Below are 288,358 nucleotides of genomic sequence, written 5' to 3' on the forward strand. Positions count from 1 at the left end.
CTTTAAGCAATATATTGCATGCAATTTCAGCAAGATTGTAACATGCAAAAAGTTATTTACATTGTGAGGGGTTACACTCAGTACGAATTACGCGTCCTATTGTTAAAAAAAATCTTTTAAGGGAATATCACCATAATTCACAGATGATTGGCTATTTTCTTTTGCAATATCCAAAAAAATTTAAATGTACATTTTCTTTTTTTCCCTGAAAAATTTAAACATCTTGTTAGTAAAATCAGTTGTTTCCTTTTTCTTTTGATTCTCATCCAGTGGTGGTGGTGATTGACTCGTGGCTGCACCGCAGACTTGGGGTTATTGTGCTGCCTCTTGTTGAAATGTAGCACTCAGTGATCCAACCTCTATTAAAGGTAGAAGGCATCGGTCTTGGGTCTGAAGCGAGTGAGTCAGATGGTAACTTGGTACCTTGCCAAAGTTCTTCGTCTGACCCCAAGTTAGACAGTACTTGAAGTCCGTTCACAGGTGTAGAGGGTATCTAACGCTGTGTTGTTCCATTTGCTTTGTTGCTACTGCTTTTTGCTTGTCTGCACGTCCTGGAGATGTGAGAAGGACCTGCAAATTTGTTACTAAAGCCAAGAAAGTATACAGTAACTTTAGGGGAAAAATAGGCTGAGCTACTTCCTCTAGAAAAGACTGATGCAGGTCTAAAATTGGATAGATGTTGCCAGTGTTTCTAATGAGGTGTAGGTCAGTGTATGCTAGTTACTGAGAAATGCAAGAGGGAATTCAGAGGAGACCTTCCTACTCCCAGAGAAAGGGAGAGAATGAATTGAATAGATATTAGATATTTATTTGTTACGTCACATGTACATCAAAACACACAGTGAAATGAGTCTTTTTGTGTTACTGAGAATGTGCTGGGGAGCAGCCCACAAGTGTCGCCACTCTTCCGGCGCCAACATAGCACGCCCACAGCTTCCTGACCCGTACGTCTTTGGAATGTGGGAGGAAACCGGAGGGAATTGAACCTGGGTCGCTGGACGAGAAGGAGAAAGGAACGGAAGGAGATGGTGATGGGGAGAGAGGTAGAGGGGTGGGAAGGGACTCATGTAAGGCATGAATACCAGCATGAAGCAGTTGCGCTGAATGTCCTCTTTCTGTGCTGCAATTTCTGTTTAATTCTTTCACTTGGTTGGGCTGGCAACTTTATTCTTAAATACAAAAAGTATTTGTGCTGTTTGGTGTCTGTTGGCTCTGTGTCGTTCTTGGCCTGCTATAAGCAACAAGGGTTGGCGTCTTTCTGGTAAACTTCTAAAGACCGGCCCCACATTGACAATTTGCGGAGAGTGGGACAAACCTCCATCAGGTTCCTGCCCTGGTTCTTTGCCGGAGACGGGAGCCAGAGGGGAGAAACTGGAACAGGAGGGGCGCGGGTGTGGGGGAGAGCGCGGGAGGAGAGGAGGGAGGGGGGAATGCGCAGTGGGAACGGCAGTAAAGGTGAGGGACGAGCTGGGGAAAAGGGAGGGGGGGAGGGAGAAACGAGTGCGGAAAATCATTGTTATTGCAGAGAAAATTACATCAACCCTCCTTTGAGAAATGGCCTCAATTGGCCGGTGAGGGAACTGGCTGGGAAGTGGGACGGGATGAGGTGACTGGCTGGGAAGTGGGACGGGATGAGGTGACAGGCTGGGAAGTGAGACGGGATGAGGTGACTGGCTGGGAAGTGGGACGGGATGAGGTGACTGGCTGGGAAGTGGGGTGGGATGGGGTCATTGGCTGGGAAGTGGGACGGGATGAGGTGACTGGCTGGGAAGTGGGCTGGGATGAGGTGACTGGCTGGGAAGTGGGACGGGATGAGGTGACAGGCTGGGAAGTGGGACGGGATGAGGTGACTGGCTGGGAAGTGGGACGGGATGAGGTGACAGGCTGGGAAGTGGGACGGGATGAGGTGACAGGCTGGGAAGTGGGACGGGATGAGGTGACTGGCTGGGAAGTGGGACGGGATGAGGTGACTGGCTGGGAAGTGGGACGGGATGAGGTGACAGGCTGGGAAGTGAGACGGGATGAGGTGACAGGCTGGGAAGTGGGCTGGGATGAGGTCACTGGCTGGGACGGGTGTACACGGTAGTCTGTGTAAATTCAGTGAGGAAGCGCAGCAATTCCACCAGAATCCAGGGAGAGTAAACAACAATGGGACAAAAGTCACGGAGCTAACATCACAGTATGTAGCTCCACAACAACACAGTGTGTCGGATTTACTCAGCAGGGAACCCTGCAAATTGCACCAATTATAATTTCCACAACAAGTTTACAGAGAAAAATCTATTTTAAATCACTAGAAGAAGATCCTTCTTCTAATCTACAAATGGCTGTCCGATCTTGCTGGCTAAACACAAGAGAAACTAAACCATGGGTGACGTTATTTCTCAGTCCTAAAATGGAAAGATTTAACTGCCTGTCCCAATCACTTCTCACCTTCCATCAGATTTAACGTCAAGGGCAGGGCTGACTAATTCATCAGCCACCTCAAGAAATTTACTGTTTGAATTGTTTATTGTGCTAATTTTTCTGTATGCTTCCCTCTCAAGATAATTGGTGTTTGCTCGTGATATCACCTTGAGGTGGCTCATCTTCACACCCGACCTCTGACAACAAGCATCAACGGTGTGTTGACTCAAGCAAGTGGCGCATGACACCCAACATCCACCTCTAGGTGTTTACCACTAGGGGAGAGGTGGTAACGGCATAGCTGATCAGGAGCAAAGGGGTGATTGGGGAAGGGGGGGTGGGGGGGGTGGTCAACTTTAGCACCCAGCAGTTGAGAGTTGAGGGAGCTGCAGCCCACGTGACCCGCGTGTACACATCTGTCGAGAAAGAGAGCTTGTCTGCCTGTGAGAGTGGGGGGCATTGATGGTGACACACAGATCCCGAAAAATAAACAACGTAGATTGTACTGTTGACTGCATCATCTGGACAAACACATTCATTTTATTAGTGCAGAGCATGAAGGAAAACATAGATGGCTGGATTGTTGGATAATGGATTGATGCTGAAGAGCCTACATAATGGACAGCTGATTCCAGACAAGTATCACTCACATAATCAAAGGGAGGCCATTCAGCCCACACTAGATCTTTGAGAGTACTACCCATCACTCTTGTGCCTTGCTGCTTCTCTATAATCCATAAATTATCCCTTTGAGGTGCTTTTATCAAACTTCCTTCTGAAAATTCCTGTAGAGTTTGCTTCCAGCACCCAATGCAACTCACCACCGAAGGTGGGCAGAGCAGAACTGTGGTCAGAGGACCTCACCTTCCCTGTGATCTTATAGTCATTGTTCTACTGGGGAAGTTGTGATCACATCACACAGTTATAGGGGAGCTCACAATAGGAAGAAGACAGATAAGTGAAGAGCTCATTGAGATTATTCATGGTGACAGATATCACTTCATGGTTAATTAGGAAGGTTGGAGGCAAAAAAGGAAAGTGTAAATTAAGAAAAATTATTGGGAAAAGTTACGAAGGGGAGAATGCTTGGAAAACTGATGAAGCACGATTATGGAGAGGAAAACAATGAAGAAAATAAAAGTAGTTTTCAAAATGGGAGAGTTAATGCAAGAGTGTCTTGGGCTTCAGTGGGAGAATTAATCCCAGAGGGTTGGGCTTAGAATGGAATCTTAATGTCCCAAAGGCATGGGGTTCAATTGGGACAGGGATGGGGTTTGGTGGCCCCAGTGCAAGTTCTAACACCATCTGATATTTTTAGGGAAAGTAAAATGCCTCTCGCATTGATTCCATCAAATACTGCTGAGTGAAAACCTTTGTACGAGGGTCTACTCTTGCTGCAGAGAAGAACAGGTGAAATCTTCCATGGTTCATGTTCAACTGGGACATTTAAGAGACTCTTAGATAGACACATGAATGATAGAGAAATGGGAGGCTATGTGGGAAGGGTTATATAGATATTAGAGCAGGATAAAATGTCAGCACAACATGGTGGGCCGAAGGGCATGTACTGTGCTGTAATGTTCTATGTTCTATGGGGGTAACCAGACACCAGAGAGAGGGGGGCTAGTCGGATCGCTCACACCCAGCTCGCCCACACCTCTTGGATGTCTCATTGGGTAGAGCCACAAAATCATTTCAACGGAGAGCAGGGGAGTTCTACCCAGTGCCCCGGCACCAAAACCTATTCCTTTTTCAACATCACTAAAAATCAATTATTGGGACACTTGTCATTATGTCGTTGCTGTTTGTGGGATCATGCTGTGCCCGAATTGTCTGGTCACATTTCCAACATGACAACACTTTCAAAAACCAAGTCACTGGTCCTACACTGCCGCAAGTTGTGAAAGACTCAGTAAAAGTGGGAGCTTCTTCCCCCCCTTGTGAGTTCAGTGTCACAAAATGGACAGTCTACACTGAACGGGGGAGAGACTGCAGATGGCAGTGGGGGAGGGCGCAGGGGGTGGGGTTGCCGCTAAGGATGATGAGGTGAAGTTGAAGCTGTGGGCGAGGTCTGTCAGTGTGGTTTTGCTCTGTGGCTTTGAATGCCCTCACTGCAGTCAGCCTTGGCGGTGAGTTCAGTTCACTTGTGTGGGGAAGTGAATGATGAGTAGCAGTGAGACTGCCTGATCCACCACACTGAGTCTTGGAAAGAATTCACTCTCAGAGCAGAAAGGAAGGACTGCAGTCAGTTCTCCCAGACATACAACTAATTAAACTGACAGAGAGAATATTAATTCTTCTCTCATTAATGATGCCCAATTATTCATGTCATCCTGATTAGACAAAGCACAGTTCCCACTGGTGTAAAGTGATGATGGGCCCAGACAGATTGCTTAGAAAGGACCTAGTCCCCTAAGCAGAGGGGTCAATAACTAGGTGTAGGAATTTAAATTAGTGGAAGGTTTAGAAGAGAATTAAAGGGGAACAAATCACCCAAAGTGTGATGAACGACAATGAAGTAATATTTTAAAAGCCCTAGTTGAGTGAGCTTGGGCTTTTCTCTTTGGAGAGAAGGAGGACGAGAGGTGACTTGATAGAGGTGTACAAGATGATAAGATGCATAGATCGAGTGGACAGTCAGAGACTTTTTCCCAGGGTGACAATGGCTAACGCGAGGGGGCATCATTTTAAGCTGATTGGAGGAAGGTATAAAGGGGATGTCAGGGTTAAGTTCTTTACACAGAGAGTGGTGGGTGCATGGAACGCACTGCCGGCAGAGGTTGTGGGGGCAGATATATTAGGGACATTTAAGAGACTCTGAGATAGACACATGAATGATAGAGAAATGGGGGGCTATGTGGGAGGGAAGGGTTAGATAGATCTTAGAGCAGGATAAAATGTCGGCACAACATTGTGGGCTGCAACATTACTGTGCTGTAATGTTCTATGTTCGAAATTTGCAAGTCAGAATTGTGGCAATGTCTACTTATATCAATATTAGTTGAGGGAACACTCCATGAACCCACGAACACCACTTTGTTATTCTTTTTTTGCACTATTTATCTATTTATTTATTTGGTAATTTATAGTAGTTTTATGTTTTTGCACTGTACTGCTGCCGCAAAACAACAAATTTCATGACATTTAAGTCAGTGATAATAAACCTGATTCTCATTATCTCAAGACATTGAGGAGAGTCCTCTTGCTCTTTTTGAAATAGTGACACAGAATCTTTTATATTCAACTGAGAATATAAACGGAGAATATATTCAGCTTAGGGCCTTGGTTAATCATCTTACTTGAAGACCAGCATCTCTGATAACACAGCACAGTGAGATTTTTGAATGCAAGTCTCTGGAGAGGGACTTGAACTCATAAACGTCTGACTCAGGGCTACCAACTGATCCACCATTGACTTCAAAGAGCTGGTGGGACCCACCGGGGAGATCTTGCTGTGACTGTGAACTGGCAGCTCAGTAAATAAAAACCAGGAAGAGGGGTAAGCAAAGTTTCCACTTGCTTTGACCCATTTAACCTCACAGCGCAAGGGTTCAAATTCTATCTCACCATCCTTTCAAAATGATTTTTCTTAGGATCAAGATCCGGGGTAGGATGGACAACGGGAGGTGGTAGAGGCTCAGTGGACAATTCACCCATCAAACATTTACTGCCTTTACCACAGTTGCACTGTGAGCCGCATTAACTTCCACTGATGTCCTTCCGATGAAAAGTTGATGAGGAACTAGCAAATGCAGACAGAGGTATGTTGATTCACGAAACACAGGAAGTAAACAGGCAAATACAACAAGCAATTGGAAGTAAACGGCGCGTTGATCGCTACTGTATGTGAATAGGGATGCCTTGCTGAGATTGTACAGGAATTTGGTGAGATCTCATTTGGAGTACTTAGTGTAGTTTTAGTCTCCACATATAAAGCATGTACTTGGAGTCAGCGTAGCATAGATTAGTTAGGTTGGCTCCTGGGATCAGGGGATTGCATATTAAACAAAAAATTCAAAGGACTTGCCCACACTAACTGGAGTTTGGAAGAATGTTGGGTAATCTCAATAAGACACATGGTCAACATGGTCGATGCCAGAAAGTTGTCTCCTCAGACTGGAGAGTCTAGACTTAGGATAAAGAGTTGGCTATTTGGGTCTGAGATGGGGACAAATTTAGTCACACGTTTGTGAATCTTTGTAACTTCCCATGCCCAGAAGCTGTTCACTGGATGTACTCAAGGGTTAGATAGATCTTAGAGCAGGATAAAATGTCAGCACGACATTGTGGGCCAAAGGGCCTGTACTGTGCTGTAATGTTCTGTTCTGTGTTCTAATGATTGGTATTTAGTCATAGAGTAACACAGCATGAAAACAGGCCCTTCACCCCGACTCATCTGTGCCAACCAAAGTGCCCACCTGAGCTAGTCCCATTTGCTCACATTTGGCCTATATCCCTCTAAACCCCTCCTATTGAATTACTTATCCAAATGACTTTTAAATGTCGTTATTGTACCTGCCTCAACCACTCCCTCTGGCAGCTCGTTCCACATACAGGCCACCCTTTGTGTGAAGAAGTTGCCCCTCAGGTCCCTTTTAAATCTTTCTCTCTCACCTCAAACCTATGCCTCTCATTTTTAATTCCCCTTACCTGGGAAAAAGACCATGTGCATTCACCCTATCTATACCCCTCATGATTTTACACACCTCTATAAGGTCACCCTTCAATTTCCTACGTTCCAAGGAATGAAGTCCTAGTCTGCCGAACCTCCCCCTATAACTCAGGCCCTCGAGTCCTGGCGTCATCCTCATAAGTTTGGACAGGAATTGGTGGACGTAGAGACTGGCTGGAAAGTGGACATGTGGCACACGATTAGCCACAACATTGAGTTGCAGAACAGTCTCGAGGGGCTGAGTGGTCTACTCTTCCATTTCTTACGGTTTCAGAAGTTCCCTCCATTAAAATCTCTGTCCCTCCCATAATTTTTATTCTTCGCTACATTGATTGCGAACACACTTAAGAAAACAATCTGCTTCTTGCCTAGTCTCATCCCAACCTTAATAAAACCGGAGAGTTTCCAGAAATAAATGAGAGGACACTGTACGAAGTTTATCACTTCCATTTGCTCTATCATTAAGGTGACTGAAGTAATTTCTCACTGTGTTTAATAAAAAATATTTATTATTCTTTTTATAGTGAATAAAGATAAAAAGGTTGGAAATATTTCAACTGCCGAAATCTTTGTTTATTCAGCCTGTGCCTCAACCAGAGACTGAAATAAACACATGCACAATCACAGCAAGAGCTTGTAACATGTTGCAAGAGGGATTTGATGGTTTAAACACTACATAGATTGTTCTCTTTGAATTCTATATATAAAACCCATCTTTATTCCTCAATTACCTTCCAGCACAGAACTCACTTTGGGAACTGCACTGCATGATAAGATGTCTTGTGACTCAGTATTTGTTTTCAGTTTGGAAACCGCTTATACCCCAACCCCTGAACCTCTTAATTCCACTCAGTAAATCAATTCTATGAATCTTTTATTCCTGTAAATCTAACCCACCCATCCAGAACCCTCAATTAGAGAGACACCTGGCTATTATTCTACATATAACCCACTCATGTATTATGCTACTTATAAACCATCTAAGCTCCTCGAGCTGGCGAGTGGCTGTCTCAATCCTGTGTATCTTTTATACATAAATCACTCAACCTTCTTGATTCAAGACTGACCTTGAATTATCTGTCCGTTATACAATACCTGAACAGTCAAGCCTGAGTTAGATTCTAACACATACTCCAAACTTCACATGTGACACCAGATGATTTTATTTCAGCCCTTATCACGTGCATTGAGAGATGATGATATGCACATTAATCAACCTGTTACTGTACTACTTTAGCAAGAAGATACTAGTAGTTACCAGGATCTCCACAGTTAATGTTACTCTATCTGTACGTGGTGTTGTACTAACCATGTACAAGGCGGCTGAGCTCAAGTAGGGACTTACAGTTCAAGAATATAATTAAAATGTCCAGATTGGTGTACTTAAGCTTATCTCCCTCGAAGTGCTAGTGGTTACAGTCTAGGAATAGATCAGAATTGTTGTAGCTCAGTACAGGGACCACTGCCCTCATTAAAGCACTGACTGTCCTCCTGGTTCCCTACCTCACAATGTAATGCTGAGCTATGGACACAAGACAGAAAGAGCTAGCACTTTGTCAGCATTTTTCAAGACTCAGGAAGTCCCAAAGAGCTTTAGATTAACATGGTTAGTATCTCACTGCTGTCTGCATGTGAATTGGGTACTGCAGTTGACACAGCAATGATCGTTGGCTATAGTGATTTGAGGCATCCCAGGGTGCTGTTATATAAATGTGCATCCATTTTCTTTTAATTTTGTCTGCACCTCCCTTTAGTTGATGGATAAGATAAGAGAATCACTCCCAATGTTCTACAAACCTTCAACATTTCCAAATCACAGGCAAAATTTGAGCTGTTTACTCAAAGTGGAAATTGCTTTTGATGATCAAAAATGTACAGTAAGATGGACAGATGGAAGGAAAGGGCCAAGTGGCCAATTTATCCGTGAAAGATCTACACCCTCCACCGCCAGAACAACACGGATGCATTGTGCACCGTCCAAAAGATAGATTGCAGCATTGAGCCAAGACAGCAGTGGCCAAACCTGTGACCTATATCGCCTACAAGGACAAGAGGAGCAGATGTATGGGAACGTCACACCATCCCAAGTTGGAAACATATCGTGGTTCCTTTATTCTCGCTTGGTCTAAATCTTGCAACTCCTCACAAAATAACGCTGTCAGAGCACCTTCACCAGAAGGACAGCAGTGATTCAAGGGGATTAGCTCACCACGACCTTCTCAAGGGCAATTAGGGATGGGTGATAAATGTTGCCCTTGCCAATGACATCCTATGAACTAATAAAATAAAGTGCTAAAAGAACCCAAAATACTCACAGAAATTATATAAGGTCCCATGACGAGGGAGGTTCATCCACCTCATGATTTGTGACGTCTTCATCACACCAGTAGGAAACTCTGGAGACTTTGCCTCCACTTCCCCAGCCTTGACCTCATCCCATATATCAATCATTCAATATGGAAAATGTGTCTCCTGATTAAATAAAAGTTCTTTATTCTCTATATTAAAAACCATTGTGCCTTATTAATACGGGAGTTGAGGTCAAGCAGAAGGTAACCATACTTCAACGAACATCCTTGTTGTGTTGGAGCTTCATTGAACCTTACTGATTGCAGCAACTCTAACCCAACTGTAACCACAATGACACCGCACCCTCTGAGCTGACCTGACCGCCTGTTGTGACAGTCTCCTGAACGGTTAAAGAGTGAAAGTGCATCTTGAAGCTGCACTGCTGAGAAGGAATCTTACAACAATTACAAAGGAGGCCAAACTGCAGCAATATCACAAGTGCTCATGTTTACACCAAGTCCGTTCTTTACCAATCTCCAAAGTAACAGAACAAAACAGTCACAAAACAGGAACAGCTAAACAAATGAGCTGACGGTGGGAGAAGCATTTGGGGATGCATATCTACCAAGGTGGTTCAGTGGAGGGTTTGAAATGTGATTATCAGAAGGTGCAAATTGAGGTTATAAAATCTGTGTGCGCACGCAGATCTGCTTACTATCTGGTCTACTCTTAAAAGGTGGGGCTGCCCTGCTCTCCAGGAAGAGGACAGGAGCTTGCAATAGGGAAAGGATAGAGAGCTTCCATGGTGGGTGACAGGGAGGAAATGTGGGGAAACACAAGGTGAGAAAAGTCAAATGAAATGCTGCCTAAGTCCAGTAGCCGATTGTTCACCAGGGCTAAAGCAGAGTGACCCTCAAGCCAACAAGGGTTGGACGTCCTTCTAGTGGGCCCACTTGCGGATATCAATTTTGTTTTGGTTTGACCAAGTGTCCATTACCTTCCTAGTAATGCAGGGTGTGTAAGATGGTCTGGTAAGTTCTGGTTGTGGCAAGTGAGTTAAGACCCTGGGGACACAGAGTGTGATCTGCTGTCTGGCTTGGCTCCAATGAGTTGAATCCTTGGGTGAGAATGGAATTTGGATGGCAGCTGCCAAACACAATCCCATCTTCAGGTCTAATGTTTTCACCGGTTGAGAAGCAAAAGAAAGGCCTCTGGTTTCTGCGGGATATTTCTTTCTCTAATTTCAAACGTGCAGGGTAACTTAAGTTTTTTATTATTTAACGTTTCGTAGCTGAGTTTACCACACACGTGGAGAGTTCTGCATGAGGAAACAATGAAAATCAAGTCCTGATTTAATTATTCTCTTCCAGGCAATGGCTTCATCAGTTAATGTTGAGGACTCACGTGTTCATAAAGATCCTCCCTTCTGGATTTTATAGTATGCAGTTTTGCTTTGTTTGATGTAAATAGTGCCTGTGGTCTAGTTCAGATTCCCTGCCCCCCGTTCTCCTGCTATGTGCTTTCCTCCTGGTTGACGACCTTGCCTCCGTTCATGGTTGGCGTTCCCGAACTTTTCCGTGAGCGCACGGCTTTATCCCCGATTTCGTGCAGTGAAGGCTCCCTGTACATGCAAACTGGAAGACATAAAGGACAGGAAAAGCAGAAGTCAAACTGTGAATCCTGCATCCATGGCTTCCACTGATGCTAAAAGATAATCCTGGGGAGAATTCCCAACCCTGGCTCTTGCTGCATTGCAACTTTAGAACAGAGAACAGGACAGCACTGGACAGGCCATTCAGCCCACGATGCTGTGTTGATCTTGATGCCAATTTATACAAAATGTCCTCTTCCTGTGTACAGAGTAAAGTGTCACAGCTACAGAGAAAGTGCAGTGCAATAAGGTGCAAGGTCACAACAAGGTAGATCGTGAGGTCAGAGGCCATCTTATCGTATAAAGGAACCGTTCAATAGTCTTATCACAGTGGGGTAGAAGCTGTCCTTAAGTCCGGTGGTATGTGCCCTCAGGCTCTTGTATCTTCTACCTGATTTTCGATGTACAGGTGATTAATAAAGATATTAATTAATAAATTTGAACAAAAACAAAGTCCATTTTAGTGTAAAGTGATCAAAGTGGTCATAGTGTTGATAAACTGTGGGGATTAGCATTTTTCCATATTCGTGTGTCTATCTAAAAGCCCACCAAACTGCCTGCTTCCACTACTACCTTGGCTAACAGTTTCATTCTCTGGGTTGCCCCTCACTTCAGCAGATGAAGAGACCTGTCACATGGCTCCGTGGGTGTGCTTTTGCTAAGTAAGTACTGAGTAGAAAAGCAAATTGTGTAGAGGATGCGGAGAGTCTGCAGAGAGATATAGATAGGTTAAGTGAGTGGGCAAGGGTCTGGCAGATGGAGTACAATGTTGGTAAATGCGAGGTCATCCACTTTCGAAGGAAAAATAGAAGATCAGATTATTATTTAAATGGTGAAAATTTGCAGCATGCTGTTGTGCAGAGGGACTTGGGAGTGCTGGTGCATGAATCGCAAAAGGTTGGTTTGCAGGTGCAACAGGTTATCAAGAAGGCAAATGGGATGTTGGCCTTTGCTAGAGGGATTGAATTTAAGAGCAGGGAGGTTATGCTGCAACTGTACAAGGTACTGGTGAGGTCACACCTGGAGTACTGCGTGCAGTTCTGGTCTCCTTACTTGAGGAAGGATATACTGGCTTTGGAGGCGGTGCAGAGGAGGTTAACCAGGTTGATTCCGGAGATGAAGGGGTTAGCCTATGAGGAGAGATTGAGTCGCCTGGGACCATACTCGCTGGAATTCAGAAGAATGAGAGGGGATCTTATAGAAACATAAAATTATGAAAGGGATAGATAAGATAGAAGCAGGAAGGTTGTTTCCACTGGTAGGTGAGACTAGAACTAGAGGACATGGCTTCAACATTCGGGGGAATAGATTTAGGACAGAGATGAGGAGAAACTGCTTTTCCCAGAGAGTAGTGAATCTGTGGAATTCTCTGCCCAGGGAAGCAGTGGAGGCTACCTCATTAAATATATTTAAGACACAGTTAGATTTTTACATAGTAGGAGAATTCAGGATTTTGGGGAAAAGGCAGGCAGGTGGATCTGAGTCCACAGCCAGATCAGCCATGATCCTATTGAATGGCAGAGCAGGTTCGACGGGCCAGATGGCCTCCTCCTGCTCCTATTTCTTGTTCTTATGAGCAAAGATTGGTACAACTGCAGCTCTTCTGTCTAGTTTATAGAGAGACCTTCCATTAACTGTTCTGACCACAGATCAGCCCTTCCTTCAATAAAGTCCGACCCCACCTATCCAATCAACTCTCTCTCTCTCTCTCTCCAGATCCACATGGTTAATTGTCTCTTGGTCAAGTTCAGCAGATTGCTTCAATGTCCTCAGCCACCCCTACAGCCCTCTGCTTGAACTCTGGCCGATTCACATACCCAATTTCCATGCCTTCACCAATGGTACTGTGATCCCCTCCCCCCCCCCCCCCCCCCCCCCCCCCGGATCTGGTTATCCCTCCACAATCCTCTTGGTTCTCTATCACTCTCTCCTCCTATAAGACACCTATTACAATCTATCTCTTTGATGAGAAGTTTTTTTCCTTGATCTAATGATCTTGCTATGTGCCTCTGTGTCACTTTATTGACTGGTAACTATCATAGGGCATGCTTTGGGGTGCTTAATTATTTTAAGTTCTTTATTCTGTGTATAAATCCATGCTGTTACTGTTTTTGTATTGAACCAATCACACCATAAAATGCTGAACTGTAAGAAGGTCCACTAATGGCCAAATAGTGAAGTACATACTTAGTAGGGAGCGGGAGTATTTATTAAGATCATGGCTGATGTGTTTATGACCTCAACTTTGCATTCCTGCCTTTCAAATCCTTGCTTAACAAGTATCTATCTATCCATCACTGCCTTCAAAATTCCAATTCACCCAGCGACAAATGAAAATATCCTGTTAGCTTTCCTAATGAAAGCATCCTCTGCGGATGCATCACGGCTTGGTACGGCAACTGCTCTGCCCGTGACCGCAAGGAACTGCAGAGAGTTGTGGACACAGCCCAGCACATCATGGAAACCAGCCTCCCCTCCATAGACTCTGTCTACACCACGCTGCCTTGGTGAAGCAGCCGACATAATCAAAGACCCCACCCACCCTGGACATTCTCTCTTCTCCCGGGGCTCATCGGGCAGAAGATACAAAAGCCTGAAAGCACGTACCACCAGGCTCAAGGACAGTTTCTATCCCACTGTTATAAGACTATTAAATGGACCTCTTATACGATAAGATGGACTCTTGACCTCACAATCTACCTTGCACCTTATTGTCTGCCTGCACTGCACTTTCTCTGTAACTGTAACACTTTATTCTACATTCTGTTATTGTTTTCCCTTGTACGACCTCAATGCACTGATGTGATGAAATGATCTGTATGGATGGCATGCAAAACAAAGTTTTCCACTGTACCTCAGTACATGTGACAATAATAAACCAATTTATTAACCAAATTTACCAACTTGACGTTCCCCAGACTCGTTCTGCACAAACCTTATCCTCTCTGTGTCCTCCATTCCAGCTCATCCATTCTGTCATCTCCCTTCTCTGGCAACCACAAGCTGCAGTTTGGTGTCAATTATTTATCTGTGCATACTTTTGCTTCCCTTTTACTGTCTTAAAATCTTGTCGACTTTTGCCTGACTGAGCTCCTCTGAAGCATTCTGCGATGGTTTTCGGTGCTAAAAGGTAAAGGATTTATTCAACTCCTTTTTACAACCTCAGGGACATTTGAAGAGTGCATTCACCTTTTTGCCCATTCATGCACAGTAATCTTCAAAAGCTGAGGGATAATTATTTCCCAGGACAATGGAAGAACCTGCCTTTGAAACAGGCGTCTTTTATATTTACTGATGTGTGTGAATTGGAGCCTCGAATTAAAATCTCACCCAAGGAGATGCTACCTATCATAAGGAAAGTGTGCCGGCATCTCGACTTTCTTAGGAGGTTCAGGAGGTTCGGCTTGTCACTACACTACCAAACTTCTACAGATGTACTGTTGAAAGTATCCTGACTGGTACGGCAATTAAAATGCACAGGAATGTAAGAAGCTGCGGAGAGTAGTGGACTCAACCCAATATATCACAGGCACATCCCTCCCCACCATCAGTAGTATCTACAGGAGATGCTGCCTCAAGAAGCCAACATCCATCATCAAAGATCCCCACCATCCGGGCCATGCTACGTTCTTGCGGCTCCCATCGGGCAGGAGGTACAGAAGCCTGAAGTCCCGCACCACCAGGTTCAGGAACAGCTACCTCCCTTCAACCATTCGGTTCTTGAACCAACCTGCACAATCCTAATCACTACAGCTTAGCAACACTATGATCTCTTTGCATAAAAATAGACATTTTTTTGTTTTAATTGTGTTCTTTCTTGTAAAAATAGTGTACTGTATAATTAATGTTTAATTTATGTTTTCCTTGTGAATGCTGCTTATCTGATGCTCTGTGCCTGTGATGCTGCAGCAAGTCAGTTTTTCATTGCACCTGTGCACACATGAGCTTGTGCATGACAATAAACTCCACTTTGACTTTACGTCCCACAGTGCAGCCCCCACTCACTACCGCATCAGGACTGTTGGTCTGGAGCTTTGTTCTCAAGTCTATGGAAGGGGAATTGAACCCATAGACGGCTCGGTCAGAGATTCACAGGTTGGTCACAATATGGAAGGAGACCATTCAGCCCATTAAGTTCGTACTCTCTCTGTGTAAGAGCAAACCAGTCAGTCACACTCATCCACCCTTTCCCCTTAGCCCTGAATATTCTTTCTTTTATCCTACTTGCCTTCATCGGTCAGGGCATTGAATGTAAAAGTCACAAAGCCATGTTGCAGCTGTATAAAACCTCAGTTAGGCCACATTTGGAGTACTGTGTGCAGTTCTGGTCACCCCATTACAGGAAGGATGTGGAGGTTTTGGAGAGGGTGCAGAAGAGGTTCACCAGGATGCTGCCTGGATTAGAGGGCATGTGTTATAAGGAGAGGTTGGACAAACTTGGGTTGTTTTCTCTGGAGCGGCGGAGGCTGAGGGGTGAACTGATAGAGGTTTATAAAATTATGAGAGGCAATAGATAGGGTGGATAGTCAGAGTTTTTCTCCCAGGGTGGAGATGTTAAAATACTACATAGAACATAGAACATTACAGCACAGGACAGGCCCTTTGGCCCACAATGCTGTGCTGACATTTTATCCTGCTCTAGGATCTATCTAACCCTTCCCTCCCACATAGCCCTCCATTTTTCTATCACTCATGTGGCTATCTGAGTCTCTTAAATGTCCCTAATGTATCTGTCCCCACAACCACTGCTGGCAGTGCGTTCCAACCACCCACCACTCTCTGTATAAAAAACTTACCCCTGACATCCCCCTTATACCTTCCTCCAATCACCTTAAAATTATGTCCCCTCATGTGAGCCATTTTTGCCCTGGGAAAAAGTCTCTGAATGTCCACTTGATCTATGCCTCTTATCATCTTGTACACCTCTGTCAGGTCACCTCCTTCTCTCCAAAGAGAAAAGCCTTAGCTCACTCAACCTATCTTCATGTGGAGGCAGATGTGCAGTTTAAGTTGCCATTGTGTTCGGCACAGATATCGTGGAATGAAGAGCCTGTTCCTCTGTTGTACTGTTGCACGTTCCAAGTTTTAGATACCTCCCCATTTCTATTTTGAATGCTACAATTCAACCTGCTTTCACAACTGCCTCTGGCAGTGCATTACAGGGCCAAAGCACTTAGTGTATAAAAACACCTAACTTTTTCTCGTTACTTTTGGTTCCTTTGCTGCCTTGGTGAGGAGGTTGAGAAGGAACCTTATTGAGGTACAGAAAATAAAGGGGGCAATAGATAGGGTAGATAATGAGACATTATTCCCCCCTTATAGGGAGGTCTAACAACGTAGTTCTATCAGATTCCCTTTCACCTCATCTGTTCTGAGAAAAATAACTCAAGCTTCTTATCCAACAACACACAATCTGCGGGAGGAACAACGGATCGAGCAGCATCCGCAGGACGAAAGGGATTGTTGACGTTTCGGGTCAAAACCCTGCATCAGGACTGAGAGTGGAGAGGGGAGATGGCCGGTATAAAGAGGAGAGGGGGAGTGGTGAGACAGGAGTCCGAGGTGATTGATGGACTGAGGAGGGGTGACTGGCAATCGGTACCAGGTCAGGGAGGGGAGCAGGGGTGGAGTTGGGAGACAGTGGCAGCTTTTGTATCTTCTGTCCAACAGGGGAGGGGAGGCAAGACAATGACCGGGGTGGGAGGGGTCCTTGTTCGTTGCTTTTCCCGAGGCAGCGGGAAGTGTAGACGGAGTCAACAGAGGGGAGGCTGGTTTGCGTGATGGACTGGGCTGTGTTCACAGCTCTACAACATCTTGCGGTCTTGGGCAGAGCAGTTGCTGTACCAAGCAAATGGTGCATCTGTAAAAATTGGTCAGGGTCATCGGGGTCATACAGAATTTCCTTAGCCTTCTGAGGAAGTAGAAGCATTGGTGGGCTTTGGTCTCTCTGCCTCACCTTCCTTTCTTTGTACCTTACCCATAACTTTTTCAAGTTCTGTTAAGAGTTCTCTTGACAGATAATGCCCGACTTTCTGAACATCCCCAAAATTTTCTCCTTTATATTTTATGAATCTTTGATGTTTCTGCAAGTACTATACATTAACATTTAATATCTGACTGAATATTAATATTGACACAAAGCATAAAAAGTTCAACGTTGTTCTGAAATCAGCGACTATCGAAACTTTTCTAGAGTATTTTTGTAATTATTTTTGAAGGTAACGTCCATCATCTGGAGTGGCCGCTGTGCACAGCAGGTCAGGCAGCACCTGGGAGAGGAAGGAACAACGCAGTCCTGATGAAAAGGCCTTGATTTGTAACGTTAACCCTGTGCAGCTCTTCACAGACGCTGCCTGAACTGCCTGCTTCCCACTGATTTCAGATTTCTAGTATTTGTTGGATTTAGTTTATGTCACAAAAGGACAAAATGAATAACAAAAGTCACAGAATAAAGACTGTAGCCACATTCACAGGACCAGCATACAAAGGTGAGTATAAATATTGAAAGAATACATGATGTAATTGTGAATAATCTGAACATTCACACTAGAATGGCAAACATAGAACAGTACAGCACAATACAGGCCCTTCGGCCCACCATGTTGTGCCGACCTTTAAAACTTGCCTAAGACTACCTAACCCCTTCCTCCCACATATCCCTCTATTTTAAATTCCTCCATATGCTTATCTAGTAATCTCTTGAATTTGACCAATGTACCTGCCTCCACCACCACCCCAGGCAGTACATTCCATGCCCCAACCGCTCTCTGGGTAAAAAACCTCCCTCTGATATCTCTCTTGAACTTCCCACCCATTACTTTAAAGCCATGCCCTCTTGTATTGAGCATTGGTGCCCTGGCTGTCCACTCTATCTATTCCTTTTAATATTTTGTATACCTCTATCATGTCTCTTCCTTCTCTCCAAAGAGTAAAGCCTTAGCTCCCTTAGTCTCTCCTCATAATCCATACTCTCTAAACCAGGCAGCATCCTGGTAAATCTCCTCTGCACCCTTTCCAACGCCTCCACATCCTTCCTATAATGAGGCGACCAGAACTGGACACAGTAGTCCAAGTGTGGTCTAACCAGAGTTTTATAGAGCTGCATCATTACCTCGCAACTCTTAAACTCGATCTTTCGACTTATGAAAGTTAACACCCTATAAGCTTTCTTAACTACCCTATCCATCTGTGAGGCAACTTTCAGGGATCTGTGGATATGGACCCCCAGATCCCTCTGCTCCTCTATACTGCCCAGAATCCTGCCATTAACTTTGTACTCTGCCTTGGAGTTTGTCCTTCCAAAGTGCACCACCTCGCACTTCTCCAGATTGAACTCCATCTGCCACTTCTCAGCCCAGCTCTGCATCCTATCAATATCCCTCTGTAAGTTCCGACAGCCCTCCACACTATCCACAACACCACCGATCTTTGTGCCGTTTGCAAACTTGCCAACCCACCCTTCTACCCCCTCATCCAAGTCATTAATAAAAATCATGAAAAGCAGGTGTCCCAGAACTGATCCTTGTGGGAAACCACTAGTCACAGCCCTCCAATCTGAGTGCACTCCCTCCACCACAACCCTCTGCTTTCTACAGGCAAGCTAATTCTGAATCCACATGGCCAACCTTCCCTGTATCCCTTGCCCTCTGACCTTCTGAAGAAGCCTACTATGTGGAACCTTGTCAAATGCCTTACTAAAATCCATGTGGACCACATCTACTGCACTACCCTCATCAATCTGTCTGGTCACCTCCTCAAAGAACATTATCGGGCTTGTGAGACATGATCGGCCCTTCACAAAGCTATGCTGGCTGTCCCTGATCAGACCATGATTCTGTAAATGCCCATAGATCCTATCTCTAAGAATCCTTTCCAACAGGCTCACTGGTCTGTAATTCCCTGGACGATCCCTACTACCTTTTTTGAATAAGGGGACAACATTTGCCACCCTCCAATCCTCCGGTACCATTCCTGTGGACAATGAGGACTCAAAGATCCTAGCCAACGGTTCAGCAATCTCCTCCCTCGCCTAGCGGAGCAGCCTGGGGAATATTCCATCAAATACAATGTCATCTTTTGATTGACTAACATAGGCTGTAAAGCTTGTACAAACTGAGCTGAAATGACTTGAATAAAGTTCAAAAAGCTCATTATAAAGAAAGGTTTCACCCACCATCCTCAGAATAGGTTCTTTCAAATCATAGCGTTTAAAACCACTCATGGCAGCTGTGTCAATATTGAGGATTAAATTCATCATCGGCCACTTCCACTAAACAGGCAATTTCACAGCTATCAATCTAATTAAATTGTTCCCCTGTCCCACATTTGATGCTTGTAATCTTCAGTAATACCTTGGTGTGCTTGCATCCTGTTCTTTGCATTGCCTCTATCTTTGATTAAACAAGTGCAACCAGACATGATGGACACTTAGTGCAGCCATTCATCAACTGATGCTGCTGGATCTCATCACTGTTGGAACGCTCTCTATTCCCGGCCAAATTCAGTCACTCACGGCAACAACCAACACATCAGCCAATCATTTGAAACCCATGAGCTTTGGATCACTGGCAGCAGAAGTAGATATTTGGATAGATGTTTAGTTATTTATTTATTAGTCACCTGTACGTCAAAACACACAGTGAAATGCATCATTTGCGTGGAGTGTTCTGGGGGCAGCCCGCAAGTGTCTCCACGCTTCCGGTGCCGGTGGCCTCCCACAATTTCCTAACCCGTACGTCTTTGGAATGTGGGAGGAAACCGGAGCACCCAGAGGAAACCCATGCAGACATGGGGAGAACGTACAAGCTCCTTACAGACAGTGGCTGGAATTAAACCCAGATCGCTGGTGCTGTAAAGTGTTATGCTAACCGCTACACTACCGTGTTGCCCATACGGTGCGCTGATACGGTGGTGAAGTAGAAGTTTGGGATACTTGCCTCCATTAGCTGGGGTATAGAATATAAGAGCAGGGAGGTTCTGCTACAGCGTTATAAAGCATTGGTTAGGTCACAGTACTGTCTGCATTTCGGATCACCACATCGATGGAAGGATGTGATTGCACCGAAGACAGTGCAGAGGAGATTCAGCAGGATGCTGACTGGGGTGGAGGGGCTGGGCCGGCTGGGTTTGTTTTCCTTGGGAGCAGAGAAGGCTGAGGGGTGACCTGATAGAGAGGTATTACAAAATAATGATGGGTATAGGGAGGGTAGACAGTAGGAAAATTTTCCCTGCGGCTGTGGTGCCTAAAATGAAAGGACAAGGGCTCTGGGGTGGGAGAAGAGGCTCACAGGAGACCTGAGGAAGAAATTTTTCACATAGAAGGTGTTGGGATCTGGGATGTGGTGGCAGAGACAGTGGTGGACAAGAGACTTACACAGCATTTAAGAACAAGCACTTTAAATACCAAGGCATAGAAGTGACGGAACAAGTGCTGGTAGTATAGATAAGCTACCGAGGATGCAGGAAAGATTCACAAGGATGTTGCCGGGACTGGAGGGCTTAAGTTATGAGGAGAGAATGGATAGGCTGGGACTGTTCTCCCTGGAGTGAAGGAGGCTGAGGGGTGACCTTGTAAAGGTTTATAAAATCTAAAGTCTAAAGTTGAAGGTGAGAGGGGAAAGATTTAAAGGGGACTTGGGGGGAAGTTTTCCACACAGAGGGTGGTGGGTATATGGAACGAGCTGTCAGAGGAAGCGGTAGAGGCAGGCACAATTACAACGTTTAAGAGAACGTTGTAAAAGAACATGTCTCTGCATGCTCTTGCCCCATGGAGCTGGTATACTCGTACCTCGACACTATCCTGTTCCCTCGGTCCAATCCCTTCCCACCTACGTCCATGACACCTCACACACTCTCCAACTCTTCCACAGCTTTAAGTTCTCCGGCAAGCACAACCTCATCATCACCATAGACGTCCAGTCCCTATATACCCCCATTCCCCATCATGGCGGCCTCACTGCCTTCCGCTTCTTTCTTGACCAGAGACAGAACCAGTCCCCTTCCACTAACACTCTCCTCCGCCTGGCTGAACTTGTCCTCACCCTAAGCAACTTCACTTTTGATTCCTCTCACTTTCTGAAGACCAAGGGTGCAGCTATGCGCATTCGCATGAGCCCCAGCTATGCCTGCCACTTCATTGGCTACGTTGAATAGTCTCTGTTCCAAGCCTACTCCGGCCCCATTCCTCAACTCGTTCTCTGCTATACTGATGACTGCATCGGTGCCACCTCTTGTACCCGTGCAGAACTCGATAGTTTCATAAATTTCGCCACAAATTTTCACCCTGCTCTCCAATTCACTTGTACTACCTCTGACACCTCTCTCTCCTTCCTCGATCTTTCTGTCTCCATCTCAGGAGATTCCTTATCCACTGACACCATCGGCAAACCCACTGATGCCCACAGTTACCTCGATTACAGCTCCTCCCACCCTGTCCCTTGCAAGGACGCGATCCCTTTTTCTCAATGTCTCCGTCTCCACTGCATCTGCTCCCACGATGAGGCTTTCCACTCCAGGACATCCGAGATGCCCAACTTCTCTTCTTACCGGGGCTTCCACCCCGACTGTGATCGAGAGAGCTCGTACCCGTATCCCTGCCATTTCTCATGCCTCTTCTCTCACCCCCACCCCTCCCAGACCCAACAGGGATAGGGTCCCCCTTGTTCTCATATTTCACCCCACCAGCTTACATATCCAACACATCATTCTCCGCCACTTCCGCCATCTCTAACGGGACCCCACTCCCAAGCACATCTTCCCCTCCCCACCCTTTTCTGCCTTTCGCAGGGACCGCTCTCTCAGCGACTCCCTGGTTCACTCCTCACCCCCCCCCCCCCCACCCACTCATCCTGCTCCCACCCCAGAACTTTCCACTGCCCTCTGCCATAGGTGCAACACCTGCCCTACACCACCTCCATCCAGAGACCCAAACAGTCCTTTCAGGTGAGACAGAGATTCACCTGCACCTCCCTTAATATCATCTACTGCATTGGGTGCTCCAAGTGTGGCCTCCTCTACACTGGCGAGACCAAACGCAGACAAGGTGAGCGTTTCGCGGAACACCTGCGCTCCGTCCGTAACCGTGACCTGCATCTCCCCGTTGCCGGTCACTTCAACTCCCCCTCCCACACTATCGCTGATATGTCGGTCCTCGTCCTCCTCCACTGCCGGGAGAATTCCAAGCGCAAACTGGAGGAACAGCACCTCATTTTCCGTCTTGGAACCTTGCAGCCTAATGGTAAGTAATTCCCCACCGCCCTTCCCCACAACCCCTCTCCTCACCGCGCTTCTTCTCTTCTTCCCTTTCCCAGCCTCTCTCTCTTTTTTCTACCCCTTTGTTTTTCCTCTCTCTCCTCACCTTTGACCCATCCCCCAGTGGATCTGCTCTCCCCTCCTCCCCCGCACCTGCCTATCACCATCTCTTACCTGCATCCACCTATCACCACCCTGTGCCCACCCCGCCTCCCCTCTTCTGTCCACCTATCACTGCTCTGCTTTTCCCTCCTATATATTGAGCTTCCCCTTCTCTTATCTTCAGTCCTGAAGAAGGGTCCCTGACCCGAAACGTTGACTGCCTGCTTTTCCCCAATGATGCTGCCTGGCCTGCTGAGTTCCTCCAGCATCATCGTGTTTTTCATCTAGATTCCAGCATCTGCAGTCCTTTGTTTCTCTAATGTTCAAAAGATATTCGGACAGGTACATGGATAGGAAAGGTTTGGAGGGATAACGGTCAAGCGCAGGCAAATGGGACTAGCTCAAGAAGGCACCTTGGTCAGCATGGATGAGTTGGGCCAAAGGGCCTGTTTCCTTGCTGTATGACTCTATAACTGAACATTAATTCCCCTGGGCAGATATGGTAGCAAAAACCCTGCAGAAAAATTAAGGCACAGTGAAAATTACTTCTTTATTTAAAAAATTTCTCAGAAAACTTTTATTGGTTGTGAAAATATGGAATAAAAAGGCTGTTTGACAGCCAGTGAAGGATCACCCAAGCGGGTATTGTCGGGTCGTTCTGTGCCTGGATTGAACATAGAACATTATAGCATAGTACAGGCCCTTCGGCCCACAATGTTGTGCCGACATTTTATTCTGCTCTAAAATCTATCTAACCCTTCCCTTCCACGTAGCCCTTCATTTCTCCATCATTTATGTGTCTATCTAAGAGTCTCTTAAATGTCCCTAATGTATCTGCCCCCACAACCTCTGCAGGCAGTGTGTTACACGCACCCACCACTCTCTGTGTAAAAAAACTTACCCCTGACATCCCCCTTATACCTTCCTCCAATCACTTTATGGTTGGTGAAGGTGGGGTGCTGTGAGGATGGACACTGGCGGAGGGATAGCATGACCGAAGACCATTCATGATCGTATGAAACCGTCAATAATACTTCCAATCAGAATTAAAGCATCCAGTCTCTCCAGCTTCCTTACCATAAACTTGCAAATTATTGCTCTTCAGATGCATGTCCAACTGCCTTTAAAAATTCTCCCATGAAATTCGCTTCTCATAGTCTTTCAGGCATCTTATTTTTTTAATTTCATTTTTCGGGATATGGGCATAGCTAGAAAGGCCAGAATTAATTTGCCACCTCTTCTTGCTAAAGAGGATGTGGTGGTGAATCATCTAAAACTTGAGTGGTTTGCTAGGTTTTTAACAGTCAACAACATGATGGGTCTGGAGTCACATGTAGTCCAGAGGAGGTGAGGATTTCCTTACCTGAAGGACATCTGTAAACCAGATGATTTTCTTTTAATGACAGTCCATTACCAAGACTGTTTATCCAAACTTCAGACCATTAACTGAATGAACTGCGATGGTGGGATTTGAACCCAGGTTTCTGGATTGTTAGTCTAGGCCACTGGATTACTAGTCCGATCATTTAGTCACTGCACAACCACCATGCCTGCTGTGTGAACAAAAAATCATTCCCATTTTCTGACAGGTTTATAAGATTATAAGAGGCATAGATAGAGTAGACAGCTGGGGTCGAGATGATTAGTACCAGAGGGCATGCATTTAAGGTGAGAGGGGGTAAGTTCCAAGCAGATGTGCAGGCAAGTTGGTTACACAGGGAGTGGTGGGTGCCTGGAATGTGCTGCCAGGGGTGGGGGTGGAGGCAGATACGATAAGAGGGGTTTAAGAGGCTCTTAGATAGACACACGGATGTGCAGAGAATGGAGGGAGATGGACATTGTGCAGCAGAAGGGATTAGTTTAATTAGTTCAGCACAACACTGTGGGCCGAAGGGCCTATTCCTGTGCTGTATCGTTCTATGTTCAATTTCCCCTCTGTCACTTTAACCAATTATTTTAGATTCACCTGCAGAAAGGAATCGTTTCCCTGCTCATTCTGTCAAAGACCAGCACAATTTTGAGCAATTGTCTCTCATTAACCTTCTCTGCTCTGAGGAGAATAATCCTACTTTTCCAGATTTACCAACGATTGACTTTCCAAGCCCTCTCTGTGCTAACAGTTGGACATTATTATTTCAGGTGAGATTATAGTAGGATGATTTGTACAAATGGCAACAAGAGGAATCAGCAGTGGTTATCTGCCAAGTTATAAGTATAAATGTTCCTATCACCATAGTATCTGACCTTATGCCTGAAGATGCCAGTAGATACTGGTCAACAAATGATCATACATCAGGACCAGAAAGTACTGCTTGCTGGAACTCACTGCAAACAGTTCCGAAGCCCATTTACAAGGTAAGTGCCCAGCAAAGGGCTTGCACTTCCAAAAAGGCTCTACTCAAAGATTGTACCAGCTCACAAGTTCCAGCTTTTCATACAGAAGGTGATAATAAAAGCAGAAAATGCTGTAAGCATTTGGCAGGACAGAAAGTGCCCGTGGAAAGAGAAACAGAGTTAATGTTTCATGTCTAAGACCCTTTATCTAGAACGTAAACATAGAACACTACAGCACAGTACAGGCACTTTGGCCCACAATGTTGTGCCAACATTCTATCCTGCTCTAAGATCTATCTAACCCTTCCATCCCACATAGCCCTCCATTTCTCTATCATTCATGTGGCTATCTAAGAGTCTCTTAAATGCCCCTAATGTATCTGCCCTCGCAACCTCTGCCGACAGTGAGTTCCGCGCACCCACCACTCTCTGTGTAAAAGACCTCTGACATCCCCCTTATACCTTCCTCCAATCACCTTAAAATTATGTCCCCTAGTGTTAGCCATTTTTGCCCTGGGAAAAAGTCTTTGACTGTCCACTCGATCTATGCCTCTTTATCATCTTGTACACCTCTATCGTCACCTCTCATCTTCTTTTACTCCAACGCGAAAAGCCCTAGCTTGCTCAACCTATCCTCATAAGACATGCTCTCCAATCCAGGCAACATCCTGGTAAATTTCCTCTGCACCCTCTCTAAAGCTTCCACATCCTTCCTATATTGAGGTGACTATAAATGAACATGATACTCCAAGTGTGGTCTAACCAGAGTTTTATAGAGCTGCAACGTTACCTTGTGGCTCTTGAACTCAATCCCCCAACTAATGAAGGCCAACATACCACACGCCTTCTTAACAACCCGATCGACCTGTATGACAACCTTGAGGGATCTCTGGATGTGGACCCCAAGATCCCTTTGTTCCTTCACACTGCTAAGTGTCCAGCCATTAACCTTATATTCCGTCTTCAAATTCGATCTTCCAAAGTGTATCACTTCACACTTATCCAGGTTGAACTCCATCTGCCACTTCTCAGCCCAGCTCTGCATCCTATCAATGTCCTTTTGTAATCTACAGCAACCTTCCACACTATCCACAACACCACCAACCTTCGTGTCATCTGCAAACTTACTAACCCACCCTTCCACATACTCATCCATGTCATTTACAAAAATCGCAAAGAGCAGGGCTCCCAGAACAGATCCCTGCGGAACACTACTGGTCACCGACCTCCAGGCAGAATAGGCTCCATCTACCACCACCCTCTGCCTCCTATGGGTGAGCCAATTATGAATCCAAATATTAATATTGAAGATACTAATTCTGTTTTTCTTCCCATGGCTGCTGTCCGAGCTGCTGAACATTTTCTCTTTTTATTTCGGAATTCCAACACCTGTAGCTTTTTTGATTTTTCAAATGCAGAAGAGGGTGTCTACCTTCGATTGGTTTGGGTAGAAAATGGGAAGATGGCTTGGTTTTCTTTACACGGTTACCCTTCATGACCTGGCCGTCCTTGTTGAGTCCTAGGAACCAGGCTCTGCCGGACTCCTGCTGCCGGTATAATGTGGAGGAGTAGATGACGTAATAGTTCTCAAACACGGACTCCTTGAACTTGCACTCTGCTGTGAAAAGCTCCTGTTACAAAAACAGAGAACACAATGACAGGCTGCAAAGTAACACTGTGTCTCAACACTGGCATGAATTTACACAGGCTATGTGTTTGAAATATTAAATTAGCAGATCAAGATTTACATTTCATAGATTCAAAGAGTTATACAGTATGGAAACAGGCCCTTCGGCCCAACTGGTCCATGCTGACCAAGGTGTCTACATCAGCTAAGATATTTAAGATAGTTATTTATTATTCATCGAAACACACAGTGAGATGTGTTACTGAGAATGTGCTGAGGGCAGCCTGCAAGTGTTGCCACGCTTCCGGTGCCAACATAGCATGCCCACAACTTCTAACCTGTATGTCTTTAGAATGTGGGAGGAAACCGGAGCACCCGGAGGAAACCCACACAGGCACGGGGAGAACGTACAAACTCCTTACAGATGGCAGCAGGAAATGAACCCGGGTTGCTGGCACTGTAAAGACGTCACACTACTAGTCCCGTTTGCCCACGTTTGGCCCATATCCCTCTAAACTTTTCCTATCCAAATACTTGTCCAAATATCTTTTAAATGTTGCATTTGTACCCGCCTCAGACCACTTCCTCTGGCAGCTCGTTCCATTTACCCACCACCCTCTGGGTGAAAAACTTGCCCCTCAGGTCCCCTTTAAATCTTTCCCCTCTCACCTCAGATTTATGCCCTGTGGTCTTAGACTCCCCTACCTTGGGGAAAAGGCTGTGACCATCCACCTTATCCATGCCCCTCATGATTTTTTATAAACCTCTATAAGGTCACCCCTCAGCTTCCTTCGCTCCAGGGAAAACAAGCCCAGACTATCCAGTCTCTTCTTATAACACAAGCCCTCCAGTCCCTTTTCTACACTCGTTCAAGCTGAATGATACCCTTCCTATAGCTAAGGATGAGGATTCCTACAGTTCCAAATTACTTAACCAAATCTATCTAATTCAGTCCTAACCTGCACCGGAACCATTCACCCACCAACCCATGTTCCTGCAGCCTCCAGACTGGGCAAAGCTTCAGTTTAAAAATTCTTGTCTTTATTACTTAACTGGCCAAAGACCTCCCCTTCCAGCCCTACGATCCTCCAAGATCCCTAGACTCTACTACTTCTGCCCTTTTTGCTTTCCATGAGTCAGTGGGTTGTATCTTCTCTTGCCTCTCTCAACAGGTTGTGGACTTAAGTCCCGCTCAAGAGAGTTGAACACATAAGGTGCTTGGCCAGTTTTATATCCACGCTTCTGGAGCCCTATTTGTTCCTTGATCTTCAGTTCTTAATGACAAGCTTCTCATCAAGCACCTTTTGGAAGTCCCTAGATACATCCACAGCGCTTCCCTCACTGACCCTCACTAGTATTTAATCAAAAAACTACATGCCAACTTTCTCTTGTCAATCCACACTTGTTCAAATTACTGCAAATTCTGTCCCTGACCATCAGTTTTAGAACTTGCCCCATCACTGAGGTTAAACTGGCTGCTCCATAGTTACTGGATTTATCTCCACATCCTTTTTTAAACAAGGGTGCAATATTTGGTGTTCCCCAATCCTTGGACACCACCACTACATCTATAATTGTTTGGAAGGTTGTAGTGAGGGCCTCTGCAATTTCCTCTCTTACTTCTCTCAACATTGTAGCATGCATCCCATCTGGGCCAGGTGACGTATCCATTATAACTGCAGCTTTCCTCTGTTAGTACACTAGAGGAACAGCAATGTGGGATCCTGTGATATTTTTGAGGGATAAATATCAGTGCAGGACACAAGGACCAAAACCTACTAATCTTCTTTGAAATACTGGGTGTGATTTTAAAAAAATTATATTCATTCTCCAAGTCCTCAGCATCACTGGCAAGGCCAGCATTTATTGTTCTTTCGTAAGTCAGAGACTTTTATCCAGAGCAATAATGGCTAACACAAGGGGGCATAACTTTAAGGTGATTGGAGGAAGGTATAAGGGGGATGTCAGGGGTAGGTTTTTTACACAGAGAGTGGTGGGTGTGTGGAACGCACCACCAGCAGAGGTTGTGGGGGCAGATACATTAGGGACATTTAAGAGACTCTTAGATAGACACATGAATGATAGAGAAATGGAGGGCTATGTGGGAGGGAAGGGTTAGATAGATCTTAGAGCAGGATAAAATGTCGGCACAACACTGTGGGCCGAAGTTCCTGTACTGTGCTGTAGTGTTCTATGTTAAGTGCCCCTTGAAGAATTAGGGATGAGTTATCTCCTTGAACTGCAGATCTTCTTGCGAAGGTGCTCCCTCAGTGCAGTTGGGCAGGCAGTTCCAGAACTTAGACCCACTAGCGATGAAGGGGCGGTGATATATTTCTAAGTCAGGATGGGGCATGACATGGAGCTGCTCCTGCACCTGTACCTGCTCTCCTGGACACTTTGGTTGTGAAGATCTCGGGTTTGGGAGATGCTCTCAGATTACGTGGGTGAATAACTGCACTGCCTTTTGTTGATGGCACACTCTGCGGCCACTGTGTACAGGCAGTGGAGTGAATATATATTTAGGGTGATGGATGGGGTGCCAATCAAATGGGTTGTGTTGTCCTTGACAGTGTCGAGTGATTTAAAAGTTAATGGAGCTTCACCCATTGAAGAACTGGAGAGTATTCATCCTTCTGCTTGAAAATGTGCCTGGCACATGGTGGAAAGACACAAGTATGTCAGCAATCGTAGATAGAGTCATACAGCATGCAAACAGGCCCTTCAGCGCAACTGGTCCATGCTAACTAAGGTGTCCATCTAAGCAAGTCCCAGTTACCCGCTTTTGGCCCGTATCCCTCTAATCCGCTCCTATCCATGTGGAGGTGAGACACATCACAGGATACCCAGTTATTGACTTGGTTTTGTGCCCACTGTATTTACATGGCTGGTTCAGTGACCTTCAGGATGTTGATGGCGGAGTACCTGGCAATAATGTCATAGAATGACAAGGGTAGCTGCTTGGACTCGCTGTTATTGGAGTTGGTTGCTACTTGGCAGTTTTGTAGCACAAATTTGAACACTAACTTGTTATTCCTCTTTTGCACTATTTATTTTTGTAACATAGTAATTTTTTATGTCTTTATGTCTGTACTGCTGCCTCAAAACAACACATTTCATGACATATGTCAGTGATAGTAAACATGGTTCTGATTCAAATGCTACTTGGCACCAATCAGCCTATGTTTCAATGTTGTCTCGGACATTCTGACATGGATGCTCCCTCTATCTTGGACATATTTTCTCATGACATAGGAGGCCATTTGGCCCACTGAGTGTGTGCTTGCTCACAGATTAATTGCATCAACCCCATTCACCCAATTATTTCCCTGTAACCTTTTCTCTCTCGATCAACTCCATCCTCAACTACCTACACCAGGGGTAATTTACAACAGCCAATTAACCTCACAACCAGCAGGTTTTTGGGATGTGGGAAGAAACTGGAGGACCAGGAGGAAACCCACATGTCCCAACTGACCCTCACCAATTTTTACAGATACTCCATAGAAAGCATCTTATCCAGATACATCACGGCTCGGTACAGCAACTGCTCTGCCCATGACTGCAAGAAACTGCGGAGAGTTGTGGACACAGCTCAGCACATCACGGAAACCAGCCTCCCCTCCACAGGTTATGTCTACATTTCCTGTTGCCTTGGTAAAGCAGCCAGCATAATCAAAGACCCCACCCACCCCAGACATTCTCTCTTCTCCCCCCTCCCATCGGGCAGAAGATACAAAAGCCTGAAAGCACGCACCACCAGGCTCAAGGACAGCTTCTGCGCTGTTGTTATAAGACTATTGAATGGACCTCTTATACAATAAAGGTGAACTCTTGACCTTACAGTCAACCTCATCACGGCCCTTGCACCTTATTATCTGCCTGCACTGCACTTTTTTTGTCACTGTAACACTTTATTCTGCATTCTGTTATTGCTTTTTCTTTTGTACTACCTTGATGTTCTTATATATGGAACAATCTATATGGATGGCATGCAAAACAAAGTTTTTCACTGTATGACATATGACAATGATAAACCAATTACCAATTATCCGAGATCAGGATTGAACCCGGGTCACCGGCGCTGTGAGGCAGCAGGTCTACTTATTGTTGCACGCTGCTGCCTGTTTTCTGACCACTATGTCCATTCGAGAAAGCAGATAAGGTGTTGGTTTACTGTGTCCAATTCTGGTTGCCTCATTATAGGAAGGATGTGGAGGCATTGGAAAGGGTGCAAAGGAGATTTACCAGGATGCTGCCTGGATTAGAGAGTATGGATTATGAAGAGAGACTAAAGGAGCTAGGGCTGTTCTCATTGGAGAGAAGGAGGATGAGGGGAGACATAATATTAAGAGGAATAGATAGAGTGGACAGCCAGCGCCTCTTTCCCAGGGCATGGCTTCAAGGTAATGGGTGGGAAGTTCAAGGGAGATATCAGAGGGAGGTTTCTCACCCAGAAATGCGCTGCCTGGGGTGGTGGTGGAGGCTGATACATTGGTCAAGTTCAAGAGATTACTAGATAAGCATATGGAGGAATTTAAAATAGAAGGATATGTGGGAGGAAGGGTTAGATAGTCTTGGGCGTGGTTTAAAGGTCAGCACCACATAGTGGGCCAAAGGGCCTGTATTGTGCTGTGTTGTTCTATGGTTCTATGGTTCTAACATCTCATCTGCAGGACCACATGGTGTGACACTGCCAAGAGTTCTACACAGAAATGTCACTGCAATTGGTAAACAGGTTTATTATTGTCACGTGTACTGAGGTACAGTGAAAAACTTTGTTTTGCATGCCATCCATACAGATCATTTCATCACATCAGTACATCGAGGTTGTAAAGGGAAAAGCAATAACAGAATGCAGAATAAAGTGATACAGTTACAGAGAAAGTGCAGTGCAGGTAGACAATAAAGTGCAAGGGCCATGACGAGGTAGATTGTGAGGTCAAGAGTCCATCCTATTATACAAAGAGGTCCATTCAATATCCATAACAGCAGGATAGAAGTTGTCCTTGAGCCTGGTGGAACATGCTTTCTGGCTTTTGTATCTTCTACCCAATGGGAGAGGGGAGAAGAGGGAGTCTGGGGTGGGTGGGGTCTTTGATTATGTCGGTTGCTTTTCTGAGGCAGCGAGAAGTGTAGACAGAGTCCAAGGAGGGGAGGTTGGTTTCCGTGATGTGCTGAGCTGTGTCCACAACTCTCTGCAGTTTCTTGTGGTCCCGGGCAGAACAGTTGCCACACCAAGCCGTGATGTATCCGGATAGGATGCTTTCTATGGTAGAATTTGTGCCGATACCTCTGGAGTGGCTTTGCAAAAGCAGCTCTTTCCTTGAGACCCATATCAGTCACTTGAATTGAATGGAAGAAAAGACATTCCGCAAACAGCTGGCAATTGGACAAAGGAGTCTGCCTGGAGCATCTGGATTCTGCCTTGATGTTCCTGCAACCTGACAGGTTTTCCCCAAACAGCTGCCGCATTCCATAATGTGCTGTCAGCTCGAATGTAGATTTGCGAGGTAAAACAGTCTACTGCAGAGACTCAAAGACCAGGCAGATAGTACTCAAAAGTTAACAGCTCAAGAGGCTCATTAGGAAGGCAAAGTAGGTAGAGAGACAAAAGATGTGGTATCCTGCATTCACTACGATGTGTCAAGTTACTTTCAGCAAACGTGCCAATGAATAGAGTTGCTGACAAGCCTTACACCAAGGGCTGTCACAACCAATTCAAGGTGTAAAATCTCACAATCTCCAATACATCTTGTTATAATGGAAAATGAGTGCTTGCTATTACACAGAAGCTTCTCATGTTAAAACTTTTCAGTATTATTCACGTACGTGGATTTCATTTTGATGATGGCCAGTGGCATTGATAGGACAAGTTGACAGAAACTATTATAATTCATTGAAAGCTCTGCTTTTATTTCAGTTTATAGAATCAGTGTGATTGATACTCCATCCACTACAAATGTTCATTCCCACCATGACTGGTGCACAGTGACTGCCGTGAGCACCATCTACATAGTGCACTGCAGTTACTCACTGCCTACTCTGACAACACCTCCCAAGCCTGCAACCATCCCCCAGCAAAAAGAACAAGGGCGGCAGGTAGGACCTCATAGAAACATTTCGAATGTTGAAAGGACTAGAAAGAGTAGATGTGGCTAAATTGTTTCCCTTGGTGGGTGAGGACACCAGCCTTCCCTCCTTGGACTCTGTCTTTACCTCTCGTTGTCTTGGCGAAGCAGCCAGCATAATCAAAGACCCCACCCACCTGGGTCATTCTCTCTTCTCTCCTTTTCCATTGGGTAGAAGATACAGGAGCCTGACGGCACGTACCACCAGACTTAAGGACAGCTTCTACCCCACTGTGATAAGACTATTGAACGGTTCCCTTATACAATGAGATGGACTCTGACCTCACGATCTACCTTGTTGTGACCTTGAACCTTATTGCACTGCACTTTCTCTGTCACTGTGACACTTTACTCTGCACTGTTATTGTTTTTACCTGTACTACATCAATGGACTCTGTACTAACTCAATGTAACTGCACTGTGTCATGAATTGATCTGTACAATCGGTATGCAAGTCAAGTTTTTCACTGTACCTCGGTACAAGTGACAATAATAAACCAATACCAATACCAGGACAAGAGGGCACAGTCTTAGAATTAGAGGGTGCCCATTTAGAACAGAAATGAGCAGAAATTTCTTTAGCCAGAGGGTCATGGATTTGTGGAATTCGTTGCTACGTACAGCTGTGGAGGCCTGATCATGGGGGTGTTTGAGGAGATTGGTAGATGTCTAATTAGTCAGGGTATCAAGGGATATGGAGAAAAGGCTGGGAATTGGGGCTAGATGGGAGAATAGTTTAGCTCATGGTGAGGTAGCGGAGCAGACTCGATGGGCTGAAAGGCCTACTTCTGCTCCTTTGTCTTGTGATCTTGTGAGGTGCAGGGGAACACCACCACCTGCAGGTTCCCCTCCAGGCCACACACCAGCCTGACTTGGAAATATATTGGCGTTCCTTCATCACCACTGGGTCAAAATCCTTCCCCAGCAGCCCTGTGGGAACCCCTTCAGCAGACGGACTGCATCAGGTCAAAGAGCTGGCTCAGTCCCACCCTCTTGAGGGCAATTAGGTCTGGGTGATAAATGCTGACCCTTATAAATAATAACTTTCCAAAGCATTGCTTCGAAAACCAACAGTGTTCAGTACCTGGAGACCATGACGGTGAGTATTCATTCTTAATCACCATCACAAAAAGCAGATTGTCTGGCCCATATCAAGCTGCTGTGTGGGATCTTGCTGTGCACAAAATGGCTTCGGCTTTTGCTTCATGAAGGTCATATATGTGAGAAATTCTATCTGATTTTTAATCTACATCCTCCTGGGCAGATACATTGCTTAACTTTATAGCTCTTTGTGTAGAAATTACTCTGTAATCACATTTGAGTGGCTTAATTTGATTAGTTTAAGATTACATCAAGGCAACAACAAACTATTCTTACAGAATGTTGCTGTAATTCCACAGCCCGGCTTGCGTTTGTAACAGTTGTGTGTGTGTGCAGATTGCAAGCCTTGATGTTCCTGAACTTGTCTGTCTACTGCTGCTTCCTGTACATTGATGGGTTGTACCAGCTCTAAGGAGGAACACCTTAGGCTTTCATACCAAGTATTTTCAGCTCCTGTTGAGACTGAAAGTAGGTCACTGACATCACAGCTGACTGCTGAGTCTGGCCCGAGTGTACCAGATACATTCATCAGCCTAGTTTACCTTCCAAAAGACAAATATAGAGTGCTTACGATAGCAGAATGGGTAAAAGCACACCTAGGGAGGGACTAAGCTCACAAGGACTGGGGAGTCCCCAGTTCTGACCCTGTTTTGGCAGCGTTGCAGCCATAGTTTGACAACTTGACTTAATGCCTGGGGTTAGGAAAAGGGCACTGTCAGCCCAGCTGGTGGGGTGCAGCTGGTAGAGCCGCTGCCTCACAGCTCCAGAGACCTGGGTTCATTCCCGACCCCTAGTGCCGTCTGTGTAGAGTTTGTACATTCTCTCTGTGACTGTATGGGTTTCGTCCACATCCCGAAGACGTGCGGACCTGTGGGTTAGTTATCCACCGTAAATCATCCCTAGCATGTAGGTGAGTGGTAGGATCTGTAAGGAGTGGACAGGAATATGGAGAGAATAGGTTACAGGGAAAGTTAGTGGGAAGTAGGATTGCATAGATTCGATGGGCCGAAATGGCCTCCTTCTATGTCATAAGGAAAATAGGGAACTATTTCTTCCCATAACTTGAGACACAAGAAATTCTGCAGATGCTGGAATCTGGAGCAATACACAAAATGTGCTGGAGGAACTCAGCAGGTCAGGCAGCATCCATGGAGGGAAATAAACAGTCGACGTTTCGGGTCAAGACCCTTCATCAGGACTGGAAAGGAAGAGGGCAGAAGCCAGAATAAGAAGGTGGGGGGAGTGGGAGGGGGAGGAGTACATGCAGGAGGGGATAGGTGAGTCCAGGTGAGTCCAGGTGAGAGCGGGAAGGTAGGGAGGGTGGGGGTGAGGGGGGGGGAAGCTGAGAGGTGATAGGAAAAAGAGGCAAATGGCTGAAGAAGAGGGAATCCGGTGGGAGAGGGCAGTGGACCATGGAATAAAGGGAAGGAGGTGGGGAATAGATGGGCAGGTCATGGGGGTGGGGGATGGGAAAGAGAAGGGGTGAGTGGGCCACAGGAATGAGGGAAGACGGGGGGGGGGCGGGAAGTGGGGGTTACCAGAAGTTGGAGAAATCGATGTTGAGGCCGTCAGGTTGGAGACTCCCAAGGCGGAACATGAGGTGTTGTTCCTGCAACCTGCGTCTGGCCTTAACGTGGCAGTAGAGGAGGCCGTGGATGGACATGTCACTGTGGGAGTGGGATGTGGAATTGAAGTGGCTGGCTGCTGGGAGATCCTGGCTTTTGCGGCAGACGGAGCGAAGGTGCTCGACGAAGCATCACCCCAATCTGCGTCGGGTCTCACCGATGTACAGGAGGCCACACCGGGAGCGCTGGGTGTAATAAATGACACCCTCCGATTCACAGGTGAAGCGCTGCCTCACCTGGAAGGACTGACTAGGGCCCTGAATGGTGGTGAGGGAGGAGATGTAGGGGCAGGTGCGGCACTTAGTTCGGTTGCAGAGATGAGTGCCAGGAGGGTCATCGGTGGGGAGGGACGAGTGGACAAGAGAGTCGCGGAGGGAGTGATCCCACTCTGCCCCACTGAACTTGTGTCCTCATATCTTGACTCCATTTTGTCCCCCTTGGTCCAGTCCCTTCCCACCTGTGTCCGTGACACTTCGCATACCCTCCATCACTTCAACAGCTTCCAGTTCCCCGGTCCCGACTGCCTCATTTTCACCATCTCATTGTCCCTGTACACTTCCATCCCCCGTCAGGAAGGCCTTAAGGCTCTCCACTTCTTTCTCAACAACAGACGCAACCAGTTCCCCTCCACCACCATCCTCCTCCGTCTGGCTGCACTGGAACTCACCCTCAACAACTTCTCTTTCAGCTCCTCCCACCTTCTCCAGACCACAGGTGTAGCCGTGGGCACTCGCACAGACCCCAGCTATGCCGGCCTTTTCATTGGCTACGTGGGACAGTCCATATTCCAAGCCTACACCGGTAACGCTCCCCAATTCTTTCTCCACCACGTTGGCGACTGCATTGGGGCTGCTTCCTGCATCCGTGCTGAGCTCATTAATTCCATCAGCTTCGTCTCCAACTTCCACCCCGCCCTCAGATTCACTTGGTCCATCTCCGACACCTCTCTCCCCTTTCTGGATCCCTTTGTCTCCAACTCCAGAGACAGATTAACCACAGACATCTTTTACAAACCCACTGACTCCCACAGTTACCTTGACTACACCTCTTCCCACCCATCTCCTGCAAGGATGCCATCCTCTTCTCCCAGTTCCTCTGCCTCTGCCGTATTTGTTCCCATGATGAGGCTTTCCACTCCAGGACATTCGAGGTGGAACATAGAACATTAAAGCAAAGTACAGGCCATTGCCCACGATGCTGTGCCGACATTTTATCCTGCTCTAAGATCTATCTAACTCTTCCCTCCCACATAGCCCTCCATTTCTCTATCATTCATGTGCCTATCTAAGAGTCTCCCAAATGTCCCTAATGTATCTGCCCCCACAACCTCTGCTGGCAGTGCGTTCCACACACCCACCACTCACCCACCCACCAAACTCTTCCAATTGTTTTTTCTAACCCCAATCTCCTGCTTTCTCCCTGTAACCCTTAACCCCCTTACCAATCAAGAACCTATCAATCTCTGCCTTAAATATACCCAATGACTTGGCCTCCACAGCCCTCTGTGGCAACGAATTCCACAGATTCACCACCCTCTGGCTGAAGCAATTCCCCCTCACCCTGGTTTTAAAGGAACATCCCTTTATTCTAAGGCTGTGCCTTTGGATCCTAGACTCTCCCACTGATGGAAACATCCTCTCCACGTCCACTCTATCCAGGCCTTTCAGTATGCAGTAGGCTTCATCCTTCCCTCATCCTTCTAAACTCCAGTGAATACAGGCCCAGAGCCATCAAACGCTCCTCATACGTTAAGCCTTTCATTCCCAGGATCATTCTTGTGAACCTCCTCTGGATCCTCTCCAGGGCCAGCACATCCTTTCTGAGATATGGGGCCCAAAACTGTTCACAATACTCCAAATGTGGTCCGACCAACACCTTATAAAGCCTCAGCATCACATCCTCGCTTTTATATTCTATTGAGACATCATATCCATGCTTTTACATTCATTAGGACATTGTCATTTGTGGGATCCTGCTGTGCAACAGTTTCTGCCGCAGGGCTCCACGTTATACATGATCGGGTACAGTGACCTCCTGAGGTGACAGGTGCTACAGAAAGGCAACGTCCTTTCCTGACCCTTCTCCAGATGGACGACCGCGCCGAGGTGACGGCTCGAAACTGGTGCGTGTGCGGGCAGCTCTGTGCCTCACTCCGTTGGCTGTGACTGAATTCATCAGGAATAAATCAGCTGTCGAAGCAGAGATGAGGAAGAGAAAGACAAATGCAAGGAGGCTTGCTGTGCTGACAGGGGATCACTCAGGAGATGTTGCTCAGTGTAACACTGCATGCTTGGGCCCTGCTGTCAAAGGCAACCCCAACTGAAGCTGAACGGACCCCCAGCTGCCCCTCCCCAACCATCACCCCCTCACCACCCACCCCCCCCGCCCCCCCAACCTCCTTTACATTCTGACAGAGGTGAAACTCAGGATCCTTCCTTCCAATCAATCCAGCAAGAATCCGCCTGCGGTGATTTAGAATTAGTCTGACAGGCTGCTGGCTCATCAGTCAGGCCTGGCTGAGTAAATTCCAGCTCTCCGCACTGAAGTGCCAGGTAACTGTCAGCAAGTGGCAGTGCCTGGGAAGGCAGTCAAGGGTTGAAATATACTTAAGAGTGGACTTGGACCCAACGAGCAGGGAATCTGTTTTATTTTTACAGATGTTAGTCGGTCCCAAAACTCCACTGATCCCCTTTGACGCAGTCACATGGGCTCCTGCTTAGGAGCCCAGTTGAAACTCCAGTTCAGGATCTTGGACAAAGCAGCACTCCCTCAATATTAACACACACAAAATGCCGGAGGGTCGAGACTGTTTATTTCCCTCCATGGATGCTGCCTGACCTGCTGAGTTCCTCCAGTACTTTGTGTGTGTTGCTCCAGATTTCAGCATCTCTTTGGACTCCCTCAGTATTCCCTGTATTGTGTGCTTGAGTTATGGTGTTTAAATCCTCATCTTCCACTGAGCCACTCTGGAGCTGAATGCTCATTCCTATTTCCTTAAGGCATTGATGGAGGCTGTTTGGCCCATCAAGTCTATGCTGGCTCTCAGAACATTCTCTTCAACCCTATTTCCCTGCAACCTATTTTTTCTCACGATCCCATCAACCTTCCCCTGACTCTCCTACCACTCACCTACGGGAGGGGTAATCTGATGCAGGGCTTCGACCTGAAACATTGACAATTCCTTTCCTCCCACAGATGCTGCCTGACCCACTGAGTTCCCCTCCAGCAGCTCATTTTTTGCTCCGGATTCCAGCATCTGCAGTCTCTTGTGTCTGCAAGGGGGTAATCCACCCACCTTAGACATTCTCGCTTCTCCCCCCCCTCCCAGTGGGCAGAAGATACAAAAGTCTGAAAGCACGTACCACCAGGCTCAAGGACAGCTTCTGTCCCACTGTTATAAGACCATTAAATGGTCCCCTAGTACGATAAAATGGACTCTTGACCTCACAATCTATCTTATGACCTTGCACCTTAATGTCTACCTGCACTGCACTTTCTCTGTAACACTTTATTCTGCACTCTTGTAATGAATTGACCTCTATGAACTGTATGCAAGACAAGCTTTTCACTGTACCTCAGTACATGTAACAATAAAAAAACAATTTACCAATTTACAGCAGCTAACTAATCTGTGAACCATCACACATTTGGGATTGAGGTAATTCAGATACCATGTTGTGGAATGCCTGCACATGTACACTGTACTTCCGTGACACCCCTGTAATTTAATCTGTATTCTTAAATAGTACAATTTGGAAACATTAGGAAGAATATAAAACCCTGGCCAATTCTCAAGCAATGAGCATCATGCTTTTTTATGCAAATTACCTACCACTAAAATCGGTGATGGACAAATAGCAGTGGGGGAAGTATTTTTACTTTTAAAAGGATGACTCAGTGGACAATTAACACACCCTCTGATGTTCTGTTCATTCTGCACTAGAGTCAGGAACAAATTAAATACTCAAGAATTTGTACAAAACAAATTCCGACAAACAGCGATGTTACAATGACCATGGCCATTCTTCTGGTGATATCAGTGAAAGACCATCACATCCTCCAAATTAATGACATGACGTATTTCACATCCGCAGAGAGCCTGGGTCTCTTATTCCTGTGACTCCTTTCCCCCTTCTTGATGACCTGCCCATCTCCTCTCCTCCCCTCCTCCCTCCTTTATCTCCCACCGGATTCCTTCTTCTTCAGCCCTTTGTCGCTTCTACCTCTCACCTCTCAGTTTATGACATCTTCTCCCCCTGCCCCGCCCACCTACCTTCCCCCTCTCACCTGGACACCTGTCACCTGAACTCACCCGTCCCCTGCCTGCGTGTGCTCCTCCCCCTCCCCCCACCTTCTTATTCTGGCTTCTGCCCTCTTCCTTTCCAGTCCTGATGAAGGGTCTCGGCCCGAAACGTCGACTGTTTATTTCCCTCCACAGATGCTGCCTGACCCACTGAGTTCCTCCAGCACTTTTTGTGTATTAAGCCTGGGTTTAAGGTGTAGAACATAGAACATAGAACAATTACAGCACAATTCAGGCCCTTCGGCCCACAAAGCTGTGCCGAACATGTCCCTACCCTAGAAATTACTAGGCTTACCCATAGCCCTCTATGTCATATGAAATGTACACTGTACTTTAGTGTCATAAGATAAGATAAGATCTTTATTAGTCACACGTACATCGAAATGCACAGTGAAATACATCTTTTGCGTAGTGATTTTTGGGGGGGCAGCCCGCAAGTGTCGCCACGCTTCCGGCACCAACATAGCACGCCCACAACTTCCTAACCCGTACGTCTTTGGAATGTGGGAGGAAACCGGAGCACCCGGAGGAAACCCACGCAGACACGGGGAGAACGTACAAACTCCTTACAGACAGTGGTCAGAATTGAACCTGGGTCGCTGGCGCTGTAATAGTGTTATGCTAACCGCTACACTACCGTGCCTTCTATGTATTGTGGCTGCAGCTGATGTGTCCACAACACTGAATGTGCTCTCCAAGACCTTCACCTTTCCCAATGGGAGAGGCAAGTGCAACAAAAGGTACAAACTGGACCAATGCAGCAAAGCCACTCCAACAGCACCATCCTATCCCACAACCTGTACCTCCTGGAAGAAAAACTGCCAAAGGACCATCTCCATGTCATGCACCGCACTTACTAGGAGATACACCTTTGTCTCTTTATCTTTGCTTAATCTTCCCACCTAGCTGCTCTGCAAAGAAGCATCATCACCGGTGGATCAAAGACAGCCCTCTCCACCATTTTCTCAAGGAACCAAAGTTAGGTTAATGCAGCCTTGCTGTGAATTGTGCAGGGAACAAAAAAAAACTTCTAATATAAGGACTTTGCAGCAATTCTTGGTCATTGTTATGTTTTCATCCTTTTATCTCTAATCCTCTTAGTTTATGCATTATCAGCAATTGCTTGCTTCAGCTTCTATGTGTTCAATCTTTCCATTCAGCTTCCTATCTGGCTGAGGCAGATTTCATATCCTTGTCTTTTAGTCTTAAAAAATTCTATTTAACTGTGTTTTTATCTTAAAGACTCTGCCTTTCTTTACTTCCCTCCTGCAGACCCACAGCCTTGAAGTCACAAACCTGTCGATTCCAAGGCTGATCAACTTTCCCAAGTACACAGAGCACAGAAGAGTACAGCACAGGAACAGGCCCTTCGGCCCACGATGTCTGTGCTGACCATGATGCCAATCCAAACTAATCCCAACTGCCTGTGCAGGGTCCATATCCCTCCCTTCCCTGCCTGTTCATGTGCCTGTCTAAATGACTCTTAAACATTGCTATTGTATATGTTTCCACACCTCTCGTGGCAGCCTGTTCCAGGCACCTACCGCTTCCTGTGTAAAACTCACTGTGCCTTGATAAGGTCAAACTGTACCAACCACATGAAGATGTTGAGTTCTTTCAGGTGAGTGTACATCACTGGTTCGCAAAGATTCCAACATCCAAACTCCGAGACCTAGCACTCAACACCTCCCTCTGTAACTGGATCCTTGACTTTCTATCAAACAGACCGCAATCAGTGAGGATAGGCAGCAATACCTCCAGCACGATTATTCTCAACACTGGTGCCCCACAAGGCTGTGTCCTCAGCCCTCTACTCTATTTCCTATACACTCACGACTGTGTGGCCAGATTCAGCTCTAACTCTATCTACAAGTTTGCAGATGATACCACCGTTGTAGGCCGTATCTCAAACAGCGATGAGTCGGAGTACACGAAGGAGATAGAGAGCTTAGTGGAATGGTGTCATGACAACAACCTTTCCCTCAATGTCAACAAAAGACCTGGTCATTGACTTCAGGAACGGGGGCGGTGTACATGCACCTGTCTACATAAATGGTGCTGAGGTTGAGAGGGTTGAGAACGTCAAGTTCCTGGGAGTGAACATCACCAACAGCCTGTCCCGGTTAAATCACGTAGAAGCCACAGCCAAGAAAGCTCACCAGCGCCTCTACTTCCTCAAGAGGCTAAAGAAATTTGGTTTGTCCCCTTTAACTCTCACCAACTTTTACCGATGCACCATAGAAAGCATCCTGTCTGGATGTATCACAGCTTGGTACGGCAACTGCTCTGCCCAGGACCGCAAGAAACTGCAGAGAGTTGTGGACACAGCCCAGAGCATTACGGACACCAGCCTCCCCTCCTTGGACTCTCCCTGTCTTGGTGAAGCAGCCAGCATAATCAAAGACCCCACCCACCTGGGACATTCTCTTTTCTCTCCTCTTCCATCGGGTAGAAGATACAGGAGCCTGAGGGCACCAGACTTAAGGACAGCTTCTACCCCACTGTGATAAGACTATTGAATGGTTCCCTTATACAATGAGATGGACTATGACCTCACGATCTACCTTGTTGTGACCTCGCACCTTATTGCACTGCACTTTCTCTGTAGGTGTGGCACTTTACTCTCTACTGTTATTGTTTTTACCTGTACTACATCAATGCACTCTGTACTGACTCAATGTAACTGCACTGTGTAATGAATTGACCTGTACGATCGGTTTGTAAGACAAGCTTTTCACTGTACCTCGGTACAAGTGAAAATAATAAAGCAATACCAATACCAAAACAGATCCTGCATTCCTATAGCACCTTTTACATCCTTGGGATGTCCAAAGCCAATGAAGTTGTCATAGAATCACAGAGTTATACAGCATGGAAACAGGCCCCTTGGCCCAACTCATCCATGTCGACCAAACTGTCTACCTGAGCTGGTCCCATTTGCCTGAGTTGGCCCATATCCCTCTGTGTTGAAGTATATTTACTGTTGTAATACAGGAAACACAGCACCCAACATACATACACACAGGAAGCTCCCACAAACATCAATGTGATGATGATCATATAACCTGTTAGAACACAGAACATTACAGTACAGTACAGGCCCTTCGGCCCACAATGTTGTGCCGACATTTTATCCTGCTCTAAGATCTACCTAACCCTTCCCTCCCACATAGCCCTCCATTTTTCTATCATTCATGTGTCTATCTAAGAGTGTCTTAAATGTCCCTAATGTATTTGCCCCCACAACCTCTGCCGGCAGTGCGTTTTACGCACCTACCACTCTCTATGTAAAAAAACTTACCCCTGACATCCCCCTTATACCTTCCTCCAATTACCTTAAAATTATACCCCCTCATGTTAGCCATTTTCGCCCTGGGAAAAAGTCTCTGACTGTCCACTCGATCTATGCCTCTTATCATCTTGTACACCTCCATAAAGTCACCTCTCATCCTCCTTCTCTCCAAAGAGAAAAGCCCTCGTTCGCTCAACCTATCCTCATAAGACATGCTCTCCAATCCAGGCAGCATCCTGGTAAATCTCCTCTGCACCCTCTCTAAAGCTTCCACATCCTTCCTATAATGAGGTGACCAGACTTGAACACAATACTCCAAGTGTGGTCTGACCAGAGTTCTATAGAGCTGCAACATTACCTCGCGGCTCTTGAACTCAATATCCTGACTAATGAAGGCCGACACACCATACGCCTTCTTAACAACCCTATCAACCTGCGTGGCAACCTTGAGGGATCTATGGACATGGACCACAAGATCCCTCTGCTCCTCCACACTGCTAAGCATCCCATTTGCCCATGTTTGGCCCAGAACCTTCAAAACCTTTCCTATCCATGTACCTGTCTAACTGTAAGTTGTTTTAAAAGTTGTTATTGTACCTGCCTCAACCACTCCACCCTGGTTTGCGGAATTAAGAGCTAGAGGGCACATATTTAAGATGTGAGGGGAGAGATTTAATAGGAGCCTGAGGGGCAACTTTTTTTTACACAGAGGGTGGTCCGTATATGGAATGAGCTGCCAGAGGAAGTGGTTGAGGCAGGTACAATAGCAACTTTTAAAAGACACTTGAACAGGTACATGGAAGGTTTAGAGGGATATGGGGCAAATGGGACCAGCTTGGATGGAGATCTTGTTTGGCATGGACCAGTTGGGCCGAAGGGCCTGTTTCTGTACTGTATTACTCTGTGACTCTGTTGTTGGTTGAGGGGTACACATTGCTTCCAAAGCACTGGGGAGAACTCCACTGCTCTTCTTTGAAGTAGATGGGGCTTAAACATGTCAATCATTAGACTGTACCCCAAAAGCAGTGCTAACTTGAGGTGCAATGGAGGAGTGTAATTCAACAGTACACTGTGGCAAGGGGCTGGAGTGATGCATCTCACAACCAGTAGACCATTACCAAGCCAGTTGCTTTAACAGGAAAGGACACCCCAGCTGCAGACCAGCACACATTCTGGCCCTGAGCAGGGCAGCTGTCTGGCTCAGATCCAGCTGGTCAAATGCTAACGGTTATTAATCCTGAAAGGAATAATATATTCTACATAACAAGAAACTGACAATATAATGCAGCAGGGTTCCTAGTGAGGGTCTCTTGGGAACCATAACATAAAAGTTTAAGCATTGACATTTTTTAATGAAGGCATTAAATGTGGACTCTTTAATAGCGAAGGCATAAAATTGATGTGATATATGGCATCGATATTGTCCCTGATATATCAGTGTTGTGAGGCCAGTCATGTTGATTTAGGATTACAGTCCAACACCATGCACAATGCAATAAATCGAGGGTTCCGAGGAGGCTTGGAGCAGAAGGAGGCCATTCGGCCCTCTGAGTCTGTTCTGACATTCAGTGGGATCACAGCTGATCTTTATCTTAATTACATCTACCTTCTTTAGTTCCGTAACCCCCACCATTCTGATCCTGCCCTCCAAATTAACTACCAACCCTAGTTTTAAATCATTTGTTTGACCCCAAACTCAACAGTTATTTGGGGGAGAGAATTGCTTTTGTCTGAGGAAGTGTTTCCTGGTCAGTCCTGATGCAGGGTTTCGACCCGAAATGTCGACAATTCTTTTTCCCTCCACAGATGCTGCTCGACCCGCTGAGTTCCTCCAGCAGACTGCTTATGGCTGAAAGTATTTATTGGGTCAGCTAGCATCTGTGGGAAGAGAAAATATATCAGCATTAGGTTCCTGGAACGGGCTGCCAGGACGTGGTGGAAGCAGATATGATAGCAACGTTTAAGCGGCACTTAGATAGGCCCATGAAGAGGAGGGGAATGGAGGGATATTGTCCGTAGACGGATGGGATGAGTTTGGATTGGCATCATGGTTGCCACACAGACCATGGGCTGAAGAGTCTGCTCCTGTGCTGTAGTGTAACGCTATTACAGCGCCAGCGACCTGGGTTCAATTCCGGCCGCTGTCTGTGAGGAGTTTGTACGTTCTCCCAGTGTCTGCATGGATCTCCTCCGGGTGCTCCGGTTTCCTCCCACATTCCAAAGACGTACGGGTTAGGAAGTTGTGGGCATGCTATGTTGGTGCCGGAAGCGTGGCGACACTTGCAGGCTGCCCCTCAGAACACTCTACGCAAAAAATGTATTTCACTGTGTGTTTTGATGTACATGTGACTAATAAAGAAATCTTATATTTTAAGTTCTATCACAACTAAACTTTATTCTAATTTTAAGATTCAACCCCCTTGTTCTGATCTCCTTCCATCAGAGAGAGGTCTCTCCCAATCCATCCTTGCACACCTTTAAAGATCTTAAATACCTCAATTACATTACTCCCAACGTTTAACCCTTTCACACCAGTGTCACTCTGCTGAATCCATGCTAAGAGGTGCAGTGTCCTGAATTGCAGTTTCTCCAGAGGTTAACTGGAAGCAAACATTTTCCAAGGGACAGGGAAAGAGTGAGAAGTATGTTGCAGTGGGACAAAGGGTCGGCTGGAACATGGCCTCATCTCTCTGTCTGGAAGGTTAATTGACTACTGTAAATTGGAATTGGTTTATTATTGTCACCTGTACTGAGGTACAGTGAAAAACTTGCCTTGCACACCGTTCACACAGATCAATTCATTATACAGCGCATTGAGGTAGTACAAGGGAAAACAATAACAGAATGCAGAATAAAGCGTTACAATTACTGAGAAAGTGCAGTGCAGGCAGACAATAAGGTGCAAGGTCATAATGAGGTAGATTGTGAGATCAAGAGTCCATCTTATCGAACTAGGGAACCGTTCAATTGTCCTATAACAGCGGGATAGAAGCTGTCCTTGAGCCTGGCGGTATGTGCTTTCAGGCTTTTGTATCTTCTGCCCAATGGGAGGGGGGAGAAGAGGGAATGTCCGGGGTGGGTGGGGTCTTTGATGGAGAACTGAGTTATACATCTTCCCAAACTTCACCTCCTGGGACAATAAGTTAAAGCAAGTGTGTCTCCCTTCATCTTTACTAACCTGGAATTACCTCTGCCACTGTTCCTGGACTCATCAAAATTCCTTTGGTCGTCCAGGACAGCGCAAAGCTGGGGTAGTGTTGAGCGACAAAGGGTTAAAGCAACCAAAATTCCTTGAGAGGCCACCAAGTGTTTAACCTAATTCTGCCAGCCTTGCAATTTAAAAAAGAACAATCTAATATGCTTGAAACTCACAAACGGAATCTATATTACCCGAGGCCAATTTTCAAACTGGTGATCTGTAGAGTGAAAACATCTTCCTCTCCGATTCTCACCGTTGGGTCAGGGACTATTAATTGGGTCAAGGCGCCGCGGGTCCAGGGAATGTGCTGCAGAGCAGTCAGTTCACCAGTACTTCCCATGGGAGGACCAACCTACACAGTGGTAGCTCATTCCCTGTCTCCACGATTCAGGGGAAGTCCCATCGAGTTTGGCCAGCACAGTGGCACAGTTAGTAAAGCTGCTACCTTACAGACCCAGTGAGCCAGGTTCAATCCCGGCCTCTGGTGCTGTCTGTGTGGAGTCTGTATGTTCTCTCTGTGACCACATGGGTTTCCCCTGGGTGCTCTGATTTCCTCCCACATCCCAAAAAATAGGTACATGGTTGGGAGGGGTTTGGACGGATATGGTCCGGGACTAGGCAGAAGATCAGGTCGGCGTGGACTAGATGGGCCAAAGGGCCTGTTTCTCTGCTGTGGTACTCTATGACTCTAAAAGACATGCAGGTTTGTGAGCCATTGTAAATTACAAGGAGGCCTACAGGAGTGAGGTAGATCGGCTGGTTGAGTGGTGTCGCAACAACCTCACACTTAACGTCAGCAAGACCAAGGAATTGATTGTGGACTTCAGGAAGGGGAAGTCGGGAGAACACACACCAGTCCTCATTGAGGGGTCAGCAGTGGAAAGGGTGAGCAGCTTCAAGTTCCTGGGCGTCAACATTTTAGAGGATCTATCCTGGGCCCAACACATTGGTATTGGTATTGGTTTATAAGAAGGCACGCCAGTGGCTCTACTTTGTTGGGAGTCTGAGGAGATTTGGTCTGTCAGCAAAGACTCTAACAAATTTCTATAGATATTTGGTGGAGAGGATTCTGACTGGTTGCATCACTGCCAGGTGTGAAGGCTTCAATGCAACGATCACAAGAGGCTGCAGAGGGTTGTAGACTCAGCCAGCTCCATCACGGGCACAACCCTCCCCACCATCGAGGACATCTTCAAGAGGTGGTGCCTCAAGAAGGCGGCATCCATCACAAAGGACCTTCACCACCCGGGACATGCCCTTTTCTTGTTACTATCATCGGGGAGGAGGTACAGGAGCTTGAAGACCCAAACTCAATGATTCAGGAACAGCTTCTTCCCCTCTGCCATCAGATTTCTGAACGGTCCATGAACCCATGAACACTGCCTCGTTATTCCTTTTTTTTTGCACTATTTATTTATTTTTGTAATTTATTGTAATTTTATGTCTTTGCACAGTACTGCTGCTGCAAAAGAACAAATCTCATGTCATATAAGTTGGTGATAATAAGTCTGATTCTGATTCTGATCTCATTGGGCTGTAGGGCCAGATTCTGTGCTGTATGACTCCATGAATCACATTAAAACATACAAAATTCTGACAGTGGGAGACAGAGGGAGGATAATTTCCCTGGACACACTGTCTAAAATGACATGTTACAGTCCCAGGATCAGGGTAAGATATACAACACTGTTTCGGCATTTGCTGCCATAGAGGGCTGCGGAGGACAAGTTACTGAATATATTTCAGAAGGAGGCAGATAGATTTCTAGACACATTTGGCGTCAAGGGGCTTGGGAAGAGAGCAGAAATAGGGTATTGAGGTATCAGATCAAGTGCTGGTAAATGGGATTAGCATGGATGGATGATTCAGGAACTGCTTCTGCCATCAGATTTCTGAACGGTCCATGAACATTACCTCGTTATTCCTTTTGTTTTGCACTATTTCTTTATTTTTGTAATTTATAGTAATTTTATGTCTGGCACTGTACTGCTGCTTGCAAAACAACAAATTTCACATCATATGTCAGTGATAATAAACCTGATTCTGATGGTCAGCATGTACCTGTTGCACAGTTGGGCCTGTTTTGCTACTGTGTGAGTCTGTGAGTGTATGACCATCTATGATATATTGAATAGCGGAGAAAGCTCAAAGGTTCCCCACCCCAATTTTCTATGTAAGATCCCCACTTTAGAACACTCAAGAGCTGGTGAGCTACTCTTTCTTCACACACAGAGAGTAAGGCAAAGAAAGCTGCAACACCAAACTGCTATTATCGGACACCTACAAAACAGTCAAGCGTTCCGAGCTTCTTCACGGGAGATTGAATCGACAAAATGTGACACCGAGTCACAGAAGGAGTTGCAAAGACAAATGTCCAAAAGCCTGGTCAGAGAGTTGACTTTCAGGGAGCATCTTAGAGAGAAGGTTGAGTGGTTCATACTAACATCTTCCAGTTCTGTCTGAGAAAACATTCTCTCTGCATCCGATCCCTTCACCTTTTTAAAGTCTCAATGACTATTATCAATGCACCATAGAAGGCATCCTATCTGGATGCACCATGGCTTCGTATGGCAACTGCTCTGCCCAGGACCACAAGAAACTGCAGAGAGTTGTGGACACAGCCCAGCGAGTCACAGAAACCAGCCTCCCCTCGATGTGCCCGTCCATCCTTTCCTGAAATGTGAACCCTCACGTTTCAGGTATTATCCTTTTAAATTTTCTTTGTACCTTTTCCAGTGCCTCTACATCCTTTTCATAACATGGTGATCTAAACCATATTTGTCACCCTTTGTGGTCTAACCTGGGGTCAACTCCAGCCTGCCAGACAACCTGGACCCATTGCAATTTGCCAATCACTGAAACAGGTTTACAGCGGACGCCATCTCCCTGGCCCTTCACTCAGCTCTGGAGTATCTGGACAGTAAGGACACTTACGTTAGACTATTGTTTATTGACTACAGCTCTGCCTTCAATACGATAATTCCAAGTAAGCTTGTCACCAAACTCCAAGATCCAGGACTCAACATCTCCCTCTGTAATTGGGTCCTTGATTTTCTAACCAACAGACCACAATCAGTGAGGATAGGCAGCAATTCCTTTGGCACGATTATTCTCAACACTGGTGCACCACAAGGCTGCGTCCTCAGCCCTCTACTCTGCTCCCTATACACTTATGACTATGTGGCCAGATTATGCTCTAACTCCATCTACAAGTTTGCAGATGATACCGCTGTTGTAGGCCGTATCTCAAACAGTGATGAATCGGAGTACAGGAAGGAGATAGAGAGCTTAGCGACATGGTGTCATGACAACAACCTTTCCCTCAATGTCAACAAAACTAAAGAGCTGGTCATTGACTTCAGGAAAGGGGGTGGTGTACGTGCACCTGTCTACATCAATGGTGCTGAGGTCAAGAGGGTTGACAGCTTCAAGTTCCTGGGAGTGAACATCACCAACAACCTGTCCTGGACAAACCACGTGGATGCCATGGCCAAGAAAGCTCACCAGCGCCTCTACTTCCTCAGAAGGCTAAAGAAATTTGGTTTGTCCCCTTTGACTCTCACCAACTTTTATTGATGCACCATAGAAAGCATCCTATCAGGATGTATCAGGGCTTGGTACGGCAACTGCTCTGGCCAAGACCGCAAGAAACTGCAGAGAGTTGTGGACACAGCCCAGCGCATCACGGACACCAGCCTCAATTCCTTGGACTCTTGTCTTTACATGGAACGAGCTGCCAGAGGAAGTGGGTGAGGCAGGTACAACAGTATCATTTAGGAAGCACTTGGATAGGTACATGGAGGGGCAGGGCTTGGAGGGAGATGGGCCGAACACAGGAAATTGGGACTAGCTGGGTGGGCACCCTGGTCGGCATGGACTGGTTGGGCTGAAGGGCCTGTATCTGTGCTGTATTGCTCTATGAGTCTATAATCCTCCTATAATTTGCAGCTATTCTCCTCAATGTTGATTATTCTCCCAATTTGGTATTATCCACTAATTTAGAAACTGTGATCTTAATTCTAAAGTCCACATCACCGAGTTCTGAGTTCCAGTGGTCTCACCACTGATATGGTTGGAGACCACTACCCATCTTCTCCCAATAGGAACCATTCCCCCTCACTCCCACCTTTATCCCTCCGTCCTGAGGCCAGATACTAATCCATTCTACTGCTCATTCCCTGCATCCACATCCTCTGATGTATTAGTCTGCTCCTTCTGCAAGGACTTTCAAAAATCTCAATTACATCTATTGCCTTACCATTGCTGAATTTGCAGAGAGCAATGTTTTAAATATTTTCCACTGTTGCTCGCCCATTGTGTTTGTTAATGTTGTTGCTTCTTTTATCTTCTCAGGTTCTATTCACAGTCCCTCAAAAACAGCTTTCTTCCATCCTATTAAACTAGTTTACATCACACTTAATCCTTCTCTATTATCATCCTGAAGCACATTATAGTAACTATTGTCTAGATGATCCGCTGCCTTTACTTCTCTTTATCTGCTCTGGTTCATTCCCCATAACTAGTTCCAAGAACAAACCTTTCCTTATTTTGCTTTTTACGTACTGGTTTAGAAGGGAGATCTGCCCTCAAATTCCATGGTAGGGATCCACAGGGTGCGAGGTGCTTAACGGGCCAGTAGATAGTTTGGGAGGTTCGGTGACCCTTCCCCTGTTTTAGCATGATCTCCATTTGCTCTTGAGGAGAATGAAGATGCTCAATGCCATCCCAGGTGTACTTCCTCCATTTGCCAGGGAATGTCATAGAACATAGAACATTACTGCACAGGACAGGACCTTCGGCCCACAATATTGTGCCGACATTTTATCCTGCTCTAAGATCTATCTGACCCTTCCCTCCCACATAGTCCTCCATTTATCTATCATTCATGTGTCTATCTAAGAGTCTCTTAAATGTCCCTAATGTATCTGCCCCCACAACCTCTGCCGGCAGTGTGTTCCACGCACCCACCACTCTTTGTGTAAAAAACTTACCCCGATATCCCCCTTATATCTTCCTCCAATCACCTTAAATTATGTCCCCTCATGTTAGCCACTGTTACACTGGGAAAATGTCTCTGACTGTCCACTCGATCTACGCTCCTTATCATCTTGTGCACCTCTATCAAGTCACCTCTCATCCTCCTTCTCTCCAAAGAGAAAAGCCCAAGCTCGCTCAACCTATCCTCATAAGACATGCTCTCCAATCCCGGCAGCATCCTGGTAAATCTCCTCTGCACCCTCTCTAAAGCTTCCACATCCTTCCTATAATGAGGCGACCACAACTGAACACAATACTCCAAGTGTGGTCTGACCAGAGCTCTATAGAGCTGCAACATCACCTCACAGCTCTTGAACTCAGTACCCTGACTAATGAAGGCCATCACTCCATACGCCTTCTTAACAACCCTATCGACCTGCGCGGCAACCTTGAGGGATCTATGGACGTGGACCCCAAGATCCCTCTGTTCCTCCACACTGCTAAGAGTCCTGCCATTAACCTTATTATTATTCAGTGAGGATGCTACACTTGTGCCAGGCAGCGTTGAGAACATCCATTTTCTCTGGCCCCCGAGTAATCTCTTGCCATGATGGAGCTCACAGTAGTGAACCCTGTTTTGGGAGCCTGGCGTGACTGAAGTGAACAGCTCATTGGAGCTGGCTGTAATCAGAGCCTCTATGCCAGGGATGTTGACCCAGGGAGGACACCCATGTTGGTTATCCTGTCAGTGGATTGGAGGATTTTCATAGACAGCATCAGTGTCACCTCTCGAGTGCTGTCAGGTGGCTGCAAGAGGTGCTCCATGTGTCTGAAGAACACTCGAGAGTGGAGGTCACTGCCATCCAGTGGACAACGTTTGAGGTCTTGATCTTCGAACAAGTCTTTTCCTCACATGCCATCTTCTCTCAGCTACCATCGGGCAGGGGGTACAGAAGCCTGAAGTCCCACACCACTAGGTTCAAGAACAGCTACTTCCTGCAGCGGTTAGCATAACGCTATTACAGTGCCAGCGACCTGGGTTCAATTCCCGCCGCTGTCTGTAAGGAGTTTGTACGTTCTCCCCGTGTGTCTGCGTGGATTTCCTCCAGGTGCTCTGGTTTCCTCCCACATTCCAAAGATGTACAGGCTGTGGGGATGCTATGTTGGCACCGGGAGCATGGCAACACTTGCGGGCTGCTCCCAGAACACTCTACGCAAAAGATGCATTTCACTGTGTGTTTTGATGTACATGTGACTAATAAAGAAATCTTATCTTATCTGATCTTGAACCAACCTGCACAATCCTAATCACTACCTCAGTACAGCAACACTATAACCACTGTGACCGTTTTACACTACAGTGGATTTTTTTTTGTTCTAACGGTATTCTAGCTTGTATAATTTATGTTTAATTTATGACTTTCTTGTGAATGTTGTGTATCTGATGCTCTGTGTCTGTGATGCTGCTGCAAGTAAGTTTTTCATTGCACCTGTGCACACATGGATGTGCAGATGACAATAAACTCGACTTTGTCTCTGAGATGACCGACGGCTATGCTGGTGCACAGAAAACAATGATGAATTTTATCACTGATATCTGCCTTAACCTGGTTATGTCTCATAAAATATGGAGTGTTCCATGTTTCCCAGAGTATCGTCATGGATTGTTCTTGTTGGTGGTTTTTGTCTTAGAGGGGAACAGGTTGTGTCAGGACCTCTGACTTATAGATGATTATTGTAAGGCCCATTCTTTCATATGCTTCAATGAGTGAGTCAATAATGACCTGGACATTGACCTTTTCTTACACTGGTTAATCCACATGCTAAAGTGTATGACAGTCAAAATCCCTATAAAAATGACCCCGCCTTTGCTTCATGCTTGTTGAATTTCTTGCATTTATACAATCTGTCACTTCACTGGTGTCATCAGAGATATTTCAAAAAAGACTTGTATCTATTGGTGTCATTTACTGCACCCGGTGCTCCCAGTGCGGCCTCATCTACGTTGATGAGACCTGACGCAAATTGGGGGAACCGCTTCGTCGCGCACCTTCGCTCCGTCCGCCGCACCAGCCGGGATCTCCCGGTGGCCAGCCACTTTATTTTCACTTCCCACTCCCACAGCGACATGTCTTCCACGGCCTCCTCTACTGCCAAGTTGAGGCGAGACACAGATTAGAGGAACAGCACCTCATATTCCACCTTGGTAGTCCCCAACCTGACGGCGTGAACATCGATTTCTCTAACTTCCGGTAACCCCACCCCTTTCTGTCCCTTTTTTCTCTTATCCCACCGGCCCCCATCACCACTTCTCTTTCCCCTCCCCGCCCTCTTGATCTGCCCATCACCCCCACACTCCTCCCTCTGGTTCACCTCCCCACCTCCCTCCCTTTATTCCATGTTTCACCGTCCTCTCCTATCAGATTTCATCTTCTTCAGCCCTTTGTCACTTCCACCTATCACCTCCCAGCTTCTTACGTCATTCCCACTCTCCCCCCTCCCTCACCTGCTATCAACCCCCTCTCCCGGATCCAGCTATCACCCTTAGCTCTTGATCCACCCCTCCCCTCTTTCTTTCCAGTCCAGACAAAGGGTCTCAACCTGAAACGTCAACTGCCTGACCCGCTGAGTTCCTCCAGCTGATTGTTTGTTCCATTTCTATAGTGCTTTTCATCCCTCTGAACATCCCACTAAGTATTTTTTTCAGCCAATAAACTTTTTTTTAAGGGTGACCTTGGAACAATAAAGTACATGCTCTGCAATCGGCATTCAGAAGGTGGTCTCCTCTGCACTGAAGAAACCAAATGCAGAGTGGGTGGCCTCCTTGTGGAAGATCAGCCCTCAGTCTGCAGGGAGACTTTGAACTTTCTGTTACCTGTTACTTTGATTATACATCCCACTCGGTCAATCGGTCTCTGGTCTCCTGCCCTGTTACAACGAAGCCCAATGCAAGAGTGAGGAACAGCACCTCACCTTCCGTCTGGGCACATTGACTGCAGCCTTAATATTGAATTCTACCACTTCAGGTAATTTGATTTGTGTTTATATCAGTTGTCCATCTGTGATATTGGCTTCGTGCAGAGACAGAAGAGGCAGCAAATGCTGGAATGTGAAGCAGCAACACGCAAAGAACTGAGGAACTCAGTGGGTCAGGCAGCATCTACGGAGGGAAATGGAAAGCCATCGTTTTGGGTCGAGACCCTTCGGACCCATGCATGGGTGATATCTGCTTAGCTTGTTTGGTTCATTCCTTTTCTCTTCTCTGGGAGTGGAGGATATGCCTGGTCTGACCTGCCGGGCTTGACTTCCTGCTCTGCATTTTGCAACTTCTCCATTCTCTTGTCTTCATTCTCACTCTCTAACTGCTCCCATCAATCATTGACCAGATGACCTTGGTTACCGCTTATCCCCATAATAACTCCAGTTTTACCCTATCTGAGACATTCCCCCCTCCCTCACCCTTGCTGCAGCTTAACAAACTTCTTTTGTGCCCTCCCCAGTTCTGACGGTTTTTGACCTGAAACATTAACCCCGTTTCTCTTTCCACAGATGCTGCCTGACCGGTTGAGTATTTCCAGCATTTTCTGGTTATAGTTTAGATCGCCAGCATCTGCAGTTTTCACACACAAGGCAAGCTCTGAGAAAAATTATGATAAGCAGCTAACCTGGTTTTGCAGTGATGTTGGTTGTGGGATAAATTTTGACTGCAGGACATCATGTTCCTTGAAATAATGCCCCAGATCTTGTACATGTATTTGAGATGACAGACGCTCCCTTGGCTTTACACCTTACCTCTTAGAATGAAGACATAGAGTCATACAGCATGGAAACAGCCATGGTCCCAACTGGTCCATGCCAACCAAGATGCCCCATCCAAGCTAATCCCAGTTGCCCAGATTTGAGCCATAACCTTCCAAACCTTTCCTATCTGTGTACCTGTCCAACTGTCTTTTACCTGCCTCAACTACTTCCTCTGGCAGCTCATTCCATGCACATACTCTCTGTAAAAAAGTTGCCCCTTAAATTCCTGTCAAGTCTGTCCTCCCTCACCGTAGAATCCCTCGGTACTGCACTGGAGCATCAGTCTGGATTTTCTGCTAAAAGATCGGTGGAGGGTCTTGAATTAACACTCTTCTAACACCCAAGTATTTTGTGAAAGTGTTACACCAGTAACTGAATATGGCACTGCTGAAGGATCTAGAATGGATTCTGGAAGAACCAATTCTGGGGACAAATATCCAAAAGAAAGATGGATTACACACTGGGCCAAAGCTGAGGAGAGCTCACAGCTCATTAAAGTTCTGGTAACTGACTCGATGACAGCACAAGTTACAAAATCCTTCCAGATAGACAACAAAAGGATAAAGCCAGAATTCTGAATTTTGATCAGGGGCTCGCAGAAAGGAAGGCAGGTTTCACTGCTGTTGGCTGGATTGTTGGTCGTCTAACAACTTCATGGGGTGGTAAAGAAGGCGTATGACATGCTGGCCTTCATTAGTCGAAGCTCTGGGATCAAGAGTCAGGAAGTTATGTTGCAGCTTTATAAAGCTCTGGTTAGGCCGCATCAGGTGTATTGCATTCAGTTCTGGTCACCCCATTACAGGAAGGATGTGGTGGCTTTGGAGAGGGTGCAGAAGAGGTTCACCAGGATGCTGCCTGGATTAGAGGGCATGTGCTATAAGGAGAGGTTGGACAAACTTGGATTGTTTTCTCTGGAGCGGTGAAGGCTGAGGAAAGACCTGATAGAAGTTTATAAGATTATGAGAGGCTTAGATAGAGTAGAGAGCTGGTATCTTTTCCCAGGGTCGAAATATACTAGAAGGAATCCATTTAAGGTGAGAGGGGGTAAGAAGGGAGACCTGATAGAGGTTTATGAGATTATGAGAGGCATAGATAGGGTGGACAGCTGGTCCCAGGGTTGAATACTAGAGGGAATGCATTTAAGGTGAGAAGGAACAAGTGCAAAGGAGTTGTGTGTGGGGCAAGTTTTTTCCACAGAGAGCGGTGGGTGCCTGGAGTGTGCTGCCAGGGTGGTGGTGGAGGCAGATATGATGGAGGTGTTTAAGAGGCTTTTAGACACATGAATGTACAGAGAGTGGAGGGATATGGACATTGTGTTGGCAGAAAGGATGTTTAGTTAGGTATTTAATTGCTAGTTTAATTAGTTCAGCCCAACATTGTGGGCCGAAGGGCCTGTTCCTGTGCTGTACTGTTCCATGTTCTATGTTCATCGTTGCTCTTCCTGACACCAGCATTTTCCTTGTGGATCTTTAAAACAAAACTCTTGTGGCATCAGTAGAATTAAAGATAAGATTCCTTTGTTAGTCACATGTACATCGAAACACACAGCGAAATGCATCTTTGCGTAGAGTGTTCTGGGGGCAGCCCGCAAGTGTCGCCACGCTTCTGGCGCCAACGTAGCACGCCCACAACTTCCTAACCCGTACGCCTTCGGAATGTGGGAGGAAACCAGAGCACCCAAAGGAAACCCATGCAGTCACGGGGAGAACGAACAAACTCCTTACAGACAGCGGCTGGAATTGAACCCGGGTCGCTGGCGCTGTAATAGCGTTACGCTAAGCACTACACTACATGCGTTGTCTCAATTATTCGTCCAGAGCTTTGGGGTTCCTTGTCTGATGTTATACCCACTGCGTGAATACTCTGCCAGACCTTTCTGTTACATATCAAATTATCTCTTCCCATAAGAAGACAGAACAAGAAGTGTGGAACTACACTGAACTGAAGACAATGCCGCTTTATTGAGATTTTCTTTAAAAATCGTTGAGTTGCTTAAATGCTAATTATGACTTTGAATGACTCAGCTTGAAGTCTCGTTAGTCATAGCTTTAAGTGTCCTGGAACTGCAGGGTTCATAGTCACAAGGGAAGTAAATTTACATTTTTAGGCAGTTTACAAAAACAAATGCTTTCTATTGAACTGAAACAACCTCAGCCAAGGTGCAGATGGGACACACATCAATCAGTGGCCACAGAACAAGGCACAACGTGGTAAGGCAGCGTTGTAGCTCTGTTACTGGGCTAAGAAACCAGAGCACTGATGACCCAGAGGCTTGAGCTTGAATCTCCAAGTGGCAGCTGGGGAATTTACAGATGCAGGAACACAGGAGCAGGAGTGTGGCACCTGGCCCCTCAAGCATGCCCTGCCATTCAGTCTAGGCTCTCAGTTACAGCCATGGAGTTGTACAGCACAGAAACAGGCCCTTCAGCCTACAACATCCATGCTGACCTTTCTACCCATCTACACTAATGGTTTCTACCCCACTGTGATAAGACTATTGAATGGTTCCCTTATACGATGAGATAGACTATGAACTCACGATCTACCTTGTTGTGACCTCGCACCTTATTGCACTGCACTTTCCCTGTAGCTGTGACACTTTGTACTGTTACTGTTTTTACCTGTACTACCTCAATGCACTCTGTACTAACTCAATGTAACTGCACTGTGTAATGAATTGACCTGTACGATCGGTTTGTAAGACAAGTTTTTCACTGTACCTCGGTACAAGTGACAATAATAAACCAATACCAATATTTGCCTGCGTTAAGTCTGTACCCTTCTCTGCCTGTCTGAGTGTCTCTTAGTGATTGTACCTGATTCCACCACTTCCCCTGGCAGTGAGTTCCAGATATCAACCACTCTTTGTGTAAAAACTTTCCCCTCAAATTCCATTTAAAAATCCTTCCTCTCAACATAAACCTCTGGTTTTGATACCCTTACCATGGGGAAAAATAGATTTTGACTATCTACCCTATCTATACCTCTTATAATTTTATATACCTCTGTCAAGTCACTCCTTACCCTGCTTCACTTCAAGGGAAAACAAGCCCAGCTAATCCAATCTCTCCCCATAACTAAAGTCCTCCAATCCAGGCAACATCCTGGTGACTCTCCTCTGCACCCTCTCCAGCGCAACCACATCCTTCCTGTAGTGTGGTGACCAGAACCACACGCAGTGCTCCAAGTGCGGTCTAACCAGTGTTTTGTAAAGTTGCAACATAACATCCCAACTTTTAAGGAGCAACAAACACTCTGCTGCAGGAATTCAGTGGGTCGAGCAGCATCTGTGGGAGGAAAGGAATTGTAGACATTTCGGGTCAAAACCCTGCATCAGGACCAGATTCCAGCATCTGCAGTCGCCTGTGTAACAACTTTTATATTCTGTGTCCCAACCGATGAAGGCAAGCCTGCCATGTGCCTTCTTCACCGCCCTATCTACCTGTGTGGCCACTGTCAGGGAACTATGAACTTGAACCCCAAGGTCCCCCTGTTCATCAACAGTCCTTAGTGCCCCACCATTTACTGTAAATGTACTACCCCTATCTGACTTCCCAAAGTGCATCAACTCACAGTTGACAGGATTAAATTCCATCCGCCAACATTCTGCCCAACTTTCCATCTGATCTATCTCCACCTCTAGCCTTAAACACTTGGCACGACATCACCAACTTTTCTGTCATCCACAAACGTACTAATCATACCTCCCACATTCACATTCAAGTCGTTAATATGCCCCACAAACAGCAAAGGTCCCACTACTGATCTCTGTGGTACACATTGGTGATCTCTCCAGGCTTCAACTATTCCTCTGAGCTGGTTCCCCACAGCCCTCAAATTTCATGATCGTTCTAAAAATTATCTACCTCCTCCTTAAGTTCCTCCAGTGATCCAGCCTCCACAACCCTCTGGGGTAGAGAGTTACAGAAATTCCCCACCCTCTGTGAGAAGAAATTCCGACAGTTTTAAATGACTGCCCCCTTATCTTGAAACTATGTCCTCATATCTGAGACACTCCCACCAATGCAAGCCTCTCGACGTCGACCCTGTCATATCCGCTCAGGACCTTCCCACCATCGAGGACATCTTCAAGAGGTGGTGTCTCAAGGAGATGGCATCTGTCACTAAGGACTGTCACCATCCAGGACATGCCCTTTTCATGTTACTAACATCAGGGAGGAGGTAGAGGAGCCTGAAGACCCACATTCAATGATTCAGGAACAGCTTCTTCCCCTCCGCCATCAGATTTCTGAATGGTCCATGAACCCATGAACACTACCTCATTATTCCTTTTTTTTTGCACTATTTATTTATTTTTGTAATTTATAGATTTTTATGTCTTTGCACTGTACTGCTGCTGCAAAACAACACATTTCACGTCATATGTCAGTGATAACAAACCTGATTCTAATATATGTTTCAGTAAGATCACCCCTCATCCTTCTATATTCCAAAGAATACACATCCAACTTCTCATCCTATGAATTAGCCTAATGAATCGAATACAGCTAATTAGGTTGAGCGAGCTCGGGCTTTTCTCTTTGGAGAGAAGGAGGATGAGAGGTGACTTGTTAGAGGTGTACAAGATGATAAGATCGAGTGGACAGTCAGAGACTTTTTCCCAGGGCGAAAATGGCTAACATGAGGGGACATAATTTGAAGGTGACTGGAGGAAGGTATAAGGGGGATGTCAGGGGTAAGAGTGGTGGGTGTGTGGAACACACTGCTGGCAGAGGTCGTAGGGGCTGATACATTAGGGACATTTAAGAGACTCTTAGATAGACATATGAATGATAGAGAAATGAGGGGCTATGTGGGAGGGAAGGGTTAGATAGATCTCAGAGCAGGATAAAATCGGGGGCCGAAGGGCCAGTACTGTAATGTTCTATGTTCTATGTAAAGGAGGATGAGAGGAGACATGATAGAGGTATATAAAATATTTAGAGGAATAGATAGAGTAGACAGTCAGCACCTCCTTCCCAGGGCACCAATGCTCAAGACGAGAGGGCATGGCTTTAAGGTTATGGGTGGGAGGTTCAGGGGAGATGTCAGGGGGAGATTTTTCACCCAGAGAGTGGTTGGTGCATGGAATGCGCTGCCTGGGGTGGTGGTGGAGGCAGATACATCGGACAGGTTCAAGAGTTTGTTGGATAGGCACATGGAGGAATGTGAGATAGAGGGATATGCGGGAGGAAAGGGTTAGGTAGTGTGAGGGTGGTTTGATGGACGGCACAACATGGTGGGCTGAAGGGCCTGTTTTGTGCTGTATGGTTCTATGGTTAACTGAAGCTGGTTAAACTAGTCTCAAGGATGTTCGCCATGAAACTTTTGGGTTCTTGTAAAAATGTATTTGTTTCACTAATGTCCTGCAGGGAAGGAGCTCTGTCCTCGTGAATACAGATAAGTTGCCTGTTAAGTCGCTGGCCCACTTCAAAGGCAAGACACTCAGTTCAAGGGGAATTAGAGATAAATAAAAGCTGGCCTTGCCAGTGGGGACCACATCCTATAAATGAATTACAGCAAACTGCGCAAACAAGAAGGACTGGCATCGAAGATGACGTCTTCAGTGGCTGGAGGCAGCCTGCAAGCACTTGAAGAGTTTTTGAAGTGTGGCCACTGTTGAAATCCGGGGAAATGCAGGGTGTATAAGATTATGAGGGGCATAGACAGACTGGACAGCCAGCACCTTTTCCCCAAGTTGGCAATGGCCAATACCAGAGGACATCCGTTTAAGTCCGTTTAAGGTGAGTGGAGGAAAGTTTAGGAGAGATATCAGAAGTAGGTTTTTTTTTACAGAGAGAGTGGTGGGTGCCTGGAACGCACTGCCGGGGATGGTGGTAGAGGCTGATACAATAGGGACATTTAAGAGACTCTTGGATAGGCACATAGATGTAAGAAAAATGGAGAGTTATTGGCTGTGTCAGAGGGAAGGGTTAGATTGGTCATGGAGTAGATAAGATATATACTTACTAGTCACATGTACATTGAAACACACAGTGAAATGCATCTTTTTGCATTACTGAGAATGTGCTGGGGGCAGCCCACAAGTGTTGCCACTCTTCCGGCGCCAACATAGCACGTCCACAGCTTCCTGACCCGTACGTCTTTGGAATGTGGGAGGAAACCGGGGCACCCGGAGGAAACCCACGCAGACATGGGGAGAACGTACAAACTCCTTACAGACAGCGGCCGGAATTGAACCCGGGTTGCTGGCGCTGTAATAGTATTATGCTAACCGCTACACTACCGTGCCGCCCAGCACAACATGTCCTATGCTCTAACAGCCTTCAGTGTGTTGGTGGATAGATAAATATTGGGCAGTGGAACTTCCCTGCCCTTCTCATAGTCATTTACATCCACCAGGAAGGCAGAAAGCACCCTTTCCATTTTCCTATAATGGTACAACGTTTGAAATTCCACCTGAAAGACAGTTCCACTGGCAGTGTAGCACCCTCTCAGCACTGAATCTGGAAGGAAGCAATCCAGATTTGCTCATCCCTACACTGTTGCTTGAACACAGAACATAGAACAGTACAGCACAGGAACAGGCCCTTTGGCCCACCATGTTGTGCCGAACTAATTAAACTGGTAATTAATTTTCACACATGCACCATAGAAAGTATGCTATCTGGATGCATCACGGCTCGGTATGGCAACTGCTGTGCCCGTGACTGCAAGAAACTGCAGAGAGTTGTGGACACAGCTCAGCACATCACGGAAACCAGCCTCCCCTCCGTGGACTCTGTCTACACTTCTCACTGCCTCAGTAAAGCAGCCAACATAACCAAAGACCCCACCCACTCTCCTCCCCCCTCCCATCGGGCAGAAGATATAAAAACCTGAAAGCACGCACCACCAGGCTCAAAGACAGCTTCTATCCCGCTGTTATAAGACTATTGAATGGTTCCCTAGTACGATAAGATGGACTCTTGACCTCACAATCTACCTTGTTATGGCCTTGCACCTTACTTTCTGCCTGCACTGCACTTTCTCTGTAACTGTAATACTTTATTCTGCATTCTGTTATTGTTTTACCTTGTACTGCCTCAATACACTGTTGTAATGAATTGATGAATGGTATGCAAGACAAGTTTTGCACTGTACCTCGGTACATGTGACAATAATAAACCAATTTACCAATTTAAACACTTAGCTGAACTAATCCCTTCTGCCTACACAATGTCCATATCCCTCTGTCATATCCGCCTCCAGCACCACCCCTGGCAGCACATTCTAGGCACCCACCACTGTGTAAAAAACCTGCCCCGCACATCTCCTTTGAACTTACCCCCTCTCACCTTAAATGCATGCCCTCTAGTATTAGGCATTACGACATTGGGAAAAAGATACTATCTATGCCTCTTATAATCTTATAAACTTCTATCAGGTCTCCCCTCAGCCTCCGCTGTTCCAGACAAAACCCAAGTTTGTCCAACCTCTCCTTATAGCAAATGCCCTCTAATCCAAGCAGCATGTTGGTGAACCTCTTCTGCACCCTCTCCAAAGCCTCCTCATCCTTCCTGCAATGGAGTGACCAGAACTGAATGCAATACTCCAGATGTGGCCTCACCAGAGTTTTATAAAGCTGCAACATAAACTCCTGACTCTTGAACTCAGTGCCTTGACTAATAAAGGTAGCATGCTGTACACCTTCTTTATCAGCTTGGTTTGATAACCTTCTGAGGAGTGAGAGGGAACCACCCAGTGAGCCATTTCTGACAACAGAGGAGAATTTATTGGGTAGGAGAGTGTCCGGAGAGCTTTTGATGCCTTCAACTGTGCACTGAGGAAAATGGATTTGGTTCCATTGAGCTATCATAGAATCATGGGGAATTGACATCAGAGCATTCAGCCCATCATGTCCGTGCCAGTCCGGAAAGAGCCTCCCAGCCTCATCACTCCCAGAGCCTTGTAGGTCCCAGAAGGCATCCAAATACTGTTTAAATGTGGTGAGGGTTTCTGCCTCCATCATCCTCTCAGGCAGTGAGTTCCAGACCCCTTCCACCCTCAGTTCCCATCTCCCCTTCAATCTTTCCACCAATTACTTGAAATCTCTGCCCTGTGGTCTTTGGGAACCTCAGCGAAGGGAGTAGTCATCCTTATTCCCCCTGCCCAAGCCTGTCATAATTTCACATTTCAGTCAATCTCCATTGTTGCTTCAAAGTGAACAGCCCCAGCCTCTTCCGCCTTGGAGCAACATTGTTCCAGCCCTGGAAACAGGAGGCTCCTCCATCCCCTCCGCAGGGCAACCACACCTTCCCTGAAATGTGGCGACCACACTGTGCACTGTACTCTGGCTGTGGCTTAACTCGCACTGCATGGAGTTCAAGCATAACCTCCTACACTTATATTCTATCCCTGACAGTAGTGTAGTGGTTAGCGTAATGTTATTACAGCACCAGCGACCCAGGTTCAATTCCCGCCGCTGTCTGTAAGGAGTTTGTACGTTCTCCCTGTGTCTGTGTGGGTTTCCTCCTGTTTCCTCTTACATTCCAAAGACGTACGGGTTAGGAAGTTGTGGGGATGCTATGTTGGTGCCGAAAGCGTGGCGACATTTGCGGGCTGCCCCCAGGACACTCCACACAAAAGATGCATTTCACTGTGTGTTTCGATCTACATGTGACTAATAAATAAATCTCTTATCTTAAGGAAACCATCCTGTGTGCCTTTCTGGCCATCTTATTGACCTGTGAACACGCACTCCCTCTGTCTTTTCATACCACTTAATGTTGTTTGATGTACTGTTGCACCTCTCCGAATTGTTTGCCTCATGCTTCTCTGGATTATATCCACACTGCCTGCCTTAATTAATTTGTCATTTTAAATGAAGACTTATACTGTCTCTGAGAATTGATTCCAATAACTTGCCCATTAGAGAAGTTAAAGGAACTTGTCTAAAGTTACTCGGTTTATCCCTTCCTCTCTTTTCAAACAATAGAACAACAGTAGCAGTACTCCAATCCCCTGGTACCACTCCTGTGGTCAGCGTTGATTGAAAAATGGTCAGAGCCTCCCCAATTTCCTCCCTTGCTTCTCTGAAAAAATCTGGGATAAATGTCATCTGGACCTGGTGATTTATCCTTTGTGAAAGCTGATAAAACTCTTATTATTTCATCCTCTTAACTACAAGATCAGTAGAATCCCGCTCCTTTGTAAAGTCAGTTGAAACATTTTCATTAAGCCTTTACCCACCTCCTCCAGCTTCACACAAAGTTTATATTGTTGGTCCCCAATAGCCCTACTCTCTCTTTTGTTATTCTCTTGCTCCCTGTGTCCTTATAAAACACATTTGGATTTTCTTTTGCTTTCCTACTTTTACTTTACATTTCACCCCTGTATGTTCTATACTCTTCTGGGCTTTCTGTCATATTGTTTTGACATCTGACAATAAGCTTCCCTGCTTTGCTTTATATTATTCTCTGTCTTCCAGGACCTGTTATTTTGAATGCCCTGTCCCTTTTCTTTGTGGGGACAATATTTACCCTGAACTCCTCGAATTTCCTTCTTGTAAATCACACTATTGTGCAAAACCTGCTTGAAGGAAGATGAAATGTGGCAGATGTATTAATTTGAACTGCCAGTCTTACATCAAAAAACATGACACCACAGGACCGAATAAGTTTCACAAGCCAGTGGCTGTTCTTTCCTGTCATATCCTTCTGAACAACAATTTTGATTCATTCCCATGTGTAAAGCTTGTGGCGATCACTCAACACATATGAAATATCTTCCTGTTACCACACTGCACCCAGTACAGAGTATTGTTCATTTAGTTTATTCATAGCACATTTCAGACAATGCTTAGCAGAAGTTGTGTCTGTAAAGTTAAGTTTTAGCATAATTTTTAATCCACTGACACTTGCGTTGGACACTCGTGTTTGCCCACACTTCACTGTCTGTGACATCTAGAGGAAGTCATCGATTACTAGCGTTATATAAGACTATTGTAGCCACTTCTGAAATGCCAGTGCCTTTGGAGTACAAGATATGGATGCTACTATACTCCTTGGTAACTGCTGACAATTGAGGGTACGTTTCCCAGCAGAGTTAGAGCGTAGAAGGTAGTAATTTTGCCCATCACAAGCGTGCTGAGGTTTTGAAGTTCTCGTCCCATTCTTTCCAGTTCTCTCCACGTACTTTTTTAGTCTCTCGGAGATGCTCTGGCTTTCTTTATTTACAGAGTTAAACAGCACAGAAAACAGGCCCTTCAGCCCAACTGTGCAGGTTGACCAAGGTGCCCCATCCAAGCTAGCCCCATTTACCAACATTTGCCCATAACCTTCTAAACCTTTCCAATCAATTACCTGTCCATCTGTCTTTTAAAAGTTGGGTTCTTTACCTTGCACCTTATTGTCTGCCTGCACTGCGCTCTCTCTGTAGCTGTGACACTTCCTTCTGTATTCTGTTATTGTTTTACCCTGTACTACCTCAATGCACTGTGTAATGAATTGATCTGTATGAACAGTATGCCAGACAAGTTTTTCACTGTACCTCAGTACAAGTGACAATAATAAACCAGTACCATTTGTTATTGTTCCTGCCTCAACCACCTCATCCCACATACATACCACCCTTTGTGTAGAAAAGTTGTCCCTCAAGTTCCTGCTAAACCTTCCTCCTCTCACCTTAAACTATGCCTTCTAAGAGATTTCTTTGTCCGTATTCCATATCCCTCAGTCCTGCACTGTAGTGGGGAAGACTGAAGGTTCTGGTATTGGTATGGGGCTCTGACCCAGAAAATCCTACTGCAGAGTCAAGTAGACCCTCTACAATGATGGGAACAAGCACTTAAATTTTTAAATTTTTTAAAAATTTTATTTACAGCAGGGTAACAGGCCCTTCCAGCCCAACGAGTCCGCGCCGCCCATTTTAAACCCAAATTAACCTACCTGTACGTCTTTTTGCAACGTGGGAGGAAACCGGAGCACCCGGAGGAAACCCACGCAGACACGGGGAGAACGTACAAACTCCTTACAGACAGCGACGGGAATCGAACCCCATTCGCTGGCGCTGTAATAGCGTTGCACTAACCACTACGCTACCATGCCGCTTCTGGAACAGTTGACATGGTAAAACATCTTCAGGAGTTCCAGCACAGAGCATTAACAGACGCAAATTGATTCTGAACTACAGAAGGAAATATCGAGTTGAAAGTCTGCCCAATGAGGTAGGTTTAAGAAGTGTTTTATCAGAGGAGAGAGAGGGAGAAAGGTTGTAAAGTCACAGAGTTATACATCACGGAAACAGGCCCTTTGGCCCAACTTGTCCATGCCAACCCAGTTACCTTCTTGAGCTAGTCCCATTTGCTAGTGTTTGGCCCATATCCCTCCAAACCTTTCCTATCCAATGTGGCTGTCCAAATGTCTTTTCAACAATGTAATTGTATCAACTTCTACCACATCTTCAGGAAGCTCGTTCCATGTACGCACCACCCTCTGAGTGAAAAACTTGCCCCTCGGGTCCCCTTTAAATCTTTCCCTCCTTCCCGTCATCTGTTGCACTCTAGTTTTAGACACCCCTTCCCTAGGGAAAATTCAGTGACTATCTACCCTATTTATGTCCCTCATGGTTTTATAAACCTCTGTAAAGTCACCCTTCATCCTCCTTTGCTCCAACCTGTCATAACTCAAACCTGGCAACATCCTTGAGAGCCTTTTCTGCACCCTCTCTAGCTTAATTACATTCTTCCTATAGCATGGCGACCAGAACTGCACAGTACTCCAAGGCAGTCTCACCAACATCTTGTACAGCTGTAGAATGACATTCCAACTCTTGTACTCATTGCCCTCACTGAGGGAGGAAAGCATGCCATCTGCCTTCTTCACCACCATGCCTAACTGCGTCGCAAAGAATGTCACAGTTTTTGAGCCCAGGCAACAGAAAGCACAACTGCCAATGATGGGCATAGGTTGGGAATTTGAGGAGCACAGAGATTGTGGAGGGTTGTAAGTCCAGAAGTTAGAGAGACAATGAGGGGAGGAGGCAATGAAGGGAGTAAGACGAGGATAACACTGTCACAATGTCAAGCAAAGAGCAAGCTCACAGAGAACCCAAATGCAGCGCACTGATACAAGACTGGAGTCGGGATGCTTCCCGAGAACCAAACGCAGGCGACGACTAGAAGGAATCTTGCCTTAGGGCTCTGAGGTGGTGTCCCAACACAAAAACTGGATATCCTAAGAGGAACAGTGAAACCAGGACTGCTCCAGAGTTGACCACACTAAGCAACCAAGAGACAAAGTATACCCAAAAGTTGACCAATACTCTGGCAACTAGTGCTAGTGAAACCAGGGCTCTTATGCTCGTCTCCTGATGGGGCTCAGGTGTGTGTTGCTATGCGATTAGTAGTACATGGAATCCATGTGCTGCACAACGAGGCACCATCTCAATGGAGCCGAATCGAGGGCCAGCACTTGGAACCATGACAAACACAAATCAAAACCTTGCTGGACCTGAGCCAATGTACCTGCTTGTAACCTGCAATGGTTCTCATTTCAGGTTCTATTTGATGGAACTACTTGACCTGGTTGGAAGGCTTTGCAACTAAATGCCTGATACAAGACAATGGAGTGACTTCGAGCATGTCCAGAGATCTGGCTTCCATGGCTATCAAACCAGTAAAAGCAAAGAGTTTTTTGTTCAGTCAGATTAATCTTTTGAAACCAAAGTTTGTTTTATTCTTTAATCCAAGGAAATCAGCAAGTGGTGAGTAGTAAGAAATAGGTTTTGTTCTCTGAGGTGTGTTGTTACTCCAGATCAATAAGGTTTACAAGATTAAATGTCAAATGTCCCAGATCTATTAAGTACACAGTAATTAAACATTCACTTAAAGGCTAGTCCTTAAGGGATGGAAATCTGTATTTGCTAAATACACAACGGAGTAATGTCCTTCGAACTCTGCTTCTTACATTTGGTTCCTCTAAATCAATGAATTGAACTGTGGAAGTGGTTCAGTTTCCAGAGCTACGTCACATGTTTAGCACAGAGGGCAATTTCTACTCGGCATGACTTTTAGCCAGAAAATTCAAATAGACTAACACAATCAAGCTTAAACGGAACCTGATCCACTCCCACTATTCCTGACATGTTCTACGATCAGGCAGAAGGTACAGAAGCCTGAAGTCCCACACCACCAAGTTCAAGAACAGCTACTTCCCTTCAACCATTCGGTTCTTGAACCAACCGGCACAACCCTGATCACTACAGTTTAGCAACACTGTGGCCACTTTGACAACTTTGCACTAAAATGGACTTTGTTTTTTATTGTTCTAATTGTGTTCTTTCTTGTAAAAATTGTGTTAAATTTACTTTTTTCTTGTGAATGTCGTGTCTCGGATACCATGTGCCTGTGATGCTGCTGCAAGTAAGTTTTTCATTGCACCATGGACTTGTGCAGATGACAATAAATTCCAGTTTGACTTAGTCTGAGCAAGAACTCCAGGAGCAGCACTACCACTGTACCTGTCCTGACTCGACCTCACTAAAGCCTTTACTCTATCAGTTGGAGAGTATGGAACAGGGGGACCTAGGAGTATAGGTACATAATTCACTGAAAGTGGCATCACAGGTAGACAGGGTGGTGAAGAAGGCTTTTGGCACTGAGTACAGGAGTTGAGACGTTATGTCGCAATTGTACAAGCCATTGGAGAGACTGCACTCAGAGTTTGGTGTATGGTTTTGGTCACCCTGTTTTAGGAAAGACAATCATTAAACTGGAAAGAGTGCAGAGAATATTTACGAGGGTGAAGCCAGGACTTGAGCTCCTGAGTTATAGGGAGAGGTTGGGCAGGCTTGGAGTTTATTCCTTGGAATGTAGGAGATTGAGGGGTGCAGACAGGGTGAATGAACACAGTCTTTTTTCCAGGGAAGGGGAACTAAAAACTAGAGGGCGTAGGTTTAAGGTGAGAGATGAAAGATTTAAAATGGACCTGAGGGGCAACTTCTTCATGCAGAGGGCGGTCCGTATATGGAATGAGCTGCCAGAGGTGGGTACAATTGAGAGGGAATGTGACTTTGCACTCTCACCAAATTTGGCCCATTGAAATTTGACTCCATTTTATGTTTGTTTCATGATGGCACCTTAGCCACGATCCTAACCAAGGGGTCTACAACAGAGCCAATTTCAATGTACGCTGGTGTCAAGCAAGGCTATGTATTGCATGGGTACTTTTTCAACCTTTCTTATCACTTTACTGCAGGTTACCACCAACAAACTACTCCCAGTTTGGGCCTAATCTTCAGAAAAAATAGGAAAAAGCAGGATAAAATGTCGGCACAACGTTGTGGGCCAAAGGGCCTGTGCTGTGCTGTAATGTTCTATGATACTGTTCAACCTATGGCAACTACACTCAAGGACCAAGGTCACCCCAACCTCAATGGTGGTGCTGCAATATGCTCCGAACACCAGTACTTTCTCACAGAGGGTGAGATGATAGGTCTTACATTCAACATCTTCCACATAAAGGCCTTCTTCCTCGCCCCACTGTACAATACTGCTCTCAAACAATAAGGGATCATGTCAAGATCCTGACAAATGTGGACACTCTCCTATCTCGGGAGCCAGCTCTGGGGGAAGGAGTACATCGATGATGAATTAGCCATCGCCTTCGATGTACCAGCAGAGCCTTTGATCAATTGAGGAAAAGATGCCTGAAGATTAAGATTTCCAACTCTGGCACAAAACATTTGGTTTATTGGGCAGCAGTGACCCCTGGCCTCCGATATGTCTCTGACACCTACAGCATGTATCTCGAGGCACAGCCTCAGAATAAATGGACGTTCCTTGAAAACTGAGATGGGGAGGAATTTCTTCAGGCAGAGGGTGGTGAATCTGTGGAATTCATTGCTACGGAGGGCTGTGGAGGCCAAGTCACTGGGTATATATAAGGCAGAAATTGATAGGTTCTTGATTGATAAGGGGGTTAAGGGTTACAGGGAGAAGGCAAGAGAATGGGGTTGAAAAAAGAATCAGCTATGATTGAATGGCAGAGCAGACTCAATGGGCCGAATGGCCTAATTCTGCTCCTATATCATATGGTCTCAGGATACTGGAGAGATAGCACCAACGCTGTCTCTACAAAATGCTCCAAATTTGCAGGCAAGATTTGCAGGTCAAGTTATTCTCATGCCCAACGCCAGAGATCTGAAACAAACACTCTATTACCAGCCTTATCACAGGAAGAAATAACTATACGGGCAAAGGAAATGATTCAAGGATGTGGTCAAAGCCTCACTGAAGAAATGCAACATCCCCACTGACTTCTGGGAATCTCTGGCCCAAGGCTGCTCAAAGTGGAGAAGGAACATTCAGGATAATAATGAATGCGCAGAAGACCCGAGTAAACTTCAGCAGGAACACATTGCCTCACAAACTAACCAGCCACTCAAGGCACAAGGCTTGATCAGTAAGCTTGTAGATGACACCAAATTAGGAGGTGTTGTTGATAGTGAAGTAGGCTATCATAGATTACAGGGGATCTTGATCAGTTGGGGAAGTGGGCTAAGGAGTGGCAAATGGACTTCAATACAGATAAGTGTGAGGTGATGCATTTTGGAAAGTCAAACCAGCGTAGAACTTGTACTATGAATGGTAGGGGACTAGGGAGTGTAATGGAACAGAGGTACAAGTGCATAGTTTGTTGAAATTGGCCTCACAGGTAGACAGGGCAGTGAAAAAGCTGTTTAGCATGCTGACCTTCATCAATTAGGGCACTGAGTATAGGTTTGGGACATTATAAGTCGTTGGTGAGGCCGCACTTGGAGTACTGTGTACAGTTTTGGTCACCCTGTTATAGAAAAGATGTGGTTAAACTGGAAAGAGTGCAGAGAAGATTTACGAGGATGTTGCCAGGACTAGACGGCCTGAGTTATAGGGAGAGGTTGGCCAGGCTAGGTCTTTATTCCCTAGAACGTAGGAGAATGTGGGGCAACCTTACAGAAATGCTTAAGATTATGAGAGGCACAGATAAGGTGGACGGTAGCAGTCTTTTCTCCAGGGTAGGGAAGTCCAAAACCAGGGGGTATAGATTTAGGGGGAGAGGGGAAAGATTTAAAGGGGACCTGAGGGGCAACTTTTTCACGCAGAGGGTGGTGAGTGTATGGAACGAGCTGCCAGAGGAAGTGGGTGAGGCAGGTACAACAGTATCATTTAAGAAGCACTTGGATAGGTACATGGAGGGGCGGGGCTTGGAGGGATATGGGCTGAACGCAGGAGATTGGGACTAGCTGGGTGGGCACCGTGGACTGGTTGGGCCGAAGGGCCTGTGTCCGTGCTGTATTGCTCTATGACTCGGTCTGTCAGGCATCCTTGCTACACATGTAGAAGACTGAATTCATGAGTCATCTCAAGACTCTCAAAACGAGAGTGGAAGCAAGTCGTCCTCAAACCTGATCATCTGCTTTGGAAGGATGCAGAGAACAATCTCAAATGAAAGAAAATATAGAAAGTGCTGGAAACATTCAGCAGGTCAAATAGCATCTCTGGATTGATCAGTTTCAATCTTATTTGAGTTTGAAAATTCAAATTCAGCACACGGTTAAATAAAATCTCAATTGAATTCAAAACTGTTCTACTCCCATTGTTTATACTGTTTCCTCATCCAGTCTGTGTGACAATTGACAGATTTCAGAGTTACAGATATTATTCAGGAATAATCTGACTGTGTTTTACCCTTGCAACAGCAAATCCACATATCCTTTTACTTTAAACACACTCCTGAATTAAAAACAAGCTGGGGGAATTTAGTGGGTCGAGCAGCATCTGTGGGAGGAAAGGAATTGGCAACGTTTCAGACCGAAACCATGCATCAGGAACATTGACAATTCCTTCTCCCCCCACACACAGATACTGCTCGACCTGCTGAGTCCCTCCAGCAGATTTTTTTTTCCCTCCAGGTTCCAGCATCTGCAGTCTCTGGTGTCTACACTCCTGAATTTTCCAGAGCCAGCCGATGGTCTAACTCAGATGGAGCTATGGAAGTACATGTCAAAGGGAACGGCTGCCAGAGGAAGTGGGTGAGGCAGGTACAACAGTATCACTTAAGAAGCACTTGGATAGGTACATGGAGGGGTGGGGCTTGGAGGGATGTGGTCCGAACGCAGGAAATTGGGACCAGCTGGGTGGGCACTGTGGTCGGCATGGACTGGTTGGGCTGAAGGGCCTGAATCTGTGCTGTGTTGCTCTATGACCTTGACAGTTGAAGGTACATCCTCCAATGGCAGAGCCATTACAATCAGGGATGTGCAAGAGGCTGAAATTCAAGAAGTACAAAGATCTCATAAGAGGGAATAGTGACAGAGACAAAGGGCCATATTCTGTTAACTCAGTGGGTGAATACATAGCCTGGATACACTGGGAAGGTTCCACATTGGACCTTGGGTTGACTTGGTCGAATAGGTAATAGAGGCTGTCACAAGTGACTTCCTGGGTCATTCTCTCTTCTCCCCTCTCCCATCAGGCAGAAGATACAGGAGCCTGAGGGCACGTACCACCAGGCTCAAGGACAGCTTCTACCCCACTGTGATAAGACTATTGAATGGTTCCCTTATACGATGAGATGGACTCTTGACCTCACAATCTACCTTGTTTTGACCTTGCACCTTACTGTCTACCTGCAATGCACTTCCCTGTAGCTGTGACACTTTACTCTGTACTCTGTTATTGTTTTTACCCTGTACTACCTCAATGCACTGTGTAGAATTCATCTGTACGAATCATATGCAAGATGAGTTTTTCACTGTACCTCGGTACAAGTGACAATAATAAACCAACACCAATACCAATGTGGAACCTCAGCCAAGGATGCTGCTCTCAATGGCTATCCAGTGAGGTTACTTGCTGTGAAATACTTTTACACACTCAGCATGTGAGACTTGTTCAGTGAATGGTGATACTGGGACCAGCTGTTAGGAGGACTCTCGGGTAAGCGATATGGGCTCTCCTGCTATGGCTCCACCTATGGGAGAAGAGCAGAAATGGTCCATCTGAACTGGATCGGTACCCAGGTCAATCAGTCGGGAGCCAACATGGACCTGTGGTGAGAATCAGACCATTGTCTGCTCAAGGATAGTCCATGCAAGGTCTGGATCTTGCTGTAGGCAACCCACGACCTTTGCAGGATACCCACCAATGGAAAGATCCATGACTTTAATGATGGATCACTGATGGACCTGAAGAACAATAGTCCAGCTTTGGCGATGAATTTGATTTTCCTCATGGGGAGTATTCACTCTGGCGAGTGAGATGGGTGTCTGAGTGAGGACAACTACTGACCTCAGTATGATGGGATCCTGGTCAGAATGAACACTTCTGGCAACGAACGGAGAGAGAGCAGGAACACAAAATACAATTGCGCCAGAATTAGTTTTCTCAGATAAACAGGTGTCCGATTTACAGGAGCACTTCACAAGGGCCCTCTATGGCTTTTAAAAATGATGAACAGCCCAGCTTCAATTACTGTGTCCTTCCTTCAGGAATGATAAACCTCTGATCTCTTAAATCCTCACAATATTAAATCCTACACAATCTGACTTTTCCATTCCCTGCACACGACCGATGTCAGTTATATCCTACACCCACTCAACCATTAAACCCCACTGCGGTACTGAGCTTGTTGGCTCAGTGGCACAGCTGGTCGAGCCGCTGCCTCACAGCTCCAGTGACCCAGGTTCACCCCTGACCTTGGGCGCTGTGTGGAGTTTGTATGTTCTCTCTCTGTGACGGTGTGAGTTTCCCCTGGGTGCTCCGGTTTCCGCCCACAACCCAAAGGTAGGTTAATTGCCCATTGTTGATTGTCCCCAATGTAGGCAGGTGGAGGGGAGAATGGCTAATGGGTGAATCATTTTGCAGGTCTGAGTGATAGAGTCACTGTCGTATGGAAATACAGGCCCTCGGTTCACCGAGACCAAGCTGATCATAACCCACCCATTTACACTAATCCGACGTTAATCCCATTTTTTAAAATATTCTCCCCATATCCTCATTAACCCCCACCTCCCCAATTCTACCATCAGTTCAAGTTTGGGGAGTATATCAATCTCTGCCTTAAATACACCCAATGACTTGGCCTCCACAGCCCTCTGTGGCAATAAATTCCACAGATTCACCGCCCTCTGGCTGAAGAAATTCCTCCTCACCTCAGTTTTAAAGGGACGTCCCTTTGTTCTGTGCCCTCGGATCCTAGACTCTCCTACTCATCCTTTCCACGTCCACTCTATATAGGTGGTAGTCGGTAGGTTTCAATGAGATCCCCCCTCATCCTTCTGAGCTTCATCGAGTACAGGCCCAGAAACATCAAACGCTCTTCATACATTAAGCCTTTCATTCCCGGGATCATTCTTGTGAACCTCCTCTGGACCCTCTCCAGGGCCAGCACATCTTTCCTTAGATACAGGGCCCAAAATTGCACACAATATTGCAAATGTGGTCTAACCAATGCCTTATAAAGCCTCAGCAGGACATCAAACAATCTGCCAACACCCTGGGTTTCGACCCGAAACGTCAACAATTCCTTTTCTCCCACAGATGCTGCTCGACCTGCTGAGTTCCTCCAGCAGATTGTTTGTTGCTCCAGATTCCAGCATCTGCAGTCTTCGGTGTCTCAGCATTACATCCTTGCTTTCATAATTCCAGTCCTCTTGAAATGAATGCGAACATTGCATTTGCCTATCTTACTATGTACTCAACCTGCAAGTTAACCTGAAGGGAATCCTGCACTAGGACTCTCGAGTCCCTTTGCACCTCTGATTTCCAAATTCTCTCCCCATTTAGAAAATGGTCTGCACCTTTATTCTTCCTACCAAAGAGCATAACCCCACACTTCCCTACTCTGTATTACATCTGCCACTTCTCTGCCCACTCTCCCAACCTATCCAAGTCCTTCTGCAGATTCACTCCCTCCACAACACTGCCTGTTCCTCCACCTATCTTTGCATTGTTTGCAAACTTGGCCACAATGTTCCTTCATCCAGGTCATTAGAGTATAATGGCCACTGGAACATTCCTAGATGTTGCCAGACATCACTTGTAATACAAAGCTAATCCCACTTGATTCCCACTCTTCCCAAAGCTCTTTGTTGTCTTCAGAGTTGAAGTGATCTCTGCCTGCAGTGTGAGACTCCACCAACACTCCCATTGTTCAGCTGCTGATGCTCCTATCAACTTCTCTCTGGCAGAAGTACACAATCCTTGGGCGAAGAAAAATGTTCAATAACCTGCTACCTTTAGAAAGATTGACCTTTCTGTTGACAAATTTACTCTGTATCAAGATTATCATATACAGTCCCGGTGATTTATCTCTGGGAGTGCCTCAGAATTTTAGTCAGCTCAACATCCAGGACATGCCCTCTTCACGTTACTACCATCAGGGAGGGGGTACAGGAGCCTGAAGACCCAGACTCAACAATTCGGGGAACAGCTTCTTCCCCTCTGCCATCAGATTTCTGACTGGTCCATGAACCCATGAGCACCATCTTGTTATTCCTTTTTTTGTACTATTTATTTATTTTGTAATTTATAGTAATCTTATGTCCTTGCACTGTACTGCTGCTGCAAAACAACAAATTTCATGTCATATAAGTCAGTGATAATAAACCTGATTCTGATTCTGAAGAGTATTTTGTTGTATAGATAAGTATCATAAAGAAACGTGGCCTTTAACAACACTGCAGGGCAGCCCAGTGGCACAACTAGAAGAGCCACTGCCTCACTGCGCCAACGACCTGTGTTCAATCCTGACCTCGGGTGCTGTCTGTGAGGAGTTTGCACGTTCTCCCTGTGACGGCGTGGGTTTCCTCCGGTTTCTTCCCACATCTCGAAGGTGTGGGAGTTGGTAGATTAATTGGCCGCCGTAAATTGCCCCTGGTTTGTGGGTGAGTGGTAGAATCCAGGGGGAGTTGATGAGATTGTTGGGAGAATAAAAAATGGGTTCATGTAGATTTAGAGTAAGTGGGTTAGTACAGATTTGATGGGTTGAAGGGCCAGTTTCTGTGCTGTATCCCTGTAGGACTCTGTAAACAGAAAGGACATTTTGACATTGAGTAGTCTCTGTACTCCTGTCTCCTTCACCCACATCCAGGATGGCAGAACACGTAGCATCCAGCAGACTCTGCCTCCAAGCTGACAGAAAGGCACCAGACCATAATTTCAGAGCTCAGACATTAATCAGCATAACTCAAAGTGACGGAGCCTTGGGCTGCGGCAGAGGATCGCTGGGCACACTGTTTCGTCTGGGCTCTGAACCTTGTCCACCCCCAAGGCCGGCTGACAGCAGACTTGTCGATGAGGTGCTACGGTAGGACGGGCACCTCACTACTGAAATCATTCTGGATGCCCCATTGCTGAGGAAAATCACGCGCGTCATTGCTCAAGGAGGGAGTGTTGAAGGAAGGACGCTCTCGCACTGCTGGATGTAAAAGGTAGATGGTCAGGGAATGTGTCCTGGGCCAGAACTTATCAGTTGGCTGACATCACTAAAACCCACTACACTCCAGATCTACAAGTGGACGGCATGTTAGTGTAGTGGTTAGCATAACGCTATTACAGTGCCAGTGACCCGGGTTCAATTCCCGCCGCTGTCTGTGAGGAGTTTGTACGTTCTCTCCGTGTCTGCATGGGTTTCCTCCAGGTGCTCCGGTTTCCTCCCACATTCCAAAGACGTACGGGTTAGGAAGTTGTGGGCATGCTATGTTGGCGCCGGAAGCGTGGCGACACTTGTGGGCTGCCCCCAGAACACTCTATGCAAAAGATGCATTTCACTGTGTGTTTCGATGTACATGTGACTAATACAGATATCTTATCAAATGTGTCAGACTAACACAAATTCTATTCCCTTTCGGCTTTAAGGTAGATCACCTTACAGTTCTGTTGCAACAGCCAAACATAAGAATTACAAAGAGTAGGCCACTCGGCCCTTCAGATCATGGCTGACCTGGCTATAACCTTATCTCTGCATTGGACAATTGAATGATCCCTTTGTATGATAAGATGGACTCTGACCTCACAATCTACCTTGTTGTGACCTTGCACCTTATTGCACTGCACTTTCTCTGTAGCTGTGAAACTTTACTCAGTACTGTTATTGTTTTTACCTGTACTACCTCAATGCACTCTGTACTAACCCAATGTAACTGCACTGTGTAATGAATTGATCTGTACGATCGGTCTGCAAGGACAAGTTTTTCACTGTACCTCGGTACAAGTGACAATAATAAACCAATACCAATACCTTATCAAGAATTGCTCCTCCTTTGCCTGAAAATTATCCAGTGACTGCTTCCACTGTCCCTTGAGGAAGAGAGTTCCAAAAATTCACAACCCAGTGGAAGAGAAATAAAAAATTCTCCTCATCTCTTGCTTCAATGGATGAACCCTTATTTTTAAAGAGTAACCACCCCCCCCCAAGTCCCACCTAGATTGTCCCACAAGGGGAAACATCTTCTCCACATCCACCCTGCCAAGACCACTCAGGACCGGGGCTGCAAGGCAGTAGCTTTACCAGCCGCACCAGTGTGGGCCACATTATTGTGTTAAAGTAAGACTCTGTTCGTTATCTATTCTAAAATCTCAATGGTTCAGCATTTGGCTCACCAGGGGATGCTTCCCTCACTTCATTCCAACCCACCGGGCCAGCTACCATGCAGCCTTCTGGCTCTCCAGAGCCCCAGTTCCTGTGTTCCCTTCTGGCTCTCCAGAGCCCCAATTCCCATGCTACCTTCTGACCCACTGAAGCCTCAGTTCCTGAACTCCTTTCTGATTCATCGAGGCCCTGCTTGTGATGCTCCTTTAGAGTTACCAGGTTCACTGGAAAAATAATTACAATGCTGAGTGACATCTAAAACAAAAAGTGAATTACGAGTGTGTTGAAGTATTCATAGGGAATTAAGGGTTATGGAGAGAAGGCAGGAGAATGGGGTTGAAAAAAGAATCAGCCATGATTGAATGACGGAACAGACTCGATGGGCCAAATGGCCTAATTCTGCTCCTATGTCTTATGAAATAACATCCAACACTCCAGGAAATCTGCTGGGGTGTCACCACCAAAATCCTCAGAACACTGGATAACCAGAGTTTTACTATCACTGGAAGCTGTTCTGTAACCAGGCGAGATACTGAGAGTGAAGCCAAAGTAAGGATGATTTTGTGCTGTGGATTCACAGTTGAAGTTAGTCTGAGACAGTCTCCAACTCATTTCACAGTGACACCTTATAAACACTTTGCAGCTGAGGTAATTTTCACCTAACACTGTGCTATATTCCAAATCAGATTACAGATGTGAAACGTCCATTTCTAATTCACCAAGTCACGGCATCACTGAAAGTGCCCTTTCTGTACACATATCATCCAAATGTTTTACAGCAAGTGTTAGCCACCACTGCAAAGTTCTTAGGAAAGGCTGGTTATTCAATGACATCTAACCTTGAACACAAAATAAACCGAGGTAAGTATTACTAAAGTTTTAAACAATATCTACAATTAGTTAACCAATGGTCTCTGTCAAACTAACAGCTGAATTCAACCATAGGCCTAAGCGGTAAGTTGTCACAAAGGGATAATCTCTAAATTGCATACACAAATTGATATGAAATTCTGAAGTAAGGGAATGTCTATAAATATTCATACCAAATCATTCCAATCCCAAGTGTCATGAATAGTACAGAACGTGATATGAGCTTGCTCTAGCTTCAAGTTTAATCAACAACAATCTCCTTGTGCTCATGGTCTGGGGAGGAAATGGGACTCAATAAAGATCCCAGGAATGTGAAGCAATGACCCTAATCCACGCTTTCTGAACTTTCTGCTACTTCTCCACCCACAGCAACCCATCCACTGGGCTCCAGGCAAACCCTTGCTTGACACCATCATCTCAAAAACCAGGTGGGCTTCATCCCAAAGTCTCGGTTGGTTAAGTAGAGATCCCCACACAGAACAAGACTGGGAGGGTTCCGTGTGTTAGTTAGAGCCAGTGATGAGTCTCAGCTCACCAACCCCTGCAACTCCCTCACACCCAACAATCCATCATCCATGGCCTCAACATTTCCATCTGTCAGCTCTGCCTGGAATTCCTTTCCTGAATATCTGCAGCTCTCCCTCTTCCCTTCTTCAGGAAGGGGGATGGTGCACACGATTCTGTCTACATCAACAGTACTGAGGTTAGGAGGGTTGAGAGTTTCAAGTTCCTAGGAGTGAACATCACCAATAACTTGTCCTGATCCAAACACGTAGACACCACGGCCAAGAAAGCTCACCAGCGCCTCCACTTCTTCAGGAGGCTAAAGTAATCTGCACGTCCCCTTTGACACTCACAATTTTTATCAATGCACCATCGAAAGCATCCTATCTGGATGCATCACGGCTTGGGATGGTAACTGCTCTGCCTGTGACTGCTAGAAACTGCAGAGGGTTGTGGACACAGCTCAGCACAACACAGACACCAGCCTCCCCTCATGGACTTTGTCTATGCTTTCTGCTGCTAGTAAAGCAGCCAGCATAATAAAAGACCCCACCCACCCTGGACGTTCTCCCTTCTACCCCCTCCCATCGGGCAGAAGATGCAAAAGCCTGAAAGCACGTACCACCAGGCTCAAGGACAGTTTCTATCCCGCTGTTATAAGACTATTGAACGGTTCCCTAGTACAATAAGATGGACTCTTAACCTCACAATCTACCTCATTATGGCCTTGCACCTTATTGTCCACCTGCACTGCACTTTGTAGCTGTTACACTTTATTCTGCGTTCTGTATTGTTTTACCCTGTACTACCTCAATGCACTGTGTAATGAATTGATCTGTATGAACGGTATGCAAGACAAGTTTTTCACTGTACCTTGGTACCTGTGACAATTATAAACCAATTCCAATTCCAATTCGTATACTCCTTTAAACTCACCTTCTTGGCCAAGCTTTGGGTTACCTACCTAAATAACTACTTAAATGCAACACATGAAAAATCTGAAGGAACTCAGCGGGTCAGGCAGCATCTGGGGAGGGAAATGGACAGTCGACATTTTGGGTCAAGACTCTTCATCAGGACCGAAAGATAGAGGGGAGACGGCCGGTATACAGAAGTGAGGGGAAGGGGTGGAGCAAGAGCTGGCAGGTGATAGGTGGATCCTGGTGAGGGAGGAGGGGTGATAGGGAGATGGGGGAGTGGGAATGGCGTCAGAAGCTGGGAGTTGAGAGGCAGAGGTCAAAAAGAGCTGAAGATGGTGGGACCTGATGGGAGGGGATGGTGGAGCCTGGAACCAAGTGAGGGAGGTGGGGAGGACAGGTAGGAACAGTGGGGGAGGGGACCCAGTGGGAGGGGTGTGTGGGTGATGGACAGATGGAGTGCGTGGGGGAGGGCAAAGAAACATGGTGATGGGAGTCAGGTGGATCAGGAGGGGGGAGAGAAAAGGGACGGGGGGGGGGGGGGGTGTGGGGAAGCAGTTACCAGAAGTTGGAGAATTCAATGTTTATGCCTCCTGGCCTTAGGCTGCCCAGGCAGAATATGAGGTTCCTCCAGTTTGCATGTTTAACTGTCTGTACTTGTGGTCTTGCAGCGGAATCCCCTTTAATGAATGCTTCTGCGAAGCAGCTTGGGACTTTTTGTGAAGTTCCTGGTGCAATTGAAATGGAAGCTGTGGTAAATGGGCTCCAGACAGAGAGTCAACCAAGGATCGCTGCTGGGACTGTCCGATGTGTCGATAATTAGGTTCAGCTCTGATGGAGCTCATTGGCATTCACCATCAAGCACCACAGAGTCATGGGGCTATACAGCACGGAAACGGGCCCTTCGGCCCAACTCGTCCACGAGGTGCCCACCTAAGCTCGTCCTATTATTTTAAGATAAGATATCTTTATTAGTCACATGTACATTGAAACACACAGCGAAATACGTCTTCTGCGTAGTGTTCTGGGGGCAGCCTGCAAGTGTCGCCACTCTTCCGGCGTCAACATAGCATGCCCACAACTTCCCAACCCGTACGTCTTTGGAATGTGGGAGGAAACCGGAGCACCCGGAGGAAACCCACACAGACACGGGGAGAACATACAAACTCCTCACAGACAGTGGCCAGAATTGAACCCGGGTCGCTGGCGCTGTAATAGCGTTACACTTATTTGCCTTCATTTGGCCCATATCCCGCTAAACATTTCCTATCCATGTACTCTTAAATACCGTTATTGTACCTACCTCAACCACTTCCTCCAGCAGTTCATTCGAAACACGCACCACCCTCTGGGTGAAGAAGTTGCTCCTCACCTTTCCCCTCTCACCTTAAACCCATGGCCTCTAATTTTCGGTTCCCTTTCCCTGGGAAAAAGACTGTGCGTATTCACCCTGTGCCCCTCATGATTTTATACACCTCTATAAGATCACCTCTCAGTCTCCTACACTCCAAGGAATAAAGTCCGAGCCTGCCCAACCTCTCCCTATAACTCAGGTCCTCGAGTCCTGGCAACATCCTCATACATCTAGAATCCAGAAGATCCATAATACTGAGCTCAGTGCCATCTATGTAGGCCAGTAAAATAACAACTTGTGCAAGATGATGAAACATTTGAAGGGGAAAAGTATATCTGGTAATGGAGATTAATATACAGATATACAAGGTTGAATGACCATGTTAATTATCTTGGTTGAATTTAATCAAAGTTGGCATTTGTCCACCACTACCTGTTGAATCTTTTCCATTGGTAATAGCTTGCACCGTGCACAATGCAGCAAAACTGGAAGCCTCGTTTGCAGATTGGGAACACTGATGTAAATGCAACAACATTCCATGTTATTCGATCACCTCACTCACACTTCAGGACACAGAAGGATGCAGGTTGGCTCAGGAGAAAATAATGCAACGGAAAATCCAAACCCATTCATCCTAGACAGTCCTTGACAAACAGAACATTTTGGACACACTCAGCAGGTGAGGCAGCGTCTTTACCCGAAACATTGACACTTCTTCTCTTGGACAGGCACATGGATGTAAGAAAAATGGAGGGTTGTGGGCTGTGTCGGAGGGAAGGATTAGATTGATTGTGGAGTAGGTTTATATAGCTCGGCACAACATCATGGGACAAAGGGATCGTACTGTGCTGAGCAATAGGTAGGGCAGTGGATGTGTTGTACTGTTCTATGTTCTAGACAACATCCACTGCTCTACCCTCATCAATCACTTCCTCCTCCTCCTCAAAATCCTCCTCAAGTTTGTAAGACATGACCTGCCCTGCACAAAGCCATGCTGACTGTCCCTAACAAGTCCATGCTTTTCCAAATGTGAGTAAATCCTGTCCCTAAGAATCTTCTTCAGTAATTTCGCTACCATTGATATAAGGCTCACCGGCAAACCATTTCCAGGATTATCCCTATTGCCTTTCTTAAGCAAAGGGACAGCACTGTCTATTCTCATTATAAATGGAGGCAAAGACTACAAGAACAAAGAGTTATGATGAACCTTTAGTCCAGGCACAATTTGATCAGTTCTGGGCACCACACTTTGACAAAGATATGATGGCCTCATAAAAGGTGCAGAGTATCTGCAGGGGATGAGTCGATGGATCAAGGTTGTTCTTTTCAGTGTGAACCAAAGTATTAGTGTGGCAGATGAGAAAGTTAAAGCAAATATCGAAGTTAAAGTGAGTAACTCCAGCAGGCAGAAGAGACAGGGCAGGTCAGGGAGTGAGGAAGTTCTGACTGCATTAATGTTAAAGCAAGAAGCCGGACAGGTAAATTGGTTTATTATTGTCACATGTACCGAGGTAAAGTGGAAAACCTTACATTGCGTGCCATCTATACAGATCACTTCACAACATCAGTACATCAAGGTAGTACAAGAAAAACAATAACAGAATCAGAATCAGGTTTATTATCACTGTCTGAACTGACATGAAATGTGTTGTTTTGCGGAAGCAGTACCGTGCAAAGACATAAAAAATTATAACTAACAAAATAAAATAAATAGTGCAGAAAAAGGAATAATGAGGTAGTGTTCATAGGTTCATGGACCTTTCAGAAATCTGATGGTGGAGGGAAAGAAGCTGTTCCTGAATCGTTAAGTGTAAGTCTTCAGGCTCCTGTACCTCCTCCCCGATGGTAGTAACGAGAAGAGGGCATGTCCCGGATGGTGAGGGTCCTTATTGATGAATGCTGCCTTCTTGAGGCACCACCTCTGGAAGATGTCCTCGATGATGGGAAGGGTTGTGCCCGTGATGGAGCCGGCTGAATCTACAACCCTCTGCAGCCTCTTGTGATCCTGCACATTGGAGCCTCCATACCAAGCGGTGATGCAACCAGTCAGAATGCTCTCCACCGTACATCTATAGAAATTTGTATGAGTCTTTGGTGATATACCAAATCTCCTCAAACTCCTGATGAAGTAGAGGCGCTGGCATGCCTTATTCATGATTGCATCAGTGTGTCGGGTCCAGGACAAATCCTCAGAGACATTGACACCAAGGAACTTGAAGCTGCTCACCCTTTCCACCAGTGACCCCTCAATGAGGACTGGTGTGTGTTCTCCCGACTTCCCCTTCCTGGAGTCCACAATCAATTCCTTGGTTTTGCTGACATTGTGAGTGCGAGATTGTTGTTGTGGAGACACCACTCAACCAGCCAATCTACCTCACTCCTGTACGCCTCTTCACTGCCATCTGAGATTTTACCAACAACAGTGATGTCATCTGCGAATTTATAAATGGCGATTGAGCTGTCCCTGGCCATACAGTCATGAGTGTACTAAGGGGATGATGGTATTGAACGCCGAGCTGTAATCGATAAACAGTAGCCTGACCTATGTTCTGCAGAATACAGTGTTACAGTTACTGAGAAAGTGCAGTGCAGGCAGACAATAAGGTGCAAGGGCCATAACGAGGTAGATTGTGAGCTCATGATTCAACCTGGAAAAGTGTGAAGTGATACACTTTGGAAGATCGAATTTGAAGGCAGAATACAAGGTTAATGGCAGGACTCTTAGCAGTGTGGAGGAACAGAGGGATCTTGGGGTCCACGTCCATATATCTTTCAAGGTTGCCGCGCAAGTTGATAGGGTTGTTAAGAAGGCGTATAAGGTGTATGATGTGCTGGCCTTCATTAGTCAGGGTATTGAGTTCAAGAGCCGCGAGGTGATGTTGCAGCTCTATAGAACTCTGGTCAGACCACACTTGGATTATTGTGTTCAGTTCTGGTCACCTCATTATAGGAAGGATGTGGAAGCTTTAGAGAGGGTGCAGAGGAGATTCACCAGGATGCTGCCTGGATTAGAGAGCATGTCTTATGAGGGTACATTGAGTGAGCTAGGGCTTTTCTCTTTGGAGCGAAGGAGGGTGAGAGGTGACTTGATAGAGGTGCACAAGATGATAAGAGGCATAGATCGAGTGGACAGTCAGAGACGTTTTCCTAGGGCGACAATGGCTAACACGAGGGGACATAATTTTAAGGTGACTGGAGGAAGGTATAAGGGGGATGTCAGGGGTAAGTTTACCACAGAGAGTGGTGGGTGCGTGGAACGCACTGCCAGTAGAGGTTGTTGGGGACATTTAAGAAACTCTTAGATAGACATATGAATGACAGAGAAATGGAGGGCTATGTGGGAAGGAAGGGTTAGATAGATCTTAGAGTAGGATAAAATGTCGGCACAACATGTGGGCCGAAGGGCCTGTACTGTGCTGTAATGTTCTATGAGTCCATCTTATCGTACTAGGGGACCATTCAATAGTACAAGGGGTCCGTTCACTAGTCATAACAGCGGGATAGAAGCTGTCCTTGAGCCTGGTGATACGTGCTTTCAGATCTTAGCCCTCCATACCTCTCCCATCCATGGACCTATCTAAACTTCTCTTATATGTTCCAATTGAACCTACATCCACCACTTCCGTTGGCAGCTTGTTCCACACTCGCACCACCCTCGGAGCGAAGTAGTTCCCCCTCAGATTCCCCTTAAATATTTCACCTTACACCCTAACCTATGTCCTCTAGTTCTAGTCTCACCCAACCTGAGGGGAAAAAGCCTGCATGCATTCACCCTATCTATACCCCTCATACTTTTGTATACTTCTATAGGATCTCCCCTCATTTTCCTGCACTCTAGGGAATAAAGTCCTGACCTATTCAACCTTTCCCTATAACTCAGGTCCTCAAGTCCCAGCAACATCCATGTAAATTTTCTCTGCACTCTTTCAAGCTTATTGATATCTTTCCTGTAGGTAGGTGACCAGAACTGCACACAATGCTCTAAATTTGGCCTCACCAATGTCTTATACAACTTCGGCATAACATCCCAACTCCTGTACCCAATGCCCCGATTTATGAAGGCCAATGTTCCAAAAGGTCACTATGCTATGGGAAGGATATCATTAAGCTGGAGAAGTTGCAGAAAAGATTCACAAGAATGTTACTGGGACTGGAGAGCTTATCAAGGAGAGACTGGATAGGCTGGGACTGTTTTTCCCTGGAGCGAAGGAGGCTGAGGGGTGACCTAATAGAGGCTTATAAAACCATGAAGGGCATAGATATGGTGAATGGTCAATCTTTTGCCTGGGATTGGGGAGTCTAAAACTAGAGGGCATAGGTTTTAAGTGAGAGGGGAAAGATTTAAAGGGGACCTGAGGGGCAAGCTTTTCACACAGAGAGTGGTGAGTATATGGAACGAGCTGCCAAAGGCAGATGCAAATACAACCTTTAAAAGACATTTGGACAGGTACAAGATGGGAAAGGTTTAGGGGAATGTGGGTCAAAAGCATGCAAATGGGACTAACCCAAGTGCTGGTCTTGAGCTAGCTTGGTTGGTGTGGTCGGGTTGGGCTGAAGGGCCTGTTTCCATGCTGTACAGGCAGGCACTGTAGTGTAGTGGTTAGCATAACGCTTTGCAGCGCCAGCAACCCAGGTTCAATTCCAGCCACTGTCTGTAAGGAGTTTGTACGTTCTCCCTGTGTCTGCGTGGGTTTCCTCCGGGTGCTCCGGCTTCCTCCCATATTCCAAAGACGGATGGGTTAGGAAGTTGTGAGCATGCTAGGTTGGTGCTGGAAGCGTGGCGACACTTGCGGGCTGCCCCCAGAACACTATAAGCAAAAAGATGCATTTCACTCTGGGTTTTGATGTACATGTGACTAATAAAAACATCTTAAAGAAGGTCGCGAGGGGATTGGACAGAGGTTTCGACATTCACAAGTCGTCGTCGTTGTCGTGGCTACCCCTTGAGGTCAAGGATGATGGTCTTCGTTCCGTTGATCAGAAGTAGCCCACAGAGCGAAGACGCCTATGCGTGTATTTGTTTAGCGTGTACTTGATGTTGCACTACAAAAAGCACACAATACTTCACAAAGCAACCAACTGATTCCAATGGCATGGAAACCACAACGATTGGATCTGATGGATTTGTTGCAGCCTTCATCCGCCTTCACAGCCATTGAGTTCGAAATAACTTCGTCCGCCTGTTCCACCGTTGAGGTCTTGGTTGGATTGTTCTTTGTCAGGGACCTCACCATCGACCTTACCGCCATGGGTGACCCTACCAGGAGCATAGTTCCAGACAGCATCGCTCTCGGGATCTCAGGACCACACAAGCTTCTCCACCACAACAAGGTGACAATCCACGGAGAAGATTCACAAGTAGACGGAGAGAAACTGTTCCCATTGGCACAGGATCAGAACCAAAGGGCAGAGAATGAAAGTGACTGGCAAAAGAACCATGGGTGACACAAGTAAAAGCAACCTTAATACAGTGACTTGTTCGGGGCCGGAATTTACTGTTGGTGTGGGTAGTGGAAGTTGATTCAATTGTACTCAAAACGGAGCTGAGTATGCACTTAAAATGAAAATTGTAACACAGTAGAGAAAGAGTGGGGAGTGTAACTAGATGGATTTCTCTTGCAGTCACAGGAAAGGCTCCATTGGTCAAATGGCCCCTTCCAAGCTATGAGGGGATTTTTGTAATATGTAGTCATGACCAAAACAAAGTCTTAAGAGAGTAGTGGACCCAGCCCAATATATCACGGGCACATCCCTCCCCACCATCGGGAGTATCTACAGGAGGTGCTGCCTCAACAAGGCAACATCCATCATCAAAGATTCCCACCATCCGGGCCATGCCATCTTCTTGCAGCTACCACAGGGCAGGAGGTACAGAAGCCTGAAGTCCCACACCACCAGGTTCAAGAACAGCTACTTCCCTTCAACCATTCAGTTCTTGAACCAACCGGCACAACCCTAATCACTACCTCACTTTAGCAACACTATGACCACTTTGCACTACATTGGACTTTTTTTTGTTCTAGTAGTGTTCCTTCTTGTAAAAGATGTGTATAATTTATGTTCTTCTTGTGAATGCTGCTTATCTGAGGCTCTGTGCCTGTGATGCTGCTGCAAGTAAGTTTTTCATTGCACCTGTGCACACATGGACTTGTGCATTTGACAATAAGCTTGACTTTTGACTTTCTTTTTGACTTTGATTAAATCTTGAGCAACGATATGATTTTGACTGCAGTGGCATAGCCCCTCAGATAATGCAGCAGATTCCAATTCTAGCTTCTGAGACCTTTGTTTCACAAAACTGAGAGACACGCAGCTTAGGGCAACCGTATTAATTCATCTTCATACTCGGCTCTCTCACTCCCAGCTACTGATCCGGGAACACTCGCTGACTGGAATTTTAATGATGTGGAGGAAGAGCATATTGCAGGACCGTTAAAGAGAATTTTGCGAATCTGTCGATGATCCCCACTGATACTGCTGCATGGGATGTACATTTTTGCACTGTGAATTTAGCACTTAAAACTCATTCTGTCACTAAACTGTGACAAGCTTCCTTCACTTTACACAAGACACGATGGCAAGGAACTGCACTAGTGCCATGGGAAGAATGAATCATGCAGGACAGGTTGGAAAAATACTCTAGAATTTACCTAATTCTAACAGAAGGATTCAAGGGAAAATTCAGAGTTTCCTCCTCAAGTACCTAATGAGTGTGGAGGGAGAACTGGGGGAGGTTCAGTAATGTGGGAACACAGCCGTCAATGACACTCAGCAAGCTGCGACAAACCACTAATGAATGGATAATCGACTTTTTAACAATCCGCAGTCTCTGAGCTGCTCCAAAAGCCAGGGTATTGTAAGAGGCAGGTCAATGATGATAGGATGTTAACTGTAGAGGACTTGCCAGCACTAATAAGACTGATATTTAGGGGAGATGGTTAGGTTCATTGGAGATGGTCATTCCAACCTCTCAGTCAATAACAACAACCTTTCGTTCATTGTCAGTAAAACTAAAGATCTGATCGTTGACTTCAGGAAGAGGAAGGAGGGCGAACGTGCGCCGGTCTACATTGGGGGATTGGCAGTGGAGACAGTCAGCAGCTTTAAATTCCTGGGTGTTAAACTATTGGATAACCTGTCCTGGGCCCAGCATAGAGATGCAACCACAAGGAAGGCATGCCAGCTTCTTTACCTTCTTAGGAGGTTAAGGAGGTTTGGCTTGTCACCAAACACCTAATAAATGTCTACAGATGTACTCTTGAAAGTATCATGACCAGTTGCATCATGGTCTGGGATGGCAATTCAAATGCACAGGAACGTAAGAAGCTGCAGAGAGCAGTGGACTCAGCCCAACACATCACGGGCACATCCCTCCCCACCATCGGGAGTATCTACAGGAGGCGCTGCCTCAAGAAGTCAACATCCATCACCATAGATCCCCACCATCTGGGCCGTGCCATCTTCTCCCAGCTTCCATCAGGCAGGAGATACAGAAGCCTGAAGTCCCACACCACCAGGTTCAAGAACAGCTACCATTTGTTTCTTAAACCAACTGGCACAACCCTAATTACTAGAGTTTAGCGGTTCCCTTATACGATGAGATGGACTCTTGACCTCACAATCTGCCTTTTTTGACCTTGCACCTTACTGTCTACCTGCAATGCACTTCCCTGTAGCTGTGACACTTTACTCTGTATTCTGCTATTGTTTTACCCTGTACTACCTCAATGCACTGTGTAATGAATTGATCTGTAGGAATGGTATGCAAGACAAATTTTTCACTTTACCTCAGTACGACAATAATAAACCAATACCAATACAACTACCAACATCTTACACTCAAATGGACTTTGTTTTTTTTATGTACTAATTGTGTTCTTTCTTGTAAAAATTGTGTATAATTCATGTTTACTTTATGTTTTTCTTGTGAATGCTGCTTATCTTATGCTCTATGGCTGTGATGCTGCTGCAAGTAAGTTTTTCATTGCACCTGTGCACACATGGAATCGTGCATACGGCAATAAACTCGACTTTGACTTTGCCTGGTGTTTACGAGCCTTGAATGTTACTTGCTACCGATCAGCCCATACCTGAACGTTATACAGGTGCTTCATTACCTGAAGGAATTGGACATTATACATGCATTCACGAATGTCCCCATTTTATAGAGACACACAGAATAGAAACAGGCTCTTCTGCACTAACAATCAAGGAATCAATTTCAGAATTAGAATTACAATCACTGACCTTAATGACGTGTAATTTGATGTGTTGCGGCAGCAGTACTGTGCAAAGACATAAAATTACCATAAATTACAGAAATAAATAAATAGTGCAAAAAAAAAGGAATAATGAATGAGGTAGTATTCATGGGTTCGTGGACTGTTCAGAAATCTGATCGCGGAGGGAAAGAAGCTGTTCCTGAATTGTTGAGAGTGGGTCTTCAGGTTCCTGATTCAAAATGGCTCCAGAGAGGGGCAATTTTTTGCACGCAGCTCCCCAGGGAATCATCAAATATTCCTGTTTGGAATATTACAGTCGAACTAATTCCGCTAGTCCTCATATTTTCTCCCGGTATTCCCATCAACACCCTCCTTCCCCATATTCCACTCACCTGATCACATACTGGGACATACTTGTGCATATGTCAATAAACTTGACTCTGTATTTACAGTGGCCAGTTATCCTGCGCATCGTTGGGATGTGGGAGCATCCAGAGGAGACCCACACGGTAACAGGGAGAACATGCAGACTCCACACAGACAGGCTCGAATCTGGGTCACTGGAGCTGAGAGTCAGTGGCTCTACTTGCTGCACACTGCGAGAGACAGAAAGCATTGCAAGACCTCCCCACTCTCAAAGTCCAGCCCCATTAGCATGAAGGCAAAGGGAGGGATTCAAAGGCTGGAATGTCCTCCTCTTTGCCGATCCAGCATGTTTTCCAGGCAATGCAAAGTAACGGCAGGCATAGTATCGCCAAAATCAATGAGATAAGATTAAGGTTTAAGATTCAGTGACCCAGTGGTGGCAAAACATTAACTTCAGCCTGGTTGCCATTTCTCCTTGCAGTCCAAGGCTGAAAGGCCAGCTGGTCGTCAAAGGCGAATCTCATAACTGTGGGAAGGACCCTTTAATGAGGTGATGGAGACAGTGTGTGCCTGTTGGAGGAATCAGCACCTTTCAGATTTCCGGGAGAAGTCAGCAAGAATATGTTTCATAAATACAGAAAATATTTTAAATACTCAGCAGGTCAGGCTGCATCTGTAGGAAGAGAAACAAAGTCAACGTTTCAGGTCGAAGAGACCTCGTGGAGGTTTTTGATATTTTGTATTCGTTCTTGATTTCCATTTGTATCATTAAGGACACGAAACTGCAGAGAGCTGTAGACACAGCTCAGCACATCATGGAAACCAGCCTCCCCTGCATGTCTACACATTTCGTTGCCTTGGTAAAGCAGCCAGCATAATCAAAGACCCCACCCACCCCGGACATGGTAGTGTAGTGGTTAGCGTAACGCTTTACAGTGCCAGTGACCTGGATTCAATTCTGGCCGCTGTCCGTAAGGTGTTTGTACGTTCTCCCAGTGTCTGCGTGGGTTTCCTCCGGGTGCTCCGGTTTCCTCCCACATTCCAAAGACGTACAGGTTGGGAAGTTGTGGGCGTGCTATGTTGGCGCCGGAAGCGTGGCGACAATTACGGGCTGCCCCCAGAACACTCTACGCAAAAAGATGCATTTCACTTTGTACTTCGATGCACATGTGACCAATAACGATATCTTACATTCACTCTTCTCCCCCCTCTCATCGGGCAGAAGGTACAAAAGCCTGAAAGCACGTACCACCAGGCTCAAGGACAGCTTCTATCCCGCTGTTATAAAACTATTGAACGGTTCCCTAGTACGATATAATGGACTCTTGACTTCACAATCTACCTCGTCATGGCCTTGCACCTTATTATCTGCCTGCACTGAACTTTCTCTGTAACTGTAACACTTTATTCTGCATTCTGTTGTTGTTTTCCCTTGTACGACCTCAATGCACTGATATAATGAAATGATCTGTATGAATGGCATGCAAAACAAAGTCTTCCACTGTACCTCGGTACATGTGACAATAATAAACCAATTACCAATTAAGTTGTATCTGGATGCTAGATCTGTCAGATGTGAGTTGCAGATTGGAGGAGAAATAGCACTTACTTTCACATCAGCCTCACCAGCCGCAGTAACTGCAATTGTGTGTAATAGACCGCGCAACTTAAAATGGCAAGTTAGGTCCTTTATTGAAAGCTGCAATAAAACAGCAATCAATCAGTATGCCCTCCAATATCAGGGAGCACCACTGCGCTAACTGAAGCGTGCCAGCAATAAATGCAGAACAACAAAAACAACTTTCACATTTATACCACCTTCAACAGTGCAATAACTCGCCATTCACTCCACCGGAGGACTATCAATCAAGACTGAATTGATGTCGAGCCGCAAGAGACATTAGCGATGATGATACAAAGCTCGGTCAAAATGGTAGGTTAGAAGGAGGCGTGAAAAGTGGAGAGACAGGGAGAATTAGGGAAGAAAATCCTGAAGAAAGCAGGAAGAGATTGGGAGGGAATTGTAGGAATTCAGATTTTGGTAAGGAATGAAGGGTGATTTAAGGAGGAATCTCCAGAACTTTGATCACTAATAGTGCAGTGATCTAATATGAGCATGGACAGGAGAAACAGGTTGTTAGGAGTATTATAGAGATGGAAGAGGTTATAGAGATAAGGAGGCTGAGAGCACAGAGGTCCTTCAGTACTGTCTCTCTGACAGTGTGGCGGTCCCTCAGTACTGTCTCTCTGACAGTGTGGCGATCCCTCAGTACTGTCTCTCTGACAGTGTGGCGGTCCCTCAGTACTGTCTCTCTGACAGTGTGGCGGTCCCTCACTGTCGGAGGGTCAGGAACAACAGAATGTCCTGCTGTTCAAAGAGCAGTACTGAGGGTGCTCTGCACTGGTGCAGATGGAGAGCTGTCTCTCTGACAGTGTGGCGGTCCCTCAGTACTGTCTCTCTGACAGTGTGGAGGTCCCACAGTACTGCTTCTTCCTCTGCGCAATCCCTCAATACTGCCTCCCTCAGTACGATGCTCCCTCAGTATTGGCCCTCCAAGAGTACAGAGATCCCTCTATAATGCCCCTCCAAGACTGCAGAGCTCCCTCAGTACTGCCCCTCCAAGAGTGCAGAGCTACATCAGTACTGCCCCTCCAACAGTACAAGAGCTCCCTCAGTATTGCCCCTCCAACAGTGGAGCTCTCCCTCTGCACCAGTGCAGAGCTCCCTCAGTACTGCTCTTTGAACAGCAGGACATTCTGTTGTTCCTGACCCTCCGACAGTGCAGCCTCTCTCGGGATGGCCTCTACAGTGCAGAGCTCTTTTGCTACTGGTCTGGGAGTACTAACCTATATTATGAGCTGAGGTCTCTGCAGTAGGAATCTTCAGAGTCTGCGACGAGTGCTGCTCAGTGGGCTGGAGCAGACAATAAAAGGAGCCTTCCTTCATTGCTAAGGCACAGGATTGTTGGGGAGAAACAGGTTTGCCAAAATTCAGCAGAGATTGCAGTAGAAGTGTCGTGCTGTCCTGTAATCTCCGTGTACAGTGAGTGATCATAACACCATAAAACAAAGGAGCAGAAGTTGGCCATTCAGCCCATCGAGTCTGCTCCGCCATTCTATCATGAGCTGATCCATTCTCCCATTTAGCCCCACTGCCCCGCCTTCTCACCATAACCTTTGATGTCTGGCTACTCAGATACCTATCAATCTCTGCCTTAAATACACCCAGTGACTTTGCCTCCACAACCGCCCGTGGAAACAAATTCCACAGATTCACCACTCTCTGGCTAAGGAAATTTCTCTGCATCTCTGTTCTGAATGGGCACCCTTCAATCCTGAAGTCGTGCCCTCTTGTACTAGACTCCCCTACCATGGGAAACAACTTTGCCACACCTACTCTGTCCAGGCCTTTTAACATTCGAAATGTTTCTATGAGGGTCCCCCCCTTATTCTTCTGAACTCCAGGGAGTACAGCCCAAGAGCTGTCAAACGGTCCTCATATGTTAACCCTCTCATTCCTGGAATCATTCTAGTGAATCTTCTCTAAACCCTCTCCAATGTCAGCACATCCTTTCTTAAATAAGGAGCCCAAAACTACACACAGTAACTGCACAAATCGTGCCTGTACAAAGGCTGGCAGATGCAGGGTGTGTAATAGTTTGCACCTGCATTGAAGGAGAAATTGCAGATTAATTTATATCATCAGGACAATTGGACAGTGAGATTAAAACATGAAGGTAACAATTCTGGATCACAGGGCTAACTTTCAATCACAGGTAAATGAACGATTACACAGGGGAAGTTTTGGTGAGACCGCACTCAGAGGAATGTGTACAAATTTGGTCGCATTGTAATAGGGAAGAGGCCACTGAAATGGAAAGAGTGCAGGGAAGATTTACGAGGGTGTTGCCAGGACTGAGGGCCTGAGTTACATGGAGAGGTTGGCCAGGCTAGGTCCTTGGAATGTAGAAGACTGAGGGGCGACCTTATAGAGGGTTATAAAATTATGAGGGACATAGATAGGGTGAATGCATACAGGGAAGGGGAACTAAAAACTAGAGGGCATAGGGTTAAGATGAGAGGGGAAAGATGTAGAGGGATCTGAGGGGCAACTTCACACAGAAGGTGGTCAGCGTATGGAACGAGCTGCCAGAGGAAGTGGTTGAGGCAGGTACAATAACAACATTTAAAAGACATTTAGGTATGTACAAGGATAGGAGGGGTTTAGAGAGATATGGGCCAAATGCAGAGAAATAGGACTAACTTGGTCAGCATGGATAAGTTGGGCTGAAGGACCTGTTTCTGTGCTGCATTACTCTATGCCAGATGCACCCTCTAAGAATGATGATTATTTTTAAAGCAGCACTGCCCTTTCCACTATGAAATGTACTTATTGTAAACACGTAAGTAAACCTCCTTTTAAAAAAAATTGTTAGACACGGAGTAACATTCCTTCTCTTCTTATCATCCTTAGGCATTACTTTGGGATCAAGGAAGGCATGCTTCCAAAAAATTTTTAAAAACTGCTGGAAAAACTCAGCAGGTCAGGCAGCATCTATGGAGGCAAAGAGATAGTCGATGTTTCATCAGGACTGTGCAGGGTGGTATTGTATATCAGAGCAGTCAGTAGAGGACACTTGTTTTGCAGATAGTGTGTGTGAGGCCTATTTTCTTGTATGTTTCTGTGAATGTCAAAGTCAAAGTCGAGTTTATTGTCATCTGCACAAGTCCATGTGTGCACAGGTGCAATGAAAAACTTACTTGCAGCAGCATCACAGGCACATAGCATCAGATAAGCAGTATTCTCAAGAAAAAACATAAATTAAACACAATTTTTACAAGAAATAACACAATTGGAACAAAAAAAAACTGTCCATTTTAGTGCAAAGTGATCAAAGTGGTCATAGTGTTGTTAAACTGTAGTGATTAGGGTTGTACCAGTTGGTTCAAGAACCGAATGGTTGAAGGGAAGTAACTGTTCCTGAACCTGGTGGTGTGGGGACTTCAGGCTCCTGTACCTGCTGCCCGATGAGAGCTGTGAGAAGATGGCACAGCCCAGATGGTGGGGATCTTTGATGATGGATGTTGCCTTGTTGAGGCAGTGCCTCCTGTAGATACTACCGATGGTGGGGAGGGATGTGCCCGTGATGTATTGGGCAGAGTCCACTACTCTCTGCAGCTTCTTACATTCCTGCGCATTTGAATTGCCGTACCAGACCGTGATGCAACCAGTCAGGACACTTTCAACAGTACATCTGTCGAAGTTTGTTAGCGTGTTCAGTGATGAGCCGAACTTCCTTAACCTCCTAAAAAAGTAAAGACGTTGGTGTGCCTTCCTTGTGATCATTAAATGGATGATGCATGCTCATCCCTCACCCTCACAATTTCTGTCTATGGTTCCTAACATTTAGTTCTCTTTACAACAGAAAAATCAATGTTACTTGGAGCTTGATCTCCAAACATTTGCATTCACAGGCATCATCTGTGTACTGCAGGTCAATAACCCATCAAACAGTCCCAGGGCGGGTAGAACACGGATGAAATGCAGAGTAAAACTCTCTCTACACTGTCCTAGGGCAGCAATGGTAAGAGAGAATGAAAAAGATGGAGAGGCAAGGAGAGAAGAGACAGAGAAATGAGAAGGGGCCAGAGAGAGTGAGATGGAAAGAGAGAGAGAGAGAACAGGGTAGATGCACTCTGCAGTCGATAGGAGTTATTATGGTAAAACCATAAAGCGTAAAAGAGCAATTAATTTCTCTGGAAACAACGGTGGGACACATCTAATCCACTGCAAAAGTTCATCATCATCTGATTAATAAGATGCTGCCATGTTTTAATGCACTTCCCAAAGCATTAAGGATTGATTTTTCTGTTTTAAAGGGAACTTAATGTTAGGGAACCATACGCAGAAATTGTGAGGGTGAGGGATGAGCCATTTAATAATCACAAGGAATCAGTTTAATAATAATCAGTTTAACATTTTATCATGGAAATTGTACCTCTAGCTGTGCAGCACACCCTCAGTACTATATTGGACCATCAGTTGGGAATGTTGTGCTAAGAACATGGTGCTCCAGAGTATAATTGAACCTACAGTTAATACCATTCCTTGCCTCACCTGGGCTGGTGTTGGACTGGGGTCTGAGCTCCAGTCATTGTGGAGTGGTACTGAGGAACAAATAGGAGGAGGAGCAGATGTACAGTTCCTCCAACATCCGCCACCATTTAATGGGATCAGGGCTGATCTGACCTTGGCCTCAGTTTCACTGTCAGGCTTGTTCCGCTACAGATCAAAACCTGTTTATCTCAACCTTAAATATAATCAGCGAGTCAGGCTCCAAAGCTATTTGGGGTAGAGAATTCCTGGAATGTGAGAGAGGCTGGGAGAAGAAACTCCTCCTCAGCTCAGTCTTAACGGACCATCCTTATTCTGAATCTCTGTCGCTCAGTTCTAAATCCCCACAGAAAGAGAAACATCCCCTCACAACCTTATACATTTTAATAAGATGTCCATTCATTCTACTAAACTACTAATCATTGAGGCCCAACTGCTCAAAATTCCTTGTAGGTAGTTCAGAGAAGGTTTATGAGTCTAGGCCCAAACTTGTAAGTAGATCAGAGAAGGTTTACTGGACTGTAGGATCAAACGTAAGTAGATCAGAGCAGGTTTGCTAGACTGACACCTGGAATGGAGTGGTTATCTTCTGAAAGAAGGTTGTTTGGGCTAAGCTTGCACCTGCTGGAGTTTGAAAGAGTGAGGTATGACTTGATTGAAAAATAATAGATCCTGATTAGTCTCGAAAGGGTGGGTGTGGACGGGATGTTTCCCCTTGTGGGAGAATCCAGAATGAGAAGTCACTGTTTTAAAAGATGGGGATTATCCATTTAAGACAGAGATGAGCCCATTTTTTTTCTGTCACAGAGTCATGAGGATTTTTTTGGAATTCTCTTCCTCAATGAGTACCGGAGGTGGTCTTTGAATATTTTCAAGGCAGAGATAGGAAGGTTCTTGATAAGGATGAAAGGCAGATAGGAAGGTGAAATGGAGATTACAGTCAAATCAGCCATGACTTTAATGAATGGCTGAGCAGCCCTCAGTAGCTGCTGTCTACTCCTGCTCCTAATTAGTTTAAAGGCCAACACCCCACTGGCAAGCTAACTTTGTGTGTCATGTGTGAAATTTGGTATTGTCATAACTTCTCTCCACTATCCTACACCCTATCCTATCTTTTATTCCTTGGAACATAGGAGAATGAGGGGTGACCTTACAGAAGTGCTTAAAATTATGAGAGGCATAGATAAGATGGATGGTGACAGTCTTTTGGAAGTCCAAAATTAGGGGGCATAGGTTGAGGGTGGGAAGGGAAAGGTTTAAAAGGGACCTGAGGGGCAACTCTTTCCACGCAGAGGGTGGTGAGTATATGGAACGAGCTGCCAGAGGAAGTGGGTGAGGCAGGTACAACAGTATCATTTAAGAAGCACTTGGATAGGTACATGGAGGGGCGAAGCTTGGAGGGATATGGGCCGAACGCAGGAAGTTGGGACTAGCTGGGTGGGCACTGTGGTTGGCATGGACTGGTTGAGCTGAAGGGCCTGTATTGCTGTATTGCTCTGTGACTCTATAAATTTGTACATTTTAATCAACTCACCCCTCAGCCTTCTCCAAAGACAACAAAAGCCAGCCTATCCGATGTCTCCTCACTGGTGAATCTCTCCTGCACTTCCTATAGCGCAGCAACCAGGACTGCACACAGTGCTCCAGCTGTGGGCTTGACTAATCATTTGTAGAGGTGTACCATCATCCCTCTGCTCTTATACACTATGCTCCTGCTAATGGAGGCAAGTGTCCTGTATACCTTCTTAACCACCTTATCTGCCTGTGCTGCAGACTTCAGGGACCCTTGGACATGTACATCATGGTCCCTCTGTTCCTCAGTGCTTCCTAGCCTCCCACCATTGCGGTTAGCGTGACGCGATTACAGCGCCAGCGACCTGGATTCAAATCCGGCCACTGTCTGTGAGGAGTTTGTATGTTCTCCCCGTGTCTGCGTGGGTTTCCTCCCACATTCTACGCAAAAGATGTATTTCACTGTGTGTTTCAATGTACATGCGACTAATAAGATATCTTATCTTTTCTTATCCCCGAGCTTATTAGTTTATCCAAAATTATCTGATCAGTGATGATGTTACTGAACGGCAGAGCAAACTTGAGGAACCATCAGGCCTTCTAAGACATCTATTACTTAAGTTAGGTCCTTGGCATTTCCAAGGAATACCTACAGGTGGTGGGGAAGGGGCAGGAAATGTCCAAGCTTTAAACAATCTGGAGGTCAGCAATGAGCTGCCTGAGCAGTACTGAGGGAGTGCTGCACTGTTGGAGGTGGCATCTGTCAAATGAAGCTCTCTCAGAGGTATGTAAATGAGTTGATGGTACTCTTAAGAGGAGTGTTGTAGAGCAGAGGAACTGAGGAGAACAAGTATATCGTTCCTTGAAAGTGTCCTCACAGGTGGACAAGGTGGTGAAGAGGGTGTTTGGCCTTCATTAGCCAGGGCACTGAGTATAAGAGTTGGGATGTTAAGCTGCAGTTGGACAAGGTTGGTGAGGCCTCACCTGGATCATTGTGTACAGTTTTGCTTACCTTGTTATAAGAAGCACGTTGTTTATCTGGAAAGAGTGCAAAGAAGAATATTGCCAGCACTTGAGGGCTTGACTTATAGGCAGAGGTTGACTTTATTCATTGGAATGTAGGAGACTTGAGGGGTGGCCTTATGGAGGTGTATAAAATTGTGAGGGGCATAGACAGAGTAAAATCACACAGTTTTTTTCCCAGGGAAAGGGAATCAATAGAGGCTATAGGTTTAAGGTGAGAGGGGAAAGATGTAATAGGAACTTGAGGGGCAACTTCTTCACCCAGAGAGTGGTCTGTATACGGAATGAGCTGCCAGAGGAAGTGATTGAGGCAGGTACAATAACAACGTTTAAAAGACACTTGGACAGGTACATGGATAGGAAAGGTTTAGAAGGATATGGGCCAAATGCAGGAAAATGGGACTAGCTTAGATGGGCATCTGGTTGGCATGGACGTGTTGGGCAGAAGGGCCTGTGCTGCATTACTCTATGACTCTACTTTGAACAGGAGGAGGGGAATTAGCCCCAGTGCAATATTCATCTCTCAATTGATATCAGTAAACAATTATCTGACCTCCTCCAAATAGTTCTTTGTGGGATCTTGCTGTGTAAAAATTGGTTGCTGCCCCTACACATCAGTAACTACTCTTCAAAATTACTTCGGTGACTTTGAAACATTGGGACACAGTGAGCCTGTGAAAGTCAGTGGGTGAACTCTAGTAATCATTTCTTCTGCGCTCTCCTTGGGGAATTAACACTATTTCTCTCTTTGATAAGATCCATTTAAAGCTGAGCAGAAATAATTTCAATAGTTTTTTTTCCCTGTCGGCAACACATGGTCCCAGTGCTTTGAAAAAGGTCTTTGTGTTCGCTCTCTCAACATGATGAAGGCGCAAGTCAATGTTTCTTCTTAAGTGGCAAAGACAGCCACAAACGTTCGTTGTGTTGTAACATGATTAGGTCGATGGGTCCAGATTCTAGTGATAATGGAATAAAAAAACAACATGCTGAAAGACTCTTTATTGTGAAACGTTAACTCTCTCTCTCCCCACGGATACTGACTGACCTGCTGAGTGCTCCCAGAATATTCTGTTCCGATTTCAAACTTCCAATAAGAATGGATAGCATGGAGTCATAAAGTCATATAGCATGGAAAAAGGCCCTTCAGCCCATCCAAGCTAGTCCCATTTGCCAGCATTTGGCCCATACCCTTCTAAACCTTTCCAATCCATGTACCGGTCTTTTAAAAGTTCTTATTGTACCTGCCTCAACCACTTCCTCTGGCAGCTCATTCAATATATGGACCTCAAGTTCCTATTAAATCTCTCCCCTCTCACCTCTCAGGCACAGTAGTGTAGTGGTTAGTGTAATGCCAGCGACCCGGGTTCAATTCTGGCCACTGTCTGTGAGGAGTTTGTACGTTCTCCCCGTGTCTGCGTGGATTTCCTCCGGGTGCTCCAGTTTCCTCCCACGTTCCAAAAGACGCACGGGTTAGGAAGTTGTGGGCGTGCTATGTTGGCGCCAGAAGCGTGGCGACACTTGCGGGCTGCGCCCAGAACACTCTAGGCAAAAGATGCAGTTCACTGTGTGTTTTGAGGTACATGTGACTAATAAGATATCTTATCTTTTCTTATCCCTGATAATTTGGGAAGGGTGTTACAGAAGTATATAAAATAATAGGAAAGATTTGGAAGCTTTAGAGAGAGTGCAGAGGAGATTTACCAGGATGTTGTCTGGATTGGAGAGCACGTCTTATGAGGATAGGTTGAGTGAGCTCGGGCTATTCTCTTTGGAGAGAAGGAGGATGAGAGGTGACTTGATAGAGGTGCACAAGATGATAAGAGGTATAGATCGAGCGGACAGTCAGAGACTTTTTCTCAGGACGACAATGGCTAACACGAGGGGACATAATTTTAAGGTGATTGGAGGAAGATATAAGGGGGATGTCAGGGGTAAGTTTTTTTACACAGAGAGTGGTGGGTGTGTGGAACGCACTGCCGGCAGAGGTTGTTGGGGGCAGATACATTAGGGACATTGAATAGACTCTTAGATAAACGCATGAATGATAGAGAAATGGGGGAGGGAAGGGTTAGATAGATCTTAGAGCAGGATAAAATGTCGGCACAACATCGTGGGCCGAAGGGCCTGTACTGTGCTGTAGTGTTCTATGTTCTGTGTTCTATCCTGGGAACTTCATAAAAGGGAGTTCAAAAAGCAAGCACGCAAGAGAGACTGCCGATGCTGGAAATATGTTCATGTTGACTGTTCATTTCCCTCCGTAGATGCTGCCTGACCTGCAGAGTTCCTCCAGAATTTTGTGTTTGTTGTTCCAAGTTATTCTAATCTGGGGGTAAGTACCACCTCACTGGCAGTGCAGCCCCACTGAATGACACAGTGGTATACAGTGAGGAAGGAGTGGTCCAGGGAGTCCTCAACATTGGTGTTGGTTTATTATTGTCACGTGTACCAGGATACAGTGAAAAACTTTGTTTGCGTGCCATCCAGGCAGATCATGCGTATATAAGTACATAGAAGAAGTAGAAAGGAAACAGAATGCAGAATATAGTGTTGCAGCTACAGACAAAGTGCAGTGCAGGTAGACAAATAAAGTGCAAGGGCCACATTGAGGTAGATTGAGAGATCAACAACTCATCTTTAGCATCTGAGAGACCTGTTCAAGGGTCTGATAACAGCAGGATAGAAGCTGTCTTGAGCCTGGCGGTACATGCTTTCAAGCATTTGTATCTCCTGCCTGACGGGAGAGGGGAGAAGAGAGAATGACCAGGGTGGGAGGGGTCCTTGATTACGTTGGCTCCTTTCCCGAGGCAGCGGGAAGTATAGATGGAGTCAATTGAGGGGAGGATGGTTTGCGTGATGGACTGACTTCAGATCCCGTGAAATCTCATGGCATCAAGTCAAGGAAACTGCTTCCTGATTACTACCCACTATCCTCCATCAGCTAACAAACCTTACTTCTTTCAAGTGTTGTTCAACATTGAGTATTGACAACAGCAAGGACACTGAAGGTGCTCTGAGTGGGAACTTCCACATCCATTACCAAGAGTTGGTCATCGCATCACCAGAGGCAGAGCTGGCAAGTTCTGAAGGACACAAATGATGAGTGACCCAATACAAGAGATAAAGCTACTTAAACTGTATCCATGCCCATCTTTCTGACCTCTGTGTGACGGTGTGGCTAAGCACAGCTCAAACACCATCTATAAATTCGCTGATGACAAAACTGTTGTTGGTAGAATCTCAGATGGCAATAAGGAGGCATACAGGAGTGAGATAGATCGGCTGGTTGAGTGGTGTCGCAACAACAACCTCGCACTCAACATCAGCAAGACCAAGGAACTGATTATGGACTTCAGGAAGGGGAAGTCGGGAGAACACACACCAGTCCTCATTGAGGGGTCAGCGGTGGACAGGGTGAGCAGCTTCAAGTTCCTGGGTGTCAACATCTCAGAGGATCTATCCTGGTCCCGACACATTGATGCAATCACGAAGTGGGAGAATTCAATGTCCATGCCGTTAGGCTGCGAGGTTCCAAGACGGAAGATGAGGTGCTGTTCCTCCAGCTTGCGCTTGGAATTCTCCCGGCAGTGGAGGAGGACGAGGACCGACGTATCAAATGTACAAGGGCACACCAGGAGCAACAACAGGTATGCCTGCGATGAGGTCCCAACCAAAGTGAAGCTGAGTCACAGGGTGATGCAGAAAGATACGGAATGAAAAACACATTGAGATGAAGGGAGGAAAATAGATTGAGATGTGGGAAGAAACTAAATGTGTGAAACACGATAAATGGGCAGCCCCTACATCAGCCTTTCCTGCTTGCAAATAACGTAACTCCAGTGCAAAAAAAAATCGGAAGTAGACATGGATGAACTTTAGAGAGTTCTTGTGCCCTTAGGCACACATTGACTTCTTGGCTGTCTAATTCACTATCTTTTAAACAGCCCAGCCTTGGAAACAAGACCATCCTCCCGTTCATTAGAATAGATCTCTGACCATTGATTGCAATATTGAGCGGTAGGTTCACGGGAGGACCTGTGCCTTCATTTCATTGCTCCAGCTCTGGACATCCCTCTCAAAGCAAACACCTGCCTGAAGGCCGCTTTACTGGACTAAACGAGAAACATCCATGGGGCTTTGTGTGCATTGGAGGTGGCATCTTTTGAATCGGATGTTAAGCCAATGCTGCGTTTGCTGTCTCAGCTGGATGTAAGCAAGCCTATGGGACTACTTTGAAGAGGGAATAAGCCCCAATATGATTCATCTCTCAACAGATATCAGTAATTATTAACCTGAAGTCCCACACCACCAGGTTCAGGAACAGCTACTTCCCTTCAACTATTCGGTTCTTGAACCAACCTGCACAACCTTAATCACTGCAGTTTAGCTTCCCCAAGGGGTGTGGGGTAGAGTGCAGCTGGAATTCAATCAACCAACCTGGAATTCAAGGGTCCATCTCTCCCTCTGCAATTGCAATGCTAACAAAATATCTGCATTACAGCAACCATTGAGCTGAAAATGAAGCAGTTCTAAAGGCTAAATCACTAAATTCTCAGCTCACTGGGTAATTAGTGGCAATCACACAGATTGGGGGTGCTTTAATTGAAAAGAGACTAAACACGAAGGTCAAAGAAACAGAAAAAAATTGGATGCCAGCACCACAAATTACGCTATACGTAGCCCAGCCTTGCTAATTTATCAACAGCCAATTCTCTTCCATCTGCCTGTTGGTTCTGCTCTTCAGAGATATTTTGTGCCAATTACAGAGGCAATTTTCTGCTCTAGAAGTCTGGATACACCCCCTTTAGTTATTAGGGTGAAGGCTTCCTTCCCACCTAACAATGAGACATCCATATTGCATTAGGAGCAGTAAAACAGGGTAGGATATAGTGTGGGTGAAGCTGTTCACCTGGATGAGTGGGATTTAAATTCATCACCGTGTGTCAATGAGGTGTCTGCTGTACTGAGAGATGCTGATATCAGGTGAATACACTGCTTTCACTCAAGTGCCACTCCAAAGTCTGCATAATAAAATTAACATTGATGCCACTATGCTAGCGAGTGCTGATCCGTCCAAGTAGCTGTGTTCTGGATGAGACACTAAACCCAAGCCACGTCTGCCTTTGAGCAGATGCAATGGGCTTCTTCCTCAGATTCAGATTAGTTTATTGTAATACGAGGAGCATTTGATGGCCGTGGGCCTGTCCTCACTGGAGTTCAGAAGGATGAGGGGGATCTCATTGAAACCTACCGAATATTGAAGGACCTGGATAGAGTGGGCGTGGAGAGGATGTTTCCATCAGTGGGAGAGTCTAGGACCAGAGGGCACAGCCTCAGAATGGAAATATGTCCTTTTAGAACTGAGATGAAGAGGGATTTCTTCAGCCAGACGGTGGTGAATCTATAGAATGCATCGCCACAGACGGCTGCGGAGGCCAAGTCATTGGGTATATTTGAAGCAGAGGTTGATAGGTTCTTGATTGGTAAGGGCGTCAAAGGTTACGGGGAGAAGGCAGGAGAATGGGGTTGAAAAATAAATCAGCTATAATCGAATGGTGGAGCAGACTCAATGAGCCGAATGGCCTAATTCTGCTCCTATGTCTTATGGTCTACATATCAGGGTGCAATGAAATTCCTTGCTCGCGTGAAGCCCATACGATAAGCAGTGTACATGGTAATAATAAATACAACAATGAGCACACAACAAGAGAACGGTGCAAAGACAGTCGTGTAATCTGAAGTAGTGCAAAAAGAAATGCTAAAATGACAATAGCAAAGTAACTGAAAAAGGGAGAGTTAATTGTTCGAGAATGTGGCAGCACCACCAGGAAAGGGATGTGAGAGAGGTGATTGGTTCAGGAGTCTGACAGCAGTGGGGAAGACGCTATTTTTAAGTCTGGACGTCTGGGCTTTCAGCTCTTATACCCTCTCCCAGAAGGTAGGAGAGAGAGAAAAGGGAGTGGCCAAGCATACTATTCAATAATTATGAGCATAGAACATTAGAGCATAGTACAGGCCCTCGGCCCACAATGTTGTGTCGACATCTTACCCCGCTTTAAGATCTATCTAACCCTTCCCTCCCACATAGCCCGCTGCTCCTCTATCATTCATGTGTCTAATAGTCTCTTAAATGTCCCTAATGTATCTGCCCCCACAACCTCTGCTGGCAGTGCGTTCCACGCACCCACCACCCTCTGTGTAAAAAACTTACCCCTGACATCCCCCCTATACCTTCCTCCAATCACCTTAAAATTATGCCCCCTTGCGTCAGCCATTGTCACCCTGGGAAAAAGTCTCTGACTGTCCACTCGATCTATGCCTCTTATCATCTTGTACACCTCTATCAAGTCACCTCTCATCCTCCTCCTCTCCAAAGAGAAAAGCCCCAGCTCACTCAACCTATCCTCATAAGACATGCTCTCCAATCCAGGCAACATCCTGGTAAATCTCCTCTGCACCCTCTCTAAAGCTTCTACATCCTTCCTATAATGAGGTGACCAGAACTGAACAGAACTGCTTATCAAAAGGTTTCTTTTCATTGGTTGCAAATAATCTTCAGTGAGCTTAATAGAGCCACAACACAACACAACACTTTTAGCAATAGGCATACAGGGAAATAAATATTACGTACCTGTGGTACAGAGGCAACGTTAGCTTCCATTTTGTTTTCAGTGAATAGTAAAAGAAAATTTAACCTTTTTTAAAAAATTGCATCCCTTAAAGGGAGTTTATTTTAAGTTTCTTTGTTGATCTGTTGTTTTGTGATGACGAAGTACTATATTATTGAGAATACCACAACCTCTCATTAAGCAAACCCCACTATCTCAGCTCGTTCTTGTTAAATGACATATATACTCAAAGCAATTCTGGGAATGAGCTATGTGATTTGTTAATTTGAGCTATATACAAGCTCTTTAGTAAGAAAGCAACAACTCCTGATGAAGGTTCATTGACCCGAAATGTTAACTCTGTTCCCACGGAAGCTGAATATTTAATTTTAGATTTCCAGAGTCTGCAGTTCTTTTGATATTCAACAACATATTATTTGTGGTTGGGGGAAAAAAAAGGTCCAAAGAACCATTTTCAAACTGGATTTAACAACAATCTACATGGCCAAAACCGTGGTCAGAGAGGTTGTTTTAAAGAGCTTCATAAAAAAGAGAGAAGTGTCAAGGGGGTTAGGGAGGAAATTCCAAAGAGCCATGCGAGCTGATAGCTTATATTCATCCGAGGTTAAACCAAATCCTGATTCTATGTAATGTCGCATATAAGCTAATAACTGTACAGCTGACAGAAACTGCGAATGAGTACTGGGAACCGTATGAAGTGGGAAATCCTTATCGACAAGGTGCAGTCAGCAGACACAGAGCTGTGCAGCAAGCTGGCATAATGGCTGTGAAAGGCATTAATTCACTCCTTGTGATTCCGCCTCTGTGGGAAGTGTCTGTTTCACAAGATCTGAGAACACAAGAAAGTAGGAGCAGGAGTAGGCCACTCGGGCCATCAAGCCTGACCCACCCTTCAATACGAGCGGCTGATCTGCCCCATCTCCTCTTCTCTGCCAGCTTCCCGTAGACCTCAATTCCCCGATCTTTCAAAATGTATCTGCTTTCTCTTTAAACACCCCGAGTGATTCAGCCTCCACAACCCTGCAGGGTAAATTCCAGAGATTCACCTCCCTCTGCAACAAGTTCCTGCACTACTCAGTTATAGAGTCAGGCCCTTCGGCCCAACTCGTTCAAGCCAACTGTGTTGCCCAGCAAGCTAGTTCCATCTGGTCCATACCACAATCTCTCCTATCCATGGACTTATCGAGATGGCTTTTAAATGTTGTTAATGTGCCCGCCTGAACCATTATTTCTGGCAGCTCATTTCAAATACGCACCACCCTTTGTGTATTTGCCCGCCCTCTTGTCTAGTAACTGTGTGCCCTCGTTTGAGATCATCAAGAGTTGGAGGCAGATCTTCATTGAAACAACTCTTCCTCCAAGCATGAGCCTAACTGATTCGCACAAACATCATCCCTTGCTTTTAAACCAAAAGCAAAACACTGCAGATGCTAACAAACCTCAAATAAACTGAACAATTCAGGTCAATGATGATGAGCACAGGAAGGAGATCGAGAGCCTAGTAACATGACAACAACCTTTCCCTCAATGTCAGCAAAACAAAAGAGCTGGTCATTGACTTCAGGAAGGGGGTCGGTGCACATGCTCCTGTTTACATCAATGGTGCTGAGGTTGAGAGGGTTGAGAGCTTCAAGTTCCCGGGAGTAAACATCACCAATAGCCTGTTCTGGTCCAACCATGTAGATGCCACAGTCAAGAAAGCTCACCAGCGCCTCTACTTCCTCAGGAGGCTAAAGAACCTTGGCATGTCCCCTTTGACCCTCACCGATTTTTACCGATGCACCATAGAAAGCATCCTATCCGAATGCATCACGGCTTGGTATGGCACCTGCCCTGCCCGGGACTGCAAGAAACTGCAGAGAGTTGTGGACACAGCACATCACTGAAACCAGCCTCCCCTCCATGGACTTTGTCTACATTTCTTGCTGCCTCTGTAAAGCAGCCAGCAGAATCAAAGACCCCTCCCACCCCGGACATTCTCTCTTCTCCCCCTCCCATCAGGCAGAAGATACAAAAGCCTGAAAGCACGTACCACCAAACTCAAGGACAGCTTCTATCCCACCGTTATAGGACTATTGAATGGTTCCCTAGTACATTGTACTTTATTCTGCATTCTGTTATTGTTTTCCCTTGTACTACCTCAATGCACTGTGTAATGAAATGATCCGTATGGATGGCATGCAAAAGATGTTTTTCACTGTACCTTGGTACGTGTGACAACAATGAACCAATTCACCAATGTTTCACGTCATCACTGACACGAAAGATTAAATTAGTCGCCTTCTCTCTCCTTGGTTGCTTAGCAATTGCAGTTTTTATTTCAATATGTCCTCTTACATTAGGAAACTAAAGGCCAATTCCAATGATCCATGGAACTGAGGTCTAGGTTTAATCCTGCGGTTTCCAGAGGTGACACCCTGCCAGCCTCGTCACTTCCATTCCAACATCACCTCTTCACAGAGATGACCAAGGATTTGTCAGTGTGGGGCCAGATACAGCATGACCTAAGAACTCAACAGAGTATTCACACGAACGAGACAAAATTTCTACATACAAATGTGGAAAGCATTTTCTGCAGCGATGCTGGTGTTCCCCTTAGACCAGCTGAGGCTATCTACCAGCGGCTAATTACCCAGCAACATGCTGGTTTTTGCCGAGGCTCAATCAGAGGCGCTTTGCACCATTGTTATTCCCAAATAGGTCTTATAGTGGCATAGGGTGGAAGGGACTGAGGAGCTCAGTGAACACTAGCAGTGTTTCCAGAAATTGGATGATATTTTCACAAATGTTCACCATGATGAACTTGCAGGGCATTCCCAGGAATGCATATATATATTTACAGGGCATTCCCAGGAATGGAGGTATAAGAGGCTGCAGATGCCGAAATCTGGAGCAACAAACAACCTGCTGGAGGAACTCAGCGGGTCGAGCAGCGTCTGTGGGAGGGAAGGAATTGTGTCCTGATGCAGGGTTTCAACCTGAAACGTCGACAATTCCTTTCCTCCCACAGATGCTGCTTGACCTGCTGAGTAGATTGTTAGTTATTCCCAGGAATGTGTCACTATTTGAAGGGCATTCCCAGGAATGTGTAATTATGTGCAGGACTTTCTCAGGAATGCATCAATATTTACTGGTTATTCACAGGGATGCTTCAATATCTACAGGGAATTCTTTGTGACTGAGTTGGTCAATTCAAACCCTATTTCAGGGATTCAAGAACAAAGTCTAGGCAATGTGCCCAGAGGTAGTACAGAGGGAGTGCTGTACTGATGGAGCCTCTGATAAAACCTAGTGGATGCAAAAGATCACATGGCACTATTTCGCCTATTTGCATCTGTAAGTAAACACTGCTGATACGAACTGCTTGTTATCTCGCTGTTGTTTCTGTGACTTTTGCTGGCTGCTGAGATTTCTACACTTCTAAAGCAATTTATTGGCTGTGAAGTGTGTTGTGGAAACTACAAAAGAAAAAAGAGGCTCTGCTTATGAAATGTAAAATAGGATGGGAAGTTGGGTAAGAATCTGGGGAAGAGAAGGATATGCTGACGGGATGAGGTGAAGAAGGACGGGAAGGGATTCATGGAGCTTGAATGACAGCACCGAGCAGCTGGGACGAGAGGCCTATTACTGGAATTGTTTTGATTACCTCCTCTCTGCCCCAACGGTGGTGCAGACTCGTTGGTAAGTTGGTTTATTATTCTTACATGTACCGAGGTGCAGTGAAAAACTTTGTTTTGCATGCCGTCCATACAGATCATTTCATTACAACAATGCATTGAGGTAGTACAAGGGAAAACAATAACAGAATGCAGAATAAAGTTACAGAGAAAGTGCAGTGCAGGCAGACAATAAGGTGCAAGGCCATAATGGGGTAGATTGTGAGGTTAAGAATCCATCTTATTGTACTAGGGGACTGTTCACGTAACGCTATTACAGCACCAGCGACCCGGCTGCTGTCTGTAAGGAGTTTGTACGTTCTCCCCATGTCTGCATGGGTTTCCTCCGGGTGCTCCGGTTTCCTCCCACATTCCAAAGACGTACGGGTTAGGAAGTTGTGGGCATGCTATGTTGGCGCTGGAAGCGTGTGACACTTGCGGGCTGCCCCCAGAACACTCTACGCAAAACATGCATTTCACTGAGTGTTTCGATGTACATGTGACTAATAAAGAAATCGTATCTCTTCAATTGTCTTCTAGCAGCAGGTAGAAGCTGTCATTAAGCCTGGTGGTACGTGCTTTCAGGCTTTTGTATCTTCTGCCCAATGGGAGAGGAGAGAAGAGAGAATGTCCGGGGTGGGAGGGGTCTTTGATTATGTTGGCTGCTTTACCGAGGCAGCGAGAAGTGTAGACAGAGTCCATGGAGGGGAGGCTGGTTTCTGTGATGTGCTGGGCTGTGTCCACAACTCTCTGCAGTTTCTTGCTGTCACGGGCAGAGGAGCTGCTGTACCAAGCCGTGATGAATCTGGATAGGACGTTTTCAAGAGATTGGCATTTATAAAGTCAGTCCCTAGAATGTAGAAAACTATCCCAAGTCACGAGCAGTTGCATAATCAAAACAAAAACCTGACATAGTCACAACCGGAAATATATGGACAGTCGACCAAAAGCATAGTTAAAAGGGATGGGTTTTAAGGTGTTCCCTACAAGGAAGAAAGAGCCAACAAACATCTCACCACTCATGGGCTGATGGCGTGAGATTTTTTTTTAATTGAGAAGCAATAACCTGCAGATGCTTGGCTTCTGAAATAAAAACCAGAGGATGCTGCAAATGCCCAGCAAGTCAAACAACTCTGCGGAGAGAGAATTCCTACATTTTATTGTATATAGAGGTACAGCACGGAAAAAGGTGAGCAGCTTCAAGTTCCTGGGCATCAACGTCTCTGAGGATCTACCCTGGGCCCAACACATTGACGCAATCATGAAGGAGGCACGCCAGCGGCTCTACTTCGTTAGGAGTTTGAGGAGGTTTGGTTTGTCACCAAAAACTCTTAAAATTTCCTATAGATGTACGGTAGAGAGCATTCTGATTGGTTGCATCACAGCCTGGTATGAAGGCTCCAATGCACAGGATCGCAAGAGGCTGCAGGGGGTTGTAGACTCAGCCAGCTCCATCACAGGCACAGCCCTCCCCACCATCGAGGACATCTTCAAGAGGCGGTACCTCAAGAAGGCAGCATCCATCACGAAGGACTCTCACCATCTGGGACATGCCCTCTTCTCGCTACTACCATCGGGGAGGAGGAACAGGAGCCTGAAGACCCACACTCAACGATTCAGGAACAGCTTCTTCCCCTCCGCCATCAGATCTCTGAACGGTCCATGAACCCATGAACACTACCTCGTTACCCCTTTTCTTGCATTATTTATTTATTTTTGTGATTTATAGTACCTTAGGTGTCTTGCACTGTACTGCTGCCGCAAAACAATTAATTTCATGTCATATGTCAGTAATAATAAATCTGATTCCGATTCCTAAGGCCCATCAAGTCCGTGGCAACCATAAGCCACCCATTTTTATGTCAACTCTACCCCAACCCATGGTATTCTCCTCATGTCCTTCCAGATGCCTTCTACAGGTGGTATGTGGTGGACAGAGGACCACGCTAACTGGCAGCCAATTGGGATTAAGAATTCTGAAAGGGAGGAAACCAGGAAACATGAAGCTCCACTTTTTTTAAAATAACATTGAATATTTTTTCTAGAGCAATATGCAGACTGGGAAACACACATGGATTATTAGCTGAATCATACATAAAATTATTCTTTTACGATGCACAGATCTTTGAAGTAATTAGTCTGAGCTAATGAGACACTACACATATAAAATGAGCTTCTCTGGGCCAGAAAGGTTAGCAGTAACTATAATGTGTTTTTATTTTCCCATAATTTATTCACCTGGTGTTGCCAGCTTTGGAATTGCTGGCATCTATTGTCAAATCCTCAGTGGGTCCTCAATTCAGGGTCAGCTGAGAGTCTGCCCCATTGGTGGGTCTGGAGTCACATGTAGGCCAGACTAGGTAAGGAGGTCCCAGATTTCATTCTCTGAGGGACGTTAGTTACTGTTACTGAGACTAGATTCAATTCCAGGTTTATTTAATTATTTAAGTTTAAATTCCCAAGCTATCAAGCTAACATGTGCTTCTAGACAGGACTATCCTGGTAGGCCCACTGTTTCACCTAATGAGGTAGTGTTCATGGGTTCATGGACCGTTCAGAAATCTGATGCCTACTTCTGCCCCGCTGATCTTATAACTTGACTCTATTCTGTCTCCCCTTGTCCCGTCCCTTCCCACCTATATCTGGGACACCTTGCATGTCCTCCATCATTTTGACAACTTCCAATTCTCTGCGCTCCCCCTTCCCCCTCCCCACCTCCTCACGTTCACTGTGGATTTCCAACCTTTATCCACCTCCATCCCCCATCGAGAAGGTCTTTAAAGCCCCCAGACCTGATGCAAATCGACAATTCCTTTCCACCCCACAGATGCTGCTTGACCCACTGAGACACTTCAGCAGATTGTTTGTTGCTTCTCGATCAATGGTCCAAATACCTGGCAACACATCTGGTACACTAATGACTACCCTACACATTATCTGAGCATCTGGTGCTGGCAGCATTGATAAGCAGGTTGAGGGAACTCGGCCTTTTCTCCTTGGAGAGATGGAGGATGAGGGGGGACCTGATAGAGGTGTATAAGATGATGAGAGGCATTGATCGGGTAGATAGTCAGAGGCTTTTTCCCAGGGCTGAAATGGTTGCCACAAGAGGGCATAGGTTTAAGGTGCTGGGGAGTAGGTATAGGGAAGATGTCAGGGGTACGTATTTTACTCAGAGAGTGGTGAGTGTGTGGAATGGGCTGCCGGCAACGGTGATGGAGGCGGATACGATAGGGTCTTTTAAGAGACTTTTGCACAGGTACATGGAGCTTAGAAAAAGCCCTCTATGGGTCTCTAAGGTAGGGACATGTTCAGCACAGCTTTGTGGGCCAAAGGGCCTGAAATGTGCTGTAGGTTTTCTATGTTTCTATGTTCTAAGATAAAAGAAGATAAGATAAGATTTCTTTATGGTCACATGTACATCGAAACACACAGTGAAATGTATCTTTTGCGTCGAGTGTTCTCGGGGCAGCCCACAAGTGTCGCCACGCTTCTGGCGCCAACATAGCATGCCCACAATTTCCTAACCCATATGTCTTTGGAATGTGGGAGGAAACCGGAGCACCCGGAGGAAACCCACGCAGACATGGGGAGAACATACAAACCCCTTACAGACAGCGGCGGGAATTGAGCCCGGGTCGCTGGCGCTGTGATAGCGTCACGCTAACCGCTACACTACCGTGCCTGAGCTCAGATGTCCTTCATTACATTCAACCACAGTGGGGAAATTTGGTGATGCCATTGAGAGCTAAAAACAAGTCTTCAACTCTTGTCAGAGATAGTTGTTGCATGGACTTCTGTCACACGAACTATCTGCCCATCACCAGATTCAAAGTTTATAGAACAGGGAGGGTGAGGAAGGCAATCTCGCTTAGAATGAGCCAACACCTTCTGTTGGGGGTGTAGTGGGAAGATAATCACAGGGTCACATTGCTTTGACAGCACAGAAACTGGCCATTCAGCCCCTCTGCTCCAGGCTGGTGCCTCTGCTCCACACCAGCCTCTGCCCACTCCACCATCTCCCCTATCAGCGTTTCCTTCCATTCTTTACATCTTTATCCAGTTTCCCCTTTGATGTATCTCTGCTCTGTGCCTCAACCTCTCCCTGTGGAACTTAGCTCCACCTTTAACCCACTCTCTGGTGAAAAAGAATTCACTGAATTCCTGATGACGAATCTTATATGTATGATCTCTGGTTTGAACTCCCCAAGATATTGGAACATTTTCTCTTGTCTTTCTATCAAACCCCTTTCATAATTTCAGATTTCTATCAGTTACCTCCCATTCTTTTTCCTCCAGAAAGTATTACACCCTCTTCAGTTTAACCTGCTAAATCTTGGTTAAGACAATGATCCATTGATGTAGCACCTTCGTATCTATTTCAGAACACCCCAGGGCACTTTGGAGTCAAGGGAGTACTTCATTTTTCTTGTAGTCACTTGTCACATAGGAAAAACAACTGCCAATTTCTTCCCAGCAAGCTCCCACAAACAGCAAGGTGGTCAAGGGTCAAAATCAACTAGGAAGTAATATTATCACCCTTGAAAAACAGTTTTGCATCTTTGCCTTCATGTCTATTTTAAAAGACTCATTGCCAGACTCATAAGACTCCTGATAGAAGTATCTAAAAATATGAGAGGCATAGATAGAGTAGATAGTCCCAGGGTAGAAATGTCAAATACAAGGCAGCATAGGGTTAAGATGAGAGAGGAAAAGTTTAAAGGAGATTTGTAAGGCAAGTTTTGTTTTGTCTGGAATATGGAGGTGGCAGATAAAATAGCAATGTTTACACAGACACATGAACAGGCAGGTTGTAGAGGGATACAGACTACGTGCAGGCAAATGGTAGTTTGGATTGGCATCCTGGCCAGCACAGACATGGTGGGCCGAAGGGCCTGTTCCTGTGCTGTACTGTTCTATGTTTGATGTAAAAGGTGTTGAAATGTTCATCTATTCTTGAGTGCTTGTTGACAGAAATGTATCAGCAGGGTGATGGGAAGTAGCCAACTCCCACTAACCTCTTCCCAAAGCCCAGTGCATTGCAGCTGAGGGGCTATCTCTCAGAATGAACAACAACGTGGTAAATTTCGAGGTAAGGTTTCTGGAGTGACTCTTCCCTTCATTGTATTCAGCTCAGTGAGATGCCAACCCAGCACTGCTCCTTGCTGTACAACCCAAAATGCTCATCGTTACTTCCGCTTGCCCTGATACTTTTATTATATGATAATTTTTCTGAACACATGCCCATTTGTGAGAACTACATGTTAATTCCTGATTGGTACTGAAAGAAGCCATTTGGCCCATTGTGACAATGCTGTCCATTGAAAGATGTTCAGTCTAATATTGTCACTTTAACTGTCTATAGACTGTAACTGTCCAAGTTCCTGATCCTACAATCTCCATCTAACTCCCCTTTAAGATTATCAATGGAAACACTTCTGCAACCTTTTCACTGTGGATCCTGCCTATTCTAAATGGAAACATTTTAATTCAATGGCCCACACCTCACCGCCACTTGAGATCCTGAGTACTTGTTAACAGCAGGGTTTTCCAATGATTTTGGATCACTGATTTCTGGTTGCAGTCCAACTTACAAGAGGAAATTTTTTTTTCCCCTCTCTGCAGCCTTACATCTTCTTGGAGGCTTCTAACAGTCACCTCTCAACTGTCTCCGTTCCAAGTACCATTGACATATCAGGTCCCAAATCCTGCAAGACCTCCTCTGCTTCCTCTTTCCTGAACTGCAGTGTCCAAAACTGTCCACAGTCCTCGAGAGGCGAGGAATGACTGACAATATACTTGCCTTTCCATTCTATTTATAAGCCCAAGTAATTTGCAACAAGTTGCCCTAGCAGCTTTAAGCATCAGTGTACTTGGTCACCAATGTCATTCTGCTTATCTGAACCTTGCAAAATTGTGCCACTCGGGTTCCTATTAAATCTCTCCCCTTTCACCTGTGCCCTCTAGTTCTTGATTCCCAACCCTGGGAAAAAGACTGAGTGCATTCACCCTATCTATGCCCCTCATGATTTTATACACCTCTATAAAGTTACCTCTCAATCTCCTACGCTCCAAGGAAAAAAGTCCCAGCCTGTCCAACATCTCCCTATAACTCGGTCCCTCAAGTCCTGGCAACATCTTTGAAAACCTGTTCTGGACTCTTTCCAGTTTAATAATATCTTTCCTATAGCAGGGCGACCAAAACTGAACACAATGCTCCAAGAAGGAGACACAAGAGATTCTGCAGATGCTGGAATCTGGAGCAACACACACAAAATGCTGGAGGAACTCAGCAGGTCAGGCATCAACTATGGAGGGAAATAAACAGTCAACGTTTCAGGACGAGACCCTTCATCCTCACCAATGTCTTATACAACTGCAACATAACCTCCCAACTACTCTACTCTTGCATCTGAATTATTGGTATTGGTTTATTATTGTCACTTGTACCAAGGTACAGTGAAAAACTTTTGCATACCGATTGTACAGGTCAATTCATTACACAGTGCAGTTACACTGAGTTAGTACACAGTGCATTGATGCAGTACAGGTAAAAACAATAACAGTACAGAGTAAAGTGTCACAGCTACAGAGAAAGTGCAGTGCAGGTAGAGAATAAGGTGCAAGGTCCATCTCATCGTATAAGGGAACCATTCAATAGTCTTATCACAGTGGGAATTAAGTGTGCAAAGTTGACCAAAGAAATTATATCTATATTTTTTGAAGTTTAGAAGAAAATCCTTGGGGAGTAGATGTCGAGAATTTTCCACTAGGGGGCCTAGTTATAAGATAAGGGGGCAATCAATCAAAGTTGACATGGGTAGGAACTTAGTCTCACAGAGGGTGGCAAATCTCGGGAATTTTCTGTTCTGAAGAATTGAGGAAGTTGGATCACTGTAGGTATTTGAAGAGGAAGCAAATACATTTCCGAAACATCAGGGAATTGAGGGATACGAAGAACTGGCAGAGAAGAGGAGGCCTGGGACAGATCAGCCATAATCACATTGAATGGCGGTTGAACTCAATGGGCCGAATGGCCTACTCCTGCTCCTATACCTTATGGTCTTAGTCAAGTCTCAAATAAAGGCTTCCTTTTGGGACTTAAGTACATCCAAACTCTCCCCTAGTTTATCACTTACGCTATATAAAATATTTCAGGATTCAGCTTAATAATGTCAACTAATCGTTCCTCATAACCGCTCAAATTAACTTTATCTATTCCCTTCCATTCACCTCCCTGGTTGTTCACAGAGTATTGTTCCTGAAGTCTTCCATAGGGCACAGAAAAATTCCATAATTTGCATTTTTTAAAATCTGCTCTGAGATGCCTGTCACAGCAGGATTTGAGGTTCAAAGAAGTCATTAGCTGCCAAGACAAGATATGAGACACCCTGTTTGCAAATTCCACAGAACAGCTTGTGCTGAGTAAGCAAAGAGCATCTTCTGGGGAGAGAAGTCAATGAGGAAATTCTCATCACTGCAGGAGTATCACAAGAAACAGTCAGTAATTATAAATTAGAAAAAAACTGCTGGCTCAAAAATGGAAATAAATTTAGCATATCTGCCGCTGCAATTTGAATCACTGAAATTTTTTTGACACTTAAGAAGGCTATTTGGCCTATTGAAAGAGTCCAATCTAATCTAGCCCCAGGTCCATAACCCTGCTAGTCAAGGTACTGTGTAAGCAGGACGTTGGTGTCCGTCTCGATTGCACTTTCAGGCTTGTTCCAAGCCCGAGTTGAAAAATGTTATTCCTCAACTCCCGTCTAATCATAAGACCATAAGATATAGGAGCAGAATTAGGCCATTCAGCCCATCGAATCTGCTCTACCTATTTTTCAACCCTATTCTCCCGCCTTCTCCCCATAACCTTTAACCCCCTTTCCAATCGAGAACCTATCAATCTCTGTCTTAAATACACCCAATGACTTGGCCTCCACAGCCCTCTGTGGCAACAAATTTCACAGATTCACCACCCTCTGGCTGAAGAAATTCCCCACTCAGTTTTAAAGGGACGTCCCTTTATTCTGAGGCTGTGCCCTCAGACCATAGACTATTCAGGCCTTTCAGGATCCTTCTAACAATTATCTTTAATCTACACCACCTGGCATGACTCTACTTGGGCAAATAAATCTTCCATATTTACTATGTCTAGACTGCTCATAACAGTAAACACCTCAATTAAGTCTCTTCTTGGCCCTCTCTACTCTGTAGGAAACAACCTCAACTTAATCAATCTTTCCTTATGGATGCAATTTTCCAGTCCTGACAACATCCTTATCAAACCTCCTCCGCACCTTATCCAGTGAAATCACATCGTGCCTGTAATATGGTGGCCAGAACTGTACACAGATCTTAAGCTATGGCTGAGAACAGGAGCTGTATACAGTTCTTGCATAACCTCCCTGCTCTTGTCCCCCATACCTTGCCTGATAAAGGAAGCATCTCACTTTTAACTTTCACCCTGTCCTATAACCCTCAAGGATCTGTGGGCATGGACTCCACACCCCTCAGTACCGTCCACTTCATTGATAAGATAAGATCTTTATTAGTCACATGTACCAAAACACACAGTGAAATGCATTTTTTGCATAGTGTTCTGGGGGGCAGCCCGCAAGTGTCGCCACGCTCTGGCGCCAACGTAGCACGCCCACAACTTCCTAACCTGTACGTCTTTGGAATGTGGGAGGAAACCGGAGCACCCGGAGGAAACCCACGCAGACACGGGGAGAACGTACAAACTCCTTACAGACAGCGGCGGGAATTGAACCTGGGTCGCTGGTGCTGTAAAGCATTACGCTAACATTGTATCTGGTAAAAGGTCATTGATGTGAAACATTAACTCATTTTCTCCCTCCACAGATGCTGCCTGACCTGCCGATCATTTCCAACATTTTTTATTTTTATTTCAGATTTCCGGCACCTGCAGTTTCTCTTTTGCTTTTGGATAACTGTCCTTGATTAATTTGTGCCAAGCTAAATGAGGACATTGTATTCCTTGGAATTGATTCCAATAATTTTCAAAGTTAAACTAACTGTCTGTAAGTACATTACCCCTTCCTCCCTTTACAATAACTGTACAAGATTAGCAGACAGCCAGTCCTCTGGCACCACTTCTGTACCCCCCGAGGATTGAAAAACAATGGTTAGTGCCACAGAGATTTCCTCCCGTATTTCTTTTAACAGCTTGGGGTACATTTCATCTGGGCCTGGCAATTTATTCACCTTCCAAGGTACCAAACCCATTAGTACCTCTTCTTTTACTACACTTATCTCCAATATTTCACATTCGCTATCCTCAACCACAAAGTGTATCATTGCCCTCTTCTGTGGAGACAACAGCAAGACTCTTGTTTAGAACCACCTTCTCCATCTCCCCCTCCACATATGTGTCACCTTTTAGGTCCTTAATAAACCCTACTCTTTCCTTAATTTTACTCTTACGACACAAGAATTGTAGTTTTTCTATGTTCTATGTTCTCTTCATGCATTAATAATAAATTTTCAGGATCCTTTTTAATTTTACTTTCCAGTCTTTTTTTTGTGCTCTCTCTTTCACTTCCTAACCACTTTTAATTTCACTTCTATTTTTCCAGGACTCTGCTGCATTAACCTCCTGGTGTCTGACACACACTTCATGGCCCAAGTAGTTCTAGACTCATGTAATGATCAATTCACTCAGTCATCCCTTCTCCCTTTAACCAATACTGTCACCACATCTATTCGTTAATCACCCGCTTTATCTCAACTGAAAGCCCTATAGACACCCTTGCCTCTCTTTGCTTCAGTACTGGTTACTTCTGTGCCTTTAGCTCATCTGCCTTATTCACAACATTCCTTGCTTTTAGCTATAAACCATTAAGTAATTGGTAATTAGTTAATGTCACATGTACTGAGGTACAGTGAAAACTTTGTTTTGCATACCATCCATACAGATCATTTCATTACATCGGTACATTGAGGTAGTACGAGGGAAAAGCAATAAAAGATTGTAGAATACAGTGTCACAGGTTACAGAGAAGGTGCAGTGCAGGCAGACAATAAGGTGCAAGGCCATGATAAGGAAGATGGAAAGCACTATGATGCTGGAGGAACTCAGCAGGCCAGGCAGCATCCGTGGAGTAAAGCAGGCGGTCAACGTTTCGGGTCACGACCCTTCTTCAGGACTGAAGATAGGATAAGGTAGATTGTATTAAGTACAGCAAAGCTCCTTTCTGTCTAAAGTTCAACACTTGTCTGCTCTTCCTTCTCTCCCTTTTTAATCTTTATTAAAATATTACAAAACTTAAATTAAAAGAAAAGTTATCCAACTTATCCAGGATACGTTCTCTGTGGTGCCCACAGGTCTTGGAAGATCTCCAGCAAGACAGTGGAGACCACATGGGCACCTGGACCATGAATGTTACCTCCTTCTGTCACTGCCCTGGGAGTGTTTGATGAGACAGTGTGGAGGGAACTTTAACCTCTGTTGCCTTTTCAATGTGAGTGATACGTACAAACCAAAAATTATTCCCAGTACTACCATCCTTTGTTGAGCACTAAATAATCTGTTTGTTCTGAATGTCACAGCAATAACTATCTAGGAAAGCAGTCCCAGAAGTTGTAGTTATATAATATAGACAGAAAAAAGGTAAAAGTCCTCCAGGCAGATTTTGGTCTTGGTACTGGTTTATTACTGTCACATGTACCGAGATGCAGTGAAAAACTTTTGCTTGCGTGCCATCCAGACAGGCCACATCATACATAAATACATCAAGGTCGAAAAAAGAAAACAGAATGCAGAATATAGTGTTACATTTAGAGAAAGTGCAGAGCAGGTAGACAAATAAAATACAAGGGCCATGATGAGGTAGATTGGGAGATCAAAAGTTTATCTTTTAGTGTATGACAGGTTCATTCAAGAGTCTGATACCAGTGGGGTAGAAGCTGTCCTTGAGCCTGGTGGTACGTGCTCTCAAGCTTTTGTATCTTCTGCCCGATGGGAGGGAGGGGAATGGAAAATAACCAGGGTGGGGGGGGGGGGTTCCTTGATCATGTTGGCTGCATTCCCGAGGCAGCAGGAAGTGTAGAATCAACGGAAGGGAGCTTGGTTTGTGTGATAGAGTGGGCTACGTTCACAACTCTCTGCAACTTTTTACAGTCTTGGGCGAGTTTAGCTTCAAACTCACCAAGTTTATTTTCAACAGATTTTAAAGAATTAGGAAACAGTTTAATGACCTCCTTCTTTACAAGATAGTGTAAACCCTTCCTACCTGTCCAGAAGGATTTTGGCCCTGGCCCTGTTGAGATGGACTCTGTCTGGCCTGAGGTCTCACCTTCCCCAGGACCTGTCCCCAAAGCCCCAAGAAACTAATCCCTCCTCCTCCTGTACCAGTCATGTATTCATTTCCACTGACCTATTTTCTATACTCACTGGTATGTGACACAGTGAGTAACCCAGAGATTATTCTCCAGATCAGGGGGAAGTTTTTTTTCCCATCCAGATTGAGTTTGCAATCTGGAACGTACTGCCTGAGAGGCAGTGGAGGCAGGGAGTCTCACAGCATACAGGAAGTATCCAGACAAGTACTTGCACTGCCAAGGCTAGAAGGCTATGGGCCAAGTGCTGGTAAATGGGATTAGGTACTTGAAGGCCAGCATGTACGTGGTGGGCCGAAGGGCCCGTTTCAGTGCTGAATGACTGTATTCCCTTTAAGAAGCAGGACCTGCAACTCTTTGCTAATTCCTCAATACCTGCCTGCAGAACCTACTGAGATTATATAGACTACAACCTCTGGGATTGCCTTCCAAGATAATTGCCATGGTGATATTTCGGAACAAAAAACTTTTCTGGAATATTTACTGCTCAAAGGATAGTGCCACTGGGAATAATTTTTGGTTGGTATGAATCACTTACACAGAAGAGGCAGCCAGAGTAAAGCTCCCTCTACACTGTCTCATCAAACACTCCCAGGACAGAGAGAGCAGGAGGTAATGTTCATGCTCCAGGGCCCATAGTGTGCCCATGTGGTCTCCACTGGCTTGCTGGAGATCTTCCAGGACCCATGGGCACTGCAGGGTTGGAATGTGTCTGGACAAGGATGATAGTTTTTTCTTTATGTTTGTAACGTTTTAGTAAAGTTATTTTAAAACACATAAATACAAGAAAAGAATCCACATAAAGTGAGTGCCTGAGGTAAAAGGCCAAAACAAAAGATAAAATAAAACAGGTTAGACACGGAGCAAAGATCCTTTACTGTCCCATCAAATGCTCCCAGGGCAGATGCAAAAATCAAAGGCAGGATATCTGGATGAGTGTCAGGGATGTTGCCTTTGATCAAAATTTGTGAATTTTGCACCGCTCACACATATCTGTGTTCCAGCTGATGAGCTCAGTCTTGAGGCAGAAGGACATACGAAGTAGGAGCACGATAAGGCCATTTGGCCCAAGAGGGCTGCTCCGCCATTCGTCAAGATCATGGCTGACTTCCACCTCAATACTATTATCCCTAATATTCTCCTAATATTCTGAAATATATTGATCTCTGCTTCGAATAAGCTCAATGACTGAGCCTCCAGAGTGCTCGAGGGCAGAAAATTCCAAGACGTCATCACCTTCTGCGCATACAGACCCCTCCTCTTCTCAGTCCTAAATGGCCTACACTTTATTCTGACTGTGACCCCAGGTTCTGGACTCCTTAGCCAGGGAACCACTTCCTGGCATTCAATCCGTTGCCCTCTATAATAAGCTTCAATGAGATCTCCTCTCATTATTCCAAACTCAACTGAATGCAGGTCTAGTCTACTCAATCTCACCTAACCTGTCTACATCAACAGTGCTGAGGTTGAGAGGGTTGAGAGCTTCAAGTTCCTGGGAGTGAATGTCACCAATAGCCTGTCCTGGTCAAATCACGTAGATGACACGCCCAAGAAAGCTCACCAGTGCCTCTACTTCCTCAGAAGGCCAAAGAAATTTGGTTTGTCCCCTTTGATACTCACCAACTTTTATCAATGCACCATAGAAAGCATCCTATCTGGATGTGTCATGGCTTGGTATGGCAACTGCTCTGCCCAGGACTGCAAAAAACTGCAGAGAGCTGTGGACACAGCCCATTGTGTCACGGAAACCAGCCTCCCCTCCTTGGACTCTGTCTTTACCTCTCGCTGCCTTGGTGAAGCAGCCAGCATAATCAAAGACCCCACCCACCTGGGTCATTCTCTCTTCTCTCCTCTTCCATCAGGCAGAAGATACAGGAGCCTGAGGGCACGTACCACCAGACTTAAGGACAGCTTCAGTCCCACTGTGATAAGACTATTGAACGGTTCCCTTATACAATGAGATGGACTCTGACCTCACAATCTACCTTGTTGTGACCTTGCACCTTATTGCACTGCACTTTCTCTGTAGCTGTGACACTTTACTCTGTACTGTTATTGTTTTTACCTGTACTACATCAATGCACTCTGTACTAACTCAATGTAACTGTACTGTATAATGAATTGACCTGTTTGATTGGTATGCAAGACAAGTTTTTCACTGGACCTCGGTACAAGTGACAATAGTAAACCAATACCAATAATAAAGCAAACCCGATGTTCCTGGAACCAGTTTAGTGAATCTTCCTTGCACTCCCTCAATGTCAAGTATATCCTTTTCTTTTCACAAGAAGACAAAAACTATATATAATACTTCAAAAAATGATGATTCCGGATGAGTCCTGGTGAAGGGACTTGGCCCGAAACATCGACTGTTTACCTCCCTCTGTAGATGCTGCCTGACCTGCTGAGTTCCTCCAGCACTTTTTGTGTATTGCTCCAGATTCCAGCATCTGAAGAATTTCTTGTGTCTCTATAATACTTCAGATGTAGTTTCACCAAGACCCTATACCAGGCAGGCACGGTAGCGTAGCGCTTTACAGTGCCAGCGACCCGGGTTCAAATCCAGCCACTGTCTGTAAGGAGTTTGTACGTTCTCCCCGTGTCTGCGTGGGTTTCCTCTGGGTGCTCCGGTTTCCTCCCACCTTCCAAAGACGTATGGGTTAGGAAGTTGTGGGCATGCTATGTTGGTGCCAGAAGCGTGGCGACACTTGTGGGCTGCTCCAGAACACTCTACGCAAAAAGATGCATTTCACTGTGTGTTTCGATGCACATGTGACTAATAAAGAAACCTCTTATAGAACTGTAGTACGTCAACTTCACTCTTATACTCAAATCCTCTCATACTCTTCACTTTGCAAACTGCTTGCTGCACCAGCACATTAGAATACAGTAACCTATGTTGTATTAAAATACAGTAACTTGGCATGGACGATTTGGACCGAAGGGCCTGTATCCATGCTGTAAGTCTCTATGGCTCTGTATACAAGATGCTTATAATCCTTGTGAACATTAATATTTCCCACTTTGTCACCATTTTAAAAAGAACACTGTTTTTATTTGTGTTATGCATGAAAGTGGATGACCTCACATTTTTCCACATTATCTTCTATTTGCCATATTCTTGCCCGCGCTCTCAGCTTGTCCATATCCCCTTGAGACCTCTACATCTTCCTCTGCAGTCACAATCCCACCTGGTTTTGTATCACAAGCAAGCTTGGAAACTGGTCACATTTTCAGCATTGATATATATTGTGAATAAGTGAGCATGAGTACTAATCCCTTCAGTACCCTACCGGTCACAGCCTGCCAATATGAGAAACGGTAGTGTAGTGGTTAGCGTAACGCTATTACAGCGCCAGGGACCCAGGTTCAATTCCCGCCACTGTCTGTAAGGAGTTTGTATGTTCTCCCCGTGTCTGCGTGGGTTTCCTCCGGGTGCTCCGGTTTCCTCCCACATTCCAAAGACGTACGGGTTAGGAGGTTGTGGGCGTGCTATGTTGGCGCCGGAAGTGTGGCGACACTTGCGGTCTGCCCCCAGAACACTCTACGCAAAAGATGCATTTCATTGTGTGTTTCGATGTACATGTGACTAATAACGATATATTTTATCTTAAATATTGGTGTTCACTGAAGGACCTCAAGGAAGGGGAACCTGTTGTCCACCCTTGATCTGGCCTAAATTTGACTCCATTCCCTCATCATGCATCTGATTCTAAACGTCCTTGTACAGGCAATAAATATTTCCGAAGAAGAGCAATAAAAAGGCCAACATGGGCTGACAATGTAATTTGGTCAGATGGTCCTCGAGTTGACTCCCAGAGCACTTGATCACTGCCTGTCTGTACATGTGACTAATAAAGATATCTTATCTTATCTTGTCCAATTTATTCCCATTCTGTCCATTAGCCAATTCCCAATCCATGCCAATATATGACCCCGAATTCCATTGTGTTGACCAACCTCCCATGTGGAATGTAATCAAAAGGCTGAAGCCCTGGACAGGTACTTGAATGAGCAAGGCAGAGAGGGGGACAGAGGAGACTGCAGATGCTAGAATCTGCAGCAACACACAAAATGCTGGAGGAGCTCAGCGGGTCAGGCAGCATCTGCGGATGGAAACGAACAGTCGATGTTTTGGGTCGAGACCCTTCATAGAGGAATATGGATTTCATGTAGGCAAGTGGGATTAGTACAGATAGGCATGGGTTGGTACAGAGACAGTGGGCTCAAGGGTTTGTTTCTATGTCTCCTACACTTAGATAGACATTGTTTCTCATCATCTCCTGCAGAGCCATAGAGTCATACAGCATGGAAACAGGCCCTTCGGCCCAACTCGTCGATGCCTACTGTGTTGCCCAGCGAGCTGGTCGCATCTGCCCACGTTTGGCCCACAGCACTCTAAACCTTCCCTATCCATGTATTTGTCTAGATGGCTTTTAGATTTTGCTAATGTGCCCGCCTCAACCATTATTTCTGGCAGCTCATTCCAAATACGCACCACCCTTTGCGTGAAGAAGCTGCCCCTGATGTCCCTTTTAAATCTTGCGCCTCTGATCTTAAACCTATGCCCTCTTGTTTTTAGCACCCCCTCCCTGGGAAAAAGACTGTGTGCTTTCACCCTGTCTATGCCCCTCATGATCTTATAAACCTCTATCAGGTCACCCCTCAATCTCCTACATTCCAGGAAATAAAGTCCTAGTCTACACAACCTCTCCTTGTAACTCAGGCCCCCAAGTCCGGGCAACATCCTGGTAAATCTTTTCTGCACTCTTTCTAGTTTAATAACATCTTTCCTATAACAGGGTGACCAAAACTGTACACAATACTCCAAGCGCACCATCACCAATGTCTTATATAAGTCCCTACTAGTCATTTTCTCGAGAAATTCCAATAGACAAGTTAAACATGGTTTCCTTTCATAAATCCATGACCAACATCCATTGTGGAGAATCTTCAAACCCCAATTGATTGCTGATTGTCAGGTTCAAGAGAGAATCTCATATCACTGCTCCAGCTCCTCTTCTTCATTACACAGGCCGTCCAACGATCTCAGAACATCTCACAGAGGGCTTTGTTCCGAGGCCCCAGTTCCACGTAAGCATAAGCCTGGACCCAAAACACACCTCCAGACCTCATTCCCTCTACCCTGCTCACTCTGACCACCTAACCTTGTCCAACTGGGGAACTTTGTGGAGATCCAGGATGGTGGAAAGGTCCATGTGTGGAGTGGCTTCTTTTTAACTGGAGCACTCTGCACAGTTTCAGCCTCTCAAAGAGAAGGAGAGACTGGATAGGCTGGATTTGTTTTCCCTGCAGCAGAGGAGTATGAGGGGTGACCTGAGAGAGGGGATACAACAGTAAGTGGGGTGGGAGGGAGGGAGGGAGGGAGGGAGGGAGGGAGAGATGATGGGTGGATGGATGGACACTTTTTCTTCTTATGAGAAGGGTCCAAGACAAGAAGATACGGCTTGATGGGTGGGAGTAGGAGGTTTAGAGGCGATCTGAGGGGGAGCTCTTTTATTGTGTGGTTGGAATCTGGAATGTGCTGCAGGAGAAGGTGTCAGAGCATCATAGAGTCGGACAGCAAAGAAACAGGTCCTTCGGCCCAACATGTCTATGCCGACCTTTTTGCCCATCTACACAAATCCACAATAACCTGCATTCAGACCGTATCCTTCCGTTCTTTGTCTAGTTCAGTGTCTGTTGAAATGCCTCTTCAACACAGTAATTGTATCTGTCCGCCACCGTGCGACGCTCAGCAACCACTGTGTGAAAATAAAACAGCCCCAGATCCCCTTTAAAACTCCTTCCTCTCCCCTTAAACCTGTCCCCTCATGGTTTTGATACCCTTACCATGAGAAAAAGATTTTGACCATCCAGAGTCATAGAGTTGTACAGGCATGGAAACAGGCCCTTCGGCCCAACTGGTCCATGCTGATCAAGATGTCTATCCAAGCTAGTCCCATTTGTCTGAGCTTAGTCCATATCCCTCTAAATATTTTCTATCCATGTACCTGTTGAAATGTTTCTTAAACATTCGTAATTGTACCCGCCTCGACCATTTCCTTCGGCAGCTCGTTCCACACACCCACCACCCTCTGTGTGAAAAATCTGCCTCTCAGGTTCCCATTAAACCTTTCCCCTCTCACCTTAAATGTACACTACTTTTAGACTCCCCTACCCTGGAGAAAAGACTGTGGCCATTCACCTTATCTATGCCCCCCATGATTTTATAAACCTCCACAAAGGCATCTATCTATGCCTCTCAATATCAGAATCAGAATTATTATCACTGACTAATATGAGGTGAAATGTGTTGTTTTGCGGCAGCAGTACAGTGCAAAGACATAAAAGTTACTGTAAGTCACCAAAAAAAAAGTGCAGAAGAGGAATAACGAGGTGGTGTTCATGGGTTCATGGACCATTCAGAAATCTGATGGCAGAGGGGAAGAAGCTGTTCCTGAGTCATTGAGTGTGGGTCTTCAGGCTCCTGTACCTCCTCCCCGATGGTAGTAACGAGAAGAGGGCATGTCCCGGGTGGTGAGGGTCCTTAGTGATGGATGCCGCCTTCATGAGGCATCGCCTCTTGAAGATGTCCTCAATGGTGGGAAGGGTTGTGCCCGTGATGGAGCTGGTTGAGTCTATAACCCTTATATACTGGTGGAGGTAGATGCTCTCACAACATTTAGGAAGTACCTAGACAAGTATCTGAATCACCAAGGCACAGAAAGCTGTGAACCTAATGCAGGTAAATGGGATTAGTGTGCATGGGTCAGCATGCGCATGATGGGCTGAAGGGCCTGTTTCCTTGCTGTGTGGCTCTATAACTCTCTTTTTGTTATGCCAGAGGATAGGGGGGCACTGGAGAAGACACAAGAGGGATGCTAGAAGTGGATGACTTTACCATTCAGGAAAGTTGAAGAGGTGAGAAGGACATTTCTCTGTTCTTCAAAATTATGAAGGTGCTCAAAGGGGAAAAGTGAAAAGAATTGCAGATGCGTTTAAGTGAAAGCTGAATAAACAGACAGGAAGAAAGTAAAATAGAAAGAAAAGCAGCTGAAGTTTGCTGGAGGTTTGGCAGGAGGATCACATCAAGCAGAAACATCGGAATTGGGACTCTGCTAGCCACCTCAATCACACTCTGTGGGAGTACACTCCACATCCTCACTGCTGGGCAAAGAGGTTTGGCCTGAATTCCCAATTCCATTCATTATCGACCATCATATATTTATGATCTCTGGCTCCAGACTCCCCACGAGTGGAAATGTCTTCTCTTGCTCAATCCTGTCACATCACCCTCAGCACAGTTGTGTAGTAGAGTCAGTGATTCACAGGTGAGGAGGCAGTGAAATCGCCTCTCGGCTCTTCGTGAAAACATAGCACGACATTTGTCAAAGCCTAGCCTATAAATTTCTAATGTGGAACGTTACAACAGGCAGCAACAACTGCAATTACCAGAGAGCAATTTCTAGGTCGAAAATACTTTCTGAATTAATAATTAATGAGGCGCTTTCGTTTCTAAAGGCTTCAAGTTTGCAGCCAGAGACAGACTCAGGCAGGCTCCGACTTGCTGGCGTTATTTAATCTGGGGAGATAAAATGAGAATGGACGTGCTTTACCATCAGGGCCAGTGCAAGTAGGCTGCAACCCTTCTCCCAGCAACCCTCAACAACCAACAGACAGCCCAGTCAAACCTGAACTGTCCAAAGATGACGACAAATCCCTGAAGGTTCAGAGAATCTTGCAGTACAAATGGGTAATCAGCCCATCGTGTGTGAACTGTTTAAAAGTACTTCAAAGTCAGTCCCACTCCGTCCCAGTATCTCTTCCAATTATTTTCCACCTGACAAATTCAACTGGCCTTTGAAAGTTTCTATTGAATCTGTTTCCACCCTGCTTTCAGGCCTTGCAATTCTAAACATCAAAGCTTTACAAAACTCTAGTTAGACCACACTTAGAGTACTGTGTTCAGTTTTGATCACCTCATTATAGGAAGGATGTGGAGGCGTTGGAGAGGGTGCAGAGGAGATTTACCAGGATGCTGCCTGGATTAGAGCATATGGAAATATGAGGAGAGGCTTAAGGTGCTAGGGCTTTATTCACTGGAAAGGAGGAGGATGAGAGGAGACATGATAGAGGTATATAAAATATTGAGAGGAATAGATAGAGTAGACAGCCAGCACCTCCTTCCCAGGGCACCAATGCTCAAGATGAGAGGGCATTGCTTTAAGGTTCAGGGGAGATGTCAGGGGGAGGTTTTTCACCCAGAGAGTGGTTGGTGCATGGAATGCACTGCCTGGGGTGATGGTGGAGGCAGATACATTGGACAGGGTCAAGAGTTTGTTGGATAGGCACATGGAGGAATGTGAGATAGAGGGATATGCGGGAGGAAAGGGTTAGATAGTGTGAGGGTGGTTTGATGGACGGCACAACATGGTGGGCCGAAGGGCCTGTTTTGTGCTGTATGCTTCTATGGTTCTATGGTCCTATGGTCCTATGGTTCTATGGTTTTTGGAGGTTACCGCAATCTGTCCCCTTTGGTTACTGACCATCCTGTGCTTTGGAACTGTTTCTCAATTAATGTCAATCTCCTGGTAATCGGTACTGTTGAATCATTCTCAGACACCTATTGCGCCAGTTCCTCAGGATCCTTCCATCTCTCTGTATCTGCCACCACCCACTCTCTCCATGGGATCTTTCCCACTGAGGTCGAGAGGGTCGAAAGCTTCAAGTTCCTGGAAGTGAACATCACCAATAGTCTTTCACTGGACCTCAGTACATGTGGCAATGATATACCAATTTCCCATTGATGGTTTGTGTACATGATGGGGAAGTACATGAAATCTACAGCAGGTTATAGCTTCAGAGTCAGAAGGTCATGGCTGTTCAAGCAAAAAACTCTGGGTGGACCCTGTCTGTATGAATGCTACTGAGTTGGAGATGATTGAGAGCTTCAAATTCCGAGATGTAATCATCACCAACAATTTGTCCTGGTCCAACTATATCGACGCAATGGCCAAGAAAGCACACCAACATCTCTACTTCCTCAGAAGGCAAAAAAAATTCGGCATGTCCCCCACGATTCTTACCAATTTTTACAGATGCACCATAGAAAGCACCCTATCTGGATCCATCACGGCTTGGTATGGCCTTGCCGCAAGAAGCTGCTGAGAGTTGTGGACACAGCCCAGCACATTGCAGAAACCAGCCTTTCCTCCATGGACTCTGTCTACACTTCTCGCTGCCTCAGGAAAGCAGCCAACATAATCAAAGACCCCACCCACCCCGGACATTCTCCCTTCTCCCCCCTCCCATCAGGCAGAAGATACAAAAGCTTGAGAACATGTACCACCAGGCTCAAGGACAGCTTCTGTTCCACTGTTATCAGACTAGTGAACGGACTTCTCATACGCTAAAAGATGAACTCTTGATATCCCAACCTACAGTGTTGTGGCCTTGCACTTTATTTGTCTATGTTTCTCTGTAACTGCAACACTATATTCTGCATTCTGTTGTTTTTATCTGTTTTCTTTTTACTACCGTGACGTACTTATGTATGGCAATGATCTGTCTGGTTGGTACACAAAAGTTTTTCACAGAACTTGGTACATGTGACAAAGTCAAATTTTAGTTCACTGTTATATGAACAAGTACATGTGTGCACAGGTGCAATGAAAAACTTACTTGCAGCAGCATTCACACGAAAAACATAAATCAAACATAAACTATTGACAATTTTTACAAGAAAGAACACAAATAGAACAAAAAAAACCAAAGTCCATTGTAGTGTAAAGTGATCAAAGTAGTGTTGCTATACAGAGGTAGTGATTAGGGTTGTGCCGGTTGGTTCAAGAAACGAATGGTTGAAGGGAAGTAGCTGTTCCTGAACCTGGTGGTGTGGGACTTCAGGCTTCTATACCTCCTGCCCAATGGGAGCTGTGAGAAGATGGCATGGCTCAGATGGTGGGGATCTTTGATGATGGATGTTGCCTTCTTGAGGCAGCATCTCCTGTAGATACTCCCGATGGTGGGGAGGGATGTGCCCTTGATGCATTGGACAATAATAAATCAATTACCAATTACCAGATACGTTAAAGTTAGGCTTCATCTCTCTCAGGTGGTCTATTCTGAAGAACAGGAGAGATGCGTCAATACCATTAGGAATATTATTGTGTTCAGTTCTGATCACCTCATTATAGGAAGGATATGGAAGCTTTAGAGAGGGTGCAGAGGAGATTTACCAGGATGCTGCCTGGATTGGAGAGCATGTCTTATGAGGATAGGTTGAGCGAACGAGGGCTTTTCTCTTTGGAGAGAAGGAGGATGAGAGGTGACTTTATGGAGGTGTACAAGATGATAAGAGGCATAGATCGAGTGGACAGTCAGAGACTTTTTCCCAGGGCGACAATGGCTAACACGAGGGGGCATAATTTTAAGGTGATTAGAGGAAGGTATAAGGGGGATGTCAGGGGTAAGTTTTTACACAGAGAGTGGTGGGTGCATGGAATGCACTGTCGGCAGAGGTTGTGGGGGCAGATACATTAGGGACATTTAAGAGACTCTTAGATAGACACATGAATGATAAAGAAATGGAGGGCTATGTGGGAGGGAAGGGTTAGATAGATCTTAGAGCAGGGTAAAATGTTGGCACAACATTGTGGGCTGAAGGGCCTGTACTGTGCTGTAATGTTCTATGTTCTATGTTCTAAAAATTATTTCCTCACTAACACTAAACTGTTCTTTATCAATTTCTTCTATGGCAGCTCTCTGGAGGCTAGATCATTGGAGGTATTTCAAGAGGAAACAGTTAATTTTTTTTTGAAAGATTGTGGTATTGAGAATTATAAGAAATGACACAGAAGAGGAATTGACAAGGCCTGGGTTAGATCGGCCATGATCAGATGGAATGGTGGGCCATGCTCCTTCTCCTGTTCTTGTACTTGAGGGAACTTACTGCCCACAATTGGTCATCTAGTTTTCTGGACCATCAAGATGGTTGAACTTCAATTGGTGAGCTATAAAACTTTGAGCTGTGCAGAAGGATCTCAGGCTGCAAGTCCATAGCTCTGTGGATGTGGCCACACAAATAGACAGGGTGGTAAAGTATGTTACCACCCTAACCTTCTTCAGGGTTAGAGAAGGTTGCCCTCTCAGTTGAGGCACTGAGTATAAAAATCGGCAAGTCATGCTGCAGCTAATAAAACTCCAGAGTATTGCATGCAGTTCTGGTCGCCACACTACAGGAAGGATGTGGAGGCTTCAGAGATGCTGCAGAGGAGGTTTACCTGGATGCTGCCTGGATTGGAGTGTAATGCTATAAGGAGAGGTTGGACAAACTTGGATTGTTTTCTCTGGAAATCAGAGGCTGAGGGGCATTGATAAGGTAGACATTCAGAATCTTTTTTCCAAGTGTTGAAATGTCAAATACTGGAGGGCATAGGTTCAGGGCGAAAGGGAGAAAGTTTTAAAGGAGATTTGCGAGGCAAGTTTTTTTTTTTATACAGAGTGTGGTTGGTGCCTGGAATGTGCTGTCAGTGGAGGTGGTGGAAACACATACCATAAAACCACAAGGTATAGGAGCAGAATTTGGCCTTTCGGCCCATTGGATCTGCTCCGCTATTCAATCATGGTTGATTCCTCTTTTTTCAAATCCCATTCTCCCACTTTCTCCCTCTAACCCTTAACCCCCTTACCAATCAAGAAGCTGTCAATCTCTGCCTTAAATACACCCAATGACTTGGCCTCCACAGCCCTCTGTGGCAATGAATTCCACAGATTCACCACCCTCTGGCTGAAGAAATTCCTCCTCATCTCAGTTCTAAAGGGACGTCCCTTTATTCTGAGGCTGTGCCCTCAAATCCTTGACTCTCCTAGTGATGGAAATATCCTCTGCACATCCACACTATCCAGGCCTCTCAGGTTTCAGTGAGATCCCCCCTCATCCTTCTGAACTCCCATCAAGCACAGGCTCAGAGACATCAAATGCTCCTCGATGCGATAGCAACAAGGCATTTAGACAGACGCAGGAACAGGCAGGGAATAGAGGAATAGAGAAATATAGACCATGTGTAGGCAGTTTGGGATTAGTTTAGATTAGCATCATGGTCGGCACAGACATGGGGGGCCAAAGGGCCCGTTCCTGTGCTATCCTGTATGACATAAAGTGCTGCATAAATACAAGCCAATGTAAGGAAACAATATACAGGTACAGGAGTCAATCGTGCCCAGTAAGCTCCCAGAAAGAGATGGGGAGATCATTCATTTCTGGCATCTGTAGCTGTGAGACAAGGGGAAATCCTCCATGGACTTTCTCACAGTAGTGCTGGGAGAACTAATCTGTTTGCCCGCATGGGAACACAGAGCCTCAGTTTGGTATCTTGTCTGGAAGTCAACTTGTAAAGGTTAATGTGTTTTTTTTTCGTTCAAATGGAAGCACTGTGGTGGTGTTGGGTGAGAAGTTGTGTCCAGTCAGGGCTAGAAACCAATGACAAATGAAACGCTAGCATTTAACGTACGCGGTATGTGGTCAAGAGAGGTCGGAGCTATCAGGGTGAAACCAAATCAAAATGATGCAAAAGGTTAGTGAGGATGTGTGCAAGCACTGAATCTTTCACAAGGACCATTCATCCTTAAACAGAACATCAGGACTTTATCTCCGTCACCCTTTAAAGGGCAAAAGCGATCGCTTGACTATGTGACTTGGATCTATTAATGTTTCTGATACTTTACAAACCTGTGCATCACCCACACATATGGTAAGTGTTTATCCAATTCAACATGCAGTCATTCAAGAACCATCAGACAGGCAGTGATCAAGTGCTCTGGGAGTCTACTCAAGGACCATCTGACCAAATTACATTGTCAGCCCATGTTGGCCTTTTTATTGCTCCTCTTCGGAAATATTTATTGCCTGTACAAGGACGTTTAGAATCAGATGCATGATGAGGGAATGGAGTCAAATTTAGGCCAGATCAAGGATGGACAACAGGTTCCCCTTCCTTGAGGTTCTTCAGTGAACATCAATATTTAAGATAAGATATATCGTTATTAGTCACATGTACATCAAAACACACAGTGAAACGCATCTTTTGTGTAGAGTGTTCTGGGGGCAGCCCGCAAGTGTCGCCACGCTTTCGGCGCCAACATAGCATGCCCACAACTTCCTAACCCGCACGTCTTTGGAATGTGGGAGGAAACCGGAGCACCCGGAGGAAACCCATGCAGACACAGGGAGAACGTACAAACTCCTTACAGACAGCGACGGAAATTGAACCTGGGTCACTGGTGCTGTAATAATGTTATTCTAACTGCTGCGCTACCGTGAAGCCAGCACCTTCTGCAGCAGGTTCCCGTAAACAAAAACAATTCCCTGTTGAATTCCACTCCACAATTCACCATGACGGTATCTGAACATTCAGGATTCAATGGCAGAGTGTTGTCTCACCAGCTGAGTTGTCAGAGCTGGGTACAAATCAAGTCAAGTCGAGTTTATTGTCATGTGCACAAGTATGGTGAGGTTCAGGTACAATGAAGAACTTCCTTGCAGCAGCATCACAGACATGTAGGTACAGATAACAAACTGAACAATAGTCCTGGGTGTATACACACACACACACACACACACACACACACACACACACACACACACAATCATGTATGCTATTGAGAGAACTGGGTTCATTGCCATAACTGTGCTCTGCTGAAACAACAAGACGTTTTCACATGAGAAATGGCGCATCTAAAGAGCGAGTAGAGGACAACTGTACCCAGCATCAACGTGTTCAGGGGAGGGAGTAGTTGGAGAACAGATGTACCAAAGCAGAAAGAATAAATAAGTATTCAAGAACCGTCACAGAAGTTTGAGACTGCAATGTTCAAACATTCACAAGGGGCATTAGAAGAGTGAAAGTGTTTACAGAGCCTGTAGTTTAATGACTACCTCTGAAGTTCATTAACCTGACAATGGTAAACCAGACTGATTAGTTTGTGTTGCGAGCGAGCTGTTACAGTGACAAAGGCCATAAAGCATCTGACAAATCAACCCTCAACACATCTCGAGTCAGCACAAGATGGACCCTCTTGCGTCCTGCGCTATGATTGCATCCTGAGCTGTTTAATTCCAGCACTGGTGGGAGATGAGAAGGGCAATGGGAGGGGAGGGACCGTTGCCCTTCGTAGGGTTCGAACCCATACCCGCAGGGCTGACGCCTATAAAGGCTGAAGGAGGGGAAGGTCATGAGGGGAGGCTAGACCGCACCAACCCCAAACCACGCCACGTCCAGCAACAGCCCTTGACACGAAGTAAGATGGTGCTAACAAGAGAGGTTCCAGAACTTCTCAGACCAAAGTCCACACCACAAATAGTAGTTACAATTATTCAATTTTGTGAATTCAGAGTACATCATCATTCTTAATACTGTAAATTTATCCCCAAACTGAGCAAACAGCAGCAAAAAAACACAACATTGAACTCTTTGCAGACATCTCCTTCCCTGTCAACAACACAGAGCACGTCAGGCTTCCCCCAGCCAGCCCCCGACCCAGAGTGAGTGGGCCGACACTGGCTCGAGGTTTGGGCAAAGAAGGGGATGAACTCACCGAGTTGTAGAGAAGACCTTCACCGTTCATGGCCACATAGAGGCCAGACTTCACTCCTTGTATGGCCACTACCCGCAGTCCCACAGGAATCAGGTTGAACAGAGCTGGAGAAAGAAAGAATCGTTCATGAATGTGGCAGCCACCTACTCTTGATACTAGTGACAGTCTCATCACCACAGCCCCTGCCATCGACATCCTGAGGGTCACCAGAACCTCAACAGGATAGTTGCTTAAATATTGTGACTGCAAGGACAGGCAGCTGGGTAGACCATAGTGACTGAACACAGAACAATACAGTGTAGGAACAGGCCCTTGGGCCCACAACGTCAGCATCAAACATGACACCAAATTAAATTAATTCTCCTCTGCCTGCGCACGATCCATATCCCTCCATTTCCTGCATATTCATGCCTCCTAAAAACCACTATTGTACCTGCCTCCACCGCCTCCCCTGGCAGCCCGTTCCAGGCACCCACCACCCTCTGTGTAAAAACTTGCCCTGCACATCTCCCTTGAACCACCCCCCACCATCTTAAATGCATATCCTCCTGTACTACCTTCTGACATCCCAAACACTTCGGGAGCACGATGGAAGAGGACTCCACTTCATTCAGGAGAGGACTCCACTTGGTTGGATGAGTGCAGCTCCAAAACCCTCAACGTACTCAAACACCAATCAGAACAAAGCAACTCGACTGGCAACCCATTCAGTCTTGATATCTCCCTCCACCAGCAGACAGTGCCTGTAGTGGATACGAGGTCCACAACAGCTACTCACCCAGGTCACTATCATCACAAAGGAAAGGACAGCAGGTACATGGAACACCAGCACCTTCAGGTCCCCTTCCCACATCATCACGACTTAGAAATAAGATCTCTTTATTAGTCACATGTACATTCAAACACACAGTGAAATGAATCTTTTGCGTTGCGCGTTCTGGGGGCAGCCCGCAACTGTTGCCACACTTCCGGCGCCAACATAGCATGCCCACAACTTCCTAACCCGTACGTCTTTGGGAAGAAACTGGAGCATCTGGAGGAAACCCACGCAGACACAGGGAGAACATACAAACTCCTTACAGACAGCAGCCAGAATTGAACTCGGGTTGCTGGCGCTGTAAAGTGTTATGCTAACCGCTACACCAGAAGATACAAAACTTTCAGAACACGTACCACCAGGCTCAAGGACAGCTTCTATCCCACCGTTATAAGACTCTTAAACCAACCTCTTATACGATAAAGATGAACTCTTGATTTACCCAAAAGCATCATGGGATGCTTTTATTCTGGTCACCTCACTATAGGAAGAATGTCGAGGCTTTAGAGAGGGTGCAGAGGAGGTTCACTAGGATGCTGCCTGGATTAGAGGGCTTGTGCTATCAGGAGAGGCTGGACAAACTTGGGCTCTTTTCTCTGGAGCGGCAGAAACTGAGGGGTGATCTGTTGGAAGTGTATAAAATGATGAGGGGCATAGATAGGGTGGACAAGCAATATCTTCTTCCCATTACTGAGTGGTCCAATACCAGAGGGCATGCATTTAAGGTGAGGGGGGTAGGTTCAGAACAGACGTGAGGGGTATGTTTTTTTACTGAGAGAGTGGTGGATGCCTGGAATGTGTTGTCTGATAGGTATGGTGGAGGCAAATTCGTTGGGAGCTTTTAAGAGGCGCTTGGATGGGCACATGAATGAGAGGAAAATGGAGGGATATGAGCATTCTGTAGGTAGGAGGGATTAGCTATGTCAGCACAACATTGTGGGCCGAAGGGCCTGTTCTCTGCTATACTGTTCTATGAGCACCTTCACCAGAAGGACTGCAACGGTTCAAGGCAGCAGTTCACCTCCACCTTCATGGGGGCAATAAGGGATGGGCAATAAAATGCTGGCCTGCATCCCAAGAAATGAATATAGTTCTCAAACTTGGGTTGTTTCCTCTGGAGTGTTGGAGGCTGAGGGAAGGCCTGACAGAAGTGTATCAAATTACGAGAGGCATAGACAGGGTAGGCAGTCAGAGTTTCTTCCCCTAGGGTGGAACCATCAAATACTAGAAGGCTTATGGTGCGAGGGGAAAAGTTTAATGCAGATTTGTGACACAACTTTTTGTTTTGCACAGAGAGTGGTGGGTGCCTGGAACATGCTGCCAGGGGAGGTGGTGGAGGCAGATACGATAGAGGGGTTTAAGAGGCATTTAATAAAGTCAGGTCTATTGTCAGGTGCACAAGTATATGTGTGCACAGGTGCAGTGAAAAACTTACTTGCAGCAGCATCACAGGCACATAGCATCAGATAAGCAGCATTCACAAGAAAAACATAAATTAAACATAAATCATACACAATTTTTACAAGAAAGAACACAATTAGAACCAAAAAAAGTCCATTTTAATGTAAAGTGATCAAAGTGGTCATAGTGTTGCTAAACTGTAGTGATAAGGGTTGTGCCGGCTGGTTCAAGAACTGAATGGTTGAAGGGAAGTAGAGTGGACAAACAATATCTTTTCCCCATTATTGAGCATGCATTTAAGGTGAGAGGCGGTAGGTTCAGAACAGATGTGGGGGGTACGTTTCTTTTTACTGAGAGAGTGGTGGATGCCTGGAATGCGTTGTCTGATAGGTATGGTGGAGGCAAATTCGTTGGGGGCTTTTAAGAGGGGCTTGGATGGGCACATGAACCTGGGACTTGCAGCATATGAACAGGCAAGGAGCAGAGGGATATGGACCTTGTGCAGGCAGATGGGATTAGTTAGATTGGTATCATGATCGGCACAGACATGGTGGGCTGAAAGGACTACTCCTGTGTGCTGTACTGTTCAAGCGGATTAACTGATGGATGTTTATCAATTAAAACACAAGAATATCACTGTTTGCATTTATATACATTACTTTTGAACTGCAGCCATGTTGTAGGAACATTAACTCCTAATTTGTGCCCAGCAACTTCCCGCAAAAAAAGCAACAACTGTTTTTAGTGATGTTAATTGGGTTGATAAATATCGGCCCAGGACACTGGGGAGGATTCAGCTCCTTCTCTTCAAAACACCGTCAGGTGTTCTTTAACATTCACCCAGAAAACGACGCGAAGCATTGGTTTAACATCTGAAAGATGGCACCTGTACTTATTCAATTGAGTTATCACTTAACCAAGAGCCCAAGTTGGTCAGCAGGCACGGGGGTGATGGGTTAAGACACAAGGTGCAAAGCTTTACATGAACTCAAGTTCACATCAAATAGAATAAGGGTATGTGTTAGAAGAATCAGGTCTGGATGTAACAAGGGCACAGACAAAGCTTTCAGCAGAAGACAAGCTCTGGCAGAGTTCGAAACAGGTGGTCTTGGCGATGGTACAGACACATGGTCCAAAGCTCATCTTGGGGTCAAATAACGTGACCAATGTTACAAACATGGACTGCTTCAGTTTCAGACAACTGCCGGTAACAGCAACGCAGTTGGTTATCTGAGGAACAGTTTCAGTCGGGGTCCAAAGACAATAGAGCAAAAGACAAAGTGCTGGTGGAACTCAGCGGGTCAGGCAGCACCTGTGGAGGGAAGTGGGCAGTTGACGTTTCGGGTTGAGGCCTTTCATCTGGACTGGAAAGGATGACAGATGAAGGGTTGAGTCCCAAAACGTCGACTGTCCATTTCCCTGTGCAGATGCTGCCTGACCTGCTGAGTTATTCCAGCAGTTTGTCTTTTGTTCCAGATTCCAGCACCTACAGTGTCTTGTGACACAAAAGACAATGGTTCAGTCTAGATATCTTTATTAGTCAAATGTACATGGAAACACACAGTGAAATACATCTTTTGTGCAGAGTGTTCTGGGGTCAGCCCGCAAGTGTCGCCACGCTTTGTTGGCACGGTAGTGTACTGGTTTGCATAACGCTATTACAGCGCCAGCGACCTGGGTTCAATTCCCACTGCTGTCTGTAAGAAGTCCGTACATTCTCCCCGTGTCTACGCGGGTTTCCTCTCACATTCCAAAGACGTACAGGTTAGGAAGTTGCGGGCATGCTATATTGGCGCCGGAAGCGTGGCGACACTTGCGGGCTGCCGCCAGAACACTCTACGCAAAAGATGCATTTCACTGTGTGTTTCAATGCACATGTGACTAATAAAGATATCTTATCTTCCGGCGCCAACATAGCACGCCCGCAACTTCCTAACCCGTACGTCTTTGGAATGTGGGAGGAAACCGGAGCACCTGGAGGAAACCCACGCAGACACACGGGAAGAACGTACAAACTCCTTACAGACAGCGGTGGGAATCGTACCCCGATCGCTGGTGCTGTAATAGCGTCGCACTAACCGCTATGCTACCGTGCCGCCCTTGCTTCAGTGAGGTGGGGAGAAGCCGTTCCTCTCAGGAAATGGCACCAGATAGATGGGGGCAATCTATCTTAGAACCATAAAACAATACAGCACAGAAAGCAGGCCATTCGGTCCTTCTAGTCTGTGCCAAAACTTTATTCCGCTAGTCCTATTGACCTGCATCCAGTCCATAACCCTCCAGACCTCTCCCGTCCATGTATCTATACAATTTATTCTTAAAACTTAAGAGTGAGCCCACAATTACCACGTCAGATGGCAGCCCGTTCCACACTCCCACCACTCTCTGAGTGAAGAAGTACCCCCTAATGTTCCCCCTAAACCTTTCCCCTTTCACTCTAAAGCCATGTCCTCTCATACTTATCTCTCCTAATCTAGGCAGAAAGAGCCTACTAGCATTTACTCTGTCTATATCCCTTATAATTTTGTAAACCTCTATCAAATCTCCCCTCAATCTTCTACCCTCCAAGGAATAAAGTCCTAACCTGTTCAATCTTTCCCAGTAACTCAACTCCTGATGACCCGGCAACATTCTAGTAAATCATTTTAGTAAATCTTCTTTCCTGTGCTGGTTATCCAGCACTTTGTGTGTTACCTCAATGCAAGCCTGCTTCCCTGATCTCTCATTTGGATAATGAGAGGCTTCCATCGAGGTAACTCACACAAAGGCGCTGGAGGAACTCAGCGGGTCAGGCGGCATCTATGGAGGGAAATGGACAGTCAATGCTTCAGGTCGAGACCCTTCGATCTGTACCGAAAGATAGAGGGGAGACGGCCAGAGTAAAAAGGTAGGGGGGAAGGGGCGGAGCAAGAGCTGGCAGGTGATAGGTGGATCCAGGTGATAGGCAGGTGACGGGGGGCGGGGGGGGAGAGTGGGAACGATATCAGAAGCTCGGAGGGGATTGGTGGAAGTAACAAAGGGCTGAGGATGAGGATGATGGATGATGGATGGAAAGATGGGAGCATGGAATAAGGGGAGGGAGGTGGGGAGGGGAACCAATGGGAGGGGGGTGTGGATGGGCAGATGGGGAGGGTGGGAGAGGGGAAGGAGACAGGGTGATGGTGGACAGTTGGATCAGGAGGAGAGAAAAGAGGAAAGGGGAAAAAGAACAGCGAGGGAGCGGTTCCCGGAAGTTTGAGAATTCAGTGTTCATGGCGCCATGTTGGAGACTGCCCAGGCGGAATATGAGCTGTTCCTCTATTTCATTGAGGTAATTCACGAAACATCGGAAAAAGACTTACTTTGGATAAAATGACTTCTAAACTAATTGCAAACATGCTGCCATTGGATTAACAGTTTTGGAATTTCACGCCCGTTTCTGGCAAGGACACAAGCGGCCCCTGAGGCAATTAACTTTCTCCCAACTCCAGTTAAAGTTGGGGGTCACGGCAACCAAACAGGAACAGCTGGATTCAAGAGCATCCTGGGAAAGGCTGCAACCTTGGTCCATCGCATTCCACATTTTGTTCTGATCTCCGCTTACACTCACACCGAGACTGGTGTGTTTGTTCGAGAAGTGCCACTAAGTCTGTGCTGTCATGGCATCATCTTATCGGCGCTGGCCAGACCTACAGATAGTGGAGCTGCAAAACTGCCTTCCAGCTCTTTAATTGCATCCATGATTAATGACAGGGTTCCATTGCCACTTGGTGGGCTAATCTAATTATAAGCCATCCTGTTTTAAACAAAGCGGCTCCTTGCTGCTTTCCGTCCTTTCCGTCGCAATCCGAACTCCCACCACTGGGCAAAATTGTAAATTAACTCATTAGCACAGTTTCAAATGCTGCATAAATTTGCCTGCTTAATGAGCTGGGAATTGGTGGCACTGATAACAACTTGGATCTTTATAGTGTGGCCAACTACTACTTAATAAAGGACAGGCAAAGTCCAACCATCTGAGAACAGGAGATGGCCATTCACCCCCTCAAATACATTCCGTTATTCAATTAGGTCATGGTTGATCTACAGCACAGCTCAATTGGTTGCAGCATGGTTTGATCCATTCAATGACTGAATATGTTTAAGGTTGAATTAGGTAGGTTTTTTTCTGCACTGTTGACAAGAGAAGATTGCAGTTGTATGAGTCATTGGTGAGGCCGCACTTGTGTACAGTTTTGGTCACCCTGTTATAGGAACGATGTGGTTCGACTGGAAAGAGTGTAGAGCAGATTTACAAGGATGTTGGGCCTGAGTTATAGGGAGAGGTTGGCCAGGCTAGGTCTCTATTCCTTAGAATGTAGGAGAATGAGGGGGAGACCTGATGTTAAAACTTAGGCAGAGATAGTGGACGGTAAGTCTTTTCCGCAGGGTAGGGGAGTCCAGAACTAGGGGGCATAGGTTTAGGGTGAGAGGGGAAAGATTTAAAAGGGACCTGAGGGGCAACTTTTTCACGCAGAGGGTGGTGAGTATATGGAACGAGCTGCCAGAGGAAGTGGGTGAGACAGGTACAACAGTATCATTTAAGAAGCACTTGGATAGGTACATGGAGGGGCGGGGCTTGGAGGGATATGGGCCGAACGCAGGAAATTGGGACTAGCTGGGTGGGCACCGTGGTCAGCATGGACTGGTTGGGCCGAAGGGCCTGTATCCATGCTGTATTGCTCCAAGACTCTTTCAAGAGCATTACGGAAAACAGACAGGAAAGTGGGATTAAGGCCAAAGTCATGTAGGATTTTACTTATTGGCAAAGCATCTTCAAGGAGCCATGTGGCCTACTCTGGTTCCCAATTCCTATAAGAACAAAAGAAATAGTATCATAAATAGGCCATTATGGCACTTACACTAGCTCTGTCATTCAGGAATACCATGGCTGATCTTATCCATCAGGAGCCATTTTCCTGTACTAACCACACACCCCTGGTTTCTTTTAATACCCAGAAATGTAACAACCACTTCTTTGTTCAGTTACTCGAGGCACTGAGTTATAGGGAGATGTTGGACAGGCTAGGACTTTTTTCCTTGGAAAGCAGGAGCCCAAGAAGAGATCTTATAGAGGTGTATAAAATCATGTGGGGAATAGACAAGGTAAATGCACTCAGTCTTTTTCCCAGGGTCAGGGAATCAAGAACTAGAGGGTACAGGTTTGTGAGAGGGGACAGATTTAGTAGGAATTTGAGGGGCAACTTTTTTTTTTACACAAAAGATGATATCTATGTGGAACGAGCTGCCAGAGGAAGTGGTTGGTAGGTACATTAACAACTTTTAAAAGACACTTGGACAGGTACATGGATAGGAAAGGTTTAGAAGGTTATGGGCCAAACGCTGGCAAATGGGACTAGCTTGGATGGGCATTTTGGTCGGCATGGACCAGTTGGGCCGAAGGGCCTGTTTCCATGCTGTATGACTCTATGACTGGACTCGCCTTGTTTCTGGATCCCTGGATAACCATATACAATAGAACCAACAAGGTGCTGTTGAGAATAATCCACAGCCCAACTCTAAGCCTGTAGCCTTGTAAGTTATGACATTCAAGTGCTCATCTTTAAACATGATGCCACAGGTAAAGGCGGCTCAGAATTGGATATCAAGAGATTGCGAGAGTTTGTAGACCAAGTCAGAGAGAGGGACAAAGGGTGGAAGATGAAGTACTATTGAAGCCATTGAACACTAGTCTCCGTTATCTAAACATAAAGATGTATGAGCCATGGAGGAAGTGCAGCAAAGATTTGGAGGACTGGTTCCAGGGATGGTGGGTTTGTTTTATGAGGAGAGATCAAGTAAACAAGGCCAGTGTTTTCTAAAGTTTAGAAGAATCGCTGACAATAAACGCAGGAGCACCTCAAGGCTGCGTCCTAAGCCCACTGCTCTACTCTCTCTACACTCACGATTGTGTGGCTGGGCACAGCTCAAACGCCATCCATAAATTCGCATATGATTCCACTGTTGTTGGCAGAATCTCAGATGGCGACAAGGAGGCGTACAGGAGTGAGGTAGATCGGCCAGTTGAGTAGTGCTGCAACAACAAATTCGCACTCAACGTCAGCTAGATAAAGGAATTGATTGTGGACTTCAGGAAGGGGAACATAGAACATAGAACAATTACAGCACAATTCAGGCCCTTCGGCCCACAAAGCTGTGCCAAACATGTCCCTACCCTAGAAATTACCAGGCTTACCCATAGCTCTCGATTTTACTCAGCTCCATGTACCTATCTAACAGTCTCTTGAAAGACCCTATCGTATCCGCCTCCACCACCATTTCCGGCAGCCCATTCCCCGCACTCACCACTCTCTGAGTAAAAAACTTACCCCTGACATTTCCTCTATATCTACTCCCCAGCACCTTAACTTATGTCCTCTTGTGGCTGCCAATTCAGCCCTGGGGAAAGCCTCTGACTATCTACCCTATCAATATCTCTCATCATCTTATACACCTCTATCAGGTCCCCCCTCATCCTCCGTCTCTCCAAGGAGAAAAGGCGAGTTCCCTCAACCTGCTTTCATAAGTCGGGAGAACACACACCAGTCCTCATTGAGGGGTCAGCGGTGGAAAGGGGGAGCAGATTCAAGTTCCTGGGTGAAAACATCTCGGAGGATCTATCCTGGGCCCAACACATTGATGCAATCACGAAGGAGGCATGCCAGCAGCTCTACTTCATTCGGAGTTTGGGGAGATTTGGTCTGTCACCAAAGATTCTTGCAAATTTCTAGAGATGTACAGTGGAAAGTGTTCTGACTGGTTACATCACAGCCTGGTATGAAGTCTCCAATGCACAGGATCACAAGAGGCTGCAGAGGGTTGTTGACTCAGCCAGCCCCATCACGGGCACAGCCCTCTCCACCATCGAGGACATCTTCAAGAGGCGGTGCCCAAGAAGGTGGCATCCATCACTAAGGACTCTCACCATCTGGGACATGCCCTCTTCTTGTTACTACCATTGGGGAGGAGGTACAGGAGCCTGAAGATCCACATTCAACGTTTCGGGAACATCTTTTCCCCTCTGTATCAGATTTCTGAACGGTCCATGAACCCATGAACACTACCTTGTTATTCCTTTTTTATTGCACTATTTTTAATTTTGTAATTTTTATGTCTTTGCACTGTACTGCTGTCACAAAACTACAAATTTCACATCATTATAAGGTCAGTGATAATAAATCTGATTCTGATTGAGAAAGGGTCTTGTTGAAACATACAAAGATCTAATTGGGCTGCACAGACTAACACAAGGTAATATTTCTTCACAGAGGGGACGGTGAATTTCTTTGAAATCCTCTAGCCCAGAGGGCTGTGAAGTCTCGGTCACTGAGTTCATTCAAAACAGTGATCGCTAGACTTCTGGATCATAAAGACATTCAAGGATTTTGCAGGAAATTGGAGCTGAGGTAGGAGATCAGTTGCAGATTCAAAGGCCTAATCCAGCACCTATTTCTCACATCTTTATGTAGGGAAAGGGGAGTTTATTCACCTTGCTACAAGGAACTGGAAGTATTGTTTAAAACATAGATGGGAAACAACTACTAAATGTCGGTGTTCAGAGAGACCTCTGTGTGCTTGTGTGTGAACCACCTGATAAAGGTACAATTAAGAAGGTAAGCAAGTTCAGACTGCTGTCATCCTTTGGCTGGTTTAATGGGGCAATGTAGAGAGGACTTTACTAAATGAGTCAGCCTGCAATGGCTTTAAATAGTAACGCTAATTGTACTATTTGCTACTTTAGTGTAGAGGGTTACAGTTTCTTCAGCATGGAATGATCCATACAATTAAACAAAACAAGCTGTCAAGGACAGCTCTATCCCACTGTTATCAGACTCCTGAACAGACCTCTCATACGCTAAAAGATGAACTCTTGGATCTCCCAATCTACCTCTTGGCCCTTGCACTTTATTGGTCTACCTGCACTGCACTTTCTCTGTAACTATAACACTACATTCTGCATTCTGTTTTTTTTCACTACCTCGATGTACTTATGTATGGAATGATCTGTCTGGATGGTTAGCAGAACAAAGCTTTTCACTGTATCTCGGTACATAATAAACCAATTCCAGAAGTTTCTGTCTGAGTTATTGTACGAGAAACAGCAGCTCACCATCTGCCCAGCCCCAAGATGCTGAAGGTCACAAAGCTGCTGACAAAGTTGGACAACAAATATGAACTAAAAGATGCCACAGATTAGCGGTGATAATTACAAGTTAAAGTACATTTTTGATAATGTGAAGCATCCTTTTTAGAAGCTTTCAAAATTTTTAAAGTTTGTTTCCTTTCTGACTTGCTCTTCCCTCCGACACACTCCCAAACTTGCTTTGCCTCTCTCCTTTGCCCGACCCAACGTTGAGCTCACGCTCCCTCACTTCTTTGGCTATTTACTTCCCAGTCTTTATACTGGATTAAGGAGCCGATTGCCCAGTTCACAAGCCTTTGATGTTTTGTCCCTGACCATCTTGTATGTTTGGAAAAATTGTTCTGATCTGAGGTCTGGAAGTGCCGTGAGATGGTCTGCTACAGAAGAACCTGGTTTGTTGTGGAACCTGGGAGTTTATTTGGACAATGATGATGGTCATTGACTTCAAGAAAGGGGGTGGTGTACATGCACTTGTCTACATCAATGGTGCTGAGGTCGAGAGGGCTGACAGCTTCAAGTTCCTGGGAGTGAACATCACCAACAGCCTGTCCTGGTCAAATCACGTAGATGCCATGGCCAAGAAATCTCACCAGCACCTCTACTTCCTCAGGAGGCTAAAGAAATTTGGTTTGTCCCCTTTGACACTCACCAACTTTTACCGATGCACCATAGAAAGCATCATATCTGGATGTATCACGGCTTGGTACAGCAACTGCTCTGCCCGGGACCACAAGAAGCTGCAGAGAGTTGTGGACACAGCCCAGCGCATCACGGACACCAGCCTCCCCTCCTTGGACTTGAAGCAGCCAGTATAATCAAAGACCCCACACACCAGGACATTCTCTCTTCTCTCCTCTTCCATTGCGTAAAAGATACAGGAGCCTGAGGGCACGTACCACCAGACTTAAGGACAGCTTCTACCCCAATGTGATAAGACTATTGAACGGTTCCCTTATACAATGAGATGGACTCTGACTTCACGATCTACCTTGTTGTAACCTTGCACCTTATTGCACTGCACTTTCTCTGTAGCTGTGACACTTTACTCTGTACTGTTATTGTTTTTACCTGTACTACATCAATGCACTCTGTACTAACTCAATGTAACTGCACTGTGTAATGAATTGACCTGTATGATTGGTACGCAAGACAAGTTTTTCACTATACCTCAGTACGAGTGACAATAATAAACCAATACCAATACATCCTGCAACAGGTAGCAGAACAGAGACACCTAGGAGTACAAGTTCATGGTTCGCTGAAAGTGGCGTCACAGGGTGGTGAAGAAGGCTTTTGGCACACTGGCCTTCATCAGTCAGGACACTGAGTACAAGAGTTGGGACATTTTGTAGCAGTTGTACAAGACCGCTTTTGATTTTTGCGTTCAGTGTTGATCACCCTGTTACAGGAAGGATACCATTAAGCTGGAAAGAGTGCAGAAGAGATTTATGAGGATGTTGCCATAACTCCAGGGACTGAGTTATGGAGAGAGGTTGAGCAGGCTGGGACTTTATTCATTGTGGAGTAGGAGACTGAGGGCTGATCTTATAGAGGTGTATAAAATCATGAACAGCACAGACAGGTGAATGTACACAGACTTTTTCCCGGGTTTGGGGAATCAATAACTAAAGGGCATAGGGTTAGGGTGAGAGGGGAGAGATTTAATAGGAACCTGAGGGGCAACCTTTTCACCCAGAGGGTGGTCAGTATGTGGAACGAGCAGCCAGAGGAAGTGGTTGAGGAGGGTACATTAACAGTATTTAAAAGACAGATGCATAGATAGGAAAGGTTTAGAGGGATGTGGGCCAAACGTGGGCATATGGGACTAACTTAGATTGGTATCTTGGTTGGCATGGTCCAGTTGGGCCAAAGGGCCTGTTTTCTGTGCTGCACGAGTCTATAACTCTCTATAACTGACCGGAAGTGCTGAAATCTGCCAGATGTTGATATGGAGCAAGGACAATGCAGAGAAAGCCAAGGCCAGAGGTGTGACGGGCACCAGAATTCGTCCCCTTCTGCATTCCAAGCTTCTACAGTTCTGTGGCTCCAAGATGCTCAGCTTCCAGAGCACAATATTCAAGTCACAGCACACACTGACAGCAGCACTACTGTTCTGTGAAAAGAGTGTGGGCGTTTCTGTCTGAACTCCAGCGCAAACTCCTCTTCATCACCGGAGGAGTGCAAGCAATCGCAGTCTCCCGGGAGAAGGATTCCGAGAAAGTGCTGCTCCTGCTAAAGCTGTCTGTGACACGGGGAAATCTCTGTGCTCATTACAAATACAAAGATGCCAGCAAATCTGCTGGCAACTGAAGCTCACCCTGCATTGTGGTTCCTGGTTACACTTCTCTCAATGGACAACTAAGCCAGTGGTAGTGGACGGCAAATAAAGCAAGATAAAACATGACATTAACTTGCCTCTACCAATCACCTCCCAGCCTCTTGTCGTTAGCTCCAACCCTCCCACCGTCGGCTCATCAACCCCCATCGCCCCCTCACCTGGATCCACCTATCACTTGCCTCACCCCACCCGCCCCCTCACCTCTTTATATTGGCGATCTGCCCCCCCCTTTTCACTCTCAGTCCTGAAGGGTCTCTACCCAAAACGTTGACCACCCCTTTGCCTCTGCAGATGCTGCCTGACCCGCTGAGTTCCTCCAGCAGTTTATTGTTTGCATGTAATTAGCTTTCGTGCCAATGCATCACGGTTTGGTACGGCAACTGCTCCGCCCAAGACTGCAAGAAACCGCAGAGAGTTGTGGACACAGCTCAGCACATCACAGAAACAGCCTCCCCCTCCATGGACTCTGTTCACACTTCTCACTGCTCGGGAGAGTAGCCAACATAATCAAAGACCCCACCCACCCCGGACGTTCTCTCTTCTCCCCCCTCCCATCGGGCAGAAGATACAAAAGCCTGAAAGCACGTACCACCAGGCTCAAGGACAGCTCCTATCCCACTGTTATCTCTATTGAATGATCCCCTGGTACGATAAGATGGACTCTGACCTCACAATCTACCTCGTTATGGTCTTGCACTTTATAGTCTACCTGCACTGCACTTTCTCTGTAACTGTAACACTTTATTCTGCATTCTGTTACTGTTTTCCCTTGTACGACCTCAATGCACTGTTGTAATGAAATGATCTGTATGGATGGCATGCAAAACAAAGTTATTCACTGTACCTCAGCACATGCAACAACAATAAACAATTTTGGTTACAAAACCAAGGCACAGATCAGCCATGATCTGGTTCAGTGGAGGATCAGGTTGAACGAGTCACAGAGTCAGAGTCACAGAGATATAACACATAGAAACAGGTCCTTTGACCAATCAGGACTCCACCAACTATGAAGTACCCATTTTACACTGACCCTACCTCAACCCATTTTATTCTCCCGATATTCCCATTAGCTCCCTAAAGATCCCACCACTCACCTGCACAGGGGTGGCACAGGGGTGGCACAGTGTGCGGCTAGTACAACCGCTGCCTCACAGCACCAGTGACCAGGGTTCAATCCTGACCTCGGGCGCTGCCTGTGAGGGGTTTTCATGTTCTCCCTGTGATGCCTGGGTTTCTTCTGGGTGCTCCGGCTTCGTCCCACATCCCAAAGACGTCTGGATTGGTAAGTTAATTGGCCACTGTAAATTGCCCCTTGTGAGTGGTAGAATCTGGGGGGGAGTTGATGAGAATGCAGGGGAAACAGAAGATGGGATTCATGTAGGATTGGCGTGAATGGCTGGTGTGGAGTCGATGGGCCAAAGGGCCTGCTTCCATGTTGTACGCCTCTAGGGGCAATGAGGAAAGGAATGCTTTGTAACAACCAGAAGGTTTGGGATGTAAATTACAATGTACTGGCAGCGGATTCTGATGAACAGTCGTTCACACCCTGACAGACTTCTTCCGTTTGTATGTGTCATCACCAGGAACAAATCTTCCCTAAAACAGTGGCAGCGGTTCAGATCCAGAAATAAGGATGAGATAATGTCATAATCTGTCGAACACCCTGATCCCACTGTTCATACAAGCAAAGAATGTAGCTCCCGGGGAAGAGATAGCCCATCGAATCATACAACCACAGCGCAGAAAGAACCCATTCAACCCACATTACCATTAATCTCACTGCCCCACTCTCAACCCAACAATCCTGTACCGATCCCAATCTAATCCACTGCCTTGCCCTCTCTCCACAGCCCCAGTGTTCAAAACTAATCCCACAAAACTAATCCCACAAAACTAATCCCACTGCCTCATTCTCTCCCATACTCTGTAGTCTATCCAGATGCACCATGCTCTACCCGGGACCACAAGAAACTGCAGAGAGTTGTGGACACAGCTCAGCACATCACAGAAACCAGCCTCCCCTCCATGGACTCTGTCTACACTTCTCACTGCCTCGGTAAAGCAGCCAACATAATCAAAGACCTCACCCACCCACCCTGGACATTCTCTCTTCTCCCCCCTCCCATTGGGCAGAAGATACAAAAGCCTGAAAGCACGTATCACCAGGCTCAAGGACAGCTTCTATCCCACTGTTATCAGATTCTTGAATGGTCCCCTAGTATAATAAGATGGACCATTGACCTCGTTATGGCCTTGCACCTTACTGTCTGCCTGCACTGCACTTTCTCTGTAACTGTAACACTTTATTCTGCATTCTGTTATTGTTTTCCCTTGTACTAACTCAATGTACTGATGTGATGAGATGATCTGTATGGATGGCATGCAAAATAGAGTTTTTCACTGCACCTCGGTATATGTGACAATAATAAACCAATTTACCAATCAGTTCAAAACTAATCCCACGGCCTCAATCTCTCCCACAGTGTGGAACATGGAATATAAAACAGTACAGCACAGGAACAGGCCCTTCTGCACACAATGTTGTACTGAACTAATTTAGCTAATGACACCTAATCCCTTCTGGCTGAACATGGTCCATATCCCTCCATTTTCTGCACATTCATGTGCCTATCTAAGAGCCTACTAAACCCCTCTTATCGTATCTGCCTCCACCACCACCACGGCAGAGCTTTCCAGGAACCCACCACTCTGTGTATAAAAAACCTGCCCCACACATCTCCCACCTCCTCCCACAACCTTAAATGCATGCCCTCTAGTATTAGACATGCCAACCCGGGAAAAAGAAACTAGCTGTCCACTCTATCTATGCCTCTCATAATTTTATAAACCTCTATCAGGTCTCCCCTCAGCCTCCGACACTCCAGAGAAAACAACCCAAGTTTGTTCCAACCTCTCTTTAGAGCACATGCCCTCTAATCCAGGCAGCATCCTGGTGAACCTTTTCGGCACCCTCTCAAAAGCTTCCACATCCTTCCTATAATGGGGCGACCAGAATTGAATGCAATGCTCCAGAGGCGGCCTAACTGGACTTTTATAAAGCTGCAGCATAACTTCCTGACTCTTGAACTCAATCCCTCCACTAATAACGACAAGCATGCCTTCCTTTTCACCCTATCGACTTGCGTGGCCACTTAAGGAGCTATGGACTTGGATCCCAAGATGGAAGGACATCAAAACTAATCTCACAGCCCTTTTCTCTCCAATAGTGTGTATCAGCTCAGAATTAATCCCACTGCTTTACTCTCTCACCACAGCCCTGTATCAGTCCCAAACTAACCATAATGCCCTGTCCTCTCCCCATAGTTCTACATTTTTGTGTCAATTTATAATTTATCGGTTAAATTTCCACTGAAGGGTGAATCAGGTGGAACTCCAGGACAGTGAAGAAGACTTTCAGCACACTGGTCTTCATCAGTCAGGGCAGTGAATATAGCAGTTGGGATGTTATGTTGCAGTTGTACAATATGTTGGTGAGGCCACATTTGGAACATTGTGTTCATTTTTGGTCACCCTGCTATAGGATAGATGCTATTAAGCTGGAAAGAGTGCAGAGGAGATTTACAAGGATATTACTGGGACTCAAGGGACTGAGTTACGGAGAGAGATTAAGCAGGTTGGGACATTTTTCACTGGAGCGTAGGAGAATGAGGGGTGATCTCATAGAGGTGTATAAAAGCATGAGGGGCATAGATAGGTGAATATGCAGTCTTTTCCCCAGGATTGAAGAATCAAGAACTAGAGGGCATAGGTTTAAGGTGAGAGGTGAGAGATTTAATAGGAACCGGAGGGGCAACTTTTTCACCCAGAGGGTGGTCAGTATATGGATCGAGCTGCCAGAGGAAGTGGTTGAGGCAGGTACATTAACAACGTTTAAAAGGCACTTGGACAGGTACATGGATAGGAAGGGTTCAGAGGGATATGGGCTAAATGCAGGCAAATAGGACTGGCTTAGATGGGAATCTTGGTCGGCATGGACCAGTTGGGCCAAAGGGCCTGTTTCCGTGCTGTATGACTCTGTAACTCTATGCTGGTCTACACCATGGAACCTCCCTGACAAACAGATGAGAACCATTCAATTACTCATTTTGACATCGTACATTGTTGATCTCATCGTCTCATGCAGAAGAAACAGCCTTTCCTAATTCACACTAATCAAATCCCTTCACCTTCTAAGACACCAGTAAGGCCACCGCTGGAGCAGTGCATCAAAGTTATACCAACACTTTGGGAAGGATTTGAAGGTCCAATAGAGGGTACATAAAAGAGTTACTTGAATGATTCCTGGGCTGATCAATTCCAGCTTCGCAGAGAAAAGAAGGTTGAGAGAAGATTTAACAGGGAAGTCCAAAAGCAAAATACTGCAGACACAGGAAATCTGAAAAAAGGAAAACTACTGGAAATATTCAGCAAGTCAGGCAGCATCAGCGGAGATAGAAGCAGTGTTCAGGTTTCATCGGAACTCAAACACTGACGTTTGACCTGAAGCATTAATTCCGTGTTCTCCCTCTGAAAACACTGCCTGATCGGCTGAGCATTTCCTGTACTTTCAGTTTTATTTTCAACAAAGCGTACAAGAGGCATGATGGATTTAGACAGGGTAAATAGACCGAACTTTTCCCATCAGCAGACGGATCAAGCAGCAGGGGTCAGAGATTGAGTTGGGCAAAGGGTGAGGAAAAACCTATTTATTTGCTCACAGAACATGGATGTCACTGGCAATACTGGCATTTATTTTCCATTACTAACTGTCCATAGCCGAGAAGGCACTTAGGTACCACATTGGGGTCACGAATATCAGACTGGGTATGCACACTAGATTTCCTACTCTGGATCTATACGGCAATGCAATAGAGACATTGTGGGCCGAAGGGCCTGTTCCTGTGCTGTGCTGTTCTGTGTTCACGGTTACTCTTACTGAGAATGTGATTTGATAGAGGTGTACAAGATTATGAGGGGCATAGATAGAGTGGACAGCCAGCACCTTTTCCCCAGGGCGGTAATGGCCGATCCCAGAGGTCATCCGTTTAAGGTCAGAGGAGAAAAATTCAGGAGAGATCAGGGGTAGGTTTTTTTTTCACACAGAGAGTGGTGGGTGCCTGGAATGCACTGCCAGGGGTGGTGGTAGAGGCTGATACAACAGGGACATTTAAAAGACTCTTGGATAGGCACATGGATGTAAGAAAAATGGAGGGTTACAGGCTGTGTAGGAGGGAAGGGTTAGATTGATCATTGGGTAGGTTTATATAGGTCGGCACAACATTGAGGGCTGAAGGGTACGTACTGTGCTGTACTGTTCTATGTTGTAACATCCTATCTGGATGCATCACGGCTTGGTACGGCAACTGCTCTGCCTAGAACCGCAAGAAACTGCAGAGGGTTGTGGACAGCCCAGCATGTCACAGAAACCAGGCTCCCTTCCATAGACTCTGTCTTTACCTCTTGCTGCCTCGGTGAAGCAGCCAGCATAATCAAAGACCCCACCCACCCAGGTCATTCTCTCTTCTCCCCTCTCCCATCAGGCAGAAGATACAGGAGCCTGAGGGCACGTACCACCAGGCTCAAGGACAGCTTCTATCCCACGTGATAAGACTATTGAACGGTTCCCTTATTTCCTTTTTACGATGAGATGGACTCTTGACCTCACAATCTACCTTCTTGTGACCTTGCACCTTATTGTCTACCTACACTGCACTCTCTCTGTAGCTGTGACACTTCACTCTGTACTATTATTGTTTTTACCTGTACTACTTCAATGCACTCTGTACTAACTCAATGTAAGTGCACTGTGTAAAGAATTGATCTGTACGATCGGTGTGCAAGACAAGTTTTTCACTGTACCTCGGTACAAGTGACAATAATAAACCAATACCAATAACAGCCTTGTGTGTTGGTGGACAGATAAATATTGGACAGTGGAAATTCCCTGCTCTTCTCATAGTCATTTTTGGACTCCCCCACCCTGGGGAGAAGACTGTTACTGCTCACCTTATCTATGCCTGTCATAATTTTAAACATTTCTACAAGGTCCTACATTCCAAGGAATAAAAGTCCTAGCCTGGCCAACCTCTCCCTATAACTCAGGCCCTCAAGTCCTGGCAACATCTTCGCAAATCTTCTCTGCACTCTTTCCAGTTTAACCATGTCTTTCCTATAACATGTGACAACAATTAACCAATTTACCAGATTAAGATTCTCAGCATGTCTTGGAGAGAGATTTGAACCATGAAGGCTGTGTTGCAGATCCGGGAACACAACAACATAGATATAACTTTGCCAGTGCTGTAAAATGTACCAGTTGCTTGACAGAAGTGTAATTAAACAAAAACTTTGCAGGAGCTGAAAATGGTGATATCAGCTCAGATGGCCAAAAGTGAAATAAGGGAAGTCTTAAAAGAGGGAGAGGCAGAGAGGGTTAGGGAGGGAATTCCAGAGAGGATCCTGTGTCCTGGCAGCTGAAGGCTGAGCAACAACAAAAAAAAACCCACAAAAATGGAAAAGGAGACTGAAGGGGGTGTAGTTTATGAAATAAAGGAGTTTGTAGATATCGAGGGAGGTGAGGCTGCAGGGGGATTTAAAAACAAGGGCATCACTTCAACCAGTGAAGGACTTGGGGACCAGTGTAGGTCAAAGGGCAGAGAGGATGATGAGAGATTGTGTCGAATGGGATTGAGATAGAGGCTGCGGAGCCTTGGACAACATCAGTCTTATGGAGGATAGCCGACTGGCCAGGAGACTGTTGGGAGTAATAAAGATGAGAAGTAACAGCAGCTTTCACTAAGGGCTTCATAGAATATAGAACACTACAGCACAGTCCCTTCGGCCCACAATGTTGTGCCGACATTCTATTCTGCTCTAAGATCTATCTAGCCCTTCCCTCCCACATAGCCGCCTATTTTTCTATAAGCTTCAATATGCTTCAAGTGAGAGGCAGAAGGTATCTTGGGGGTGGAAGATGCTGATGGCATGGCGTGTGGTCAAAAGTTCATCCATCTACAGTTAGGCTGCATCTGGAGTAATGCATTCAATTCTGGTCGCCTCATTATAGGAAGGATATGGAGGTTTTGGAGGTGAGGAAGAGGTTTACTGAGATGCTGCCTGGATTAGAGGGCATACGCTATGAGGAGAGGTTGGACAAACTTGGGTTGTTTTCTCTGGAGCGGTGGAGGTTGAGGGGAGACCTGATGGAGGTTTATAAGATTATGAGAAGCATAGATAGAGTAGACAGCTGGTATCTTTTTCCCAGGGTCGAAATATGAGAGGACATGCATTTAAGGTGAGGGGGGAAGTTTAAAGGAGATGAGCGGGGTAAGTTTAGTTTACACCGAGAGTGGTGGGTGCCTGGAATGTACTGCCAGGGGTGGTGGTGGAGGCAGATACAATGGAGGTGTTTAAAGAGGCTCTTAGATGGGCACATGGATGTGCAGAGAATGGAGGGATGTGGACATTGTGCAGGCAGAAGGGATTAGTTTGGTTACGCATTTGATTACTAGTTTAATTAGTCTGGCACAACGTTGTGGGCTGAAGGGCCTGGTCCTGTGCTGTACTGTTCTATGTTCTAGTTCCAGCAAGATGTCCCGGTTACAGAAGGTGCATCTCAGTCTCAAATGGTGAGCAGCCAGAGGCACGGTGGGGGTGGCTAAAGTTTTGATTTGATGGTGGAGAATGAACACAAAGAGTTCAGCACTCCCAATATTTAGTTGTTGTAAATTTCTACTCACGTTGGACAACATGACAGATCAGAGAGAGTGGTGGGGTTAAGAGAGTGACACAGAACCGGATGGACACAGTGATGGACACAGAACCTGATATGCACAGTTTCTCACAAAACCAACTTGAGCAAAAAAAAATCCTCTAGCACGACAGAGTCAGGCTGCGAGTGAACGTAAAAACTGCAAAATGGTAAACACCATTCATTATGCAAACATCAAAGTTTAATTCCGACCCTGGTCAGATAAATTCTCACTGACGGCAAAAGGATTAAAAATTAAAACAGTTGTGAAAACTAATTTTTCCCAGTCGGATGTGAAACAGAGTGGAAAAGTGTCAGGTCAATGAAAGGGATCCAAGCATTGGGAGTGATTAATGAGTCTCAGCAGAGAGAGAGAAAAAGAAGAACAGACTATTTATAGCTGACTAACGGTGTCTTTCACGGCCTCAGGACTTCCCAAAGGCTTTACGGCCAAACTAAACACTCCTGAAGTGAAGACACACTGGTAATGTAAGAAACAAGGCCGCTGATTTAACACGGCCAAACAACGCAGCCCCTTGCTCTTCTGTCACTGTAGATCTCCTTCACCCGTCAAGAAACCCAACCCCTCCACAAGCCCAGAGCAGCTTTGTCCCAAATAGGGCATCCCATCCCCCAACAACTGCCCTACAAACCCCATCCTGCACCTTCCCCAACAGCCCCTTCCCACTAGCCAAGATCTCTCCCTGCCCACCAGTCCCTTCCCCTTCCCCTTCCCGCCAGCCCAGCCCCATCCCTGCCCCCCAGCCCAGCCCCATCCCCGCCCACACCAACCCAGCTGATCCCCTTGTTCCGCAGGAACCAAAGAAACCAAAGGCTTCTGTGATGGTCAGGTTGGTGCCCAGTTGCCCAGGGCCTGAAGTGGCACCCACAGGAGCCCCGTGCCCGCGGTCCCGCTGCCCAGGTGGGTACACGGTCTGGTGGGAGGGTCCAGGGTCTCGGTGACTTACTGTAATTACTGTTTTCGTCTTTTGTGCCGTTGATGGTGCCATCCGGCTGCATCTGTAGATAGTAGCCCTGTTGGCTGAACAACCTCGTCACTATACCTTTCAGCTGGGGGTCTGCGTGGAAAGAGAAACAGGGAGAGGAATAACTTTGGCAGACCTCACCCATCGGAAGGTAATTCAGTCCCTCAAGCTGGCCCTTTGACAGGACTTTCCAATTAATCCCAATCCTCCATTCTTTCCTCTTCAAGCAGTTCCTTTGGAAAACTTCTTTTGAATCTGTTTATACCAGGCTCTTAGAATGCACGTTCGATCATTACAAATCAATGTTTTTCATAAAAATTGCATCAAACCTCAACGAAGTTAATAAAATATTTGTTATATTGAAACTGCACTGTAGGTTTATTCATTAAGAAGAGTTGAATAGACTAGAAATATCACATTTGAACAGTGGTCAGCAGGAGAAAGAGGTGTTGTTGTAGCTCCAGAGCGGAAGATGGGGTGTTAAATCACCCACAGCTCCAATTTCCAACACCTACGTTCTGACAATGAACTGGTGAGGGACAGGATCAGTCATGCTTGTGATTTGACTCAGATCAAATAGTCCATAGTGTCAAAGAGCTAGAGGCATAGGGTTGCACGGCATGGAAACAGGCCCTTCAGCCCAACTGGCCCATGCTGACCAAGTTGCCTAACTAAGCCAGTCCCATTTGCCTGCATTTGTCCCATACCCCTCTAAACCTTTCCTATTCATCTACCTGTCCGAATGCCTTTTAAATGTCATAATTGTACCCACCTCAACGACTTCCTCTGGCAGCTCGTCCCACACACCCACCACCCTCTGCGTGAAGAAGTTCCCCTCAGGTCCCTTTTAAATCTTTCCCCTCTCATTCTCAACCTACGCCCTCTAGTTTTGGACTCCCCTACTCTGGGGAAAAGACTTTGACTATCCACATTTTCTATGCCCTTCATAGAACTCTATAAGGCCACCCCTCAGCCTCGTTCGCTCCAGGGAAAACAAGCCCAGTCACTCCCTATAAACAAAGCCCTCCAGTCCCTGTAACATCCCCGTAATCTTCTTTTGCAGCCTCCCTCCTGTTTAGTGACATAATCTGAGCACAGATCAGCCAGTTAAACAAGGTTCCCTGGAGGACGGCAGGTTCCTTGCACAACCCCTCCCTCCCCTGCAGAGGTGATCTCAAAGGATGAGTCCAAAGTTTGTATGAAAGAAACTTTCATACAGCTTGCAAGGGCTCAGATCTGGAGGATGCCAGTTAAATTCCATGTTACATGTCCCACTCACCCCAACTCTTATCAGGCTGGTCAATACACCTCATCCAAACTCACAACCAGACACTCCCCCCACCCAAAAAAAAGACACGCACTGTGTTAGAGACAAAGAAAGTTGACTCACCTGTACAAACTGCTCGTCATGGCAGCCCATCAATTTGGAATAAAGAGAAAGAGAGATACAAGGGATTAGAACACGTCACATTTTCACTTTTAAAAGACATAACAGATGAAATTCAAAGAATGCTGGGAACCAGAAATGAAAACCAAAAAAAGCGGGAAACACTCGTCAGGCAGCATCTGTGGAAGGTGAAACAGAGCTAATGGGTCAGGTCAAAAACCTGGGAGAACACGAAAACAAGCTCATCAAATTAAATTGTTTCCTCTCCTTCCCAGTCCTGACGAAGGGTCTTCAACCTGAAGCGATAACTCTGTTTCTCTCTCTACGGACACTGACTGACCTGCTGAGAATTTTCCAGCTTTTTCTCTTTTTATTACATGGAAGCAGAGCTGTGTGTGTTGGAAGGAGTAGGTGGCAATCACTCAAAGGAGAGGTCCCTCCCCACTGCCTTGAAGTCAGGTAACGTGTAGCAAGGGGGGAGGGTTAATTGGGGGGGGGGAATAATCAGAGTGGTGACAGCATTCATTAATGCACAGTGGTGTTCAGATACAAATCAACACCAGATACACAGGCACATAAAGAGATGTGTTTCTGGACAACCTGTTCTGTCCCACGTCTGCAAATATCACCAACAAGTTGTGTTGGCCCAGCCACGTGGACGTTATGGCCAAGAAAGCACAGCAATGCCTCCACTTCCTCAGAAGGCTAAGGTAATTCGGCATGTCCCCGAAGACCCTCACTAATTTTTACAGATGCACCATAGAAGGCATCCTATCTGGATGCATCATGGCTTGGTATAGCAACTGCTCCACCCGAGACCGCAGGAAATCGCAGAGAGTTGTGGACACAGCCCAGTCCGTCACACAAACCAGCCTCTCCTCCATGGACACTGTCTACACTTCTTGCTGCCTCAGGAAAGCAGCCAACATAATCAAGGACCCCTCTCCCCTGGACATTCTCTCTTCTCCCATCGAGCAGATATCTTTATTAATCACATGTACATTGAAACACACAGTGAAATACATCTTTTATGTAGAGTGTTCTGGGGGCAGCCCGCAAGTGTCGCCACGCTTCCGGTGCCAACATAGCACGCCCACAACTTCCTAACCTGTACGTTTTTGGAATGTGGGAGGAAACCAGAGCACCCGGAGGAAACCCAAGCAGACACGGGGAGAACATACAAACTCCTTACAGACAGCAGCCGGAATTGAACCCGGGTCGCTGGCGCTGTAAAGCATTACGCTAACCACCTACACTAGAAGATACAAAACCTTCAGAACACATACCACCAGGCTCAAGGACAGCTTCTATCCCGCTATTATAAGACTCTTAAACCAACCTCTTATACGATAAAGATGAACTCTTGATTTCTCAATCTACCTCGTCATGGCCCTTGCACCTTATTGTCTGCCTGCACTTTCTCTGTAACTGTGACACTATATCCTGAATTCTGTTGTTTTTTTTCCCTTTTGTACTACCCCGATGTACGGAATGATCTGTCTGGATGACACGCCAACAAAAGCTTTTCACTGTATCTCAGTACATGTGACAGTAATAAACCAAATACCACTCACATCCCTGTGCCCAAGTAATCCTGCTAAAGGTATGAACATAGAAGGGGGAGGGGGGGGGTGGTTTGTTGACACTAATCAGAGTCTGCATTTTGGACACTGAGATATTCTATAAAAAAGAACACAGACACTGCACACTGTGTGACAACCTCGCACTCAATGTCAGCAAGACCAAGGAACTGATTGTGGACTTCAGGAAGGGGAAGTCAGGAGAACACACACCAGTCCTCACTGAGGGGTCAGCGGTGGAAAGGGTGAGCAGCTTCAAGTTCCTGGGCATCAACATCTCCAAGGATCTACCCTGGGCTCAACACATTGATGCAATCATGAAGAAGGCACACCAGCAGCTCTACTTCGTTTGGAGTTTGAGGAGATTCGGTACATCACCAAAGACTCCTGCAAATTACGACAGATGTACAATGGAGAGCATTCTAACTGGTTGCATCACAGCCTGGTATGGAGGTTCCAATACACAGGATTGCAAGAGGCTGCAGAGGTTTGTAGACAGCCAGCTCTGCCATCGAGGACATCCTCAGGAGGCAGTGCCTCAAGAAGGCAGCATCCATCACTGAGGACCCTGACCATCCGGGATATGCCCTCTTCTCATTACTACTATCGGGGAGGAGGTACAGGAGCCTGAAGACCCACACTCAATGATTCAGGAACAGCTTCTTCCCCTCCATCAGATTTCTGAACGGTCCATGAACCCACGAACACTACCTCGTTATTCTTCTTTTTTGCACTATTTATTTATTTTTGTAATTTATAGATTTTTCGTGTCTTTGCACTGTACTGCTGCTGCAAAACAACAAATTTCACGTCATATAAGTCAGTGATAATAAACCTGATTCTGGTCTAAGTGACATTTTAAACAGCTCCAGGAAGCGGTGCCGCTGTTGCAATCTATGGCACGACCAACGATAAGCTAAAGCACCTCAGCTACTGTACCTACCCACCAACTTTAGCAGCCGTACTCATTAACTTGCCTTGACAACTGAACTAGCACTCAGCATGGACACCATTTGGCACCAAAGCCCCCTCAAAGAATCGCCCCCACCCATTAACAGCTATAGCAACAGCTGTGAACAAACAAGAGAACAAACTGTCCATATCAAATAAATATTTCAAGATCAGTAAACAGCTGAAAACAAGCACCATCTGTTGAAGCCTGATCAGCAAAGGAGAACCTTTGGAGCTGAACTATACTGCTCAGAAAACTTTGCTGAGAAGTGGCTTGTTTGCAGATGACTGCATAATGTTCACCACGTTACAGGCTTGAGGGCTCCAGTCTCATGTGCATTAAAGCACTGAATATTTTACATGTGAAAGGGAAAACAGTTAATGTGTCGCATCTCCTCCTTGCTGACAATCAACACAGGCACACCTCAAGGATGTGCGCTTAACCCACTGTTCTACTCTCTCTACACACATGACTGTGTGGCTAGACACAGCTCAAAAGCCATATATAAATTCGCCGATGACACCACTGTTGTTGGTAGGATCTCAGATGGCGACGAGGTGGTGTACAGGAGTGAGAACTGATTGTGGACCAGGAAGGGGAAGTCGGGAGAACACACACCAGTTCTTTTGAGAGGTCAGCGGTGGAAAAAGTGAGCAGCTTTGACTTCCTGGGCATCAACATCTCAAAGGATCTATCCTGGGCACAAGACAATGATGCGATCATGTAGAAGGCACACCAGCAACATTACTTTGTCAGGAGTTTGAGGAGATTTGGTCTGTCACCAAAGACTCTTGCAACTTTCTATAGATGTTCGGTGGAGAACATTCTGACTGGTTGCATCACTGCCTGGTGTGGAGGCTCCAATGCACAGGATCGCAAGAGGCTGCAGAGGGGTGTAGACCCAGCTCCATCACGGGCACAACCCTCCCCACTATCGAGGATATCTTCAAGAGGTGGTACCTCAAGAAGGCGGCATCCATCGCTGAGGACCCTCACCATCCGGGACATGTCCTCTTCTCGTTACTACCATCAGGGTTGAGGTACAGGAGCCTGAAAACCCACACTCAATGATTCAGGAACAGCTTCTTCCCCTCCGCCATCAGATATCTGAACAGTCCATGAACCCATGAACACTACCTCGTTATCCTTTTCTTCTGCACTATTTAATTTTATAATTTATAGATTTTTATGTCTTGCACTGTACTACTGCTGCAAAACAACAAATTTCACATCATATGTCAGTGATATATCGGATTCTGACTCTGATCTAAAACCTTCGTCAGAACTGGCAAAGAGAGAAAAACCAGTTAGTGTTCAGTGGCAGGGAAGGTGGGCAGGATGGGTAGAACTGAGGGAATATCTCTGATCGGGTGAGACCAAATGGCTCAACGGGCGCAGTTCCAAACACATTTTCCTTCTTTGTCTGTGTAATGTGTTGTTAATAGAGAGAGAGTGGGACATGTCCAGCAGGATAGATTGCATGAATAGAATAAGAAAAAACTGAGCCAAAATGATAATAGACAGAAACAAATAGTTACGAAATGATACGGTCGGAAAGAAAGAGTTTAAAGTTGGTCTCACCCTATCAGAGCTACTACTTTTGTTCTGCCCATCCCTCCCTGATCTTCTCTGCTCCTGAAAAGAGATGAGGAGGAATTTCTTCAGCCAGAGGGCAGTGAATCTGTGGAATTCATTGCCACAGACGGCTGTGGAGGCCAAGTCATTGGGTGCACTTGAAGCGGAGGTTGATAGGTTCCTGATTAGTGAGGGCATCAAAGGTTACGGGGAGAAGGCAGGAGAATGGGGTTGAGAGGGAAAACGAAAGCAGCCATGATTGAAGGGTGGAACAGACTCGATGGGCTGAATGGCCTAATTAGCTCCTATGACATGAAAATTAAATTAGTACTGAGGTACAGTGAAAAACTTTGTTTTGCATGACATCCATACAGATCATTTCATCACATCAGTGCATCAAGGTAGTACGGGGGAAATAACAGTTACAGAGAAAGTGTAGTGCAGGCAGACAATAAGGTGCAAGGTCATAATGGGGTAGATTGTAACATCAAGAGTCCACCTTATCATACTAGGAGTCTGTTCAGTAGTCTTACAACAGCGGGATAAAAGCTGTCCTTGAGCCTGGTGGTACGTGCTTTCAGGTTTTTGTATCTTCTGCCCGATGGGAGGGGGAGAAGAGAGAATGTCTGGGGAGGGCAGGGTCTTTGATTATGTTGGCTGCTTTACTGAGGCAGTGACTAGTGTAGACAAGAGACCACGGAGGGGAGGCTGATCCCTGTGATGTGCTAGGCTGCGTCCACAACTCTCTGTAGTCTCTTGCGGTCTCAGGCAGAGCAGTTGCCATACCAAACCGTGGTAAAACCAACTAACTTGTTTTTCCCTCTTTCCCAGTTCTGACGAAGTATCCTGAACCCAAAACCTTGACTGTTTTTCTTTCTGCAGATGCTGCCTGACCTATTGAGTGTTTCCAGCATTTTGCTTTTATTTCAGATTTTCCAGCATCTGAAATTTTTTTGCTTTTCATCGAATATTGTAACCACTAAGCCACAATGGTGCCCATGTATTGGTTTATTATTGTCACTTGTACCGAGGTACAGTGAAAAGCTTGTCTTACAAACCGAACATACAGGTCAATTCATTACACAGTGCAGTTACATTGAGTTAGTACAGAGTGCATTGAGGTAGTACAGGTAAAAACAGTAACGGTACAGAGTCAAGTGTCACAGCTACAGAGAAAGTGCAGTGCAACAAGGTGCAAGGTCACAACAAGGTACATCGTGAGGTCATAGTCCATCTCATTGTATAAGGGAACCATTCAATAGTCTTATCACAGTGGGGTAGAAGCTGTCCTTAAGTCTGGTGGTACGTGCCCTCAGGCTCCTGTATCTTCTACCCGATGGAAGAGGAGAAAAGAGAGAATGTCCCGGGTGGGTGGGGTCTTTGATTATGCTGGCTGCTTCGCCAAGGCAACGAGAGGTAAAGACAAGAGTCCGAGGAGGGGACATGTTCCCAGAGTATGAAGTGTTCCTGGAGTTTCAAGTGCATAGTTCACTGATAGTGGTATCACAGGTAGATAGGGTGGTGAAGAAGGCGTTTGGCATATTGGCCTTCATCAGTCAGGGCACTGAGTATAGGAGCTGGGAAGTTATGATGCAGTTATATAAGACATTGGTAAGGGTGCACGGAGTACTGTGTACAGTTTTGGTCACCCTGTTATAGGAAAGATGTTATTAAACTAGGAAGAGTGAGAAAAGATTTACCAGGGTGTTGCCCGGACTTGGGGGCCTGAGTTACAAGGAGAGGTTGTGTAGACTAGGACTTTATTCCCTGGAATGTAGGAGATTGAGGGGTGACCTGCTAGAGGTATGTAAGATCATGAGGGGCATAGGCAGGGTGAAAGCACACAGTCTTTTTCCCAGGGAGGGGGTGCTAAAAGCAAGAGGGCATGGGTTTAAAATCAGAGGCGAGAGATTTAAAAGGGACATCAGGGACAGCTTCTTCACACAAAGGGCAGTGCGTATTTGGAATGAGCTGCCAGAAATAGTGGTTGAGGTGGGCACATTAGCAACATTTAACAGCCATCTAGATAAGTCCATGGAGAGGAGAGGTTTAGAGGGCTGTGGGCCAAACGTCGGCAGATGAGACTAGCTCGCTGGGCAACACGTCAGCATGGAGGAGTTGGGCCGAAGGGCCTGTTTCCGTGCTGTATGACTCTTTGAAGCTCCAACACAGTGAGTAAGCCCAGTGGTAGAAGTATATTTCATGCTGCTAACTCACATTAAGCCTTTGGTCTTTCAGCAGATGGTGAGTAACAGTGCACACAGATGAAGTGCTAGATCTTGCAGGAAGATAGAGCTGTCAGAGTCAGGTATGACAACATTGGTGATGCATTTTTCATTCAGCAAGTCTAGGAAGCAATAATTTCACCTCTACGGTGCCTTGACACTTCAGGAGCATCACTTTGCTTTGAGAAAAAGAAATTCCTGTCACCATTGGTATCACCCATGATTTTAACCCAGTCTGGACCAGAGGGAACAGGTGAGATGCAGATGGGATGGAAATTCTACACCCTATCCAATCCACTTGGAGTATGAAAATCATGGAGCAGGCAGGGGATCCAAACCTGATAGGTCACCCAAGAACAACTTGGGAACACAGGAACAGGGGAGTCCATTCAGCCCCTGAAGCCTCTCCCATCATTCAGGAGAAGGTTGCTGACATGTGGCTGACTCTACGCACCTACTTTTTCCGTGATACCTTGGCTAACAAAAAGATCTATCGAACTCAACATTTAAAACAAACGACCGACTCACCACCCACTGCCATTCACAGAAGGCACTTCACAAACAGGAACGCAAGAGGCTACAGAGAGTGGTGGGACTCAGCCAGTCCCATCAAGGGTATTGCTCTCCCCACCGTCAAGGATGTCTACAAGAGGTGATGTCTCAAGAAGACGACATCCATCATCAGGGACACCCACCATCCGAGCCATGCCGTTCTCTTAATGCTGCCATCAGGCAGGAGGTACAGGAGCCTGAAGACCCCACACCTCAAGGTTCAACAACAGCTTCTTCCCCACTGCCGTCAGGTTCTTCAACCCACCTGAAAAACCCTAACTCCACCTCAAACTGTATTTGTTTAATCTCTCCCTGAACTTGCAGTTATGTTGTTATGTTTATTTTGCCGTGTAAGTCATGTATAATTTATGTTAATTTAAGTTTATGTTAATTTATGCTGGTTATGTCTGTACTGTACTGTGCTATTGCTAATTTTCATGGCACTTATACCCTGGGTAATATGCACATGACAATAAACTTGAATAACTTCTACCACCTTGCATGCATGCAAGAGTGTTCTGGTTTCACTCTTAAAGTGCTGGCTTCAATTATTGGACCATGATGATTGATACAGCAGCTTAATAGTTCCATTACGGGACTCATAATCCAGAGGCATACACTCCTGATCTGGAGACTCAAGTTCAAATCACACCGCAGCTAATTCGATTAAGCAAACCTTGAATAATCAGTCTATAGCAACTGTGAAACTATTGTTATCATGGAAGCCCATCTGTTTCATTAGCATCCTATGTAGTAGGCAAATGTCAGTGGTACTAAAATTCTACGAAACAACTAAACTTCAAAAGTCACTTCACTATTTTTCAAATGCAATTAGGCATAGCTCTCTAATTTGTCCCACCTCCCTGTTCCTTTCCCAATATCCAACAAGTTTAACCTTAGCAGTCTTCTCAGAGGTACTTTTCCAAAACACTCAGGCAGTACTTTCTGGATTATGACCACCCCATGGTGTCACATGGATGGAGGGACATGGACCATGTGCAGGTAGAAGAGATTTGGTTTAATTTGGCATCCTGTTTGGCATAGACATGGTGGGCTGAAGGGCCTGTTCATGTGCTGTACTGTTCTATGGTGTCTTTAGCCAAGTCCTGCCCCATCTGTGGAGGTGTTTATGGTTCCCACACTGGGCTCATCTGCCACCTCAGAATGTGTAATGAATTGACCTGTACGACCAGTTTGTAAGATAAGCTTTTCACTGTACCTTGGTACAAGTGACAATAATAAACCAATACCGAGAACCTACAGATTACCTCCAATTAGAAATGAGAAGGACGACTAGAAAACAAAGAAGCGTGTCTTGCTGTTATAATTCTTCCACCACTGGAAATAGCTTATCTACACTTAGAACGTAGAACAGTTCAGCACTGGAACAGGGCCTTCAGCCCACAATGTTGTGCTGAACTAATTAAATGCCTAACTAAACTAATCCCTTCTGCTGACACGATGCCCACATCCCTCCATTCTCTGCACATCCATGTGCCTATCTAAGAGAGTCTTAAATGCCTCTATCGTATCTGCCTCCACCCCCACCCCTGGCAGCACATCCCAGGCACCCACCACTGAGTGTGTCAAAAAACTTGCCACGCACACCTCCTTTGAGCTTTTCCCCTCTCACCTTAAATGCATGCCCTCTAGTATTAGATATTCTGACCCTGGGAAAAAGATACCGGCTGTCTCCTCTATCTATGCCTCTCGTAACTTTATAAACCTCTATCAGGTCTCCCCTCAGCCTCTGCCACTCCAGAGAAACAAGTTTGTCCAACCTCTCCTTCTAATACCTGTTCTCTAATGGTGAACCTCTTCTGCACCCTCTCCAAAGCCTCCACATCCTTCCTGTAATGGGGCGACCAGAATTGAATGCAATACCCCAGATGTGGCCAAACCAGAGTCTTATAGTTACTCCACTGAAATCTCTCTTGATTTTGACCATTAAATCTCCACTACAGCTTTGTTCTCCTTAAGAGAAGCAATCAGAGACAAGTACCTTAGACGTATTCCTGACACCGTATCTACCTGCCAACCGATCTGAGGAAGGGTACTACGAGCTCCCACCACATTTCTCAGTATCTAACCAGTTATAGTGTATCCAGTTGCCTTGTCTGTCCTTTCCAGAATGAATTTGATTTACCATGGGGAGGGAAGGGAAGTAACCCAAATTCACAGGCAACTCACCTTGAGTAGTGAATCAGAATCAGATTTATTATCACTGACTTAAATGTTGTGAAATTTGTTGTTTTGTGGCACCAGTACAGTGCAAAGACATAAAATTACTGTAAATTACAAAAATAATAAATAGTGCAATAAAAAAGAGGAATAACAAGTAGTGTTCATACACCATTCAGAAATCTGATGGCAGAGGGGAAGAAGCTGTTCCTAAATCGTTGAGCGTGGGTCTTCAGGGTCCTGTACTTCCTTGGCAGTAACAAGGAGAGGGCATGTCCTGGATGGTGAGGGTCCTTAATGATGGATGCCGTCCTCTTGAGGCACTGCCTCTTGAAGATGTGCTCGGTGGCGGGGAGGGTTGTGCCTGGGATGGAGCTGGCTGAGTCCACAACCCTCTGCAGCCTCTCGTGATCCTGTGCATTGGAGCCTCCATACCAGGCAGTGATGCAACCAGTCAGAATGCTCTCCACAGTACATCTATGGAAATTTGCAATGGTCTTTGGTAACAGACCGAATCCCCTCAAGCTCCTAATGTAATAGAGCCACTGGCATGCAAGGGAACAAAAAATGAAACAGTGCTAAAGGAATTCTATCATGACAGAATTTCTGGTTGTTTGGTTAATTATCTGGACTGAACTACGGCTGAGATAAAGGATGACGATTCATGGTATAATGGTTACTGATGTCTGCACGGCCCCCGATCTGCAACATCAGAAAATCAGTGAATGTTCAGACAAGGCACAATGACAGACAAGAAGAGCTTCATTCCCATTGAAATGTGCACCATACTCCAGCTGAGGCCTTGAGATCTTCTGGGAGAGAGGAACACAAATTTTAAGACTCCAACCTAATTAATGCAGACAAATCCTGTTTGATTCCTTCATGCAATCAAACCTGGCCCAGGAGATCACCACAAAATTCAGATTGAAAACGTTCCTGGGATATGAGCCAAATTTGCAAGTAAATTGCACTGTTTTAGAACAGAAATCACCAAAAAACAGAGAATATTTGGCAGCAAGCTGGCTAATCGAGGGAATGGGCAAATCTCACTTTTCTCAGGGATAATCAGCGGATGTCTTGGCCATTAATCATGATTTTTAGTATACCCCGTGATTCAGTAAACTTGTCACAACAGTGTACCCCCATATTCAGTAAACACTGGTCATAAGTATTCCCAGAGGGTCATACACACTGGTCAGAACAGTGTACCCCAATATTTAGTCTACATGGAACACAGCAACAATGTCACTTGATACTAAGGCCACATTAACCACAGGAACTGTGAAGCCCAATGTTCAATCCACACAAATAAAAGCAGTGTACCTCAAAATTCAGTCAAGGATTATAGCAACACCAATCACAGCTACAGTCTTCCCTGAGATTCAGACGATGCTGACCAAAGCAAGTGTACCTCAAGATTCAGTGTACACTGACCACAGCAACAGTGTACCCCAAGATTCAGTGTACACTGACCACAGGTGTACCCCAAGATTCAGTGTACACTGACCACAGCAACAGTGTACCCCAAGATTTAGTGTACACTGACCACAGCAACAGTGTACCCCAAGATTTAGTGTACACTGACCACAGGTGTACCCCAAGATTCAGTGTACACTGACCACAGGTGTATCCCAAGATTCAGTGTACACTGACCACAGCAGTGTACCCCAAGATTCAGTGTACACTGACCACAGCAACAGTGTACCCCGAGATTCAGTGTACACTGACCACAGCAACAGTGTACCCCAAGATTCAGAGTACACTGACCACAGCAGTGTACCCCAAGATTCAGTGTACACTGACCACAGCAGTGTACCCCAAGATTCAGTGTACACTGACCACAGCAACAGTGTACCCCAAGATTCAGAGTACACTGACCACAGGTGTACCCCAAGATTCAGTGTACTTTGATCACAGCAACAAGTGTACCCAGATATTAAGTCCAAAGCAGAGATTCAGTGCACACAGAGCTATACTGTACTCCAAGATTCTGATTCCAACTTTGTACCCCAACATTCCTTCTAAATGTCCTCCAAATTTCTTCTGCTCCAAAACAGAAGGAGTGAAACACCAGAGGAAGCTGTAGAGCTGGGTACAGTTACAACATTTAAAAGACACTTGGACAGGTCCATGGATAGGAAAGGTTCAGAAAGATATGGATCAAACACAGGGAAATGGGACCAGCTTAGATGGGAACCTTGGTCAGCATGAATGAGTTGGGCCAAAGGGCCTGTTTCTGTGCTGTATTACTCTGACTTCGTGAAAATAGTGGTTCTATTCCTGGACTAGTCTCCAAGCTCCAAGACTACGTATCTGCATGTGCAGTTCCAATTCCAACACAACTCTCTGGAAGACCTTGAAATGAAATGCCAGCTATCAGTCCCAGCTGACTACAGAATTCCCAACCAGAGAACTAATCTTCCACTCCAGCCAAGTCTATCATGAGCCTGACCCCAGATTCTTAAAAAGCATCGCTTCCACAGTGGTACATCAAGAGTCAACTACCTATGAGAAAGCAGTTGAATTATTAAAGGAATTGTACAATGTGTTGCGCGTCTGAGTGAATCCTGTCTAAAAGCATTTTTATATAACTGGAGAATTGTGTCGGGTCTTCAGAGGGAAGGTCTATTCTGAGAGCTTTAATGGGACTTGAGCCAGTGAAGTGAGTGCCAGGTGGGAAAGTAGATTCATAAAAACACAAACTCTTTTCTGTTTAGCTCCCGCAACACTCAGAGAGGAGGCACAAGGTCGGCTCAAGCAATACCCAGTCCAGTCTGCATCATCGGTGACAACAAACCTGGTGCCTCCATTCCACATGTGGCATCTCTCCTTCCTGGAATCCTATTAACCAGCCTCCTCTCCATGGACTCTGTCTACACTTCTCACTGCCTTGGGAAAGCAGCCAACATAATCAAAGACCCCTCCCCCACTCCAGGCATTCTCTCTTCTCCCCTCTCCCATCGGGCAGAAGATACAAAAGCCTGAAAGCACGTACCACCAGTTTCAAGGACAGCTTCTATCCCGCTGTTGTAAGACTATTGAACGGTTCCCTCATACGATAAAATGGACCCCTGACCTCATAATCTATCTCCACATGGCCCTTGCACCTTGTTGTCTGCCTGCACTGCACTTTCTCTGTACCTGGAACCCCTTTTTCTGCATTCTATTGTTGCTTCTCCCTCGTACTACCTCAATGTGATAAATGATCTGTATGGATGGCATGCAAAACAAAGTTTTTGCACCGTACCTTGGTACATGTGACAATAATAAGCCAATAAATAAAGTGGAATGAGGAAAGGGAGAGGGATAAAGAGGCTGCCAGCTCCACCCATCATAAGAACACAAGAAAACAGGAGCAAGAGGAAGCCACTCGGCCCTTCAAGCCTGCCCTACCATTCACCATGATCACGGCTAATGTGCCCAAGACTTCAACTCTTCTGTGCCAGTTCCCTCAGCCCTCACATCCACCTCCTCTTTCAATATATCCAATGATCCAGGCTCTACAACCCTCTGGCATGGAAAACTCCAGAGATTCACCAGCCTGACACTCGTATACACCTCAGTTTTAAACTGCCATGCCTTTAACTTGTAACTATGCCCCTCACTCAAGATTCTCTCACTAGTAGAAACACCTCCACGTCTTCCCTGCCTGTCTTGCCTCCTCAGGATCCTACAGGCCAGAAGTTTATAAACTCATGAGGGGCACAGATAAGGTGGAGGGTAACAGTCTTTTCTCCAGGGTAGGGGAGTCCAAAACTAGGGGGTGTAGATTTAGGGTGAGAGGGACCTGAGGGGCAATTTTATGCAGTGGTGAGTATATGGAATGAGCTGCCAGAGGCAGGTACAATAGTACATAGAACATAGAACACTACAGCACAGTACAGGCCCTTCGGCCCACAATGTTGTGCCGACATTTTACCCTGCTCTATCTAACCCTTCCCTCCCACATAACCCCCTATTTCTCTATCATTCATGTGTCTATCTAAGAGTCTCTTAAATGTCCCAAATGTATCTGTCCCCACCACCTCTGCCGGCAGTGTGTTCCACACACCCACCACTCTCTGTGTAAAAAACTTACCCCTGACATCCCCTTTCTACCTTCCTCCAATCACCTTAAAATCATGTCCCCTCATGTTAGCCATTGTCGCCCTGGGAAAAAGTCTCTGACTGTCCACTAGATCTATGCCTCTTATCATCTTGTACACCTCTATCAGTCATTTAAGTACCATTTAAGAAGCACTTGGATAGGTACATGGAGGGGCGAGGCTTAGAGACACATGGGCTGAATGCAGGAATTTGGGAGTAGATGGGTGGGCACCATGGTCAGCATGGACTGGTTGGGCTGAAGGGCCTGTATCCATGCTGTATTGCTCTGTGACTCTTATGCTTCAATAAGATCACCTTCTAAACTCTAAAGAATATTGATCTCATTTCTTCACCCACCAGTGGGAGGACAACCCTCTTGTCCCAGGAATTAGCCTGGCGAATCTCTTTTGGACTATCTCCAGTACCAGAACATCTTTCTGTAAATGAAGGGACTAAAGCTGCGCACAGTACTCCAGGTGTGGCCTCACCAGTATGTGTACAACTGTAACGATACATCCCGATTTCTAAACTCCAGCCCTCTTGCAATAAAGGCAATTTGCCTTTCCTCTTGCTGCAGCTCTCTGCTTTCTTGGCCATGGTTGAACCAGGTAAGGATGATGGTGATGTTCACTCCTTGGAACTTGAAGCTGTCAACCCTCTCGACCTCAGCACCATTGATGTAGACAGGAGCTGAGTTCCTCCAGCATTTTGTGTGTGTTGCAGCTCTCTGCTGACATTTTTGTGATTCATCGCACATTTTCGCACATCTGTTTAGATAATAATCTGTTTTCGATCCATTTTAGCCACACACTTTCCCAGATTAAATTCCACTTGCCAAGTTTTCATCCACTCACTCAACGTATCTACATCCTGTTGTGGATATCCCCACTGCAACGTGGGCTCCCACCTATTTTCGTGTCATAGGCAAACATGGATATCTTTGCACATCCTCCAGGTTATTAACATAAATCCTAAATAACTGTGAGTCAAGAAATCAATGTCAACAAAACAAAAGAGCTGGTCATTGACTTCAGGAAGAGGGGGCGGTGTACATGCACCTGTTTACATCAACAGTGCTGAAGTCGAGAGGGTTGAGAGCTTCAAGTTCCCAGGAGTGATCATCACCAGTAGCCTGTCCTAGTCCAACCACGTAGATGCCACGGCCAGGTAAGCTCACCAGCGCCCCTACTTCCTCAGGAGGTAAAGAAATTTGGCACATCCCCTTTGACTCTCACCAATTTTTATAGATGCACCACAGAAAGCATCCTATCCGGATATATCACAGCTTGGTACGGCACTGCTCTGACCATGACCACAAGAAACTGCAGAGAGTTGTGGACACAGCTCAGCACATCACAGAAACCAGCCTCCCCTCCATGGGCTCCGTCTACACTTCTCACTGCCTCGGAAAAGCAGCCAACATAATCAAAGACCCCTCCCACCCTGGTCATTCTCTCTTCTCCCCTCTCCCATTGGGCAGAAGATACAAAAGCCTGAAAGCACATACAACTAGGCTCAAGGACAGCTTCAATCCCACTGTTATAAGACTCTTGAACAGTCCCTGAGGATGATAAAACGGACTCCTGACCTCATAGTCTACCTCGTTATGACCTTGCACCTTATTGTCTGCCTGCACTGCACCTTCTCTGTAACTGTAACACTTTATTCTGCATTCTGTATTGTTTTACCTTGTACTACCTCAATACACTAATTGATCTGTACGAACGGTATGCAAGACAAAGTTTTTCACTGAACCTCGGTACACGTGACAATAATAAACCAATTCCAATATAAAATCCTAAATAACTGTGAGCCAAGAACTGTTCTTGGGGCACTCCACTAGCAACATCTGTCCTGTAAAAGACCCATTTATTCTGACTCTCTGTCTTCCCTGCAATAACCAATGATTTATGAGGAACTTGAGGGGCAACATTTTTTTTACACAAAGGGTGGTATCTATGTGGAATCAGCTGCCAGAGGTTGAGGCAGGTACAATAACAATGCTTAAAAGACAGTTGGACAGGTACATGGATTGGGAAGGTTTAGAAGGTTATGGGCCAAACACAGGCAAATGGCATTGGCATGGATGGGGCATCTTGGTTGGCATGGACGTTGGGCTGAAAGGCCAGTTTTTGTGTGCTATAACTCTATGCCTGCTAACATACTTCCCTCAGATACCATGCCTTGTGCACCAGCCTTTTTATATGGCACTTTGTCAATTGCCTTCTGAAAATCTAAAGACACTACATGTACTACTGATTCTGCTTGTCACATCAGCCCTCTTGCCTTGACTCTTGTGGGGGTCTACCTTGCAAGAGGTGGTCTAACATCAACAATGAAATGCTATAAATGAAAGGGGGCAAAAGGGAACAAACTAAAGGACTAGGAGCAGGATTGGGCCAATCTGCTCTACGTCCAACCAGATCGTGGCCGATCTGATCTAGGCCTCAGTCCATTCTCCTGCCCATTCCCTATTGCCCTGATCACTTGACACACCAAGGATGTGAATGTATTCAAGATTAAGATGGACAATGACTCCACCTCCAAAGATTCAACACCCTGAGAGAAGTTCCAAGTCATCTCCAGACAAATTGGCTATTCTAAGCACCAGGGGAAAAGATTAGTTTTCTCTGCATCAACCCTGCCCAACTTCTTCCAACTGTTTTGGTTAAGAATATTTCAAGGGACTGAGTCGTAGAGAGAGGGGTTGAAAAGGTTGGGACTTGATTCATTGGACCGTAGGAGAATGAGGGCTGATCTTATAGAGGTGTATAAAATCATGATAGGGTGAACGCACACAATCTTTTTTTCCAAGAATGGGGAATCAAGAACTAGAGGACATAGGTTTAAGGTGAAAGGGGAGAGATTTAAAAGGAACATGAGGGGCAACCTCTTCTCCCAGAGGGTGATCAGTACATGGGACGAGCTGTCAGAGGAAGTGGTTGAGGCAAGAACATTAACAGCACTTAAAAAGCACTTGGACAGGTACATGGATAAGAAAGGTTGAGGGGGATCTGGGCCAAATGCAGGAAATTGGACAAGCTTAGATGGGAATCTTGGTCCAACTCATCCATGCCGACCAAAGGGTCTATTTCTGTGCTGTATGACTCTTTAGGTCATCTCACAAACAGCAGACTGTCTTCTGAGAGCGGTTCTGTTGGTGCGTCGTGTGAAGTCATTGACATCTTGAATAATGTTCCCTCTATTCCACACTTCCTCTGCTCCTCTCTCACATCCAATACCCAGGCCAATATTTGACCCTCCGCTAATATCATTTAAAAAGAGATTTTCTGGACAATTATCTCACTGATGTTTCTGGGAGCTTGCTATGTCATAAAGCAGCTGCCATATTTTCTACATTACAGTGCTGACTGCACTTCAAGAGAACCTCAGTGGTTGTAAAATGCTTTGGGAAACCCTGAGGCTGCCAATAAATACAAGTCCTCTGCTGCATTCCAAATGTTGCTAATAATGGGGCTATTAAAGTACCACTCCAGATTCACGTTGTACACAGCGGTATAATTGTATTCACAATTATGCCAAACATTTCCAGGCTGCTCCTGCATTTAAGATATAAGATAAAATACGAGATATTTATTTATTAGTCACATGCACATCAAAACACACAGTGAAATGCGTCCTATTGTGCTGCTGAGAATGTGCTGGGGGCAGCCCGCAAGTGCTTCCGCTCTTCCAGCGCCAACACAGCATGCCCACAGCTCCTAACCCCTACGTCTATTGGAACGTGGCAGGAAACCAGAGCACCTGGAGAAACCCATTCTGTTCCAGTAATGTTTTGTTCCACAGTTTCCTTTCTCTAAGAACCTCTCCCTTTTACAATCAATCACAGTTTGCCATGGACTAGTGTAGCAGAACAAGACCATTTACCCACTATCATCCCGGTACCAAAGAAAAGCAAGGTAACATGCCTCAATGACTACCGACCAGTGGCTCTGACATCCACCATCATGAAGTGCTTTGAGAGGTTGGTCATGGCACGCATCAACTCCAGCCTCCCAGACAACCTGGACCCGTTGCAATTCGCCTATCGGCGAAACAGGTCTACAGTGGATGCCATCTCCCTGGCCCTTCACTCAGCTCTGGAGCATCTGGACAGTAAGGACACTTACATCAGACTATTGTTTATTGACTACAGCTCTGCTTTCAATACAATAATACCAAGCAAGCTTGTCACCAAACTCCAAGACCTAGGACTCAACACCTCCCTCTGTAACTGGATCCTTGACTTTCTAACAAACAGACCGCAATCAGTGAGGATAGGCAGCAATACCTCCAGCGCGATTATTCTCAACACCGGTGCACCTCAAGGCTGTGTCCTCAGCCCTCTACTCTATTCCCTATACACTCACAACCGTGTGGCCAGATTCTGCTCTAACTCCATCTACAAGTTTGCAGATGATACCACCGTTGTAGGCCGTATCTCAAACAGCGATGAGTCGGAGTACAGGAAGGAGATAGAGAGCTGAGTGGAATGGTGTCATGACAACAACCTTTCCCTCAATATCAACAAAACTAAAGAGCTGGTCATTGACTTCAAGAAAGGGGGTGGTGTACATGCACCTGTCTACATCAATGGTGCTGAGGTTGAGAGGGTTGACAGCTTCCAAGTTCCTGGGAGTGAACATCACCAACAGCCTGTCCTGGACAAACCACGAGGATGCCACGGCCAAGAAAGTTCACCAGCGCCTCTACTTCCTCAGGAGGCTAAAGAAATTTGGTTTGTCCCCTTTGACTCTCACCGACTTTTACCGATGTACCACAGAAAGCATCCTATCAGGATGTATCACAGCTTGGTATGACAACTGCTCTGGCCAAGACCGCAAGAAACTGCAGAGAGTTGTGGACGCAGCCCAGCGCATCACGAACACCAGCCTCCCCTCCTTGGACTCTGTCTTTACCGCTCGTTGTCTTGGTGAAGCAGTTAGCATAATCAAAGACCCCACCCACCCGGGACATTCTCTCTTCTCTACTCTTCCATCGGGTAGAAGATACAGGAGTCTGAGGGCACGTACCACCAGACTTAAGGAGAGCTTCTACCCCACTGTGATAAGACTATTGAACAGTTCCCTTATACAATGAGAACTATGACCTATGACCTCATGATCTACCTTGTTGTGACCTTGCACCTTATTGCACTGCACTTTCTCTGTAGCTGTGACACTTTACTCTGTACTGTTATTGTTTTTACCTGTACTACATCAATGCACTCTGTACTAACTTGAAGTAACTGCACTGTGTAATGAATTGATCTGTAAGATCGGTTTGTAAGACAAGTTTTTCATCGTACCTCGGTACAAGTGACAATAATAAACCAATACATGCCCTCTTCTCGTTACTACCATCGGGGAGGAGGTACAGGAGCCTGAAGACCCACACTTAACATTTCAGGAACAGCTTCTTCCCCTCCGCCATCGGATTTCTGAACAGTCCATGAACCCATGAACACTACCTCGTTATTCCTTTTTATTTTGAACTGTTTATTTATTTTTGTAATTTATAGTAATTTTATGTCTCGCACTGTACTGCTGCCGCAAAACAACACATTTCACGTCATATTGTTGGAATTGGTTTATTATTGTGACATGTACCGAGGTACAGTGAAAAACTTGCCTTGCATACCATTTATACAGATCAATTCTTTACACAGTGAAATGCATCTTTTGCGAAGAGTGCTCTGGGAGCAGCCCACAAGTGTCGCCACGTTTCCGGCGCCAACATAGCATGCCCACAACTTCCTAACCCGTACGTCTTTGGAATGTGGGAGGAAACCGAAGCACCCGGAGGAAACCCACGCAGTCACGGGGAGGACGTACAAGCTCCTCACAGACAGCGACCGGAATTGAACCCGGGTCGCTGGCTCTGTACTAGCATTACGCTAACTGCTACACTACCGTGCCTGCCCTGCACTGAGGCAAGACAGTAATAATAAATCTGATTCTGATTCCGATTCGCTGGATCTCCTCACCTTCCTACTTAGACTACCACAATGAACTCCTGGCCACTCTCTCAACTTCCACCCTCTGCAAACTTATGCCTGTGAGGTGTGCTGATTTGCGAGGAGAATAGTTGTCAACTACAGGGGAGAGAAACCGGCTGATGAGATGGGTGACAGATGAAAGTTAGAGCTGTCTGAAGAATGAGAAGAGGCAGTATAAACTAGAGGACACAATTTCAATCTCTTGAACGGACCTCTTGTACACTAAGGACGAACTCTTGATCTCCCAATCTACCTCGGTGTCCCCCTTGCACTCTGTCTTCCTGCATTACACTTTCTCTGTAACACTATACTCTGCATTCTGTTTTTTTTTTCCCTTTTGTACTACTTCGATGTACGGAGTGATCTGTCTGCATGGTACACAAACAAAAGCTTTTCACTGTATCGCAGTACGTGTGACAATAATAAACCAATTACCGAGAGAAGTACAAGAATGGTCAGATGTGGGGTTGGGTGATAGTTTGTTGGAAGTGGCAGGGTCGGTTGTGAAGATTTTAAACTTTTTAAATAGAAGCATGGATTAGAAGAGCAAGGAAATCACGATGAACACTGGTTCAGCCACAAATTTGGGCACCACATTTTAGGAAAAAGGCAAAGGCTTTAGAGCAGGTACAGAAGAGATTTATTAAAATGATTCCAGGAACGAGGGAATTTAGCTTTACGGATAGACGAGAGAAGTTGGATTCGTTCTTTAGGAGTGTGGAACACACTGCCAAGGGATGCAGTGGAGTCAGATTCAAATTTAGCATTGGCAATTGGAAAAATTGGTTTATTATTGTCAAATATACCAAGGTACAGTGAAAATCTTGTCTTGAATGCCATCAGAATCAGGTTTATTATCACTGACGTATATCGTGAAATTTGTTGTTGTGCGGCGGCAGTGCAGTGCAAGACATAAAAATCACTATAAGTCACAAAAATAAATAAATAATGCAAAAGAGGAACAACGAGGTAATGTTCATGGGTTCATGGACTGTTCAGAAATCTGATGGTGGAGGGGAAGAAGCCGTTCCTGAATCGTTGAGTGTGGGTCTTCAGGCTCCTGTACCTCCTCCTCGATGGTAGTAACGTGAAGAGGGCATGTCCCGGGTGGTGAGGGTCCATGCAGTTCATTTCATTACAACAGGGCATTGAGGTAGTACAAGGTAAAACAATAACAGAATTCAGAATAAAGTGTCACAGTTATAGAGAAAGTGCAGTGCAGGCAGATAATAAGGTGCAAGGCCATAACAAGATAGATTGTGAGGTCAAGAGTCCATCTTATCGTAACTCATTATTGTCATATGGACCAAGATACAGTGAAAAACTTTGTTTTGCATGCCATGCATGCAGATCATTTCAAAACATAAGTACATTGAGGTAATACAAGGGATAATATCCAAAAGGAAAGAATTTGTCGAGATTTGGGGAGAGGGGCTAGATGGATTCAGAGTCAGTGGCCAGAATGACTTCATTGCGATAGTGTGATCCTCTGAGTTCATTCAAAACTCTGCTGCCCATGTCCTAACTTGCATTAAGTCCTGTTCACAGATCACTGGCCCTCACTAACCTTTAACAGTTCCCAGTCAATGCTAAAACTCTTAGGTCTGTTTTCAAGTCTCCCCACAGGAACACGTAACTGCCTCTGAGCCACATCCCGTGATCACTCCAACCTTCCAGTTCGGGGCTCTTGATCATCCTAAGGTTTAATCACCATGAGACTGGGCAATCGAGTATTCCACTACCAGGACCCAACCTCCAAAATTCCTTCTGAACCCCTAGCTCACCCGCTACCATATTCTTTTCCTTAAAACTGATCACTTTGACCAAGGATTTACTTACTCACCCCCTTCTGATGAGTCAGAATAACACCCCCTCAAAGTGCCTTGAATATATAACTAACAGTAAAATGCACTGGATGAAGGCAAGGTTGTTGGGTCTCTTGATCTAACTGGTGACAATGTGCTATTTAGTAAATAAATCTGCATCAGCACCTCAATGGGGAGTTAACTCCCACGATACAAGGTGCCTCTGACAGATTGATCTGAAAATCAGACTTTTAGGCAATTAAGTAGTTCTGCAGAGTAAAGTATTCTTCAGATTACAGATGCAACAACTTCCATTTATGCAGCACAGTTAGTGTAACAAAAATCTCCTCAGCTTCTTTACAGGAGGAATTGTCAAAACAAAAATTGGCATTGAGCTATGGGTGTATGTGGGCGTAATACTTCTGTAGCTGGGATTCTGGTGGATTGGGCACACACTAATTCCTGGATTCACCTGGCTAACACTGATTCCCTTTCAGTGTTTGATTCCCATTCTGCAGACAGAGGGATGGTTTTAACCAGGCGAACAGGGGTTGTGGGTTAACCCATTGTTTAAGCAGGAAGCAGCTCAGTACTGTTCAATACTATTCAAAGAACTGTGGAACTGATAGAGGTGCGTAGGTACAACTAGATGACCATTCTGCGTTGGCAAACTCCTCTACACAGTGCGACAGGGAAGAGAGGAAAATGACACAATGTTATATAAAATGGGTATTTGTATTAAGCCATACACATTTACACATACAGGTGTGAGCTGTGTGCACGCGCACACACTTGACCCACATTATGACAGATAAATCTCTGTACAAATCAAACACAAAACACACGCCACAGAGGAGTGACTGCAACTAAAAGAAACTCTCATCCAAAACACGGCAAACACGACAACTGCACACCTACGCTGGTGATTTTACAAAGACACATCGTGCAGCTTTGATTCCCTTCCCTCCAATTTAAAACAATGCCGTGCAAACCCAGTGAACCAAAAGCCACACAAATGATCACACTGGTCAGGTTTTCAGTATGCACTCATCTAACAAGGCCCACACTAATGCACAAGGGTTTCAGTGCTGTGTGACATACAGATAAGGGCACAAGTGGAGCAGATACAAGACTGCTCCTGCACTCCACACCACCCTGCCCCACCGATGATGAACTCCGGGGAGATGGAGGAGGACGAGAGGGGGTTCTCAATGCGGTACAGGTCACGAGACCAGAAGATAGGAACCACGATCTCACTGAGCACAGACGTTTTCTAGCCTTCCAAATCGCAACTACTTGGTCCCCTGCTACACCTCACACACAAGCGCAGCTACCTGTAATAACAGTGTGCATTGTACCACAGGCTCCCTCACACCACCTTCTCCATTCACACACTGACACCCTCATCCACCCCACACACAACACCCCAGTGGCTATAGGTAGATTCAAGCCAGCCTCTCAGCCTTACTGCCCGGGACTGCACACTGCAGGACAGGATGACCAGCTATCTCCAATGAGGGAGGGGGTGCCCACCCAATCCAACCCCTCCTAGAGCCAGGTGCCCACCACCACAACCAGACTCTCCCCACCCACCTCTACCAAACCCTGGGTGGGTGTCCACCCCCTACACCTTTACGGGATGGGTGCCCACCTATACCCACTGGGGAGGTTACTACCTACCTCCCAGACCTGGCGAAGGTCCTCACCCGTCCCCCACCTTCAGGGCAGGGTGCCCACCCACCCCGACTTCAACCCAACCCACCCACACCCTCTCCCGGGCTGGTTGCTCCACCCAAGTTCTACACCCCCAGAAGGTTGCTCACCCACCCTCAACTATTCCCCCACCACCACTCGCGGGCAGGGCAGATACCAATCACCACCCAAACTAAAGGGGGCAACCCAACCCAATGTCAACTCAACCTCTCCCCTTGGGATGGTTGCTCCACTCAAACCCCCCCCCCCACCTACAGAATGAACACCCACCGTCATCTCTAACCCTGGGGGCTGAGGGTCACACCTGTCCTCACCCTAGGGGGCTGGGGCACACACCCGTCCTCACCCTGGGGACAGAGTGCCCACCCATCCCAATGTCAACCTAACCCAACCACACCTCCCGGGGTGGTAGCCCCATCCAATCTCTACTCCCCCCTCCCCCACACCCGGCAAGGTGTCCATCCCCCTCAACTCTCCCTAACCCCCATCCCCACCTACCGTGCAGGGACAGACACCCTGTCCAACATCGACCTAACCCAACCTTTCGCTGTTCTTGGGCTGGTTGCTCACCCAACTTCTACCACCTTTGGGGAGGCCAGAGTAGGGGAGGGGAGGGCAGGGCAGGTGGGGGGAAGAGGAGGGGGGAAGGGAGAAGGGGGAAGATGACCCCCCCCCAACCTCACCCCCACCCACCTGTTCTCTTCCGGACCGGCCTCTTCTTGCCGCTGCAGAAGCGGACTTTGGAGAAGACGCCGAGGCCGTGCCTCTCGCACAGGGACTTCTTGGCTTTGCTTGGGCTGCTCCGGCGCTTGGTGGCCGACACCCGGTCCGCGTTGTTTTCCCTCGCCTGCCGCTTCTGCCGGATCAGAGAGCTGGCGAGAGCCGCGGCCATGTCCCGGGCTCAGAACGGAGCCGCCGGGGCCGGGGACGGTGGGGGCAGAGACGCGGCTCGCTGCAGCCTGCCCGCTGCCCTCGGCCGGTTCAGGGGCAGCGCCGGGGGACGGGGGCTGGCTCCCGGCGGTGTGGGCGCATCCTTCCCCACTGGTCCAGCTCCGCTCCGCAGCCCGCTCTTCAGCCGCAAGGGCTCCACCGCTTGGACCGGGGGATAGCAGAGAGGCAGAGAGGGAGAAAGGACTCCACCGCTTGGACCAGAAGGCAGAGAGAGAGAGAGAGAGAGAGAGCCAAAACACACACAGCGACGGATCCTCCCGCAGCCCTCGCCCGGCTCTAGGTGAGCGTCCGCACCGATTCCAGGTCCATCCAGGGAGGTGCGGGGGTCAACAGAGCAGCTTTTAGCGGCCCCGGGGTGCGTCCTGACTGCGGTCTCGGGCACTGTGCAAAGGAGGACAGGCAACGCTCGCCCGGTTCATCCTCTGCTCCGGGTCCGGGACTCTGCAACTCTGGAGCACACCGTCTCCTTCCTTCTTAAGGCATGGTTCCAGGGCCGGGGGAGGTGTTGGTGGACCTGGGTTGTTGTCTCCTGGACCTTGTAGTGTTGGATTGGACCACGTCTGTGCAGGACTGGACTGGGTTGCGTTGACCTCGGCTGCAACTGTGTTGGTAAGATCTCCCAACTTCTTGCTCTACGGACCGCAGGCAGCTGTAATCCTAAAGATCGGTGCTTCCCCCCAACAGATGGGGGCGGGGAGAGAAGGGGGTGGGGGGTGGGGGGAGAGAAGGGGGTGGGGGGTGGGGGGTGGGGGGAGAGAAGGGGGTGGGGGGTGGGGGAAGAAAACGCACAGAAAGCCCGGGGCACTTTCAAAGTCGAGTCCGCTCGCCCTGCCCGAGGTCTCTCTCCCTCGCCCGTGGGTGCCGATGGAAGGTTATCCGAGGCGGTGTTCGGAGAGGACCAGAGTGCCTCCGTCGCCGCTCTGGCCCTGCCGCTTTTGCAGCTCTCCCGATCTGCTACGCAATTGTACGTGAGAGAGATTCGGATGTAGCTGGAGGATCCGGGCAGGTGCCCAAAAGGCAGAGGGAGGAACTGCGGCGGTGCCGGCCAAGAGCCCTGTCCCGGTCCCAGCATCAACCCCTCCCCTCCCAACACGTTAACACCCCCCTCCCCCAGCACACACCGAGTCAAGGAAGGCTACAACGCGTACAGGCACTGAGACCGAATTTCACGGCAGTAAAGCCACTGAGGTGCACCGGCAGAGACTGACACACAGCTATCTTTCCATACAGACCCATTTACAAGCAGTACAGTGTGCACTCCACACTCCCACCGCAGTGTCACGTACACGGACAGATCCACACCAAAGCAGCCACAGATACAATACACAAAAGTGCTGGAGGAACTCAGCGGGTCAGGCAGCATCTATGGATGGAGATATTTGTTCCCCCAGCACTTTTTGCGTGTTGCTCCAGATTCCAACATCTGCAGAATCTGTGTCACAGATATCGATACGTTGGGGGGGGGGGGGGGGGGGGGGAACATTCGCTGAAACACCTTCCAATAATCCTAAAGTTTAGGAACCAAGCAGGCGCTCAACATCTGAAGTACAAGACGAAATGCGGGGAAACACTCAGCCGGTCGGTCAGCTGCTGGGGGGTGGGTTGGGGGGAGAAGCAGAATTAACATCGAACTGAAATGTTAACTCTGTTCCTAGCCGGGCGGTACCTGGGGAGAACTTCCAGCAGTTTGAGATTTATTTTATCCACCCGACTTCCCCTAAATGAGTGAGATAATTTTAATCTCAGACCTACAGTATTAGTCAAGCACACGACAAAATCCGGACAGGGAGCTTGAAAAACTCCGTCAACAAGACCCCGCAGCAAGGCAATCGCTGAAGCGTGTTAGTTGAGCGAGAAATCTGGGGAAAAGGCAAAGGCTGATGTGGGGGTTTGAACACAGACGTTTCCCACTCAGAGTCGTACCAACCCTGCACCGGGAGCGTAGACCGCAGGCAGTAACATTCCCTGTAGTAGGGTTTGGGTAAACCTTAGTTTATTGTCAGATGCACAAGTCCATGTGCGCACAGGTGCAATGAAAAACTTACTTGCAGCAGCATGACAGGCACATAGCATCAGAGACACAACATTCACAATAAAAAACAAACTATACAAGAAACCGGCAGAGACTGACACACAGCTATCTTTCCATACAGACCCATTTACAAGCAGTACAGTGTGCATTCACACACTCCACAATAAAGAACACAATTGGAACTAAAAAAAAGCACGGCGATTTTCTTTTAATTGTGTTCTTGTATAATTTGTGTTTAATAATGTGTGTTGTGTCTCTGATGCTCTGTGCCTGTGATGCCGCTGTGCCAGTTTCTCATTTGCACCTGTGCACAAATGGACTGGTGCATCTGACAATAGACTCGACTTTAACTCAGAGACGAAAGGGTTGCCCAAACCCTGCTACAGGGAGTGTTACTGTCTGAGGTCTACTCTCCCGACTGAAGATCGGTCTGTGTTGTGGGACCTGTCTACTCCAAGCCCTGTTCCTGCCGCCAGCAGAGCCGGGGTTTTATATGTTTCTATTACCTAACATTCTCCAAATAAACCCACTGCTTTGATTCAGGATTTAACTATCAGTGAGGCAATCACGCTAAAGTCAGTCAGGCCCACACACAAAGCAATCAGAATGAAATATAATCTGAAAGAGCACAGTGGAAGATGAGATGGGTTCTCGGAGTTTGCAGGCTGTAGTGTTTGACCCGTTGGGTGTCAGATGTGAATGGAGTTGGGGAGGGGGGGGGAAGAGGACAAGATGTTAAGACGACCTCAGGCGTGACGGATGGGCGGCAGGTAGTTCAGGCAATGCCTGTAAATATCGATGGACTTACAGTAGGGTGTCTGTGCAGAGAGGTCTGGGTCTGCAACGTATCAAAGGCGGGGCAACCGGTGGACCATCCAGTAGAGCCCCTCCAACCCTCAGTGGGGAGATGGTGGAGTTATCCGGAGTGACGGCCGTCTCACTCCCGGGGAGAGCAACGCGGAGTGGGAGGGGACGTGGAAGGCGGGGTGTAGGGAGGAATCAGGCGGAAAGGGAAGAAGGGGTGTGGGGTATACTGAAGGGTGGGGGGGGGGAGGTGGGGGAAGAGGGACTGAAGGATGTAGGAGGGATTAGATATACGAGAGAGAGTGGGGGGGGGGGAGAGATTGAGCAAAACTGGTCGCCACTCATGGTGGAACTCCTGCCCTGGTGCCAAGAGCTCACTCCCAGGGTGACCAAAGGCTCCCCCACGTTAGCAGAACTCGGCAGCCCCCCCCCCCCCCCAGACGTGGAAGTCGGCCTCACAAGGAGGGGGAGACAGTGCAACAACCGGGCGGCAGGAAGGTGACAGTGACCGGGAACGCTGATGGCAGGGCGATGGTGGGCCGAGCCCTGATGGTTACGAAGTTCTGAGCCAGCCGATGACTCAGTGCTGTCCGGCCAGTCGATTTTGGCCGTGAGCTCCACAGAAGAGGACATTCCAAACACAAGTCTAGACAAAATTAATTGAGATCCACATCACGGACCGGCGCCACTTTTCGCTTTGCCAAGAACTGGGGCACCTTCACAGGCTTCAATAAGTCCGCAGGACAGCTGGAGGTGAAGTCCGAACCGCTTCCCCGGGGGAACCCAGCGACAGCAGGAGGTGATACTGAGGAGGGAGTGATCCTGCAGCAGCCCCGTCAATCCTGGCATCATTATCTCGGGGTTTTGTATGTGTGGCCGTGGTATCACAGGGGTAATGATACAAACCAGGTCTAGTGTACGGAATAGAGTCTCAATCGGTGTCAGACCCCCATGTAGATGAGGGGTCCAAGCTGGAGGGGGGGGGGGGGGAAGGTGGGGGAAGTTGATGGGAATAGAACACAGTAGAACATAGAACAGTACAACACAGAACAGGCCCTTCGGCCCACAATGTTATGCCGACATAGTTAATCCCTCCTACCTACAGAATGCCCATATTCCCTCCATTTTCCTCTCATTCATGTGCCCATCCAAGCCCCTCTTAAAAGCCCCCAGTGAATTTGCCTCCACCACCCTATCAGGCAACACATTCCAGGCATCCACCACTCTCGGTAAAAAAAAACGTACCACTCATGTCTGTTCTGAACCTAACCCCTCTCGCCTTAAATGCATGCCCTCTGGCATTGGATCACTCAGTAATGGGAAGAAGATATTGCTTGTCCACCCTATCTATGCCCCTCATCATTTTATACACTTCCAACAGATCACCCCTCAGCCTCCACCGCTCCAGAGAAAAGAGCCCGAGTTTGTCCAGCCTCTCCTGATAGCACATGCCCTCTAATCCAGGCAGCATCCTGGTAAAATTCCTCTGCACCTTCTCTAAAGCCTCAATATCCTTCCTATAGTGAAGTGACCAGAATTGCATGCAATACTCTTAATGTGGCCTAACCAGAGTTCTATAGAGATGCATCATAACTTGTGGGAGAATAAAATGGGATCAGTATGAATGGGTGATTGATAGCATGAAGTCGGTGGGCCGAAGGACCTCTGTGCTGTATCTCTCCGTGACTCAGTAATTTCTGGGCAAGAGTGGCCAGACTATTATAATGGTTTAAGTTGGCAGGTGAGGTGGTGCAAGCAGATACTAGCAACGTTTAAGAGGCAGTTAGACAGGCACATAATCAGGCAGGGAACAGAGGGATATGGACTTTATACAGGCAGGTTGCTGTAGGTTACAACAGGACATTGATAGGATGCAGAGCTGGGCTGAGAAGTGGCAGATAGAGTTCAACCCAGATAAGAGTGAAGTGATTCACTTCGGGAGATCAAATCTGAAGGCAGAATACAAGGTTAATGGCAGGACTCTTAGCAGTGTGGAGGAACAGAGGGATCTTGGTATTGGTATATTATTGGTATTGGTTTAGTATTGGGGTCCACTTCCATAGATCCCTCAAGGTTGGCACGCAGGTCGATAGGGTTGTTAAGAAGGTATATGGTGTGTTGGCCTTCATTAGTTGGGGTATTGAGTTCAAGAGCCATGAGGTGATGTTGCAGCTCTATAGAACTCTGGTCAGACCACACGGAGTATTGAGTTCGGTTCTGGTCGCCTCATTATAGGAAGGATGTGGAAACTTTAGAGAGGGTGCAGAGGAGATTTACCAGGATGCTGCCTGGATTGGAGAGCATGTCTTATGAGGATAGGTTGACTGAGATAGGGCTTTTCTCTTTGGAGCAAAGGAGAAAGAGAGGTGACCTGATAGAGGTGTACAAGATGATAAGAGGCATAGATTAAGTGGACAGTCAGAGACTTTTTCCCGGGGCAACAATGGCTAACATGAGGGGACATAATTTTAAGGTGATTGGAGGAAGATATAACAGGGATGTCAGGGGTAGGTTTTTTTTTACACAGAGAGTAGTGGGTGGGTGAAACGCACTGCCGGCAGAGGTTGTGGGGGCAGATACATTAGGGACATTTAAGAGACTCTTAGATAGACACATGAATGATAGAGAAATGGGGGGCTATGTGGGAGGGAAGGGTTAGATAGATCTTAGAGCAGGATAAAATGTCGGCACAACATTGTGGGCCGAAGGGCCTGTACTGTGCTGTAGTGTTCTATGTTCTTTTGATTGGCATCATGGTTGGCACAGACATGGTGGGCTAAAGGGCCTGTTCCTGAGCTGCACTGTTCTATGTTCCATAACTGGGAGCAGTGAACAGGTTTGGAAAGCGTTTTGTTTTCTACCTAGGCATATAAACCTTTCCAGTTAGTGTCAGAACTCCCCAGTCCTGACATAACACGGGTTCTCTCTCCGTTGATGCTGCCTGACCTGATCTCCAGCAGTTGCAGTGTTCTGTATCCCTCAGCTCCAGTACTGTTTATTTCCCTCTCTCCTCTGTTCTCCTGCCCCTTCGCCTATTTATACATCTCCAGATAGATCAGCTCTGACTAATAAACCTGCACCACACTTAGACAGGCACTGTGGTCAGCATGGACTAGTTGGGCCGAAGGGCCTGTTTCCGTGCAGTATTTCTCTGACTCTATGACTATGACATTCCAGCAGCTGCCATCAACAAAATTGGTTTATTATTGTCACATGTACCGAGGAACAGTGACAAACTTTGTTTTGCATGCCGTCTGTACAGATCATCTCATTACGTCAGTGCACTGAGGTAGTACAAGGGACAAGCAATAACAATGCAGAATAAAGGATGGAGAGCAACTTATCATAGACATGCCCTTCATTCTGTCCCACATTGCCCCTCCCTACAATATAACACACACTTGTTTCCCAGCTCTCACCACTTGCAGTCATTGACCTGAAACAGTAACTCTGTTTATCTCTCTCTACCACTGATGTAGGTACGGTAGTGTAGCAGTTAGCATAACGCTACTACAGTGCTAGTGACCCGGGTTCAATTCCCGCTGCTGTCTGTAAGGAGTTTGTGTGTTCTCCCCGTGTCTGCGTGGCTTTCCTCCGGGTGCTCCGGTTTCCTCCCACATTCCAAAGACGTACGGGTTAGGAAGTTGTGGGCATGCTATGTTGGCGCTGGAAGCGTGGCGACACTTGCAGGCTGCCCCCAGAATGCTCTACACAAAAGCTGCATTTCACTGTGTGTCTCGATGTACATGTGACTGATAAAGATATCTTATGCCTGACCTGCTGAATATCCCTAGCATTACTTGACATTATTTATGCTGGGAAATCTACAACTAACACTACATTGCAGAAGAACCAATGGTTATCGAAAAGGCAGAAATTTGGTTCTGGCAAATGTACCAACCACTACTGGTTGAGGGAGAACTGACAAATATCAATTGTTTAAGAAACACTGAAACATCTTCAAAAGAAGAAAGATGCTACAATGGCAGATCAGTCACATGCAAGTACAAGCAATTACCACAAAAGCCAGCAACACCATAGTAGCTAAGACAGGGCAAGGAGAGGTTAGTAAAATATGTGATCCTGGGTTCTGTAAATAGACACAGAGAACTCAAAAGCAAAGATGTGATGTTGAATGTTTTATAAAACACATTGTCACAACTGGAATATTGTGTCTAATTCTGGTCAGCAAGCAGGGTGAAAGCTTTACTGGAATGGTTCCAGGGACAAGGGACTTCAGCTACAAGGTTAGACACCAGCAGATCGACTTGTTCTCCTTTGGGCAAAGAGGAAACGCTTGAGGAGTTTTGGTACATCACCAAAGACTCTTGCAAATTTCGAGAAATGTACGGTGGAGAGCATTCTGACTGGTTGCATCACTGCCTGGTATGGAGGCTCCAATGCACAGGATCGTGAGAGGCTGCAGAGGGTTTGTAGACTCAGCCAGCTCCATCACGGGCACAACCCTCCCCACCATCGAGGACATCTTCAAGAGGCGGCACCTCAAGAAGGCGGCATCCGTCACTAAGGACCCTTGCCACCCGGGACATGCCCTCTTCTCGTTACTACCATCGGGGAGGAGGTACAGGAGCCTGAAGACCCACACTCAATGATTCAGGAACAGCTTCTTCCCCTCCTGAATGGTCAGGAATCCACAAACACTACCTTGTTAGTTCTTTTTTTTTGCACTATTTGTTTATTTTGTAATTTATAATAATCTTTGCGTCTTTGCACTGTACTGCTGCCGCAAAACAACAAGTTTCATGTCATACAAGTCAGTGATAATAAACCTGATTCTGATTTAGACTGGGAAAATAGAGAAAGCTGCACCCATTATCAGTTTGATATCTAGAGGGGACATATTCAAGATGAAGATAGTTGGTGATGATAGGTTGAGCGAGCTAGGGCTTTTCTCTTCGGAGAGGATGAGGATGAGAGGTGACTTGATAGAGGTGTACAAGATGATAAGAGGCATAGATCGAGTAGACAGAGACTTTTTCCCAGTGCAACAATGGCTAACATAAGGGGACATAATTTTATGGTGATTGGAGGAAGGTATAAGGGGGATGTCAGGGGTAAGTTTTTTTTTTACACAGAGAGTGCTGGGTGCGTGGAACGCACTGCTGGCAGAGGTTGTGGGGGCAAATACATTAGGGACATTTAAGAGACTCTTAGACAGACACATGAATGATAGAAAAATAGGGGGCTATGTAGGAGGGAAGGGTTAGATAGATCTTAGAGCAGGATAAAATGTCAGCACAGCATCATGTGCCAAAGGGCCTGTACTGTGCTGTAGTGTTCTATGTTCTATGTTTAAGAGCAAAAGACAAGGTTTTGAGGAAAAGCATTTTTTTAAATAAGCAGTGGGGAGTGGGCAGTTATGATCTGGAAGTTAATGCCTGCGCAGATGGGAGAAACAGAATTTATCAGTACCCTCAGATAGGAAATGGATAGCTATCAGAGGGGAAATAACTTAAAAGGACAACAGTGATAAAAACCCAAGATATGGAAATGAATAGATTGCTTTAATAAGAGCCAGCAAGGACAGAAGGCCATATAGCTTTCTCCTGCGCTCTAATAATTCTTTGATGCTAAAAAAACAAAGCTGTAATTAAATCAATGAACGTTAGATGTAAAGCGGATTGTGGACAAGTGTGGCGGATTTGGGGAAGTGCTTTCATCTATATTTAAAGTCAGTTCATCAAAGGACATGTCAGACCAGTGAACATTGCTCAAAGGCAGGTTAGAGGGGACTGTACAGTTAAATCAGCACCACCAGCACTCTCCTATTCCTTCAGGAACAAGTTCATAAAATTCTGCTCATTATACTCGCTCATAGTAGACCCCCCCACCCATCCATCACACCTGCACTCACTGACCACTCAGCAATTCCTCCTTATTAAGACATTCATTCTTATTCTCAACCTGACCTGACTTTTTCCCCCCCCCGCTCTCGACAACATCCAACCTCCCCCAATATCCACATACCCCTCATTTTGGCCCTTGTGAGCCTCAAATTTTCATCACTCCACTAATGGTAGTACTCCAAGTGAAGGATCTCAACCCAAAACGTCGACTGTCCGTTTCCCTCCATAGATGCTGCCTGACCCGCTGAGTTCCTCCAGTGCTTTGTGTGTTGATAGTGTTGTCAACTATTGTGTTCAGTTCTGGTCACCTCATTATAGGAAGGATGTGGAAGCTTTAGAGAGGGTGCAGGGGAGATTCACCAGGATGCTGTCCGGATTGGAAAGCATGTCTTATGAGGATAGGTTGAGCTAGCTAGGGCGGAGGAGGATGAGAGGTGACTTGAATGAGGTGTAAAAGATGATAAGAGGAATAAATCGAGTGGACAGTCAGAGACTTTTTCCCAGGGCGACAATGGCTAACACAAAGGGACATAATTTTAAGCTAATTGACAGAAGGTATAAGGGGGATGTCAGGGGTAAGTTTTTTTTTTACACAGAGGGTGGTGGGTGTGTGGTACGCACTGCCTGCAGAGGTTGTGGGGGCAGATACATTAGGGACATTTAAGAGACTCTTAGACACATGAATGATAGAGAAATGGAGGGCTATGTGGGAGGGAAGGGTTAGAGAGATCTTAGAGCAGGATAAAATGTCGGCACAACATTGTGGGCCAAAGGGCCTGTACTGTGCTGTAATGTTCTATGCCTATGTCTAACTGCCCTGCTCACCAGCTCTGGAATTCCTTGTCTCTCCTTCCTCAAGGTTCTCCTACCTCTTCAACCTTTTGTCCTCACACCAATAACACAACTCTTGTTTACTCATGTTCCCGTGAAGTACCTTGTGATGTGCAGAACTGACAGCACAGTAAACAAGTGCAACACATCAGCCTTTCCCCCTTGATAATCCTCAGTGGACAAGATGAGGTGGTGCTGTTAACAAACTGTCCTACTTTTGTTCTCCTCCAGTGACAGAGTAAATAATGCAGATTTTGGAAATTGTACCAAAAAGATCCATCAGATTAAATTCTCAGTTTGAAGCACTTTAATGCTTTGGGTCACTACCTTAAAGTGTAAACTCAGGAGGAACATAGAACAGTACAGCACAATACAGGGCCTTCGGCCCACAATGTTGTGCCGACCTTTAAACCTTGCCTAAGACTATCTAACCCCTTCCTCCCACATATCCCTCTATTTTAAATTCCTCCATATGCCTACTTAGCAATCTCTTGAATTTGACCAATGTACCTGCCTCCACCGCCGCCCCAGGCAGCACATTCCATGCCCCAACCATTCTCTAGGTAAAAAACCTTCCTCTGATATCTCCCTTGAACCTCCCACCCATTCATTTAAAGCCAAGAAGAGTTTGATCAAAGTTAGTGTTGATAACAATTATTATTTCATTAAAGGACAGATCTACATTGGATGTTGATTGTTTAATTTTCCGGAAGATCATAAAATGGTCTTAAATTCCCATAAGTGAGAGCTTGGCCTGTGTTAGACTGGGACAATGATCTATCTGGTAAATAACCCGCTGTTAAAAGCAGAGCTGGTGTGATTCCTTAATTCATTCAAGGGACGTGGATGTCACTGGGTCTGAAATTAGAAAGAGGCCAGTCTGGGTAAGGGCAGCAGGGTTCCTTCCCTGAAGGACACGAGTGAACCAGATGACTTTTTACAATAATGCTTACAATCACTCAAACTAACCTTTTATTAAATAAATCTGGAATTTAATTTTTTTAACTTGAATTTCAGTTCCCCCCCCTCCCCCAGCTACCATGGTGGGGTTCAAATTTGTACCTCTGGACTAATGGTCCAGAACTTTGGTAACGTAACCACTATACTGTACTGTTGTACCCAATAACAGAGTCATAGAGCAATACAGCATGGATACAGGCCCTTCAGCCCATCCGATCCATGCCGGCCACATTGTCCACCCAGCTAACATAACCACTGTACCCTTGTACCACTAATATTAATTGCCCACATGGGTCAGGGAGAATCTCCCAGTTTAATTTTCCCTGATTTTGTTCTTAACCTTGCCCTGAAGATCACGTGGTAGGCAGCAAGTGCACTTGTAATCAGGCTGGTTAGACCCCTTGGTCCAAAACGTTTGCATGCCCCTGTGAATTTAGTGGTGATATGAGCAGGTGCACATGCCAAATAATGGAACACATTTCCTGTCATCTATTCAGGATCATAACATTCTGAGCAGGTACAGGCTACACAGAAACCATCGGTCCCCTGGCAGAGGCTACATCTCAGGAGAAATCAAAATAATTAATGGATAAGGTGACAAACCTCCAACAAACATAATTAAACCATAATCAATGCTTCTCACCCATAGTTCCATATTTTTCTTACGACAGACACAGTAGTGTAGTGGTTAGCGTAACGCTATTACAGTGCCAGCAACCCGGGTTCAATTCCGGCCACTGTCTGTAAGGAGTTTGTGCGTTCTCCCCGTGTCTGCGTGGGTTTACTCCGGGTGCTCCGGTTTCCTCCCACATTCCAAAGACGTACGGGTTAGGAAGTTGTGAGCACGCTATGTTGGCGCCGGAAGCGTGGCGACACTTACGGGCTGCCCCCAGAACACTCTCCGCAAAATATGTATTTCATTGTGTGTTTCGATGTGCATGTGACTAATAAAGAAATCTTATCTTACCTTTGCTGGCTCACAGAGCAATCCCATTCACAACTAATTTTCTCTCTACATATTCTCCGCACATTCCCATCAACTCCCCCCAGGTTCTACCACTCACCCACGCAATGGGGGCAATTTACAGCAGCCAATTAATCTACCCATCCACGATTTTTGATGTGATGGGAAACTGGAGCAACCGGGGGAAACCCACGCGATCACAGGGAGAACGTGCAAACTCTACGTAGACAGCACCGGAGGTCGGGATTGTACCTGGGTCACTGGAGCAGTGAGACGGCAGCTCTAACCAGCTGAGCCTGTGTGCAATCAAATAATTAACATATAAATGGCAGCAATTCATAAGAGAGAGTGCAGAGGAGGTTTACTAGGATGCTGCCTGGATTAGAGGGCATGTGCTATCAGGAGAGGCTGAACAAACTTGGGTTCTTTTCTCTAGAGTGGCAGAGGCTGAGGGGTGATCTGTTGGAAGTGTATAAAATGATGAGGGGCATAGATAGGGTGGACAAGCAATATCTTTTTCCCATTATTGAGTGATCCAATACCAGAGGGCATGCATTTAAAGTGAGAGGGGGTAGGTTCAGAAGAAATGTGAAGGGTAAGTTTTTTTACTGAGAGAGTGGTGGATGCCTGGGATGCGTTGCCTGATAGGGTGGTGGAGGCAAATTCATTGGGGGCTTTTAAGAGGGGCTTGGATGGGCACATGAATGAGAGGAAAATGGAGGGATGTGGGCATGCTGTATGTAGGAGGGATTAGCTATGTCGGCACAACATTGTGGGCCGAAGGACCTGTTCTGTGCTGTACTGTTTTATGTTCTATTCAAACATTATTTACGTCTACCATAGCCAAGACTGGATATCTATTTATAACATACAACAGCCACCTAATAGGCAATACCAATGACGTAGGACTGGGTATACACAGCCATAGAGGCAGACAGAATCCAGGACCAGTTCTACTACTGTCACTCATCGGCAGGGCAAGACCCTCTTGTTTGAAACTCTTGCGGATTGATCAAATCTCGTGCTTCACGCTCTAATCGGCCAGTTTCTGCTCTAAAAGAAAATTCAAAATCTGCCATTCCATGCATTAGGTACAGCTCTGGTCACTGGTTCCTGCTGGAATCTGCCTCTAAATGTCTTGTGAATGTTGTCTGAAAATTAGACAATTAAAGCCCACAACATTCTCCAGTCTCCACACAAAGCCAGAGAGAAACTATCGCCTGATATACATGCTGCTTTTCTTTCCAACTGTTCTCTCCTGCATGTCTCCGATAATTAAAATTCATTACTCTAGCTCAGTAACTTTATGTGTGGGTGGATTTGCTTGCCACCTCGGCTCAACTCCCAGGAATACTGAGGTCACGTGGACCGGAGGAGTCACTTAAAATCTGCTACTGTTCCCAACTTATTTCAGCACATTCCTGTCTTTGATCCAATTCCTTCCTGTACAGCTTGGGAGCCAACAGAACAAAGTCAGACTGAGGATAGTGGGCTACACAGAAGTCCAAGAGAAACTTTTCAGTGCAGAGAATTTAGCATCAAACCCCTTCTCATACATTCCTTCTGCGTATAAAATGCTTAAGGAATAATTCCCTCTTCATCCAAATCCGCTTCCAATTCATTGCTATTGTAGAGAACCTTCAGGGCCAAACCTTCACTCTCATACTTGTTGATGAACTCATCTGGAGATGGAGTGCTGCACTGACTGATAACAGCAGTCAATCTGCCCAGGAGTGTGCAGAGGGTTCTTTGAGAAAGTATCCTGACTGGTTGAGTCATGGTCTGGGACGACAATTCGAGTGCACAGGAATGTAAGAAACTGCAGAGAGGAGTGGACTCAGCCCAATACATCACGGGCACATCCCACCCCACCATCGGTAGTATCTACAGGAAGCGCTGCCTCAAGAAGGCAACATCCATCATCAAAGATCCCCACCATCCGGGCCGTGCCATCTTCTCGCAGCTCCCACCGGGCAGGAGGTATAGAAGCCTGAAGTCCCACACCACCAAGTTCAGGAAGAGCTACTTCCCTTCAACCATTTGGTTCTTAAACCAACCAGCACAACCCTAATCACTACAGTTTAACAACACTATGACCACTTTGATCACTTTGCATTAAAATGGACTTTGTTTTTCTTTGTTTCATTTGTGTTCCTTCTTAGTCATAGAGCACTACAGCACAGAAACAGGCCCTTTGACCCATCTAGTCCATGCCAGTCTCACTTCCTGCCTAGTCCCATCTACCTTCACCCAGACCATATCCCTCCAAACCCCTCCCATCCATGTACCTATTCAAACCTCTCTTAAATGTTACAATTGAACCCGCATCCACCACTTCCGCTGGCAGCTCGTTCCACACTCGCACCACCCTCGGAGTGAAGTAGTTCCCCCTCAGATTCCCCTTAAATATTTCACCTTTCACCCTAAACCTATGACCTCTAGATCTGGTCTCACCCAACCTGAGGGGAAAAAGCTTGCATGCATTCACCCTATCTTTACCCATCATAATTCTGTATACCTCTATAAGATCTCCCCTCAATCTTCTGCACTCCAGGGAATAAAGTCCTAACCTATTCAACCTTCCCCTATAATTCAGGTCCTCATGTCCTGGCAACATCCATGTAAATTTTCTCTGCACTCTTTCAAGCTTATTGATATCTTTCCTGTAGGTAGGTGACCAGAACTGCACACAAAACTCCAAATTCGGCCTCACCAATGTCTTGTACAACTTCAAACATAACATCCCAACTCCTGTACTCAATGGCCCGATTTATGAAGGCCAATGTTCCAGAAGCTCTCTTTATGACCCTATCTACCTGTGATGCCACTTTCAAGGAATTATGCTTCTGTATTCCCAGGTCCCTTTGTTCTACCGCACACCTCAGTGCCCTACCATTCACTGTGTAAGTCTTACCCTGCTTTGTCCTCCCAAAGTGCCTCACCTCACACTTGTCTGCATTAAATTCCATCTATTTTTCAGCTCATTTTCCCAGCTGCTCAAGATCACTTTCCAAGCTTTGATAGCCCTCCTCGCTGTCCACTACACCCCCAATCTTGGTGTCATCTGCAAATTTGCTGATTCAGTTTACCACATGATCATCTAAATATAGATGATAAACCACAATGGACCCAGCACCAATCCCTGCAGCACACCACTAGTCACAGGCCTCCAGTCAGAGAGACAACCACCTACTAGCACTCTCTGGCTTCTCCCGCTAAGCCAATATTGAATCCAATTGACTACTTCATCCTGAATGCCAAGCGACTTAACCTTCCAGACCATCCTCTCATGTGGGACTTTGTCAAAGGCCTTGCTAAATTCCATATAAACAATGTCTACCGCCTTCCCTTGATCAACCTTCCTTGTAACCTTATCGAAAGACTCTATAAGATTGGTTAGACATGACCTGCCACGCACAAAGCCACGTTGACTATCCCTAACCAGGTCTTGTCTAGCCAAATACTTATATATCCTGTCCCTCAGAATACTTTCCAATAATTTACCCACGACTTACATCAAGCTCACTGGCCTATAATTTCCAGGCTTATTCTTAGAACCTTTCTTAAACAACGGAACAACATTAGCAATCCTCCAGTCCTCAGGCACCTCATCATCGCTAAGCACGTTCTAAGTATCTCTGCCAGGGTCCCTGCAACTTCTGCACTTGAGATTAATCCTGCTAGTATGATATTTATCCATGCTAATTCGCCTCAAGTCAGCAAGCACCTCCTCTTCTGTAATCCAGATACGGTCCATGACCTCACTACTCTTTTTCCTCAATTCTATAGACCCTGCGTCTGTCTCTCGAGTAAAAAATACAGATGCAAAAAATTCATTTAAGATCTCACCATCTCTTTCAGCTCCATGCATAGATGTCCACGCTGATCTTCAGGAGGACCAATTTTGTCCCTTGATATCCTTTTAGCTATAGAAACCCTTGCAATTCTCTTTCACCTTGTCTGCAAGAGCAACCTCATGTCCTCTTTTAGCCCTCCTGATTTCTCTCTTAAGTGTTCTCTTGCATTTCTTATACCCTGCAAGCACCTCATTTGATCCTAACTGCCTATTCCTGATATGCACCTCCTTTTTCTTTCCCAGGGCTTCCAATATCCCTCAATAACCAGGGTTCCTGAAACCTGTTTGCCTTGCCTTTTATCCTAACAGTAACATACAGATTCTGTACTCTCAATATTTTACTTTTGAAGGCCTCCCACTAACCAAGCATCTCTTTGCCAGAAAACAACCTATTCCAATCCACACCTGCCCGGTCCCTCTTGATGCCCTCAAAATTGGCCTTTCTCCAATTTAGAATCTCAACCCAAGGACCAGTCCTATCCTTCTCCATGACTATCTTGAAACTAATGGAATTATGATCACGAGATCCAAAGTGTTCCCCTACACTCACTTCTGCCACCTGCCCTGTCTCATTCCCTAAGAGGAGATCCAGAATTGCGCTCTCTCTAGTTGGGACCTAGACGTATTGATTAAGGAAACTTTCCTGAACATATTGAACAGACTCTATCCCATTCAGTCCTTTTACAGTATGGGAGTCCCAGTCAATATATGCGGAAAGTTAAAATCACCTCCTATCACAACGAAATATTTCCGACAACTGTCTGCTATCTGTCAACAAATTTGCTCCTCTGAAACCCACTGACTATTGGGGGGTCTATAACATAGTCCCATTAACATGGTCGTCCCTTTTTTATTCCTCAGTTCCACCCAGATTGCCTCAGTAGTCAAGCCCTCCAGTATGTCCTCTCTGAGTACTGCCGCGACATTTTCCCTGATGAGTAATGCCACCCCTCCCCCTTTAATACCTCCCTCTCTACCACGTCTAAAACAACAGAACCCCGGAACATTGAGCTGCCAGTCCTGCCCTCCTGCAACCAAGTCTCACTAATGGCTACAACATCACAATTCCAGATCCATGCTCTAAGTTCATCTGCCTTACCTACAATACTCATAATATTGAAGTAGATGCAACTCAGAACATCAGTCCCACCACGCTCAACCTTTTGGTTTCCATCTTTGCTTGTAGTCTTAACATCTACTTTGCCCACAGCGTCTCCACTTGCTTCCCTGACCCTCTGGTTCCCACCCCCCTGCAACTGTAGTCTAAATCCCCCAGCACTAGCAAACCTTCCCGCAAGGATATTGGTCCCCTTCCAGTTCAGGTGCAAACCGTCCCATTTGTACCTGTCCCACCTGCCCTGGAAGAGAGCCCAATGATCTAAAAATCTGAAGCCCTGCCTCCTGCACCATCTGCTTAGCCAGGTGTTAAACTGCACTATCTTCCTATTTCTTGCCTCACTAGCATGTGGCACAGGTAGTAATCCTGAGATCACCACCCTGGAGGTCCTGTCTTTTAACTTAGCACCTAGTAAAAATTGTGTATAATTTGTTTTCCTTGTGAATGCTGCTTACCTGATGCTCTGTGCCTGTGATGCTGCTGCAAGTAAGTTTTTCATTGCACCTGTGCACACATGGACTTGTGCATCTGACAATAAACTTGACTTTGACTTTGAGGTTTTAAGATGTGATCAGCCGTTGTATAACTAAAGGTTCTTTCAGCAACCAATGTGGCCAAGACAAAGATTAGAAAAAGGATCTCCATAATGTGGGGCTGGACAACTAAAAGAGTTAGCAGAGGCCAGTGCAGCTAGACCCAGACTGTAACACCAAACAGCAGGCACAATGGATTGCACTTAGAGAAACTATTACTGTGCAATATTAAACAAGTTCCTTTCTGCTCCATGATGCCAGCCACAATATTTATCTCATGCCAAATTATCGTCATCCCTTGGATCGAGACTCCCAGTAATTTCATTGTGCTGTTAAAATGCAATTAATGAAACCTGCAAACATCATTAATCATTACACGTTATTATGTGTTCACAGCCTTTTAAAACGATTCTGCACAATTGTACTAAATAAGTGCAGATACCTTGATAACAGGAGTTTGGCATCATTCCTCGTGCAATGAAACAGCCCAAGAGACCATTCAGCCAACAGTGTTATGCTTGCTTTTTGGTATGGAGATACAATCAGTTCCCCACATTCACTTTTGTACCAGAATTTTTACCAGTTCAGTGTTGAATGTACCTTAATCTATCACCTGTCAGGCAGCCACTCCCTACTAAAGCTTGCTGTAGATGTATGACAAGTTCAGCGATATTTTCAATGAAAGTAGCAAACAAATGAACAGAATTTTCCACAGTGCAACCAGTTAAACGACAAACGACAAAAATTAACAGAACAATTTTTCACTTTCAAATATCTGCTGAATTAGCAAAGGGAATTTTAAGCTGTATAACACCAGGGTGCAGCACCGGTGGGGACGGGTCTGTCGCTGTATAACACCAGAGTGCAGCACCAGTGGGGATGGGTCTGTCACTGTATAACACCAGGGTGCAGCACCAGTGGGGATGGGTCTGTCACTGTATAACACCGAGGTACGGTACCGGTGGGGACGGATCTGTCGCTGTATAACACTGGGGTACAGTACAGGTGGGGACGGTGCTGTCGCCGTATAACGCTGGGGTACAGTACTGGTGGGAACAGGTCTGTCGCCGTATAACAATGGGATACAGTACTGGTGGGGACAGGTCTGTCGCTCTATAACACTGGGGTACGGTACCGGTGGGGACGGGTCTGTCACTGTATAACACTGGGGTACGGTACCGGTGGGGACAGGTCTGTCACTGTATAACACTGGGGTACAGTACCAGTGGGAACAGGTCTGTCACTGCATAACACTGGGGTACAGTACCGGTGGGGACAGGTCTGTTGCTGTATAACACCGGGGTACAGTACCGGTGGGGACGGGTCTGTCACTGTATAACACCGGGGTACAGTACCGGTGGGGACGGGTCTGTCACTGTATAACACCGGGGTATAGTACCGGTGGGGACGGGTCTGTCACTGTATAACACTGGGGTACGGTACCGGTGGGGACGGGTCTGTTGCTGTATAACACCGGGCACGGTACTGGTGGGGACGGGTCTGTCCCCGTATAACACCAGGGTACAGTACTGGTGGGGACATGTTTAAATGGTGATACCACATACGAATTCAGTGCTGTGAGGGTGGTGTGGGCTCTTTCAGCCGCTGTGCAATGGTTTTTCAGGCATGTTCCAACAGCACATCAACAAAATAAAACCTCTGCCTCCCTCTAGTGTCCACTACACAAGCAACAGATCTCACACAGCCCAAAGTATCGCTCAAAGGCGATAAAGTAACATTGGTAACACAATGGTGTGATTTTTCTGCCTCATGTACCCATTTTTTGAGAGGACACTCCCAGACTAACTCTCTGTCCAGTTCTCTATCTATAAGTTGTCCTCTCAGTTCGGGCACTGATGATCCTATGCACACAAAGTCCAGAAATCTCAGCATCCCACCCCTCAGCCAAGGTTTCTGCAGCCAAGGTTTCTGCAAACTTAGTCCCACGTTGCTGCATACAGGGACGTGCCACACTCCTTGTTATGGCAGTGACCATTTTCACAATTATTTCATTGGTTGTGAAGTGCATCCTGATATCTCGAGGTCATGAAACTACTGTAGAATTGCAAGTCCTTCTTTTTAAACCCAAGTATGGAGGCTCCAATGCACAGGATTGCAAGAGGCTGCAGAGGGTTGTAGACTCAGCCATCTCCATCACGGGCACAACCCTCCCCACTATCGAGGACATCCTCCAGAGGCGGTGCCTTAAGAAGGCAGCATCCATCATTAAGGTCCCTCACCACCCGGGATATGCCCACTTTTCGTTACTACCATCGGGGAGGAGGTACAGGAGCCTGAAGACCCACACTCAACGATTCAGGAACAGCTTCTTCCCCTCCGCCATCAGATTTCTGAACGGTCCATGAACCCATGAACACTACTCCGTAATTTTTTTATTGCACTATTTTTTTATTTTTGTAATTTATAGTAATTTCATGCCGTATTGGTTAGTGGTAATAAATCTGATTCTGATTCACCCCTGTTGCAGTGCTGAGAGATTGCTGCACTGTCAGAAGTGCCACCTTTCATAAGAGGCATTGAAGTGCCATCCTGCTCCCTAAGGTGGGTGTGGGATAGCCAACGGACAGTGTGGGAGGGTGGTCCCTCAGCGAAAATCTTCAGAGACATGACCTGGGGTAATATGGTGACCTGGGATCTCGCTTCCTACATTACGACACTGACCACACTTCATGGAACTGCGGTGGGTTTTGGGACCTCGAGATTACGAGGTCTGCCGAGGTGGTCTGCTTGCTTGGGAGTGGGACTTGAGCCCACAACCCTCGAGGGGAGCTCCCTCTTGCTGGTTCTCGCCCTCCCTGAGGAACACCATTTCTCTTGTCATAAAGGCCCAACCCTCACTTCCCCAAAACTACAGGAGAAACCTGCTCGCATTAGTGTAAATGGGCGGTGCGGGCTTGTTGGGCCGGAAGGGCCTGTTAACGTGCTGTACAAATTAAGTTTTAAATACCTCAACACAAGTGCTGCCACAGGACTGTGATCGAAGGGTTGATCCACAATATTGTGGGCAAGGGGAAAGTTGCAGTTCTGATGGGTTCAGATGAAGAATCCCAGACCTGAAATGTTAACAGTTTGTCTTTCCACAGAGGTTGCCTGATCTACCGAGATTTTCCAACATTTTCTGTTTCTTGTTTATTTCAGATTTTCAGCGTCTGCAGTTTTTCTGATTTTCAAGGGGGGAGGAAGTTCTGTTCCGGTCACAGACCAGCAGAAACGGATTAACAAGCAGGGATGTTGCAGCTATATAGGACCCTGGTCAGATCCCACTTGGAGTACTGTGCTCAGTTCTGGTCGCCTCACTGCAGGAAGGATGTGGAAGCCATAGACAGGGTGCAGAAGAGATTTACAAGGATGTTGCCTGGATTGGGGAGCATGCCTTATGAAAGCAGGCTGAGTGGCCTTTTCTCCTTGGAGCGACGGAGGATGAGGGATGATCTGATAGAGGTGTATAAGATGATGAGAGGCATTGATCGTGTGGATAGTCAGAGGCTTTTTCCCAGGGCTGAAATGGTTGCCACAAGAGGACACAGGTTTAAGGTGCTGGGGAGTAGGTATAGAGGAGATGTCAGGGGTAAGTTTTTTACTCTGAGGGTGGTGAGTGTGTGGAATGGGCTGCCGGCAACGGTGGTGGAGGCGGATACGATAGGGTCTTTTAAGAGACTGTTGGATAGGTACATGGAGCTGAGTAAAGTAAGAGGGCTATGGGTAAGCCTAGTAATTTATAAGGTAGGGACATGTACGGCACAGCTTTGTGGGCCGAAGGGCCTGAATTGTGCTGTAGGTTTTCTATGTTTCTATGTTCTATGATAAGGCTGCACAGGCCCCAGCTCCCACTCAGCCTCTTCATAAGGGATAAAAGCCACTCGATTTCGGCTGCCAGAGACCTGCAGACACAAGGTCTTGGGGCTGAAGCATTAACGGTTTCTCTTTCCACAGATGCTGCCTGACCTGTTGGATGTTTCCAGCGTTTTCTGTTTTTATACCTGCAACCATTTCACTGGCAGGATGAGATAAGTGACCGATGGAAATACTGCTCACTCCCCAACAACACAAAATAAGAGAGACTCACCTGGGAAAGGAGGCTGCATTGCAAACACCAGCTCCTTTGGCAATGCGAGCACAGGTGATGAAGCGTCACTGTGTTCTTACAGGTTTGCAAAATGCCCGGGTGAACCTCTGTCGTGTGGGTTGCAGGAGCGGGAAGAGTGTCCCGTTTCCTCAATGACCCCTGATGTACACGACACAGCGCTTCACTCCAACTCAATGGCTGCCTACTCTCTGCATTGATCAACAACCTGAACTCTCCGCCTCAGTCGAGTTCTCCCCGCCCCCCCAAGAGTGGTCCCTCAGCTGCGCAGATCCACCTGTGGCACAGGCAGCAAAAGCAGAGCCGGCGATCTCTCCAGGCACAGAACAGTCATGATCAAACTGACGTCTGGGAGCGGGCTCGGGAGAGCAAACAGCCTCCTCCTGTCCCTCCCACCTCTCAATGCAACACAGCTTCAAAAGGAGTTTTCCAAGGGAACACATCCCAAGCTGAATAATCCCACTGGATGATCCATGGTCTCCATCAACCAGGCAACTGAATTTTGATTCCCTGGATCATTAAGTTTATTGTTACAGGCGTCTACACCCAGGGTCTAAATGCCATGAAGGTTACCTTTTTTGCAGCAACAGCACAGTACGTTACAGACATGACAAACACAAGTTAACAAGACTTAAGCTAAAATAATTTACACAACAAAATGAACATAGTGACGTTAAGAGAAAGAAAAAAGAAATATAATCCGAGGTAGTGTAGGGGTTTGCCAGGTCTGTTCAAGAACATAGAACAGTACAGCACAGAACAGGCCCTTTGGCCCACAATGTTGTGCCGACAGAGCTAATCCTTCCTACCCACAGGATGTCCATATCCCTCCATTTTCCTCTCATTCATGTGCCCATCCAAGCCCTTCTTAAAAGCCCCCAATGAATTTGCCTCCACCACCCTATCAGGCAACGCATTCCAGGCATCCACCACTCTCTCAGTAAAAAAAAATGTACCCCTCACGTCTGTTCTGAACCTACCCCCTCTCACCTTAAATGCATTCCCTCTGGTATTGGATTGCTCAATAATGGGGAAACCTGATGCAGTGGGGAAGAAGCTGTTGTTGAATGTTATGAATCATTAATGTAAAGTGAATAATCACCCCGGTAACAAACTCTCACTGCACCCCTGGAATTTCTGCTGCTCTTTGACCACAGTCTGACCCAGATTCGATCGCTTGCCAGTTCTGGCTCCCACCTCTTTACACTGGCTACCTCCCCAGGTGAAGGGTCTCGACCCGAAACGTCGACTGTCCATCTCCCTCCACAGATGTTGCCTGACCCGCTGAGTTCCTCCATCCAGTGTCTTGTTTTCTTACCCTCCCATACCACTGTCTGGAGCCTCACACAGTTCCTGTACTAATATCCCACCTGAGCCAACATACACTCCACCAACAACACTTCATCACCTCTTATAACAACATGAGGCCATTCAGCCTTTAGCACTAATGCCAGCCCTCTGAAGTAATAGATAAAGAAAAAATATCCAGTCTCTCAGTCAGAGAATACAAAAGAGACTGCAGGTGCTGGAATCTGGAGAAACAAGCAATCCGCTGGAGGAACTCAGCGGGTCGAGCAGCATCTGTGGGGGGGAAGGACTGGTCAATGTTTCAGGTCAAGATCCTGAATATTTCAACAGAGGAGGCTGCATTTGGAATATTGTGTCCAGGTTTTTGGTCACTCTGCTGTAGGAAAGATGCCATTAGCAGGAAAGAGCGCAGAAAAGATCAACATGGAGGTTGCCAGGACTCGAGGGACTGAGTTATAGGGGGAGGTTGAGCAGGCTAGGACTTTATCCATTGTAGTGTTAGGAGAATGAGGGGTGATCTTACAGAGATGTATAAAATCATGAGGGGCATAGACAGGGTGAATACACACAGTCTGTTTCCCAAGGTTGGGGAATCAAGAACTAGAGGGCACAGGTTTAAGGTGAGAGGGGAGAGACTTAATAGGAACCTGAGGGGCAACTTTTTCACCCAGAGAGTGGTCAATATATGGAACGAGCTGCCAGAGGAAGTGGTTGAGGTGGGTACATTAACAACATTTGGACAGGTACATGGATAGGAAAGGTTTAGAGGGATACGGGCCAAACACAGGCAAATGGGACTAGTCCAGATGGGAACGGTAGTGTAGCGGTTAGCATAACACTATTACAGCGCCAGTGACCCAGGTTCAATTCCCACCGCTGCCTGTAAGGAGTTTGTACGTTCTCCCCGTGTCTGCGTGGGTTTCCTCCGGGTGCTCCAGTTTCGTCCCACATTCCAAAGATGTGCGGGTTAGGAAGTTGTGGGCATGATATGTTGGAGTCGGAAGCGTGGCGACACTTGCGGGCTGCCCCCCAGAACACTCTACGCAAAAGATTCATTTCACTGTATGTTTCGATGTACATGTGATTAATAAAGAGATCTTATTTTATCTTATTATCTCAGATAGCACAGACCCGTTGGGCCGAAGGGCCTATTTCCGTGCTGTGCGACCCAATGATACTAATTCTCAGACAGAAGTCAGACATTAAACTGTGCAAGGGCACAGTAGGATAGATAACCAAGGACTTGGGGGCAGAGGTGGAGAGAGGTTCAAGATGGAAACTGCAGACCTCCAGCCTCGGTAGCTGAAGGCACATCCACCAACGGAGGCGCAGTTAAAATCTCCCCTGACAACGTCAGTTAATGTACGCAATTATCAACTCTGACACCTGACCATACTATTTTAATGACACCAGGCCATTAAATGGTAAACCTACCACTCCGATGCCACACAACACCCCTGTGCTCCATCCCCAGTGAATTAATTAATGCACAATCTGCTTGTGATGTGTAATCTGTGAATCTGCCCTCGAGGGCTGAGGCAAGTACTTTCTGGAGAGTCTCTCTGGTCCTGCTTTCACTCTGGAATCCACACTCCTGTTGCCAGAGACACTCCGGTGTCTCTCCAGTGACCAATCACGACGAAAGGAACTGCATTTCTATGAGACCTTTAACCACTTCACAACACACCAATGTAATAAGAACATGAATGTACGATAAAATGGACTCTTGACCTCACAATCTACCTCATTATGGCCTTGCACCTTGTTGTCTGCCTGCACTTTCTCTGTAGCTGTAACACTTTATTCTGCATTCTGTGATTGTTTTCCCTTGTACTACCTCGATGCACTGTTGTAATGAAATGATCTGATGGATGGCATGCAAAACAAAGTCTTTCACTGTACCTCAGTACATGTGACAAGAATAAACCAATTTACCATCTGGCCCCTCGTGCCTGCTTTACTATACAAAAGAAGCATCGCTAGATTATGACAATATGTTCAATTTTTATTTTAAATAGGCAAGGTGGGATTTGAAATTTGTCTCCCTAGATTAATAGTCCAAATGTCCAGATAATCAGTCCTATGAGGGAGAGGACAGAGAGGGAGGGTGGAGTGGGGGGGTGGGGGGGGGGAGGTGTGGGGTGGAAGAGTTTGGAAAGGCAGCGGGGGGAGGAGAGAAGAGGAGATATAGGGAAGGGTAGGGCAGGGAGGGAGCACTGGAGTAGTACAAATATCAAGAGGAAAAGTAAAGTAAATTCATTTATTATTGTCACGTGTACTGAGGTACAGTGAAAAACTTTGTTTTGCATGCCATCCATACAGATCATTTCATCATATCAGTGCATTGAGGTAGTACAAGGGAAAACAATAACAGAATGCAGAATAAAGTGTTACAGTTACAGAGAAAGTACAGTGCAGGCAGACAATAAGGTGCAAGGCCATAACGAGGTAGAAAAGTAAACATGTTTTATGAAGCTGACTTCTTAAAGTTTCAACCAGCAATTAAAAACCTAGAGGATTGAGAATCTACATGTGATGAACATACAACACTGCTTTTATTGTACTATGGCTAAACTAGACTGGGGTTCACTTGTTACAGCAACTTGCTCTGATCTACTGGACAATACAGTGACCACAACAGTCCACACACAACAGCAGCAAAGAGAGAAGGGGAGATGCAGTTTATGCTCAGGTAAAAATAGTGCAACCAACACAAACATCCACTTTTTATCTGCATATTCGTGTCCTAACTGAAGTTGCTTTGCAGTTACCCTGAGTATCATGTATTATTCTGTAAATTATAGCCTGCTGAAATCATCCCGTGAAACTGCAAATCTCAGAGTTTGGACCAAAATCGCCTCTTGAATTTGGACAATGGGATAGGACAATGCTGTCCTCTGCTGGTGTAATGTGGGCACTGTAGCAGTCCTCCAGCTTTCGACAGCCTCCAGCTGTCGGTGCTGGTCGAGTCAAGTCAAGTTTATTGTCGTATGCACAAGTACGGTGAGGTACAGGTACAATGAAAAACTTACTTGCAGCAGCATCACAGGCACATAGCACCAGATAAGCAGCATTCACAAGAAAAACGTAAATTAAACATAAATTATACACAATTTTTTTACAAAAACGAACACAATTAGAACAAAAAAAAGTCCATTTTAGTGCAGTGATCCCACAGAAACAGCAGCAGACCATTCAGCCCTTGAACTGAAACACTAAGATCATAGCACGTGTACATCTAATTCCCTATATCGTTGTTCTATATAATCTCATCACCCAACAAACATCTCGATCAATAAATCTCAACCTACTTTCAGTTGACCCCCTACCTCACCAGTTCTTTGTGAGATTTACAAATTTTCCCCAAATATTTTGATGAGTAAGTGTTCCTGACATGTCTTCATTAGGAGTTTGAGCAGATTCGGTACATCACCAAAGATTCTTGCAAATTTATACAGATGTACGGTGGAGAGCATTCTGACTGGTTGCATCACCGCCTGGTATGGAGGCTCCAATGTACAGGATCGAAAGAGACTGAAGAGGGTTGTAGACTCAGCCAGCTCCATCACGGGCACAACCCTCCCCGCCAGCGAGGACATCTTCAAGAGGCAGCACTTCAAGAATGTGGCATCCATCACTAAGGACCCTCACCACCCGGAACGTGTCCTCTTCTCATTACTACCATTGGGGAGGAGGTACAGGATCCTGAAGACCCACACTCAACGATTCAGGAACAGCTTCTTCCCCTCCGCCATCAGATTTTTGAACAGTGTCCATGAATCCATGAACACTCTTGTTATTCCTCTTTTGCACTATTTATTTATTTTTGTAACTATAGTGATTTTTATGTCTTTATCTCATGCACTGTACAGCTGCCGCAAAACAACAAATTTCACTACATATGTCAGTGATAATAAACCTGATTCTGATCTTTCTGCGTGGTCTGGCTCTAATTTTAAAGTCACGTCCCCTTGATCTGGGCTCTTCCCACCAGGAGGAATGTTCCTTCTCAATTTACTTCACTTAGTTTGACACCCTGCAGTTATAACGTAGCTTAATATAAAAATAGGTCCCAGGGAGCTTCACGAGGGTGCTATCAAATAAGATTTGATGACATTTGGAGATACGAGGACAGGTAACCATGACTCACTGGGTTGAAATCTTGTCTCCGAGCAAGAAGGATGCAGATTGCATACTATTCCGGAGACTTAAACACACAGATATACTGTTTAAAGTATCCTGACTGGTTGCATCACGGTCTGGGACGGTAATTCGAATGCACAGGAACATAAGAAGCTGCAGAGAGTAGTGGACTCAGCCCAATACATCACGGGCACATCCCTCCCCACCATCGGGAGTATCTACAGGAGGCGCTGCCTCAAGAAGGCAAAATCCATCATCAGAGATCCCCACCACCCAGGCCATGCCATCTTCTCACAGCTCCCATCGGGCAGGAGGTACAGAAGCCTGAAGTCCCACACCACCAGGTTCAGAAACAGCTACTTCCCTTCAACCATTCAGTTCTTGAACCAACCGGCACAACCCTAATCATTACCTCAGTACAGCAACACTAGGACCACTTTGCACTACAGTGGACTTTTTTTTTGTTCAAATTGTGTTCTTTCTTGTAAAAATTGTATATAATTTATGCTTAATTTCTGTTTTGTTTCTTGTGAATGCTGCTTATCTGATGCTATGTGCCTGTGATGCTGCTGCAAGTAAGTTTTTCATTGCACCTGTGCACACATGGACTTGTGCAGATGAAAATAAACTCGACTTTGACTTTACTAAGTAATCAGCCACAATCTTAGTAAATGGTGGAGCATTCTCAATGGACCACACAGCCTGCCCCTGCTCCTCTTCGTTATCTAGGCCCAGTCCTGCAGTACACCTTCTCTCTCAAGTGAACGCCATAAGATTCCAAGATACTACATTGAGGAGCAGGGGAATTCTCCCCAATGTCCAGGGCGCCCATTCAGAACAGAGATGCGGAGAAATTTCTTTAGCCAGAGAGTGGTGAATCTGTGGAATTTGTTGCCATGGGCGGCTGTGGAGGCTTTGTCTTATGGTCTTAACACTTATTCCTCAACCAACACCAGAGTTATGTAGCCCTACTGCTTTTGGATGTGGCCACTACTTGCAATACTACTGGTATTTATTGACCCTCCCTAATTCCCCTTGTGAAGGTGGTGGTGAGCTGCTGTTCGAATCACTGGAGTCCTTCTGAAGTGTTGCTGGAGTGGGAATTCCAGGAGCAGGGATAGATTTCCAAATCGGGATGGTATGCAGCTTGAAGGGGAACCTGCTGCCCTCACCTTTCCTGGTGGTGGAGGGTGTAGATCTGAGAGCAGCCAGGGTAACTGCAGTGGTAGATGGTACAGGCTCCAGCCATTATGCACCAGTACCAGAGGAAATCAATGTTTAAAAGAATCATGGATAGGGTGCCAGACAATTGCTTTGTCCTTGATAGTGTCAAGCCTCTTGAGAGATGTAGGAACTGCACTCATGCAGACAAGTGGAGTGTTCTCCATCACAGCCCTGACTTGTAGATGGTGGGAAGGCTCTGGGGTGTTGGGAAATGAATCACGCGCTGAAGGACAACCCACCTCTGTTCTTGTAGCCAGTATTTGTGGGGCCAGTGCAGTCAAGTTTCCAGTCGATGGCAAATCCCATCGGTTGACAGTGGGGGACTTGACGATGGTAATGTCATTGAATGTCAAAGGCAGGTGAATAATCTCTCTTATGGAGATGGTCATTGCGGGCACTTTTGTGACATTTCTTTTGTCACCTATCATGCTGCATAATGTCTAGGTCAGAAGAATCAGAATCAGACTCAGGTTTATTATCACCGACATGAAATTTGTTGTTTTGTACAGTGCAAAGACATAAAAACCTATAAATTACAAAAATAAATAGTGCAAAAAAAAAGGAACAATTAGGTAGTATTCATGGGTTCATGGACCGTTCAGAGATCTGATGGCGGAGGGGAAGAAGCTGTTCCTGAATCGTTGAGTGTGGGTCTTCAGGCTCCTGTACCTCCTCACTGATGGTAGTAACGAGAAGAGGGCATGTCCCGGGTGGTGAGGTCCTTAATGATGATGCCGCCTTCTTGATGCACCTCGATGGTGGGGCGGGTTGTGCCCATGATGGAGCTGGCTAAGCCCACAACCCTCTGCTGTCTTACTGTATGCAAGCTTAGACTGTTTCATATATTAAGGTGCTGTTAATGGAATTGAACATTATGCAATGATAAACAAATCCCAACTTATTACCTTATGATAGGAGGTTGGGTCAAGGACAATACATCGATGAACTCCTGAGGTGATGCCCAGGACTGAGGTGATTGACTTCTGACAACCACGACTATCTTCTTACATTTGAGGTACATCTCCATTCTTTAAATGTTTTCCCCTTGACGCCCAATGACTTCAGTTTAACAGTGTTTCTTGATCCACACTCAGTCAAAGGTTTGTTTGATGTCAAGGTCAATCACTCTCACCTCACCTCTGGAATTCAACTCTTTGGTCTACGTTTGGATAAAGGCTGTGATGAAATCAGGAGCTGAGCGGTCCTGATGAAACCCAACATGGACATTGGTAACCAGGCTATTTCCCTCAATGTCAGCAAAACAAAAGAGCTGGTCATTGACTTCAGGAAAGGGGGTGGTGAACATGCACCTATTTACATCAATGGTGCTGAGGTCGAGAGGGTTGAGAGTTCCTAGGAGTGAACACCACCAATAGCCTGTCCTGGTTCAACCACGTAGACACCACGGCCAAGAAAGCTCACCAGCGACTCTACTTCCTCAGGAGGCTAAACAAATTTGGCATGTTCCCTTTGATACTCACCAGCTATTATCAATACACCATAGAAAGCACCCTATCTGGATGCATCACGGCTTGGTACGGCAACTGCTCTGCCCAGAACCGCAAGAAAATGCAGAGAGTTGTGGACACAGCCCAGTGCATCACAGAAACCAGCCTCCCCTCCATGGACTCTGTCTATACCTCTCGCTGCCTTGGTGAAGCAGCCAGCATAATCAAAGACCCCACCCACCCGGGTCATTCTCTCTTGTCTCCTCTCCCATCAGGCAGAAGATACAGGATCCTGAGGGCATGTACCACCAGGCTCAAGGACAGCTTCTATCTCGCTGTGATAAGACTACTGAACAGTTCCCTTATATGTTGAGATGGACTCTAGACCTCACAATCTACCTTGTTATGATCTTGCAACTTATTGTCTACCTGCAATGCACTTGCCTGTAGCTGTGACACTTTGCTCTGCATTCTGTTATTGCTTTACCCTGTACTACCTCAATGCACTGTGTAATGAATTGACCTGTACGATCGGTATGCAAGACAAGTTTTTCACTGTACCTCGGTACAAGTGACAATAATAAACCAGTACAAATATTTGTCAGCATGTACCTTTTGATAACATTGTCAGCAAGACCTTCCATCATTGCCAATGATTAAGAGCAGACTGGTTGGGTGATAATTGGTCAGACTGCATTTGTCCTGTTACAGGATGTAGCAGTCAGATAGATGTCGGATAGATGTCAGCATTGTAACTGTACCATAACCAAAATACAAGATGCTGGAGGAACTCAGCGGGTCGGGCAGCATCTGTGGAGGGAAATGCACAGTCGACCTTTCGGGTTGAGACCCTTCTTCCCACCACAGATTTCCTATATTTCTGCTTTCCATTTACTGTCTGCCAATTTTCAATCCATGTCAGTAAGTTACCTCAAAGAACCTTGTGCTTTAATTTCACTCATTAAGCTCTTACATGAGACTTCAGGAAAGACCTTCCAGAATATCAAAATACCCCAAATCCATTGGTTCTCTCATTTTGTTTCTACCAGTAATATTTAAAAAAAAACTACAGCAAAAAAAAGTTCCCCTTTCCTAAACCCATATTGACTTTGTCTAATCTCACTGACACTTTCTACGTGTCCTGCACTTTCCTCACTACTAACATTAGGCTGGCCCACATGTACTGTAGATCCCCAGTTTCTTTGTTCCTCCTTTTTAAAATATCAGGGTTACATTTGCCACCCTCCAATCAGCAGGAGTCATTCCAAAAACTATCAAATTTTTGGGAGATGACAACCAACTAGTGTAGCGGTCAGCGTAATGCTGTACAGCGCCAACGACCCGGGTTCAAATCTGGCCGCTGTCTGTAAAGATTTTGTACGTTCTCCCCGTGTCTGCGTGGGTTTCCTCCGGGTGCTCCGGTTTCCTCCCACATTCCAAAGACGTACAGGTTAGAAAGTTGTGGACATGTTATGTTGGCGCCGGAAGCGTGGCGACACTTGCGGGCTGCCCCCAGAACACTACGCAAAAAGATGCATTTCACTGTGTGTTTCGATGTACATGTGACTAATAAAGAAATTTTATCTTATCTTATCTACTTCCATGGCTACCTCAGTTAATATTCTGGGATGCAGGTTATCAGGCCCTGGGGATTTATTGGCATTGTCTCATTCATTTCTCCAACAATATTTCCTGTACTTTACCCTTTGAGCTGTTTGTTTCCCCGTGTTTCTGGGAGTTTGTGTTCTCTTTCGTGAAAGAACCAAACTATGTCTTTAATTCATAGACTCAGAGTTGTTCTGCCCATCACATCCATGCCAACCTTCATGCCCACCTAAACCAATCCCATTTGCCCGCATTCAGTCTGCATCCTTCTATCTCTCTTTTCTCTCCTCACCAATATTTTTTTTCCTCTCCTCCTCCTCCCCATGCCACCTGCCTCCATACCTTTGACCCATCCCCTGGTGGGTCTGCTCTCCCCTCCTCCCCCACACCTGCCTAGCACTATCTCTTACCTGCATCTACCTATCACCACCCTGTGCCCACCCCACCTCCCCTCTTTTGTCCACCTATCACTGCTCTGCTTTTCTCTCCTATATAATGGGCTTCCCCTTTTCCTATCTTCAGTTCTGAAGAAGGGTCCTGACCCGAAACGTTGACCGCCTGCTCTCCTCCACAGACGCTGCCTGGCCTGCTGAGTTCCTCCAGCATCTTGTTGTTTATTCATCTAGATTCCAGGATCCGCAGCCCTTTGTCTCTCTTGCATCCTTCTATACCTTGGCTATTGAAGTGTCTATCTAAACATCTCTTAAACATAGTGCTTGTGTCTGACTCCATCTCCTCTGACAACATGTTCCAGATATCAACCACCTTCGATGTAAAATAAACTCAGATCCCCTTTAAAACGCCTTCCTCTCACCTTAAACTCATGCCCCCTTGTTTTTGATATCTGGCCACAGGAAAAAGATCTAGCCAATCTGTGCCCCTTATAATTTTATAAATATCAGGTCAACCCTCAGCCTCCTTCGCTCCAGGGAAAACAAGCCCAGCCTGTCCGATCTCTCCCTATAACTACAGCCCTCCAATCCATGCCACATCCTGGTGAATCTCCTCTGCACTCTCTCCAGCGCAGTCAAATCCTTCCCGTAGTGTGGTGACCAGAACTGCACGCAGTACTCCAAGTGACGTCTAAGGGCATCTGCTGTAATATATCTTCAGGACAGACACAAGAGACTGCAGATGCTGGAATCTGCATCAAATATCAAAACACCGTTTGCCCTCGGCCTCCTCCACTGCAGGGTGAGGCCAAAGGCAAACTAGAGGAACAACAGCACTTCATATTCCCGCTGGGTAGACTACAACGTGGTGACATGAACACTGAATTCTCCTGTTTCCCCTCTGTCCCTTTTCTCTCTCCTCCTGATCTATCCAATTCTTCCTACACACCCCATTTCTTTTCCCTCCCCCACCCATTCCACCCGCCCATCACCCACACCCTGGGTCCCCTCCCCACCTCCCTCACTTGGTTCCAGGCTCCAGCTTCCCCTCCCATCAGATCCCACCATCTGCAGCCCCCTGTCACCCCCCGACCTCTCACCTCCCGGCCTCTGTCGCTGCTCCCACTCCCCCCTCCCCCATCTGCCCATCACCCCTCCTCACCTGGATCTACCTATCACCTGCCAGCTCTTACTCCACCCCCTCACCTTTTTATACCGGCCATCTCCCCTCTATCTTTTAGTCCAGATGAAGGGTCTCGACCCAAAACATCGACTATCCATTTCCCTCCACAGATGCTGTCTGACCCACTGAGTTCCTCCAACATCTAGTTTTTTGCTAATATATCTCACTCTTGCCTGGACACTGAAGCACCAGCAATGTCACTCTCCAATGAAGTGCAGAATTGGACACAAGAGTCAAGAAACCCTACTGGCATGTATTTTATTTTGCCCCTTTCCCTGAGAAATGATTTGCAGTTCTACAGTTCCTTTCACCTCCTGGAGATGTCTGTAAGTGCCTCACGGTCAATTGAGAACTTTTCGCAAGTAGCCTCTGTTCTAGTAGAGCCATGGACAATCTATCTGCAAACAACTGGAGCATCTGCATTTATATGGACTCTTTCACATGCTCTAGGCTTTAGTGCTAAATGTATTTCTGTAGTGTCCTCAGTGTTGGGTTCCCACCAGGTCATCAGAATTATAGCGATACGTAGCTTCAGTTGATCAGAAATTACCCTTAAATAAATAAATAAATAAATAAATAAATAAATAGTGCAAATAAATAAATAAATAGTGCAAATAAATGAATAATGAGGTAGTGTTCATGGACCGTTCATAAATCTGATGGCGGAGGGGAAGAAGCTGTTCCTGAATCATTGAGTGTGTGTCTTCAGGCTCCTGTACCTCCTCCCTGATGGTAGTAACGAGAAGAGGGCATGTCCCGGGTGGTGACAGTCCTCAGTGACAGATGCTGCCTTCTTGAGGCACCACCTCTTGAAGATGTCCTCGGTGATGGGGAAGGTTGTGCCTGTGATGGAGTCTACAACCCTCTGTAGGCTCTTGTGATCCTGTGCATTGCAGCCTCCATACCAATGATACAACCAGTCAGAATGCTCTCCACCGTACATCATTAGAAATTTGCAAGAGTCTTTTGGTGACATACCAAATCTCCTCAAACTCCTAACGAAGTAGAGCTGCTAGTGTGCCTTCCTTACCATTAAAGACTTACCATTACTGCAGTACATTCAAACTTCCACTTCCAGACCAAAAGCAGCCCTGACTAACAAAGAATTTCCCTGTGGTGGAATATCACTGAACAACATTCCTTCCTTTAGATCCCAACAACTTGTTCCTGTAGATGTGCCAAGTAATTATCAAAAGGGCTGAGTGTGGAGAAGGCCCTTCACAATCTCAGGACATTACAGCAACTGTTGAAGTGGTGAAGTGGTAGCCAATACACCAGCTCCCACAAATAACATCTTAAATCACCTAATTATTGCCAAGAAATTCAACCGTATGATGCCAATTTTTCCAGAGTGCAAACCCCATAATAGACAGCACCCGAAGTCAGGATGAAACCCAGGTCACGGGAACAGCGAGGCAGTGGCCCTGTTAGCTGCACTACTGTGTTGCCTGACTTGAACCTATCCAAGAGCACAGTCCATGCAGTGGATTCAAAATATTGCAATGGCGAATTGGATATTTTTATGCTAATGTTTGACTATGTTGCTGGGACTTAGATTCCCAGTGATAATGGGACTTGTATCTGGAGGGGTTGCCCATCCCACCGTATCAGCCAATAATCTGAGATAAGGCAAGACACATTCTTGATACTAATTTATGATTTAATAATTTATGATTTAATAAATCATTTATTTAAAAACAAGTGAAGAAAGTCTCTGTGAATTGCTGCAGAAGGCCAGGTTTTAAACTGCAGCAACTTCTCCCGATTATTTTTCTAACAAGATGCAGTGAGTGACTGACTGTTACATGATCTATGTATGTACAATCTATCCCAGTCACCCATAGCAATGTGATCTCTAGACATTAGTAAAGGAGGAATGAACTGAGACCCACGACATACATATACATCTGCATGGATCACAAATCCCACCCCTGACAGAAGGCACTAAATTTCAACAGAATTTCCTGAGGTACAAACAGAACACAAAGATTACCTCTTATCCTTATAACTTTTAGTTCCTCCTCCTCCGACAATCCCTCAGGATAGAGGATGACTTGCCTCCCCTCTGGTTCTGTGAGGTCTGAGGAAACTGATGAGGGCATTGTGGGAACCACAGACCCTTCCTCAGATGGGGCAGGGGGGTGCCTGACAGGATGGTTAGAAGGCCTCAACCCTCCACCTGTGTCAACCCCTCACAGTCCCCAGTTCCCCAAAAATTCTCTTTAAATACCTCCAATGATCTAGCCTCCACAAGCCTCCAGCCTAGGGAATTCCAGAGATTCACCAACGCCAATGAAAAGGAATTCTCACACACCTAACCATTTCCTCGTCTTCTCAATATGTTCCATCATTTGAGACACCAGTACTAGTGGAAACAACCCCATAGGATTTTATGTTTCAATAAATAGTACAGATGTACAGTGGAAAGCATTCTGACTGGTTGCATCACAGCCTGGGATAGAAACTCCAATGCACAAGAACACAAGAGGCTACAGAGGGTGGTGGGACTCAGCCAGTTCCATCACGGGTACGGTTCTCCCCACCATCAAGGACGTCTACAAGAGGCAATGTCTCAGGAAGGCGACATCCATCATCAGGGACCCCAACCATCTGGGCTGTGCCCTCTTCTCGACGCTGCCATCAGGTACAGGAGCCTGAAGACCCACACCTCAAGGTTCAACAACAGCTTCTTCCCCAGTGCCATCAGGTTCTTTAAAAACCCTAATTCTACCTTGGACTATCTTTCTCTTTTTTCTCCCTCTTGACTTGCATTAATCTCGTTATGTTTACTTTTGTGGTTATTTTGCACGTGTGTAAGTTATGTTAATTTAAGTTTATGTTTGACCTTGTCTTGTAATGTACTGTGCTGCTGCTGACATTTACACCCTGTGTATGTTTGCCTATAACCTTGAACTTGAACTGGAGATCACTCCTCATTCTTCGTAACTTCAAAGAATATCTATGCAACCCACAGAGTCACAGGGACAGCATACGAACTATATACAGGCATTAGCAGAATCAGAATAGAACTTCGATAGGAGTGGCACTCACTGCTGTGTCACTGTGTTGCCCACTGGGCAAACTCCCCCATAATGGGCTAGTTACGGGGCTAGTCGAGGCCTAGACCACAGCTCCAGGGACACCAAAACCCAGCAAGGCAACCTGCTACTGCTGCTCCCGTCGGGCAGGAGGTACAGAAGCCTGAAGTCCCACACCACCAGGTTCAGGAACAGCTACTTCCCTACAGTTTTTCACTGTACCCCGGTACAAGTGACAATAATAAACCAATACCAACCATTCAGTTCTTGAACCGGCCTGCACAACCCTAACCCTACCTCAGCAACGGAACACTACAGACCACCTCTTGCACTGCCGTGGACTCGTCTCTGATTGGGTCTTTTTTTTTTGCGCTAAGGTCTTGTTTGCAACAGTTTTTTTTCCTCTCTTCCTTCACTGTCTGAATCAGAATCAGGTTTATTATCACTGACATATGTGGTGAAATTTGTCGTTTTGCGGCAGCAGTACAATGCAAGACATAAAAATAAATAAAGAATGCAAAAGAGGAATAACGAGGTAGTATTCATGGGCCGTTCAGAAATCTGATGGCGGAGGGGAAGAAGCTGCTCCTGAACCGTTGAGTGTGGGTCTTCAGGCTCCTGTACCTCCTCCCTGATGGTAGTAACGAGAAGAGGGCATGTCCCGGGTGGTGAGGGTCCTCAGTGATGGATGCCACCTTCCTGAGGCACTGCCTCAATAATTTATTATAATAATTTATCTTGTATAATTTATGTATAATTTATATTCTAGCAGGCAGGCACGGTAGTGTAGCAGTTAGCGTAATGCTTTTACAGCACCAGCGACCCATGTTCAGTTCCGGCCGCTGTCTGTAAGGAGTTTGTACGTTCTCCCCGTGTCTGCGTGGGTTTCCTCCGGGTGCTCCGGTTTCCTCCCACATTCCAAAGACATACGGGTTAGGAAGCTGTGGGCATGTTATGCTGGTGCCGGAAGCGTGGCGACACTTGCGGGCTGCCCCCAGAACACTCTACGCAAAAGATGCATTTCCCTGTGTGTTTCGATATACATGTGACTAATAAAGATATCTTACCTGTAACTATGTGCCTGTGATGCTGCTGCAAGAAAGTTTTTCATTGTACCTGTGCACATGACAATAAACTCGACTTGACTCTGACTGGCTTACAGATTCCCCTCTGTCACTCTTACTGGTCTGGTCTATAGGTGACTCCATACCCACAACAGTGTGGTTGATTGTTAATCATTTGCTCAAATGGTCTCCTAAATTGTTTCAAATCACTTTGTGCACTGCAGTAATTCAAGGCTGGAGATCAGGTCCTCCTCACAACCAGTTAGAGATGGGCAATAACCGTCAGCCTTGCTTGCAATGCTCAGGTCCCACAAGAGATTAAAAGAAAACACGTTTGTTTATGTTTGAGGGTTTTTCCAAACATTCAAGGAAACAGCAGGCTGGCTCCACACACTCCTGGAAGAGTCAGCAGGGTAGGAGCCCAAGGGGAAAATCACATTGTTTACAACATTTTCAGTGTGGCGCTTCAGCCAGAGTGCAGTGAGAATATTTCACACCCTGTTGATCGCTGTGCCATGTTTCCACTGAGAACAAATGCCAGTTACAACCCAGATATCACCCCTCCCTGCACCAATGTGGGTGATTCACTCTGCTCAACCAGAACCTCCAATCATTATCCTTCTCAATAACCTGCTCAATGATAACATTCATCTCAAGCCTTTCACAGAGTAAAATATCCCAAGGCACTTTACAACTCATCCAATTAATGAGACTATTAAACAAAATTTGACACCGTGACATACAATTCAGAGTACTACAGCAGAGCAGCTATGTTGCTGGGGCAGTAATTCAGAGATCTGGCACCGATCATCCAGAGATAGGGGTCAAATCCCACCTTGGTCACTGGGGAATTTAAATTAAGATAACTAAATCAATGCGAAATTAAGAGCTTACATTAGTAATGGGGAACATGAATCTCTTGGGGAAAGAAATCTGTGGTCATTATCTGCAAATCCAGGCAACATGATTAACTATCCTAAGAAATGGCCCAGTCTCTCGGTTACAGACTGACTAGGACAATAAATGTCTCCACACTGTGAAAGAGCAGTAACAAATGGATCGCTCAAAGACCTGTTCAAAGATTTTAATCAGAATCTTGGGAGAGAGGGAGGGGGAGAGGGAGAGGCAGAGGCAGGGAAAGGCAGGGAGAGGGAGGGAAGGTCTTCCAGAGCTCTAGGTCCAGACAGTTGAAAGCATAGCAGCCAACAATGGAGTAATGGAAATCAGTGCTGCACAAGTAGTTTGAACTGAAGGAGCACTGAGGTGAAAGTAGTGGAAGGTGTCATTGACAGAGCTACCACAAGGCACTTACTCATCAATAACCTGCTCAATGATAACATTCTGTTTTTGCTATGGACATTCATCTCCAGATCTCATCACCAAACATGCACCAACGAGCTGAATTCCAGAGATATGAGTGACTGCTCCTGAGATCAAGGTCACCTTTGACCGAGTCTGGCATCAAGGAGAAACACTCCAGTACCTGGATTCAATCCTTGAACAAAGGAGGCTGGTTGCGATTGTCGGGAGTCAATCACCCCAGCCACAGGACGTAACTGCAGAAGTTCCTCAGGGTCTTGTCCAAGGCCTAACAATGTTCAATTCTGTAGCAAATGAAGCAGCCCATGCCTGCATGCAGCAAGAGGTAAAAGTGGGAGGAGAAAGTCTAACTAATGGTGGAGTGATGGAAATCAGTGAGGCGCAAGAGGTTGGAACTGGAGAGCCGAGATTGATCATCAACAAAGTGACCAAAGACATCAGCAACAAAGCGATCAACAAGATCCCACTGCCAAAACCCTGGGAGTAGTGGGGGGGGGGGGGTGGTGGGTGAGAGGAGGGAGGGTTGCTATTGACCAGAAACTCAACTGGGTTAAATGAAAAACACGATGATGCTGGAGGAACTCAGCAGGCCAGGCAGCATCCGTGGAGAAAAGCAGGCGGTCAATGTTTTGGGTCAGGACCCTTCTATGTAAGTACTGTAGAGAAAGGCTGGGTGTCCTGCAGCAAGTGAGTCACTTCCTAACACCTAAGGTATTGGTATATTATAATCACTTGTACCGAGGTACAGTGAAAAGCTTGTCTTACAAACCGATCGTACAGGTCAATTCATTGCACAGTGCAGTTACATTGAGTCAGTACAGAGTGCATTGATGTAGTACAGGTAAAAACAATAACAGTACAGTGTAAAGTGTCACAGCTACAGAGAAAGTGCAGTGCAATAAGGTGCAAGGTCACAACAAGGTAGATCGTGAGGTCATAGTCCATCTCATTGTATAAGGGAACCGTTCAATAGTCTTATCACAGTGGGGTAGAAGCTGTCCATAAGCCTGGTGGTACGTGCCCTCAGGCTCCTGTATCTTCTACCCGATGAGAATGACCTGGGTGGGTGGGGTCTTTGATTATTCTGGCTGCTACACCAAGACAGCGAGAGGTAAAGACAGAGCCTTTCCACCAGCTACAAACCAAAGTCAGGAGTGTGATGGAATACTCTCCACCTGCCTGGGTGAGTGCAGCTCTAATACCTCAACACCATCCAGGACAAAGCAGCATCCCACCCACCACTGAGGCCCCGTGGCTGCACAGTGCACCTTCTACAAAATGCACAGCAACTTCTTGTCCAGGATGCTCTGATAGCATCTCCCAAATTTGTGACTTTAACCAGCAAGAAGGACAATGGCAGCAGGTAGATGGGACCACCACACCTCTAGGTTCCTGTCCAAGTCACACACCATCCCGAAATATGCCGTCTGTCCTTCTCTGGCACTGGGTCAAAATCCTGGAACTCTCTCCTGAGTAGAACTGTAGAAAGAAGGAGACAGTCCAAGGATGGGGCTCACCTCCAGCATCTAAGGACAACAAATGCTGGCTTTGCTCAGATCCTAAAAAATAAATGTTTAAAAAAAACTCAGAAGATTGCAGAGTTGCAACAAAGAAAAAAACACCCATCATCAGCCAATGGGAAGAAGTCCCTCTGCTAACAGCAGATTATATCTGGTGATAATAAGCGCAATCAGTGAGGACAGGCAACAACACCTCCACCACGATTATGCTCAACACTGGTGCCCCACAAGGCTGCATCCTCAGCCCCCTCTAGTCCCTATAGACTCATAACTGTGTGGCCAGATTCTGCTCCAACTCCATCTACAAGTTTGCAGATGATACCACCGTAGTGGGCCGTATCTCAAATAACGATGAGTCAGAGTAAAGGAGGGAGATAGAGAGCTGACTGACATGATGTCATAACAACAGCCTTTCCCTCAAGGTCAGCAAAACAAAAGAGCTGGTAATTGACTTCAGGAAGGGAAGTGGTGCACATGCTCCCGTCTACGTCAGCAGTGCTAAGGTCGAGAGGGTTGAGAGTTTCAAGTTTCCTCAGAGCGAACATCACCAATAGCCTGTCCTGGTTGAACCACATTGACGTCAATGGCCAAGAAAGCTCACCAGCACCTCTACTTCCTCAGGAGGCTAAAGAAATTTGGCATGTCCCCATCGACCCTTATCAATTTTTAGCGATGCACCATAGAAAGCATCCTATCTGGATGCACCACGGCTTGGTATGGCAACTGCTCTGCCCATGACTGCAAGAAACTGCAGAGAGTTGTAGACACATCTCAGCACATCACGGAAAACAGCACAGAAATAGTCCCTTCGGCACACAATGTTGTGCCGAACTAATTAAACACCTAATTAAACCTAACATTAAACTAATTAAACAGCCCAGCACATCACGGACACCAGCCTCCCCTCCTGGACTCTGTCTTTACCTCTCGTTGTCTTGGTGAAGCAGCCAGCATAATCAAAGACCCCACCCACCCGGGACATTCTCTCTTCTCTCCTCTTCCATTGGGTAGAAGATACGGGAGCCTGAGGGCACGTACCACGAGACTTAAGGACAGCTTCTACCCTACTGTGATAAAACCATTGAACAGTTCCCTTATACGATGAGATGGACTATGACCTCACGATCTATCTTGTTGTGACCTTGCACCTTATTGCACTGCACTCTCTCTGTAGCTGTGACACTTTACTCTGAACTGTTATTGTTTTTACCTGTACTACATCAATGCACTCTGTACTAACCCAATGTAACTGCACTGTGTAATGAATTGATCTGTACGATCGGTTTGTAAGACAAGCTTTTCACTGTACCTCGGTACAAGTGACAATAATAAACCAATAACCAACTAAACTAGTCCCTATCCCTCCATTCTCTGCACAGCCATGTGCCTATCTAAGAGCCTCTTAAATGCCTTTGTCGGATCTGCCTCCACCACCACTCCTGGCAGCACGTTCCAGGCACCCACCACTCTCGGTGTAAAAAAAAACTTGCCCCGCACATCTCCTTTGAACTTACCCCCTCTCACCTTAAACGCGTGATTTGTGTTAACTTATTTACTTTTCTCCCCCACCCACGCACAAATCCTGTGAGAGCAAATTTTATTGGCAGTGATTTGTGGATTCTGTAAATGAGAATTTCCGTAACCTGAACAGCCAGAAGTCAGGAATTGCCAGTATTGACTCTGTGTTTTTCTCTCCACTGACACGGCCTGCTCTGCCGGGCATTTCCTACCGCTTTAAGTTCCTTTTGTGTTTTCACTGTGCCTGCTGTCATTAACGTATTAACTAGATGACTTCAACCACAGCTGATCCCCATGACAACCCTGGACACACCATAATCGAAGATATTACCTCTGTCCTATCTCTCCTTCCTCTACCTTCACTACAACATAAAAACAAATTCTCCTTTCCTAGTTCTAATGAAGGATTAGAGAGTTGTGTGGAAAGTTGTGGACACATCATGGAAACCAGCCTCCCCTCCACGGACTCTGTCTACACTTCTCGCTGCTTCAGTAAAGCAGTCAACATAATCAAAGACCCACCCACCCCAAACATTCTCTCTTCTCCCCCCTCCCATCGGGCAGAAGATACAAAAGCCTGAAGCACGTACCACCAGGCTCAAGGACAGCTTCTATCCCGCTGTTATAAGACTATTGAACAGTCCCCTAGTATGATAAAATGGACTCTTGACCTCATAATCTACCTCGTTATAACCTTACACCTTATTGTCTGCCTGCACTGCACTTTCCCTGTAACTGTCACGCTTTATTCTACATTCTGTTAGTGATTGACCTTGTACTACCTCAATGTTGTACTGAAATGATCTGTATGGACTGTATTGCAAGACAAGTTTTTCACTGTAGCTCAGTACATGGAACAATAAAACAATTTACCAATTAGGATCTTTGATTTGAAACATTAACTATTCCTCTTTCCAGCATTTCCTTTTTGACTTCCAGCATCTACAGATTTTTTGTGGATATACATGTACCCCTCTCCCTTTTCTTTTTACCTTGTATAAATAGTTCACCACCAGTGCCCTTCCTCTGAGGTTGTCAACAAATACAAGGTCCCGCACACATGCACCAACGTAACACAGTGTGTTATCACCAAGGTTGCTCAGACTAACTTTGAACACGATAGTAATACCAACTCAGTAACAAAATACAGGTCCTCCCCAGGTTACAACCGCCCAACTTAAGGACAGCCCATACATAGGAGCAAGTGTTTGGGGGCACCGGTGGGATGGATTTGATGACTATTGTAGGGTTGCAGGCATCTTCTGCTGGGTGGGAACTTGGTTCACAGCCACATCTGACTTGAAAACTGTTAGAATCCTGTCGTAGGCTGGGGAGGACCTGTACCACAACATCGTTAACCAAGTAGTAGTGGACTCTGCCCAATACATCACGGGCACAACTCTCCCCACCGCTGGTAGTATCTACAGGAGGTGCTGCTTCAAGAAGGCAACATCCATCATCAAAGATCCCCACCATTCGGGCCATGCGATCTTCTCACAGCTACCATCGGGCAGGAGGTACAGAAGCCTGAAGTCCCACACCACCAGGTTCAGGAACAGCTACTTCCCTTCAACTACTCAGTTCTTGAACCAACTGACACAACCCTAATCACTGCCTCAGTACAACAACACTATGACCACTTTAATCACTTTGCACTACAAGGGACTTTTTTTTTTGTTCTAATTGTGTTTTTTCTTTAAAAATTGTCTCTCTTGTGTCTCCTCTTGGGGCATTTTATTTGGCCAAAGTCAAAGTTGAGTTTATTGTCATCTGCACAAATACATGAATGCACAGGTGCAATGAAAAACTTACTTGCAGCAGCATCACAGGCACAGAGCATCAGATAAGCAGCATTCACAAAAAAAACATAAATTATACAGAATTCTTATAAGAAAGAACACAATTAGAACAAAAAAAAGTTAATTGTAGTGCAAAGTGATCAAAGTGGCCATAGTGTTGCTAGACTGAAGTGATTAGGGTTGTGCTGGTTGGTTCAAGAACTGAATGGTTAAAGAGAAGTAGCTGTTCTTGAACCTGGTGGTGTGGGCCTTCAGGCTTCTGTACCTCCTACCCGATGGTAGCTGCGAGAAGATGGCACGGCCCGGATGGTGAGGATCTTTGATGGTGGATGTTGCCTTCTTGAGACAGCGCCTCCTGTAGATACTAGCGATGGTGGGGAGGGATGTGCCCGTGATATAATGGGCTGAGTCCACTCCTCTCTGCAGCTTCTTATGTTCCTGTGCATCCGAATGCAACAATGCATCCAGTCAGGATACTTTCAACAGTACATTGGTAGAAGCTTGTGAGGGTATTCGGTGACAAGCTGAACCTCCTTAACAGAGTTTCAGTCTGGATAACTGTCTCTGCGGTGGCTCTTGAACCTACCACCTCTGACTCAGAAGCAAAACCACTGCCCACTCAGTCACAACAAACACTGGGTTACTTTCACTGTGTTTTTTAAACCCAAGTAGGTTAGCGTTGGATGGGAACAAAAATATTCTTTACTCTCGTGCAGCCCCCAACCCCACCTCAGCAATCTGCTCCAACCACACAACCACCTCAGCTGAGGGCATCATCTCCTGCACATCAGCCTCCTGGGAGTGAGTGGTCTGGACTGATGGTCTAGAGTCAGGTGGAGACACCAGAGACCGCAGATGCTGGAATCTGGAGCAACACCTGAAAGCACTGGAGGAACTCTGTGGGTCAGGCTGCATCTATGGAGGGAAACAATCGACGTTTCAGGTCGAGACCCTTTGTCTGGACTGAGGTCAGGTGGTCTAGAGACAGGTGCTCATGGCTCCAAGTCCCACCCCAAGGAACAATGAGACAAATGGCCTCATTCTGTGCCTCCAAGAATTCTAGGCCTGGCTTTTCCTTCTCTTCCTTATCCCACCAGCCCCATCACCTTCCCCTCCCCACCCTCTCCATTTGCCTGTCACCCACACATTCCTCCCCACCTCCTTCCCTCTATTCCATTGTCCACTGCCCTCTCCTATCAGATTCCATTTTCTTCAGCCCTTTGTCACGTCCACCTCCCAGCTTCTGACATCGTTCCCACCCTCCCCCCTCCTCACCTGGATCCACCTATCACCTGCCAGCTCTTGCTCCACCTCTTCCCCCCCCCCCCCCAACTCCTTTCTAGTCCGGATGAAGGGTCTCATCCTGAAACAAGAGTCCACCGCATGCTGCCTGACCCACTGAATTCCCCCACTCTTTTGTGTGCTGATTACTCTTTCTATACCACACTGAGAGAGTGAAGCAGTTTTGGAGAGTTCCAAGAAGAGCACAGAAGTTCTTCCCAGTGGCTTGATGCCAACATTTATACTGAATAATATTTTAGTAAAAGAAAATATTAACTGATGCTGTTCAGATTTTTTTGGGTGGGAGCCTGCTGTGCACAAGTAACTGTGATTCCCCTCTATTACAGTGAGAACTATACAGGTACTGTCACTGTCTGGAAAGCACTTTGAAACAGCAAGATCAAGAAAGTAATGATGGCCGGATTTTGATTTTACAAATGTCGTTAAAATTTTCTGCACTCTTCTGCAAAATAATAGCCTTGTGATCTTCTACATCTGTCACAGTTTTGTTCCAGAATGTCTCAACCAAACCCAGAACAGTACGGCACTCTGCAGGCACTTCAGCCCACGATGTTGTGCCGATCTTGATGCTGATTTATACCAAATATCCTCCTCCTGTGTATCATCCACATCCCTCCAGTCCCTTCACATTCATGTGTCTATCTGAAAGCCTCCAACTCCACCAAACTGCCTGCTTCCACTACTATCCCTGGTAACCCACTGCAGGCACCCAGAACTCTCTGCGTAAAAAAAACTTGCTCCTCTCGTCGCTTTTAAACATCTCCGCTCTAACCTTAAACGCATGTTTTCTGATGTTTGACATTTCTACCCTGGGGAAAGGATTTTGACTGTCTACCTTATCTATGCCTCTCATAATTTTAAAAAGCTCTGTCAGGTCTCCCCTCAGCCTCCGACACTCTAGGGAGAACAACCCAAGTTTGTCCAACCTTTCTTCATAACTCTCTAATCCAGGCAGCATCCTGGTACACCTAGAACCAGAGAACACTACAGCACAGAAAACAGGCCATTCAGCCCTTCTAGTCTGCGCCAAAACTTTATGTCCATAACCCTCCAGACCTCTCCCGTCCATGTATCTATACAATTTATTCTTAAAACTTAAGAGTGAGCCCACATTTACCATGTCAGATGGCAGCTCGTTCCACACTCCCACCACTCTCTGAGTGAAGAAGTTCCCCCTAATGTTCCCCCTAAACCTTTCCCCTTTCACCCTAAAGCCATATCCTCTCGTACTTCTCTCTCCTAATCCAGGTGGAAAGAGCCTACTCGCATTTACTCTGTCTATACCCCTCATAATTTTATAAACCTCTATCAAATCTCCCCTCATTCTTCTATGCTCCAAGGAATAAAGTCCTAACCTGTTCAATCTTTCCCTGTAACTCAACTCCTGAAGACCCGGCAACATTCTAGTAAATCTTCTCTGCACTCTGCACAATCTTACTGATATCCTTCCTATAGTTAGGTGACCAGAACTGCGCACAATACTCCAAGTGCAGTCTGACTAAATGTTTATATAGCTGCAGGGAACAAGGGAATGTCAGCCTGGATTCCTGGTAAGTTTCTTGAATTCACTAACTCAGTGTGCTTCCACTAATAACGCACAAGAACATTGACTTAAGAGAGAATTAGAAGAAGCTATGATTACTTTCACAACCCTGAAACTCACCAAAAAAAATTGGCATCAGCAGTAAAACCATAGGACCTGCCTGGGGTCCCATTTTCCATGGGTTAAGGGTTTCTCCATTAGATGGCCCATAATCAGCAACAATAGAGACGGAGGATGAAGAGGGACCTGATAGAGGTGTATAAGATGATGAGAGGCATTGATCGTGTGGATAGTCAGAGGCTTTTTCCCAGGGCTGAAATGGTGGCCACAAGAGGACACGGGTTTAAGGTGCTGGGGAGTAGATATAGAGGAGATGTCAGGGGTAAGTTTTTTACTCAGAGAGTGGTGAGTGCGTGGAATGGGCTGCCGGCAACGGTGGTGGAGGCTGATACGATAGGGTCTTTCAAGAGACTGTTAGATCGGTATATGGAGCTGAGTAAAATAGAGGGCTATGGGTAAACTTAGTAATTTCTAGGGTAGGGACATGTTCAGCACAGCTTTGTGGGCTGAAGGGCCTGAATTGTGCTGTAATTGTTCTGTGTTCTATGTTCTAATAAAAATAACATGCATTTATATAGCCCCATTATCATGGTAAAATTTCAATCCATTTTACAGGAACTTTATCAAACCCAGTTTGACATCTTCCAGTTAAGTATAAAGTCAAAGAAAAGCATATTTCTTGACCATCTGGAGACAAAAAGTTAACCCTGGGGGGAAAACTTCAGCTTCTTTAACGGAATTATAGTACCGGCGTGATTTGTCAGGAAGTAAAATTCTCAAACAGGCTGGAAACAATAATGCAGGTTGGTAATTCTCTTGATAAAGCCGCGACATAATAGGTTTGTAAAGTAGTCTCTCTTTCATAACTTCTGGGGTGTAATCTTCAACCAGACGAAACTTCCATTCTTTATATTGAATCGTTCCTCGATGATGAGCAATTCGAATCAAATGCTTTTTGGTGCTGACATAATGAAATCTCAATATTACTGGTCGTGGTTTTTGCTCTGCCGGAGGTTTTGGTCTTAACGCTCGGTGGGCACGATCAAGTATAGGGCTTGTAGAAAAAACTTCAGGGCCAAACACACCCTTCAGAAGTTTAGAAAAGAATTCAATGGGATTACTGGATTCGGCGTTCTCAGAGAGACCGATAATTCTCACATTATTCCTCCGACTGTGGCTTTCTAAATCAATAATCCTGTTTTTGCTGTTCCAGCCTTTGTTTGGTCACCATTAAATCTTTTTCCAGCAAATCCAGCCTGCGATCTCTCTCTTTGCCAGCTTGATCCAGTTCAGCAATTAAATGCTGTTGTTTAACACTCTCCTGTATAAGTGTGGTCTGCCTGTCTTCCATATCTTTTAACAGCGTTTCCAATAGTGGCAAATCTCTGGTCAAGCTTTTTATCCAGTTTAGAGAGAGCTTCCAAAGTGAGTTGAGGGTCTCCATTACCCTTGCTATCAGCTCCAGCCTTAGCCCTGGTATTCATTCCGACACTTAGAAGTCAAAATCAATCTTGTAAAAGTATTAGAAAAGTCTCAGTAAAGGGTGGTGCACAAGGAGTTAAAAGGTAAGCCAAGATACGACCTACTCCATACAGCGCCACCAAAAGACTCGACATCTTCCCATATTTGAGAAGACACAATGAGATGAAGTTTTTGTAAATTATTCCTTAGCACAGGTGAGTGGGCAAAAGAATCAGGAGAGTGTTAGACAGGGTAAGCTGAAGGGCAAAGACAAATTAGGAGGAGGGAAATCGTACTAATTGGATTGCTCTGTTAGGAGTTGGCATGGACCCGAGGGGCTGAATGGTTTGTAATATTCATGTTAAAACAAAAATCATCTCAATCCTTTATCCTGAGACTGGTCCCTCCAGCTGAGACAAAAAGCTATTCTCCATCTGTTGTCGAACCTTTAAGACGACTGTTTATTTTTCTAAACTCCAGAGGGTATAGGTTCATTCCATTCAAGCTGTCCTCCTGGGACAATATTTGAGGACCCACCCCAACCTCTACTGCACCACCCAAAGCCATATACAAGGAGACTGGCATTACACATGGTACAGCAGGTGTGGTCTCACTAAAGCCCAAAGCAAATGCAACACAGCTCCCTTAATTTTGTACTCCAGACACCAACAATAAAGACCATTTACCTTTCCAACCTTTGCTGTACCGGCATGTTAACTTTGTGTTTCATGGTCAAGGATATACAAGTCTTTCTGAACATGAGCACTTAACAATGCTTTTTTTTTAAAAAGCTATATTTCCCATCAACACCAACAAACTCTCGTTACTTCACATTATAGTCAATATGAAATTTTCTTGCCCCCTCACTTACTCTAGCTTTACTCCTTTCTTGACTACAAGCCTCCTTGCAGCTCACTTTCCCATTTAACTTTTTATCGTCTGCAAACTTGGACTCAATACAGTCAGCCTCTTCATCCAAACCACGCTAATCATAAACCGCCAAGGTCCCAGCACACCTTCCGATTACCTGCTGACCCGAAAACGAACCATTTATTCCTCACCCTATTTTCTATCCTTTAACTAATCCTCTTTCAGTAATGGTGTATCATCCACCCCTCTCCCACCAACCAGGTAAGCTCCTTATATAAAACATTTTCAAAGAAACTTCACCAAATGCCTTTTGATAATCCGATATAAAATCTACTGGTCCCCAAGGCACAAACTCAACAAACATTAGATTTGTTGAAAGTAAAATCTCTTTCAGAACCATGCTGACTCTGCCCGATTACCAACCCTTTCATAATGGATTCCCAAGTTTTCCGGCTAGCTGCTACACTTCCCAATCTTCCTGAACATTGTTACATTTGCCACTTTCCAGTCCGTTGGAACCATCCCAGAATGTAGGTAACTTTTGAACATCTCAGTCAATTAGTCTGCCATCTCTGAGCTCAATTCTTTCAGAACCTTGGGGTGTCGGCTCCAGGTCGAGGAGATTCCCGTAAATTTCCTTAGTACCTTCACTTCAGCGATATTAATGACTTTGAATTCTTCTCTCCCAGTACATGTTTAGTGCTTAAGTTTTGCTAAAGTTTATGGCAACATTATTATCCACTTCTTTGAGTCTGTTGTCTCTTTAACTTCATTAGTTAGTTCAGACTTTCTCCTATGAAGATTTTATTTCTTGATATTCATATATTTATCGAGATTTACAAAATGATATTTATCTGTTTACCAGTACTGATTTGCCATTGTAATTTTTAATCTGATCTCCCATCTGCTTCAGCTAACTTGCCCTTCATAACCAGCTTTAGAGTCACACAGCACAGAAGCAGGCCATTCGGCCCATCTAGTCCATGCCGACCTGATCTGCCTAGTCCCATCTACCTGCACCCAGACCATATCCCTCCAAACACCTCCCATCCATGTACCTATCCAAAGCTCTCTTAAATGTTACAACTGAACCTGCATCTTCTGCTGGCAGCTCGTTTCTCTGTTGAAGTCCAGTTTCAGACTGAAATATAAAACCTTGATAGCACAGTGTAAAATTCCATCACATCATGAACGGTTTTCCAGTCTTCTGTGCAAGGAGACAGGGTTAATTAAGCCATCTCTTTCCATGGAGTTGTTAATTAATCCAGTCTTAACACAAGATCTACAAGTCTTCCCTCTGTCTTGAATACATTTGATTACTCCAAACTAGTTCTACCAAGTTGACTGAAGGTAAGGGACAAGGGACAGACACGATGTTGGGAGTAGTTCATAGGCCCCTAATAATAGCTGTAACTTCAGGCAGAGTATTCATCGAAAAATATGTTACAGAGGTAATGCATTAATCATGGGAACTGTAGATTGCCAAAAAGATAACTATTTCTGGAGTGGGGATAATGAAATGCCCTCTCCCCCCACCCCGAGCTTTCTGTCCTTTGTTGTCTCTGATCTACAACTGCTTAAGCACAGGTGACAGATAAGAAATGCCAAACATTTAGATAGTTGCACAAATATCAACGTTGTGTTCTGCATTTTTTTTGCCTGTTGTACTACCTCAATGTACTTATGTACGGAACGATCGTTCTGGATGGCACGCAAAAAGCTTTTCATTGTATTCTTGGAACATGTGACAATAATAAACCAATTATCAATGATTTCCATCCCCACTATTACAAGCTCTTCATATTTTACTCCACCCACAAATATGGTTACCATTAGACAGTGTTTGAACATCCCCCGTGGGAGTTTCTGTCATTTGATGTCTCTCATCTCCACCCACACAGATTCTACTTCCTGATCCTCCAAGCCAAAACCCTTCCCCACTATAGTCATTAGATCATCTTTTATTTTGACATCTATTCCAGAGTAAACATCACCAGAAGCTTGTCTTGGTGCAACAATGGAGATCCTATGGCCAAGAAAGCTCACCAGCATCACTACTTCCTCAGGAGGTTAAAGAAATTCGGCATGTCCCCATTGACCCTCACCAATTTTTACAGATGCACCATAGAAAGCATCCTATCCAGATACATCACAGCTTGGTAAGGCAACTGCTCTGCCTGTGACCACAAGAAACTGCAGAGTTGTGGACACGGCTCAGCACATCACGGAAACCAGCCTCCCCTCCATGGACTCTGTCTATACTTCTCGCTGCCTCAGTAAAGCAGCCAGCATAATCAAAGACCCCACCCACCCCGGACATTCTCTCTTCTCCCCCCTCCCATCAGGTAGAAGGTACAAAAGCCTGAAAGCACGTACCACCAGACTCAAGGACAGCTTCTATCCTGCTGTCATAAGACTATCAAATGCTCTTGTACATTAAGATGGACTCTTGACCTCACAATCTACCTCTTCATGGCCTTGCACCTTATTGTCCGCCTGCACAGCACTTTCTCTGTAGAGGTTACGCTTTATTCTGCATTCTGTTATTGCGTCTCCCTTGTACTACAAAGTATTCATATGATGAAATGATGTGTACGGGTGGCATGCAAAACCTCGGTACCTCAGTACATGTGACAATAATAATTCCTTTTTTCTCCTAATCTATTCTTTAGCAGGTAGTGTTTTAGTGAAGTGCTTTTCTGCCAATGAAACACATTTGAAGTATGTCTCTACTGTAACACGATTGCCAACGTGCAACTGAGGATCAGCAGTAAATTAATCTGTGAACATTTACATTCCAGTGGGAGACGATACTGGAACATGGTTTGAATAGATAGGATCTCTTTATTAGTCACATGTACATCGAAACACACAGTGAAATGCATCTTTTGTGTAGAGTGTCCTAGGAGCAGCCCGCAAGTGTCACCACACTTCTGGCGCCAACATAGCATGCCCACAACTTCCTAACCCGTACATCTTTGGAATGTGGGAGGAAACCGGAGCACCCGGAGGAAACCCACACAGACATGGGGAGAACGTACAAACTCCTTACAGACAGCGGCCGGAATTGAACCCAGCTCACTGGCGCTGTAATAGCGTTACGCTAACCGCTACACTACCGTGTCTGCCCTGGATCTTGCCAGAAGAAACAGTGCTAGAAGCAGCTGGATGTGTACAACCCATGCTGATATGCAGCTTAATAAAATCATGGCTGATTTCTATCTGCACTCCACTTTCCTCCCAGTTCAAAACATTAACAACTTCAGTCCTGAAACTCTTTGACGTCCACTGCCCTTTGATGAGGAGAATTCCTAAGATTCACAACATCCTGAAGAAATTTCTCATCAGCAGAGTCCTAAGTTTCTAACCCCTTCCCATAAAGATGCGGGTTTGTGGGACAGAACTCCAGGCGTGTGTCAGTGCTTCAACAGCTTCTGCCGGAAGACGACCGTACATCGACATTGTTCAGAAGCCTGAAGTCCCACACCACCAGGTTCAGGAACAGCTACTTCCCTTCAACCATTCGGTTCTGGAAACAACCTGCAAAACCCTAATCACCACCTCAGTACAGCAACACTGTGACCACTTTTGCACTAAAAATGGATTTTGTTTTTTTTGTTCTAATTGTGGTTTCTTGTAAAAATTGTGTATAATTTATGTTTTTCTTGCGAACGCTGTTTATCTGATGCTCTGTGCCCGTGATGCTGCTGCAAGTAAGTTTTTCATTGCACCTGAGCATCTGACAATAAACTTGACTTTGACTTTGAAACAATACTTTCTTGGCCGTGGCGTCCATGTGGTTGTACCAGGACAGGCTATCGGTGATGTTCACTCCTAGGAACTTGAAGCTCTCAGCCCTCTCAACCTCAGCACCATTGATGTAACAATACAGCAATTGAAAACAACAATCCATCAGTCACGTATCAATGACAGCTCTCTCATATCTGCGTCAGAGGGTTACACATCCATCCCACTTCACAGCAACACTGGGCTAACACTCCAGTGTGGTAGCTGCACTGTTGGATGTGCAATTTTTCAGATGAGAAGTTATACCAACACCTTAGTGGATACCTCATGGCTTTCATTCCAAAGAAATGTAGAGCAGCTCTCCATAGTTTCCTGGCCAGTACTTATCCACCAAAATCAATATCATAATAGAAGAGATTATCTGCTCAATATGAGTTGCTGTTTATGGGGCAATGTACAAAAAGTGCTGGAGGAACTCAGCAGGTCAGGCAGCATCCGTGGAGGGAAATAAACAGTCGACGTTTCGGACCAAGACCCTTTATCAGGACTGGAAAGGAAGAGGGCGGAAGCCAGAATAAGAAGGTTGGGGGAGGGGTAGGTGGACACGCAGGTAGGGGACAGGTGAGTCCAGGTGATAGGCGAGTCCAGGTGAGAGAGGGATGACCTTCTTATTCTGGCTCACCTATCCCCTGCCTGCGTGTGCTCCTCCCCCACCCCCAACCTTCTGATTCTGGCTTCTGCCCTCTTCCTTGCCAGTCCTGATGAAGGGTCTCAGCCCGAAACGTCGACTGTTTATTTCCCCCCTTGGATGCTGCCTGACCCGCTGAGTTCCTCCAGCACTTTTTGTGTGTTGCTCCAGATTCCAGCATCTGCAGAATTTCTTCTGACTCTGTTTTGCTGTTTATGGGATCTTGTTATGCGTGTTCCTTGCCCTTTGGAATATCTTGAGGTCATGAAGGTTGCTCTATAATTGTGAGCCTTACTTTTATTATATACCATGTATAAGCAGTGCTCAAACATTACACAATGTAAACAAACATTACACAATGCTACACATGCTGACTCATAAATTCACCCAGAAAAGCTAATGCATGGATCAGCATGAGGTTTTATTAAGTCAACAATTAAGACACTGCAAGTATCTAACACATTTACACCTGTTGCACATTAAAAGGAAACACAAGAAAATCAGGCTAAGGCAAACTTTTTCCGAACTTTTCAGTGTATTAAATCACACACAGTGACCAGTACTGGTGCAGGTGGCACTTTACCCAGATTCACAGCCTGCCGAATGGTGGCATTTTTCCTCATCTCACTTCTAAATGGTCTCCTTTTCCTGTGACCCTCCAGTCTGGTGTAACAGCCTGTAAACATTTGCCTTACCAATCCCCCTCAGCATGTTAACATCTCAATGAAATCACCTAAACTCCCTGACCTGGGACTCAACACCTCCTTCTGTAACTGGATCCTTGACTTCCTGACCAACAGACCGCAATCAGTGAGGATAGGCAGTAGTACCTCCAGCATGATTATCCTCATCACTGGTGCCCCACAAGGCTGCGTCCTCAGCCCCTTAGTTGTGGACACAGCTCAGCACATCACAGAAACCAGCCTCCCCTCCATGGATCCTGTCTACACTTTTCACTGCCTTGGTGAAGCAGCCAACATAATTAAAGACCCCACCCACCCGGGTCATTCTCTCTTCTCCCCCCTCCTATCGGGCATACAAAAGCCACTTCTGTAACATTCAGTTATTGCTTTTCCCTTGTACTACCTCAATGTACTGATGTGATGAAATGATCTGTATGGATGGCATGCAAAACAAAGTTTTTCACTGTACCTTGGTACATGTGACAATAATAAACCAATTTACCAATTTATCTCAATTTAAACTCGGAGAGTCAAAGGTCAATCTTACTCTCTCCTGTGGGACAATCCATTTCAGGAATCAATATAGCAAATTAATGCAGGAATGAATTTTGAGTATTTCCTTGCTTAATTCTGGAGACCAAAACTACACATAGTGTGTTCTCACAATCTTCAGTAAGGTTTCCACAATCCAAATCTGTATTGCAATCCTTGCAAAAATCAGGGAACACACCCTTTTCCATCCTAATTGTTTGCTATACAGCCAGATTTACTCTCTTGAATTTGTGTACAAAGTCATCCAGAATCGTTTAAGCACCAGCATTAGTCATATCGCTTCAATTAGAAAAAGGTCCACTGTCCTATTCTACTGCAGAGTCTTGCAGGTAGTTTAAAAGAAACCTATCTGTGCATATTCATGGAAGAATGGTTAGGACTGGGAAGTAGGGATGACACAGAAGTTGTGGTGCGTAGGGGCTGCAATGTGAGTGGAATGGGTGAGCAGCACAAGACTCACAGGGAGATTTAAACAGCACTGGGATGGGAATGAATGCCGGGATGGAGAGATGGGAAATCGGATGTGATGACAATGGAACATGGGAGTGAAATGAAGATTGGGATTGGGATTGGGATTGGGATTGGGATAGGACAGGCAGAAACAGATGGTATGGGATGCATTTAGTCGGAGTGGGAAGTGGGATGGGGATCTTCACTGGGAAAGGAGAGAGGGATGGAGACCGGCTAAGGGATGGGAGTGGAGATAGCGGCTGGCAGTGGAAATTGGGATGTGAACGAGGTCCTGGGACAGAGTAGAATAGGATGGGACAGGATGGTGCGGTGGGCGCGGAAGTTGGTTTGGTGAGGGAAATGTGGGAGACTTGGGCAGGTGGAGCGGGAAGTGTGACAGAAGAGTGGCAATGCGATGGGTACCTGTGAAGCACATGAGTGGGGGAGCCGGGCCAGGTAAGGGGGAGCCGACAGGTGGGAGCTGCACCGATAGGTGAGTCTGCACCATCAGGTGGGATTGACTGACAAAATGGGATTGCAGGAGAGGTGGGGCTGCCCCGACAGATGAGTGTGCACCGACAGACGAGGGCTGCGCCAACAGGTGGGATTGGACTGACAGGTGAGGGCTGCGCCGACAGGCGGGGGCTGCACCGACAGGTGAGTCTGCACCGACAGGTGAGGGCTGTACTGACAGGTGAGGGCTGCACCGACAGGTGAGTCTGCACCGACAGGTGAGGGCTGTACCAACAGGTGAGTCTGCACCGACAGGTGAGGGCTGTACCGACAGGTGAGTCTGCACCGACAGGTGAGGGCTACACCGACAGGTGAGTCTGCACCGACAGGTGAGGGCTACACCGACGGGTGAGTCTGCACCGACAGGTGAGTCTGCACCGACAGGTGAGGGCTACACCGACAGGTGAGTCTGCACCGACAGGTGAGGGCTACACCGACAGGTGAGTCTGCACCGACAGGTGAGGGCTGTACCGACAGGTGAGTCTGCACCGACAGGTGAGGGCTACACCGACAGGTGAGTCTGCACCGACAGGTGAGGGCTGTACCGACAGGTGAGTCTGCACCGACAGGTGAGGGCTACACCGACAGGTGAGTCTGCACCGACAGGTGGGATTGCACTGGGAGGACACAGTGTGACAGCGGGGGGTTGCGGAGTAGAGATCGGCTCTCTCTGTCACCCCGTCCCTCCCTCCCTCCCTCACTCACCGCTGCGACGGGTGCTCGGCTTCCGGGGCTTCCCACAGAGACACTGCAGCATAAGCGCTCCCTTCCTCAGGATTAAACTCCTCGCAATCCTCATTTGATTCGGTTTGGGGCTGGGGGCTGGGGGCTGGGGACTGGGGCTGGGGGCTGGGGGCGGGTGGAGAGGGGGCAGACGCCGGCGGGCTGACAGATCACCCTGGGGCTGCTGCCGCTGCACAGCCGCCCGGTGCTCGGCTGCACTCGGAGGCGCTCGCCCGCCTCGGGAGGGTGACCCCGGCTGCCTCTTAAAGGGGCAGGCCACCCCCCCCCCCCCCCCCCACCAACGGGGGCAACTCCAGCGGGGGTCCAGCTTCCAACTTTTCCTTCCCAAGTGCTGGGAGACGCTTGTTTGCAGGCTCTCTGGATAAGTGGAGGGGAGGTGCTGAGGGAGCGCCCCACTATCAGGAATTTCTGAGGGACCGCCACTATGAGAGGCATTGTTGAGGAAGCGCCAGGGGTTATTGAGGGAGCATCCCACTGCCGAGCGCCTCTATCAGAGGGGTGTAATGAGGGAGCATCCTACAGAAGGGTGTAATGAGGGAGCATCCCACTGCCAGGGGGTGTAATGAGGGAGCATCCCACTGCAGGAGGGGTAATGAGGGAGCATCCCACTGCCAGAGGGTAATGAGGGAGCATCCCACTGCCAGAGGGGTAATGAGGGAGCATCCCACTATCAGAGGAGTGTACTGAGGGAGCATCCCACTGCCGAGCGCCTATCAGAGGGGTATACTGAGGGAGCATCCCACTGCCAGGGGGCGTAATGACAGATCATTCCACTATCAGAGGGGTTTACAGAGGGAGCATCCCACTATCAGAGGAGTGTACTGAGGGAGCATCCCACTGCCGGAGGAGTAATGAGGGAGCATCCCACTATCAGAGGAGTGTACTGAGGGAGCATCCCACTGCCAGAGGGGTAATGAGGGTGCATCCCATTGCCAGAGGGGTGTACTGAGGGAGCACCCCACTATCAGAGGGCAATGATAAGGGAGCGTTCCACACTGTTAGAGCAGTGTACTGAGGGAGTGCCCCTATAACAGCAGGGAGCACAGAAGACAAAACAGGCTGCAGCATTTCCTACAACAATGACAACATGTCAGAATATATTTGGACTGTCCTGAGTTTGTAAAAGAAAATTCGGAAATGTAAGTCTCCCTTGCAGAACAGGGAGAAATAGAAACAGTCAAACAAGTTAATTCATTGCAACATCAGTGACAACATGGCGCATCACACGGTAAAAGAGCCCGGGGTGCTTCACAGGAATGTCTGGCTCTAACAATCAAAGGGAGTTAAAGATAGAAAAAAGTTACCAAAAAAGTCGTAAGCCTGAAGATTGGGGAAAGTTACAGAATTGAGGAAAGGAGGACCAAGGCATTGAGAAAGAAAGGAAAAGTATGATGTGGAAGTGGGCTGGTAGGAGCTCGTACAGGTTTATTAGTGGGAATATTAGTGTGCCAGGTTTCGCACAGCAAGCTCTGACAAACAGCAGAGTTATAACAGTGCACACCATCTACTGCATCACTCCAAGTAAACCCTCTGACAGTGCCCTGCTCCTTCTGTACTACCCGCTGTTCGAGGGACACTCCCTCAGTGCACCACTAACAGTGGAGCGCTCCCTCAGTGCCTTCTGATAGTGGGGTGCTCCCTCAGTGCCTTCTGATAGTGGGGTGCTCCTTCAGTACACTGCTCTAACAGTGGGGTGCTCCCTCATCATTGCCCCTCTGATAGTGGGGTGCTCCTTCAGTACACTGCTCTAACAGTGGGGTGCTCCCTCATCATTGCCCCTCTGATAGTGGGGTGCTCCCTCAGTACACTGCTCTAAGTGGAGCGCTCCTTCATCATTGCCCTCTGATAGTGGGGTACTCCCTCATCATTGCCCCTCTGATAGTGGGGTGCTCCCTCAGGACACTGCTCTAACAGTGGGGTGCTCCCTCATCATTACCCTCTGATAGTGGGGTGCTCCCTCATCATTGCCCTCTGATAGTGGGGTGCTCAGTACACTGCTCTAAGTGGACCGCTCCTTCATCATTGCCCTCTGATAGTGGGGTGCTCCCTCATCATTGCCCCTCTGATAGTAGGGTGCTCCCTCAGGACACTGCTCTAACAGTGGGGTGCTCCCTCATCATTACCCTCTGATAGTGGGGTGCTCCCTCATCATTGCCCTCTGATAGTGGGGTGCTCCCTCAGGACACTGCTCTAACAGTGGGGTGCTCCCTCATCATTGCCCCTCTGATAGTGGGGTGCTCCCTCATCATTGCCCTCTGATAGTGGGGTGCTCCCCCAGTGCACCACTAACAGTGGGGTGCTCCCTCAGGGCACCACTCTAAAGTTAATGTGAGTCTCTTGCAAGAGAAATTACTCCAAAGAATAAGGAAATGGCAAAGAAATAACTCCTTCCCTGTAGGTGTGACACTTTACTCTGTACTGTTATTGTTTTTACCTGTACTACATCAATGCACTCTGTACTAACTCAATGTAACTGCACTGTGTAATGAATTGATCTGTACGATCAGTATGCAAGACAAGTTTTTCACTGTACCTCGGTATAAGTGACAATAATAAACCAATACCAATATTTCCATCTGCATGGACACAAGAAAGTTCCCAGAAACAGCCTTAAGAAATTAGCCTTAGTAAAACATTAGCATTTGGCATAATTAATGGTACAGAACAGTGATAAATCCCCAGGACCTGATGACCTGCCTCCCACGGTTTTGAAAATGGCTCTGGAAATAATAATTCCATTGGTTTGCATCTTCTGAAGTTTCACAGATTTTATGAGTCGCACAGACTGTAAGGTTGCGAGTGTAATCCCACTGCTTCAGAAAGGAGGAAAAGGGGGAACATGGAAGTGCAGTTTGACATCAGTAGCAGAGAAAATACTGTGATCTATCATTAAGTGGTAAGGAAACAACAGGATTGGACAGAGTCGACATGGATGTATAATGGGGAAATCACGTTTGACAAATCTGTTAGTGTTTGGAGCTTGTAACTAGAATAGATAAGTGGAATCCATTGGCGAATTTGGAATTTCAGGAGGCCTTTGATATGGGGCCAGAGTAGATATTATTAAACAAAATTAGTGTGCATGCTTAGCATTGGGAGTAAAATATTGGCATGGATTGAGAAATGTTAAAAGAGAGGGCAGGAATAACTGGGTCACTTTCGGGTTGGGAGGAAGTTCTGGGGTCCCAGCTGTTCACAATCTATATCAATGATGGAGGTGAAGGGATCAACTGCCATATATCCAAGTTTGCTGATGATGTAAAACTATGTGGTGATGGGGGGGGTTGGTGATGGGATGGGATGGGACAGGACGGTTCGGGACAGGACGGGATGGGGGGGAACAGGGGGACAGGGTCAGTTAACAGCATGTTCATTTAAAAAAAAGTAGAAAAGGAGTGTTTTTTTAAATTGTGAGAGACTGAAGGGTGTTGGTGTTCAGGGTATCCCCGTATATGAATCATTGAACATTAACATGCAGGTACAGCAAGTCATTAGGAATGTAGAGATTATTTGTGGCTCTGCTTTTTCACTTGGATCCAAGCTACTCATGCTTCCCCTTAGTCATTAGTTCCTGCAGAGCCCATGACAGCTGGATCCTTCCCCTCCCATTGCGAGTTCCTCTCTAGCCCCAAGGATCTGTCCTTAACTCCAGCACCAGGTAAGTGACACAGTTTTGCAATGTGGGGCCATTCAAGTTGTAATTGGGGATGGTATAGTGAGGGTGACCGTTCCCCTAACTATACTGTCCCCTATTACCATATCTCTCTTCATTCCCACAACTTGAATGGACACACGTCCACAGAACTTTAGCCAGTTTCCTCAGACATCTCCTGTCTCTGCAAGCACTCCCTGCCTGTAACAGAAGTGCCAGGGTTGGAACTCCTGAACCACCACCTTCTGGCTCCCCATAGGCTGCTCACTTGTGGTGCCACGGACACCAACTCCCACCACACACCACCCCGCCGCCCACCCCAAGCCCCCCTTTTGGATGAGCCTATCTAAAAGCATCCTAAAAGCCACTATAGTATCTGCCTCCACCACCACCCCTGGCAGCCCCTTCCAGATACCCACCTCTCTCTGTGTAAAAAAACATGCCCTGCACATCTCCCTTAAACTTTTCCCCTCTCAACTTAAATTCATGCCCTCTAGTATTTGACATTTCTACCCTGGGAAAAAGATTCTGATGGTCTACCCTATCTATGCCTCTCATATCTTATAAACTTTTATCAGGTCTCACCTAAGCCTCTGACACTCCAGAGAAAACAACCCAAGTTTGTCCAACCTCTCATAGCTCATTCCCTCTAATCCAGGCAGCATCCTGTGAACCTCTTCTGCACCCTCTCCAAAGGCCCCACATCCTTCCTGTAACGAGGTGACCAGAACTGCACGCAGCTGTTGCAGTAGATTGTTTGTTGCTCTATGCTCTATTTCTTTCATTCTAATTGCGTTCTTCCTTGTAAAAATTGTGTATAATTTATGTTTAATTTATGTTTTTCTTGTGAATGTGGCTTATGTGATGCTATGTGCCTGAGGTGCTGCTGCAAGTAAGTTTTTCATTGCACCTTTGCTTGTGTATATGACAATAAATTCGACTTTGACTTCTAGTCAGAGTTTGAGAGTTTTTCTGAAATTAAGGAGATCAAGGGATATGGGATTACTGCAAGAAAGTAGTACTGAGGTAAAAAGTCAGCCATGATCTTATTGAATAGTAGCACAGGTGAAAAGGGCTGAATGGTGTGCTCCTAATTCTATTTCTTATGTTCTTACTGATAAACAATGGTGTTCATAACAAACCAGTACTCCTGTATTTAAATAGATTACTCTGACTTAATAATAACATAAGATTCCAAGACATCCCCGATAGAATCATGGACTCATACAGCACAGAAACAGGCCCTTCAGCCCAACTGGTCCATGCTGACCAAGATGCTCATCAAAGCTAGTCCCAGTTGCCCGCTTTTGGCCCATATCCCTCTAAACTTATCCTATCCATGTACCAATGAAGTTCCATGAATCTCCACTGTACCCACAGTAAGGTCTCGCAAGACAGGACACGGTTGTGTTGTTGCAAGACTTTTGACCATGACTCCAACACACCAGAATTCCCTGCTCAGCTTCATAATAGTTCAGGTGGGCTTTCTCACACAGGACTAGGAGGCTTGGCCCCATTTTGGTAGTCTTAGCTGTTGGATGGCACCAGCAAGGCAGCACTCCCTCAGTATTGGTGTGGGGTTTGGAAACTGCCTTCAGCATTCGGTCACCTATTCAAATATTGCTTACTTGTTGTCTGGTGGTTACTCCTGTGAATCACCAAGAAGGTTTTATTACGTTACATGTGGGGCAGAAATGCAGGTAGCTATTGTTGAATCCACAGCCTGCTAACTTGGGAGCAAGAGCGTCCCATTTGAGGCAAACTGCCATCAAAATCTTCCCCATTCCGAATCTTCCATGTTTTCCAACTCAATCCAAACTTTGTGAGTTGCCCATCAAATAATTCACATCAGCAGAGAGAGGGCAAATCCAAACTAATGGGTCTCCACAACAGTAAGGGCTCAGCATATCACATCACAGAAACCAGCCTCCCCTCCTTGGTAAAGCAGGCAGCATAACCAAAGACCCCTCCCACCCCAGACATTCTCTCTTCTCCCCTCTCCCATCGGGCAGGAGATACAAAAGCCTGAAAGCACGTACCACCAGGCTCAAGGACAGCTTCTATCCTACTGTTATGACTATTGAACAGTTCCCTAGTATGATAAGATGGACTCTTGACCTCACAATCTACCTTGTTACGGCCTTACACCTTATTGTCTGCCTGCACTGCACTTTCTCTGTAGCTGTGACACTGTATTCTGCCTTCTGTATTGTTTTACCTTGTACTACTTCAATACACTTTGTAATGAATTGATCTGTATGATTGTTATGCAAGACAAGTTTTTCACTCTACCTCGGTACATGTGACAATAATAAACCACTTCTCATTCCAATCCCAAACCTTATCATTCAACCAGCTGCTAGGATCCTCCCCTGCTCTCTCCAATAAGATCCCCCTTCATATTGCCCTCTTTAACTGCACTAATACTGGGCTTGGTGTCAATATTTTAATGCCCAAACCCGTGAAGCAATTGGGATGTTCTGGTTTGCAATATCTGTACTATGTAAACATACATGTTGCTGCTGTTGTTGTTGTAATGAGTTAACTCATTTGTCTGCTTTTGTCCTTCCCTGTTCTAGAAACTTCTGTTCATTGGTTCAAGAACCGAATGGTTGAAGGGAAGTAACTGTTCCTGAACCTGGTGGTGTGGGACTTCAGGCTTCTGTACCTCCTGCCTGATGGTAGCTGCGAGAAGATGGCACGGCCCGGATGGTGGGGATCTTTGATGATGGATGTTGCCTTCTTGAGGCAGCGCCTCCTGTAGATACTCCCGATGGCGGGGAGGGATGTGCCCGTGATGTATTGAACAGAGTCCACTACTCCCTGCAGCTTCTTATGTCCCTGCACATTTGAATTGCTTTTTAGATCCACTATAAGGGCAGATGGCAGAGGTCTGTAAATTCACAGATGACACCACTGTTGTTGGTGAAATCTCAAATAGCAACGAGGAGGCGTACAGGAGTGACGTAGATCGGCTGGTTGAGTGGTGTCACAACAACAACCTCGCACTCAACGTCAGCAAGACCAAGGAACTGATTGTGGACTTCAGGAAGGGGAAGTCAGGAGAACGCACACCAGTCCTCATTGAGGGGTCAGCGGTGGAAAGGGTGAGCAGCTTCAAGTTCCTGGGCGTCAACATCTCAAAGGATCTGTCCTGATTACAAGAGGCTGCAGAGGGTTGTAGACTCAGCCAGCTCCATCACGGGCACAACCCTCCCCACCGTCAAGGACGTATTCAAGAGGTGGTGCCTCAGGAAGGCGGCATAAGGATCTCACCATCCAGGACATGCCCTCTTCTCGTTACCATTGGAGAGGAGGTACAGGAGCCTGAAGACCCACACTTGATGATTTAGGAACAGCTTCTTCCCCTCCGCCATCAGATTTCTGAACGGTCCATGAACCCATGAACACTATCTGGTTACTCCTTTTTTTGAACTGTTTATTTATTTTTGTAATTTATAGTAACTTTATGTCTTTGCTGCCGCAAAACAACACATTTCACGACACAGAGTGACAATAAACCTCTTCTTTTTCTTCTGTGATCTGCTCAGGACTTGAGCAGGGCCAAACCCAACCCAACTCGAGTCAGAGGGCTTATAATGTTTTCCAACTTGACCCAGAGGTACCAGAGGAAGGTGGAAGGAAAGACGTACTGTGCTGCACACACGTACACATGCACACACACTGTTGTTCATCAAGAACAGAGAGAACCTGGGTTGATACTGAGTAAACCATTATGATTCAATAAAGCACCAAGCCAGGCCAGCAGGCCTGGCACAGTCTGATCCCAGCGGCCTCATGCCACCAGCACGTACCACCAGACTCAAGGACAGCTTCTATCCCACTGTTATAAACCTATTGAATGGTCCCCTAGTATGATAAGGTGGACTCTTGACCTCACAATCTACCTCGTTATGGCCTTGCACCTTATTATCTGCCTGCACTGCACTTTCTCTGTAACTGTAACACTTTATTCTGCATTCTGTTATTGGTTTCCCTTGTACTACCTCAATGCACTGTGTAATGAATTGATCTGTATGGATGGCATTCAAAGGAAAGTTTTTCACTGCACCTCGGTACATGTGACAATAATAAACCAGGTTACCTCTGATGCTTATTGGCAATCACCTTCTCTCATAGCTTCCTGAAAAGCAGAAAGATCTTTGGTTTCTGTAACATCTATCACAACCTTAAGATATCCCACAGTGCTCTTTAACCCGTGGTGTCCACCTGAAGTGGGCTCACTGCCGCGGAAAGGCGCAGGACCCAGATTGTGCACAGAAAGCTCCCACAAATAGCAGATGAATGACAAGATTTCATTGGCCAGGGCATTGGAGGGAACTCCTGTGTTCTGAAATTGTGTCACGGAATGTTTTACATCCAACTGACAAAGCAGACGAAAGATAGCCCCTCGGACAGTCCGGCACTCCCTCAGTACTGTACAGTGTTGGGTCTTGAGACTCTAGAGTGAGACTTGGTCCTATGATCTTTGACCTGGGTAAGAGTGACCCACTGTACACCACTCGTCACCTACCCCGAGCTTAGTCCAGGCCCCTGTGTGTAGTGATCCAACAGATCCGACTGAAATCCACTGCTATGTTCAAAATATTGCTAAGTCACAGAGAGAAGCATCAAGCAATGGTTACTGAACCTCTGTTGCTCAGTCCAGGATACTGGGGAGGCCACCCAGTGTCGTTACTTCAACTGCATTCTCCGCCATTGTTTGGACTTCATGTACATAAATTGGCAAAACATCTGCAGCACAGAGCATGAGTCCTTATTATTAGTTATTATATTTGCCTGAGAAACAAGGTTGGTGAGACCAAACGCAGACTAGGTGACCCTTTCGCAGAACACCTGCACTCCGTCCGTAACCGCGACCTGCATCTCCCCGTTGCCAGTCACTTCAACTCCCCCTCCCACACCATCACTGATACGTCAGCCCTCATCCTCCTCCACTGCCAGGAGAATTCCAAGCGCAAACTGGAGGAACAGCACCTCGTTTTCCGTCTTGGAACCTTGCAGCCTAACGGCATGGACATTGGATTCTCCCACTTTAGGTAATCCCCACCCCCCTTTCCCACACCCCCACCACCACCACGCTTCTTCTCTTCTTCCCTTCCCTAGCCTCTTTTATTCTACCTTTTTCCCCCTTTCTCTCCTTACCTTTGACCCATCCCCAGTGGATCTGCTCTCCCCTCCTCCCTCACACCTGCCTATCACCATCTCTTACCTGCATCCACCTATCGCCACCCTGTGCCCACCCCACCTCCCCTCTTCTGTCCACCTATCACTGCTCTGCTTTTCCCTCCTATATATTGGGCTTCCCCTTTTCCCGAAGAAGGGTCCTGACCCGAAACCTTGACCGCCTGCTTTTCTCCACAGACGCTGCCTGCCCTGCTGAGTTCCTCCAGTATCAGCTTTTCATCTATTATATTTGATCTTTTGACATCCAGCACCTGGAATATTTTATGCAGTTCTGGTGGCCCAGGATGCGATTAAGCTAGTGAGGGTGCAGAAAAGGTTCGCAAGGATATCATCAGAACTGGGGAGCTTAAGTTATAAGGAGAGACTGGACAGGCTGGGACTGTTTCTCCTGGAGCGAAGGAGGCTGAGGGGTGACCTTATAGAGGTTATAAAATCATGAGGGGTATGGATAAGGTGGATGGTCACAGACTTTTACCCTGGGTTAGGGAGTCTAAAACTAGAGGGCACAGGTTTAAAATGAGAAGGGAAAGAGTTTGAGGGACAAGCTTTTCACACAAGAGGCTGGTGGGTATGTGAAATGAGCTGCCAGAGGAGAAGACAGGAACAGGAAAGGTTCAGAGAGACATGGGCCAAACTCAGGCAAATAGAAACCCGAGGGGCAACTGTTTCACCCAGAGGGTGGTCAGTATATGGAACGAGCTGCCAGAGGAAGTGGTTGGGGCAGGTACATCAACAATATTTAAAACATACTTGGACAGGTAAATGGATAGGAAAGGTTTAGAGGGATATGGGCCAAACACAGGTAAATGGGACTAGCTTAGATGGGCATCTTGGCCGGCATGGCCCAATTGGGCTGAAGGGCCTGTTTCCATGCTATATGACTCTATGAATCTATGAAAGTATCCTCAACATGGGCTCCTAATTTCAACCATTTCTTCCCACGTGACCAGTCAGAGATTAGAATAATTGAAGGTTTATAAGACAGCGGGAGGCCACATGTGCCTCGGAGCTGTCTGAGAAGGAGTCCTCCAGCTTAATCCCACCTCCCAACATCGGCTCCGTGGCCCTGAAGGTCTCAGCTTTTCAAGTACGCACCCAAGTCCTGTTTAAGTTTGACAAATATCAAATGTATGACAAATATAAATACATACAAATTCACCGACAACACCGCTGTTGTTGGACGAATCACAGGTGGCGATGAGTCAGGGTACAGGAGCGAGATAGGACACCTGGTTGAGTGGTGTCGTAACAACAACCTCTCGCTCAGCATCAGTAAAACTAAAGAGCTGATTGTTGACTTCAGGAAGGGGAGGGAGGGTGAACGTGCGACAGTCTACATTGGGGGGAATCGGCGGTGGAGAGAGTCAGCAGCTTTAAATAACATATTAGACGACCTGTCCTGGGCCCGGCACATAGATGCAATCACAAGAATAATTCCTTACAAGATTAAGGAGGTTCAACTTGTCACCGAACACTCTAACAAACTTCTACAGATGTACAGTTGAAAGTGTCCTGACTGGTTGCATCATGGTCTGGGACGGCAATTCAAATGCACTGGAACACAAGAAGCTGCAGAGAGTCGTGGACTCAGCCCAATACACCACGGGCACATCCCTCCCCACCATCAGGAGTATCTACAGGAGGCGTTGCCTCAAGAAGGCAACATCCATCATCAAAGATCCCCCACCATCCAGGCCGTGCCATCTTCTCGCAGCTACCATCAGGCAGGAGGTACAGAAGTCCCACATCACCAGGTTCAAGAACAGTTTCTTCCCTTCAGCCATTTGGTTCTTGAAATAACTGACACAACTGTAATCACTACCTCAGTATAGTAACACTATGGCCACTTTGAACTAAAATGGGACTTTTTTTTTTATCTAATTGTGTTCTTCAAGAGGCGGTGCCTCAAGAAGGTGGCATCCATCACTAAGGACCCTCACCACCCGGGACATGCCCTCTTCGCGTTACTACCATCGGGGAGGAGCCTGAAAACCCACACTCAATGATTCAGGAACAGCTTCTTCCCCTCCGCCATCAGATTTCTGAACAGTCCATGAACCCATGAACACTACCTCATTATTCCCTTTTATTTTGCGCTATTTATTTAGTTTGTAATTTATAGTAATTTTATATCTTTTCAGTGTACTGCTGCCACAAAACAACACATTTCACATCATATAAGTCAGTGATAATAAACCTGATCCTGATTCTGTATAATTTATGTTTTGCTTGTGAATGCTGCTTATCTGATGCTATGTACCTGTGATGCTGCTACAAGTTAAGTTTTTCATTGCACCTGTGCACACATGAACTTGTGCAGATGACAACAAACTCAACTTTGACTTTAAATGTGGTTGGAATTGGAATTGGTTTATTATTGTCACATGCACCGAGGTACAGTGAAAAGCTTGTTTTGCATACCGTTCATACAGATCAATTCATTGCACAGTGCATTGAGATAGTACAGGGTAAAAACTATACTGAATGCAGAATAAAACGTTACAGTTACAGAGAAAGTGCGGTGCAGGCAGACAATAAGGTGCAAGGCCATAACGAGGTAGACTGTAAGGTCAAGAGTCCATCTTATCATACTCGGGTACCATTCAATAGTCTTATAACAGCCAGATAGAAGCTGTCCTTGAGCCTTCATCACACTTACAGGCAGCGAGTTCCAGACGCCAACCACCCTCCAGGTGTAAAGAATTCATTTCCCCTCTAATCGTTCTTCAAACTACCTTAATGTGTGGCCCCAGGTACTTGGCCTTTGTCTCCACCACCCCCACCCCACCCGCCCCGCCAAAGGAAATGGGCTAGTTTGGGGAAATGCATGATGGGTTACTGAGAGGTGCAAGGTAAAAGGGGTATCTTGGAGTGTTCCCACAGGCCCTTAGAAGCAACAGGACAAGTCAACAGTCTAAAGGCGTATCGGATCAACACACAATCTGCCAGAGGAATGCTGCGGGTTGAGCAGCATCTGTGGGGGGGGGGGGGGTGGGAGGGTGTGGGGGAAGAAATTGTCGATGTTTCGGCTTGAAAACCTGCCCTCCCACAGGTACTGCTCGACCCACTGAGTTCCTGCCGCACTTGAGTTCCTCCAGCAGATTGTTTGTTGCTCCAGATTCCGGCACCTGTGTCTCCAGGCATTTTTACCCTTTATTTGTCAGGGTACAGAATATTGAGTTCAGAGGGGAAGTAGGAACAGAATAAAAATCATCGATATCCTGGGAACAAATAAGATGAAACAAAAACATTCCCCTAGTTCTTCCACACCTTGGGGGAGGAAGAGAAGGAACTAGTCATGGATAGGAAGGCAGTAAAATGCAGCTTCAGCACAGGGTGAATCACAGGCACCAGTTCTGGGCTTCGTGCCAAAGCACCTGAGATAAACACCTGTGCCTTTTAACATGGCAGGGGCCAAGCGAGAGAACTCTGCCTGATGGGTAACCCTCAGAGACCCAATTAAATTGGTATCCTTGGGAATAAGGTAGAAAAAGTGAGATAACTGAAAACAACAGTGATCAAATGATTGAGAAAGCTAACAATACCCACTGGTTTTATTAGTAGTTTACAGAGTTAATTGCATTTTTTTTCAATAAGTCATTTATATTAATAATGTAAACACTCCCACAGTTCTGGAACTGAAATCGGGAAGGATTGAGTTGAGCAATTCAGTATGTACAACGAGCATTGCTCCCTCAAAGTAAGATCATTTGGTTTGTTAACACTTCAATTAATTTCAAAGGCTGAACTTTGAATAAACATATCTATGCTTGCGAATGGCAGATATCACTTAATGCTGCTCACCAGCAATGCAGCTATTTTCCCTGGACCAAGTCCACACAAACCAAATCTCAGGACACAAGGGCAGTGTCAAACTCACAATCAATCTCCCACTCCTGCCCTCCTGGGCTTTGGGAGTGGAAGATTGTTATTCATGCAGTGAGAATGAATAATAAGACCGCTCCTCTTATTACTCCCCTTAGGTAGTGTGAGGAACTAGTGGCAGGCTCAGCATCTCAGGTTTATAATTTACATCCAGGAAGATTGATGAGGGTAGTGCAGTGGATGTGGTCTACATGGATTTTAGTAAGGCGTTTGACGAGGTTCCGCATGGTAGGCTTCTTCAGAAGGTCAGAGTCCAAGGGATCCAGGGAAGCTTGGCCATGTGGATTCAAAATTGGCTAGCCTGTAGAAAGCAGAGGGTTGTGGTGGAGGGAGTGCATTCAGATTGGAGGGCTGTGACTAGTAGTGTCCCACAGGGATCGGTTCTGGGACCTCTGCTTTTTAGTGATATTTATTAACGACTTAGATGAGGGGGTGGAAGGCTGGGTTAGCGAGTTTGCAGATGACACAAAGATCGGTGGTGTTGTGGATAGTATGGAGGGCTGTAGAAGCTTGCAGAGGGATATTGATAGGATGCAGAGCTGGGCTGACAAGTGGCAGATGGAGTTCAATCCAGAGAAGTGTGAGGTGGTACACTTTGGAAGGACAAACTCCAAGGTGGAGTACAAGGTAAATGGCAGGATTCTGGGCAGTGTAGAGGAGCAGAGGGATCTGGAGGTTCATATCCACAGATCACTGAAAGTTGCCTCACAGGTGGATAGGGTAGTTAAGAAAGCTTATGGGATGTTAGCTTTCATAAGTCGGGGGATCGAGCTTAAGAGCCGAAGTGATGATGCAGCTTTACAAAACTCTAGTTAGGCCACACTTGGAGTACTGTGTCCAGTTCTGGTCACCTCATTATAGGAAGGATGTGGAGGCGTTGGAGAGGGTGCAGAGGAGATTTACCAGGATGCTGCCTGGATTAGAGAGTATGGATTATGAGGAGAGACTAAAGGAGCGAGGGCTTTACTCATTGGAGAGAAGGAGGATGAGGGGAGACATGATAGAGGTATACAAGATATTGAGAGGAATAGATAGAGTGGACAGCCAGCGCCTCTTTCCCAGGGCGCCAATGCTCCAAACAAGAGGACATAGCTTTAAGGTATTGGGTGGGAAGTTCAAGGGTGATGTCAGAGGGAGGTTTTTCGCCCAGAGAGTGGTTGGTGCATGGAGTGTGCTGCCTGCAGTGGTGGTGGAGGCTGATACATTGGTCAAGTTCAAGAGATTGTTAGATAAGCATATGGAGGAATTTAAGTTAGAGGGATATGTGGGAGGAAGGGGTTAGATAGTCATAGGTGTGGTTTGAAGGGTGGCACAACATGGTGGGCCGAAGGGCCTGTATTGTGCTGTTTTGTTCTATGGTTCTATGGTTCTAATTCATGTTAAGTGAATCCCCATGGTTGAGAAGTCTCCAAGATTAAACTTTAATATTTGGAACTCTCTAGGATCTGCTACAAACAAAAAACAGGACACTGAAAAAATGCTTTCTTTTAATTTTTTTTCAAACACATTTGATAGTCAGTCGACAAAAACATCTAAAAATAGGGAAAGTGTCTGCCTAACCGATTTGCCAGGAATGGTCCAAATTAAATAATAAAGAATTGTCATAGGAAGGCAGGGTGTTGTGATGATGGAACATGTTGGCTGACCAATTGAAGGTAGGCACTGGAAGGGGTGGCTCATGTCAGCTCTAACAGCCTATCTAAATAGGGGCCACAACTTTCTATAGTTCCTGTAGCCACCATACCACACCAAGAGACACCAAGCCACATCAGGGCAGGTAGCCAATGGCTTGGTCAAAGAGGTAGGTTTTAAAGAGCACCTGAAAAGGTAAGGGAATTTCAGAGCTTAGGGTTATAGAACATAGAACACTACAGCACAGTACAGGCCCATCAGCCCACAATGTTGTGCCAACACTTTATCCTGCTCTAAGATCTATCTAACCCTTCCCTCCCACAGAGCTCCCCATTTCTCTATCATTCATGTGTCTATCTAAGAGCCTCTTAAATGTCCCTAATGTATCTGCCTCCACAACCTCTGCCGGCAGTGCGTTCCACACACCCACCACTCCCTGTGTAAAAAACTTACCCCTGACATCCCCCTTATATCTTCCTCCAATCACCTCGAAATTATGTCCCCTCGTGTTAGCCATTGTCACCCTGGGAAAAGTAGCTAAATACTTGTCCTGAAGAGATTGAAATCAGAAATAAATGGAGAGTGGAATTAGAGAAACATAGGGATCCTATAGAGCTGGAAGTTATGGAGTCAGGGAGGGGAGTAACATCTGAAAACAAGAATGAGAATTTTAAAATCAAGGCATTTTTTTTAATTGGAGAGGCAACATAGCTCAATGGGAAGTAGGTGATGGGTGAAAGAGAATTGATGGACTAGGATATTAATAGAATGGCTTCTTTCTATCGAGGTGAGCAAGGTTATAGAACTTTAGATATAGATATGAGATATTTATTTATTAGTCACATGTACATTGAAACACACAGTGAAATACATCTTTTTGCGTTGCTAAGAATGTGCTGGGGGCAGCCCGCAAGTGTCGCCACGCTTCTGGCTCCAACATAGCATGCCCACAACTTCCTAACCCATACGTCTTTGGAATGTGGGAGGTAACCCGAGCACCCGGTGGAAACCCACGCAGACACAGGGAGAACGTACAAACTCCTTGCAGACAGCGGCTGGAATTGAACCCAGGTTGCTGGCGCTGTAATAGCGTCACGCTAACCGCTACACTACCGTGCACCTGCTGATGTTTTACAAGCTCGACCTATTTTGGAAGAATGATTAATTCCTCTCACTGGAGTATGGGTTGGGAGCTCAAGCCAATCAAAAGAGCTGAAGCCTGGAGGAATTACAGGCCAGGTTATGCTGGAAGTAATATAATTAATGGGACTGTGTGTTATTAGTAAACAAAGCGACCAGGTGGTTTGGAAGAACATAAGAAAAGATGTCAGTTGTGCACCTCCAGAACACCCTGCTGATTACATTGTCCCCATTAGCTTCACACACAGGCATTATGTGTTCAACCTCCCTGTTACTTTGAAGAACTTGCTGGATGTCCTCATTAATTACCCATTAAATGTGCTGCAGAATGTCAGTGCTCATTACTAACAGCATAAGGTACCGTCTTAATGATTGTTCAGGGGAAAGCATTCAGTCTCCAGCCCAGAAAGGGAGCAATTGAACAGCGCTGAGTCTCACTCCTTCAGAGAGTAAATTGTTCTCAGCAACATTAACAGAAGCCCGAAATCCCACACCACCAGGTTCAGGAACAGCTACTTCCCTGCAACCATCAGGTTCTTGAAGCAACCTGCACAACCCTAACCCTACCTCAACAGAACACTACGCACCACCTCTTGCACTACCATGGACTTGTCTCTGTTTTTTTGCACCAATGGCTTGTCTTGCACAGTCTTTCTCTTCACTGTCTGTTATAATTTACATATAATTTATGTCCTGTGTGTTGTCTGAATCTACATGTCCATGATGCTGCTGCAAGTTTTTCATTGTACCTGCACCTCACCGTAGAGTCATAGAGTCAAAAAGCACGGAAACAGACCCTTCTGCCCAACTGGTCCATGCTGGCCAAGATTCCCATCTAAGCTAGGCCTATTTGCCCGTGTTTGGCCCATATCCATCCAAACCTTTCCTATCCATGTACCTGTCCAAGTACCTTTTAAATGTTGTTAATATACCTGCCTCAACCACTTCCTCTGGCAGCTCGTTCCATATACAGACCACCCTCTGGGTGAAAAAGTTCCGATTAAATCTCTCCCCTCTCACCTTAAACCTGTGCCCTCTAGCTCTTGTTTCCCCAAACCTGGGAAAAAGACCGTGCACATTCACCCTATCTATGCCCCTCATAATTTTATACACCATATTACCAAACTTGTGCACATGACAATAAATGCCACGACTTAAAAATAGAGAATTAATTTCCTGCGTTCGGCCCATATCCCTCCAAATCCCACCCCTCCACGTACCTATGCAAATGTGTCTTAAATGATACTATTGTACCTGCCTCACCCACTTCCTCTGGCAGCTCGTTACATACACTCACCTCCCTCTCCGTGAAAAAGTTGCCCCTCAGGTCCCCTTTGAATCTTTCCCCACTCACCCTAAACCTACGCCCCCTCGTTTTGGACTCCCCTACCCTGGGGAAAAGACTGTTACCGTCCACCTTATCTATGCCTCTCATAATTTTAAACATTTCTGTGAGGTTACCCTCATTCTCCTACATTCCAAGGAATAAAGTCCATCTATAGAAAGCTAGAATAGTTCTCAAAATAAAGTAAGACATTAAACAAGACATCTGTGTAGAATAAAAGCAAGGAGAACAACCACCTACTCTTGGCGTCTAACGCCACTGCAATCACCAAGTGCTCTACCATCAACACCACTGACCAGAAACTTAACTGGACCTGGCACTTAAATACCATGGGTGCAAGGACAGGTTGGAGGCTGGGTATCTTCTGGTGAGTGACATATCCCCTGACAACCTCAAGCACTATCAAGCACACATCAGGAGCACAATGGAACGCTCTCCACTTAACTGGATGAATGCAGCTCCAACTTGAGACTATCCTGGCTACAGTGTACTGCTTAACTGGCACCCCAGTCACCACCCTAAACTTTCAATCCTTCCACCTCCAGCACACAGTGGCTGCAGTGTGCACTGTAGACAAAATGCACTGCAGTTCCTTGACCCAGGCTACTCCAACAGCATCTCCTAAACCTGCAACGGCCAACATTATGAAAGACAGAGAAACACCACCCACTGTAGGTTCCACTCCAGGTCTGCATCACGGCTTGGTACGGCAACTGCTCTGCCCAGGACCGCAAGAAACTGCAGAGAGTTGTGGACACAGCCCAGCGCATCATGGACACCAGCCTCCCCTCCATGGACTCTTGTCTTTACCTCTCGTCTGGGTGAAACAGCCGGCATAATCAAAGACCCCACCCACCCGGGTCATTCTCTCTCCTCTCCTCTCCCATCAGGTAGAAGATACAGAAGCCTGAGGGCACGAACCACCAGGCTCAAGGACAGCTTTTATTCTGTAGCTGTGACACTCTGCACTGTTATTGTTTTTACCCTGTACTACCTCAATGCACTCTGTATTAAGTCAATGTAACTGCACCATGTAATGAATTGACCTGTACGATTGGTATGCCAGACAAGTTTTTCACTGTACCTCGGTACAAGTGACAATAATAAACCTAAACCAATACTCTGACTTGGAAATATATCGCCGTTCCTTCATCGTCACTGGGTCGAAACCCTGGAACTCCCTCCTCAACAGTTCTGTGGGAGCCCCTTCACCCTTCACCAGAAGAAATGCAGCGGTTCAAGGAGGTGACTCACCCCACCCCCACCTTCTCAGATACTGAAATGTGAATAAATGAAAACAAAAGGAAATTAAATGTTGCCCTGAGCCAGTGAATAGGTGCTGAGATGAAAATGTGTTCCTAGAAGGCCATGGCAGCTGGCTCAGTGAAGCAGCCAACAAAGACCCCTCCCATCCCAAACATTCTCTCTTCTCCCCCCTCCCATCAGCGAGAAGATACAAAACCCTGAGAACACGAACCACCAGGCTCAAGAACAGCTTCTATCCTGCTGTTATCAGGCCTCCTGATCTCTCAATCTACCTCGTCACAACCTTGCATCTTATTGTCTACCTGCACTGCACTTCCTCTGTAACTGTGACACTTTATTCTTTATTCTGTTATTGCACCTCCTATTGTACTACCTCAATGTACAGGAAGTCCCCGACTTACAAACGCCCGACTTACGAACGTCCATACTTACGAACTGACCTCTGTAAAGCCTATTATTTAAAAAAAAATCGAGTTACACACAATGGTTCATACTAACGAACGGGCAGGCTACTCTGCGTGACACTCAAAACACTGCGCGTTTTAAGCGGTTCGTTGGCTCGTAATCATGGTTTCAAAGCGTAAATCTGGTGCAAGTGATGGTGATGCATCGAAGAAAAGGAAAACAATCACGATTGAAATGAAAGTGGAAATAATAAAGCGTTCAGAGAGAGGTGAAACGCCAACAAACATTGGAAAAGCATTAGGCTACAGTCGGTCAACGATCAGGACAATTATAAAGGACAAGGGGAAAGTAATGGAGTATGTGAAAGGCTCTGTCCCAATGAAAGCGACAATTGTCACTAAGCAACGCAGTAGTTTAATTATCGAAATGGAAAGGCTATTGGTAATTTGGTTAGAGGATCAAAATCAGCGTAATACTCCTATTAGCCTTGGCTTAGTGCAAGAAAAGGCGCAAAACCTTTTCAGTGATTTAAGGGCTGCACGTGCAGCAAGTGAAGGTGCTTGTGATGAAGAATTTGTTGCGAGTAGGGGTTGGTTCAACCGTTTCAAAGGGAGGGTAAATTTACACAGTATCAAAGTGCAAGGTGAAGCAGCGAGTGCCGACAAGAGTTTCCTGAAATGTTGAAAAAAATTGTTGAGGAGGGAGGTTATGTGCCTGAGCAAATATTTAATGTAGATGAGATGGGCTTTTTTTTGGAAAAAAATGCCTGAAAGGACATACATTTCAAAAGAGGAAAAAACTGCTCCAGGGCGTAAGGCATCCAAGGATAGGCTAACGTTATTGCTTGGTGGTAACGCATCCGGGGATTTCAAGCTTAAGCCTACGCTTGTGTATCGCCCCCTGAATCCGAGGGCACTTAGACGAATCATCGAGGCATCTCTTCCCATTATTTGGAAGGCAAACACAAAGGCTCGGTTAGCAAAAGCTCTCTTCGAAGATTGGTTCCTGAAGTTTTTTGTTTCTGCTGCTGAATGTTATTGCTTGGCCAAGAAGATTCCTTTCAAAATTCTCGTACTTGACAACACCCCTGGACATCCAAGCACTTTATAGATGACCTTCACCCCAATGTAAAGGTCGTCTTTTTACCACCCAACACCACATCACTACTTCAGCCAATGGATCAGGGAATCATAGCCTCCTTTAAGGCTTACTGTTTACGCCGGACCTTCTCACAAGCAGTCAGGGCTACCCAAGATGATGCAATGACCTTAAAGGGGTTCTGGAGGAATTACAACATCTACGATGGCATCAAAAACATTGCAGATTCTTGGGAGGAAGTGAAGAAAACCAACATGGACAGGGTCTGGAACAAACTCTGCCCCCAATTCGCAGATGGTTTTAAAGAATTTCCAGCTGAGGACCGCTGAAGCCAGGCAAGCTGTGGTTGATATTGGTAATAATCAACTGCAGTTAGACATCAATGAAGATGATGTCCTAGACTTGCTTGAATCCCATGCTGAAGAACTGACCAATGAAGACCTCATGGAGCTGGAGCTGCAGATGATAGCATTTGAGGAAGAAGGCTGGGACCGAGAAACCCCAGAACCCAAGAAGTTTTCGATGAAGGAGTAAGCTGAAGCCTTTTGTCTCATTGAAGCAGGGATGGCAAAGTTAGAGGAGCAAGATCCTAACACAGAGAGGTTCAACAAAGTTTACCGGATAGTTACCGACGGCCTCAGCTGCTACAAGGCCATTTATAATGAGAAAAAGAAAAGCTCTGTTCAAGCCACCCTTGATGTTTCCTTTAAGAAATTGACTTCAGAAGTTAACCTTCACTCTACAGCAGCAGAATCAGGCCCTGACTCTCCATTAGCAGAATCAATCCCAGACTCTCCAGCACCAGGCCCATCATCCAATTAATAAAGTCATTTTAATTGTTAATTAAGGCTCCTTCCAGTATGCAAGACATCAATTGGAACAAGAGTAAGTGTTAACCTTTAATCATTATCTCTTCTTTTCCACCTAAACAGTTTAAGAAATGTTTCTTTAATGTTTTTTATACCTGTATATATACACACACACACACACACACATTCTCTCTCTCTCAATTATAAACATTTGACTAATTGACGCTAGATGTGAACTGTACGTAACTGTTCGGACTTACACACAAATTCAACTTACGAACAGACTCAAAAACGGAACTCGTTTGTAATCCGGGGACTTCCTGTACTTACGTCTGGAATGATCTGTCTGGACGGCATGCAAACAAAAGCTTTTCACTGTATCTCAGAACGTGACAATAATAAGCCAATTACTATGAACCAATGGGCATAATTTCAAGAAATAGTACCACCTATTTGGAACTGAAATAATGAGATATTTCTTGTCTCCGACGTTTGTGAAACCTTGTATTTCCCTGACACTAGAGCGATGGAGGCTCAGTCATTGGATAAGATATCTTTATTAGTCACATGTACATCAAAACACACAGTGAAATACATCATTTGCATAGAGTGTTCTGGGGGCAGCCCGCAAGAGTTCAATGGAAAATGGGCACAGGCAGGAACATGGATAGGATGACCACACAGGTGTTATGGGCCGAATGGCCAACGGCTTCAATTTTTATGGTTTCACAGCAAAGGAAAAAAAAATCAGAGCAGGAGGGGAATTAAATGGAGACAGAAGAGACAACATGTGCAAAAGATGAGCTGCTGGAGGAACTCAGCGGGTCGGGCAGCATCTGTGGAAGGAAATGGACAGTCGATGTTTTGGGTCGAGACTGGGAGTAAATGCTTGCTTTAAGCAGGAGCGGATTGAGTTGGGCAGTAGGAATCGAATGGAGAGACTCTGATGAGAGAAGGTGGTTTGGAAGTGGAGGAGAATAGACTTGCAGATGGAGGGAATGATCACAGCGTAGTTTTGTTTCAGATTTCCCCCAGGAGTGGAGTTGTGTAGCACCAGGCTCATCCCTGTACCCAGCAGATCTGGTACTTTACAGCCATAGAGTTATACAGCGTGGATCAGGCCCTTCAGCCCAACTCATCCATGCTACCTACCTGAGCTACTCCCACTTGCCTGCATTTGGCCCATACAGTATGCCTGTAAACCTTTTCCAGCTTAATGACACCCTTCCTATAACATGACCAAAGCTGTGCACAATTCTCACCAATGTTTTGTACAACTGTAACATAACGTCCCAATTCGTGTACTCAGTACCCTGACTGGTGCCAAATGCCTTCTTCACCAGCGCGTCTCCCTGTGACCTCACCTTCAGTGAGCTATGTACTTGTAGTCTTAGGTCCCTCTGTTCTACAACACTCCCCAGGGCCTGACCATTCACTGACCTGGTTTGACTTCCCAAAATACAGCACTTCACGTTTATCCGAATTGTCAATCTTCAGCCTACTCACTCAGCAAACCAATGCTCACCTTCACCTGTCTATGACATCACCTACTGCAGTATCATCCACAAACTTACGAACCATGCCTTGTACATTCACATCCAATTCGTTTATATAAATAACAAACAACAAAGGTCCCAGCACCGACCCCTGCGGCATACCACTAGTCACAGGTCTCCAGTGCAAGAGACAACCTTCACCCTTCACCCTCTGCTTCCTACCATCAAGCTAATTATGAATCCAATTAGCGATCTCTCCCTGGATCTACTGAGGAGCAGATTGGGAGGCAGATTTTGGAAAGATGCGAAAATAACAGGGTTATTATAGTGGGAGACTACAACTTCCCAAATATTGGTTGGCACCTGCTTAGTGCCAAAGGTTTAGATGGGGGCGGAGTTTGTTAGGTGTGTCCAGGATGGAGACCAACTAGAAGGAATGCCATATTAGATCTAGTTTTAGGTAATGAACCAGGTCAGGTGACAGATCAGTCATTGGGTGAGCATTTGGGGGACAGTGACCATTGCTCCATAACCTTTAGAATTGTTATGGACAGGGTTAGGAGCAAAGAGGACGGGAAGATATTTAATTGGGGAAAGGCGAATTACGAGGCACAACATGGTGGGCCGAAGGGCCTGCATTGTGCTGAATTGTTCTATGGTTCTATCCCATGCGATATAACCTTCCATGTGGGACCTTGTCAAATGCCTTGCTCAAGTTCATATAGACGTCCACTGCCCTACGCTCATCTCACCTCTTGGTTACTTCTTCGAAAAGCTCCCAAGAGATCTGCCAGACACAATTTCCCACGCACAAAGCCATGCTGACTATCCCTAATTATACATTGGCTATCCAACTGCTGATAGACCCTGTCCCTCGGAATTCCCTCCAGTAACTAACAGGCCTGTAGTTTCCTGGTTTACCTTCACTGCCCTTCTTAAATAACAGTTGTAAGGAAAGAGTTAAATTAGCCAAAAGTTATTTCTGATTCCTCCTTAGTGTGTGCAATGGTGTGTAACACAAAATGGTGTCAGCTTGGACTGTGGGAATGTTTTGAGAACTTACAGGAGTACAGATGCACATCCTTGAGATTAGATACTGGTGAAGAATTTCTTCTTTACAGACCTGTTGTCTCTGTTTCTATGTTAGGTGTTTAGGCCGAAGGTCACAGGTGATAAGAAGGTACAGGCTGGTACCACTAAGGAATGGAAAAGTACTGGGGTAAAAGTTACTTTAGGTTTTTGAGGGGTATAAAAGGGGGCAACTTTTTTATGCAAACCGGGACCTTCCCTTTGGCTGGGCCGTGACCGGTGCTGAGACACAGACAGAGGCTGTGAGAAAGGCTGTCGGGCACCCGAGGTTCCCTCCACCATTCTACAGATCAGTTCATTGATTGGTTAAGAAGTATTATTCTGTATTTTGTATTTTAAGTATTCTTCTTCCTTTCTGCATTTTATTCTTTATATAACTCTACTAAAGTAGTTTCTATAACCTTTAACAGGTGTACAGTGCCTCCTTTGCTTGTGAATACCTCTTGCTGCTGAATCAGTAAAAAAACAAGGAATGAATTTTAAAATATTTTTGTTACAACGGTACAACGTTTGCCACCCTCCAGTCTTCCGGAACGTCACCTGTGGCTAAAGCTGAAGCAAATAAAAGGGGCAATATCTCTGACCTTTTCCCCAGGGTGACAATGGCTAACACGAGGGGACATAATTTTAAGGTGATTGGAGGAAGGTATAAGGGGGATGTCAGGGGTAAGTTTCTTTACACAGAGAGTGGTGGGTGTGTGGAACGCACTGCCAGCAGAGTTTGTTGGGGCAGATACATTAGGGACATTTAAGGGACATTTAAGGGATGATAGAGAAATGAGGGGCTATGTGGGAGGGAAGGGTTTGATAGATCTTAGAGCAGGATAAAATGTCAGCACAACATTGTGGGTTGAAAGACCTGTACTGTGCTGTAATGTTCTATGTTCAAATATTTCTGCAAGCTTGAGGATCAACACCTCATCTTCTCCTTGGGGACTCTGCAGCCTCCAGGACTCAATATCAAATTCTCCAACTTTTAGGTAACTCGCTCTTTCTTTCTGTTTGTATCAGAACTGGCTATTTCTGCCTGCAATCAGTTTTTATCAATTCTTCTTATTCCGCTTATAGAGTCTGGTCTGGTGGTCACATCCCACAGCGTTACCACAAGCAACTCAGAACACCAACATTTAAGCTGCCTACTAACTACCATGTTAGGTCAGCTGGTCTCACCCTATCAGAGGTATTGCCTGTGTTCTACCAATCTCGCCCTCCACCTTCTTGGCTCCCGAAAGCTAACTTGCTTTCTCTCTTCCCCAGGGAAGGGTCAGGGCCTGAAACGTTAACTGGTTCTCTCTCCACAGATGCTGCCTGACCTACTGAGTGTTTCCAGCATTTTCTGTTTTTATTTCAGACGTGCAGCCTCTGCAGATTTTTAGTTCCATTTGCTACCTTGCCTTCAACACTACCCCTTTATTCTTTCCTGTGCTTGCAACCAGTGCTGAGACACAGAGACTGTGTGAAAGGTTGTCAGACACCTGAGGTTCCCTCTGGCATTGTATAGATCGGTTCGTTGATTGGTTTTGCATTTTGTTTTGAATGCCATCCATACAGATCAATTCATTACATCAGTACATTGATGTAGTACAAGGGAAAACAATAACAGAATGCAGAATAAAGTGTTACAGTTACAGAGAAAGTGCAGTGCAGGCAGACAATAGGGTGCAAGGTGATAATGAGGTAGACTGTGGGTCAAGAGTTCATCTTTAACATACAAGAGATCCATTCAAGAATTTGATAACAGTGGGATAGAAGCTGTCCTTGAGCCTGGTGGTACGTGCTTTCAGGCTTTTGTATCTCCTGCCTGATGGGAGGGGGGAGAAGAGAGAACGTCTGGGGTGGGTGGGGTCTTTGATTATGCTGGCTGCTTTACCGAGGCAGTGGGACGCTGCTTTACCGAGTACAGCCAGTGTCCTCAAGGCAGCGAGGACAGAGTCCATGGAGGGGAGGCTGGTTTCCATGATGTGCTGAGCTGTGTTCACAACTCTCTGCAGTTTCTTGCGGTCTTGGCCAGAGCAGTTGCCGTACCAAGCCGTGATGCATCCAGATAGGATGTTTTCTATGGTGCATCGATAAAGGTTAGTGAGGATCAACAGGGACATGCCAAATTTTTTTTAAGCCTCCTGAGGAAGTAGAGGCACTGGTGAGCTTTCTTGGTCGTCGCATATACATGGTTGGACCAGAACAGGCTACTGGTGATGTTCACTCCCAGGAACTTGAAGCTCTCAACCTCACCACCATTGATGTAGACAGGAGCATGTGCACCATTGCCCTTCCTGAAGCCAATGACCAACTTTTTTGTTTTGCTGACATTGAGGGAAAGGTTGTTGTCATGACACCATGTCACGAAGCTCTTTGTACTCCGACTCATCGTTATTTGAGATATGGCCCATTATGGTGGTATCACCTGCAAACTTGTAGATGGACTTAGAGCAGAATTTGGCCACAGTCATGAGCGTACAGGGAGCAGAGTAGGGGGCTAAGCCTTGTGGGACACCGATGTTCAAAATATTAAGTAGGCCACTGAAGGGAGTTAGTCTCTGCCAGCAGTGTCCTTGTGTGTTTACAGGGGAGAAGAGAATAACTAGCAGGAGTTGTGAACAATCCGCTTGTCTACCCCGCTGTTATAACATTCTTGAACTGACCTCTCATACGATAAAGGATGAACTCTTGACCTCCCAATCTACATCATTGTGGCCTTTTGCACCTTATTGTCTGCCTGCACTGCACTTTCTCTGTATTTTTTTTCTTTTGTATATCTGCATTTTTTCTTTTGTACTACCTTGATGTACTTATGTCTGGATGGCACACAAACAAAAGCTTTTCACTATATCTCTGTACATGAGATAATAAACCAATTACCATTTGAATTGAATTTAGGAGCCAGGAGGTATTGTTGCAGCTATCTAGGACCCTGGTCAGACCCCACTTGGAGTACTGTGCTCAGTTCTGGTCACCTCACTACAGGAAAGATGTGGAAGCCATAGAGAGGGTGCAGAGGAGATTTACAAGGATGCTGCCTGGGATGCGGAGCATGCCTTATGAAAGCAGGCTGAGGGAACTCTGCCTTTTCTCCTTGGAGAGACGATGAGGGGGGACCTGATAGAGGTGTATAAGATGATGAGAGGTATTGATAGGGTAGATAGTCAGAGGCTTTTCCCCAGGGCTGAATTGGTGGCCACAAGAGGACATAGGTTTAAGGTGTTGGGGAGTAGATACAGAGGAGATGTCAGGGGTAAGTTTTTTTACTCAGAGAGTGGTGAGTGTGTAGAATGGGCTGCCGGCAACGGTGGTGGAGGCTGATACAATGGGGTCTTTCAAGAGACTGTTAGATAGGTACATGGAGCTGAGTAAAATAGAGGGCTATGGGTAAGCCTAGTAATTTCTAGGGTAGGGACATGTTCGGCACAGCTTTGTGGGCCAAGAGGCCTGAAATGTGCTGTAATTGTTCTACGTCCTATGTGATATTTACACAACCTTGCCAGCAGGTGGTGGTAATTCCCCATCTCTCTGGCCTTAAGCTCTTGTCATCGAGCATAACAACCAACCGGGGGCAGCAGTGGAGCATTAATCGAAGAGTTCCTGTAACATGATCATTAATCTTCGTAGAATTAAGGGATCCGGAGCAACAGGATTGGAAATCCAACAAGAAAAAATGCTGAAAATGCAAAGTACCTTACGGGGCACCAGTCAGAGTGGAACACTTGTGACTTGTCTAGGTGAGTGCACCAACTTTTATTGATGCATCCTATCTGGATGCATCAGAATCAGAACCAGGTTTATTATCACTGACATATGTTGTGAAATTTGTTGTTTTGTGGCAGCAGTGCCGTGTAAGACATAAAAATTAGTACAGGTTACCATAAAAATAAATAAATAGTGCAAAAGAGGAATAATGAGGAAGGCAACTGTTCTGCCCGGGACCGCAAGAAACTGCAGAGAGTTGTGGACACAGCTCAGCACATCATGGAAACCAGCCTCCCCTCCATGGACTCTGTCTACACTTCTCGCTGCCTCGGTAAAGCAGCCAACATAATCAAAGACCCCACCCACCCCGGACATTCTCTCTTCTCCCCCCTCCCATCGGGCAGAAGATACAAAAGCCTGAAAGCACGTACCACCAGGCTCAAGGACAGCTTCTATCCCGTTGTTATAAGACTATTGAATGGTTCCCTAGTACGATAAGATGGACTCTTGACCTCACAATCCACCTCATTATGACCTTGCACCTTATTGTCTGCCTGCACTGCACTTTCTCTGTAGCTGTGACACTTTATTCTGCATTCTGTTATTGTTTTAGATATCTTTATTAGTCACATGCACATTGAAACACATAGTGAAATACATCTTTTATTTGCGTAGAGTGTTCTGGGGGCAGCCCACAAATGTCACCACACTTCCGGCGCCATCATAGCATGCCAATAACTTCCTAACCCATACGTCTTTGGAACGTGGGAGGAAACCGGAGCACCCGGAGGAAACCCACGCAGACACGGGGAGAACATACAAACTCCTTACAGACAGCGGCCGGAATTGAACCCGGGTCTCTGGCGCTGTAATAGCGTTATGTTAACCTCTACACTGTACCTTGTTACAATGCACTGTGTAATGAATTGATCTGTACGATCAGTATGCAAGACAAGTTTTTCACTGTACCTCGGTACAAGTGACAATAATAAACCAATTCCAATAACCCTCAAGAAGCTCAGCACCATCCAGGACGAAGCAGCCACTTAATCGGCTCCCCATCGACCATGCCAAGCACTCCCTCACTCCATCGATAGTGCACCGTGGCTGCAGTGTGTACCATCGGCAAAGTACACTGCAACTTATTGTCTCGGCTTCTCCGACAGCACGTCCCAGACCCCTGACCTCTGCCAGCAAGAAGGCCGAGGGCTGCAGATGCATCGGATCATCACATCCAGCAGCTTCCCCTATAAGTTGTACACTACCCTGACCATAAGACCAATGAGATATAGGAGCAGAATTAGGCCATTCGGCCCATCGAGTCTGCTCCGCCATTCGATCCGGCTGATTTATTTTTCAACCCCATTCTCCCACCTTCTCCCTGTAACCCTTAACCCCCTGACCAATCATGAACTGATCAATCTCTGCCTTAAACACACTGGACGAAGAAACTCCTCCTCATCTCAGTTCTAAAGAGACATCCCTTTATTCTGAGGCTGTGCCCTCGGATCCTCGACTCTCCCACTGGTGGAAACATCCTGTCTACGTCCAGTCTATCCAGGCCTTTCAGTATCCCCACCTCATCCTTCTGAACTCCATCGTGTACAAACCTAGACACATCGAATATTCCTCATACAGTACGTTAAGCCTTTCATGGATCATTCTTGAGAACTCCCTCACACCCAAACATGGAAATATATTGCTGGTCAAACATCATCACTGGATCACGCCCCGATCCACACCACCAACTGTTCCACAAGGCAGCTCAACACCACCTTCTCAGAGACAATTAGGGATGGGCACTGGCAAGGATGTACTGCTGAGGCTTTATAAGGCATTGGTCAGACCACATTTGGAATATTGTGAGCAGTTTTGGGCCCCATATCTAAGGAAGGATGTGCTGGCATTGGAGAGGGTCCAAATGAGGTTTACAAGAATGATCCCAGGAAAGAAGGGGTTAACGTATGAGAAACATTTGATGTCTCTGAGCCTGTACTCACTGAAGTTTAGAAGGATGAGGGGTGGATCTCATCAAAACCTATTGAATATTGAAAGGCCTGGATAGAGTGGACGTGGAGAGGACGTTTCCATCAGTGGGAGAGTCTAGGACCAGAGGGCACAAAGGGATGTCCCTTTAGAACAGAGATGAGGTGGAATTTCTTTACCCAGAGGGTGATGAATCTATGGAATTCATTGCCACAGACGTTGTGGAGGCCAAGTCACTGGGTGTATTTAAAGTAGGGGTTGATAGGTTAAAAGTGCAGGCCCTTCAGCCCACGATGTCATGCCGACATTTTATCCTGCTCTGATATCTATCCAACCCTTCCCTCCCACATAGCCCTCCATTTCTCTATCATTCATGTGCATATCTAAGAGTCTCTTAAATGTCCCAAATGTATCTGCCCCCACCACCTCTGCCGGCAGTGCGTTCCACGCACCCACCACTCTCTGTGTAAAAAACTTAACCCTGACATCCCCCTTATACCTTCCTCCAATCACCTTAAAATTATGCCCCCTCATGTTAGGCATTTTCACACTGGGAAAAAGTCTCTGACTGTCCACTCGATCTATGCCTCTTATCATCTTGAACACCTCTATCAAGTCATCTCTCGTCCTCCTTCGCTCCAAAGAGAAAAGTCCGAGCTCGCTCAACCTATCCTCATAAGACATGCTCTCCAATCCAGGCAGCATCCTGATAAATCTCCTCTGCATCCTCTCTAAAGCTTCCACATCCTTCCTATAATGAGGCGACCAGAAATGATCACAATACTCCAAGTGCGGTCTGATCAGATTTCTATAGAGCTGCAACATCACCTCGTGGCTCTTGAACTCAACCCCCCGACTAATGAAGGCCAACACACCAGACGCCTTCTTAACAACCCTATCGACCTGCACGGCAACTTTGAGGGATCTATGGACGTGGACCCCAAGATCCCTCTGTTCCTCCACACTGCTAAGAGCCCTGCCATTAACCTTGTATTCTGCCTTCAAATTCGATCTTCCAAAGTCTATCACTTCACATTTACCTGGGTTGAACTCAATCTCCCACCCGGGACATTCTCTCTTCTCTTCCGTTGGGTAGAAGATACAGGAGCCTGAGGGCACGTACCACCAGACTTAAGGACAGCTTCTTCCCCACTGTGATAAGACTATTGAATGGTTCCCTTATACAATGAGATGGACTCTGACCTCACGATCTACCTTGTTGTGACCTTGCACCTTATTGCACTGCACTTTCTCTGTAGCCGTTACACTTTACTCTGTACTGTTATTGTTTTTACCTGTACTACCTCAATGCACTCTGTACTAACCCAATGTAACTGCACTGTGTAATGAATTGACCTGTACGATTGGTTTGCAAGACAAGTTTTTCACCGGACCTAGGTACAAGTGACAATAATAAACCAATACCAAGAGGCAAAGGGCTGACTAAGGAGGAATCGGTAGGAGAGGGCAGTGGACCATGGAATAAAGGGAAAGAGGTGGAGAGTAGATGGGCAGGTCATGAGGGTGGGGGGGAAGGGGAGAGAAGGTGGCAGGGGCCCACAGGAATGACGACAGACAAAGGGAAAAAGCAAGATGATGAGGCTGGAATCACCAGTGTTCGGGAGGCTACGGACCAAGTGCTCGTGAATGGGATTAGTGTGGACGGGTGCTTGATGGTCAGCAATGGCCAGGATAGGCCAAAGGGCCTGCTTCTGTGCCGTACGATTCCGTGACTCTGTGACACAGACCTGTTTGACCCAGCGTGCACTGGGCCCGCAGCGGACCCGAGGACGAGGATCATTTCGGAGACTGAGATGAATATTTTGGGGCAGCCAAATTCTCTGTTAACGTCTCTGCTGTCAAATCCCTTATTTGCCATAAAGGAGGCTGGATACAACGGTGGTGTCACTTCTCTGGGATTTGACTCACGGTGGAGATAACATCCCTTCTGTGTCCAAATGGTCTGGGACTGCAGGATCAGCTCTTCGGCCGCTGGACAGAGTGGCTGGGAGGACTCCTGTGGTGACTTCCCTGGAGCGGACACAGCACAATCCGTCCAGCCACATCCCCAGACCCATTAGTTGCCTCCTGCCCCACATGTGGCACCAACTCACCCTGTAACTAGCTCAACTGGAGTTGTCTTCACCACAGGAATACAGCAGGTCACGTTAGTGGCTCAACACCCTCCTCTCAAGGGGCGCTTAGAACACAGAACAGTACAGCACAGGAACAGGCCCTTCGGCCCACCATGTCTGTGCTGAACACAATGCCACATTAAACTAAACCTCTTCTGCCTGCACATGATCCACATCCCTCCATATTCATGTGTCTGTCTAACAGCTTTTTAAACCCCTCTATCATATCTGCTTCCACCACCACCCCTGGCAGCCCGTTCCAGGCACCCACCACTCTTAAAGAAGGTCCCACACATCTCCTTAAAACTTTCCCCCTCTCACCTTAAATGCATATTCTCTGGTATTTGACATTTCTACCCTGGGAAAAACATTCTGACTGCCTACTCTATATCTCTGCCTCTCAAAGGTTTATACACTTTTCTCAGGTCTCCCCTCAGCCCCCGATGCCCCAGAGAAAACAACCCAACCTCTCCCTACAGCTCAAACTCTCTAAATCCAGGCAGCATCCTGGTGAACCTCTTCTGCACCCTCTCCAAAGCCTTCTCCGCATCCTTCCTGTAATGGGGCGACCAGAACTGCACACAATTCAAAACACAAGTCTAAAGAGCTTCTGGGGTAAAGGGAGTGGATCGTTTGTTCTTATTGGGACGTTGGCGCCAATTCTTTGACTGGAAGGGTTGACATTTCCACCCTGGGAGAAAGATTCTGACTGGCTACCCTATCCATGCCTCTCATAATTTTATACACTTTTATCAGGAAGGGCAATTAGGGATGGGCCACAGTGAGATAAGATATCTTTATTAGTCACATGTACATCGAAACACACAGTGAAATGCATCTTTTGCATAGAGTGTTCTGGGGGCAGCCCGCAAGTGTCGCCACGCTTCCAGCGCCAACATAGCATGCCCACAACTTCCTAACCCATACGTCTTTGGAATGTGGGAGGAAACCGGAGCACCCGGAGGAAACCCATGCAGACACGGGCAGAATGTACAAACTCCTTACAGACAGCGGCCGGAATTGAACCCGGGTCGCTGGCACTGTAATAGCATTACGCTAACCGCTACACTACCGTGCCTGCCCTAAACTAAAAGAGAAAAGCAATGGTCGGCATGGACGTGTTGAGCCGAAGGGCCTGTTTCTGTGCTGTCTCAGGGTGAAGACTATGGCAGTGACTGTAAACAGTGGCTGCAGCGTCCCCGGCTTTTAACAGTGGGTTTGAGGCAGCTGCTTCCCACCTGAGCCCAGGCTCTCTGACTGCCTGTTGGGAGTGGGATGTGCCGATAGAACACACTGCAGTTTCTGCTTAAACCATGCTGCTCCCACTGGGAGTCATCGCACGGAACCTCGGCAGCGAGCCAGCCTGTGGTAATGAGGTGCTGAAATGCAACTCCATTAGCGAGAGGATCAGGTTACGCTGCGATAACTCCTGACTGAAAGCCATCCCAAGGATTAATGCCTTTCAGGAGCTCCCGACTGCAAGCAGAATGGGACAGCCCCAGAGCGTTTGTATCCGCAGACTGACGGTGAGCCCAGACAACCGCAACCCCCCAAGGATCGGTCATTTTGGGTTTTTGACACGATGTGCAGAGAACAGAATTCCTGCCCCCACCCGAGGCCAGTGCTGAGAATGTGGAGGGGTCTCAGCACAAAGCTCTACAACCAATGCCCATGATTACTCTTATCTGTGCCAATCTCATTTGCCTGCATTGGGTCCATAGCCTTCTACTCAGGTACTTGGCCAGTTGCATCTTAAATGTTCTGATTGCATCTGCCTCCACCACACTCTCAGCATGTTCCAGATATCCAGAACCTGAATCAGGTTTGTTATCACTGATATAAGTCATGAAGTTTGTTTTGTGGCAGCAGTACAGTGCAAGACATAAAAATTACAGTAAGTTACAAAAATAAATAAATAGTGCAAAAGAGGGACGGCAAGGCAGTGTTCCTGGGTTCATGGACCGTTCAGAAATCTGATGACGGAGGCGAAGAAGCTGTTCCTGAATCGTTGAGTGTGGGTCTTCAGGCTCCTGTACCTCCTCCCCGATGGCAGTAACAAGAAGGGGGCATGTCCCGGGTGGTGAGGGTCCTTAGTGATGGATGCCGCCTTCTTGAGGCACCACCTCTTGAAGATGTCCTCGATGGTGGGGAGGGTTGTGCCCGTGATGGAGCTGGCTGAGTCTACAACCCTCTGCAGCTTCTTGCGATCCTGTGCATTGGAGCCTCCGTACCAGGCTGTGATGCAACCAGCCAGAATGCTCTCCACCATACATCAATAGAAATTTGCAAGAGTCTTTGGTGACAGACCGAATCTCCTCAAACACCTAACGAAGTAGAGCCGCTGGCACAGTTACCTGAAATTGGAAATACCTGTCTGGATGTGATAAATTGAAAAGCTTTTACAAGAACAGAGCACAGGGAGAATGGGCTGAGCAGCCTTGTTCTTGTTGCTATATCCTTCTACGATTCTGGGAAATTATTTATTTGTTTTCCATTTATTTTCCCTTCTCCACTAATTATACCTCTGTTCAATGTACAGCAACTGCAAAGCCCTGAAGCCAATTCTCACCATCCATTAAAAAAAATTGATTTTTAAAGTGCTGGAGGGCGAGGGTTTTATAAAATTTACAGCCTTCAAACACACGTCTTCCAATAAAATTCCCAATTATACACAGTTTCCAATAATCCTGATTGGCTGCACCGTGGTTTCCTCCGGGGATTGAACCTGAATGGAACTGTACCAACTGCCTCCCTGTTATTTAAGGCACCAACTCATGATCTGAATTTGAAGCAAGACCAATTTTTTCCAAGTTTTGACGATCAAAACTCTATCTGTGCATTGAGTTGTTATAAATCTTTCTTTTGAATTGGCAAGGCAGTCCAAAGCAGAAAACCTACTAATTCAAAATCCTCTCGGCGTTGGAAGTTGATAGGTAATATATGGCTTTCACTCTACATAAGCTCAGCTTTGGTCACCCAGTTAAAGGAAAGACATCATTAAGCTGGAAAGAGTGCAAAGAAGATTTACGAGAATGTCGCCAGGACTCAAGGGCTTGAGTTATAGGGAGAGGTTGGCCAGGCTAGGACTTCATTCATTGAAGAATGCAACGTGACCTTATAGAGGTGTATAACATCACGAGGACCATAGGCACTGTGAAGGCAGGCAGCCTTTTTCCCAGGGTTGGGGAATCAAGAACGAAGGGGCATAGATTTAAGATGAGAGGGGAGGGATTTATTAGGAACCTGAGGGGCAACTTTTTGACACAAGAGGGTGGTCCGTATATGAGTGAGCTGCCAGAGGAAGTGGTTGAGGCAGGTACATTAACAACATTTAAAAGACACTTGGACAGGTACATGGATAGGAAAGGTTCAGAGGGATTATGGGCCAAATGCAGGCAAATGTGAGGAGCTAAGATGGGCATCTTGGTTGGCATGGACAAGTTGGGCCAAAGGGCCTGTTTCCGTGCTGTATGACTCTATTACTCCATGACTTTAGTTATGGGGAGAGATTGGATACGCTCAGCTTGTTTCCCTGGAGTGAAAGAGGCTGAGGAGTGACCTGATAGAGGTGTATAAAATTTATGAGAGGCATAGATAGAATAGATGGTTAAAATCTTTTTCCCATGGTGGGAGTGTCTAAAACATAAGGTGAGAGGGAGGAGGTTTAGAGGGAAAGCTTTTCACACAGAAGGTGGTTGATATCTGGAACGTATGCAAAGGTGATAGAAGCAGATAAAATCACAATATTTAAGATGCATCTAGACAAGTATTTGAAGATCCAAGGTACCGAGGTACGAGGAGACTGGACAGGCTGCATTGGTTTTCTTTGAAAAGGAGGAAGCTGAGGGGTGAACTGATAGAGGCATACAACATTACAAGGGCCATAGATAGGACAGATGGTAGGAAACACTTCTCCTTAGTCAATGTATCTAAAACCAGAGGGCACAGGTTTAACGTAAGGGGCAAGAGGTTTAGAGGGGATCTAAAGAAGAACTTTTTTCCCCTCCCAGGTGCTGGTAAATGGTAATTGGTAAATTATTGAAATACAGTGAAAAACTTTGTTTTGCATGCCATCCATACAGATCATTTCATCACATCAGTACATCGAGGTAGTACAACTGAATGCAGAATAAAGTGCTACAGTTACAGAGAAAGTGCAGTGCAGGCAGACAATAAGGTACAAGGCCATAATGAGGTGGATTGGGAGATCAAAAGTCCATCTTATTGTACAAGAGGTCCAATCAATAGTCTCATAACTGTGGGATAGAAGCTGTCCATAGCATAGATGGGTGTTTGATGGTCAGCATGGAAATGGTGGGCCGAAGAGCCTGTTTCTATGCTGTACGACTATCCATAACTGGAGCCCTACAGGTTCCTGAGCCATGGATCCAGCAGAAACCTGGGAGAGCAGATGGTGGACAGAGAGGACACAGAAGAGCACAGTTTATTCAACAGCCAACCCTTCACCCCACTGAGAACCAGGAGAAGGGGTGACAGAGAGACTCAACACCCATGCAAGGAACTCTTCATGTGGACACCGAGGTCTGCTTCTAAAATTTGGCTGGAACCAAATTTCAGAAGTGAAGTTCAATGAGCAACATCATTAAATTGAGCATCTTGGTAAATGCAAATGTCATCTGCCTTTCCCACGAACGTTACGGCTTCCCTTCAAAAAGCCTAAACCCCATCAACACCCCTCTCCTCCATCCAGAGAACTACTCTGGCCCTTTCCATTTACTGGCCACCACCCCATATCGATTCATCCTTTCACCAAACACCATCTTCCAGTCTCAGTCTCACCAAACATGATGACATCAGACCACTCAAGACCAAAAGAAAGGCGTGCATATTTCTATAGCACCTTTCACATCCTTTGGATGCCCCAAAGCACTTCACAGCCAATGAAGCACTTCTGAAATGTATTCATTGTGGTCATGCAGTGATCCCTGCAGCCAGTCTGTGCACAGAGAGCTCCCATAAATTACAGTATGAACAGACCAGACAATCTAAATCTTTTTTTTTGAGACACACAAGTGACTGCAGATGCTGGAATCCGGAGCAACAAACATTCTGTTAGAGGAACCCAGCGGGTCGAGCAGCATCTGTAGGGTGGGGGGTAGAAATCATCAACATTTTGGGTTGAAACCTTGCAGGCAGGCATGGTAGTGTTGCGGTTAGTGTAACACTATTACAGCGCCAGCAACCTGGGTTCAATTCCAGCTGCTGCCTGTAAGGAGTTTGTACGTTCTCCCCATGTCTGTGTGGGTTTCCTCCGGGTGCTCCAGTTTCCTCCCACATTCCAAAGGCGTACGGGTTAGGAAGTTATGGGCGTGCTATGTTGGTGCCGGAAGCGTGGCGACACGTGCGGGCTGCCCCCAGAACACTCTACGCAAAAGATGTATTTAACTGTGTGTTTCGATGTATATGTGACTAATAAAGAAATCTCATCTCATCTCATCAGTCCTGATGCAGGTTTCGACCTGAAACGTCAACAATTTCTTTCCCCCCCACGCACACTGCTCGACCTGCTGAGCTCCTCCTGCAGATTCTTTGTTGGATCTTTTTGACTTGGGCATAAGTAACATCCAACCAACAGGAGCCTGGTCTTTAAAATACTATTATTCCATCCTTGGAAGAGCTGGCAGGACCTTGCTTTAGCATCTCACTTGAGAAACACCCGAACTCTCTCAGAACAGCAGCGGGAGTGTTGATCGAGACTCTGTGCTTCTGTCTGCTCTGGAGTGCGAGCTCACCCTCAGAACTACTCGGGAGATCCTGTCAGCATTTCTCGACTCAAATCTCTTGAGCCTTCGGATTCAGAGGCACAACTGCTTCCCAACAATGTACAGCCGGTAACCTCGCATTGCCACTTGCAGGATGTGAGCAGCCAGTCATTTTCTCTCAGACACAAACTCCTGAAGTTATTCCAGAGCAGACGCAGCAAAGCACAGACTTACCTCTGGACCCAAGTTGCGGCAAATGGACAAGCTCAGGAAGAACATTCTGCTGTGCCTGGGAGTTCCAATCCCAACACACTCACGTCTTCCCGCTGTAAGGAAAGACTGTGCTGAGCTTGTGTTCTAATACTGCTCACTCAACTCCACTGGGATCTGCGGAGAAACTCTCCACACTCCTGCAATTTAATGGAACGCCACATTCAGGGATAGAACTGTGTAGGTGCCCTGATTTTCATTGGGTGGGGGCTCAAAGCCAATTGCAAACCATCCTGATGTTATCTAACAGGCCTCATTTTGATGTTCCCTTGCCAACTCCCACCCAGAGCTGATGGGAATGACTTTGAGGTAGAATTAGTGGGGGAGCAATCTACAGGATGGTGATGGGGGTGAAGGTTTAAGGAAGGGGCACAGAGGGTATGTCGGAGAAACTGTTCTAGTGAGGCAAGTCAGGGACATAGAGTCATACAGCACGGAAACAGGCCCTTCAGCCCAACTCATCCATGCCGACTAAAGGTGCCAATCTCAGCTGGTCCCATTTGCCTGCATTTGGCCCATATTCCTCTAAGCCTTTCCTATCCACATACCTGTCTCAATGTCTTTTAAACATGGCAATTGTACCCGCCTCTATCACTTCCTCTGGCAGCTCGTTCCATATACCCACCAACTTCTGTGTCAAAAGGTTGCCCCTCAGGTCCCCTTTAAATCTCTCCCCCACACCTTAAACCTACGTCGTCTGGTTTTAGACTCCCCTACCCTGGGGAATAGACTGTAAGACTGAATCTTTCCTGTCCCCTTTCTAGTTTAGTCACATCCTTCCTATAACTGCACACAATACTCCAAGTGTGGTCTCACCAACAACTTGTACATTTGTAACATGACATCCCAACTCCTGTACTCAGTGCCCTGACTGACGAAGGCAAGTGTGCTAAACGCCTTCTTCACCGCCCTATCTACCTGTGTCACTACTTTCAGGGAACAATATATGTGTTCTACTACACTTTTCAGGCCCGTATCAGTTAATATGCAAGTCCTGTCCTGGTTTAACTAACCAAAATATGTTTGTTCGAGTTAAATTCCATCTGCCAGTCCTTGGCCCACTTCCCCGGTTCATCTAGATCCTGTCGTAATCTTAGACAACCTTCTTCACTGTCCACGACACCACCAATTTTGGTGTCATCTGCAAACTGATGAACCATGTGAACAACATTGTCATCCAAATCATCAAAAACATTGCTGTTTGTCGTCCAGACATAGATGACAAACAACGACAAATCTAACATCGATCCCTGCAACACACCACTGGTCACAGGCCTCCATTCCAAATAACAAACCTCCACTACCACCCAATGACTCTCTCCACTAAGCTAATTTTGTCTTCAATTAGCTAGCTCACCCTGTGTCCCTTGTGATCTAACCTTCCAGACAAGCCTACTATACAGGACCTTCACAAGATCACAAGACAAGGGAGCAGAAGCAGGCCATTCGGCCCATCGAGTCTGCTCCAAGGAAAAGGGAAAAAGAAATGGGGTGGGGAAATAAAGAAAAAAAAAACTATTCTAATCCCATTTTCCAGCCTTATCCCCATATCCCTTGATACCCTGACTATTTAGATATCTGTCTATCTCCTCCTTGAACACCCCCACTGATCTGGCCTCCACTGCTGTGCGTAGCAAGGAGTTCCACAATTTCACCACCCTCTGGGTAAAGAAATTTCTCCTCATCTCTGTCTTGAAACTGTACCCTCTAATTCTAAGATTGTGCCCTCTGGTCCTGGACTCGCCCACCAAGGGAAACAGCCTAGCCACATCTACTCTATCCTTATCTGTCAACATTTTAAATGTCGCTACGAGGTCCCCTCTCATCCTTCTGTACTCCAGTGAGTACAGTCCAAGAGCCGACAAACGCTCATCATACTTAAGCCCTTTCATTCCCGGAATCATTCTCGTAAATCTCCTCTGAACCCTCTCCAACGTCAGCACATCCTTCCTAAGATGTGGGGCCCAAAACTGCGCACAATATTCCAAATGAGGCCTCACTAATGCCCCGTAGAGCCTCATCAACACTTCCTTACTTTTATACACTATACCTCTCGAGATGAATGCCAACATAGCATTCGCTTTCTTAACCACCGATCCAACCTGGTGGTTAACTTTTAAGGTATCCTGTACGAGTACCCCCAAGTCCCTTTGTACTACCGTACTATCAATCTTCTCTCCTTCTAGATAATAATCTACCCGCTTATTTCTGCTTCCAAAGTGTACAACTGCACATTTCTCAACATTGAATCTCATCTGCCATTTCCTTGCCCATTCTCCTAAACTGTCTAGGTCCCTCTGCATCCTTTCTATTTCCTCTATGCTCCCTACTCCTCCACTTATCTTGGTGTCATCCGCAAACTTAGCCACACAACCATTTATTCCATCATCCAAATCATTGTCAAAACCTTATCAAACTGCCCTACCCTCTTCAATCTTCTGTCACCTCTTCAAAAAACTCAAATCAAATTCGTGAGACACAATTTCCCATGCAATCTGTGCTTAATTCCATACCTTTTCTCAATTGGTTAATCCATCAAACTCAGATTTAAAGTTAAGTATTAATCAATAGCAATTGGCTTTTGGAGACAATGGGCCCAAATTTCTCTCTCTCTCTCTGTGGAAGAGTTTTCCAACACCACTGTGAGGGATCTGGATCTATTGCTTAGGTTCTGCCTTAATACAAGACCCCTTGACCAATGACATGGTAGTCTAGCGGTTAGCATAACGCTATTACAGCACCAGCAACCCAGGATCAATTCCCGCTGCTGTCTGTAAGGAGTTTGTACATTCTCCCTGTTTCTGCGTGGGTTTCCTCCGGGTGCCCCGGTTACCTCCCATATTCCTCCACGTACGGGTTAGGAAGTTGTGGGCATGCTATGTTGGCGCCAGAAGTGTGGCGACACTTGCAGGTTTGCGGTCAGTTAAACCAGGGCAGGACTTGCACATTAAATGATAGGGACCTGAAAAGTGTTGTAGAACACATATACTGTATATTTGTTCCCTGAAAGTAGTGACACAGGTAGATAGGGTGGTGAAGGCGGCGTTTGGCACACTTGCCTTCGTCAGGGCACTGAGTATGGGAGCACATTCTACGCCAAGATGCATTTCACTGTGTGTTTCGATGTACATGTGACAAATAAATCTTAATCTTTTCAGGTCCTCTCTCCATCCTGTCAGTTAAGCACCTCTTGAATCCTTCAATTAAATCACTCTATTACATTATAAATTTCAGAGAATACAACCCTAGCTTGAGCACTTAAAAAGCAAAAAAAACTGCAGATGCTGGAAATCTGAACTAAGAAGAGAAAGTGCTGGAACATGTGTGGAGAGAGAAGGCTTATTGATGAAAGATCATCGAGTTAAAATGTTGACTCTTGTTTGCCTTCACATGTGTGGCTTGACCTGTTGAGTATTTCCAGCATCTTCTGGTTTTTTTCTAGTTTGTCTAATCGCTGTAGTTTAATCTCGGTTTGCACTAGGTGTGGTTCTGTTAACTGACAGCTTTCCCTACAGCCAAACAAAGTCAAAGTCAAGTTTATTGCCATATGCACAAGCCCATGTGTGCACAGGTGCAATGAAAAACTTACCTGCAGCAGCATCACAGGCACAGAGCATCAGATAAGCAGCATTCACAAGAAAAACATAAATTAAACATAAATTATACACAATTTTTACAAGAAAGCACACAACTAGAACAAAAAAAAAGTCCATTTTAGTGCAAAGTGGCCATAGTATTGCTCAACTCCAGTGATTAGGGCTGTGCCGGTTGGTTCAAGAACCGAATGGTTGAAGGGAAGTAGCTGTTCCTGAACCTGGTGGTGTGGGACCTCCTGCCCGATGGGAGCTGCGAGAAGATGGCACGGCCCAGATGGTGGGATCTTTGATGATGAATGTTGCCTTCTTGAGGCAGCGCCTCCTGTAGACACTACCGATGGTGGGGAGGGATGTGCCTGTGATGTATTATCCTTCCTGAGGTGTAGGTCCATCCTGCTCATGTTACTTCCAGTATGTTCCTTGTTTATTTATTTATGGGGTGTGGGTGCTGTAGGCATTTCTTGCCCATCTCTAATTGCCCACGGACAATGTGGGGGGGGGGGGTGAGCCCCTTTCTTGAGCTGCTGCAGTCCTTCTGGTGAAGGTCACAAGAGTTATCCAGCACGTAAACAGGCCCTTCAGCCCAACTCGTTCATGCCAACCAAAGGGTCCGAGCTGGTCCCATTTGCCTGTATTTGGTCCATATCCCTCTAAACCTTTCCTATTCATGAACTGGAAAAATCCTAATCACCACTTTGATCACTTTGAACCCAATGTTTTTGTTCCAGTCATGTGCTTTCTTGTAAAAATTGTGTATAATTTGTTTAATTCATGTTTTCCTTGTGAATGCTGCTTATCTAATGCTCTGTGCCTGTGATGCTGCTGCAGGTAAGTTTTTCATTGCACCTGTGCACACATGGACTTGTGCATCTGACAATCAACTCGCTTTGACTTTACCTGTGCAAAGGTCTTGTGTAATTGTACCCACCTCTATCTGACAGCTTTTTCCATGTACCCACCTCCTTCTGGGTGAAAATCGTGCCCCTCAAATCGCTTTCAAATCTTTCTCCTTTCACCTTAAAGGTATGCCCTCTAATCCTAGACTCCCCTACCTTGGGAAAAAAAAGACTGCGATAATTTACCTTATCTACACCCCTCATGATCTTATAAACGTCTATAAGGTCACCCCTCAGCCTCCTCTACTCCAGGAAAAACAGTCGCAGCTTTAACAGCCTCTCCCCATAATTCAAGCCTCCAGTCCTGGCTATATTACTGTGAATTTTTTCTGCTCCCTCTCTAGAGGGTTCACATACTATGGTGACCAGAACTGCACACAATATTCCAGATGCATCCAGAAGGTGCTCCCATGGTGCTGTTGGGGAGGGAGTTCCAGGATTTAGACCCAATGGCAATTAAGTATTTCCAAGTCAGGATGGTGTGATGGGGAACCTGTGGATGTTGCTGTCACTGTGTACCTGCTGACTTTGCCCATCTTGGCTGGAGGTCGTGTGTCTGGGAGGTGCTATTGGAAAAGCCTGGGCTGCTGACTGCATTCCGTAGATGGTGCACACTGCAGCCGCCGTGTCCCAGTGGTGGGGGGGATTTAGGGGAGTGCATAGGGTGCTGACCAAGCAGGCATGAATGATATTGAGCTGCTTAAGGTTAGTGAAGCCAGGTAAATGGAGGGTATTCCATCACCCTGTGCAGTATAGATGTAGTAAAGATCTAACCGGGGCTTTGTACCACTGTAGCACAACTTTGACCAAACCTCTGGGTAAAAGCATTAGTTTTCCATTAGCATTTATGATGATCGTCTGTACCTTGCCTTGATATTTTAATGATCACAATGTCTCTGATTGATTGCCTCATTACCGAGGACTGATGATTGGAGCGTGTTAGAAAGAGCAGCAGAAACAAAAATAGCACAGTGCTGGAGACACGCAGGAGATCATTCAAAGCCTGAATGTGAAAGGACCTTAATGTTGGAGTAATATCCTTTCCTCAAGTCCTCACTCTGCCTCCATACTCTGTCCTTTCCTGCTCTGACTGCTGAGACATCCACCCAGTGTTTCCAGAACCTTCCATTTTCCTCCATGGTCTCCCACTTCCCTAGTTCCACAACCCTCTGTTGAAAGTGTCCTGACTGGTTGCATCACGGTCTGGGACGGCAATTCGAATGCGCAGGAACACAAGAAGCTGCAGAGAGGAGTGGACTCAGCCCAATACATCACGGGCACATCCCTCCCCACCATCGGGAGTATCTACAGGAGATGATGCCTCAAGAAAGCAACATCCATCACCAAAGATCCCCACCATCCGGCCCATGCCATCTTCTCACAGCTCCCATCGGGCAGAAGGTACAGAAGCCTGAAGTCCCCACACCACCAGGTTCAGGAACAGCTACTTCCCTTCAACCATTCTGTTTCTTGAACCAATCTGCACAACCCTAATCACTACATTTTAGCAACGCTGTAACCACTTTGATCACTTTGCACTAAAATGGACTTGTTTTTTTTCTAATTGTGTTCTTTCTTGTAAAAAATGTTTAATTTTTCTTGTGTGTGTTGTATTTCTGATGCTATGTGCCTGTGATGCTGCTGCAAGTAAGTTTTTCATTGCACCCGTGCACACATGGACTTGTGCAGATGACAATAAACCTGACTTTGACTTTGAGCTCTGCTATTCCCATCTTCGGGCCTTCAGGCAATCCCAGGATTTAATTACTCCACCACTGGCCGCCATACTTTGCTTTCTCTACCCCAGCCTCTGCAATTCTCTCCTTAAAATTCCCAATCCATTCATCCCTCCCTCCCTCCCACCCCCCCAAAAGAATTTGGCTACTTATTTTCTTAAATGGGCCATGAGAAATTTTGTCTGAAAATTACTCCATGAAAGACCAGAAAGGTGCTACCTGAAATGTAAATCATTTTAGATGGATCATGACCTTATCACGTTATATTGAGACATGTCTCTAAAAGGGACATAAGTCTGGCTTTGGGCCTTCTTGCACAGGTTGAAGTAGGTCCATTTTCATTACAAGTATCCCTTGATTTAATTTACAAATTTTCACTGTAAAGCCATTGACTCTGAGGTAGAAATCAGTTCTTTGCTATAACAAATCATGGGCCAGTCCCCATCAATGTATGGGTTAGTAAGTTTGCAGACAATACCAAGATTGGTGGAGTTGTGAATAGTGTAGAAGACTGGCGGCGGATACAGCGTGATCTTGATCAGCTGCAGATGTGGGCAGAGAAATGGCAGACGGGAGTTTAACCCAGATAAATGTGAGATGTTGCACCTTGGTGGGACAAATGTCAAGAGGCAGTACACTCTTAAGGGCAAGACCCTTAACAGTGTTGAAGAGCAGAGAGACCTTGGGGTGCAAGTCCATGACCCATTGAAAGTGGCTACACAGGTAGACAGGGTGGTTAAGAAGGCTTATGGAATGCTTGCATTTTATTAAATCGGGGTATTGAGTACAGGAGTCAAGAAGTTATGATGCACCTCTATAGAACTCTGGTTAGGCCGCATTTAGAGTATTGTGTGCATTTCTGATCACGTCACTATAGGAAGGATGTCGAGGCTTTAGAGAGAGTGCAGAGGAGGTTTACTACGGTGCTGCCTGAATTAGAGGGCATGTGCTATCAGGAGAGGCTGGACAAACTTGGGCTCTTTTCTCTGAAGCAGCGGAGGCTGAGGGGTGATCTGTTGGAAGTGTATAAAATGATGAGGGGCATAGATAGGGTGGACAAGCAATATCTTTTTCCCATTATTGAGTGATCCAATGCCAGAGGGCATGCATTTAAGGTGAGGGGGGTAGGTTCAGAACAGACGTGAGGGGTATGTTTTTTACTGAGAGAGTGGTGGATGCCTGGAATGTGTTGCCTGATAGGGTGGTGGAGGCAAATTCATTGGGGGCTTTTAAGAGGGGCTTGGATGGGCACATGAATGAGAGGAAAATGGAGGGATATGAGCATTCTGTACGTAGGAGGGATTAGCTATGTCGGCACAACATTGTGGGCCGAAGGGCCTGTTCTGTGCTGTACTGTTCTATGTTCTATCCCCAACTGCTCTTGGGAATCTCTGGTCCTTGACCACTCAAAGTGGAGGAGGAGTATTCAGGATGGGATTGACAACCTCGGGGACATGCTGTGGGAGCACACAGAGCCCCTGCGTAAGCAGCAAAAGGAGGAGACCACCTCACAGACTATTCACTTGCTACCCCACCTCATCACCTCCTGCCCCATCTGGGGAAGGGTCCACATTCATTTCAAAAGCAATTCATCCTCGATCACAAGGGACTGCCTGAGGAGAAGGTGCCAGAGGAAGTGGTAGAGGTGGGTACAATGATAACATTTGGACAGGTACATGGATATGAAAGGTTGAGAGTGATATGGGCTAAACTCAGGCAAATGGGACGAGCTCAGGTAGGTAAATTGGTCGGCATGGACAAGTTGACTCTATAAGATCAAAAGGCTGGGCTAAATGATCACCACATATGCGTTTAAATCTGACTATGACACTTAATTTAAATTTCAAATAGTAACCCAGAATTGGTGACCATGAAATATCACTGACATTTTTGAGGGAAGGAATATCTAATAGCCAATTACAGTGTCATCTACATGCAACGCCAGTTCCACAGCGGTAAGGTCGGCTCCTACCTGCCCTCTGAAATAAGATTAAAGATATTTATTCGTCACATGTACAATGAAACACAATGTGAAATGCGTCTTTTTGCGTTACTGAGAATGGGCTGGGGGCAGCCTGCAAGTGTCGCCACTCTTCCAGCGCCAACATAGCATGCCCACAGCTCCTACCCTGTACGTCTTTGGAATGTGGGAGGAAACCGGAGTACCCGGAGGAAACCCATACAGATGCAGGGAGAAGGTAGAAACTCCTTACAGACAGTGGCGGGAATTGAACCCAGGTCCCTGGCGCTGTAATAGCGTTACGCTAACCGCTACACTACCGTGCCTGCCCTACAGTCATACATTAATTAAATACACCATATCGATGAGATTTAGTACTTCTACAGGCTGGTAGTTTGGTGGTCACCAACTGTGAATGAAATGATGAACAAGCTTCATCTACCCTCTCACACAGGAGCAAGATTCAACAGCCTCCATTGGGAGGGGAGTTCTCCCTGGAGTGAGAGCCAATAGTTTTTCCTCTTCCAAAGCAGATTATCCAGTCATAGAATCATATAATTTTACGGCAGAGAAGACGACCAGTTAGCACATCAAGCCATGCCAGTTAAAACTGGACTGTTAGAACACAGAACAGTACAGCACAGGAACAGGCCCTTCAGCCCACTATATCTGTGCTGGACACAATGCCAAGTGAAACCAAATCCCTTCTGCCTGCATGTGATCCATATCCCTCCATTCCCTGCATATTCATCTGTCTATCTAAAGGCCTCTTAAACGCCTCTATCATATCTGCCTCCACCACCAACCCTGGCAGCAGATTCCAGGCACCCACCACTTTGTGTGTAAAAAAAACCTGCCCTGCATGTCTCCCTTAGACATTCCCCCTCTCACCTTAAATGCATGTTCTCTAGTATTTGACATTTCTACCCTGGGAAAAAGATTCTGATTGTCTACCCTATCTATGTCTCTCATAATTTTATAAACTTCTATCAGGTCTCCCCTCAGCCTCCGACACTCCAGAGAAAACAACCCAAGTTTGTCCAACCTCTCCTTATAGCTCATAGCCTCTATTCCAGGCAGCACCCTGGTAAATCTCTTCTGCATCCTCTCCATAGCCTCCACATCCTTCCTGTAATGGGGCGACCAGAACCGCACACAGTTAAGTGTGGTCTGTTAATCCCTCCGTGCACCTGCTAATCCCACTTCCCCCTCCCCGCCTATAGCCCGGGGGTGGGGGGGGGGGGGGGTGGTGGGGGTGGGCCACAGATTAGAGCTCACTCCTCCAGCTACCTGTTAAATGTGGAGCTTCTGTCTCCACCACTCAGTGAATTCCAGACCTCCCCCATTCGTTCAGCAGCCCTGTGGCACAGCTTGTCGAGCTGCTACCTCACAGTTCCAGTCACCCCCGGTTCAATCCCAACCTCCAGCGCTGTCTATGTGGAGCTTGCACCGTCTCCCCGTGACCACATGGGCTTTCTCCCACATCCCAAAGGCATGCGGGTCAGTAGGTTAACTGCCGCTGTAAACCGCCCCTTGGTAAAAGGCCCAAAGGGGAGTGGATGGGGTGTGAGAGAGAGAATAAATTGCAGGAAAATAAGGAGTGGGGGATGGGATTGATCTGGCATGTACCCGAAGGGATGAGCTGCCTCATTGCGTGTCATAACAAGCTACTAACTCCCTCCTGCTCCTTCTGCCAATTAATTTAAACCTAAGGGAAGATAAGATACCTTTATTAGTCACATGTACGTCGAAACACACAGTGAAATGCATCTTTTTGCGCAGTGTTCTGGGGGCAGCCCGCAAGTGTCACCACGCTTCCGGTGCCAACATAGCATGCCCACAACTTCCTAACCTGTACATCTTTGGAACGTGGGAGGAACCCGGAGCACCCGGAGGAAACCCATGCAGACGCGGTGAAAACATACAAACTCCTTACAGACAGTGGCCGGATTTGTCCCCGGGTCGCTGGCACTGTAAAGCATTAAGCTAACCGCTACACTACCATGAAGTAAATCCTTCCCATTCTCCCTATCAGACCTCTCTTAACTTCATACATTTACATTAAAGGCTCTCTTCAATCTCTCTCCTTCGTGTGCCTTTGCTTTTTGTGGGAACTTGCTACACACAGATTGGTTGATGCGTTTTCTACATTGCATCAGTGCCTGCTCTGCGTTAGCCATTCTGCACTGGGCATGCTCTGACAACATGAATGGCACTGTGTCACAAGTCATTCTACAAATCGTTGTGCCAAACTAATTAATCTGGTGATGTCAAATTACACTAATCCCTTCTGCCTGCATATGGTCCATATCCCTCCATTCTCTGCACATTCACATGCCTCTTAAACTCCTCTATCGTACTGCCACTCCAGGCAGTGCATTTCAGGCAACCACCGCTTTCTGTGTGAAGAAAAACTTGCCCCGCACATCTCCTTTGAACCTTCCCCCCTCACCTTAAATGCATGCCCTCTAGTATTAGGCATTTCAACCCTGGGAAAAAGGTACCGGCTGTCTATCTATGCCTCTCATAATCTTATAAACTTCTATCAGGTCTCCCCTCAACCTCCCTGCTCCAGAGAAAACAACCCAAGTTTGTCCAACCTCTCCTTATAGCACATGTCCTCTAATCCAGGTAAACTTCTTCTGCACTCCGTCCAAAGCCTCCACAATTCTTCCTGTAATGGAAGAATTGGCCACTTTAAACATAACTGATTTTTAAATTATTTAGTCTGGTTTCAGCTGCCAATTAGATTGAGAAGGGTACTTTGCAAAGCTTGCTGCATCTGCCTCCCAGAGCAGGTGTTCTCCAAGGGTTCTGCTGAGGTGTGATTTTAGGAAACAAGCTGAGGAAATGTTTTCTGTCAACCAGCTCCACGATATCACAGCATGAGCCTCCGCAGAGGTTCAGAAACCAATCCGAAAGACAAAATGAATAAACACTTGGCTAATTTTGGCATCATACCTGACATCTGAAACGGAGGGCTCTGTCCCAGTGTACAATGGGGCAGGAGGAGAGAGCGAGACAGAGAGAGAGAGAGACAGAGACAGAGAAAGAGAGCGAGACAGAGACACACAGACAGAGAGAGAGAGACAGACAGAGAGAGAGAGAGACAGAGAGAGACAGAGACAGAGAGAGAGACAGAGACAGAGAGAGAGACAGAGACAGAGAGAGAGACAGAGAGAGAGGGACAGAAAGAGAGGGACAGAAAGAGAGGGACAGAGAGACAGAGAGAGAGGGAGACAGAGACAGAGAGAGAGGGACAGAGAGGGACAGAGAGAGGGACACAGAGACAGAGAGAGAGGGACACAGAGACAGAGAGAGAGGGACACAGAGACAGAGAGAGAGACAGAGACAGAGAGAGAGACAGAGACAGAGAGAGAGACAGAGACAGAGAGAGAGACAGAGACATATAGTGTGCATGAGAAAGAGGGAAAGGAGAGACAAAATGCAAGGGCTAATTTTGGATGAACTGGTTGGTATGACATCACAACCCTTCTCTATATTTGCTCCAGGCACGTGAGTTGTGCTGGCAGCTTTGTGTTTATTGCTCATCCTTACTCTGCCCAGAAACAATGGCAGTGATGGGTCGGGGGGGACGAGCAGGGGGACAGGGAAGATTAAACGCAGAACTTTGCCCTCGATTTCTTCTGCTAGACACGCACTGGCAGCTCCACGGTGTCCTTTGCTTTACAGAAGCGCTGACATTTATGGTCTTCAGCCCATAAGCGGCATTTTGTAGAACAGTCACACTGCCCTGCTCTTTCCCTATAACCTTGCGAGTTACTTTTACTTTCCCTCCTGCCCATCCAATTCCATTTTGAAAGCCCTGATTGATTCTGCTTCCACCATTTTTATGGGCAGCGAGTTCTAGACCATCAACACTCCCTCAACAACAGAAGTTTGTCCTCACACCCTCCTGTATATTTTGCCCTTTCCTCTCAACTCTGTGTCCCTCGTCCTTGAACCAATGAGAACAGCTTTGTTCTCTTTACCCTGCCCAAACCCCTCATACACCCCTTTCAAACCTCCACTCGACCTTCTTTTGGCGCGTCCCCTTTGATCCTCATCAATTTTTGCAGATGCACCACAGAAAGCACCCTATCTGATACATCACGGCTTGGTACAGCAACTGCTCTGCCCAAGACCGCAAGAAACTGCAGAGAGTTGTGGACACGGCTCAGCACATCACGGAAACCAGCAGCCCCTTCAAGGACTCTGTCTACACTTCTCACTGCCTCGGTAAAGCAGCCAGCTTAATCAAAGACCCCTCCCACCCCGGGACTTTCTCTCTTCTGCTTCTCACAGCAGGCAGAAGATACAAAAGCCTGAAAGTACGTACCACCAGGCTCAAGGACAGCTTCTATCTCACTGTTATAAGACGATTGAACAGTCCTCTAGTACGCCAAGATGGACTCTTGACCTGACAATCTACCTTGTTATGACCTTGCACCTTATTGTCTGCCTGCACTGCACTTTCTCTGTAACGGTAACACTTTATTCTGCATTCTGTTATTGTTTTCCCTCTTACTACCTCAATGCACTATTGTGATGAAATGATCTGCATGGATGGCATGCAAAACAAAGTTTTTCACTGTACCTCGTTACATGTGACAATAATAAATCAACCTACTCTCCAGCTTTCTCCTGGCTAACCTTAGACTCAGTCTAACACCTCATTCTTACAACCAGATTACTCAACTGACAGTCTGCATCCTTGTAGGTCACATCAGCTGTCATCCAGTGTGATGAAGGTTTCTCTACCACCACCCTTTCAGACCAAGTTCTAGACACCCTAGTTCCCCACTTGCCCCACATATTCACCTTAAATTTATGCCCTAAATATCGATTTTGCTCTTAACTTCCACAGGCTTCGAGTACAATAGGCAAGGATCGACGGATACAGCCCTAATGCAGGCAAATGGGATTAGTGTAGATGGTAAAAATGGTCAGCATGGACGTGGTGGGCCGAAGGGCCTGTTTGGGTGGTGCTGTACGACACCATGACTCTACAGAGGCTGGGATCCAACGTCCTCTCTGTGATGCTTCACGGGCCGTTTGTGGAGATTCAGACTCTGCGAAGCAGCGAACACTGAGACAGCACAAAGGTCAGATCAGGTCGTTCTCATCACATGATGGATATCAGCAGACAAGATGTGCTCCAGACAATCTGGCAGCTTTTGGCGCATTTCCTTCTCTGGCACAAGCTCAGGTTACCAGATTTATTGAACCTGGTTTCACAGAGTCACAGAGAGGAACGACACGGAAACAGGTCCTTCTGCCCATCGAATCCACACTGCCCATCAGACATCCATTTTACATTAATCTTACATTAATCTTCCCAGATTCTACCACTCACCTACTCTCTAGGGGTAACTTAGTGGCCAGTTAACCTACCAATCCACACATCGTTGGAATGTGGGAGGAAACCAGAGCATCCAGGGGATCCATTGGGTCTCGTATCCTCTCCTCCATTAGTTCACCATCCCTCCCTGTCTGGCCCTACTCATCACTTTCCTTCCTTATCAGATTTTCCAGATCCTGCAGCACTCAGTGGAGGCAAGTTGTCTCCACTTAACTCCCCCCAGCCTGCGTCACCACCTCCACCCTCATCTGCCCATATCCCCCTCCCTCACTTGGTTCCACCCATCTCCTGCCAGCTCGTCTCACCCCTTCATACCGGCCATCTCCCCTTGACACTGATGCAGGGTCTCGACCTGAAACGTCAACCATCCCTCTCCCCCCACAGAGGCTGCTCGACCCGCTGAGTTCCTCCAGCAGTTTGTTTGTTGCTCTGGATTTAAGCGTCTCCTGTGTCTCCTCCTCTTTGTGATTCACATTGGGTACAGAGGTTTCCGTAACATGGCCTTACCACTTTCTTTTATAGTCATACAGGGCTTTCAGCTCAACACATCCATCCTACCAGAGTTAGTCCCATTTGCCTACATTTGGCCCACATCCCTCCAAACCCGTCCTATCCACATCGAAATGTAATAATTGCAACTGCCTCTAGCACTTCCTCTGGCAGCTTGTTCCATGTACCCACCACCCTCTCTGTGAAAAGCTTGTCCCTTGGGACCTCTTTAAATCTTTCCCCTCTCACTTTAAGCATATGCCCTCTAGTTTTGGAATCTCCTGCCCTGGGAGAAAGCCTTTGGCTATTCACCTAATCCATGCCCCTCTGATCTTATACACTTCTGTATGATTACCCTTCCGCCACCTACACTCCAAGGACAAAAGTCCCAGCCTGTCCAGCCTCATTCATGCAGTTAAACAGACTCAGAAAATCAGAACTGTCCGACTATTAATACATATACTCACTGAAAACTCCTGGAAATACTCAGCAGATCAGGCAGCATCCGTGGAGAGAGAGTTACCATTCCAGGTCAATGACCTGCCATCATCTGACACCAGAATACGTCCAGAATTTGCTGTTCTTGATTCAGATTTCCAGCATAGAGTCACAGAATCATACAGCACGGAAACAGTCCCTTCGGCCCAACTGGTCCATGCTGACCAAGATGCCCATCCAAGCTAGTTCCATTTGCCAGCGCTTGGTCCATAACCTTCTAAAACTTTCCAATCGATGTACCTGTTCAACTGTCTTCTAAAAAATTTTTATTGTACCTGCCTCAAGCACTTCCTCTGGCTGCTCATTCCACATAGATACCACCCTTTGTGTAAAAAAGTTGCCCCTCAAGTTCCTATTAAATCTCTCCCCTCTCATCTTAAACCTATGCCCTCTAGTTCTTAATTCCCCAACCCTGAGAAAAAGACTGAGTGCATTCTCCCTATCTATGCGCCTCATGATTTTATACACCTCTATAAGATCACCTCTCAGCCTCCTACACTCCAAGGAATAAAGTCCTAGCCTATCCAAACTCTCCCTATAACTGAGTCCCTCAAGTCCTGGCAGCATTCTTGTAAATTTTTTCTGCAGTTTTTCCAGTTTAACAACACCTTTCCTATAGCAGGGCGACCAAAACTGAACACAATACTCCAAGTGCGGCCTCACCAGCGTCCTGTACAACCGCACCATGACCTCTCAACTTCTGTACTCAGTGCCCTGACTGATGAAGGCCAGCGTGCCAAACACTTTCTTCACCACCCTGTCTACCTGTGACTCCACTTTCAGGGAACCGTGTACTTGTACCCCGAGATCCCTGCAGGTTCTGAATCTGCAGTATTTTTAT

The 288,358-nt window shown here is 46.1% G+C and overlaps 1 protein-coding gene across 1 annotated transcript; it reads right to left on the reverse strand.

Moving 5' to 3' along the window:
- Nucleotides 1-10,617: 10,617 nt before the first annotated feature.
- On the reverse strand, nt 10,618-181,483 carry LOC127572000 (fibroblast growth factor 12). The gene is made up of 5 exons (XM_052018800.1): nt 180,656-181,483; nt 155,891-156,001; nt 134,453-134,556; nt 26,137-26,335; nt 10,618-11,001 (listed from the first exon to the last, which is right to left on the reverse strand). Exons 1-5 carry the CDS (start codon nt 180,852-180,854, stop codon nt 10,880-10,882), a joined length of 735 nt encoding a protein of 244 aa, XP_051874760.1. The 5' UTR covers nt 180,855-181,483; the 3' UTR covers nt 10,618-10,879.
- Nucleotides 181,484-288,358: the final 106,875 nt, after the last annotated feature.

The sequence above is a fragment of the Pristis pectinata genome, chromosome 6 (assembly GCF_009764475.1).
Source record: "Pristis pectinata isolate sPriPec2 chromosome 6, sPriPec2.1.pri, whole genome shotgun sequence".
NCBI classification, from domain to species: Eukaryota; Metazoa; Chordata; class Chondrichthyes; order Rhinopristiformes; family Pristidae; genus Pristis; species Pristis pectinata.

Bases quoted from the DNA above. Each gene is read 5' to 3' on its own strand.
- LOC127572000 (XM_052018800.1), bottom strand. From the start codon at position 180,854: ATGGCCGCGGCTCTCGCCAGCTCTCTGATCCGGCAGAAGCGGCAGGCG. The intron at 156,002-180,655 runs GTGGGTGGGGGT...CTTTCCACGCAG, and splicing joins GCCGGTCCGGAAGAGAACAG to ACCCCCAGCTGAAAGGTATA. The intron at 134,557-155,890 runs GTAAGTCACCGA...TTCTTTCTCCAG, and splicing joins AGACGAAAACAGTAATTACA to CTCTGTTCAACCTGATTCCT.